General features: G+C 40.3%; 1 protein-coding gene across 5 annotated transcripts; it reads right to left on the reverse strand.

Annotated features, from left to right (window-relative positions):
* Positions 1–30,175: 30,175 nt before the first annotated feature.
* Positions 30,176–182,242, reverse strand: HUWE1 (HECT, UBA and WWE domain containing E3 ubiquitin protein ligase 1). 5 transcript variants are annotated; one of them, XM_075999809.1, is made up of 85 exons: positions 181,917–182,241; positions 178,434–178,570; positions 154,555–154,677; positions 150,676–150,744; positions 144,296–144,394; positions 143,423–143,629; positions 141,486–141,638; positions 125,795–125,857; positions 123,793–123,870; positions 122,201–122,248; positions 122,045–122,113; positions 121,310–121,409; positions 119,892–119,992; positions 118,774–118,924; positions 118,515–118,642; positions 117,746–117,886; positions 117,454–117,559; positions 115,219–115,359; positions 114,579–114,680; positions 114,038–114,118; positions 107,761–107,867; positions 107,339–107,516; positions 106,436–106,527; positions 105,499–105,731; positions 100,459–100,516; positions 99,075–99,251; positions 96,068–96,313; positions 94,701–94,834; positions 94,154–94,248; positions 92,148–92,339; positions 87,304–87,520; positions 86,531–86,653; positions 85,786–86,023; positions 85,169–85,399; positions 83,417–83,539; positions 82,800–82,895; positions 81,947–82,216; positions 79,923–80,075; positions 78,314–78,441; positions 78,009–78,090; positions 76,465–76,641; positions 75,835–75,994; positions 75,346–75,704; positions 71,825–72,020; positions 70,684–70,851; positions 69,535–69,680; positions 69,030–69,096; positions 67,786–68,000; positions 64,162–64,373; positions 63,539–63,721; positions 59,625–59,797; positions 59,125–59,273; positions 58,301–58,376; positions 57,377–57,475; positions 56,659–56,792; positions 56,303–56,471; positions 54,746–54,974; positions 53,920–54,098; positions 53,584–53,673; positions 53,265–53,419; positions 52,116–52,161; positions 49,575–49,856; positions 48,216–48,471; positions 47,892–48,022; positions 47,127–47,341; positions 46,762–47,050; positions 46,523–46,625; positions 45,196–45,742; positions 43,907–44,495; positions 42,602–42,720; positions 42,325–42,481; positions 40,953–41,085; positions 40,485–40,687; positions 39,767–39,849; positions 38,356–38,452; positions 36,547–36,702; positions 35,998–36,243; positions 35,471–35,588; positions 34,714–34,854; positions 33,318–33,605; positions 33,086–33,191; positions 32,318–32,435; positions 31,854–32,035; positions 31,362–31,552; positions 30,176–30,801 (listed from the first exon to the last, which is right to left on the reverse strand). In XM_075999809.1, the coding sequence occupies exons 3-85, from the start codon at positions 154,555–154,557 to the stop codon at positions 30,699–30,701; spliced, it is 13,248 nt and encodes a 4,415-aa protein (XP_075855924.1). In that variant the 5' UTR covers positions 154,558–154,677; positions 178,434–178,570; positions 181,917–182,241; the 3' UTR covers positions 30,176–30,698. The 5 variants fall into 5 exon arrangements, with proteins under 5 accessions (XP_075855924.1, XP_012602053.2, XP_020140679.2 ...); XM_012746599.2 differs by having other exon boundaries at positions 39,722–39,849; XM_020285090.2 differs by having other exon boundaries at positions 67,786–68,003.
* Between the last annotated feature and the right edge of the window lie 106,116 nt (positions 182,243–288,358).

Below are 288,358 nucleotides of genomic sequence, written 5' to 3' on the forward strand. Positions count from 1 at the left end.
TTCATTCTTCCCATATAATACCTCTTTGAAGACATAGCACTCTAGGATTATAATTATTTGGGAAGAGCTTTCAGAAAAAGCATCAGAACCAAAACAATTGACTGTAGACAACAAGATTTAAAATGGCCATTGTTAAAAACCTGATGAGAGTCCATTTGAATAATAATGCAATGGCCTACACATAGTGGCTCACCTGTGTAATCCTAGTGCTTTGGGAGCTGAGGTGGGAGGATCATTAGAGGCCAGGAGTTCAAGACCACTGTGGGCAACCTAGTGGAACCCTGTCTCTACAAAGGTTTTATTTTTCTAAGATATTTTATTTAAGCTTACTTTTTCTTTAAGCCAAATAATTAGAACTCTCATATATTTTGGTAGAGAAATATCACATATGTAGACATATAGACATACAGATGCACAGACAGAAAAAGATCTTACACACTCATTAAGATTCTTCATTTGCCAGTTTTCAAATATCAAGTTTTCCTGAAAATAAGACCTACCCATAAAATAAGCCCTAGCAGGATTTCTAAGCATTTGTGCAATATAAGTCCTACCCCGAAAATAAGACCTAGTGATGGGCGTGGCTACGCGGCGTATCTGCACAACCCATGCATTTCATCATGGAGTGGTAAAGAAGACGAGCAGCCCTTCTCATCTGCCCCATCGTGATAGCTACTATCCCAGAGGTGACCGGAAAGGTGTGGGCAGCCCCACCAGCAATGTAGGCTCCCCCTGTCAGGTCCTGGTCATCCTGTGCATGCTGCAAGCTGAGGCTTTGAGGGGAAAATAACACATCCCCTGAAAATAAGCCCTAGGGTGTCTTCTTGAGGAAAAATAAATATAAGACCCTGTCTTATTTTCAGGGAAACACGGTAGTTTCCCTCCCCACCTCTTGAGTATCAGTCTTCCTATTACCCGGTCCATTGTCATTGTTAGCTATATAGCCCTAACTTTGCGCTTCTAAAAGAATGACTGCCAGATAAAATTAGATCTAAACACTATTATTTGTGAAACAAAGACAGGCATAGGTAAAGGTCCAGGTAAGACAAGATGGCTAGGAAAGGTCCCTTAAGCAAAGGTAAGGTTTGTGATATAAACTTTAAGCCAATGTCTTTGCCAGTGTAGAAGTTTCTAGTGGTTTAGGCTCAGAAAGGGAGACACCCTTACAAATGGAAATTTCCTTTACAGCCATACATTTCTTTTACAAAGAATTTCAAAATAGCTAGGTAAATGTCAGAAAGTGGTATTTTGGAGGCCAATTTAGTTACCTAGGCAGTCTTTTCAACTTAACTTGTTTCTTAAGTACATTGCTGGCTTCGTTTGGAGCTCTTTAGGACAAAGAATAGCCATAGAAACTTACTAGAGCTTCCCTTGGAGGCCTATCAGTCCTAGTTGTTAATATGGAGATTATTATCAGAGGACGGGCAGCCTGATTTTAGGGGCTTTTCTCCAAATCTTTGGGGGGCAGTCCCTTTTCCAATGTCCTGCTTGTTTGCACAAATTCTTGGAAACTGCTGTTTTAGTGGTTGTTTATTGGGAGAAGTGCCCTGGGAAAGGCCTAAAAGTCATTCTACGTTGTTGGTTGCTATGGAGCTGAAACACTTTGGGAATGATTTTCAAGAGGTCACTTGCGATCTTTCAGGGTTTGCATGGCCCAGAAGTAGACCAGGTGGGGGTTGTCAGGTCCTTGATAGCATTCTCAGGAGAATACCATTCTGTCTCCTTTATCCATTTGGGGCCTCCCCAAGTCCCACCAACATGATAGAGGTCAGATATCCTGGGTCATAAGTTACAATTAAGACCAAAAATTCTTCAGAAAACTTTAAAAGTTCTTCCCTAGGCTTTGGAAATTTTTAAACTATGGTCCCAAGCTCCATTTTTGTTCAACGAATGTATGTCACTTGGGCATTATGTACTGAATTTTTAGCTGGTTCTTATAAGGAAACTAGTTAACTGCTTTTTTTTTTTTCAGGGAAGAAAGGCAATTCAGACAGAGAGTTAGTAGACTGTGAATATTCAGGCAAAGTAGGATAGAAGGGAGCAGTAGAAGTCATGTCAGTTCCATGTTCCTTGGTATGGGGTCTTAAATTTCTAGTTTTTCATTAGCTTTTTGCAATGAATCTTTAAAAAAGACTTTTAGAATCCTCTTGTTTCATTGAGGCTTCTGAATGCCAATAAGAATCCCATTCTCTCTGCCTAATTCAGGAGGCTTGGGATTCAAATGTACTTCTCAGATATATGGTTTTGTTTACCTGTAACTTTCAATATAATGGCCATTGTGATTCTGAGCTATCTTACTAAAAGTAAGATTTTATGACTTTTGTAAATATTTGTAGCTGCCAAGGCTAGAAATATTATACATGAAAAAGGCAGGTCTATCAGAAGGTGAAGTACTCAGATTTTTAGAAATTAGGGAATACCATTAAAAAAATTTTTTTTTAGATGCGCTCTTACTATGATGCCCAGGCTAGAGTGCAGTGGCTATTCAGAGGCTTGATCATAGCTTACTACAGGCTGGAACTCCTGGCCTTAAGCAATCTTCCTGCCTCAGCTTTCTGAGTAGGTGGGACTATAGGTTGTGTGCCACTGTGCCTGGCTCGGGTCCCATTTTTATGTTGGATCTTGGGTCTCAGAGCCAAGATGGCTTTGGCTCTGAGATCTCCTTGACCAACTTACCCAATGACTTTCCAGTTTCTGTCTGATCCCGTCAGACACCTGAGGCCTCCTTTACCTAAGCATTCAGAAATCAAGAACCCACATACCTGTGAATGCCAAAAGCTGGAGTTCACATGTAGAGTTCACGTCTACAGTAATAACCACTGACTGCAACTGCTATCAATTCCCTTTAAAATTGCAGCCCTTTATACTAGCCACAAATGGGGTTCAACCCACATTACCTTCTGGCCATATTCTTGGGGTTTGACTCAAGCCTTTCATGGAACGATGCAAGAGATATCTCCAAAGGAAGGAAAAAGAAAAAGAAAAGAAAAAATGCAGCCTTTTCCAGTGACTTGTCAGCTGCCACAAATCCAAAAGTCATGTGTCTTGCCACAGCACAAATTAACCCTAGGTACCCCAGAGTCAAAGAGATCAGGGATCTTAAATGTAAAAGAGAACAGAGCTTAGACCTGATAAGGACTTACTCATGAAACTGCCTTTCAGAAAATTAATAAAGGGCCACAAGGAGCAAACTGTGGTAGGGACCTAAAGGTATCAAGGTATAAGCATATCTGCAAAGGTATAAGCATAATTTAAAAAATAACCAGCCATTGTTCCCTAGCTTGCTTTCCTATACTTGTTTACTACTCAGGAGTCACATAACTGATGGCCATAAGATTCATAGCTTTCTTAATTGCTCCCATAGAGAACATCACCCTTGTGAAAGCTAAAACTGCTCTTTGAAATATCTTCCAGACCCTACATTCTGTAGACCAACTGACCCAACCAGACCAGTGGCCAATACCAAGGAACTGACTCAACTGGTCTTGTGACCCCCATCCAGGAACTGACTCAGCACAAGAAGACAATTTCTACAACCTCTTGATTTCACCCCCAACCCAACCCATCAGCAGTACTGATTCCCTAGCCCTCTGCTTGTGAAACCATCCTTAAAAACACCCTAGCCTCCAAATTCTTGAGGAAATGGATTTGAGAAACTTCTCCAGTCTCCTTGCTCAGGGACCCTGCTATAAATAAACTCTTTTTCCTCTGCAACTCCTGCTGTCTCAGTGTATTGGTTTCCTACTGTGTAGTCAGAAATAGAACCTGGTTGAGTGGTAACAAATTTCGGGGGCTTGTCCAGGATTTCCCTTGTGGGCACTTGCTCCTGGTGAACCTAGGGATATGCCCTAGCAACCTCTCAGTTCTCTTGGACTGAGAGCTATCTCTGATGTTGTCACTACCAGTAAGATGTTGTTGACCCATGGTGCTTGGACCTCTTTGTTTCAGAGAAACAGTTTCTAGAACTAGAATATGTCTTTGGTGCGTATTCTAAATGCAACCAGCAACCCCTTCCTTCTCCAGATTTGCTGGCCTCTCTGTAGGCATTGTGGCTCCTTTGCAAGTCTTGGTTGGCTTTCCCTATATTATAGGAAGAGTCTCATTGTAGGGAGACTTCTCCCCAACCGGATGGAGGATAGGGAGTCTGTCTGCATAAATACTCTTGAACTTTTGGTTTGACTTATTTTGGAAGGCCTTGTTGTTTGACTTGTCTATGTACTATATGTATGTGGTATCAGCTTTGCTTTGATCGTTGCTCCCTTACATGCCCCTGCACCTCACCTTTGCTTTATTCCCTATTACACCTTCCAGAGGATGACAGGTGGAAGGTGCAGACCTTCCAAAGACTTTCTGGGGTATCTTACCTCTTGCCCCCACCAGAGCTGAGGGGAAGTGCTTGGGAAACCATGGCAGTATTTGTTCAATACTGCTGGGAGGTTAGTGGGACCTCCATAGGCCACCCACTGGAATACACCCTCAGAGCTCTCTGTCAACAACATTTAATTTGAGCTGCCCCTCAGATCCCAGTTCCAACTGTTGCAGGGATGGACTGGGCTCACTCAGCTTGAGTTTGAAGGGTTGAGTGAGAAATTCCCCTTGACTTGGTAGCCTCAGCCTTTTTATGACAACTGCTGGATAGTAAAGGGGTTTCTATACTGGGATCATGGGACTCTGTACAACAGTAGTAGGAGCATATGTTTGAAAATTCTGCCAAAATCAACTTTGGGAGGGTTATCATGAAGTACCACCAAGTGGGGAAGTACTTCAATCTATCATGTGCGACTATACCTGTGCTTATTATGTTGCTTTCTCTGACCTGTGGGGAAGACTCTAAGTTCACTCTTTGGCATTTTGAGCTTCCTAACAGGCCAAGAAAATTTGATTTGGGTCTTATCCAGTAGATTGGGTATCCCTAGAAACCATTGAAGACTCCCTCTTGGGAGCTGGAGACAAATTTGGAACAGAAAATCAATAGTATGGGGAGAGGGGAGGGGTCAAGATGACAAACTAGAAGCAGCCTGCACACACTGGACAACATCAAAAGTGGCAAGTGGATATTCACCTTCAGATTGATCACCTGAGAGAACATTGAGAATCAACAGAGAGGCGACAGGGGGCTACCAAAGTGAAGGAAGGAGAGGGCGGTAGGGCAACCTACTTGGCAGGGTTGGAGGTACATGGGGAAGGCACCTGTGCCTTGGGAAGGGACAGAGGAAAGAACCCCGGGGCTCCATATTTCCCCTGCAGACACTGCAGTCAGAGCTACAGGAGACCCCTCCAGTGCAGCAGGCCAACAAACTGACACAGAGAGCTGACTGGAGACTGTGTAGTGGTATTACTCTGGAGACAAGGCACAGTGGGTTCCTGCAGGCTTACAAACCCTGGGCACTGTGGCTAGTGCCATTTTGAGGTCCCAGCCCCAGAGTACCGTGTCTACCTGGGGGTCAGATCCATTGCTGCCACCTCCCCATTGCTTCTGCTGGGCCAGGGAGAGAGTGGAGAGGTGCAGTGCTCTCATGTGTCCCATAGGTGGGTGCCACGTGCCCCCACTGCTGCCAGGATACTCAGGCAAAATGTGTACCCATGGATCCAGTGCCTGCTGCAGCTACCTGGTTGGCCCCAAACAGCCACAGCCACCACGGGGCCCAGATGGAGAGACCACCCACAGCACCCTAGGTGCCTGCTGCTGCCATCTGGTTGGCACAGCCATTGCCACTGTCACCTGGGTAATGCTGCTGTTACCAGACCTGGGCAGGGGTATCACTCATGCCATGTACACCCACCACCTGCTGTGTATCCCCAAGTGTGCCCATCACCTGTGACAACCACAGGGGAATGGGGAAGCACAGGAGAACATCAGTGTTAAAGGCTCACAGTGTATCCACCTCACAATATTTGCAAACTATACATCCAACCAAGGGCTAATATCCAGAATATATAAAGAACTCAAACAAATCAGCAAGGAAAAACCAAATAACCCCTTCAAAAAGTGGGCAAAAGACATGAGCAGATTTTTTTCAAAAGAAGATAGAAAAATGGCCAACAAACATATGAAAAAATGCTCTACATCAGTAATCATCAGGGAAATGCAAATTAAAACCACGATGAGATACCATCTTACCCCTGTCAGAATGGCCATTATCAATAAGTCAAAAAATAACAGGTGTTGGTGCAGATGCAGTGAAAAGGGGACACTTATACACTGTTGGTGGGGCTGTAAATTAGTATAAACTCTATGGAAAACAGTATGGAAATTCCTCAAAGAATCAAAAGTAGACCTACTATTTGATCCAGCAGTCCCACTACCAGGGATCTACCCAAAAGAAAATAAGTCATTTTATACTAAAAAAAAAAAAAAAAAAAGACACTTGCACCTGAATGTTCATCACAGTACAATTTGCAGTTGCAAACATATGGAATCAACCTAAGTACCCACCAACAGATGAGTGGATAAAGAAAATGTGGTATATATATATATATATATATATATATATATATATATATGCCATGGAGTGCTACTCAGCCATAGAAAGGAATGAAATAATGTCATTTGCAGCAACTTGGGTGGAACTGGAGACCATTATCCTAAGTGAGGTAACTCAGGAATGGAAAAACAAATACCATATGTCCTCACTTATAAGTGGGAGCTAAATGAGGGATATATATGGTCACAAAGTGGTGTAATGGACATTGGAAACTAAGAAGGGGGGAGGGTAGGAAGGGGATGAGGGATAAAAATCTACCTATCAGGTACAATGTACTCTATTCTGGTGACAGGTACACTGAAAGCCATGACTTCAGCATGTCATGTAACAAAATTCATCCATCTCATAAAAAACACTTGTACCTCCTAAATCTACTGAAATAAAAATCTAAAGAAATCGAGCTTTTAAACAAACAAACAGACAAACAAACAAACAAAATAGTATGAGGAACCAGGTATCTGCCATACCAGAGGGTAGCCCGGTGGATGCCTCCTCAAACATTAGAAGTCCTTAAAGTATTCCCTATTGACCCATAAACAGTTTTTCTTTGTAATACTGCTTGGCCACAATACTCACTGGGATCAAGAGAACAGTGGCTGGTGAATGGATCCCTTAACTATAATACAATCTCTGGGTTAGATTTTTTTCTATAAAAGGGAAGAGAAATGTGATGAGATCTCCTATATGCAGTGTTTTATATTACTGACAAAATAAGCCAATGTAGAAAAGGTGTAGGCCAGGCATGGCAGCTCATGCCAGTAATCCTAGCACTCTGGGAGGCCGAGGCAGGAGGATCGCTCGAGGTCAGGAGTTCGAGACCAGCCTGAGCAAGAGCAAGACTCCATCTCTACTAAAAATGGAAATTAGCTGGACAACTGAAAACATATAGAAAAAATTAGCCAGGCATAGTGGTGCATACCTGTAGTGCCAGCTACTTGGGAGGCTGAGGCAGGAAGATTGTTTGAGTCTAGGGGTTTGAGGTTGCTGTGAGCTAGGCTGATGCCATGGCACTCTAGCCCGGGTGACAGAGTGAGACTCTTGTCAAAAAAAAAAAAAGGAAAGAAAGAAAGAAAGAAAGAAAAAAGAAAGAAAGAAAGAAAGAAAGAAAGAAAGAAAGAAAGAAAGAAAGAAAGAAAGAAAGAAAGAAAGAAAGAAAGAAAGAAAGAAAAAGGCGGGGCGAGCATGGGAGTGGACTGTGCAAATGGAAGACTCTTTTCAGGCCCTGAGGGCAGCCATGCTGGAAGCCCCGGCCCTAGCACTCCCTGATCCTACAAAAGAGTTTCACCTGTTCATAGATGAGAAGAGGGGAATAGCCAAGGGGGTACTCACACAGGCCCTGGGACCCTGGAAAAGACCGGTGGCATACTTGTCAAGAAAACTAGATCCGATGGCGGCGGGGTGGCCAGTGTGCTTGCAAATCATCGCAGCCACGGCCCTGTTGGTCAAAGACTCTGATAAGCTCACCCTAGGGCAGCGGCTGCAGATCCCCACCCCGCACGCCATAGAGAAGGTTCTGAAGCAGCCACCGGGAGGGAGGGTGGATCACAAATGCGAGGCTGACTCGTTATCAAGGACTTTTGCTGGACACACCCCGCATCGAGTTCCGGACCCCTGCCGCCTTGAATCCAGCTACACTTCTGCCAACCCCCGATGCAGCCGCACGTGAACATGATTGCCTTGAGATCCTAGCTGAGACCCAGACAACCCGTAGATACTTGAAGGATCGCCCCCTTCCAGGTAGCGACCTGACCTGGTTCATGGACGGAAGCAGTTTCATCCGGGACGGACGCAGGTACACAGGGGCGGCCACAGTAGATGACCAAGGTAAACTTATCTGGGCGGCATGCCTTCCGCAAGGGACATCTGCTCAGAAGGCAGAACTAATAGCGCTGACGGAGGCTCTTAGCTGGGCCCGAGGAAAAAGGCTGACGGTGTACACTGACAGCCGCTATGCCTTTGGGACTGTGCACATACATGGGGCCCTCTACAGGGAAAGGGGCTTCATCACGGCAGAGGGAAAAGAAATTAAGCACAAGCCTGAAATACTCCACTTACTGGAGGCTGTTTTGCTGCCAAAGGCAGTGGCGGTAGTCCATACCCCGGGACACCAGAGCGGGGATTCAGTGGAAGCACGGGGCAATCGGAGAGCAGACGCTGAAGCTAAGAAGGCTGCAGAAGGCACTCCGCAGCCAAACATCCTGCACCTTAGCCCGATACCCCCGGGCATGGGACAGTTGCCTCCTCTGCCAGACTATTCCAGTGTAGATGAGGTCTGGGCCTCAGAGCAGCTACGTGTAAGCAAAAGTGAAGATGGCTGGCTGCGGGACGAAGGGCATCGCCTAATAGTGCCAGAACTCTTAGGACGCCACCTGTTAGAACACCTGCATCAGACCACACATCTAGGGAAGAGAAAGATGCTGCAACTACTGGACACTGCTCAACTAAGGTTCAAGTCACAAGGACGGGTTCCAGATGACATCGTCAAAAGTTGCCGAGCCTGTCAGGTCATGCAGCCGGGGAGGACCAGAGGAAACCACGCAGGTATGAGGGAAAGGGGGAGGCAGCCAGGACTATTTTGGGAAGTGGATTTCACAGAGGTCAAGCCTGGAAAATATGGGTACCGATATTTACTAGTCATGGTAGATACGTTTTCTGGATGGGTAGAAGCCTTCCCTATGAAAGGAGAAACAGCTTTGACAGTAGCTAAGAAAATATTAGAAGAAATAGTCCCCAGGTATGGACTGCCGGAAGGGATAGGATCAGATAATGGACCTGCATTTGTCTGTCAGGTTAGTCAAGGGCTGGCCCAGGCTATGGGGATAGATTGGAAATTACATTGTGCATATAATCCCCAGAGCTCTGGGCAGGTATAGCGAATGAATAGAACAATAAAGGAGACCCTGACTAAATTGGCCCTGGAGACTGGCGGAGACTGGGTGACCCTCCTTCCCTTCGCCCTGTTCCGAGCCCAGAACACCCCTTATCACTTGGGTTTAACCCCTTTTGAAATCATGTACGGCACACCCCCTCCTGTAGTTCCTAGGATGAGCCCTGAGGCTCTTCCGGGACATCCCAAAGAAGTGTTACAAGCGGTGCAGGCTCTGCAACGTGTCCACAGTCAAGTATGGCCGGCCCTCCGTGCTATCTACCGGCCTGAGGAGGAGGGTGCCAGACACCTGTTTCACCCACACCAGCCAGGGGACTGGGTGTGGGTAAAATGGCATAACAGCAGAACTCTCGAGCCGAGGTGGAAGGGCCCCTATCAAATTATTCTTGTTACCCCCACCGCTCTTAAGGTCGATAGAATAGTAGCGACCTGGATACACCACTCCCACATGAGACCTGCTAATAAAAAAGACCAGGAGCGGTGCCAGGACCAGCGGAAAGCAACTGCAGACCCGAGGAATCCTCTGAAGACCAGACCTGACCCGCATGGCGGCGACAGCCCAGGACTGCTGACCCAGACTTGGACTGGGGTTGTGACATCTAAAGATTGAACTGGGTGATGGTGAGGGTTGGTTGTTGTGTTTTTGGGATGTTGTGTTTTTGGTCTAATGTTTTTGGGATGGAGACCTACAGCTATACTTACTGCCGTGAACCCCCACCAACCCCATAACCTTACATGGGTCTAAAGATTACTGTATAATGGTGTTAGTGTTCCAAAAAATAATATACCACACTGAGGAGACAATGTATGAGGGCATAGTAGGGCGAAGAGTCACCAACCTAATTTTTGAAAGAAAAAGAGAGCCCTTCACAGCCATAACCCTGGCTACTCTTTTTGGCTTAGGGGCAATAAGAGCAGGAACTAGTATCTCCTCTCTGGTAATGCAGCAAAGAGGGTTTAATACTCTGATGGCAGCTGTTGATGAAGATATTGCAAGGATAGAAGATTCAGTTTTACACCTAGAAAAGTCACTAACCTCCCTATCCGAAGTAGTGCTCCAGAACCGGAGGGGGTTAGATCTAGTATTCCTCCAGTAAGGAGGACTGTGTGCTGCCCTCAAAGAAGAATGTTGTTTCTATGCAGACCATACGGGAGTTGTTAGAGAATCTATAGCTAAGGTCAGGGAAGGGCTTGCCCACCGCAAACGGGAATATGAACAGCAAGCAGGTTGGTTTGAGTCTTGGTTTAACAGTTCCCCCTGGTTAACAACGCTACTATCCACCCTACCAGGCCCACTCATTATGCTAATCTTAGTCCTTACTTTCGCGCCATGTGTAATTAATAGACTAGTAGCTTTTGTGAAAGAATGGATAAACACTGTCCAGCTACTAGTATTGCAACAACAATATCAGCAGCTACGGTCAAGGGATATAGAACTAGAGCACCTAAGAGACCTTGAGGACAAGCCAGAGTGCTCGTCTGCTACCTAGAGAAAGGGGGGAATGTAGGGCAGAGGAAGGGCAGAGGAATCTGTAGGGCAGAGGAAGGGCAGAGGAATTCTTCCAATTGTTGGGAAATTACTTGGGTGGGGCAATGAGCTAACCGCAAACCTTTGCTTCTGGTCATTGCTTGCTTGCTACACCGCTGTATGGGGAATTATGGGATGAGGTCATTGAAGCACGGGCGACTGGCCCATCAGGCAATAGAGGGCAACCAACCCGCCAATTATTTCAAAAGGCAATAGTGGGCAACCAATCATTTTAAAGGTCAACGCATGATCCATGCGTAGTCGGCTTGTGCGCAGCTTGTGCACCATGGGGATAAAAGGCATGCCGTTGTTCCGGTCGGGGTCCTTGCCTGTGAGAGTGGCCACTGCGTTGGTGCTCTGGGGCTTGGACCCTGGCTAGCCAGAAAATAAACCTCCTCTTGTGTGAGTGCAAAAAAAAGAAAAAGAAAAAAAAAGAAAGGAAGGAAGGAAAGAAGGAAGGAAGGAAGGAAGGAAGGAAGGAAGGAAGGAAGGAAGGAAGGAAGGAAGGAAGGAAGGAAGGAAGGAAGGAAGGAAAAAAGAAAAGGTGTAAGGCTATGATCCTGCAGACTAGTAATGAGAAAAAGCCTCTGTTGCCTGAATCCCAAGAAAAAGATGATAATACTTTTATTTCCTGGTTAAATGAACCACAACCTCTCCCTCTGCTCCTTTTGGAGGGGTCAGAGCTGCACCACCAGCACCTGAGCCAGAGTTCCCATCTCCACAGGATCAGGAACGAGGAGCACCAGGAACGAACCCCTGCCCCCCAACCCCACACGCCCATCAGGGAACTCAAGTCAGTCAGGGTGTCACCACAGCTCCAAGAAGGCAATTTCCTCTTCGGCAGATATGTACAGAGGACATTGATGCCAATAAAGATCAGCCCATGGGGTTTATCTGGGCCCACTCTCTGTTTTCCACCTCTGACTTGTTTAATTAGAAAAACAACATACATACATATATATATATATATATATATATATATATATATATATATATATATACACACACACACCAGGATGACACAAGGAGAATGGAAAATTTGTTTCCCTCAATATTAGCCACTCATAACCCTTCTTGGGTAGATGTTCAGAATCTGCTTAACACTTTACTAACCTCAGAGAAACAAAGAATGGTTCTAGATAAGGCCAGGGAAGATGTGGACTGCATGCATGCCAACTCTACCAGTAGCACGTTAGCTGCTCAGGTCACAGTGCCCACCTTGGACCCAGGATGGAATGTGCATAATGGAGACAGACCTAAGCTTGGGCATCATGGAGATTACATCTTGGCTGGCTTCTGTAAGGGAGTGCCAAAACAGAGAAGTCTTAATAAAGTTCAGAAAGTTAGCCAGAGGCCTAATGAGAACCCCTTAGAATTCTTAGGGTGGATTTTTGAAGCATACAGACAGTATATGGACATTGATCCAGCAAATCTAAAATGATAAATATGATTTTCATCAGCCAAAGTGCTCCTGACATTTGGTAAAAGTTACAAAAAAATGGATGGTGTTTTGGATATGTCTGTTTTTCAACTGGAGGAGATTGCTTTTAAGGTGTTCATGGATTGAGATGAGATGATTAAAAAAAAAAGAGGAAAATTAAAAAAAAACCAAACAGCCTTTTGGCTGCTGCTTTGACACAAGAAATTCCAGGACTGCAGCATGGACTTCCTTCAGGCCCTCCATCCAAGGTAGTATCTCCATCCCCAGGTCCCAGAACCCCGACTAAAGGGACATCCCACTGAGGGCCCCAATCAATGTGCCTATCGCAAACAGGAAGGGCACTAGAAAAGAAATTGCCCAATTCCTTAAAAAGGCTAATGTGGGAAGAATCCCCTTCCCATTCACCAGATGCCAAACTAACCAGGAGGCTGAAGATCTTGAGGATGGGGACCAGGAATGATGGGGCCCAGGGCTTCCTCTCAACTCAAGCAACACCCTCCATATTTCCCACATGGAGCCCTGGGTGGTGATAACAGTGAGAAATCAACTTTTGGACTTTTTGGTAGATATTGGTGCCACATATTCAGTAATAAACACCCAGCTGTCTAAATTGTCCTCAGAGGCTGGGCGTGGTGGCTCACGTCTGTAATCCTAGCACTCTGGGAGGCTGAGGTGGGAGGAACGTTTGAGCTCAGGAATTAGAGACCCCCTGAGCAAGAGTGAGACCACATCTCTACCCAAAACAGAAAAAATTAGCTGGACATGGTGGCACATGTCTGTAGTCCCAGCTACTCGGGAGGCTGAGGCAGGAGGATCGCTTGAGCCCAGGAATTTGAGGTTGCTGTGAGCTAGGCTGATGCCACAGCACTCTAGCCCGGGCAACAAAGTGAGACTCTTGTCTCAAAAATAATAAATAAACAAACATTCCTCAGAGACTGTAAAAGTGACTGGGGTTTCAGGAGAAACCATGACAAGGTCATTTCCCCAACCCTTGAAGTGCCAATTAGGGCAAACTCACTAAAAACATAGTTTCCTGTATATACCTGGGTATCCCATTCCTTTGCTGGGATGTGATCTTTTAAGCAAACCAAATGCCAAAGTTACCTCCAGCCCAGGGCAACTGAGTATCAGGGTGCCTCCAGAACAGGGACTGTGCCTTCCAGGCTGTCCTGCTGCAACCAGAAGCCTCTGAATTTGCTCCCTGAAGAGATAGTTTAAGAGGTGAGTCTGGAGGCATGAAAGGATGGGACCACTGTCCCAGTACAAGTCAAGGTACAGGTGGGAGTGGCGCCACCATGATTAAAATAATATCAGTTGAGAAAACAAGCACAACAGGGAATCCAGCCTCTGCTGTCTGCTTTCCTTCAGTTTGGACTTATTTCAGTTTGGGGACCTTGCTGGTACCCATATAATAAATCCATCTTGCTGGTCCAGAAGCTTGGAACTGAAATTTGTTCAGGACCTGAGAGCCATAAATAAAATTGTAGAAGACATTCACCTGATGGTCCCCAATCCTTATACACTACTCACAATTATGACTGGTAAGCTTTACTGGTTCATAGTCTTAGATTTAAAATATGTTTTCTTCTGCATCCCTGTGAGCCCAGAGTCACAAGAACTGTTTGCTTTTAAATGAGAGGACCCAGAAACGAAGGCAAAGCAACAATACTATTGCACAGTCCTTCCCCAAGAAGCTCCTCTACCATTTTCGGGGGATTCTTGCTAATGACCTCAGAGACCTCCAATTAAAGGATGGGACTTTATTGCAATATATCAATGACATATTAGCTGCTAGTACCACAAAGGAGATGTCTGATCAGAACGTATTAACTATATTAACTCTAAACTTTCTGGCTGAGCAAGGGTGTAAGGTATCCAAGAAAAAGGCTCAAATTTCACAGCCTTCAGTTAAATATCTTGTGTTCAGGTTTTCTCAAGGACAGAGAAATCTGCTCCGTGATTGGAGGGATGCCCTCCCCAGAGTAGGCAGACCTACTACTTGGTGACAGCTGCAGGACTTCTTAAGCATGGCTGGATTATGCTGGATCTGGATTCCTACTTTATTTAGATTTATTGCTAAGCCTCCATATGATGCCTTAAGGGGAGATAATAAACCCTTAGAGTGGACTGGGAACTGTCAGAAGGGCTTTGTAAACATCAAGAAAAAGCTGTTGACTCCCCTGGAATTGGGGCTCCCAGGTATGAAATAATCTTTTGATCTTTCATGTTTTGAGAGGCAAAGAATGAGTCTGGGAGTGTTAACTCAGGACCTAGAAAATACTAAGAGACCCGTTGCTTATTTTTCAAAGCAATTAGATGTTGTCACAAAGGGATGGCTTTCTTGCCTTTGTGCTGTTGCCACCACTTGTGAAGAAGCAGGGAAGTTTACATTAGGCCAGCCGACCACAGTACACACCCCCTCTGTGTGCTCCCCCTGCTGGAACAGAAATGATGGGTGGAGCAGAAATATTGGCTGACCTCTGGGAGGCTTGGCAGTTATCAAACCATCCTTTTAGACAACCCAGATATAACTCTGAGAGTGGCTTCTACTTTAAATCCACCTTACTTCCTCAAATGCCATCTGAATCTGCACATGATTATTTAAAAATAATTGAACCAGTTTATAGGACATAGTCCTAGAAAGCTCAGACCTAGAGATGTTCACCAACAGAAGCAATTTTATAGATCAGGGACAACAGAGAGCTGGGTATGTGATAGTAACCCATTGACAAATATTAGATGAGAAAACACTCCCCCAGGAACCTCAGCACAGAAGGCAGAACTCATAGCCCTTATTAGGGCACTCCAATTAGGTAAAGGTGTGTGAGTGACCATTTTTACATGCATTTTCTGTTGTTAATGCTCATGGGGCCATTTGGAAAGAAAAGAGACTTCTAAACTGTAAAAAACAAAAGATGCTAAAGAAATCCCAGCCTTGCTAGATGCTGCTTTAACCCTCAAGAAATCAGCTACAGCGCATTGTTTTGGACATCAGCGGACAGATAGTCTGGTGGCAAGGAATAATCATTGGGCAGATCAGGCCGTGAAAAAACCAAAAGGCCTCCCAGACTTTACTGATGCCCTTGCTGCCTGAAATAGATCTTGGCCCTGAACCTCCCACATACTCAGAGGAGGACCTGAAAACAGGACTTGATTAGGGGTTTGATCCCGACTACAGGACTCGGGATGGGTAGATATACAATGAGACAGGCATGGTTCTGGTACCCAAATATCTTATAAATGACACTGTCAGGCATATTCATGAGTCCACCCATTATGGCAGAGATGCCACTTTATAATGGATACAGAAATATATCTAGTTGGTCCACATATAAAAAATTGTTCAGGAGCTTATAAAAAAGTGTCTCCTCTGCACTCAGAACGGCCCTAAAATTGGCCCTTCCCCTTTAGCACAAGGAGTTCAGGCTGGGGGTGAAGGCCCAACAGAGGACTGGCAAATTGATTTCACTATGATGCCAAGGGTAGCAGAAAATGTCAAATATGGTACTCAATTTTATGGACACCTTGGGCTGGGTTGAAGCCTTTCCTTACCAGACAGAAACAGCTTCTAAAGCCATTAAGGTCTTAATAAAAGAGATTATTCCTTGTTTTGGAGTACCAGTTTCCATTCAGAGTGACAACAGTGCTGCCTTTGGTGGCTCAGATCACATGGGATGTTTCCCAAGCCCTCGGTATGACTTAGAAACTCCACATAACCTGGAGCCCACAGTCCACTGGAAAAACTGAAAAGATGAATCATACTATAAAAAAGACCTTATCTAAGATATGCCAAGAAACTAATCTGACCTGGGATAAGGCACTGCCTATTGTCATACTTAGAATAAGAGTGGCACCTAGGAGAGGGCTAAAGTTGAGCCCTTTTGAAATTCTATATTGGAGACCCTTCCTGTGCTCCAGCTCTAGATTATGGGACCTCAACAGCTTACTTGTCAAAGATTAGATACCATTATGTCAACTCACAGGTCTGACTCTAACTACTATTCATGAGTTTGCTCCTAGCAGGTTGTGGTTCCCAGTGGACGTTGCAATACATTACATCCAGCCTGGAGATTGGGTACTGCTTAAGAGCTGGAAAAATCAACATCCTGACGACCAATCAAAGCCCCAATGGAAGGGGCCCTCTGAAGTCTTGCTGGTGACTCACTCCTCTGTGGGAGTTAAGCCTTGGATTTGTTATAGTGGAGTGAAACAAGGTCTGCCTGATTCCCAGCCCAGTGAGAACAATCAAGAAGATACATTTGGCTCTCACGAGTGGACAAGTGAGCCCCTGACAGACCTTAAATATCTCTTCAAGATAGTTTATCTTTTCAATAAAATTTAAATGAAAATATCTACCCCCTATTGATTATAATCATCTTAAACATCATAAAAATCTTTGCTATTGTTGTTGCTTTATGTAAAAAGGTGAGATGCCTGCTCTCACCTTTCTTCCTCTGCTAGATGTGTATAGTTCATACAGTTATTTTATCATCACCATATTTATTATTGCCAGAATTATCTGTATCTGGGATATTCTATACCATACTAGAACCGTTCCCTATTTCCCCTTGTTTAGATACCCTTAATGCCTAGGCTTATTGATGATGCCACAATTTAGTGCTGTGACCTTAGCGACCCTTTTGTCCTTCCTTTGTCACACAGCCTAGAATGGTATAATGACACAATAGTTAAACTATCCCAAAGTATTGCAACAGGTGAAAATCTGTTAGATTTGCCCGCATCTTCCCAAATCTTACCAAGACAAACATCTTACATCTGTGACTCCTGTTACTTTTTAGACATTCCTGATGTGACTGCCCACTTAGATCTTCTTCTGTGTCTAACCACTTTTCAGGTTCAGTTGGTCATTCATCAAGATACCCCACCCCATGTTTTGACTTGTCCCAACTCCTCGAGGTCAACTGAAACAGCGGTCCATGGGACCACCTCAATCCCTAGTTTACTGGACTAACAAATGTAATGAGGATTACATGGGGATTGGTTAAAGAAGTGTTGGCTTTTGCCAACAGGTAATACACCTGAAATATCATAGAGATGGATTTTAGAAAGCTTCTGAATATCATGAACTTTGGTTTGATTCTGTGCTGACTAAACTCCCTATAAATGAATTCATAAATACACCCTCAGAGGCATTACATGCATGCCCCTGGGATATATATTTGTTTGTGGCATGGGGTTTGATACTCTGTCACTGGGGTGTGCTCACCATTGTACAGACAGCCTACACATAGAAAGCTCCTCCCTGCTAGGTCATTTCATAACCCCTTTTACTATCTTCTGTAACAATGAAAGTCTCCACCCCCTAATCTCCTTAAGAGAGGGTTGCCAAGAAGATACCAGGATACCTGGTGGCAAAGCCTGCTGGGAATACTAGTCCCTGTCAACAGAGTATATGCCAATAGAGACATGATTAGAAATCTGTCTGCAACTCTAGGACTGAATGCAGAAGAAACTGCAAAGAGCCTTAGGGCTCAACAAAGACCCTTCAACTTGTTAGCTCGGGTAGTCCTAGATAATTGGGCAGCACTATATTTCCTGTTGACTAACCAAAGGAAAGTCTGTGCAATGTTAAACACTACCTGTTGTATCTATACAAATACCTCAGGAAAAGTTGAAACCCAAATAGAAAAATTTTCTCAACAAGCTGTGTGACTACAACAGGTCTCTACTAGAGACCGCACACCTGACTGTTTTCAGGGTTATTCGCTTGGACCCCTCAATACTTCAGATCAGTTCTGCAGACTCCTGAAGCTAGGACCCTCACTCCTTATCCTAGGGCTCATTATCTGTTTTATAGTCTGAAGTTCACTGAAGTGCTGGGCTAAGACTATAAATGAGACTACTAATGTTCAAACTTTAGGCCCACAACCAGGCACCTGTGAATACTTGCAGATAACTGCAAAATTATTTCATTCCTCTTACCCTGGGCTCAGCCCCAACTATATCCCTTGCCAGCAGCAAGAAGCCAGATTAGTCATCTGCCCTTTTCCATCTCATACCTCAGGAATGAGGCAGGATCAAGCCCAGGACTGAAACCACGCATTATAAATTATTAAAGGGCTGCAAGGAGCAAACCGTGGTAGGGGCCTAAATTCTGCAAAGGTATAAGCATAATTAAAAAAATAACCAGCCATTGTTCCCTAGCTTGCTCTCTTATACTTGTTTACTACTCAGGAGTCACATAACTGATGGCCATAAGATTCATAGCTTTCTTAATTGCTCCCATAGAGAACATCACCCTTGTGAAAGCTAAGGCTGCTCTTTGAAATATCTTCCAGACCCTACATTCTGTAGACCAACTGACCCAACCAGACCAGTGGCCAATACCAAGGAACTGACTCAACTGGTCTTGTGACCCCTATCCAGGAACCGACTCAGCACAAGAAGACAATTTCTACAACCTCTTGATTTCAAACCCAACCCAACCCCCAGCAGTACTGATTCCTTAGCCCTCTGCCGGCCAAACCATCCTTAAAAAAACTCTATCCTCCAAATTCTTGTGGAGACAGATTTGAGAGATTTCTTCTGCCTCTTTGCTCAGGTGCTTGTGTTTCTGGAAAATCCCAGGATGGAATAGAAAAAACACTCCCCCAAACTGAGATGGTGCTGAGAGACCAAAGAAATTATCCCAACCAATCCACTTTGGCAAGGTAGATGAGTTTATTAGAGGTTACTTACACAAGGCTCTCATTCCTAGTCAAGATAGGAATCCTACAGTCACTCACTCCTGAGCAGTGGCAGGAGTTCTTCAGAGAGTAAGATCTGCAATACCTGTTTGTGGAGCCTTCAATATTTTTCTGGCAAGTGATGCAGAGCTCTCTCTTTCTCAGTGTATTAGCTTCCTTCTGTGCAGCAGGCAACAGAACCTGGTTGGGCAGTAACACTCATGACTCTTGGGGGTTCCATGAGGAAGACAAAGTACCCCCTTCTCCTCAAAAAGGGGTTAGATGTGCCTTTTCCTGTCTTCCTCAAGGGCCTCAGGGCCACCAGCAGTCTACTTCAGGTCCCTACACTGCCAGATCTGTCAAAAGACAAAATTACAACAAATTTTAAGATCTTAGTTGGCTTTATTCATGATTCTAGAATCAGGCAACACTTCACCCCATACAATAGAGTAAGTGTCCAGTGAGCTGAGCATAAGAGTTTGGCTTTATAGACACAGAAGGGCTGAAGAAATCAGAAGCAAAGAGTGTATTAGTTGTTTAAAAGTTACTTTTCTAAGGTGGGGACAGGGAGACAAAGCAATAGAAAAGTAACTGATTAGTTAACATCAGGTTACTTCAGGCTACCTTATTTTGTGCAAGGATTAAAGTAGAGGGAACTTCATTACACCGATTGAAGATTTAAACTGGCCTGTTTGGGAAACTGGCTGTTCTCTCTCTCCTGATTTGTCAGTCAGGTCAGTTTGGAGAAGTGGAACTAAAGCATGGGTGACTCTGGTTTGATTTTTAGTCTAGTCTGAAGGGGCCTAGTGCAGAAGCTTTGTCCAAAACAATGGCCTCCTATGTTTTACTTGACAGGAATACCTCCTTTGACCTACCTTAAATACATTGCAAAATTTAATAGTGTATCTCAAAAAAGGTGTCATGGTCATGAAACATTTCAGATGTATAAAAACTATAAAGTACCATAGTATTATATATAGTATTATAAGGAACACTCATGTACCCAGCACAACTCAGCTTAAGAAATAAAACATCACCAGTGTGTAGCTGAAGCCCTCTGTAATGAAGCTCTTCCCAACCACATCCTCTCCTGTTCACTCCCACAAGCTCCTGTAACTTATCCTAAACATTGTACAGGATTTTGTCATTCTTAGGTTTTCATACTCTTCATACATATTATTATGCAGCTTTTATTTATTTATTTATTTTTTTATTTCGGCATATTATGGGGGTACAGATTTTAAGGTTTCAATAAATGCCCATTGCCCCCCTTCCCCACACAAGTCTGAGTCTCCACCAGGACCATCCCCCAGATGGTGCACATCTCACTCATTATATATGTATATACCCGCCCCCGTCCCCCCTGCCCAATACCCTAATACTGTAGTACCTATGTGACCACTTAGGTGCTGTTCAGTTAATACCAATTGGCTGGTGAGTATATGTGGTGCTTGTTTTTCCATTCTTGGGAAACTTCACTTAATAGTATGGGTTCCAGCTCTAACCAGGAAAATATAAGATGTGCTATATCACCGTTGTTTCTTAGAGCCTTGCGATTACGAATTGTGCTGCTATAAACATTCGAGTGCAGGTGTCTTTTTTGTAGAGTGTCATTGGATCTTTTGGGTAGATGCCCAGCAATGGGATTGCTGGATCAAATGGTAGATTCACTTGTATCGCTTTAAGATATCTCCATATTGCTTTCCACAGAGGTTGAACTAATTTGCAGTCCCACCAGCAGTGTAGGAGTATAGAATTTTTTTATTTCCATCTTGATTTCTTCATTTATGAAGTAATCATTTAGTAGGAGGTTGTTTAATTTCCAGTTTTTGTCTAGAAATGTGAGTTTCTGTTAGGGTTGATTTCTACTTTTATTCCACTGTGATCTGAGAAGGTACATGGTATGATTTTTATTTTTTTAAATTTCTTGAGATTTACTTTGTGTCCTAGGATATGGTCAATCTTAGAGAATGTCCCGTGAGCTGATGAGAAGAACGTATATTCAGTGGATTTTGGGTAGAATGTCCTGTAGATGTCAGTCAGACCCAGTTGTTCCAAGGTTTTGTTTAAGTCCATTATTTCTTTATTAATTTTCTGTTTGGAGGATCTGTCTTGTGCGGTCAGTGGGGTGTTGAAATCTCCGGCGACTATGGAGTTGCTATTAATCCATTTGCTTAGATCCAGTAAGGTTTGCTTTATGAAACTGGGTGCACCTAAGTTGTGTGCATATATATTTAAAATTGTTATCTCTTCTTGTTGAAGTGTGCCCTTCACCATTATATAATGACCCTGTTTGTCTTTCACTACTTTTGTTGGTTTAAAAACTAAATAGTCTGAAATTAAAACTGCCACGCCAGCCTTCTTTTGGCTTCCACTTGCCTGGAATACTGATCTCTACCCTTTTACTTTTTTTTTTTCCGCATATTATGGGGGTACAGATTTTAAGGTTTCAATAAATGCCCATTGTCCCCCTTCCCCCCACAAGTCTGAGTCTCCACCAGGACCATCCCCCAGATGGTGCACATCTCACTCATTATATATGTATATACCCGCCCCGTACCCCCTGCCCAATACCCTATTACTGTAGTACCTATGTGACCACTTAGGTGCTGTTCAGTTAATACCAATTTGCTGGTGAGTATATGTGGTGCTTGTTTTTCCATTCTTGGGAAACTTCACTTAATAGTATGGGTTCCAGCTCGAACCAGGAAAATATAAGATGTGTTATGTCACCATTGTTTCTTAGAGCTGAATAGTACTCCATGGTATACATATACCACATTTTATTAATCCATTCTTGGATGGATGGGCACTTGGGCTGTTTCCACAGCCTTACAATTATGAATTGTGCTGCTATAAACATTCGAGTGCAGGTGTCTTTTTTGTAGAGTGTCATTGGATCTTTTGGGTAGATGCCCAGCAATGGGATTGCTGGATCAAATGGTAGAATCACTTGTATTGCTTTAAGATATCTCCATATTGCTTTCCACAGAGGTTGAACTAGTTTGCAGTCCCACCAGCAGTGTAGGAGTGTTCCTCTCTCTCCGCAACCACGCCAGCATTTATTGTTTGGAGATTTTTTGATAAAGGCCATTCCCATTGGGGTTAAGTGATATCTCATTGTGGTTTTGATTTGCATTTCCCTGATGATTAGAGATGATGAGCATTTTTTCATATGTTTGTTGGCAATTCTTCTGTCTTCTTTAGAAAAGTTTCTGTTCAAGTCGTTTGCCCACTTTTTAATGGGGTTATTTGATTTTTTCTTCCTGATTTTCCTTAGTTCTAAGTATATTCTAGTTATGAGTCCCTTATCGGATGCATAGGATGCAAAAATTTTCTCCCATTCTGTAGGTTGTCTGCTTACTTTCATGACTATTTCTTTGGCTGTGCAGAAGCTTTGTAGTTTGATCATGTCCCATTTATTTATTTTTGTTGCTGCTGTGATTGCCTTTGGGGACTTCTTCATAAACTCTTTGCCCAGGCCGATGTCTAGGAGAGTGTTACCAACTTTTTCCTCTAGAGTTCTAATAGTTTCATACCTTAGGTTTAAGTCTGTTATCCAGCGTGAGTTGGTTTTTGTGAGAGGTGAAAGGTGTGGGTCCTATTTTAGCCTTCTACAGGTGGCTATCCAGTTTTCCCAGCACCATTTATTGAAAAGGGATTCTTTTCCCCAGCGTATGTTTTTGTCTGCTTTGTCAAAGATTAGATGGCTATATGAGGATGGTTTTATATCAGGATTCTCACATTTGTTCCACTGGTCAATATTCCTATTTTTGTGCCAATAGCATATTGATTTAATTACTACAGCTTTGTAGTATAGTTTGATATCTGGCAAATTAATGCCTCCCATTTTGTTTTTGTTGCCTAGAATTGCTCTTGATATTCAGGGTCTTCTTTGGTTCCATACGAAGCGTAAAATTATTTTTTCTATATCTGTGAAGAATGCTGATGGGATTTTAATAGGTATTGCATTGAATCTGTAGATCAGTTTGGATAGTATAGACATTTTGATGATATTGAGTCTGCCATTCCATGAGCATGGTATGGATTTCCATCTGTTTACATCCTCTGCTATTTCCTTCCTCAGTGTTTCATAGTTCTCCCTGTAGAGGTCTTTTACGTACTTGGTTAAGTATATTCCTAGGTACTTTAATTTCTTTGTTGCTATTGTGAAGGGAATTGAGTCTTTGATTTGGTTCTCAATTAGATTGTTGTTGGCATATATGAATGCCTCTGATTTCTGTGTATTGATTTTGTATCCTGAGACTTTACTAAATTCATTGATTAGTTCCAGTTCCAGGAGTTTCTTGGTTGAATCTTTGGGGTTTTCTAGATACAATATCATATCATCAGCAAACAGTGAAAGTTTGATCTCCTCTGCCCCTATTTGAATACCTTTCATTCCATTTTCCTGTCTGATTGCTGTAGCCAAGACTTCCAGCACTATGTTGAACAGAAGTGGAGATAGTGGGCAGCCTTGTCTGGTTCCAGTTTTAAGTGGGAATGATTTCAATTTTTCCCCATTCAGTATGATATTGGCTATGGGTCTGTCATATATGGCTTGTATCATTTTTAGGTATGTCCCTTCTATGCCTATTTTCTTAAGTGTTCGTATCATGAAAGGGTGTTGAATGTTGTCAAAAGCTTTCTCTGCATCTATTGAAAGAATCATGTGGTCTTTGTTTTTGCTTCTGTTTATGTGGTGAATTGCATTTATAGATTTACGTATGTTGAATCATCCCTGAATCCCTGGGATGAAGCCCACTTGGTTGTGGTGGATTATTTTATTGATAAGTATCTGGATTCGGTTAGCTAAGATTTTGTTGAAAATTTTTGCATCTATATTCATTGGGGATATTGGTCTGTAGTTTTCTTTTTTTGTTGCATCCTTTCCTGGTTTTGGTATCAGAGTAATATTCGCTTTATAAAAGGTGTCGGGGAGGTTTCCGTTCTTCTCGATGTTGTGGAATAGTTTCTGCCAGATAGGTACTAGTTCTTCTTTGTACGTGTGGTAAAATTCAGGTGTGAAGCCATCTGGACCGGGACTTTTCTTTTTAGGGAGATTTTTAATTGCTGTTTGTATTTCAGCTGTTGAGATTGGTCTGTTCAGGGAGTCTATTTCTTCCTGGTTGAGCCTAGGGAGGCTGCGTGTTTCTAGAAATTTGTCCATTTCCTCCACATTTTCCAGTTTGTGTGCATAAAGATTTTTGTAGTATTCATAAATTGTATCTTGTATCTCTTTGGGATCAGTTGTGATATCTCCTTTTTTGTTCCCGATGGAGCTTATTAGAGATTTCTCTTTTCTGCTTTTCGTTAGCTTAGCCAATGGTGTGTCAGTTTTGTTTATTTTTTCAAAGAACCAACTTTTTGTTTTATTAATCTCCTGAATAGCTTCCCTGTTTTCAATTCCGTTTAGTTCTGATTTGATCTTGTTGATTTCATTTCTTCTGCTGGGTTTGGTGTTGGTCTGCTCTTTTTCCAGCTCTTTGAGTCGTTTCATTAGATTGTCTTTTTGTGATCTTCTTGTCTTTTGGTTATAGGCATTTATGGAGATAAACTTTCCTCTCAGAACTGCTTTGTGTCCCTGAGGAGTTGATAACTTGTCTCTCCATTGTCATTTTCTTCATAGAATTAGTTTATTTCCGTCTTGATTTCTTCATTTATGAAGTAGTCATTTAGTAGGAGGTTGTTTAATTTCCACGTTTTTGTGTAGAAATGTGAGTTTCTGTTAGGGTTGATTTCTACTTTTATTCCACTGTGATCTGAGAAGGTACATGGTATGATTTCTATTTTTTTAAATTTCTTGAGATTTTCTTTGTGTCCTAGGATATGGTCAATCTTAGAGTATGTCCCGTGAGCTGATGAGAAGAACGTATATTCAGTGGATTTTGGGTAGAATGTCCTGTAAATGTCAGTCAGACCCAATTGTTCTAGAGTTTTGTTTAAGTCCATTATTTCTTTATTAATTTTCTGTTTGGAGGATCTGTCTTGTGCGGTCAGTGGGGTGTTGAAATCTCCGGCGACTATGCAGTTGCTATTAATCCATTTGCTTAGCTCCAGTAAGGTTTGCTTTCTGAATCTGGGTGCACCTAAGTTGTGTGCATATATATTTAAAACTGTTATCTCTTCGTGTTGAAGTGTGCTCTTCACATTATATAATGACCCTCTTTGTCTTTCACTACTTTTGTTGGTTTAAAAACTAAATCGTCTGAAATTAGAACTGCCACGCCAGCCTTCTTTTGGCTTCTATTTGCTTGGAATATTGATCTCCACCCTTTTACTTTTAGTCTATATGCATCCTTGCAGGTTAGATGTGTTTCCTGAAGACAGCATATACTTGGCCTGTATTTTCTTATCCATTCAGCCAGCCTATGTCTCTTGAGTGGAGAGTTTAAGCCATTCACATTTATTGAGAGAACTGATAGATAAGGTAGATTACTGTTCATTCTGTTGGGTTGGATGTTGTTGCTTTGATTTCTCTCTTGAGCCATTGTATTATCTGGCCTTTAATCTTTGGGTTTTGGTTGTTTTTATATTCGTGAATTTTTATTATGGTGGTCCGTGCATAACCCTGTTTTGAGTACTTCTTGTAGGGCTGGTCTTGTCTTGGTGAATTCTCTGAGACTTTTGCTTGTCTGAGAATGTCTTTATTTCTCCTTCATATATGAAACTTAGTTTTGCAGGGAATAAGATTCTAGGGTGGGCATTGTTTTGTTTCAGAAGAGTGAGAATGGGGCCCCAGTCTCTCCTTGCTTGTAAAGTCTCATTAGAGAAGTCTGGTGTTATTCGAATTGGCTTTCCCTTGTATGTCACTTGCTTCTTTAGTCTTACAGCTCTTAGAAGGGCCTCTTTATTTGATATTTTGGTCAGTCTGATGACTGCATGTCGTGACGTCTTCCTGTTTGCATTGAATCTCCCAGGGGTCCTCTAAGCTTCTTGAACTTGTATATCGAGATTTTGAGCAAGGCCTGGGAAATTTTCCTCTATTATATCTTCAAATAGCTTGTCCAACCCATGGGTGTTTTCCTCTTCCCCTTCTGGTAACCCTATGACCCTCACATTAGGTTTCTTCACATAATCCTACATCTCTTGTAGGCTTTGCTCTTTTCTCTTGTTTCTCTGCTCTATCTCTGTGATGGTTTTATTTAGTTGGAGGGTGTTATCTTCAATCTCTGAGATTCTTTCTTCTGTTTGATCTACCCTGTTCTTGAGACTTTCGACTGTATTTTGTAGTTCCCTGAATTGATTCTTCATTTCTAGCAGTTCGGTTAAACTTTTCTTCATTGTGTCTATTTCTTTAGTGAACTTCTGTTCTAGGTCCTGGAGGCTTTTTGTGGTTTCTTTGTGTTGGTTATTGAGTTGTTGTTGCAGCTCGGTGAGTGTTCTTATGATCCACATACGAAATTCCTCTTCTATTATTTTGGTTGCCTGATTTGGGTTGGTGTCCGTTTCTAGGGGGCTGGTGCTCCTCTTTGGGGGTGTGTTTTCCGTTTGGTTCTTCATATTTCCTGAGTTCCTTCGCTGATTTCTTCCCATGTCAATCAGTTGTTGTTTCTTTCCTTTAGGTTTTTGTTTGGGTATTCACACGCCTTGTTTAGTTTCTGAGCCGGTAGGTGGTGTCTGTGGGTGAGATTCGACCACTCCCTGTATAATGAGTCAGTGGGTGCCGTGAAAAGGCTGTGCAGGATGCCGTCCCTGTCAGTAGGTGGTGCTTGCTTGGAGGAACAGGCTATGCTGTTGTTTTTGTGTCCTGTTATCAGCTCTTGTTCTGGGCGGAGCTGGGTTGGGTAAGCCTGCCCTCAGGCACCACCAATGCCGTTAGCAGGGGTCAAAGTTCTGTTCTCTCCTTCCAGGAAAAGCTGTCAGGGCGGGGCTGGATTGGTCCCACTCAGCCTGAAAGTGTGCGTGTGGGGGTGGGGCTGTCTGAGACCTGTAGTCTGGAGCGGGCCTCGCTTCTTTCCACCCTCCCCAACTCCGCAGCTACTCCTGGGCCTCTGCCAGCAGGCCAGGCCACACGTCACCAGGCCTCCCTGGATTGTGATGCCGTCGGGGAGGTTCCCTGCGTAGAAACGCTGCCTGGGCTGGGTGCACGGCCTCCCTTTGGTGGGAGGGTTGCCCTCTAGGATGCTGATCTGCCCCTGGAGGCACACACACCTCAGCAAGCTGTTCACAAATATCCCTTCTGTGCCCCGGGCAATGCTAGACCTCGGTGCACGGGATCTGGTCTGCAGGTCCCACCTCTGGGTCCCAGAGTTCAAACTGTATCCCCACCAGGGAGAGGAGTTCCGGTCCCAATTCACCCACAGGGAGCCCAAGCTGTGTCTGTGTCTCTCAGCCTCTGAGTCGGCACTGTTTTCCTGGGAACACCGTGCCAGCAGCACCTGGGAGGGCGGGCGGGTAGGGAGCTCACAGTCTGAGTTCCCCTTAGTCAGCTGTAGAGTCCCAAAAGGGAAGGTCCCGTTCCCTGGAGGTGCCTCTGGCTGGTGGCTGTATTGTCTCTCTGGGCAGCCGCGGGTAGGGTCGGTGGAGGGAAAGAGGAGGCAATATGGCGCCTGCCGTGCGGCTCCGGTCTGTGCACACGGAGGTGCCCCGAGGGATTTGGGAGTCTGGTGCCGCGTCCGCTACAGGCTCACCGCTAGCTGGCGGCGGCCGTCTCTGGGCTGGTGTCCGGAGGTCTCTCCACCCCCTGGGGAGCTTACCAGCAGTCCCAAGTGCAGGGGAGGGGAAAGGTGATTTATCCACCTACCCTTCCCGCTGGTCTCCGGGCTGCTCCGGTGGTCTCAGCTTCCAGTTCTTCTCCGCAGCCTCCTCCCGTGGAGTCTCAGGTACCCCTCCTTCCGGCCCTCGTCTGCTGTATGCTCACCTTCTTGCTTCTTTTTTCTAATTTCTGCTAGAATCTGTCTTTTCTGCAGAGATACTCTTTCTGGCGGTGTTTCTCGTCCGCCATCTTGATCCTCTCTTCCCTATTTTGCAGCTTTTAAACAGGTCTCTCTTTTACTTTTGAGACAGAGTCTCTGTTGCCTAGGCTAGAGTGTTGTGGCATCAGCCTAGCTCACAGCAACCTTGTCAAACTCCTGGGCTCAAGCGATCCTCCTGCCTCAGCCTCCCGAGTAGCTGGGACTACGGGCGCTTGCTGCCACACCTGGCTATTTTTTTTCTATATTTAGTATAGATGGTGTGTCACTCTTGCTCAGGCTGGTCTTGAACTCCTGACCCCAAGCGATCCTCCTATCTCAGCCTCCCAGACTGCTAGGATTACAGGTATGAGCCACTGCGCTCGGCCTTAAACAGGTCTTAAGCACATACAAAACTTTTTCTTTGCTTATCATTGAGATTGTGCATGTTTATATATGCAGCAGATATTTTTACTACTGTATAGGATTCCACTTATTACACACTATACTTCTGTTGGACAATAAAAGTTTGTTAACATTTTGTTCATTTTAACTAGGCCTCTTGCTGGACAGTTTTAAGTTCCATTAACCTGGGTCTCTTGGTTTAGCAAATGGTTTCTCTTCAGTTATACCTTTTGTTTCTTGTCTTTCTGAAATGGTCGTAACAGTGCAGAATAGCATAAGAGTGCTAATGGTGGTAACTGGCCACCTTGTGTGATGTTGGCTGTTGGTCTGAAACGACCTTATCAAGGTAGTATCTTTACCTTTAAAAGTTACCAGGGATGGTGATTATTAGCAAATGCCTTGGCATCTATAGACAGCATTTTTCTCATTTGATGTTGAGGCAATGAGTATTATACCACACTCATGTCCCAGAGCAAATCATATTTAATCATGTTCTATTTCTGTAGCATGTCATTGAATTAGATTTGCTTCCACTTCCTTCAGGATTGTTCCATCTGTACTTCCACACCCAACACTCATCCCGTGTACTCCTTCCACCTCCAAATTTATCTGCCTGAACTTCACTCTATTTCAAAGAACCAGTTCTTGTTTACTGACAAATCCTACTCTGCTTTATTCTTTGTTCTGTTGGACTCCCAGCCTCATCTCAGGCTGCCATCCCTTGTTCAAACCACACCCTAGCAACTGGAACTCCTGCTCCATTTAGCTGACCTTAGTGTTAACTCCTACACATCTTCAGGATTAAAGTGCAATGACAACAGAAAGCCTTTCTTGATTCTCCAGGATAACTCAGGCACTTCTGCTTTGTGCATCCAGAGACTCCTTTCTACAACTGATCACTGTCTCCTCTCCTTGACTAGAACCTCAAAAACAAGGACAGAGGAGATTCACCTGTCTTCTCAGTCGTCAGAGCAGGGACAGAAGAGTGGGAATATTAAAAATAACAGGAAAAGGGCTAGCAGCCATTTGCTTCAGAACTAGGGGATCAGCTTAAGGGGAACACATCCCTGCTCTCCTAGACACTTACTTTGGCACATGGGCAAGGGGAAAATCTGTTAAGAGGTAGTACCTCAGAGAATGAGAAAAACCACACAAAGCAAAGACCACTTGGGGTTATTTTTCTAACTAAACTTTTATTAAATTATTTTTTTCCTTGAAGGCTGGAACCATCAAAGCCCTTAGATCAGCTCTAAGTGCTGGATGGAGTAAAAACCACAAGATGATGAAATGATCTGTGAACAGACTGGCAGACACATGACAAGAGGGAGAGACAACAAAAACAGACAGAAAGAATGGCCTTCTGGAGAACTAGTCAATTTTCTTGCTTATTAAAATTTATTAAAAATGAACTAAAACAATGAATGAAATCAAAAATTTTAAACTGAGCCTCAGACTTGAGACTTATAAAAAGCTCACAAAATAAGACCCTTAGTTGGGTCAAGTTGAGCTCTCCGAATGCTTTGTACAACCTGCTGCAGTTTGTCCCCCTTGAGCAAGGTGATGCTTTGTTCTTGGCTGTAATCTCTTAACACCATCACCATCCCCAAGTGCAGATCCCATTCTAAAAAAGACTTCCCCCAATTCCTGGTGGCTGCCAATCTCTCCTGACCATGGGTAAACCGATTTTGAAGGAAGTTGTTGCACTAGTGGTGGAGGCAGGTGGGCAAGCGGGTAGGGCTGAGATGGTTTTCTGGAGAGTATACTTGGATCTCTTCTCCAGATGTCTAGCATGTGCTTAAGAGTTTTTTTTTTTTTAAGTTTCAAAAAAAACTCCACTGTGAAAAGTGAGTTATGAAGAGTGCTCTTTATTTGAAACCTCCACAACACAGACGCCAATCTTGTCTCGCATTGAATCATTAGCTGTGCACATCAACACATTCCAAGCACAAATTAAGAAATGCAAACAGAACAAAAAAATATATATATATATAATTTTTCCCCTATCCAAAGGTTTCAAGTCTCAATGCAGCAAATCCTTCTGAACACAGAATCTGAGGAGCACACTGTTCAAACAGTTGGGACAAACAGGTCCCTGCAAAGGCTACTGCCTTTTAAACACATGGGGTGGGGATCATGGACGGCATGGAAAGGGGAGGGGTGGTGAGGAAATGGGAGAGGGGGAGAGAATGAGCAGAAGAGAAGAGGAACAGGTATGTGTTGGGGAAGATGGGGCAGCTGGGACACACACATGGTAAGTTGGTGATTTCATTTATTGGTTTTTGACAACTTCTTTCTGGTTCTTCTTTAATATCCCCCCCCTCCCCAGGTCCGAACAATGGTAGAAAAACCCCACAGAGGTGGGCAGGGCCTTACTAGGCCAGCCCAAAGCCTTCAGAGCACTCCTGGATGGCCAATAGTAGCATGTGGCGGAGCTTCTCAAAGCTCTCATAGGCAGGAAGGTCCAGTTGATTAAAACTAGGGAAAGAAAAAAGATCACTCTGTGACAAAAGATGGTAGATAACCAAATCCGTGTTCACAAACCTACTCCTCGCTTCTCGCTGACTCCCAATCTTGTCCCAGCCCAGTTTGCCCTCCCCAATCTGGCTCCAAAACTGGCCATTGGGCACCAAAGACACAAATCTGACCCTGTCACTCCCCCTAAAACACTATAGCCTTGCCTACAGTACAAGCTCTAAAGAAGTATTCAGGGTCACTGGTGATCTGACCTCTGCTGAGTTCTTTAGCATTCTGCTCCCTTTAACTCCTCCTTGCTCCAGCCACACTGAGCCTTGGAACACATCATGCTCTCCTGCAGTGGTGCTCACCTGCCAATGTCTCCCCAGATCCCACTCTTGTGTCTAGCCCATCTTCTCATCTTAAACATCACTTTCTCCCTAGAACCACCAGACTATGAGCTGCCCACAGTCTAAGACTGGGCCAGATTTGTGTTCCCAATCTTGGGTAGGGGCCTAGAAGTGTCAAGTATGCAAGCTCAAGCTAAACATTGAAAAGGAGAAAAAAATCCTTCCTCTTACCATGTGTGAGCTGAAGGCAGGCGATCTGTGGACCTGTCATCTCGATGGATTTGAAACTTCTGAATGCCATTCATGCCTTCAAGGGCAGCAAAGCCTTGCAGGGGCACCTTGGAAGTACCTGTGACAAACTGGAGGAACTTGGCACGATCAGCTTGGTCAAAAGAACGCAATGCTCTCCAGAACCACTGGATCTGCAGGAAGGGATACAAGAAGCCAATTTTAGGTAGAGAGCTCCTGGGGGATGAGGGAATAGAATTTGGGAAACAGGGCTGGACTTGGAGTCTTAGGCAAGTCCCTTTTGTTGGATGGGCTTCATAAGATAGGTAAGAATATCTCCTGAAAATACATTCCAGAATAACTAAGGGTTAGATGTAGGTAAACTGTCATCCACAACCCCCTTCTTCTAAGAGTACTGGTTTATTTGTTATCACACAAATTAGCACTGCCTAGGGTAAAAGGACCATACCAGGAGGGAAGCCAGTAACAGCTCACCTGAATAGAGTTGGACTGGTACTTGTGGTATTCAGTGTTGGATTTCAGATCATCAATGTCGATGGTGGGCAGTCCTGATATGAGTAGCTCTAACTCCTGCTCAGTAAAGATGGAAATGAGGCGCTTTGGAATGATCTCATAGAAGCCTTCTAAGAAAGCTGCCAGCTGTTTGCGGATGGCTCCTGGAAAGAGAACCAAAAAAGCCACATGGCTTCTAAACTCACATAATTTCAGAGGCTCTTGGTGCTACTACGATGCTGACTGATCTGTCTCACCTACTACTCTGTTTCTAGACCACTATATGAGAAAGTAGATAAAGTATTTTTGATCAGGTATTCTGACTCCTTTTGTGCAAGGTATTTGTGGCAGTTTCACAAGGGAAGAGAAGAAATGCTTGTGAAATGAATGAAGTCTTACTTCTTTCCATATTGAGCAACTAGAGGTCTAAAGGACATTTACCCTACCTGTCATTCTCATCTGGCACACCAGGTGTACATATTCCTTTTTATTTTCTTCTGTTACCAAGATGTTAGCCCCATTGGGTTTGAGGTCACGAACTTCACAGACTCCAAACTCTTGGACCTAGAAAAACCAAAACACCAATCATACAAATCAGGCTTGGTCTAGGATGGGACTAACAGATACCTGGGAACACATCCTAAACTTGCCATGTTCTAGGTAGAGAGATGAGGCCAGTCCACACAAAACAGTGACTTTTCTCATTACTCATTAGCTCACAACTCTCCTGATAGGGAAAGGCTGAGGGAAGGAAAGAAGGAAATTATTCTTTGGCCCTAAGACACACAAAGAAGGCAGAGAGTAAGGCAACTGTCAAAGGTAAAAGGAAAAAAGGTATGGCTAACATATGTATGTGACACAACACAATCTTTAAGGGAAACAATGTGTGGGGGAAGAGTAAACTTTTGTTTTTCACTTATTTCTATTTGTATGATTTTTCTACAATGAACTACCTTTAGGAATGAAGAATTACACATGGGAGCATTTTTTGTAAAGGCAAAACTAGGAAACACTCTAAATCATTTTGCAAATTCTGGTTTTTCTGTTTGTGATGTCTCTCACAAACATTTACTGCTCTCTGCCCGGCAGGGCTTTAAGAAGTCAAAGTGCTTCCTTAAAACTGAGAGAGGTTATCTAGTGTTAGTTCTAAGGTGATATGGAATGGGTCTCCTAGACTGGCTGAGATGTGCTATGGTCAGAATTTCCTGATGTACCTCAGTGCTGAAGGTGAGGTCATAGCCTAGTGTGGAGACATCATTTTCTAGCAGATAAACCAGGCCCTGGTAGAAGTGGTAATCTTCACTCTCCATATCCGTGTATCTAGAAAAACACAATTAGGGTTATGAATTGGAGGGATGGGAGGAGAGGCAGCACAGGGATGGGACACAAGAAAAAAACCTGACCCCCAGAGCTGAGAACAGTCCCAGGAGTATGCCACATCCTCACCTGACAGACTTGCCCAAGATATGTTTGTAGAAGGACCGAGTAAAGTAGCATTCCAGAAGGCGGTTGTCATATACAGCTTTGGCCACAATGCGCCCAACAAACTTGAAGTAGCTGAGGTGGTTGGGGTTGCAGTGGGAAGATGGATTGATGGTGTAGGTGACTCGATCACCAGGTGAGGTACGGAACAAGGCATACATAGGGTTAAACATCTCTCGAGAGATAATCATATACCACTCCCGCAGGAGCCCTCCAGCATCCTGCCCTTCTTCTCCTTCAAACACTATATACCTGCATAAGAGAGCAGAAAAAGAGAGCTTTGCAGTAAGCCCAGAACCAATCTAGTCATTCATGCAACACTACCTGAGTGAGTGAGGCTGTGAAGCAGTCTTTAGGGAGTGCGCTGTCAGATGAAGTGAATGGAAAGTTCCAGGAGAGCCCAGAGGTGGGGTGGGGATCTGGGACCAAAAAGCACCACTGACAGAGAATGTCATTCTGAAATATCACTAAAGGTTCACCTATATTCCAGAAAACACCAATAGGAAAGGCATAAGAGGCCAAAATGAGGCCTCACCTAGGGCAAGTGGGGAGAAAAGTGATGTTTAGAGAGAGCTAAGTCCAGAGTCCAATTTCTTTAAGGTACTTGGAGGTGGAAGAGCTATTTGGGAAGACTCTGACTTTTCTGTGTTATGGCATAGATCAGGCGTCCTCAAACTACGGCCCACGGGTCACATGCGGGTGTTTTTTGCCTGTTTGATTTTTTTACTTCACAATAAGATATGTGCAGTGTGCATAGGAATTTGTTCATAGTTTTATTAAACTATAGTCCGGCCCTCCAATGGTCTGAGGGACAGTGAACTGGCCTTAAAAAGTTTAAGGACCCCTGGCATAGATGATGAGCCTACTCCACAAAGTAGAGGGAGGAATCATTAAACTATTCCAATAGGTCTCTCATCCCGCCAGCTCTTATACTTAGTATTGCAAATTGCCAATCTCCTCTAGCTGGCTTCAGACTCAACAGTGAGCAGTTACCAATTTGGTGGAGGCAACGCATGCAAGTGCAGACTTTCCCTAACCCAGGGTACCATCTGCTCAGCAGGTTTCCCATTCCTAGTTTAACAATGGTGAAAGCTCTCACAGTAAAGCCATCAGGTGTATCCTTGTAGACAAAGACTTTCCTGCCTGTCTGGGAATCGTTGGATAGCTCAGCCAAAGAACCAGCCAGCAGACCAGGCTCAGAAGACACAAAGGAGACAGCTCAGTGAGATTATCTAAGCCAGATTCCTATGGGGAATTCCTACTGGGGAGGGCAGTACATCCCTATATTTGAGACTGGAGTATGCTATCACTACTGTGTAGGAGGCTACCCCTCAGTCTTTTCTCAGTTTGGGGCCCTTACAATCGATTCTTCATTTCCTCAGGAGATTTGCGATGCAGCTCACGATAGGAGTCTTCAAACACATGATCACGACGGACATGCACAGCCATGTCTTCTTTCCGGAGCCCTTCATCTAAACGTTCCAGCTCTTGGCGGAAGTATCTTGGGAGGTATGAAAGGAAGGAAAACAGGATTGAGGTGGCAGAGCAAATTTCTGTTTGCCTGATTAGGATGAAGACCCATGATGATGTTCTCTCCATCCTCCAAACACTCTGATCTCTGCTCCCTACCTACTTAGGAAACGCCCAGTAGTTGGGAAAGGTAGACCACTATCAACTCTAAATTGTTCCCATCTCCTCTGAATAAAAGCCCACAGAGATCATGGCATGGAATTCCTACCACAAGCAGGTAAGCCACATATATGTGCAGGAAGGAGAAGAGTGGGGATAACTCCAGGAGTGTTGTGGAAGCACCCCGAGCCCTGCTGTGAGCATACCACAGCCACCTGTATCACCTCAAAGGTTGGAATAGGACTTTAGAAATCATGTAGCTCTCATTTCACTGATAAAGAATGAGATGGGGTGAAAGCCAGGAAATATTTAGGTACAGTAATTGTCAGTGGCACAGCTTAGTCTCTTTCCTCCTTGCCAGCACCATTCCAAATGCTGCCTCTACTAAGGAAAACTTCTAGCACCAGGAGCAACTCTGGCTCCTTTCTGGGAAGGGAGATGACATCTGGGGAATTCTCACCAGCCCCCACAACATCTAGGGCACATACTTGCGCTTGACATCAAAGTCGAGGACACGAATATAGTCTACCAGGACGGCAAAAGGCCCATCAGCGAGGTGAGTGGTAGACTGCCGTAGGATCTGGTTTAACACAGTGCGATGAGTCTCTAAGGGGAGAAATGATAGAAGTAATCAGCATATCACAGGTCCCAGAAGGTTTCAAGATGGCCATGGACCAGCTAGCGACTCTCTCTTGCTTTTTCTTATTTCAGGGGCCTAAAAAATAACTAACCAAAGCTAGGGGCCATCCGTGAGGTGTAAATGTAAATCTGAGCATTTCTACCCCCATTGCTTGGCTTCCCATGTCTTCAGGATAAAATCCAACCCTTTAGAGTGGCCCACAAGGGCTTCCAGAGCAGGCCCCTACTGATCTCACTAGGCTTACTTTTCACCTCCCCCACACATATTTTCTCTCTCTCACCTTCTTTCTACTCAATCAGCTAAGGATAAATTGTATGAAATGACCCTGTGTAACATGAAACGTTTTACACCTAGGGGCCCAAGAGGTCCCTGTACCTGCAAAGCGAAGGAACTTCTGTGTGTCAGGGGGCAGGCTTGAAGAGATATGCATAGATGAGGGCTCCCGGGAGAAGAATGGGTCAAGGGAGGAAGGCGTGGCTGGGGTTAAGGGGGCAGGGGACAGTGGAGGAGGCTCATCCTTGATGTGTGCCAGCTGGCTTTCACGGGTATCTCGGACAGGAGGCTTACTCTCCCGTTCTGTGGCATGTACCAGAAAGAAGGCCTCAACAGCAGGCTGTAGCACTGGGGGTAGGAATAACAGGTGACATTTTACTTTACAAACTTCAACATACAAACCTCTTTGTCTTCATAAACAAATTACAAAAATAATGCAGAAGAAATAATAAAAACTTGTAAGAAGTCAGAGCTTCTTTGAAAGCAAAGAAAAATGGGATAGGCAATCAGTTAAAAAACAATTCTCCTTTGTATTCACATTACAGAGACCCTGAGGAGAGGACTAACCTGGAAGGAAGAAAATTAAACTGGCAGAAATGGCCCCAGAGCACACAAGTAGGTTGGGACCTGGGTGCTCAGACCATCACTCACCTAGCACTGCATGCTGGTCATGGGATTCCTCCAGTTCCTTTAAACATTCCCCCAGCATGTCCCACAGCTCATCCAGGCTCAGCTGCTCACTGAGCAGGGGAAGCTCAGGTGGCCTCTCCTCCTTTTCCTTCTCCCCCTGTGGGGTTCCATCAGAAGCTATAGGGCACACAGAAGAGAGACTCAGAAAGCTTTCGAGTTTTCTCTTTCATTTAGATTTTTCCCAGATTGAATGCAAATGCACTGGCTATTAGACAGAACAAGCAGACAGGTCCACTGGCTGCTGAGTATCACCCATTGGGCAACATCTAAAAGCAAAGTCTAGCCCTACACTAGATTGCACTGAAATTTAAATGTAATAAAATTAATAAGATAACAAATTAATTTCCTCATTTGCACTAGCCACATTTCAAGTGCTCAATAGCCACACGTGGCTAGTAATTACCACAAAGTCCTATTGGACAGTGCTAGTCTGGCCATTGCCTCATTAGCTCCCAGGTAGAACTTTGGATGGTTGCCTTCCAGTTTACAAAGTGTGTTCTAGGACATCATCCTCACTGAACTCTGATAGTTGCCTTGGAAATAGGCTGCCTTTCCTCTATTTTCTCCGGCAAGGACAGGGCCCAAATTTAAAACTAGCTCTTTCTAAAGAGCCTTTTGAATTAGTTACCTTGTCCTGGGACATTTTAAAATTCCAAGAAGCCATGGTGTGACAGAAAGATCTCCACTGCTGGTACTTTTTCTGGTACCAACTAGGAGCTTAAATTCTAAACTCTAGTAGCCAAGCAGTAAGCCTCAGCTCATCTTCTGGACAGGGAAGAAGCAATTTCTTCCTCTCCCCTGCCCATACACCTGCTCTACATAGGTTTCTTCCTGATCTTTGTTTTTCATCCTCTACCCTCTATCCTGACTTTTCTTTTTTTTTTTTTTTTTTTTTTTTTGAGACAGAGTCTCGCTTTGTTGCTCAGGCTAGAGTGAGTGCCGTGGCGTCAGCCTAGCTCACAGCAACCTCAAACTCCTGGGCTCAAGCGATCCTTCTGTCTCAGCCTCCCAAGTAGCTGGGACTACAGGCATGTGCCACCATGCCCGGCTAATTTTTTCTATATATATTAGTTGGCCAATTAGTTTCTTTCTATTTATAGTAGAGACGGGGTCTCGCTCTTGCTCAGGCTGGTTTTGAACTCCTGACCTCGAGCAATCCGCCCGCCTCGGCCTCCCAGAGAGCTAGGATTACAGGCGTGAGCCACCGCGCCCGGCCTATCCTGACTTTTCTTCAAGGATCTGACAGCCCTAGGTTTGAATCCTGGGCTCTGACACCTGTAGATTGTGTGACCTTGGGTAAAAGAAAATGGATAGAGAACATGAGAATAACATGTATCTCTCGAAATCCTAAGAGACAGTAAGTCTGTGCATGATTGACTTTGAGAAATGCTGGTACTAACAGCATTCACTGTGTGCCAGGTACTTCTCTAAGCATTATACATGTGTTAACTCATTTAGTCCTAACAATTATGAACACCCCCATTTTAAATGAAGAAACTGAACAAAGAGAGGTTTGCCTCAGGTCCTAGAGCCAGTAAATGGGAGAACCAAGATTCAAAACACATGCTGTCTCCTATCACGGTTTCTTTACAATAGGAATCACAGTGTGTTTTGGTTGTCAAACACCTGTTAACATTTATAGAAACCAGTGTTCACTGGAACAAGTTGGAAAGCACTGAGCCTATATATGTTGGGAGCAAGAGATCCAGCAGACATTCCATAAGATTTGGTCTCCCTTTTGCTTGGGTAGAAACAAGAAGTAGTACTGACCAATGGATTGAGTATCTTGAGCACTGGGAGATGGCTGGTCCACATCCATGGGTGACTCCTCCCTCCGGACAGATGCTTCTGACTGGCTAGATTCCGACTGGATAAAAGGGAGACAAAGTCACATAAAGGGTGCAACTCTGCTTTCCTCTGGGACAGGCTAGAGGTTGGTCTTTCTACTTCTTGCACACTGAGCTTAGAAAGAAGCTTCCAATATTTGGCCAGGAAACTCTGTAGCTCTCTAGGACAAAAGAATGGATTTTCCCACCTCTTTTGCTGTCCTCCACCCCAAGTTTTCAAGCTTTTCCAAAGAGCTCCCTGGATGCCTGCATTTCCTACAGTCTACTCCAGACCTGTGCCCAGTTCAGAAACAGCCTCTTGGATACAGACTGCAAATTTTCTTTGGGGACAGGTGTGTGTGTATGTAATAAGACTCAGATGGGTGGAAGGTAGGCGTGCTCTTTGTTTCTGTTTGCTCACAAAAGAGAATATAATAGGGGAATTAGAGCAACCTTTCATGGGTGAGATTATTTAAAAAGCCAACATCTTATCAGGTGATAGGAAAGAGACTGGGCAAAAAACAAACAAAAAAACACCTCATTCTAGAATAACAACTCCATTTTCCCTTTCTACCTTCCTGGAGTCACTGCCCCTAAATTCTAGGCTTTTCCCAGTTGGCCCAATGTGTAAGAGTAATTATACACAAAGAAAAACCAGGTCTCAGGATATCTTTATTTCCTGGATCTTGGGAAGGTGACTTGCATGTTGCAAGGACAGGAAAAAAATGAGAGTGCCATGGCATACATATGCAATGCCAGGCTTTTATTGCAGCCACTCTGTGTTGGGATCCCAATACTGAACTGGCTACTTAAGCACCTAAAGGTTTCCTCCTAAAAGTGTCTGAGTGCCTCGGTACCAAGGGATTACAGAGAATAGAGGCAGAGGCCAGGGTGGAGAGAGCAGCCATAGACAGAGGTGGCTGTGTGGGTTGTGTACCAAGCTTGAGGGACTTTCAAGGGTAGGACTCCTGAGATGTCTCTGATGCACCTGCATTGTTCCGTGAGACTGAAAAAAAATCTTCATCCCACACCCCCTTAGAACCCAAACACTTAGCATTAGGCAGTATGCAAAAGCGCCACTGTTGACTGGATAGCTGGGAGTGGGGTATGATGGCCAAAGCTTTAAATCAAACCAAACCAATCAACAAATAGGAAACCACCAACAGAAAGCACCCTCTTGTCTAGAAGCATTCATATAGCAAACTTAATGCAAAAGCATACAGGGTAAGTGCAGTGAAACCCCACTGATGACATGGTGGGGGCATGAGGGAAGAGACAAATGAATGAGGGGCCACAGGCATCATGCTAACCGTTGCTGCTTGTTGCTGTCTCCGCGCCCTTTGACCCTCACGTACCATTTGTATAATGGCATCAGCCTCAGCCTCCAGCTGCCGAACAGCTGCCTGGATGCTGCTAGCTGAGCCTAAACCGGAGGAACCTGGGAGGAAAAAAAAAAAAAAAAAAAAAAAAAAAAAAAAAAAAAAAAAAAAAAAAAAGGAAGGCAACATATAAAATGTAGGAAGAGGGGATGCCCAGTATTCTCTCTCCTATCTCCTGGGCCATCACAGGGCATCTTGCTGAGGTTTAGTTCAGGTAGCTTCAGAGTACTCATCACCAGGCAATAAGATTTATCACTGTAGATAAGGGCAGGGGGCATGGTGCTAGACAGACAGATGGTTTTATGTATGAGGGTTCTGTGGAACAGAAGGAAGAGGTAGGGAAAATGATTTGGCAGGCCATGGCTGAGGCAACATGGCTGCAGTGTTTTAGTTAGACTTAATCAAGGAAGGAGAAAGGAGGTGTACTCAGTGAGTTGAATCTCATTCAACAAAACGTTGGTCCCCAACTTCCTTGCCAGATTTCCGCTCCCCCATAATTCCCACTTCCCCTAATGAATTTCCTATGCAGACAGCTTCAATGAGATAAAGAATACAGCCATCAACATTTTTAAAAAGGATCATTTTCCTTTTGGAAAAGCTCAAACAGGAAGGAGACAGGACATTACGTCCTGCCCCTCCAGGGACTCTGGCTTCACCACCAACCCTACCCTTCAACTGGACACTAGTTCCATACCTAGCCTGCCTGTCTGCTTGGCTTTCTTGTTAGCTCGGCGTGTGTCGTCCCGGAGCTGGATGATGACCTGCAGTACCCTCAAGAAGAACTTCTGGGTAGATGTCTTGGATGTCAACATGGACATAGAAGGCAGCTGGAGCTCCCGGCCACCCAAGGGTCGCTTCTGAGATGCCACAATTACCACATTCTCAGCCATGTCAAACCTGGATAGTGTAGAGGTGGCTTGCATATATTGACAGCATCAAAGCATAAACACCCAGAGCAAGCAGGGCTTCCCGGTGTCAACCACAGGGGTAAGGAACTTCAGAAAAAGTCTTACAAGCAGGGACAAGTAGAAAAAATTCGGCCAAGCATGTATAGGACAGATAAGAAAATTGCTCAGAGAAATAAAGACCAGGAAACCAGCAAAAGCCACTTTTCAGACTATCCCACAGTTGAGGCCCCAGCCCAAGGGTAGCTAGCACCCACCTGCTCTGCATTTTGCCTTTCAGCTTGGTAGTTTGTGGCTGCTCCTCAGGCAGGCCATCAGGAGAGAGGGTCTCACACTGGGCTCGCCGCTGCTGTTCCAGGTTGTATTCCCGTAGCTCAGCCAACAGGGTACCTGGGCAGGCAGAGGAGCCAGCAAGTGTTCAGAGACTTCCCAAATCTTTCTAAGAAACCTGCCCAGGCCACTTTCTTTGCTCAGCTGCAGAGAACCCAGAGTGAGGAGGAATTTTGCTCTAGTCAGCTTAATTATGTGTGCTCATGAATCAACCACCTGGGACTACCAATTTACCCAGCCACAGAAATCTGTTCAATCTACAAAAAATAGTCTTGGTGAAGATGAAAAAGTATCTCTTTTGGAGCCAGATAGGCCACAGGGTCTAAATCCTGTGTATCTCTTGAACTTACCAAGTTTTTGTGGTGATCTCAGGCAAATTTTTCTACACTTCTCCCAATTTGTTTCCCATTTTAATATTTGGAATAATACTGCCTAACCTCACAAGGTTGCTGTGAGAATTAAGAGATAATTATGTAGTAGAGTGCCTAGACGGTGCCTGGCCCATAGGTGTTGAATAAATGGTAGCAGCCAAGAAAGGTCAGAGGCTAGAGGACAAATTCTTTCTGGAAGAGCCATTTAATTCTCACAGAGCAAAGAACATCATGAGTTAAACAGGCCAATCAACTCTATCACCTCAACTTCAGGAGCACTGTGGGGAAGGAAAGTGATAACTAAGTAGGTAGCCAAGAGCTAGGGGGGATCCACGATTGCGATGGGGGTGGGAGACAGCAGAGAGACTATTGAAAGAAAACCTGGCTCTATTCCTTGGTCTAATCACTTCATCACGCTGGGTTTTAGCTTTCTTCCTAGTAAAATAGGAAGATGATATAAATGAATCAATTCTCAAGTGTTCTTAGAATTTTTGCACCCTCATAACTACACAAAAATGGAGGGTATACTCTGATTCTGTAACTCCTGAGGCTGAGTGAAGTGTGGGCACATCTTTGAGGAGGTGAAGTTGCCTTAGCAGCCTAATCATGGGGCTCGTAAGGGTACCCAGAAGGGAGTAGAAAGGGGGCACTGCTGTTCCCATGTAGTCTCTTTTCCCTTCACTAAGGACTGATTACCTACTGTGTGCCAGGTAATGGGGATAAGGAGAGAAACTCAGCATTACTTTTAATAACTGAGCAGAGGGAAGTAGATGACAACCCGGTGTTATGACAAAGGGAGCATGAGGGCTGTGCTATAGGAGCATGGAGGAGGCTGATTTAGCCTGGGGACTCAGGGAAGGCTTCCAGAAAGAGGTGACACCTAAGTGGAAGGTTTCAGAAAGACAGAATGCTTTACTCCTACCATTACCTATCTGTTTACAAAGGGTGTAACCCAGATGGCGGGCTCCATTCAGTAGCAGCTTGAGAACAGTGTCCCGGGTGCCAGAGTCCCCACGAGAGAGCTGCAGTAACACATTGGCTGCATCCTCTAGCCCTTCTTCAGAACAAGAGTGGGATGTCAACACCTAGGAAAAAGAAAGGAGAAGGGATAAGCCCTGGGAACTCCCAGACTGAGAACTAAAGCACTATCTACCCTGTCTGACCTTTCCCCTCAACCTTGGCAGGTCAGAAGAGCTTAGACTCACCTCCACAGAGAGTTGTAGCTGGTTTTCAGTGAGGCCAGAGGATACCATCTTAAAGTCTCCACTGCTGCTGCCCCCATCACCCACCTTGGCTGGAGACTTGCTGCCCTTAGTAGTAGAAGCTTTGAAGAAACAGAAAGAACACGGTAAGCCTCTGTGAAACTCATGATCTAGAGACTTAAGTGGCAGAACTAAGGAACTGCTGAACTGTCCAGGGCTTTAAAATGGGAAAGGAGTAAAAATGAAAATCTACCCACCAAAGCCAAATCTAAATGACCTGGGATGCTAAGGACTCTTTTATGACTGTCTAAGGTGACAAAGAACCCGAGGCATTTCTTCCAACTCTTTCCCTACCATCATAGCCCCCTCTATCCTTTTTTTTTTGAGACAGAGTCTCGCTTTCTTGCCCAGGCTAGAGTGAGTGCCGTGGTGTCAGCCTAGCTCACAGCAACCTCAAACTCCTGGGCTCAAGCGATCCTCCTGCCTCAGCCTCCCGAGTAGCTGGGACTACAGGCACGAGCCACCATGCCCGGCTGATTTTTTTTTTTATATTATATATATATTAGTTGGCCAATTAATTTCTTTCTATTTTTATGGTAGAGACGGGGTCTCGCTCAGGCTGGTTTTGAACTCCTGACCTTGAGCAATCCGCCCGCCTCGGCCTCCCGGAGTGCTAGGATTACAGGCGTGAGCCACCGCGCCCGGCCCCTTCTATCCTTTAAAACCTACTTCTTCAGACAATTCTTACCAATCTGCTGCAGGGCTCATTTCCTTCCTATCCTGTCTGGCTACTCTGAGTCACATTGTATCCTGCCTGCTCCTGAACTGTATCTGTGAGAACTGGCTCCCTCAACCAGGCTGGAAAGGCTAGGAGTTCCTTGAAGACAAGGCCTTTTCTCTCTTTTCTTTTTGGCCTAGCCTAGGGAAGTCACATTCAGTGAATGCCTGTTGGCCTTCACAGGAGTGTCTGTGTGCCTGAGGGAGGGAGGGGAGGTGGGGGGGGACTATGGGAAGGGGGGGTGGAGGGGAGGGAGGGAGGGAGGGAGGGGGAGAGGGAGAGAGAGAGAGAGAGAGAGAGAGAGAGAGAGAGAGAGAGAGAGAGAGAGAGAGAGAGAGAGAGAGAGAGAATGAGAATGAACGAACAAACTGGGACAGATGAGAGTGAGAGCGAACACATTCTGTTCTCATAAACACAAACCAAGGTGATCGCTATCATTTAAGGAGGACTACCAGGATGGGGGACGGGGAAGGAGTAAGCCAGGTGCCACAGCACACACCCCAGAGCTCCCAGCCTACATCCACACTTACTTGAAACAGTAGCAGTCGTGGGGGTAGTCACTGTGGTCGAAGCAGCTACGGAAATAGCTGTGGCAGCAACCAGGGCTGGAGCAGAAGTGACAGGGGTGGTTGCAGCAGGGGGCGTGGGCGTGGTGGAAGTGGCAGTGGTGGTGGTGGTGGTAGATGTGGTTGAGGTGGCAGTAGTGGTGGAGGAAGCACTGCTGCCAGAATTAGCCTGTGCTTCCGACACTTTGTTTTCTGGGAGAGCAATTGAGATGAGAGAAAGGAGTCTGAGGAGTTTCTCTGTTAAGAGAGAGCTCCGTCGGATGACTGGGTGTGACAACATGTTCATGAGTTGCCCCAGTGGAGAGGCCTCAAGGCTGTACGGGGAGGTTTCCCCCTCACCACCAGCGCTCACTGGCACTGACTTCACGGAGTTCTTGCCTTTCCGGCTAACATTCATGTTGTCCAGTTTGACCAGTAAGTCCCAGAAGTCTGTGCAAATGCCAATGCTGGTGGACTGTGAGGAGCATGGGCTGCAGGCCTTACTGCCCCTCTCCCGATCGCTCTCACAGTTTGTTTCTTTGGTCCGCTGCTGTGTGAAGTGGCTGGGAAACACCTGCCAGGAAAAGAAGGATAGGCTTGGTCTAGGGGATCTCCATAGAGGATAAGCCTTCCTGATAGGGAAAGACAACTGAATTGGTTCCCAGACTCTCCTTTCCTTTGGACAGCTTTGGTAACACAGGAGATGTCATATAGGAGCTTTATCCAACAGATGGCGATGTAGCCTACAGGAATGAACAAGGGCTTTGTAGCAAAACTGATTAGTAAACTTTTCTGAGCCTCAGCCTCTATACTTATAAAATGGGGAAGACTATACTACCTTGCAAAGTTGTTGAGATTAAATGACATAATGCATTTTGTGCAGTGCCTGGCACAAGGCAGGCCCTCACTATCTGGTAGCAATGCTTATTATTGAAAGAACAATGATCGGATCAGAACTAAGTTCTAAGTCCAGCTCCATCACTTCCTAGTCACATGACAAAGTCACTAAAATGTTCTGAAGCCCAGCTTCATCTGTAAAACAGAAATCATATAGACCACAATTGTTTTGATGATTAAGACAATGCATAGAAGTTGTAAAGAGTGAAGATAAAAATCCCACAAATTGGACAATTTCCCAGAAACAATATAGGGCTCAACACTTACAATAACAGCAAAAACTGAAGACCTGCTAGCCCAAGGGTTCAGATTTCACCCAAGCTGTTGCTGCCACCCCTCTTCTATACCCAGGAGTTGGATTTCTTCAAGCCCCTCACCTTGGCCAATTGAATGAGTGTGTCCAAAACGTGTCTGCAGACAACAGGAGCAGCCTGGGGGTGGATGTGGACAGTGGAGCCACTGCTTGCATGCTTCTCAGTATGTTTGCGCCCCCCTGAACGCTGGATCTGGAATATATTAGTCCTGCAGCCTAGGGCTGCATCCATAGATACTGAGAGCCAGGAAAGCTGGTTGGAGCTCTTAGACTCCATCTTATGTAGCAGGTCCAGGGGACGGTTCTCATGGATGCCTGACCCACAGCTCTTGTTTGACTTTTTGCCCTTTTCCTCACTTGTGGTGAGCTTGGGTGTTTCAATGCATAGCTCACTCTCACTGCTGCGCTGCAAGATGGAAAGCAGGCTGCGGATGACCCAGTGTCGGGTCTGGGCATGGTAGCAGAGATTTCTCAGTACTCGGTGTAGACGGCTAGTATTGAGCTTTGGCTCATCCACGAAAAGTAGGACCAGGAGACAAGACAGGGCTTCGTGGTCCAGAAGGAGCCGCCCTCGGAGGCGGAGGAGAGTGTCCACATTACTGCCAGAAGGCCTAGAAACAGAGCATGGTTTCTGGGTAACACTTCAACTAGAGCTCTAGGATTGGGCATAAGCCTGGGGAAGGGGAATGAGATGGATACCTCCCAGGGGCTTCTTCATAGCAATAGCTGCCCTCTTAAAGTGTCTACTATGCACCAGGCACTTTAAAATGCTATAATATCTTCCTCACAGGGCTGCTGTACAGACTAGAGAATTGCCCATTTTTGAGATGACAAACAAGGCTCAAGAAGGTTAAGTGACTTGCCCTATATCACATGACTGAGATGAGAGCAGATATTCCAGCTCAGGTTTATATCATCTATTGATTGATAAAAATCTGACTGTACCTAAGGTCTAGGAGACAATGCTTATTTCTGCCTTTTCCAGGGTACCAAGGAGTTGTCTGCCTTATGGGAAGTGATCACTCCCTTTACATTCTGTAATGTTGGGCCCACTGTGCTTTAGCCAGGTTAATAACTAACTCCTCTCTACTTCCCCTACCTAGATGCTATAAGCAAGGCAAACTGGTTTTCCTTCTTGCTAAAACCATAGCTAGGCACCTGTTGTCAGCCTGCCTTTGTGATTATGCTCATCAGTAGCTAGATTACCCAAAAGGTTTAGCTTTTTGAAGGGGGAATCCAAAGATCTAGCTTTCCTACTCATTCAAGGAAATGGCCTAGAGAGATCATGTACTTTGCCTATCAGGATTTCAGCTTCTCCACCCATAACATTAAGGGAGTTGGACTTACAGACTTGAGAGGTGGCATGGTAAGATGAAGAAAGACAAAGGTACCTGTTATGGCTGCTGCTACCCCCCATCTGGAAGGTGCCACCTCTCTGCACAGCAAGGCGAGTGTATTGGACCCCACGGTTGCCACTTAGGCGACTGGTGAAAGCTGGAAGGAAAGAAAAAGAAAATTGAGATGGGGAAGTTGGTGAGGTGGGTCTAGGAAATATAAAGCAGAGCAAATAGAGCCTCATTCTGGGCAAAGCTAGACATTCCAGAGCCCTCCCACTTGTCTCCCTCTGTACCTGGGCTTCGAAGAATGGCAGAGAGTGCAGAGGTGCTGCTGTGCCCAAACAGACGCTCATGCATGAGCTGCCGCTGCCGGGCTTCCTGCTCTCGTCTCAGGGCTTGAGCCTCAGCTGCAATGTCAGGTGGCATCACAGCCAACACACTGTCCTCCATGTCCTCTAGGACACTACGGCGCAGGTCTGAGGGCAGAGTCTGGATAAAGGTCACAGGGTCCATGGGGGTGTCTGAGCTGGCATTTTGTGCCAGTTCCCGTCGCTGCTGCTCAGCTCTCTGTTGCGCCAACACCTACAGAGCAGAAAAAGTCAATGGGGACATATCTCCTGCCAGGCAGTCTTGCCACACCATTTTCCCGCTCACATACTTCCTCCTGAATGGCTGGAGGCAGGGCGGCCAAGAACTCAGGGCTCACTTCAGTCACACCAGGATTCCCCACCACTGCAGGAGCTGAGCTATTTGTAGAGGGAGCAGTCCGGGTTGGTGGACGGATACCCAGCTGGTTCTGTAGGACCTCCCGACGAATGTCATCAGGCAGAGCAGCCAGAAAAGAGGGGTCCACGCCTTCAGGGAGACTGATACCTGATGGGAGATGCAAGATGTGAAGGGACTTACACCTCTACTGATGCCTAAGATGTACTTGGAGAAAAGAAACCCATGTCACTGCTTGAGGGAAACCAGCTTTACATGTCTTCATTACTTACATAGGACATGGGACATGCAGAGAAGGCTCACTCACCTTCCCAGGACTCAGACTAGCTCTTGTTATATGCCACGTTCTTTGTGTACACACTATTACTTAATCTTTATAAAGATCCTACCATGTAGATAGATATTAACACCCCCTTAGTATCAATGAGGATCAGAGAAATTAAATAATGGCTCTAAGTTGTAAAGGTAGGATATGGCAGAGTAGGTGAACTCATCTGAGTGAGCTAAGATCATTCAGACTCCCAAAAGCTGGGCTCATCCTATCATGCCACACCATCATCCCCTTACTGCCAGTCCTTTTCCCTTAATACACACGACTTCCCCATCTGGCTGTAACTGTTTAGCTGGTGGGCATTGCCATGCCAAAGGCCACTAGAAGCCAAAACAACTCTAGGATGACCTGAGCCCACATGGAGCTCACCTGCAAGGGGATCTTCTTCTTCACTGCTTGTTGATGGCAGTGGCTCTTCTAGGATTCCTCGGGAATCTGCTCCAGAAATGGCCACAGCAGAATCTCTGGTGGAAGAACTCTCAGAGGATGCAGGGGGAGAGCTGAGGGAAATTATGCTCAAATTGTTCTCTGTATTGTCTTCCCATTTATAAAACGCTCCTATAATACCCCTTTCTCATAGAAACCAGGTTGATCTCCCCAGACTAACAAGCATGTCCATTTGTTAACAAATATGAACATGGCTTGAGATACTCTCCAACACATCCTACCCTTTTCTTGTGATATAATGCTTACCTGTCTTCGGGTGGCTGGGAAGGTTCCCCTGTCCCATCACCCCTGCCTTGCACTTCTGCCAAAACTGGCGGGGCATCCCCAGGAGTGGAGCCGCCTGCTGTAGGCTGCTCAGAACTGCCAGCTGCTGAGGTGTCACCCACAGCCTCCTCTAGGGTACAGGAAGCCAGGCTGCTGGTGTCCATGGGAGAGCCTTCCAGTTGACTGCTGACAGCTGTCAGTGCATCAGAATCCTCAGCTCTCTCTGGGGAAAGAGAGGCTAGGAGGAAGTCATAAGGAGAGGTTAAATCTCTGCCTCAAATTGAGACAACATGATAGACAAGGTCTCTCATAGGTTGCTTCCTTAGGGCCAGTCAGCTCAGACTTCTCACTTCTCCCCTGCTGGATTTGCTGTTCCTCAGCAATCTCACCTGCTTTTTAAGGCTCAGATCAAACTATTTTTTATCAATTGTTGAACATTTACTGTGTTCCAGGCAAGCCTGTGAAATATCTTCCCTAGGCACCCCAGGCAAGGGATCTCACCACTTTCAGATTCCCTGCAGGTACCATTTGCACATGCATGTCATCTGTTTATCTAAATAAACAAGGTACCTTGAAGGAGAAAACCCCAACACCTTAAGGTCTCTCCAGAACACATAACAAGCAGCATGGTTTAAAGCAGGGATGGCAAGTAGGTCTCAATTTACCCTGCTGGAATATTGTGCTGAGACAAATTTTGAGGCCCAAATTCAAACCAGGGGGCAATAGTGCCAGTGTCTACCAGGAAGATGGGAGAGCTATATGTATGGTGTGATGTGCGTACCATCCTGGGAACTATGGAAGGTAAGCTCCAGAGTCAGACAGATATGAATTTTAATTCCAGCTCAACCACTTACCAAGTGACTTTGGGCTAATTATTTCACTTCCGAGTTTATTCATGGAGATAACACCATCTACTTTGGAGAGTAGTAGTTATTTTTTTTTTTTTTAACAAACAGGGTCTTGCTATGTTGCCCAGGCTGGACTAAAAAAACTCCAAGTTCAAGAGATCCTCCTGAGTCACTGGGACTATAGGCATGCACCACTATACTTGGCTGGAGAGTTATTTTTAAAGTTAAATAATAAGCCTGGCATAATAGCCCAGGAATAGAGTAACTGTCTCAAATGGTATCATCACCAGTATTAGACACTCAACCATAATCACTTGAGGATACAGAAAGGAAACAAACATAAACTTCACCTAAGAAAGCTAATGAGCAAGTTGAGATCCCACTATTTGAGGACCTGAGCTAATACTATTTCTCTCTAGCTAGAGAGTGAAGAGAAGCTACATCCATTCTCCCCTCCTGCTCCACCCCCTCCAAAAGTTGAAATTCTACTCACTTATAGTGGGAGCTGGGGATAACTCCATCTGAGTTGTTTCTGCTTCTCCACTTGGCCTTGTAGGACCCAATTCCTCTGGCTCTACAGGCATCAATAGCTGTGTAGAGCTCCCCCCTTCTCCAGCTGGGGATGGCAGCTCCTGAGGAACCTCTCCCAAGGCTGGTGGGGGTGGGAGTGTTAGTTGCTGTTGTGAAGGCTGCAGAGTGTCAAGGGTCTCCTTGGACTCAGATATAGCTGCATCAGTTGGAGTTGTTGGGTAGCTGTCAGGCATAGGAGTCCCATCTTTCTCGGAAAGAATAATAATGGGGGTTAAGGGGCAATCAGCCAATGACTAGGGAAGCCACCCCAAACAGCACATGTGGCTTGACAAGTATGCCACCTAGCCACTGATGTAGGGTTCCCCCTCCCCTGCAACAACCAACTGCTCCAAGGAATAGCTCTAATCTGGTATAGCCAGGGTGAGGGATAAGGCACAGTGCAATTTATGGTCCAAGAACTGGAGATATGACTCTTTGTGGAGCCTAAGAATAAAATCCTTTTTGCATCCCAGGTGGAAGGGGAAGATTTTATGCCACATAGATAGGGTGAGGCTAAATATCTCTGTAGGTATACACAGAAAAATCTATCTACCAAAAAAGCCCATGGACCTTCCCACTTCCTCATTTATTTGGAGTAAGAAATGGTCAGAATTTCCCCCATAACTCTTAACATATGCTTTCTATTCCCTCTGTACATTCTTTTTTTTTTTTTCCTAAAAGACTTTGTACCTGTTTGTTCACTCCTCTGTACATTCTTATCCTATCACCAAGTGCAGTTATTATACAGTTGAAGAATGGGAAAATGTTTGAGTTCATGCCCAAAGGTAAAATATTCAATTACATACTCTAATTGATAAAGGACAAGTCACTTTATAATGGTATCTGTGCCTCACCCTAAATATCATCTGTCCCCTTCCACCTTCCTTTTCTTCCAGTCTTGATTATCCAAGGAACATTCATAACTTTGTCTGATGGAGGCAACACTACCAGTACTAAGCACAAATATGCCACACACCAGGAAAAGTAGTAAGTTGTATAGTTATCTTCTAACTGGGGCCTAATATTCCTACCCCACAACAATACAACTTACTACCTCACCCTGGAATGAGCAGAATCCTCTAGTAAGGGCAGGAGGCAAAAGGCCATTTCACCTGGTGGCAGACCCTTTGCTAAATTAAGGGCACCAGGACATTTATCCTCCTTCATTGCTTTAAAAAATACTGTGTAGGCTTTGGTATGATCATTTCCTAACTCAAGTGTCAAAGAAGACAGGAAGTGTAGGGAAGCAGAAGAAAGGTGTGAGGAAATAGGGGTGGAGGAGACATATGATACCACATGGATCAATTGTTAGACTCACAAAATGGCTACTGACCACTGTTAAGAAGATAAGAAATAGAAAGCATATGGTCATCATACCATTTAGCCCACAGATCTACCTTCCCCAAAAGCAGAGTGCCCAAGACAATGTTTAGACTTTTATTTATTTTTATTTTAGCATATTACGGAGGTACAAATATTTAGGTTAAATATATTGCCTTTGCCCACCCTCCCTGAGTCAGAGCTTCAAGCATGTCCATCCACCAGATGGTGTGTACCACACCCATTAGGTATGAATATACCTATCCCCTTCTTCCCCCCATGTCTGCCCGACACCCAATGAATGTTACTACTATATGTACACATAGGTGTTGATCAATTAATACCAATTTGATGGTGAGTACATGTGGTGCTTGTTTTTCTATTCTTGTGATACTTCACTTACTAGAATGGGCTCCAGCTCTACTCAGAATATAAGAGGTGCTAGATCACTATTGTTTTTTGTGGCTGAGTAGAACTCCATGGTATACATTTACCATATTTAATTAATATACTCATGTATTGATGGGTACTTGGGTTGTGTCCACATCTTTGCAACTATGAATTGTGCTACTATAAACATTCTAGTGTAGATCAATAAATGTTTAGACATATAGATTCCATGAACCAATAAAATCTAAACAGGACATCCCATCAACATAATTTAATAAAAATACTTTGATACCAAAGAAGTAGGAAGAATGTAATTTCTAAATATGGAATAAATTCCGCTTTATGAAAAAGGCATTAAAGCTCCCTGATTTTGCATTTCCATGGAGGACTAGCATTTAAGAACCACTGTCATCAGTTGTTCTCATGAAGCACCACGCCATCATGGTCACCAAAGGACCAACAACTTCAGAGATGTGCACGCTCAGTTCTCACTACCCATGCCAGAATGAAGCATAACCAGAACAAGAACCTGAACAAAGCATCGGAGGGAATATGTACCACCGTGGGAAAGACAGTAGACTGTATAGTTATCTCCAAGATGGGGTATGACCCTAAAACTATACAATCTACTACCTCATCCCACAGAGCACCAGTGTCCATCTTCAGCCTACAAGGGCCAGCTACTCAGAAGGGTTAGGGGGGGCAAGAACCAAATGATCAATCAGCAAAAAGGAAGAAAAGAAAGGAGAGTTACCTGAGAGGTTCTGTTCAGTGGAGTCATTTGTCTTAGGTGCAGTACTCTGCAAAGAGAAGGAACAGACCAATATGGGACCTCGTAAGCACATAAGACAGAGGTCAACTATAATAGTCACCACATTGCACCTAAACAATCTAGAAGCTCAGTGACCCGATGGAAAATGCTTTGGCTAGTTGACCAAAGGAAGGTGCTCATTTCATCATGCAAATACATGTCCAATTTCTTTATATATACTCACGTTCAAGAATGGCTTGGGGGCAAGGGAGAAATTGCAAGGAGGGGGAGAATTGAATAATGGGAGGAAAAGATATTAAAAACCACCTCAGGGCTGGGAATGGTCACAAGACTAGCAATTTGTAGTTTCACTTAACACATTTTTCCCTTCCTTAGGCTTATTTTGTCCACTGTAGCCTTTTCAGTCATGTTATGCTTACTTTCCATTGTTTATCATGTGTTTGAAACAATGTTACTATTTATTAGGTAAAAAGTTCTATATAAAGATATTTGTTAGAACAAGCTTGTTATTACAACTGAGCACTTCAATATCCTTATTTTTAATCTATCCGATACTCTAATTGGTGAGTAGGGTATACTAAAGTCTTTTAATTTCTTTTTATCTCTATCAGTTTTACTCATACATATTTAAAAGTTATACTGTCTGAGGTCCCAGAAGTTTTAGAAAAAAGTAGACAACTTCCTTTTAAACCAAAATCATGTTATTAGCAATCTTATAAATGTGAGCCCTAGAAAATGACATGTAGTGATGGGGTTCAGGGTATGAATATTTTCTCTAATTTGATGCCCAAGCCAAGCATACTCAAATGATGAAAGGAGGTCACCCTGAGTAAGGTTCCCCACACTGGCAATTGAACAACCAAAAGCATTAGCTTAGTCAAGGTCATTCTCCTTATCTAGTTGAAGTCCTTGGAGGTAGAGACTATGACAGTTTGTTGAGTGAGAAGCTATTCTGGTGTCTGGTGAGATGCTGGAGAAAAAATTTTCCCTCTGAATTTGGAATGAAAAGTTTCCCAGGTTGAATGTGAACGTCCTAGGATTATTCAGTGACTCTGCTTTGCCATGTGTATGCCAAAACCACATTAGGGCAGATGTAGCCAAAGACGAATCCTCCCAGCCCCTGAGAATCACCTGTGCACTTTGATCCCTGTTCTCTTTATCTTCTTTGCTTTTGTCAGTTATCTTTGTTTCTTCCTCAGCCAGTTGTTTCCTACGTTTCTCACGCCTTTCTTCCAGCTCCTCATCTCTCAGGAATTCCAGGTGATTGACAATGGGCACTTTAACCACTGTATTAAAGAGGTAAAGATCAGAGGCTGCTCTGGTGGGATCAGGGAGGAAGCCAAGAGACAGAGCTTTTTGCCCCAGAGAACCAGGGAAACAACTCTCCACACACTTGTCCTAGATTGGGAAGGCCCACTTTAACCCTGATAATAAGCAAGTGGTCACACACCTGAAACGCAGTCATGCATGCTCTCAGCATCAAGAACTTTGCATTCCTCTGTCCAGCGGGTCAGGGCTGTGGGGATACTGGACAGGGTTCCTGTGGGAGGAACAATGAGGAGTGAGATTCTTGGCATTGTCAAGTGTCAACTGATCCAAAAATTGCAGTATTTACCTAACAGGACCCAGGAAACAATAAAGTTTTTGTTGCCCATGGCTAAGTCACCTAGTGGTTCTGGCTCCTATAAAAGGGTTTTTCCTCCAGGGCACTGTTCTGCTTTTCCTCAGCAGGGTGAAGGCAGAATCTGATAAACTCTGATAAACTCTTTTTACCACAGAAACTTGCCTGCTTGGCTGGTAGCTGTGCTCTGGTCATGGAAAAAGTCATCCAGCAGTTCATCATCAGACCTGGCGATGATGTGGACATCATCATTGCCCACCAGGAGGCGGGCCCGGCCCCGACTTTGTAGGGGAAGGCTGCTGCTCAGCTGAAGGATGTCAGCAGCGGCTGAGGGACCAAGCAACCTGTAAGGTGATATTGGGGATACCATGATCACTATAAGTGCACAGGCATCCTGTAACCTGTTACAGTGAGATCCTTTTTATTTATCCTCTAGTAAATCTATAACACAATATGGACCATATCATGCTGCACATAAGTCTTAGTTACTTTTCTGAGTATCTCACCAGTGTGAGAAATTTATTTGATCTGAGGTTGCATATTATTGCACAGTTCCTGATACAGTCAGTGTCACTGATAAGCTTCCATGTGTCAGGCAATGTATTAAATTATACTGCTTCCCTCGTACTCGCTCTGTAGTCTGTACACCAACTACTACAACATGTACATCACTTTCTTTTACCATTTATATTTTTTTCTCCCACTAAACTCTAACCTGGAAAGCAGACATCTTGTCTTGTGTTAAGTGCTTGGCATATGAGATATTTAATTGCTGAATGTATGCATAGGACTTTTAAGTGAAAGAACATGCCATATAATTTTGTATTCTCCAAAAGGCTGCATATATAACTCATGAAGAAATGGGACACATATATTATTTGTGTGTGTGACAATAGCATTAAGTACCGACTGTTTCCTCGAGCTTAAGACTGAAGCACAGTGAAGATCCTTACAAGTGTTCTGATGAACCCAACAGATCTTTGTAACTTACCTCTGGAGTATAAGAGGAGGGTTGGGCTGACGATTCCCAGGGTAGTGAACATGAATGGTGTGGCCTGTATTGGCCGTCAGCTGCCTTAGGGTCCTCTGACTACGCCCGATGCCCTGGGTGAGACGAGTGGTGGAGGAGCCACTGCCCAGTGTCAGAGAACTATGGTCTGCGTGGCGTACCATCAATGGGTGGGTGGTAGGGATATTTCCTGGGGATGGGGGGATGTCTGCTGCAAGGACAATATGCAAACAGGTCAGTGCCAAAAAGAAATTTCTTCCATGGTTGTTCAAACAGAACCATGTCTCCTGGGCCTTACTTCCTCACACGGAAACCTGAGCTTTGTCCTTTCTCCCTCATTCCCACACCTAATCTACAATCACTGACACTACCATAGCTTATGCCAACATCTCTCACCTAAATACTGCAACAGCCTCCTAAATAGTACCTTCTCCCAATCCATTCTCCATACTACAGCGACAGCAATGCTTCTAGGTCCCTCAGACACATGCTTGCTCCCTCCATCTTGAAAGATTCCTCTCCCTTTTCTTCACCTATTCTTTTGTTCTTAGTCTAAGATGTCACTTCCTCTGTGAAGCCCGACTTCTACAGGTTGGGTAAAATAACCTTTTAATCTGTGCTTTCTTATCATACTGTAATGTAATGCCTGCTTATTTAAAATTCCTAATAGACCATAAGCTCCTATGAGGGCTAAGGACTATTTTCTTCTTTACTGTTGTATCCCTAGTACCTAGGACACAGTACACACTTTGCTATTATTCAATTTGCTGAATGGACAGAGGCTCAACTATAAGGAATATTGACGAAAATCACAAAAATGCAAAGAGAATCATAGAAGATATCCCAACCCATTTTGTTTACTTTTCAAATTTTTAATTTACAGGTGACAAACTGAGGCTCAAAGAGGTAAGAGATTACTTGGCCAAGACAACAGACCAGAACAGTGTTTTCTGCTATACCATGCTTGTGATTTAAGGTCAAGACCTGTCCTATCAAGACAGCTTGATTCTAAGAACTCAACTCTAACTTGATGCTAAAAGGGAACTTTGATGTTGATAGGAGAGGAGGGAAGAGATTCACTCTCTCCCCTGAAAGATGCATCCTTGATGAACAGAGTGAATATGTTCAAATGTACTCCCCAATGCCAAGCTCAAAGGTGTCCATCCAAACCCTCAAGATCCAGTCTTACAGACATAAGGATTATTGATTGCCCTGTCACTGTAGTGTGCATAGAGGTGCCTGATGCAGTCAGCCTTGATCTCACATTATTTTTTTAAATCAAGCAAATCATCAAGTTGTCCAGGCTCTAAAATGGCTGCCTATTTACTGAGGTGAAAGGAACAAAAGCAGCCTCTCACTAGTCCTTCTTCTAGGTATATACTACTGAGAGAGATGGATTCAGATATCCCTTGCCCCAGAAAGTCAGCATAGGAAAAGAAGTGCTGTCTGTATCAGATTGATTTGGTTCACTGCTTGGCTTACCCTAGAGAAGGGTATAAGAATCAAAAGATAAAACCCAGCTGAGCCCCTGTATCTTACTAGCACTGGAGAACATGTTGTCAAACTCAATGATGAGATCATCCTCCCGGTCAAAGCGCTCAAATCGGACCAAGGGAGAAGCGTTCATATCAGGGTAATCCTCATCCAATTCCATCTCAGAGCCATCGTCGTCATCGTCTTCATCTCCCTCTTCACCTTCATCATCCTCCTTAAGGGAAAATAGGAGATGGAGAATTGCTGGAGGTAAGGGTTTTCTGAAGCCTGGTGTCATGGCCACATGTGCACATGAGGGAGGGAGGTGCTTGAGTCTAGCAACCCAGACTGTTGGTTTTCCGCAGCTCTGCATTCCCATGGAAGAAGTCATCTGAACCAACCCAAACACAGTCCCCCCTCACCTGATCATCTTCCTCATCTTCCTCCTCCTCCTCCTCTTCATCCTGACTATCATCCTCATCCTCGTTACTGCCACTGCTGTCCTCTTCCTGAGTGTGCTCCTCCTCATCCTCAGGGTCCAGGATATTCATGGAATCTAAAACAAAGGGAGCACATTGGAGGACTATACTGAGTAGCTAGAAAACAGGCTACTGCGTAGGCCAGCAGATTGAGTGGGAAAGTGATGGGGTATCTGACTCTAGGAGAGGAAGAACCAGATCTGGGGTGATGTATAGACTTAGTGAGCCAGCCCTGATTTCCTGAGAGTGCCAATCAATGCATCAACACGCTGAGCAGGGTGGCTGAATGTGGAGGCTGGCTACAGGGTTGTGCTTGAGGAGCCATGGTCTAAGACTTGGCCAAGTCTGCTGGTACCCCCTTGCCTTTCCAGCCCCACTTTGTTATTCACTATATCCTGTTGGTAAGAGGGAATCTGGAGCGATGATAGCAGGTGAGTGAGAAGAAAGCGAACCAAGAAAGAAGTGACAAACTTTGGGCAAGCAGTAGTAACATGTTATTTGAAAAACTGGCTGAGGATAAGGTGGATGGTGTATATCAGCGCATGCAGACAGATGCTTCCTTATTCTGCATGTGGGCAGCTGTCTCCAGGAAAACCCTAGTGTAGTGTCTGTCAGACGTGCAGGGCAAGAAGGGAGGCCTTTCTGGCCTCGGCACTCTCACCTTCTCGGTTGGCCTGCAAGGTGGAAGCTTGGCTGAGGTTGGAAGGAGCTTCATCCATCAGCACGTCCTCTTGTGATTCATCCTCTCCACTTCTGCTCACTGAAGGTTACAGAGCAGAGCCTTCACTGAACAACAGAGGGCTTCCCTTTCCAGATTGGGTGTGCCTAAAGTAGCCCATGTACACCTAGCAGATATCCACTTTTTTTTGGATGAGGGAGAAGACCTCAATTCTTGGCTGTCAACTAGCTAGGTGAGCTTGGCCAGTCACTTTACCTGTCTGAGTCTCAGTTTCCTCATCTGTAAAATGGGACAATCACATCTGCCCTGCCAATCCCACTGACTGTGAAACCACAGAGGATACTGGGTGTGAAAAAGCTTTGTAAAACTTAAGAATACATGTCTACTTCCATTTATCCTTTGATTTTCTTGATTGATAAAGTTAAAATGTAAGTAACACACACAGCCTCGGAGCCTGGTGACAGTAGGGTACCTTTGTTGTTTTTTCTCTGAGATTTAAAAAGGACCACCCTAGGGAATTATCACTCTTTTTACACTACTGAGACTAAGAGGCAGAAAGCCTCCGGACTTCACTGAAGAACTGAAAGGAAAGCACTTCCTCACCCTACTGCCTCCTCTAGGCCTCCATGAATAAACATTCTTTTGATGTGCCTGACATATCATCTATGCTGATGGTCACTCCCACCTTCCCACCCACCCTCCACAGGCAACGCTTCAGTCCTGCCACAGGCCTGTAGATGGCTTGTGAATTTCTCATCTGTAAGACTGTCAACATCAAGACAAGCAGCAATCTAGGCTGGCTATGAGCCCTTAGGCAGAGCTGAGCAAGCAGATGATGAGAAAAAGGGTCCTCCCAAGAGAAACTGAGGCAAAGGAAGAGGCTATACTCAGTTCTGGGACTCTCACCTATAATTGTACTGTTCCCAGATCCGCCATCCCTCTCAAGCAACTCATCTATCAGGTCCTCCAGCTCATTCTCAACCTGGAGAGAAATAGAACATACATATGGATGCACACAAGTCTATCGTTGTGCTAGCACCGAAACCCTAAAAAAAGCCAGCAAGGGAGCATATATTTCTAGGATTATGTGTGAGAGAGGATATTACATAAGAACCACACACTTGGGTGCTAATAGCACAGAAACTACTACGTGCCAATCCACACTCAGATTGTCTTTCAAATGGGTTCATCCTAGTTATCTGATACCAGGTTAGTCTTTATATATTGTCCAGGAATACATGCAGATCTCCTAAGAGCCAGCAGCTTAGGATTGCAAGCCCAATTTCTTACTCAATGCTACTAGCTCCAGAAATTACAATGTTTTCTTTAGGGTCTTTAGAAGACTACCATTTTAATGACCCAGCAAGAGCTGGTGCTATAGGCATAAGGTGGTGCTTAGGAGCTTCCATTAATGACCAGAGCCAAGTAAATCAAAGACCCTGGGCCCAAAGGCCACAGGCCAGCTTTCTACATCAACATCTCACTTGTGCCTAAGTTTTCTGGTTGGGATCTACACCATTTCATAGTACATGGCATCTTGGCTCTGCCCCCACCCCTCCCTTTAATACAATTCAAATACATTTACTGAGCATCTACTAAGCATACCATCCATGTTCCTCTGCAAAGCAGACAGCATTGAGGCAAGGATATCAAGTACTCACCCACCCACACCACCTGGGAGTTTGGTTCAGTGCCGCAACAGGGAAATGCTGGGTGATCTGCCTCCCTACCTGCATCTCTTGTGAACTGAGCACCTCAGGCTGCCCAGCAATCACCACTGAGTCGGTTTCAGCCTCCCCATCCATGATATCCCCATCTGCCACCTCTGTCTGAGTGACATCATGATCCTCCTCCTGCACTTCTGCTTCCCCAGGCTCGCCTGAAACAATCAACCAACCAGCAAAATAATCAAAGGGTGCCTATGCTGGGCACCATGAGGCAAGCATGAAGACAATAAGGTTCCTTCCTTGGGCAAGTTTACAAGTTCTCAGAGAATAAACGAATGGGTGACAAAGGAAAAGACAAGGCTACGTGTGAGGATAGCCAAACAAGGCTGCAATTTGAAGGAATTCTTTGTGGGGCAGATTCCCACGCCACTTATGACAGATCTCCGGAAGGCCAGCAAGTTTCCAGGGAAACAATACCAAACCAGAACAGTTGTGATCCCAGGCCCATAAAGCAACTATTCCCATCCCTCTAGCCCTCTAGTCCGTTGGCTCTGATTCCCTACCTGGGTCCTGCTGGTTGCTACTGGAGTCCTGAGAGGCTCCTTGGGCATCCTGCTCAGACTTGCTCTTGTTGGAAGCACTCTTGCTGCCAAAAAGGCTACTGGGCTGGTTCACGATCCGGGAAAGTGTTTCTAAAGGCTTCAGAGCAGCATTGACTGTGTTGGCCATGTTGGGACTAAGATAAAGGAATATAAAGACATAAACTGAGCACAGAAATACCAGGTATCCTTTAAGTGCCAGTAAGGTTCCTATAACAGAAGCTACTAAGAAAGGTGCAAGAGGTCACAGAACTAACATTCCACTTATTATTTAGAAGAAAAGAATATTTGACTTAAAGGTCTTCAAGGAACCCACCCCAAAAGCAAGGGTTAAATCAATGTCATATTTCATGGGGCTGTCATGTTCCTCAAGCATGTGAGGAACAGTTCTGAACTGGAAGTCAGAATGTATCCTGGATGATCACATGCAAGTAAGCAAGCCACTTCTCAGACACACTCAGGCTGTGTAAAACGAAACAAAAACAAAAGAACCAACAGCACACTTAGTTCTCAAATCTTAAGAGCTCAAAGGAGTATGATAAACATTTTAAGTCCTGTGGATTTCAAACTATACTCTGTAGGGCTTCCTAGGGTTTAGTACAAGTGTCATAGGGGCTGCCGTTGGAGGTGTGATATGATTTCTAAGTGTAATAAAGTGTGTGAGGCCAAGTAGGCTTCCACTAAAACCAGAGCGCTTCTGCTTTTACGTGTTTGTGTGTGTATACACATACACACATGCCCCCTAGCACCCAGATAGTGGTTTTTGATACCACCCCAAGATTGATCAAAACAACTAATCTCAGGAATAGGGCAAAGAAGGTACAAGGTGAGCCTGGGATATCCTGTTGTACCAAAATACTTCCAAAAATTAAGGGGTAAAAAACTAACAGAATCATTATCACATGCTCAACTTGAGTACCAAAAAGAATAATGATGGTAATGGATTGTAATATATTGAATATAAAAAGAATCTGTGTCCACAGGGATACAAAAGTGGGGCAGAGGGAGTTCTTCATTATAGAAGAATGCCAGCTAATAAACAAGAACAGGAGAATCAGAAAATTATCACTTTGCAACCAGCAATGTAAGTGATCCAGGCAGGATCACAAATCAAGACAAAAAATTACTGAGTTAAAAATCTTAAAGGTGCAGAATATTCACATGATCTCCATGTGATCTCAGAGTATCACCCCACAGATAACTTATTAATTACAAAGTGGAAATCTAACAGATATCACCCTAACTATGTGATCAAATTTAGCATCGCCAATGTGTCTCCTGATGTGATGTGAGAAGGGCAACTAACACCTATGTAGTATTTTTGCCAAAAATGTAGACTGTGAGACATTATGAGACATCTGGTTTGGCTTCCTCAAAACAGTTAAATGTCATAAAAAAAAACAAGAGACATATGACAACCAAATGTAATGTGTGGTACTCACTGAATTCTGAATCAAAATACTCCCCCCTTCAGGCTATAAAAACATAATTGGAATGAATAACTGGGAGTATTTGAATATGAAATATATATTGAATATTACATTAATGGTAAATTTCTTAGATGTGATAATTGAATTCTAGCCACGTAAGGCAATGTTTATTCTTAGGAGACCTATGTTGAAGTATTTAGAGGTTTAAGTATCATGTTGCTTACAACTGATTTCAAATGATTCAGCTCCCAGAAAGAGAGGGGAGGAGGAAATAAAGCAAATGGAGCAAAATGTTGAACATTGGTTAATCCAAGTAAGACGTATGGTGTTCATTACACTACTGTGAGTCTGATATTTTAAAATATTTTTTAAAAATTGATGGGTTTGTATAAAAAGTACAAACTAGTCACCTCGAAGGGGCCCCATAGACCAAAGCTACAATGATACGAGCTTGGGGGGAAATGATATGGGGGAAAAAAAAGAAGGCCACAGTGTTGGAAACAATTCAATCATTGGTTTAAAAATTCATAAAAGTTCATGAGCCCATAATACTACTTAGGAAACAGAAAGCCAAAAGAAACCTACATTTGAGGTGGTGATTAAATATCTATTTTTTCTTTTAAAAAATTTGTTTTGATAGATTTAGGGGGTAGTACAAGTGTTTCTGTTACATGGATGAATTGTAAAATGGTGAGGCCTTCTGGCATTACTCTGAAAATTGGTAACTAAGGAGAAAAAAATTAAGGTTTTCTTTTTGTTTTTGAGACAGGGTTTTGCTATGTCGCTGGGACTAGAGTGCAGTGGCGTTATCACAGCTGGGTGCAACCTCAAACTCCTGGGCTCAAGTGATCCTCCTGCCTCAGCCTCCTGAGTAGCTGAGAGTACAAGCAGACACCACCATGGCCAGCTAAGTTTTTTTTGTAGAGACCAGATTTCACTATTGCTCAGGCTGGTCTTGAACTCAAGTGGCCTCAAGCCATCCTGCTGCCTTGGCCTCCCAAAGTGCTAGGATTATAGAGGTGAGCCGCCATGCCCAGCCAAAAATTAAGTTTTTTTCCCTGACTTTTTAATAGGAACTGTATATTTCAGCATAACTATATTTTCTGTGGGCTAACTCACAGAAAAATGTCAATAATGTAAAAGGAATGAGAAATTAGAAACTCTCATTCATAAGCCCCAAAGAAATTAATTGACACAGGCAAGGACTATCAACTGATGTTAAAAGACCATTAATTAGGTATATGGTTGATAGGAAACTAGACATTTGTACAGTGCCAAAGTAACAACATTACTTTCTAGTAAGGAGAAGAATATAACAGTACAATGATTATCACTCCAATCCAGTGGTCAATCTTAACATGATCACTAATGGCAGGTTCAAAGAGGTGTCTCCCATGGTACAATATGAGATGGACATCACCTAAGATATACATTTTTAGCCAAAAATGTTTAAACTGCTCTAATAAGCCTCTAGATCTAACCGGAAATTTGCAAAAAATAACAGGAAGTAATGTAGTAAGTTAAATTACACTGCAAGGAAGCAAATGGACTAAATTTAGAAGGCAAAACAAACCTTCTGTAGGACAGCAGGTCTGGTTACATCGACTACTTACTATCATGAACAACAAAATAAAGACTAAAACAAAGATCTATGTTAAAATAAGAGAGACTCAGAGGACATAGCTAGATGTAATGCAAGTCCCTTAACTGGATTCTGGTTTGGACAAACATCTTTGATTTATGGACACAGACAGAATGAAAATTTATTTATATGGAAAGACAGAGACCAGTAACTTAAAAAAAATTAACACCTTACTCTGTGCTATACACCATGTAGTGCATACAGTATGATACTTTAGTAAAACGTATGTTATAATTTGTGCACAGACAAGCATTCAAAGATATCCAATAAGGTAACAGTTGTATCTGGGTGGTAAGAGTACGGAGTCTACTTTCTTATTTTTGCTCATCGGTATTTCTTATATATATAATCTTAGAATAAAAGATTTTTTTTTTTAAAAATCTCAACTATTCTGTTATTTTATTTCAAAATATTAAGGGGTACAAATGTTTTTGTTACATGGATAGCTTTTGTAATGCTTGAGTCAGGGCTATCAGTGCGCCCATCACCGTAATAGTGTTCACTGTACCCATTAGGTAGGTTTTTGCTCCTCCCCTCTTCCCAAAGGGTTGGGGGAAGCTTGGGAAAAAAGTCACTGGTATAGTCCAACTCTTGAGTTGCAGTAAATGGAGTAACTGAGGGCTAAAGAAAGGCAAATGCCTTGCTAAAATCCACAATACAAAGAACTCAGGTCTCCCACCTATATCCAAGGTTCTCCCACCACACCAGCTGTCTCCTCAAGCATGCATCTGGTGAAGCAACTTGACACACTAGGAAAATGCAGAAGGAAGAATGGGAAAAAGCCCAGGGCTTGGGCAAGATTTTACCTTGACAGGTCTAGGCTGTGAGGTACTCTAGCCAGGTCATTAACTAGCCCCTTCTTCAGGAAGAGTCGAATGATGTTGTTCATGCCATTGTGCTGGGTCTTGGCTGTGGCACTGCTGTAGAAGCTAGAGGTGGAGGGGCAGGACTCCATGATAGTACTGATGATACACATCACTGCCTGAAGCCTGGGAGAGAAGTTTGACACCTTTATCATGTGAATATAGCTCATTCTTAAGCCATATCTTCACTAACTTTCCTCAGATAACCCCCCTGTGCCTTTAGTGTTTCTTTCTGGAAGTAACATCTAAACAAGTGAGAACTCACTCCCTAGGTGGTAGCATTCATTTTCTATAAACATAACTTTAAAAATAAGATTGAATAATCTGTTCAACTTTCTTGCTTGAAGACTACAGAAATACAATGAAAACATCCCTCCATTTTCCCACTACCTCCAAATGTAATCAGTGTTCTGGGTATTTTCAAGCACCAGAACTATTTGAATGGACCAGATTGTATGATGCCAGTATGACCAGAACTCTTGTTCAAGTACAAAGACCCCCATGGACCACGAAAAAAATAAGGGGATGCTCTTGATTATCAGGCCTAGGTCAGGCATGGGTTTTACCTGGCATGTTTCTCTGTACTCTCAGCCATAGCCAGTGCCCGTCCCAGGGCTGCTTTTACTTCATTCACGAGTGCCACCTGGGCATCTGTGCCACTCCCTGCAGCAGCCAGGCTTGCAAGGAACAGGCGGGCCAGGGCAGGTGTGTCCTTGTCTTCTGCATTCTGGGTATGTGGGAGGAGGTGATCCAGAACAAAAGCTAGCACACTGCAGTCCTGAAAAATCATGAATCATGACATGTACTCAAAAGCACAATTATGCCATATCATTTGCACAACACCAAGCTGCATACATATACAGTTTTTCCTTGAAATAGCACAGTGAGGGATTATTAGGTCAACTTTATAGATGAGGAAACCAAGGCTCAAAGGTACAAGAAAGTAGTAAACTGTATTTTATAAAACTTTCAAATCCCACTACACAACTTATACATTGTCATGTAGTTGTTACTTGGTATTTAAATTTTTTTTAAAGAGATGGGGTCTTGCTATGTTGCCCAGGCTAGAGTGCCATGGCTGTTCACAGCCATAATCATAGTGCACTGCAGCCTTGAATTCCTGACCTCAAAGCGATCCTCCTGTCTCAGCCTTTCAAGTAGCTGGGACTACAGGTGTGTACCACTGCACCCATCTTAAAACATTTTTAGGTGTGATATTTAGTCTAACTGTTCACACCAAACCTATAAAACAAATTGACAAGTGTTTGTTTTCACCATCTGTGAGATGAGATGGATAAGCTAAAGCCCAAAGAAAAGTGGCTTGCACAAAGAATTTAGTCAAGTGCTGAAGATTCAAGTCTTGATTCCTGAGAGCTATAAACCCTTCAGTAGTCAACTAAATTGCAATATTTACTGACACCTAAAATGTGCCCAAGATGCTGTGCTAGAAACTGGCAAGAAGTAAATAAGAGACAACAGTCACAGGTAAGGATATGCAAAAAAAAAAAAATTAATGCAGGGTTATTTAAAATAACAAAAAAGGTCCAACAGGGGAAGGAAATTAAGTCAGACTTCATTTTTCTCTATGATTTCTACCCTGATAATTCCTTATCTTAGAAAGGAACTTAAGTTCTGTTGTCATTCAAGCAGATTATGGATCAAAATGAACATTTTGGAACCTGATAGAGGTGACAGTTGCACAACACTGTGAATGTACTAAGTATTACTCAACTGTATACTTTAAAATGGTTGATTTTATGTAAATTTTATCTCAATAAAGAAAAGCATTGAAGAATTCTAAAGTCTGGGATATTGGATAAAAGTGACCTTGTTAAGATAAAACTATTAAGAAATAAAAGTTAATCTCCCAGTAGTGAATAAAATACAAAGTTAAAACTGTTTTCTGAATAAAACTGTAAATAACAAACGCCATCTGACATTATTAGAAAAACTGGAAGAAAAGCCTTGCAATTTGGGAAAGCAGTGTGATTGAGTAGAAAGGACTTAGCTTTGTAGTCAGAGCTCTGGGTTCCAATTTTAGCTCTGCTATTCTGCAGTATGGCTTTGAGAAACTTACTTATCTCTCCGAGCTTTCTCCCCTAGAGAGCAATACCAACAACCTCGCAGTGTAGAGGTGAAGATTATCAATAGTATTTACAAAGCACCGTTCAGTACCCAGTACCAGTAGGTCATTGTTAGGAAGACAAGTAATACATTTGTCATTAAATGTCTTATTCTGCCAGGCACGGTGGCTCATGCCTATAACCCAAATAATTTGGGAGGCAGAGGCAGGAGGATCACTTGAGGCCAGGAGTTTCAGACCAGCCTAGAAAACATAGTAAGACCCCATCTCTACAAAAAATAATAAAAAAAATTAGCCAGGTGTGGTGGACACATGGCTATAGTCCCAGCTACTCGGGGGGCGGAGGTAGGAAGATTGCTTGAGCTCAGGAGTTCAAGGCTGCAGTGAGCTATGATCATGCTACTGCACTCCAGCCTGGGTTACAGAGCTAGACCCTGTTTCTTTCTTTAAAAAAGTCTTATTCCACAAGTAATGCTATTATAAATTATGAATACAATTGGAATAAGCGGGTGAAAGCTTTGAATGACTTACACCCAGAATATATAAAGAGGTCAATAGGAAACAAGAATACAAGACTTGGACAGACACTTTCCAAAAGAGAATATCCAAATGGCTAATAATGACACACACAAAAAAATGACCAATAGGAAAATGCCAACATTTTAACCATAATGCAATACCACCACAAATCCACTAGAACAGGTAAAATGAAAAAACTGAAAAATACCAAGTGTTGGCAAGGAGTTCACAATCAAAAACCAGAACTCCCACATGCTGCTGGTGATAACGTAAGTTGAGACGACGACTCTGGAAAACTTTTGCACCTATCTGCTAAAGCTCAACAAATGCATATTTCTAAAGTTCAGCAATTCTACTCCTAGGCATATGCCACCCAAGAGAAGTGCTTATATATGTTCACCAAAACACATAATAAGAATGTTCATAGCAGTACTATTTGTGATACCTCCAAATGGAAAATTACACAATCGTCTGTTAAGAGATCCGATAAAAGATACATTTGGTATCTTCTGGGTATATGGTATATTCATACAATGGAATTCTATACAGCAATGAAAATAAATTACACACAAAAAAACGAATCTTGCAAGCATGTTAAACAAAATAAGCCAGGCACAAACATGCTTTCTGCAATACTAGTACCCTTGCTTACTCTTAGACCCTTTGGCACCTGCTAACCATAAAATTACAGTAAGATTCACAAAACAATGCCCTCTTTATGGGAAAAAAATCTCGTTGGATATTCACTTTACATATATGGGAACATGATACAGTTTCTCAAAGTACCCACTCCAAAAAAAAAAAAAAATCTAACTTGAAGATAATTCCGTATTAGGACATACAACATATGACTTCATTCTTTTCCACAGCTCTATTGATGGACATTTAGGCTTTCACTATATTTTTTTTCATTACCAATACTGCTACTACATCTGGTATCTTTGCATACGTGTAAGTGCATCTGGAAGATGTATAGTTCTAACACCTGTTATTCTTATTTATTTCGTTTATTAACTGCCCTTTAGACACCTTTACTTAGATGCTCTACAGATACTTCTCAAAATTTCACACTTTCTCCTCAAAGCTTTTCCCAACTTCTATGTTCGTGTTAGATGCTCACCCATAAAAGAAAATTAAAAAACCCACAAGCAAAGAAACATCCTTCAGTCCTTGATTTCCTCCATTATCTTCCAAATCCAATTCTTGTTCATTTCTACCTTTTAAAACATCTCTTCAACTCACCCACTTTCCTCCAACTTCACCAAGATCATGTGTTACCCTAGATTACTATATCAGATTGTTAACTGGTCTCTCTGACTCCAGTCTTGCCCTCTGCAATCTCCACAGTGTAGACCAAGGGATTTTTAATAGAACAAATCTCACTAACTCAATCCCTGAAGTTACCCTAATGGCTCTACATCATGGGAAAAAGGCCTAGCTCTTTAATGTGTCTTAAGATGCCTTTCCCTCTCTCATCATTAGGTTAACACTTAACATGCATGGTTTCCTAGAAAAGTGTCTGACACATACTAGGCACCCAAATGATGGAAGTACAATATAAAATCTTAAGTAGAAGTTGGAATATTACCTCTTTGATCAGCTCAGACTGGCCCACAGTGTAGCTGTAGTTGGCAATCAGGGTAGCAATACCAACATAGGACCTCACCAACTCTGCCAGAAGACGAAGGATAGTGGAGGTAGGCATTAAAGGTTTGCTGCCCTTGCCTTTCTGCTTGCCTTCCTCAGAGGCCCGGTCCCCTTCTTTCTCTTTCTTCCCATCTCGAGACTCCTCTGGAGTTGAAGCTGCTGAGAAAGAGACAAACACCGGTTCAATTCTACACTGGAATATTGGTGAAATCAAGCTTTAGGTGGAAAGAATGCTACTAGTCCTCGACTTTAGGCCACCTGTACAAACTCAATGCTCTTGTCACAATGTAGTGGAAGAACAGAGAACCAGGATGACCCAGGTCTCAGAGGTGGTATGTGGATACAGTACACCAAGGAGGCTTTGCCCAACTGTTAATGCATTTCTCCCCATTTCCCTCCTCTTATATGCTCCAGAAATATTCTACTGAAAATTTTCCAAACATGCCTTACTCTTCCCCTACCTATTCCTTCTCTTATTATCTGCCCGGCACACTTTTATCTAGTTCAGCTCAAATAATGACATCCTCTATAAATGCTTTCTTGTCTCATGTAGACAGATTGAGATAATAATACTGCCATCACCTGTACTATAAACTACATCTGGGCAGTAAGCCCACTGAGATGAATTAACCAATCCTTTGCTAATTATTAGCCTTTCTGATCTATGTCCTGAGGCAAGTATGGTATTAAGCAAAATGTTTCCTAAATTAATTCTCAAAGATCTTTCCTAGCTAAGAAGAAGTGGCTCTTGAAAGGTCTCATTGGACTAGCATCCACATGACATTTCTCTAATGCATGTTGAATAGCTAATGGGCTCCTGCTAGAAGGCAGGAATACGCCACACAAAGCATGTAGCTAGAATAGCATCAATGGCACCAAAACTTATTTATAAGCCAGATTATAGAAGCCACCAAAAGAAATATGGGGTGGTTTAAGAGTACAACTAAAGGATGTTACCATACTAATAACCATTACTAGGTTAGCTAAGTTATAGTTCCATTAAGTTTAGCATATAGAGATACCTGATTTACAGAACACTGAGCTCACCCCTGAGAAAGTTTACTTAGATAAGTAAACATAACAATTACGGCTGTATTCTCTACCCCCTGCTCAGGACACCCACAGTTTCTTCTAGTTGTCTTCCCAAGGAATAAGAACATGAGAGGAAGAAAAGCAAATCATTACCCTCTCCTTGGGAGGTCCCAGATGCAGACGTCTCAGTGGAGGTACCATCTGCAGCAAAGACCTGACTCTATAGAAAAAGAAAACTTCTGAGCTATCACGAATTTCAAAGACAGCTGTCCCCAAATGGCAGGACTCCTTCCCACAGTACTGACTGGGAATGCTACAGATTCTCTTTGGCCAACTTTTTAACCACCTTACCCCTTTATACTATAATCTGTGGAAGCTATCACTATAAATACAGTGACTGGGAGAGTGCAGGGAGAGGAAAGGGGAAAATAGGAAAGAAAACAGAATTAAGGAAACATTTCTAACCCATGGAGAGGAAAAAAAAAAAAAAACTCCCAGAGACATCCCAATTTTGTCTACATATTTAGGCAACAGATAGTTTACAGATATATCAAAGCTAATACCTTTAAAATTCCCCTGGCACATAACTCTAAATACTGAGACCACAAAGGCACTGAAAAGGAAGAAGACAGATACAAGGCTGTTGGAATTGACTTACATTAATGGAAAAACCTGACTGTGTATCAAAGTCACTGCTCTGACGAGTAAGTGACCGGTACTGCTGGTATACATCATCACCCATGTCTTGGAGGAGCTGGCCAACCTCTTGGGTCATACCCCCAGGTTTAGGATCAGATTTGTCTGCTAATAAAACAAAACAAACAACAAAAACACAAAACTCTTCTATAATTGTATGTTAATGCTATCTGATAGGATTGGTCAATTTCACATTGAGTGGCTATGACTACTAAGTGACATTACTAATACTAACTAGTCTTGTGACCACAGGAAATTTAGTCTCCTCACTTGCCTAAGCTGTCACTACTAAGTTTAAATGAACACATCTGGCATTATGGCTTACACAGTGGAAGATCAATGAATGGTTGCTGCAGTTATATAGCTAAACTATTTTGGGGAGGAGAGGATATGAGACAGGTAAAGATTCCATGATGGTAGGAATACCAAGGAGCTCTACATAGACTCACACTCTGTATGGATGAAAAGTACCAAAGTAAAGATTCAGATTTTCTTTATTTATTAAAGGCAGTATTCATTATTTTTTGGCAATTCCTTGGACCTATAAAATAAGCATGTCTTGAATAAAATCAAGAAGGACCCAAATGGAATGGAACCCTGTTTCATTTTAAGCAATTCAGTCATGACTTTCCTAGTGCTTAGAAGCAGCACCTTAACTAGGAATAAAGGTGGTCTTGAAAGTCAAGAAGCCTAGATACAACTTCTAATACTGTTCCTAGCTCTTCAGGCAATAAAGGTGTTTTGCTTCTGAGTATGAAAACATTGGAGACTTCCTGGTATTTTATTTCCAGTCTGCTCACATGATGCTATTATCTCCCTTTAAATCTTCTTCCCTCTGTATAGTATACAACAGAATTTGGGCAACCTCCTCATCCTTATCATTCAGACTCATTTCAGAAGTCACTTATCTTAAGAAACTTTCCTACCCATCCCACCATCACCAGATCAGGTGCCTAGGATTCACCACTACCCTGGCATCTGTCATACTGTATGACTATTAGCTTCTTCAGTGATATGCACTGTGTGTCTTATTCATCTTGACCCCCAAACTGTGGACACATAGTAACATATCCTCTAGTGGCCAGTCTCCTGAGGTAGGCTAGCTACATACCTTCCTCTGGAGCATGGTAAGCAGCCAGGGCATTCAGCATATCGTAGATCACTTCCTTGATAGTATCAGGAATGACAGGCAGAGGTGAGGGTTTCAGAGGGGTTGTCTTCACCAGCTGTACAGCATTAGGTCCTTTGATTCTAAGATTCTCAAATTCATCATCTGAAGCTAAGCCAAAATGAGAGAGAAAAATGTATTTGTGACTGAGACAAATCAGTCAAAAATCAGTACCTAAACTTGGTTACTGATAAAGACTCAGAAAGGGGCTTGTATAACATAAACATACAACCTTGAGAAAAGAGGCCATGTTCAACCAATGTTTAAATAGTCTACTAGAAAACCTGGTTTTTATTTTCCCTAAATTCCATAGGATTTAATACAGCAGCACCAAATAGTAATAAAGTATAGGCTTTGGAGTTAGAGAAAATTGGTTTTGGAATCCAGTTCTGTTAATGCAACAATCTTCCATTTTCTCACTCTTGAAATTTTGAGAATTAAATCAGACCATACATGACAAGTGCCCAGCACAAGGCCAGACACGTAAGTGGGGCTCCCAAAATAATTAGCACCCTGTTCAACATTTATTAAAAAACAAAACAACCCCACAAATCTACAGAAAAGTTCAAAGAACAATATAACAAACATCCATATATTTTTCATCTACAATTACCATTTGACTACCCCTAAATACACCTACATGTACCTCCTGAGATAATTTGTATTTATCTAATTGTTTCCTTGTAATTAAATATACACCAAATACTTTTGGCAAGAATACACAGATGATGTTGTATACTTCCCAATGCACCACATGAGTCACATATCCATTTGTCCCTCAATTATCACTTTATTTGTAAACCATTAACTGTGTGAGCCCTATTACCCTACCAAAATGAGCTCTTTGAAGGCAAGGACTAGGACGAATGAGTACTTGGTATTTCTAGCAGGGCTTACAATAAGGCAAGGCCCAGAGAAGGTACTAAAGTACCTACTGAATTGACCCAAATAATCAACCAGTCAATGTCCTAATGCTTGCCTAAGGATGCCCTCCAAGTTATAGATGTCCTCATAGAGAAATCTCTGCAGTTATACCAGGCCACAGAACTCAATGTCTCAAAGACCATAAGTAAGCAAAACTCACCAGTTCCTGAACCTCGAGGGGCTGGAAGGGCAATGCGGATACAGCAGTTTGCCACTTCTGTGAATATGTCTGGATTGCGGCATGCAGCTGGCCCAAGGACACGAAGGATGTAGTTGATTTCCCGAGAGCCGAGGCTACCAGAGACGACTCCAGAAGTGGTGCTACCAGCTCCACTTGTAGCTGCTGAGCGAACAACCTAGTAAAAAGAGAAACACCGTTGATAAAAAACTGCTTTCTAAAAACATAACGGCAGTCAAGGATGTTACCAAGAAATTAAAATACTGACCAAGCTCCACCTCAAAACAGTAGATGACAGCTTTAGACTTTTTGGAGAAGTTGGTCTTTAAGTTCCCATCTCATCCCCCTTCTCAATTCAACAAAATATGGCTTATAAAAAAGTTGCAGCATATCTCAAAACTATCAACTATTAGATCACAGTACATGTGATCTTTATAGAAATTGGGAGATGTGTTGAAGACCACAGATCCCATATAGCTTCCCATGAGTGCCAGCGCCTAGCCTCCTCAGATGCTGTCCATTCTGGTTTAACCATTCTGGTTTAAAATACACAATACCGATATCCACTTAGTGTACAGTAGCAAAATTAAACCTTTTCTGTATACCTCAAAGTCAACCATCAATCTGAGATGACAGCCACAGGAGATTCAAACAATTTACATTTTTTTCTTTTTGAGACAGAGTCTCACTCTGTTGCCCGGGCTAGAGTGCCGTGGTGTCAGCCCAGCTCACAGCAACCTCAAACTCCTGGGCTCAAGCGATCCTCCTGCTTCAGCCTCCCGAGTAGCTGGGACTACAGGCATGTGCCACCGTGCCTGGCTAATTTTTTTAATATATATATTTAGTTGTCCAGCTAATTTCTTTCAATTTTTTAGTAGAAACGGGGTCTTGCTCTTGGCTCAGGCTGGTCTCGAACTCTTGAGCTCCAACGATCCGCCCACCTCCGCCTCCCAGAGTGCTAGGAATACAGGCGTGAACCACTACGCCTGGCCCAAATTGTTTGTTTTGACGACACGGGGCTTAGACATGGCTATGCTTTTGCTCCTCTCATAAAATTACTTGGCAATCATGGAAAATACACAAAAGTATGAAGAAGATAAGTCAATTGTTGTTTTCCATTATCTACTGCTTTGTGAAAGATATGCTCATATAAACATCTTTTGGCATTTTAATGCATTTCTTACTAAACCAATCATGCTGTCATGCTCTTTAGTCTCGCATATTTTAACCCCTATAGTTTGCCTGTCTTGCTACAATTCTGATGTAATTTCATTTTTTTTTAAATCCAGGAAATTGAACTTTATGATTTGGTAAAAAAAAAAAAATTTGGAAAAGTTGAATTTTACTATAAAGAATGTGCCAGCTGAGCACAGTGCCTCACATCTGTAATCCCAGCACTTTGGAAGGCTGAGGCAGGAGGATCGCTCAAGGCCAGGGGCTTGAGAGTAGCCTGGGCAATATAGCAAGACTCCATCTCTACTAAATTAAAAAAAACAAACCCCCAAAAGAATGTAGCATAATTTATATAGTCCCCTACTGCTGGACATTACATCTCTAGTTTGTTGATACTACAAAGCAATTCCACAGTGAACACTCTTGTATATGTATCTTGGCATATTTGACATTAGTAATCAGATAAATTCTTAGCTGTGGAATTTCTAGGTCAACGGATATCTTAAACTGACAGTACTAAATTGCCCTACAATGTGGCTTCACCAATTTTCCCTCCTACAAAGTAGGAGTATGCCTGCTTCTCCACACCTGTACCTGCAAGGGAAATTATTAAGCATTTACATTTTGTCAACTTGATACATTAAAATTGTCACTGATATTCCTTTATTACCCACATTCCCAAGTACATTTTACTTAAAACTTTCAGTTTTCACCCCATCCAGTGAGGACTTATATTTTCTCCTAACGCTTTCAACTTTCATAAGTTTTAAGCATTTCAAGTTTTAAAGTCAGAATTCTGTCTACATATAGTAGTTTCTTCCCTGTTGGGCTGTCTCCTCTTTACCTTGGATCACTGCAGATGGCTAAGAATTTATCTGAATACTAACATCAAGTATGCCAAGGTATCTAACAAGAGTGTTCACTGTGGAATTGCTTGCAATACCAAGAAACTAGAGATGTAATGTGTTGCTTGCCTTTAAAAGCTTTCCTTCTCTTGATTTGGCACAACTGAAGTGAAATCAAACAGGCTGGATGAAGAACTGCCTGAAGAATCTGAGACGTATACTCATACACATATAGAAGTATATATTGGTACCACCTTTCTGATAAGCAAGTTAAAAAATATTTATACTTTTTGATCCAATTTCTAGAAATCTCTAAGAATAACAATCTTAAACATGAACAAAGCTAGGCACAAAAATGCATACTGTAACACTACTTATAAATGTTGGAAATAATGTCTCAAGAGAGCAAAATCCAGTAACAGTCACATGACTGCTGACAAAAGAGTAAGAGAATTTTGTAAAAGTACCAGAGGAAGAAAAGCCCCACTAGAGTAAGATGATGCCTATGCCCACCCCTCCACTGTTGTCTTAATGTTGATGTTACAAATGTTATTATTTTATGCTTTGCCATTTCTTCCACTGCTTTATAAATTTCCTAAAATACATAAACCTGTTTTCAGACCTGCACTATTTGTTAAGTGCCTATCACAGTGCCTGCCAGATCATAAATATTCAAAAAGCTTTACTACTTCTACATTCCAAAATATAATGTTTTGAAAATAGGCTAGAGTGACCACCTGAGGTGTACTCCTACAAAGGAATTAACTTTAAGGCATGAACTTACTAACAGTTTTTGGCTTGACTAAAGAAACCTAGATTGCCAGAGAGGACTTTCTGGAAAAAAGGTATTACTATAGTACCTTTAAGGGTAGAAAATATTCTTTAGTTCTTCTTTTTCTTTTTCTTTTTTTTTTTTTTTTTTTTGAGACAGAGTCTCACTTTGTTGCCCAGGCTAGAGTGAGTGCCGTGGCGTCAGCCTGGCTCACAGCAACCTCAATCTCTGGGGCTCAGCGATCCTACTGTCTCAGCCTCCCGAGTAGCTGGGACTACAGGCATGCGCCACCATGCCCGGCTAATTTTTTTTTTTGTATATATATTTTTAGTTGGTCAATTAATTTATTTCTATTTTTGGTAGAGACGGGGTCTCGCTCAGGCTGGTTTCGAACTCCTGACCTTGAGCAATCCGCCCGCCTCGGCCTCCCAAAGTGCTAGGATTACAGGCGTGAGCCACCGCGCCCGGCCTCTTCTTTTTCTTAATATCACTCAATAGGATAATCCTACCATACCTAAGCAAGCTTCCAAGCACACACTTGGGAAATTTTGCTGGGCAGAGTATATTGTATATGTATCTACATACCCTATTGTATATGTATCTACATACCCTAAGAAGAACCAGAAGTCTATCTGTTCTGAGACTAAGGAAAACAAAGGTATGATAAAATCATAGGTATGATTAAATCAGCAATTGACACCAAAAAGACTTACCTTTTCCATGGTATGACGGAGGGTGCAGGGGTCCTCAATGATGTGTCTTAAGAGAAGGGTGACGAGGGGAGTAAATCCATTGAAGCCTGAGCTCTGGGTCAAATTCAAGATCATTCGGGTACTCTTCAGCTCTGCAAACATCATGGCATATTTGTGGTCCCGGGTGAGCCTTAGGCAGAGGCGAAGGGTAGCATGCAAAGTGTCTGGGTCCACAGGGACTCCCAGCATGCTCACGCAGGCTCGGATTAAAACAGTCACCATATCTTCTGTCAGGCCCTGAATCAGGATCTCCCCAATTTTTGTTTCTTCCAGGCTCGTTTCCTTTTCAGTGTTTGTACTCTCTAGGGCCAAAGGAGTATCTACAAATGTGAAAATAAAGAGTTTTAGATAATTTAACTGGCAATGAAATTGGCCAGACCTTAAGCCATAAAGGGCACAGTAGCTTCAGGTAAAACACTCCTTAGGAGATTTAAAACTCAAAGTTCGTACCGTTGGCTTTGTTTTCTTTACGTTTGATATCTATTTCTTTGCTTTCTTCCAGTGTCTTCTCTAATTCCTGTCCATTGCTGTTTTTTGAATTTTTATTCAGCCGTGGTACCCTGAGGAGAGTTAGCATCACAGGACGTCGATTCCCTGTTTCCTCATTAACCTAGGAATTCAATCAGACAAAAAAAAAAAAAAAATCTCTTACCAAAAAAGGAATTATAAAGGTATGGGGCAGGGGTGGGGACACCTCCCAGGTAAAATGCTACAACAGGAAGAGGAACCCTAGCAATTTGTCCCATCCATATCATTTATAATACAAAGAGAAAACCCGCAGTTCCCAGAAGGAAAGTGGCAGACGAGAGGCCCTATAATGAACTGTAAACTTTCCATTAGAGCAGACACCATCTCTAATCATTCCCTAATTCTTGACTTAAAAATCAATTAAACACTTAAAAATCATTTCTGGGAAGGAAGACTCAGTTCTATGAAATCTACACTCAATTTATTGGTGATAATTCTGTGCCTTATAACATGTTAGGACTGCTGGTTCAGAAAGAAGAAAACCAAGACATATCCAGCACCTTCCCTTCTTTTTGATAAAGTTTACAGAATTGGGTGAGCCTGTACATGTACCTGCACCATTGTAGTGAACTGGACAGTATATCTTCTTCGGCCTGCAGTGAATCGCACACTTGTCTCTCCAGATTTCCAGGCAGAATCAATAGTGCTGTTGTTGCTTGCACTGTAACTACACCAACGCCCAGAGCGATCATCAAACCAGCGCCAGTTATTGCAGTTGGACTGTAGGTACTAAATATAAAAGTACAAAGTGTGTTTCCTTCAAGATTCATTATTAGAAGAAACAGTAACTTCAGTAGTATTCACTGCTAAAACTAATCCAGGAAAAAGAAATATACTGGAGACTTAGTAAATTTTGAAAACCAAGAGAAGTTTTCATGTAAATTTACACTCACAATCCTAAGCTTCTGCTATGGTTTGAGTCCTCCATGTGTTGGAAAGTTAATCCCCAATGCAACAGAGTTGGGAGGTGGGGCCTACTAAAAGGTGACTGGGTCATGAAGACTCTGCCCTCATGAATGGATTGATGTCATGATCCTGAGAGTGGATTGGTTATAAAAGTGAGTTTAGCCCACTCTTGCTCTCACTCTCTTGCCCTTCTACCTTCCCCCATGGGATGATAAAGCACAAAAGCCCTCTGGCCCCCTGGATTTTGGACTTCCAAGATCTATGAGCCCAATAAACTTCTATTGTTGATAAATCACCCAGTCTATGGCATTCTGTTATAGCAAAAACAAAATGGACTAAGACATTCTCCCTAGGCAAAAACCCATCTATCTCCTTATCCTGCCATCCCCCTACTTTTCTTTTGTTTTTAACTGTTTTCCCTAAAAGGGGAATATTCATTTGAGATGTACTGAAATAAAAATTCTGTTTCCAAGAAGGTACTTAGATGATGTGGCATAATAATCTTCATCCAAGGAACACCTGCTTTTGGAAGGATTATTGCATACTCAATCCTTCACATAACAGAAGAGGCACTCTTCCTCTGGAGGTAACATACACCTTTAACATTTACTTCCAGGGTAAGTTCTTAGGGCCTCTAGGAAGGAACTCCATAAGAAAATAATCTGAATTCCCTATTCAAAAGAGAAACCTAGGCCGGGCGTGGTAGCTCACGCCTGTAATCCTAGCACTCTGGGAGGCCGAGGTGGGCAGATTGCTCAAGGTCAGGAGTTCGAAACCAGCCTGAGCAAGAGCGAGACCCCGTCTCTACTATAAATAGAAAGAAATTAATTGGCCAACTAATATATATAGAAAAAATTATCCAGGCATGGTGGTATATGCCTGTAGTCCCAGCTACTCGGGAGGCTGAGGCATCAGGATAGCTTGAGCTCAGGAGTTTGAGGTTGCTGTGAGCTAGGCTGATGCCACAGCACTCACTCTAGCCTGAGCAACAGAGTGAGACTCTGTCTCAAAAAAAAAAAAAAAAAAAAAAAAGAAAAAAGAAAAAACAAAAAACAAAAGAGAAACCTAGCGATGAAGATTGCTGAAATGATTTATACCTTGGGTCAGGGACCTTTACTATTCTCCCATATTTTCTTATGGTCTACTCTTACCTCAAAAAGTAGGCCAACCACACACACTGCATTACATACCTTAATCATCTGGGCTCTCCTTTTTGAGGAGATGGCTGTCTTTTCATAGAAATCAATCAGGAGCAACACTGGGGTGATCCATCTAAAAAAAGAGAAATAATTTGTTCTGAGCAAGCCAGAAACCTGCAAAAATTGGGAAAACATATCTTGCTTTCATCAGGCACTTCCTGATTTTCAAACCATAAAAGTACCCAGGATTTGCCCCATATATACACCCAGAAAATTGCCTGATTCAGGCCCTAAGCTTGAGCAGCCAAGTCCCAGGGGAATAGAAGTGAAACTGGGATAGACATAGGGTCACTCACTTTGGGGTCTGGACCTCCTTTTGCTCCTTGGCTGCCTGGAGGCAAGGCTGAACCACTTCCAATAGTTTGATTAGGACATTAAGGATGCCACTTGATTCAACCACCCAAGCACAAGGTAGCTTCAACTCCTGATTAATCAAAGGAAAAAAATTAAAGATATCAACTTCTACTCAGTATTAAAGATGAGCATGGTATAGGGGAAGAAAGGGGCAAATAGTAACTAAATTGGTTGAATTCAAATTCTACCTCTCACCATTTACCAGCTGTAAACCGAAATGAGTCACTTAAATTTTCTAGGCTTTGGTTTCCTCATAGGTCACAAGGAATACTAATTCCTGCCTCCAGGGTAATTGTGATGATTAAATGAGGTTATATATACATTTAAAGAGCCCCACACAGTGCCAGGCATAATAGTATATGCTTAATACAGAAATGATTATTAATATCTTTTGTAAAGCTTTTGATTTTCAGAGAGGCATTATAATCTTTCAAGGAAGATGAAATAATTAAACATAGTTAATGGTTCCCCTTATTGGGGCTATACTAAAGTGTTACTTTTAACAGGAAATCACTGAAAGTGAATGTCCAACAATAAGCAATTATTTCAATAAATTAGAGAACATCCTAAAGATGGAATAATGTATACATGACATGGGGAAATAGTCATACTTTAAGACTGAACGGCAAGAATATAGAACTTTCTATATTGTCTTATCCCAATTGTTTAAATGGATAGAAAAAGGACTAGAAGAAAACACAGGACTCTTAATTGTGATTCTTTGTAGATGAGGGCTCATGACTGATTTTCTCCTTATGTTATGTTATGGAGGACCCCTAGCATTCAGTACTTGGAAACCTTTCTCCTAAGTATCTATTCATGAAGTGCTATAATAAGTTATCATTTTCATCATAAAGGAAAGCCACAAGACTGTAGATATACAGTTGGAAATATCTCCTGAGTAGTTATATGTAAAGGGTCAAATAGATTCAGTGCAAGTTTTACTATTAAACGTGATGAGCTACAGAAGAGTCCCTTGTCCAAGATCAGTTGCTTCCTGGTTTCTATGTTGGTTAGAACAAGAACATGTCTTGCTCAAACCACTCTCTTGCCCCAAACAATCTGCTGACTGACCATGTAAGGAAAAGCAAGCGGACTCTCTTCCATTTGTTGTCTATTATCTTAACAACAACAACATCCAATTTCCATATCCCATTCCACTATGTGGCTGCCAGTTAGGTTTCCTGAGAGGCAAAAATATTCCACAACCAAACTATGATAGCCATTTAAATACTCTTTTTAACCCCTACCCCACAATCCTTTAAAGACTCAATTCAATTAACATTTGTTCTGAGGCAGCCTTCTCACATCATCCAGAAGTGATAAGGATGCCTTTCCTGAACTCAGATAAAATTGTTGATACCATTCATGTGGCATAGAATGTTGTATTTTGTACTTTATTATGTTCATTTTATCCTGTTAGAAACTGAGCTCATGAAATGCAGGGATCATGCCTTATACTTCTCTTTATCTTCTTCAGTGTCTGATGTGGTAGGTGTTCAGTAATTCTTTGATGAATGAATTACAAAGTCCTAAAGATCTAAATCTTACCTCAAAAAGTAGCGTTAAAAGCAAGATTCTAGTAGCCAAATTGGAGGCCTGGGGCAGCGTGGCCATCTGACTGATCCACTCTGACACAGTTTTTGTATCACTTGTTGTCAGAGGAAGAGCAGCTTTGATCAATACATCAGCAGCTTCCCAGACCTAGAAAAGTAGAAAAGTGGCCAAGTCAAGTAATTATAGAGTAAGATGAGGTTTGTGAAAACATTCTCAACCCTTTAAAATACTCCCTCCACTCCCAACACAATCACTGAAGAAAGGTAAGTAAATACTAACATATATGCCACAGGAATTTAGTGCCTGTATCAAAAGATCTATTCTACTAAACAATTATTTTCTTAGGCTAGATTACAAGAAGCCTAAAATCCAAGTTAAAGGAAATATTTAAAAAATTCCTGGTGCAGTCAACCCCAAAAAGGTCCTAGCAACTTACATTTCCACTGTACCTCACCCAGAATTATAAAAAACAAAAACAAAGAATTAGAAAGTTAGAAAGATTAGTCTGGTTTTATTTTGGACATTAAATTTCTTATAATGAATTTGATATCACTGCTCATTTCTATTAAGGTTTTAGTTTTCTTAAAATAATTTGCATAAGGTCTTAATAAAAAGATACTAAACTTTTTTGTGAAAAATATTTTATCTAGTTTCCTTTACTTTCAAGATGTTTCCATGCATTAAAAGCTATGTGTACATAGTCCAAATAAAAAGGCTATTCCTTTTTAATTTTTTTCCCTGCTTCCAGGCTTAAAAATAACATAAAACAAGATTCCAATTACTTAAATACATAAATAAACTGACTAAAAAAATAATAAAGGAAACACAACCAAAATGTTTAACTGGTTATGTCTGGGTGTGGGGATTTACGATAATTTCTTTCCTATCCTACATGTCTACAAATTAGCATTACTATTAATTTCATAATGAAGAAAATTATAGATTGTCCCCTCTATTGATCCCCAGTGCTGGAGGTGGGACCTAGTGGAAGGTGTTTGGGTTATGGGGGCAGATTATTCATGAATGGCTTGGTGTCTTTCTTATAGTATGAGCTCTGAAAACTGGTTGTTTAAAAGAGCATGGCAGCCCCCCTACCTCTTGCCATGTGAGAAGAGGGAGACCTGCTCTCCCTGTCTTCCACCATGAGTGGAGGCTTCCTGAGCTCCTTACCAGAAGCAGATGCCAGGATCATGGTTCTTGTACAGCATGCACAAGTGTGAGCCAAATAATCCTCTTTTCTTTATAAATTACCTAGCCTCGGGTATTTCTTTTTTTTTTTGAGACAGAGTCTCGCTTGTTGACCAGGCTAGAGTGAGTGCCGTGGCGTCAGCATAGCTCATAGCAACCTCAATCTCCTGGGCTCAAGCAATCCTTCTGCCTCAGCCTCCCAAGTAGCTGGGACTACAGGCATGCGCCACCATGCCCAGCTAATTTTATATATATATATTAGTTGGCCAATTAATTTCTTTCTATTTATAGTAGAGACGGGGTCTCACTCTTGCTCAGGCTGGTTTCGAACTCCTGACCTCGAGCAATCCGCCCGCCTCAGCCTCCCAGAGTGCTAGGATTACAGGCGTGAGCCACCGCGCCCGGCTCGGGTATTTCTTTATAGCAATACAAAAGGACTAAGACACTGGGACACAAGTATTCATCAGAATGGGGACTCCTTCGTTCAAGTGTTCTTGCATAGGAAGAAAAATATCTATTCACTGTTAGTCCAGGGAGCCTAACTTGGCTTAAGAGTAAGATGTATTTTGGACATTTTAGATAACTCTAACTGAAAACTAGAAAAAGAGAGCTTTGTCTCTTTCCAAAGATGTTTTTTTGACATAGTTAATCCACTGTTTTGGTAAACATTCAATGAAGAGCACGATCACCAGATCAAAAGAATTCAAAGACAGAAAATACCCATATTGGGTAGAAAACAAAAGTAGATTTTTCAGAAATCAGGTTTTGATAGAAGGCAGACAAGCAAATCATTTCACATACGCCCCTCTTTTGGCCCCTTGAGAATTTACCTGATTGACTACTTGCTTCAGAATCATGTCACGATAATCTGCTCCATTACGCTTGATGGCTGTCATGATCAGATCACATACACGGTACACTGTATCTGGCAGCTCATCAAGAAGGTGGAAGCAACCTGGCAACATGGTATCCGTGAAAGTGTGCAGTTCATCTTGTTCCAATGGGTCAGCATCCTGGAACTTCTCGAGACATTTAGCCTCTTCCTCTTCCTGCTTTTCCCGAGCTTTCCGTTCCTCTTCCTCCTTCCGGCAGGCAACCTCCTAGAAGCAGGGAAGGAAGAGTGACAGTACATAGGACAGGTGAAAATGGAAATATAAGGGGGACTCTGAGAATGTATCTGCCTCACCATATAAATACTCTCTACTTTTTCCCTCAGGCAGTTGATACTTTCATCCAGGGTGTGAAAATAAATATGAGGGCAGCCACACAGATTAAGGCAAGACAGGGAGGAACACTTCAAACACCCCCAAAGCATTGCCAATTTATTTGCAGCATTCTACTCCACCTCTCATAAAATCATTTCTAGACACTGTCCTATTTTCTTGGCCAGTATGTTAAAGTAATTATTATCTAGGAGTACACAGCCAAGTTTGGCCTAATGGTACTACCAAGTACACTTTGGGTTTCTATTAGACAATAAGGATTAATGCTTCATCTATTTCACCTAAAGCTTTGGGTCAGTACAAGGTAGCTCAAAGATGGATGGAAAGGTTGGGAAGAATGAGTACTTCTGTGTCTTTTTCTGGTGGTAATTTCAACCAATTACTTTGTAGTTGTAGCAGAATGTTCTCAGAATACCAAGATTTATGTGCCAAACCCTTTTGGATGCCATTTCCTAGTTACCTCAGGTGACTCCGCCCTTTGATCCATTGGGATATCCTGTCCCAGAGACATAGCAATTGCTCTCATCATCTGATCCTCTTCAGACATGCTGAGATCCTACAGATCAATAACAGAAAATTCAGTAATGACATACACCTGAAACAAACACAATGAGGTCACCCCATTGTGGGTGACCACAATGGTCATAGAGCATCAGACATCTTGTGCTCAAGCTTAAGATAGGGGAAGGGGCTCCAAATGCTCTCTCTATAGTCAAACCCAACTAGGCTTACTTGATCACTGCAAGAACACAGGGGGAAAAATCACAATGAAAATTAAGTGTAGAAGGGTGGCTTCTATGTGACCACCTATTCTGCATCTTAGAAGAGTGTGCCTCTAATACTGCTTTCTGACTATGTGGCTTCTTCCACAAACCACGTCCAGAAAACTTGCATGGTTGGGGGATAGGAAACTCTGGTCATAACACTCTGGAGTTTCGAGAGTTATTATGAAAAGAAAATATTGGCATGGAGAAGTAGTATATAGAAAGGAAAACCAGTGACAGAAGGATAAGGGGAAAAATGCAATCAGTAGCCAAATCAACACCCTGGAAAATCATAGATCCTGAACCAACTCACCCGAACAACTCCTCCCATGATTGGAGGAGGGTGGGTTAGAAGGTACTCTGTGGCCTGTTCCATGGTACTGGTGTTCAACAGGGCCTCCATGGCATGTTCCCTTGTAAAGCCCATGTCCATGAGCTACAAAAAGAATGCAATAGCTCAGCACCACATTGTCAGAGAAATCCAAATGCATTTTAAGAAGAAAAAAAAAAACCTTTTCAAGATGTAAACAGGTTCTTCTAACTTTATGTGAACTGAGAACTTTTATGAGCTAGGGTGTGGTAGGTAACATGAACAATCCTTACTTTTAGTGTTTCTACAGCACTCAAACATTAAAGCTAAGCATAGGGGCAGGGATCCAAGGGATTCCCAATTCCATCCTTTAAGAAAATGGGGGAGGAGGATAGATGGTTATTAGCATTAACAGGATTATCATAATTAAAAGACTGAGTGAGGCCGGGCGCAGTGGCTCACGCCTGTAATCCTAGCTCTCTGGGAGGCCGAGGTGGGTGGATTGCTTGAGTTCAGGAGTTCGAAACCAACCTGAGCAACAGCGAGACCCCGTCTCTACTATAAATGGAAAGAAATTAATTGGCCAACTAAAAATATATACAAAAAATTAGCCGGGCATGGTGGCGCATGCCTGTAGTCCCAGCTACTCGGGAGGCTGAGGCAGGAGGATCACTTGAGCCCAGGAGTTTGAGGTTGCTGTGAGCTAGGCTGACGCCATGGCACTCACTCTAGCCTGGACAACAAAGCGAGACTCTGTCTCAAAAAAAAACACTGAGTGAGATTCATACACAGAAGCATAAACTGGTGCCAATATTGTGGAAAACAAACTGGCAACTGAGCAAATACCTGAAAAAAACTGACCCAAGAATTCTACCAGGAAATAATCATGAAATGTACATAAGGAAAGTATATACCACAACATTACAACATCAAATCTTAAGAAAATTAACATCCAACAATAAAAGAATGACTAGTAAATAATAAACAAAAATTTTAATGACTATAAGTCTACACATTGCTTGATGTTAACTGTGTAAAAATTAGGCATAAAACTAATGTGATTTAAAAAGAAGACAATGACTATCTTCTGTGGTGACACTATGAATATCTTTTAAAAATACTTTGCTATACTTTCCAAATTTCTCAAGGTTTATAATAAAGAAAGAGGCATGCATATATAGAAGACAGATTTGACTAGGACTTTAGATATAAAGAGAACACACATACATACAAATTCCAGGAAAAACATGCTAAAATGTTCTTTAAGATCGAAGTGGCAGGATCTTACATGCCTTTTCCTTACTCCCTTCTAGCCTCCAATTTTCAAAATGTGGCTTATACACTTATTTAAAGGTGAAAATAAAAGTTTTATATATGACTAAGGTTTTAGAAAGCCCTTGTTTAAGAATAAATCTGGGTCATAACATCTCTTCTTTTAACAGGTTAACCAGAAAGTAGCCGAAAAGTTTGCTTCCAAAGAACATGGCAGCAGCAAGCTACTGAGAATCCTGTAAGAGTTCCAATACTAATCAACATGCTTGGAAGGACATAAATCTATTACCTGTGCAAAGCATCGGAGTACACTCCAGCATTCCTCAGGAGAAAAAAATGCTAAGAGAGGGAGCAAATTTAAACTGTCACCTGGTTAATGTGACCAGGTACTTAGTGGCATATGAACTTATAAAACCTGCAAGCACTGTACACCACTGAGTGCAAAGTCTGGGCCCTGGAGTGTGAAGATAGCAAGCACCCTACCTGTTGCAGCTGTTGCTGGTTGACTTGAGGTTCCCGGCGAGAACCACCTTCCTCTTGCCCTGCATCCTCTTCTCCTCGAGACCCCTCCTTCTCTTTACTTAGTCTCTCTCGAATCATAGGTTCTCCTCGGAGGATGTGGCACAGAATGGCCAGCATGGATTCAGCCATTCGCCCGCCATACACTTTCAGGGGTTTCCGGTTCCAAAGGTTCTTGATGCATGTAAAGGCTGCCTATAAGTCATTCGGATAGTGTGTAAGGATCATTTTGCCTTAATTCACAGACTCAGGAAGAATAAGTTGAACACCTATGGGACAGTCCTACCACAATTAGTACCAACAACAAAATCCTAGGCCAGCACGAGGAGCCCTACGCAAGCACCAAGTAGGGGCATTTACTTCAACCTGAAAGTACCAATCTGAAGTTTACAGTTCAGATGTTTAAACCATGAAAAATCCTCAAATGGTCTCTATTCCCTCCTATAAGGCACCCTTATCTAGGAATAGGATCTACTGTTTCTTCAATAATCCCATTCTTCCATTAAGAAGAACAAAAGAGAATGGGAATTATCTAGTTAGCATGAGAAATATCTCTTGGGTTTAGAATGGCAAACACTCACTTTCTGAGTTACCACAAGGAAGCGGAGGGCACTGAATTGTGGAAAGTTCTGGACCCCTCCAGGCAATTTGGCAGGCAGTGAATGTGGAGATTCAAGCACCGTGGTGGGATTCACCATCTTTTCCACCAGCATAAGCCAGGCATCTAGGAATTCTCCTGTGCCATCAGGTAAGTCTGAATGTTCCAATCCCTCAGAAACAGGAACTTTGCCTCCCATGGATAAAGCCCAGTTGAAAGTTCTAAATTCAAATAAGAAAAAGTATGGAGATAGAGTATTAGCATTTTAGATTGAGGGAGAGTTTACATTTAAAAGGTCCCTAATCTCTACCTTGGTATTATTACATGTCCCTCCTCTTAGAGCTATTACTTCCAAAATGTCCAAGAATTATGGTTTTTATTTTTTTAAAGCCTTAATCTCACCTCCTCCAAACCAGTGAAACTCAGTTTAGAATCTTCTGACCAAGAAAAGTAGAAAAATTATTATATCCAGACAAATAACAACAAAAGACATATCTATTAAAAAAATGCATACTGGGTACTAGAAGCCAAATAAGCAGAAACCTTATAAACACACCTCTGGGGAAGACTAAATCTCACCCTACAAAGAAAATGGAGATACACATGACTAATTTCCAGAACATGGAAAGATACGACCAATGACTATATGTATACCACACGATAGGGTACTAAGCAGTAGAAAAGACCAAACTCCAAGAAATGCTTCTGTGAAGCAACTTGATCCTTACTCAAATAGAGCATTGTGGCCTCCAGAGCAGAGAAATTTTTGCAGCATGAGGTGGTATGGATACTTCCTCTCATCAAATAGCATTGGGGATGTGAAACCAACTGAACAGATGAAGAATGTCAGCCTGAAAAGAGGAAAAAGCAAAAATTTAACCTTCTCTGAGGCAGACACAAAAGCAATGAGAAATTCATGTAAAAGCCAAGAGTAAAATTTAACAAACTGAAGTGACTGATGGACTGACTGGAAGGCAGGTGGGTGACTAGCATGGTTATTAAAATTTCAAGGGCAAAAAAGTTCCTTCATTTAGTAAAGAATACAGGTTGAATAGCCCTAATCTGAAAATCCAAAATTTGAAATGCTCCAAAATCTGAAAGTTTTTGAGTGCTGATGTGAAGCTCAAAGGAAATGTTCACTGGAGCATTTTAGATTTTGGATTTTCAAATTATGGATGTTCAATTAGTATGTATTCTACAAATATTCCACAATTAAAAAAAATTCAAAATCCTAAACACCTCTGGTCTCGAGCATTTCAGATAACAAATACTCAACCTATATAAAGTTACTGAAATGCAGTTTTACTGCAAATGCTTTTAAAATTTCCCATGTTCTATATTAGGCACAACCAAAACAAGTACCTTACACTTTACTTTCTGGAGTAAACAAGCCACCTGTAAGTTCTTTAATTCAGTGGCTCACTCCTGTTTAAGTAGAATAGGAATATTATATTCTTTTTATTGCAACATTTTAGTCCCTGCATCTCAAATAGAACCTCACCTGAAGCGAGGAGTAGGGGTATATGGTGGAGGCTGCCAAGATAAGCCCTTTGTGAGGAGCTTAGTGAGGGCTGAGGCTGTTGATCGAGCAGCAGGTGTTGGTGCTGTAGTGGTGCTGGCAGCATGATGGCTCCTTCTCTGCCGGACAGGAGACCCCACACAAAGTTTAACAAGAAGCCCAAATAGCTCAGCAAGTGCTCGACCTAATCTGGAGGAAGCTGGAATCGAGAAGTCAGAATAAAGCTGTACAGTATTCTCAGAACGATTTCATTACAACAGACACATTACTGTTAATACATTTTTATGACTCACCACATTCCCTTACAACCCTTAGGAAACACTGAATGTCTCTATGTAGAATAATCCACCAAAAAGGAAGTTTCACAAGAAACAAAAGACTCTTTTGGGTAGGAGACAGAGAAGTATGCTGGCACTCAATATATAACAAATGTGAAAGACAAATAAGCACTCACACTGTTAGAGGAAGTATAAACAGAAACTAACTACCTCTGTAGATGTAATATGGCAATGTGCACTGATTAAGCAAATGATACAAGTAATGAATTATGAAGTCAGTTAAAATGGTTACAGAGAATTTAAAAAATGGCAAATGTTTATTTAACCACTTATACAAGAAAAGATCATATACATTATGTTGTCTGATTGCAACATGAAATAGTCTCAAAGGAATAAAAGACTGCTAGAAAAAGCATAAAATTTTTACAAGTAGCTTATTAAGAAAATAGATTATAAACATTTCAAATTTTCATATTATTAGGATGCTTTTTAATATTATGAAACAAAAAAAGCGCAGAATAAACATAAACATATGTAAAGGAAATGCATAAAAAAGGGAAAGAAAACAAGCCCAAAGATTGTATTTGGGTAGTCTCTAGATTTTCTTTAAACATTTTATGTACTTTTAAATTTCTATAATGTATATTTATTACTCTTAAAATCACAAATAAAAATGCTGCTGTAGCATTTTTTGAAATAAACATTATTTCATCATTATCCAGAGACAAGAAGGGCTAGACCTGAATCAAAGCACAATCGACCCTTGAACAATACAGGTTTTAATTACATGGGCCCATGTATATGCAAGTGTTTTCAATAAATATGTGTTAAAATTTTTTTGGAGATTTGTGACAATTTGAAAAAATTCCCAGATGAACTGTGTAGCCTAAAAATATTGAAAAAATTAAGAAAAAGTTAGGTGTGTCATGAATGCATAGAATACACGCAGATACTAACCTATATTTTATCATTTACTACCATAGAATATACACAAATATATTTTACAAAGTTAAAATTTATCAAAAACACAAACAGACCATATGTGGTGACATTCACAGTTGAGAGAAACGTATAACAAATGTAAAGATGTAGTATTAAATCATAACTGTGTACAACTGTACACAGTTGTGTACTACTGTGTTAACTGTAGTACATACTGTGTAACACTGTAAAATTTCATAGCCACCCTTATTGATAGTAGGCTTAGAGGTTGTGAGTAGCCACTTAAAACACTCCATGTCAGCAAATTGTGTATTGTAGTAAAAAGTAATCTTCTGCAGTTCTTGTGTATTTTTTGTTGTGTTTACTGCAATACTGTAAAGGCTAAACACCACCAAGACCAATACGAAGTGCCACTAGTGGTATACTAGAAGTGCTCCCAAGAAGCAGAGAAAGGTCATGACATTCTGAGAAAAAGTTAGTATGTACCCTAGATTGAGGTCTGTAGCTGTGACTACCCATCATTTTAAGATAAATGACTCTACTGTAAGAACCACTGTAATGAAGAGAGAGAGAAAAGGAAATTTGTGAAGCCAGTGCTGCAGCAGGTGAGAAAATTTTGCCCTTTTTTTTTTTGCACAAATACCTTTTAATTATATTGAAAATACAGCTTTTATGCGGGTGGAGATTTCTCAAAGCTCATATGATTTGAGAAAAAGTGAAGTCGTTATATGACAACTTAAAGCAAAAACGTGGCAAAGGATGAAAGCTGGAGAATTTAATGCCAGCAAAGGATGGTTTGATAATTTTTAGAGAGACTGATTGGCTTGAATGTCAACATAACAGGAGGATCAGCATCTGCAGTAGTTGAGATCCCAGATGCTATTAAGAAATCATTGAAGAGAAAGGATACCTGCCTCAACAGGGTTTTAAATACAGAGGAAAGTGCTCTATTCTGGAAAAAAGAAAAGGACACAAAGGACATTTATTAGTGAGAAAAAGTGACCACCAGAATTTAAGGCAGGAAGGGATAGGCTCAATGTTTTGTATAATGCAGTCAGGCTTATGATCAGAGGTGCCCTTATCTAAAAAGCTGCCAACCCTGGAGCCTTGAAGGGAAAAGATAAATACCAGCTGCTAGTCTTTTGGTTGTATAAGAAGAGCTGGACGAGAACACTTTTATTGGACTGGTTCCATTGATGCTCTGTCCCTGAATTTAGAAACTATCTTGTCAGTAAGGGACTGCCTTTTATAGTTCTTTTCATATTAGATAATGCCCCTGACTACCCACAACCCCCAGGAGTTGAACATTGAAGGTGTCAAAGTGGTCTATGTTGACAAAGACAACATCTCTAATTGAGCCTCTAGATCGGGGGTTATAAGGACTTTTAAGGTTATTATACACAGTACTTACTCTATGGAAAGGATTGTCAAGGGTATGGAAGAGAACCTTGATATAGAGATTATGAAAATCTTGAAGGATCACACCACCGAAGATGCCTTCGTTGTTACAGAAAAAGCCATTAAAGAGAAATAATAAATTCCTGGAGAAAACTGTGTCCAAGATATTGCACAAAACTTCACAGGATTTACAACAGAGCCAATCAAGGAAATCACAAAAGAGATTGTGAATATGGCAAAGAAGGTGGGAGGTGAAGGGTTTCAAGACAGGGATCTTGGAGAAATTCAGGACACCACACCACACGAATTAACAGAAGATAACTTGACAGAGGCAAGTGCTTCTAAATCAGTGCTAGATGATGAGGAAGAACACTTAAGATGAAGAAGCAGTGACAGAAAACAAATTAACATTAGATCATCTGGCAGAAGGGTCCTGATTATTCAAGATGGCTTTTGACTTCTTTAAAGACACAGACCCTTCTATGATATAGGCCCCGAAACTAAAGCAAACGGTGGAAGAAGCATTGGTATCGTATAGAAACATTTTTAGGGAAATGAAAACGGCAAATGTCAGAGAGAAATTATAATGTATTTCTATAAAGTTACTCTGAGTGTGCATACCACTTCTGCCTTCCCTTTCATCTCATCTACCTCTTCAGCCTCTGCTACCTGAAACAACAGGACCTTCGTCTTCTTCAGCCTACTCAACTTGAAGATGAAGACTTTTATGAAGATTCATTTCTACTTAATAAATAGTAAATATATTTTCTTTCTTATGATTTTCTTAATAACATTTTCTTTTCTCTAGCTTACTTTAATGTAAGAAAACAGTATTAGTACATACAACACATAAAATATGTGTTAATTGACTGTTTATGTTATCAGTAGAGCTTCCAGTCAACAGGTAGGCTATTAGTAGCTAAGTTTCAGAGTAGTCCAAAGTTATATGTGGATTTGAGTGTGCCCGCATGCAGACTGGGGATGGGGTGTTGGTGCCTCTAATCCCAAAGCTGTTCAAGGGTCAACTGCATGTCTTGTCAGGATGTATAAACACATATGAACCCACTGTGTAAAAATGACTTTGCTTGAGCTGGCATCATATATGCTGCTCAAACTTAGTAAGAAGCTCGCGAACAGACAGCAAAGTGGCTCAAATATAGTCCACAGACAAGAGGAAAACAAAATGCTAGTAACCACAAATAAACAGACATCAAATGCATGGACTGGGCCCACACAGAAATCCCTGAATGCTCCAAGGTCAAAGAGGTGTAACAAAGCAAGGAGAGATAAACATGAACATCTTCTTAGACAGACATTTTTACTTCAATTTGGGGTGTTAGTAGTCTTTCAAATTAAAACAAATGAAGAAGTAAACAAATTAAGAGTAAAATGTAAAATTCATGGGAATTTAAGATAACAAAAGGAAACAACAAAGGCTATTTTCTGTTTGTTTTTGAGTAGGGCCCAAGATTCCAAGGAACTTTCTTCACTTTCCTCTATATTAAGGTGTTTGAAAATGGCGACTATTGAGAAACATACAAAATAGGTTCCCCAAACATTAAAATTACAATAAAGGGCAAAAGATGGCAACAGATCAGTGCGCGTCTTTAATGTACTTGTGTAGCCTGCCAATATAGTTTCCACAGAGCTGCCAGACTGACTTTAATAAAACACCAGACTATCATTTACTAGCTTATGTTTAAGGGACAGAAAAAGGAAGAGGAGACTGGGTGGGGTAGCCTGTTAACAGGAAATCAGGATAGCTTAATAACACAAAACCCAAGGGAAGAGTATTTATAGAAGGAGATGATGGGTCAACTATCATGCTGCAAACAAGTAAGAAGGGAACTGGAAAGTATTCAGTGGACTTAGCAACAAGGAGGTTATAGGTACCTTGGTGAGACATTTCACTGGGATGGTAGGAGCAGAAGCTATCTGCAATAGTTGAAGAATGAGGAGGAGGAAGGAATGAAAGAAGGGAGGGCAGACATGGCTCTCAAGAAGGGATTCTCTCATCTCTATATCCTTAACAGCTAGTACAGAGCCTGTCACATAGTAGGCACTCAACAAAGTATACCTGAAAATGAGTCACAAACGTTTTAAACTTCCTTAAACAAAAACAACACAGCCTTTTCAACATAATCTGTTTGAGGAACGATTAAGGCTTTGAAAGCCAGAAAAATGAGTAGAAAGAAGAGAATCACTCACCTGACAACAAAGGCTTGATTTGCTTGATTCTGGCAGCCATGGCTGGTGTGATTTTAGATTTGCCTTTAGAGTCTGAAGCAGTAGGTTCATCTGTTTCCATGGGAGCCAATGTGTCACCATCTAGGCCAATGCCTTCCAATAAGCCCTGGGTAGAAGCATCCATACTTCCAGCTGTTCCATCCTGTTCCCCATCTGCAGACATTAAGAGGGGAGCAATAAGACCACGCAGAGTCAGAACTTACCTGGTTCCTTGTTCTGAAGAATCCCAAGAAAGAGCTATGGTGTTTGTTACTCTTTAAAATTCCCATGACTTCCTAAATTTGAAAAAAAGAAAAAAAAAAAAACAAACACAACCAAAATACTATACTGATATGCACCTCTGTTTGGAGTTCTACTAAGTAGCTAAAGCTAACATCTTCAAATGAGAATATACGAATAGTTTTAACCCACGGCTATTTTGGAAGACTGTTGTAGGCACAGCACAGCCCAGGAGGTACCATTCACATAGACTATAGTGTACATGGTGTCTGATGCTGTCAATGTGGCTGCCCTGTTAGAATGTTATAGTTTGTGAATAAACTTAAATTGGATATCATAGATTACCACTGGAGAATTCTATTTCCTAGCATTTAAGAATTCTGTATATTAATGTGAGATGTCTTTTTTGGGGGGGTTGCTCTTAGAGCTAAGAATCAGCTTTATGTAAACTTTATAAAACAAGTCACCAAGTTTTCTTCTTACTGTTCTGAAAAAATTATGTAGAAACTTAGTCACCCTTGCTAAATGTATTAAAGAAATTGCTGGAAAAAATATAGGAGAGGCAATTCTTTGACAGTTAATCTAATTTCACTCTCAGCTTCTAGTAAATTATTTTACTCTTACCTTAGTTAAAATTGGTATATTTTGACTAACTTTGAGATTCTCATTTTGTCACAGGTTTGTGTGTAGTTTAATGATTCTATCCTATTCCCTATAATAACCAGCTGTTGTAGTCCTCATTTGTTGGTTCATAAGCTATGTCTGCTTTCTTTATTCCTTAGAAATTTCCCTCTGCTTAGTAATTCCAGTCCAAGTTTTAAGCATATCTGATATATTTTTATACCAAGAATTACCTTCCTTATTTTCTTAGTAGTTTATCAATTTTTATTTCCTCCTTGACATAGAACACAGGAGAAAATACTTTCTTGAAAGCTGCTTTTATTAATTTTAGGTTTGTTGCATTAGGGTCAGAAGATTGTGTATGATTTTTGCTTATTATAATTTGGAATTTTTATTGTGAGATAAAAGAAGCTTCCTAAAGCAGCACTGCCAATGTGAGCCACATAAATAATTTTTACTTTTCCAGTAGCCACATTAAAAAGTAAAAAGATCAGAATGAGAGACAGTAGCTGAAAAAGTAAAAAGAAACAGGTGAAATTTTAAACACTGTATCATTTAAGACAACATAATCAAAATTATTTCAGTGTGTAGTCAACATAAAAATTGAGATTTTACATCAGAAAGTAAAATCCTACTGTATCTTTTGATATAGTGATCTAGGAATCAATTTTACATTTGCAGAAAACTATACAAAAGATGTTGATTTTTAAAAATAGTACATTAGCAAACAGGGAATGGTTAATTCATGTACCATTGCATGGTATGTAAGTGAAAAAAGAGACCTATGAAATGTTTTATCTAAGACAATCACAAATACCCTCTGAGAAAAAAAGATTATGCAGACACTTCCAAAATGGTTATTTTGGTGGTGGTGGAGGTGGCAGAAATATATGGGTGATTCTTCTTTCTACTATATTTTCTAATTTTTTTATCATCATGTGTATGTTTTTATGGAGAAAATGACTAAAAATAGTTTAATTTTAATAATAAAAAGGAATTGCAGTGAGAGGATTTAAATGGCGGACTATGGATGACAGAAGCAACTAAAATTTCACAATAAACCTATAAAGACAAAGGAACAGAATTTAAGAGAATTAATGACTAGGATTTTAGTTTCTTGGAGTTACCTGATCTTTTTCCGCCCTGGGTCGTACCTGCCTTCTCATCCTTTGGAACCAGTTTCTGCATATCTGCCTGGCCAAATTCACACCCAGATGGTAGGCTGTAACAATAGAAATAGTGAGGGTGGGAGGGGGAGATGACAAACAAAACACTGATAGTTCACCTCTTATATTGTGCATGGTCTCTAACTTGCTTGGCTGACACTATTCCTCCTAAAGGTTAACCTGAATAGAATAAAACACCTGCAATTCCTGAGGTAGCACCCCACAAGGTTTCTAACTCAGTTTTAAAATATCTGGCTAACAGTAGGACCACATTTTAAACACTGACCATGCCAACCAACACAGCATAACTGATATCAAAATAAAAAAATGCATAAGATACTACAATTTGCCAGTAAGTCCCTAGACTGGTTAAGTGGGAAGGACAAGGAAGCCTCTGAATTCTTCACTATATCCTCCCATCCCCTACCAAAACAATCCAGATTCATTGAGCTTAGTTTATCTGTCAGAAAAGCCAACAGAGTAATAAAAGAGATGACCATTTTCTTACCTGTTCGGGGTACACAGAGAGAGGAGGACAGTGCTCTCCCACACCAGGGAACAATATAACTGGCTCAGCTTGCTCAGAACACTCAGACCCAACTGAGAGCCCCACTGGTTTACGGAGATGGAACGGATTTCACTCTGGGACCAAAGCAGAAAGAATTTCACCTTTAGGATGTTCTCTGAATAATTATATTCAAAATCAACTTTCAGCTGTTTTATAAGAATAAGGGATTCTATTTTTCTTATATTGCTATTCTCAGAGTTGTCTACTTCATCAAAATTTCCACATTTAAGACCCCAGTTCCACGAGGTATCCTCTTACAATATTTACATACTGTCTCTAACATCCCTTCTCATTTCTTCTGATTGCTTTTTTTAAAGTGAAAGATAAATATCACAGGCAACCTTTTCTGAATTAAAGAAACAGTTTTATAGATTCATTAACTACTTTTAAATTTTTCCTTGGTAGTGGAGGGCTTTATTTTTCTCCAATTTCTTTACTTCAATAAATACTTGGATTTATTTAATTCCTTGAATATTTCATTTTCATTTTTCATTTAACAAAGAAAAGGTTAAGTCATAAAAATAAACCCCTAACCCCTAAACTTTTGTTATATATTTTTCTAAATAGTTTATAAATGTGCTTTTTGATTTCTAATTTGATTGATCCACAGGTGGCAGAGAATACACTTCTGCTCAATAGCATAAAGCAGGGTTGTTGAGCTGTTATACCATTAATCTTTAGAATCAATTACCTGCACAACAAAGGTAGTAAAACTGTGAGCACATACAGAAAAATACCTTATCTGGAACTAGAGATTATGGACTGCAGGCATAGGTTCGATACATGGGAAATATTTAGTAATCTGTTTATCACTACAGATTTAAATGTTCTATGCTGAAATGTTCTACACCTTCCTATAACCAGGCTATATGCATTTGTACAAAGAATAGAAAGTAATAAGGTCAGATGAGTACCTGATAGAGGTTTGCCTGTTAAAAAAGGGTGACCATGTATCCCAGTTGGCCTATACAGATGGTACAGATCAATTAATGCCTGGTAATTATTTATAATAACCTCTTTCACTCTCCTAAAGTTCCAGCTCAAAAAAAAAGTTCCAGCTCACGTGATAAATTACATGGTCATCCAACTTCTAATAGAAAAAAATCTAAGGGAGAGTGAAAGTACATAGCAACGTGGAGGCATAAACCTAAATCACCCACCAAAAAGGTAAACACTGAAAAAAATCTCATGCTAAATCTGTTATTTCAGCTGCTACCCCAGGCAGATCTGCTTCAGCATGGTAACCTGCCAAGTATAGCCCCAGGTATTTTATTGGCTTTAAACCAATATGTTCACATTATTTTTACCTGTCCAACTCTGCAGGTATGAACAAACATCATGATGTAGGCATGGGCAGCAGTGAGTGCATGCAGCAGAGGTGTGGCCTGAGCTGAAAGAGTAGCATCAGCAACATTGCCAGCGCAAGCCAGTTCTCGCAACAACACTGAGCCCCCAGGGGATTCGATAGGGCGATGTAAAGGCTCCAAGGAGGAGAGGATGGAGTCCAACTGAAGGAGACCCTCCTGAAGGACTTTAGGTTCATGTGATAGTGTCTGAAACAAGAAGAATAATTAAAGTATTAATATATAATCAACTCCACATGCATCATGTCTATAATAGTCACAATGGAAGTGAGTCACAATGGAAGTGACTATTAAATGAAGTCTCTCAAATTTCAGATATGCTCATGGTCTTTCACCTGGTATATGGCAGAGCTGAAATATGAATCAAGGTACGACATACCGCAAACATCTCTTTCTAGAGCAACACACTACTTTCAAACTTGGTGAGTCAATCATACTTATGATGGCCAAACTGGAATATTGCTTTAGCAAAGACTATATACTATAATATTAATTCCAAATTGTGCTCATAGGGAGCAATGTTAGGCAATGTTCCAAAGCATGGAAATGAATCACTATTATAATGTTCTTTTTTACCTACAAGAAGAGAGATGTTTCTGGGGATAGGTATCAGCTAGGCACTTTCTTTGCTTTATTAGACAACCCCCAAATTATGTGACCCTTGTGATTGCCAGTCTGGAGAAAAATCTAACAGTAAAATACCATCACTTGCCATGCAAAAATAGGAGAAATTATGTATGTGCCTTCCTATGGCTTTAAATAAATCTATCCTTGCATAGTATCTTAGATGTAGGATAAAGATGATCAGTCCTTTCCCCTTTCTCTCTTGTGAAGAGTACTCATTTCAATATTTGCAAAGAGTAAATCAAAATAAAACATAAAATGAAGTTATGTCACAATTATGGATCTTTCCAAGTATGTAAGTGACTAGATTTCTGATTTTTAGCAGAAATTACTATCACTGTACAAACCCAGCTAATAAAGGAGTTTCACAGATTTTACGTAATCACCATCAACATCCTAATGGCATTCCCCCCGCCCTGAAATAGGAAAATTCCTCCTAAAATTCATATGGAATCTCAAGGGACCCCAAGTAAGCCAAAATAATCTTATAAAAAATTTGGACATCTCACACTTCTTGATTTCTAACCTTCTTACAAAGTTACAGTGATCAAAACTGCAATACTAGAGTAAACACAGACATAAAAGACTAATGGAATAAAGCACCCAGAAATAAGGGTCTACATGGACCTTACCTTACACCATATAGAAAACTAATTCAAAATGGATCAAAGACCTAAACGTAAGAGCTGAACTACAAAACTCCTAGAAGAAACCACAGGGGGAAAGCTGCGTGACACTGGATTTGGCAATGACTTCTTGGATATGATACCAAACGCATGGGCACCAGAGCCAATAAAGATAAACTGGACTTCATCAAAATTAAAAACTGTTGTGTGTCAAAGAATAACATCAATGTGAAAGGCAACTCATGGAATGGGGAAAATATCTGCAAATCACGTATCTGATAAAGAATTAATATCCAGAATTCAGAAAGAAGGCCTACAAGTTAACAACAACAGAACAGTCTGATTAAAAAAGAGCAAAGAACTTGAACAGACATTTTCCCAAAGATATATATTTAATATATGGCCAACAAGGACATGAAAAGATGATCAAGGCTCACTAATCACTAGGGAAATGCAAGTCAAAACCAAAATGAGATACCACTTCATAACCCAACAGGATGGTTATTGTAAAAAAAAAAAATAGAAATTAAGTGTTGGTAAGGATGTGGAGAACTAGAATCCTTGAGCGTTGTGGGTGGGAATATAAAATGGTAGAGCTGCTGTGGGAGTATAGAGGTTCCTAAAAAAAAAAAACAAAAACAAAAAAAAACAAAAAAACAAACAGAATTAGCATATAATCTAATTATTCCATTTCTGGTGATACACCCAAAAGAATTCAAAGTAGGGTCTTGAATAGATATTTGTAACTAATATTCATATGGCAGCATTATTCGCAATAGCCAAAAGGTAGAAGCAACCCAAGTGTGTACATTGACAGATGTACATTAAAGAAAATGTAGTATATACATATAAGGAAATATTCGGCTTTAAACATGAAGGAAATTCTGACATATGCCATAAAATGGATGATCCTTGAGGACATTATGCTAAGTGAAATAAGCCAGTCCCCCAAAGACAAATACTGATATGACCCCACCTATATGAGGTACCTAGAGTAGTCAAATTTAGAGACAAAAAGTAGAATGGTAGTTGCCAAGGGCTGTGGGGAAGGGGAGGATGAAGAGCATTTGTTTAATGGGTAGAGTTTCAGTTTTGCAAGATGGAAAGAGTTCTGGAGACTGGTGGCACAACAATGTGAATACACTTAACACTACTGAACTGTACACTTCAAAATTGTTAAGATGGTAAATTTCATGTTCTATGTAGTTTACCACTATGAAAAAATAAAACAAATAAAGGAACTTCATTTCTGGCAAAATTTGAGCAATGAACTGTAAGTCAATTATGCTCAAAATACATGACTATCAAAGAAAGAAAGTAAAAAAAAAAAAAATACATGACTACCAAACTTGAAAAAGGGAAAACTTATAAGGCTAAACACACCAGAATGTGATAAAAATCATCCATAACAAAGGATAACACACTAATAAAACCCAGCTACAAAGGATACACTTTACCCTCCAATAAATTCAAACATGTTAGAACTACACACCAAACTCTAGAACAAAGAAAAAAATACTTTGACTTTTCAATGAGAAATAACACAGCATACTATATATTCGTCATGAAATTCACTTATAGAACACAAATTTATTCATTATTTTTTAGTTGAAGGGAGACCACAGTAAAAACATATATACAGAAGTATTGCAAATTTATTTCTAAAAAGAAATGAAAATATTTGGCCAGATGCTTCTTACCAATATGGATTTGCAGACACCTGCAACAGCCTGACAGGCAGCAGATGTGGGAAAGTCAATGGGCAGATTGGGAAGACCCAAAATGGTAACCAAAGGCAAGAGTCCTTTCTGATTCACAAATTCCTGGCAGTGGTCATCTGTTGTATTGTTGCTCAGAATAGATTCCACAAATTTCATCTAGGTAATAAAAATTTTTTAAAAGTTAGATCACGATACTTGGAACTAAAAGGCCAGCTTGGAGTAAGAACAGGGGTAGCCTTATAGTCGTGAAATCAGTATTTTGTACAATACTAAAACCTCAGGTACACAGGGCTGGATGTATGATATGAACCCTAAAACATCCAAGAAGAATCAGATAATTTGAGATAACAGAGAAGTTAAGTGACATGCTTAGGGGCAACACTATGAATTAGTGGAAGAATCAGGTCTAATCTTTTAATTAGCTAACTTAGTGCTCCTTGAAAGATAATATTCCACCTTTCCCCTGAAGGCAAATATCATGGATAATTTTCTGCAAATGTGCTTATAAATTCAAATGAAACTTGGAACTCAAGATAAGTTTGTTTGTTCCCCCCAAAAAGCAGTTTTTAAAGAGTAACAAAGTAAAATGTGGGCAACATATACATAGGCACAAGAGAAACCATCTCTGGAAGTCTTGAGAGTGCTTAATAGACTAGAACAAATGTTTAGAGGGTTTTCCCTTAATGGTAAACAGTTCTGGGAAAATTTAAATTCTTTACTTTTTCCTGTGAGATCCTCAGAAAGTTAAAAGGTCACACTGCTTAAAAAAAAAAAAAAAAAAAACAAAAGAAGAGAGAAGGAGAGAGAGAAGTTAATGGGGAAAAAGGGGAAGTAATGGGAAAAAATGTATGTTTAGATATTCGGAAAACATAATACAAGTTGAATATTCCTTATCCAAAATGTCTGGAGACCAGAAGTGTTTTGGATTTTTTCAGGTTTTGGAATATTTGCAATTACAGTATAGGTTAAACATTCCAAATCTGAAAATCTGAAATGCTCCGCTGAGCATTTCTATTGAGTGTCATGTCAGCACTCAAAAAGTTTCAGATTTTGGAGCATTTCAGATTTAGGGTGCTCAAACTATACTAGACGGGTATAACAAAGCCCACTCTGTTTGGATTCCGATGGGGAATGGTAATAAATGAACAGAAAACTGGGACTAAAAAGGAGGGGGGAGCATGGTGACTAATCTTTGGCAAACCAGTGTAACAGAACAAAAACATAAGGTTTGCGTATCTTTCCCCTTCATATTTTAAGGGTTACAGTGAAAATACATATGGAAATTACTGGACTCTTTGATAAACCCACATATTTTCCAGAAAAGCACACACCTTTACTCAGTTTGCCCTATGATGAATCTTACCACATTAAGGATGTAATCCATGAGGGGAATAGGAATACGTTCCTCTGTACCAACAACCCTGTTAAGGGAGAAAAGAGTGAGTTACCCAAAAATTCATAATACCAGTGCAAGAGAACAAAGTGAGGAAAGGGACACAGTATGAAATTCGAGGCCTTTTACTAACTTAGGCTCCATAGTCTTTAGTATATGAGTCTTTAGACTCACACACCACAGTGGGGGGAAAACAGAGCAGGATTCAGAGTATAAAGGGAAACTCAAGTCTTTAAAAACTCAGCATTTGTATCTATCACAAAAGAAATTATCCTATCTTGGACAAGCTACTGTTGGAGGAATGAATATATTAAAAATAAGTTCCACTAAAAGATTACTGAAACATTTGCGTAAAGAAAGGGGCTAGACAAACACATTAACATATTACCATGTTCTTGCATCAGGTTTAAAGTTATAAAAAATAGGAAATGGAATTTAATTTTGTTCAAAAATCCATACTTAGATAAAGCCAACACTCAAGGCTTCCTCTCCTAACAGTCTACTTATAGCATGATAGTTACTGATCAAGTCTTCTGCCTTTTCAGTTGCTTCAATGCTGCATTGCAGATGAGAAGGCTGCAAAATGCCATAGTTGCAAAAAAATGTGGCTCAGTGCTCAATGGCTACATCGTGACTTTTGCAACAAAGCACAGAGGGGGAAAAAAACCTCACACAGTACACTGAAACAAAACAAAATGTATCTCTAAGATAAATCCCAGGAAACAACAAATCTTTAGAAAATGGAACAGTTTGGACACAGGCCCTTGAAACAGATTTGGGAAGAGGGAATATGGGAAGGGGCAGAGATAGAAGTGAGAGGTAGGGGAAGAGAAGGCAAGAAAGTTGGCAAGAAGCTAACAGTTCTCATCTCTGAGCAAGACAAAATGTGAATAAAGATTTGCCAGGCACAAGAATGTTTGGCAGTAAAACCTAGAACAGACAGAGTAGAGAGGCATCATGAATGGCTTCAGTGATAAAAAAATATCCAGAGGTAGGGTTTGGATAGGATGTTGTGAACATCCTTAATGAAAAAGTGGGTAACAACTTTGGAAGTAGACCTATAAGCCAAGATTAAAATGATTCCATGAGAAGACCACAAACCTTTCCTTGACTATAAAGTTCTTCCTCAGAACCACTGCTGCATTCCCTGTTACTTATACCAATTATGCATCCCAGCTTGGCCTCACCTCCTTGAGAAGAACCTAGAAATCCAGCTCTACAGCTAAGGAGCACAGGGTGTAGCTCCAGCCCAGTGAGACACCTGTTCCTTTGCAGAAATGGTAAAAAGCCTATGCAGTATAATAAAATGGGACCTAGATGCTTCCTTTATTTGCTAGATGGAAATTGGGGAGAGTAACAGGAAAGAAAACTAACACTGGTTCTTAATACAACTCCAGGAATAAATCTGTTCAGTAACCAATTTTCTCCCTATTCTTCTCTTTGGCTTCCAGGCCCAAGAAGTCATATATAGGAATACTAAAAATGATCAATTCTTTCCAACAGAACTCCACCCATGAACTGGTTTCAAGAAAAGGCATTCTAATCTTAATCTTATTTGAAACTCTGGCCCATGGCATCTTTGAAACAATAAAAGACTACACTCCCATGATGAATGAAATAATTTACCATAACTGTCCAATTAAAAACTTCCTGTTTTTCTCCCTTCCCCCAAATACATACACATTCCCAAACTTAATTTTACTCTGGTTAATTTTACCTGTGTATTTATGGTGGGGGAACCCCTAATCAGACATAAAGGAAGAGTCTAATTTTGCATCATAGTACATACAGTGTATCCCAGGGTTATTTTTGATGGGGGTGGGGTGGGGCAGGAAAGTCAGGTGTTTCTTCCAGTTCTTGAGGAGATACCAACTTTGGCAAAGGAACCCTCTTGGTGGGCCACATTTCAGAGAACAACTGATTCTCTGCACTCATTGCCTTTAAAACCCAGACAATTGCTATTCAAGTTCTAAAGACCACATGGACTTATGTAACCCATTTCTTTTAAGTTGAGCAGAAAGCTAGGGACACTAAATGCAATCAACCACAAAATCAACCATGATGCCAACTACAAATCCTGGTTACTCACTGGCAAATATATTCATTCCCAACAATATCAGATTTTATGGGTTCAAACAATTTAGAAGGCAGAAGAAAGAAGCCAAAAGTATTTATGACAAATGTTTATGAATGTATTAATAGAATGGTATACCTCATGTATTTGGAGTAAACTACAGTGCATAAATTTCCTTATTCCAAACCTCCAGCATAAAACCATGTATCTCAAGATCGTATACAAACACCATTTTCAAATACTAGCTGCTGGTTTTGGAAAAAGTAAGGGAAAAGAGCACTGTCTGAGCCTGGAATCAACAGGAGAATGGATAAATGCTGTACAATATTCGTATAACAGTACACAGCAATGAAAAGTAACACGCTACTGATAGATGCAACATGGAAGAATCTCCAAAACACAACGAGCAAAGAAGCCAGATATAAGAAAGTACATACATCTGATATGATATATATATAAGACTCCATTTATATGATCATTCTATTTATACATGTTCTTGAATAAGCACAATTATTCTATGTTGATATAAATAAGATCAGTAGCTACTTCATTTTGGGGTGAAGAAATTGGAAACTCAAACTCTGCAGTTTACTATATGGACTCTTACCTCAATGTATATTGATAAAAAAATTAATCTTCTCTGTGTATGTAAGGCTTTGGAAAACAGATGACGGTATAGGAAACAAATTTGTCTGGGAGTCCCAGTGAAGAATTTTGGATTTGGGGTAGGTGACACACATTCCAAATCTTTCCAAGCCTCTTCCCCATACTGGCAGAAAGTATACAACAACACCCCTATAACAACTGCCTGGGACAAGATTAAAGACACTTCTCTTTTAACATATTGTGGCTTTCAAAATGAACCTAAGTTGAGACATTCTTCTGCTTTTTCCTCCAGCCCACTTAGTGACCCAATCTAGGATTCTGAAGAATGCTGAGGTGAAGAAGTATATATGTGTCCATATCTGCGAAACTCTTGGATGTGTTACGTGAACAAGGTCATGATGAATACCCGTGTAAGATCCTTTGCATCTTATAAGCTATATCAGGTTTTGAACTCCTGGCCTTAAGCGATCCTCCCATGTTAGCCTCCCAAACTGCTGGGATTACAGAAGTAAATCACCCGTGGCTGGTTACCTCTGAATATCATTAAATGTAGAGTATTATTAATGCTATTGCTCTATATTTCTACTTTTTCTTCATTCTCAATTCATGTTTTATTAGGCCCAGCTCTCTGGCATTTAAGACTTAGGGAATCCTTAAGCTAATGTTCTTTATGCATTCCATTAAATAAACACTAACTAATTACCTACTATATACAAAGTTTTGGGATACATTACTAAATGAGCAAATGTCCCTGTCCTTCAGGAGGTTATGGATTTGTGAGGGAAACCATAAGCATATACGAATAATTTTAACAAAACTTTCTGGAGAACACTTGACTTCTCGATAGGAAGTAAATGGAAAAGCTCCTTTAAGAATGAGACATTTTAGCTGGCCTTGCAGAAAAGAAGATAAGATGATGTGGGAATGGAGATAACTGTGGATAGAACATAGTGATACATGATATCCCAAGAAAGGCATGGAGAGCAAAGAAATGAGGGCAGTGGAGAAAATGTTTCTACTGTGACAGCTTGATATCTGCGTGTGTTAGATATCTCAGGTAGAGAAGCTATATGGAGATAGATATACACAGCTTGACTTAAAACCACCGCCACCACCAACGCCCATGTTTTAAAAATCTTTTCCTTATCTGTAGCCAGGATAAGGAACCCCACTCAACAGAGTCACTGACAATCAAGGGTGTGGCAAAGGAAGCACCAAGACTCTGACTCCTTTGCAAAAAATTCCTTGTTGTTTTCCACGGTGTCTACCTCCTCTTCCAGAAAGAGAATATTTTAAAGAAAACAGAAGATGTTGGTAGAATGAAGGTAGGTTTGCCTTCTCAGACAGAGTAAGATATCTGCTTAACAAAGTAATACACGTAGTAGATAATGCCTCTCTTCTGATACCCACAGGCTCACTACTATCTAGAGTTCCAAGAGGAAATATCAGTTTTGGATTCCAGGCCTTTGCCCCTGCTGTCTATTCCACCCTAATATTCTCTTAAGTCCCAAGCCATCCTTCAGGACCAGCTCAAATCCATTCATATCCTAAGATGCCCATGCTTTTCTCAGAACTATTTATTTACACTCCAGAAGAACACTTATTAAGTGACTGAATATATGACTGTCCAGAAGGCTCAGTCCCACTTCCAGCATGAAAGTCATTTAAAGTTATAGCTAGAGTTACAGTTCATCCCGTGTGTGAATATCATAAGTCAAAGAGCCTCACGAACTATCTACTACCAGTCAGTAGCCTTTAAGCAATCTGCTCACTCCCAATCCAGGTTATCAATTCATATGTAAAACAAACCTTACATAAATACAAATGAGAAGGAAAATCTACTATGCCAGGTTACAGTCATATAGTACATTCCGAAACCTTCTAATTTATCTGGAATGAAAAGATAGTAGCCAAATAATGAAAACAAAAACCAATCAGCAACAATGAATCCCTGCACCTCTTAAGGACTTCTTAGGAAATAGGCTTCAAAAGTGTAATGTGTTTCATATGTGTGTCTGAAACAGTCAAGCAGTCAGTGATGTGAAATATCAAATCAACAATGGGAAAATAACTTGATGAATTATGATTCAATTTCATCAATATCTTTTAAGAAAGGTAGCTTCTTAAGACAACCAATACAATTAAATGCCAAAGCACAAATGATACATACGGGTCAAAGTAAAGAAAAACTATATACTTTTAGGGTCAGAAAGAGCCTTAAAATGATCTAATACAACTCACTTGTCAGAGATGAAAGTGACACTAAGACTTAGAGAGGTAGTAACATGCCCAAGATTACAAAGCTAGAGAACCTGTTCATAAACACTCACTGCTGATTAGGCTCGGTTTCACTCTGCTGGGTAGAATTAAAGCTCTGCTGGGTAGAATTAAAGCTCTGCATGGCCTGTACTTCCTCTTCCTCCTCATCCTCACTAGAGGCTTCTTCTGCTGCATGGTTAGATCTTGGAGGAGGAGCAGTGGCAGTGCCATCTGCTTTCTGGATTGATGGCTTCTGACAGATGTATTTAGGGTCTCTTCCAAGATTACAGATTTCTTCAAGTAACTGAAAGGCACAGGAAATAAGATTACTTACATAAATAAGGAATGGAGGGATGACTAACATTTTAGAAGCATTTTCTATGTGCTATATATTTGCCAAAACACTTTATATGAGATATATAATTCCTGAGTCATCAACTCTATTTTATATACAAAGGAATAGAAGTTCTGCAAAATTAAATAATTTGTTGAGGGTCAGCATGGCTCTTTAAAGTGACTGATCTGACTCTCTGTCCTAATTCACCAAACACCAGGAACTCAGATTAACAGTTCCAATAATCCTAAAAGGCAACCGGTAGGGCTAACAAATGTGGTAGTAGTAGTGGTGGGGATCAAGAAACAAAGACTAGAAGGGGTAATACGCTTTTATAAACAGAAGCTAAGCCTTGTCTGTTTGTTAATAATACATATAGGAAAGCAATGTGTAGAGGTTTACGTTAAATAGAGGAATTGTTTTTATAAGGAAAACAATTCTCAATCTGGAAAAGTTGAAATTCATAGATATTTCTATGATGAACTAAAATGACTTTTTAAATTTTTTTCCCAAAGGACCAACCCAAGAACATGGAGAAAATGACGCACACATAATGTTCTTATAAGGAATAGTCTGAGAATCCTAATGAACTCCAGTAGGCCAAACCTTTCCTAAAACCTTCCCCTTCAATGCTATCTCATGTCCATGGTCACAGCCTTATTATCACTTTCTACCTTAATGATAGCAGTCGTTGCATCTGTTTTGAGGGTGGGCTGATGTCTCATGAGCTCATCAACAGCACTCCCCAGGTTGGATGCAGTATCCCCTTAAAGTAAAAAATCAACTGTTAGACTGAAGAAAATAGAGTTTGTGTTCTTTTCTGTGCCAACATAAGGTGGAAAAAAGAAAATTTAGCTGGTGGTCTGATGTTCTAATGCCATAATTTCTCTAATGAACTCACACCAGTCCCCATCCCTGAAATCATTAGGGAGGAAGAAGGAATCAGTCTAGTGAACACATTTAAAAGTAACTACATGTGCCATACTGGCAATCTCTACTGTCAAGTTCCGAACTAGTATCACATAGAGAGAAGAAAGAAGCATAAACCATTAACCCTCTTGGTTGCCCCAGTGAAAAACGACAGTGGCTAGAATGCTACAGAGGTGGCTACAAAGCAAGCACGTTTTTGAAAATTGGAATCTTTGCGAAGCCCTACCTTCTTGCTAGAAATTCCTTAATGATCTGGTCTCAAGTTCACTGAGAAGGAATCTCTTCATTTGTGACTATCTTAGAGACTCAGATATTAGAACAACAGATTATCAGGACCAACACCTCAGGACTCCATATGTCTCATTGTTGCTGACTAGATGATAGATCTGGAAATCTACCACTGCTCCCTAATATCTGTTTTTTTAACCAGTACTATGACAGTACAACAGTTAACTATGGAGAAGCATGGAAATATCATGAGTAGAGAAGCTAAGGATGAGGTATTCCTTTCTACCTGCAATAGAATGTACGGTGATAATTCCTGTTAAGCTTTGCACACCTAACCAAAGAAATGATGTGAGGTCAAAGAAAGGTTTTCTTGCCAACTGAACCGATATTCTATTATAAAAGAAACCCTGGTGACTTACCAAGGGGATCAGAACTCCTCCTCCTTCGCATGGCTGGGAGGTAATCTGGAGACAGAAGAACTTTGAAGAGACGTTCAAAAGGCTGACATTGTACAAAAGACTGAAGACCTCGGGCATTCAAGCAGAGTGCACTGAATACATTTGGGAGGGAACCGAGGACTTCACGGGTAGCAGGAACCTATAGAGAAGACAAAGTGAGCTTGAACACAACTAAAAGAGTATAGATGCTAGGAAAACCAGGCCAGGGGTATCATGCTGAGAGATAGGAATTTTGACTACCAGGTGCCAATTAGATTCAATACTACATACACAAGAGATGGGATTTTCATGTCATAAGATTGCTTTTCAAGTATGCATCATGTGTGTGTTGGGGGGAGGGCTATGCAAAGAGCATGCTCTATAAAGCAGCAAAAAGGACTCACGTCTTTGATAAGCAGAGCATGCAGCATGACATCTGTCAATCCATTGTCCTGGAGTGAAGACAGCAGTGATGGTTCTTGAAATACAAACACAGTCACCACTTCAGTAGCTAAAAAAAGATGAGAAAATACGGAAACTGAGAGATTCCTCATAAGACATCAAAGGCTTTAAAAAATACATACTCAATAATGTATAACACACACTTGTGCTTACTATGAAATGAAAGATCCTAATACTGCTCCATCAGAGATTAATCACTATTAAGAATTTAGTGACTACACTTCAAGATTTTTATGGATGTATTTTTGCATAAATGAGGTTATACTTTAACATATTTTGCTTTTTTACTCCCAGCTGTCATATCATATAATCTCCCAACTATTCTCATTCATTCTGAATGGCTCATACTTTTCCGCTAAATACATGTACCACCATGTATATAACTAGTTTCCTAAGATGTGGGTTTGCTGGGTTAAAGTGAATGCAAACTTAACTGATGAAAATGGACAAATTGTCTTCTAAAAAGGTTATTCAGCAATTTTAAACTACCATTAGTGGTATAAGAATCCTTGGGCATTAATCTGACCAGTTTTTGACACTATAACATTTAAAAATGTGCAGTACTACTACTAAAGTTTTTGGACCATGCCAAAAACCCTATTCAAGAGGAAATAGTACAGCATAAATTAAAAAGCAACCAACAAGCTAGGAATAATTAACAGAAAAAAGAATTTAATGAAACTGAAAGCAAAAAGCATGAATAATTTCAACGAGTAATTAGCCTTCTGAAGGCAGCGAAAAAGCGTATAAGCCTATGGGAAATCTAATGAAGAAAAGGGCAATAATACACATTAGCAGTGAGAAAGACTTAATTGGACCAGAACAATATTATTCTACAAAGTATACGCTAACAAGTGAAACATATGCTTTTGTAAGAAAATGTCATAAAAAAATCAACTTTCAAGAAGTGATAGCAAAGCAGACTAGATCAATAACTGGAAGAATTTTTAAAGTAAAACAACCCAAGTAACAGAACAGACCCAAGCCAAGAATTTTATATGTGAGAGTTATTAATCCTTCTAGGAACAATTAAGGTTTCTCAACTCATTTTATAAGGCTAAGATTCTTTAATTTAAAAACATGACAAAAAGGGTGCACACATACACAATATCCATAAACCATATATTAAAAAAACCTCATCTACAATGATGCCTAAGATCTAAAAGAAGCCAGAGGATTTTCAGTTCAAAATGAAGCCCTTCTCATTTATCCCAAATGACAGTTGAATGGCAGATATATAACAATTACCAGGGACTAACAGTTGTCATTGGGCTTTGGGATTCCAGATGAGTTATAAACTTCTGAAAAATTTAAGTCTTTTATTGGGTTCCTACTGGTATATGACAACATACCCATCCACTGACTTACATTTGTACAAATGCAATTCTACAGAGTTACTAAAATTGAGTATTCTATTAGAGATTAAGACATTAAATCTATTATTTTATTAAGAGATCTAACATAGTGTTATGTCACAATGCCACTGTGTACTGGGACAGTTTATACCATCTTTAAAGAATATTAATAGATGACCAAGAATGAGAATTAAAAATAAAGGGTATACACATGAACAAAGCAATCAGCTCTGGGGAGAACTAAGCAACTGAGTTAAGGGACAGAAAGGTAATAACTATGGTAGACCTGTTATTTATATAATAGAGTTTCCAGGAGAGAACATGTAAGTTAAAAGGAATCAGAAATAGAAAAGTATTTCCAGAAGCAGGAAAATATATTCAGATAAAAACAGGAACTAGTCTGATGACATGATTATCTACAGTATGGAGCATCCTCTATGAGGTCTTCCACACTGGGATTATACCGCTCGCTTAGACTTCATATATTACAATTAGAGTCTCCCACATCTCAGCTCATACCAAGGCTGCCACAGAGGAAGCACATTTTAATGTGACAGCTGACCAACTGTTTACACTTTTCAAATAAGCTCAGATATTACCCCTGTCCTTGGCTCAATGGAATGAGACCTCTGGTCATCACAATCCCTGGGCCCAAATGCCATGGCATCCCCACAGCACTAGCCCCACCCAAACCCTAGCCTCCCAATTATGATCTTTGCACCTTGTCCTGCTACTGGCACCATCACCAATTAGAATCCATACCCACAGGTGAACACCCCTTCTCTCACTGGCAAATCAATTTTATTGGGCCATTGCCCTGATCTGCTGACACAAACTGCAATGACTGATTGTTATACAGGCCTATTCTTGGCTTATCCTTCCTGCCATGCTACTGCTGACACCATTATAGTAGGACTCAGCAAATGTCAGTTCCCTTTGGGCTTCCTGATAACACTGACTCTGATCAGGGTACACACATTTGTACTGCTCATTTAGTCTGGGAATAGGCCTTAAGGCATCACCTTGGAGCTTCCATTTGCCATATTATTCACAGATAGTAGGCCTAATAGAGACATAATGCCTATTTTGACACTGTTAAACTTACAAAAGGGATAACGTTCTCCTAAGTGGGTCCTTCTTTTGCCCACTGCCTTAGTTACTGTGAACGCTCAACCTTTAAGTTGCACGACATCTCAGCAAAATGTAACTAGTGCTTCCTTTTGTCCCCTTTCCAGCCACAAAAAGGGACGCTTTCCATCTACGAGTCTATAATACCCAAATAGAATTCTCCACTTGATGACACCTCCCTTTTTGATCTTGGTGTAATTCAGGATCTCCTGGTGGAGAGGAACCTGGATTGAAAGTGGATAACAGAATGGGACCCACTGAAAATTGAGGATCCTCACCCTCACAGACTATTTTGTATGCTACATGCAAAGTCTCTGGCAAAGTCTTTTCCTAATATGATGATTTAAAAGGTTTGCTAATTGGAGGTCCCTCTTCGTAGGAAATGTAGGACTCAGTGCCTGCCTGGTTCCACACTTACAATGGCAAGGTTCCTCCAAAGAGGAAAGGAAGATCTTAAATTAGTTCTCAGGATCAATATTCTTAAATAGGATGCTAGTTCTGAATCCACCTTATTACAGAGATATTCAATGGGAGGCCACCACAGGATCTGGGATGGCAATGCCTGTGGCTCCCATAATGAAGTGGCCCCTCCAGCATGCCAAAGCCTATGTGTCACAGGCCTCGAAATATCACCGTAGAGTATTCGGGCTCTAGTTGGCCTGGCTATACCTCACCTGGCTCATAGCCTGGGGCTGGTATGCTACTACTCCAGCTCAATGCCAAACTTCTTGGGCTACTTTTTGTCCATGCTGTGATTCTACTTGTTTGAGGTACTCAATCAATCCATAGGTCCCCATAATAAATTACTCCATAACTCTTGTAGACAAAGGGATAATGATCTTTAGTCACTTTTGTAATGATTTATCAAAAGTATAAAATTCTGCATTAAGGTTTTGGGGCCAGCCAAGGACTCCTATCAATTCAGCATATGCATCCCAGATGATGATTTAGCACAATTGCTAGTTCTAGCCTCAGTGTTGACACCCCGGAGATGTTAACTGCCTGACCCCATCTCTCTCATCATAATTCCATAGCCCCATCCGTTCTGACTTCCCCTTGGTTTGACAGCCAGCCTACACTTCACTCTCTGTTATTCCACAGTCAATACCTGTATTTTCTACTTTACTCAACCTGAGAACACAAATATAATAGTAGCACGGAATGTCATCTAAGTGCTAAACCTGTAGTAATGTTAATATGTATCCTAGCCCAGGCTACCACTATACAACTAAGTATTGCTCCCTTGGAGGTCTTCAATATTCATATTGGCCACCCGTCATTATCTCTGGTTAAGCAGTCAATAATGCTATTTCTAGCCTAGCACTGGCATCAGCTAGGCTAGAAATGGCATAAGAAGACCTGAACAGACAATGTGAGGAATAAGGCAGAAGGTTAGAAAGAAGAAAGGGCAGTTGGGAAAGTTAAAGGGGATACAGGTGGGTCTGAAAGCAGTGTAGAAGAGCCAGGGGTTGGATCTTTATGTGGTGGGTTTCAGTGTGCAATTATTACAGCAGGACTTCATGACCTCACCAGGTACTTTCTCCTTAACTGCCCCTTATGGACTCCATGTCCTTACCATTCTCCCACCAAATGATAGCACATACAATGATGTCCCCCCCACTGAGACTATTTTATCCTCGTATGTCTGCCCACTAGAAACTACACCTTCCAACATCCTATACAGCCTGACCTGTGTCCTATGGAGATTTCTTATCCAGGGCATCTTAGATCCAACTAGAAAGTCTAACTGTTGCATTAATTCTTGCCACAAAAGGGAGCACTGGGCCTCATTAGCATCTTTAGCATTATTAGCACAAGTTTAGGTATTTCCAATTCTGTAACACAGACTCAATTCATACAGGCTACCCAGACAATGCCATACCACATAAACAGCTCAGGCCTTAGAAGCCCTCAAAGCACTCTGGTTGCTATGACAGCTGATAAAAGATTGGCATTTCAAGGTGGAGTCTGTGTCTTAAAGGGACCTCCTCCTGCACATGGGTCAATAATACAGAAAAAATACCCAGAATAGTTCAATAAATAAAACAAACCAAAAAAGCCAATTATCTTACAAAAATACTCCAAGAGATTCTCAGTTCCCTTTGATTTCCTCTTCTGGCCATCTCCTTCTGCCTGGGTTTAGGCCTGCACTATTGTTTAGGAAGCTAAAGTAATAATTGCTAATCTAATTATTTTGGGCTGGCTTTGTAAATTTGGTCTCAAGTACAAGTTTATTTACAGGAAACCTGGGAGGTTGCTATGCCAACTCAAATGTCAGGGATGAATTAGGAAGACCATAGGGAGGGAATGTGGACTTCCACTAATGTCTAATTTAGTGCTCATTTCCTGCCTGTGTCCCCCACTGCCTGCATTATCCTGATAGGGCTCACCTACTCTTCTCACCCTACAAGCACATGTGTCTTCTTGCTGCCTCTTTTAAACTTTCCCTTTATTAAAAAATGCCTATGTACTAACTTTCCTCTCTTGTGTGTTCTGAGCTTTCTACCAAAAAAGTGTCATTCTCCCTGACCCCTAGCCTTGGGACTTCCCCACCTGTGAAACAAATCATGCCACCATGCCAAAAAACTACTGTCATGAATTTTGCCGTCTGATCCTAACCATGTCATGGTGGAGTTGTTACAACTCAACAAAATGCCCTCAACCTGATAAAAAGGAATAAAAATCTTCAACACAAATCCTCTGCTAACCTCATACTTAATGGTAAAATACTAAATGCCTTTCCCTCTAAGTTCAGGAAAAAAGCAAAGAGGCCCATTCTTTTTTTTTTTTTTTTCTTTTTTTACTTAAACCTAAGGTATGAAATAGAGGCCCATTCTTACCACTTTTATTCAGCACTGTGAAATCTTTGTGAATGCAACAGGACAAAAGGGGGGCTTAAAGATCGTAAATAAATATGCACATAGTAAAGACTATGCAGAATATCCTAAGAAATCAACAAAATGGTCACAGATACAAGATTAGTATACAAAAACCCTAAATTGCTTCAACAAGGGGGCAAGGAAATATCTATGTTGTAGTAGCCCAAACTATGCCCTTCACACCCTAAACTATAAAAAACACTGCCTGGTACTAGTACAGGGAGGTTTTCCCCATGTCCACATCTCCCTCTAAATCCCTGTAGTTTTAGAAGAATTCTAGAAGCCAATGTATTTAGCACATTGTTCCAAATGTTACAGTACTCAATAAATGCCTCTTAATAAAATGAGGTTTTAACAGTAGCAATACTCATAGCAATGCCAATGTCAAAATACAAAGACATTTCCGCAAATAACTACAAAATACCCATAGTTTCCAAAACTGCATTTTCTACAGTGAAAAACAATTTTCTATACTACAGTCTGCAGATCTGCCATTCAATTCTGAGAATGAAAACCATTCTCACTGGATTCCTAAAGGTTAGAGACTAACCACTGAATAAAGCCAGGTTTTTAAAAATCACACTTGAAGCTTAAGTATAGCACAAATAAGCCAAATGTATAATACTACTACTTCTTACAAATGATTCACAATGCACTGCTTATAGAAGGTATATTTGGCATTCAGGAAATGGCTATTTATTTAAAACTGAAACCTGACCTTTATTTCATCACCAATAAGATGCATAATTGCACAGTGGACAAATGTGGACAGTAAAATCCCCAAGAATATAAAACACACAGAGAGACCTCTGCCAGGTTATGCCAGCTTGTTATAACCAACTATCAACTCTACTTACCTAGGAGGAATAGTGATGGGCCATAGTATTCTGCATTGCTGATGATGTGTTTCAGGGAGGTAGGCAGAGAACCATCCATCACTAAGAGAAAAGTGAACATTAAAGAGAATATGATCAGTCTGAGAGTAGTAGGACACATGGAGATAACGAAACAATATGTTACATATACCACACTGTGGTAAACGAAGCCTATATTGACTCTAATGGCCCCTTACTTGTCTCTTTGCATTTTAATATTTATTCTTTGTCCATGCATTAAGCTTTCTAACAATGGGTCAAAACAAGAACAGAGAGAGTTAGAGAGGGGTAGTAAGATGGAAGTGAGCACAGAGTCAAAAGATGGGTAAGGTGGAAATCATTATGAAAAGAGCTAAACAACCCTCAGTTCTAGGAAAAAGAACACCAAAGAACTAAAAGCTATACAAAATACCATGGCCTTTTCCTAAGCCTGCCTTTAATAAAAGGTGTTGGGAAAGTATGAAAAGGACCAATCTCTCAGAGAGGCAAACATCCTTCCAAAAACATATCTAGAACCAAATACCATGCCGTATGCCATCTGAGAAAGCAGGGTCTTGAATGGCCTTCTTGAGGAAATTTAACATGGATTTGAGAAGTGCTGCTCGTTGTGGAATACACTGGACTCCTGGAGGGAGAAAGACAAGAGAATTATATTGGGTTCACCATTAAACCATAACGAGCAGGCAGATGAAACAAAATTTTAAGAAACCCATATGCACTATAACAAAATTAGCAGACATTCGAAGTGAGGTCCCTGAATGTTGGGAAGAATATTTAACTAAGCATTGAAACTGGAAAAATAAATCACCAAGGATGGCACAAGATCAATGCTAAAATTAAAAGCCTAAAGTAAAAAAGAAAACTTACAAAGTAAAAAGACTCAACTCTCTGAATCTCACTCAGTTTCCATTTTGGATATTATTAATATCTGTTCTCCAAAATGGTTGTTTTGATCATCAGTGTGTGAATTATTGGAAAACTACAAAATGCTATGAAACGTATGTTACTATAAGAACACAGAACACCAGAGTGGTGAAATAACATGCACAGTCACAGGAAAGTAACTTCCCAACATACCAAGTAAGTTCTGCCTAAAGCCCTCTTCTCTATTAGTTTAATAATTCAATCGCTAAGAAAAACTTAGTATCTATGTGTGTACAAACCAGGACGGGGACCAAGGCCAGGGCCAGGACCAGGGGATATACTAGTGCTGCTACTGGAACCTGTTGCTCTTAATTCAACATCCAGCCGGTTATCCATGGAGATGGATGAGCCTGGACTGCTTTCCATAGTCACATCTGCAACTAAAGTACAAGTTATGATAAAAGAAATTTATTAGAATAAAAGTTACCACGAAAAGATTTTGTTTGAGAAAACTTCTTCCATTAAGGTGAGATGAATGATATTAAAATGAAGAATTAGAAAACTAGACCCCAAAATGAAAATGTAAGTTTTCTACAAACAAACAGAAAGGTATTTTATCACTAGTTATTCAAGACATGCAAATTAAAAACACTCCTACAAAGAAGTCCTTCAATATTTCCTATCCATCAAATTGGGGGAGAGGGGAAAGGGGTAAAACATGCAATTTCATATACTGTTTGGTAGTCTATAGATACTAGGTAGAGCTTTTCAGAAGAGTAATTAATAATATATATAAAAAGAATTAAAACATTAATACTCAATTTACTGATCTGGAAGAATGTCTATGAAATACTGAATGAACAATGCAAGTTCAACAGTATGTTTATGGTCTCATCTGCCTGTTCTAAAACACTATATACTTATGTCAACACGTATTGGAATACACATTAAAAAGCCTGGTAAGAACCACATGAAATTAGTGCCTATGATGGGTGGGTGAGCACTCATTTTTACTTTATACATCTGAATGAAATAATTCTGAGTATATAAATTTCTCTAAGTGTACATCAAAATCACCTTGATTGGTTGTGTTAAATATGCAGATTTCCTGGTCTCCAGCTGCAAACTTACTAAATCAAACATTATAGGTGGGGAGTCTACACTCTGGGATATCACCTGTGAACTCAAATGCCAGCTTGCCTACACAATAGACTAGAAACAAATTGGGTAAAGGGGCTACTAGGGACAGGAACATACATAGATAACTGTGTTCAGAAATAAAGACAGGAAAAAAAAAAAAAAGAAAAAGAAACATAACCTACAGACATTTAGTGTAAAGAATGAAAGCATTATAAATTCTAATACTCTTATTATAAGCATAACAGATACATGTAACAACCTGAGTCATAAAGACAAAATTAATTTAAATTCTAATAAAGCTGTTTTGGGGAATAGCCCCGCCCCCCCCCCCAATACCATTACTATGAACTATACTAGGCAGGGATTGGAGGTAGGGAAAGCTTAAAAAAAAAAAAAAAAAAAAAAAAAAAAAAGAGTACACCTAAAGATTAATAATATCTGTCCATGCTATTATATGAAGCCATGGGAAAAAAAATATATATATATATCTCTGGTTTTCTTTCTTTCTGATTTTATGATTTAAAAGTTGTTCCTGGCCGGGCACGGTGGCTCACGCCTGAAATCCTAGCATTCTGGGAGGCCAAGGCCGAGGCGGGCGGATTGCTCAAGGTCAGGAGTTTGAAACCAGCCTGAGCAAGAGCGAGACCCCGTCTCTACTATAAATAGAAAGAATTAATTGGCCAACTAATATATATAGAAAATATCAGCTGAGCATGGTGGCGCATGCCTGTAGTCCCAGCTACTCGGGAGGCTGAGGCAGTAGGATCGCTTGAACCCAGGAGCTTGAGGTTGCTGTGAACTAGGCTGATGCCACGGCACTCACTCTAGCCTGGGCAACAAAGTGAGACTCTGTCTCAAAAAAAATAAAAATAAAATAAAAGTTGTTCCTTACTCAACAACCTTTTCTCCTCTTCTTTCTTGTCTCAAAGTACCTAGATATAATTTTAAAGGTCCTGTTTTAGAGTCTCTGTATCTTTACCAAGCACATTTTAAATACCAGGATGTATTAGGCACTGCAGTGAAAAAGACAGTATCCTGACCCCATGGTGCCTGCATTTGAGTAGGATAAGATAATGAATCAATACATGAGAAAACATGGATTAAGAGATGAAATTAAAACAGATTACCATCATAGGGTGACTATATAGGGGTGGACTACACCTCTACCATCTGTTTCACCCTCCATCTCTATTCCAAACAACTTGTATGTTCCTTTTCTGATTATTCTTATGAAAAACAACTTGCAAATCATTTGTGTGGAAAAAAATTTTTGTTGCTGAATATATATATTCAATTGAATTGTGTACTTTAGAATTTATAAAAGTGAAAAAATTTGGGTGAGATGACAGGAAAATCTCGAGCACAAAAATATTGAATTTATAACTATTATTTACCATCCATATCAGTTTCCATTTCTTCTCCTTCTTGTGTAGTACTGGGTCTCTGGATCTTTGGCTTGATCACAAATGGACATTCTTTTCGGCACAAATCTACTTCATGCTACAATCAAGGGAAAAGCAATAATAAAATTCTATATACATTTCAGGGATTAGAATGCTGCAGGCAGAAACAGAACAGAGAGAAGATGGCTCTTTTGGGTTATTAGGACAGTTCCTAGGATTAGCTCTCAGTGGGTATAAATTCTACTATGGCAAAGTGTTCCTTGTATAATAATAATAATAATACCTCAAGTCTATAGATGAAGATCGAAAGTCCACTATGGGATTGAAAAGCTGCCATGTCCAGATTGGTGATGAGGTCAACCACTCTGACGGCTCTGGTGACAAATGTTATCTGGTCCTGCTCATCGCCAAGAAACTTTATGACCTATCAGGGAGAGAAAGAGGCAAAACAAAACAAAACAAAACAAAACAAACAAAAAAAGAACTGAAAAGACATAAAATTATAAAAATTGTATTCTTTTGTAAATATGCAGTATGGGGCCTCAGGAAGGCAGCACGGTACAAGGGGAAAACATGGGTTTGATTTTTGGTGCTTGCCAAATGAATAGTTCTATGACTTCTGGGATTCAACCTCCTCTGAGGTAAGGAGAATATCAATTACTTTGCAGGATTAAATAAAATATGTAGGGAGAAAAAAGCTGGTGACCAGTGCCCAGCACATAAGTAAAGGCTATTACTATTACAGCACAATTTACAAAGTACCTTTATATACATTTCCTCAGGGTCATGCCTAAGGTCATGATAACATGTGCCAATGTCCTGACTAGTATCCAAGGCCTCTTGATCATGCTGGACTATAATAAGTTCTTAAAAATGGAAGTAGCTGCTCTTAAAAGCTGTTAATGAGATAATTAGAAGGCCAAACTAAAAAATTATAGTATTTTTTCTGCGTAAGTTTTCGCTCTCACTGTGAAATATTCCAACCTCACGACTGTATACCCTCTTGTAGTTGATTTCCCCACAAATTTATTTTTTTAAAAAAAGTACAGCACCTTCAGTAAAGCTTCCATCATTCCACAGGAGACCAAGGCTTCGCCACCAGCATCATAGCTGGCCAGATGGTATAAAAAAGAGAAGAGAGCAGTGGCAAACTGGTGAGGGTATGGATCCATGGAAGGATCTACAAGGGAGGTGAGGAGAGGGAGAGAAAGAGCAAGCTCAGAATTTGGTGTTAAGCTGGCAGGATGTTAAAGACAAAAGCAAAGGGCAGGGATCCTCTCTTTACCTAGGATAATCACCATCAAAACTTACCAATCATGGCCTGGATGCAGTTCCGCACAAGTACAGGCAAAAATCCATGGTAGGAGGCAGTTCCAGTACAGTCAATAATACTGCTGAGTTTGGGAGTTCTTTCCAAGTGAACAATTGATGTTAATGTTCGTAAAGAAGCAGCTTTAATCTCCTATGGGAAGGTAAACACATATGTGCCAAATAAGAAGTAGACGGCTGCATCAAACTCAAGTCACTAATATCCCAAAGTCTAAAATTTAAGTCACTCTACTGATGATTGCTTGAGGAGATGGAGGTCTGTTGAGAGTAACAATGAAAATCTAACATTTATTAATTTTGCATCCTAATACCCAAAAAGGAAGAGAAGTAAAATGGCCAAGTTTCCCCTCTGAGTTCTCTCTCATTCCCAGGGAAAAACTAAAAGGCAAATAGGTATGAGCATGATATACAGAGGGACTAGTAATACAGGATCCTTATTTCGAAAATCTGCAATATTCCAAAATTTGAAACTTTGAGTACTGACATGATGCCAGAAGTAGAAAATTCCACACCTGACTTCATGTGACAGGCTGCAGTTAAAATATACAAAATTATTAAAAATATCATATAAAACTCAGCTGGGCACAGTGGCTCATGCCTGTACTTTGGTAGGCTGAGGTGGGAGGACTGCTTGAGGTCAGGTGTTTGAGACCAGCCTGAGCAAGTGCAAGAGCCTGTCCCTACAAAAAAAAGAAAAGAAAAAAAAAAAAAAAAGAAAGAAAAAAAGAAAAATTAGCCAGGCGCCTGTAGTAGCCTGTAGCTACTAAAGAAACTGAGACAGAAGGATGGCTTGAGTCCAGGAGTTTGAGGTTGCGGTGAGCTATGATGATGCCACTGTACTCTAGCCTAGGTGACAGAGTGAGACTCTGTCTCAAAAAAATATATGAATTGTATACAACTGCCTTCAGGCTATGTGTATATGAAATGTAAATCAATTTCATGTTTAGATTAGGTCTCATCCCCCAAGATATCTCGTTGTTGCGTATGTGCAAATATTCCAAAATCCAAAACAAACAAAAAATTTGAAATCCAATCCAATCCAAAACACTTCTGGCCTCAAACATTTCAGAATAAGGGACATTCAACCTGTAAATACTTACCATAAGCTGCTTATCTGTTATCTGAAGGACATCTACCAACTCCTCTATCAACCCATTATACAAGATACTGTTTGCTGATTCCTGCAAGGCATTGGAATACACTGCAAAAGGAGAAACAAACACTTTAGGCAAGAAGGCGGTGGTCAAGCCACTGCCCAGTGACAAATTAGTACCTACAGATTTTGGGGAAGGATTCCCTTGCCAACCAGCACTGGAGGGCAGAATCACTGAATTCTAGAGGACTGCATCAAATATAATGATAAACTCTAAAAAGCCAATGAATTGACAGATTCCCCTAATAAAGGTATTGGTAGTCTTGAGCAAGGATTTCAGGGGGTTAAAGTAGGAGAAGAGAATGAATATTTAATTTTTCATATCATAACTCGATATAATTCCACTATGCCTGAGACACAGACTTCCATGTTAGCCTCTTCATATGCTTCTGTTTCCACTGCAAACACTTTCATAAGCTGTAAAAAACAGAATCTATGGACCATCGCAGACTAAGTCAGAAATTTGTGTGATGCTGTAGTAAAACTTGAGAGTGCATGTAATTGACTTTCAATGAATTTGACACTGAGTTACTAGACATAGTCCCCTGAAGTGTAAACTAACAGGATTTAAGCACATTCATTTAATTTTCAACAAACATTTCCTGAGCACCCACTAACATGCCAGAAGTTATGCTAGACACGATGAGTACAAATTCAAGAGCAGAAATGTCACAGCAAGGAAATCACAGTTTAAATGAGCAAACAAACTAGTAAAAATGAAAGTTGGCAATAATAGCAGCAGTTACTATTTCATACCTTCTATGTGCCTAGCCTGTGCTGCACTGCCTTCTAGGTTTTCATGTAATTCCTATGCCAGCCTATAAAGTGTTTTCTCAATATAAAACGAGGAAACTGAGGCTGAGAGGATAAACATGTGGCTAATAATCTGTAGAATCAGGGTGAGCGCCCAGGACTGATTCCAAAACCATGTATTTTCCATTCCACTACCCCACAGTAAAGGAAGTTAAATGCACAATATTGACTACTTAATAAATATTTTCTGAGTTATTTCTGACTTATTACCCCTGAAAGGATGGGAGAGGAGGAAGATGAAATGGCAAGAAGAGTAGGGGCTAGCCAGCAAGAGTTGACTACATGCATACTCACTGGAAAAAAAAAACAACACACCGAGATTAAGCCCATGTGACATGTCAATAAGCATCATAGTCTCTTTCTGGTCCATTATGAAAGAGCTCAAGAATGATGAATGAATATAATGAACACTGGGAAGGCTGACGATTTTACAATTCATGTTGCTACCTAGGCAACTACAACTAGCCTCACAGCAACAAAGATGGATAACATTCAAAGGAAATCAAGTCCAAACTGCCTAATTAGGGCCTGTTAATTACAGTGTTCTCTTACCTAATATAGATATTGCATGCAGTCTGGCCTGAACAGCTTGTAATCGCTTCCTGTGATTAGAAAAACCATGAGCCAGCCGTATATGTGTAAATAACAGCATCTGCAGAAAGATAAGACCTATATTTTTAAAAAAAAATCAATGGAAAAGGTAAATATTCTTTTTGAGGGCTAACTCTTACCTGTTGGGCTGCTTGGTAAAATGGCTTACTGTTGCAACTGCTAAGGTATCTAACAGAACTGCTTCCATCCACTCACAGGTTATAGCTGACAAAACGGGAGTAATAAAACAAAAGGCTCACAGAATCTAACATCCCAATGTGAGCCAAGAACTGTCAATATACTGACAGGTAACATAATAGGGGACATCTGGCAAGAATTCTGATGGTTATTAATCAAATTAAATATTTGATCACCACCAAAATGAGCAGGAAAAAAAGAACATAACTGTTTTCTCCTTTGGCATCCAAAGTGTTAAGAAAACTACCACCATCTATTAGATACTCATAGTGAGTCAGGCAGTTTGCATTTTCTTCAAACTCTCATGCAGACCTAGGAAGTTATTAAGTGTTGGCCTCATAAAAGGCAAGGATATTAAGGCTCAGAAAGATTAACCTATTTGCCCATGGTATGACTCCAAAGCTGACATCCTTTCTGCCATGCAGTCTCCCACCCCAGCAAGTATCATTAGTCTACCTGGATAACCATTCCTTTGGATATTTTAACTATATATCATACTTGCTTGTCCTTAGGAATGCTGTACATTTTGGTAAGAGATTCCATAATTTCAGAAGGACTTTCTGATATCTACATTAGGAAAAAAATATATACGGTTAGGAACAAAAAGTGAACCGAATCTTAAAAAAACAGCCAAAAGTCAAAGATTCCTCTTACCTTGTCAAGTTGCTCTATGTGTATATAGTGTAGTGTGTTACTAGTTGTCTGAAATTAAAAAGATAAGAGAGCTGTTAGGAGATACTCAACACCCTAGCTCCTCCCACCATAAAGCTCTAAGAGCTGCCTGAAAACCAAGATGTCATCCTAAGTCAAAGCCCTAACTGAAAGCTCTTAAAATCAGGGTAACTTCTGAGACCTCCAAAACATCCATTTTATATACAGAATATTCTTAAGAAAGCTTCTTTGAAACCAGCAGTACCAAACTGTAATGCACCTAGCTACGTACATTTCATATTCTTCTTTGTCCCTTTTTAGCCCTCTACTGAATTCATCCCCACAGCCTCAGTATTTATAACAAAGAATGAATCCATGAAAATAACTTCTCTCTGAATATGCATCAGTTACTTTCAAGGCAATATTAATCTAGAAAAATTATTCATTTAACATTATTTAATATTGTAGGTAGAAGAAAAAGCATCTTATTCACTAGGCTGCTTCATTTTTTTTTTTTACAAGAATAAGAGTTTATGTTTAGCACATTAAAATGGAAAGATTTCAATTACAGCTGCTTTTTAAAGTTGCAAAAATATTTAGATGGAGAATGTATATTATAAATAGCCTCCATTTTTATACATTCTCAATCTTCAGCCTTTCTAGAAAACCAAAACATCCATCGGTCCATGTCAAGAAAAGTCATTTGTTATCTTGGTGACATACATGGTGCAACATATACATGAAAACTTATTAGCTCTGGGATTTGACTCTGTTATGTACATGAGTTGGTATTGTTAAAGTGTCATAGGGACAAGGCACTGTCGCTCATGCCTGTAACTGCAGCACTATGGGAGGCTGAGGCAGGAGGATCGCTGAGGCCTGGAGTTTGAGACAAACCTGGGCAATATAGCCAGACCCTGTCTCAACAAAAAATGTTTTAAACAATTGGCTAGGCTTGGTGGCACATGCCTATAGTCCTAACCACTCAGGAGGCTGAGTCAGGAGAACTGCTTTAGCCCAGGAGTTTCAGGCTGCAGTGACCTATGATTGTGCCACTGCATTCCAGCCTGGGCGACAGTTAGACCCTGTCTCTAAAAGACAAACAAATAAAAAAATGTCTATAGATTTTCTTGGGCTCCCACAATCTTAACATAATCATAACAGACTGTCACTAGGCTACTTCTAAACCAAACTGAATTCTAGTATCTCTTCAAAGAATATGGAATGACCAGATAATTTCAGCAGCAACCTATACACAATAATATACACAGACTTCCTGCAGACTGGCTTAATGAGAAACCTGAACCATCACTATTCAGACTATTTACACTGCATGCTGGAATTCTCAACTGAAGCTGTGGGAAAAATACACAAGTCATAGCAATGCCCCATAAAGGTCTTTTGGCACCTCCCAAAATAAAGACTCAACCCTATCAGAGCTAGACATGCATAATAATTTATGTGTATTCCTGAGAAGTTGCTAGGTATATTTAGCTTGAGAGGGCAGCAAATGTAGCTAAAACCATTCCTTCATTTAATAGAGGAATTCTAGAAAAGTCAACCTCAGTATCAGAAAAAGTCTGAATGAGACTCACCCTTTTATCGATTTTGACCTCGGCCCCAGGGTCTGCATAGAATTCAAAGTGTAGTGTAGTTGCACTGGGTGGATATTTCTGTGTATAAAGCACATCAAAGAATCAGACAGTGAGCTTCAACTGATTATAGACAAGGTATATAACATGAATTCCCAATGCTTCCCTCAAAGTCCTAGCCACTTGTCCAACTCATTGTGGCAACAGAATGAGCAGTGTATTCAGTACCCACAGTGGCTTTAACTCCTTGTCTTAGAGCAGGGCTCAGATGGGATGAGACCTGTTTAAAATGAATCAGGACGATGGAGCCAGAGCTCCAAAAACTTCTGCATCTTATTTATAAACCAGACCCTGACAATATATTCTCTTTAACTCCAAGAAAAGCACCATGACAAACAAAATAAAGATTATAACAATGGCATGGCCATTAAAATGTCTCCTTGAAAGACACCACTAGTAGTGGTTGTCCCTGGGGATAGAAAGTTACTGCATACCTCTCAATACTCTTGAGTTTTTTAACATGTATATATATTACTTTCTTTTAAAGTACACATCATATTTTTCAATGCTTCATGGCATGCCAGATCTTAATAAAGAAAAGAATGTATGACATCTTAACATAGGCTGGGACCAAAATAAGTAACAGACATCATACAAGCCTAGTCCAATACATTATACTGTTTTGCCCAAGGGACAAAGAACAAACTTGACATGCCTAAGGAGGCTCAGAATTCACCAATTAAATATAAGATGAAAAATTATATCCTCATAATTAGAATTCTAAACTCTTAATATCCTTGAAGATTTATGTTGTTTGATTATTAAAGACAACACTCCTCATATTACATGCTAGCTTCATAAAATACTAACTAAAGAAAGTCTACCAGCTAAGGTGAGAAAAGTAACTTGCTCTAATTTATGGTTTTCTGTCACCAGAAAAATAGTCATTCTCCTGGAGAAAAAAAAGGCTTGCTAACATAAATTCATTAAATTTCACTGCAGCCATTTGTGCTAAACATGACAAACTAACAAGACAAACTATGTATCTGTTGTATAGTTGCTTCCAGGCACAGAATTGTTATCAAAAATTCAATTGTACTTTGTAGTTCCACAGCAACATTATCAAAGTACAAGGGAGGATGGCCTGAGCTTATAACTTAAGCATGGGTCAAAGGCAGAAAGATAATGTGGAAAGCACATACCATGTTTCCCTGAAAATAAGACAGGGTCTTATATTTATTTTTCCTCAGGAAGACACCCTAGGGCTTATTTTCAGGGGATGTGTTATTTTCCCCTCAAAGCCTCAGCTTGCAGCACACACAGGATGGCCGGGACTTGACGAGGGAGTCGACCTTGCTGGTGGGGCTGCCCACACCTTTCTGGTCACCTCGGGGATAGTAGCTGTCACGATGGGGCAGATGAGAAGGGCTGCTCTTCTTTACTGCTACTTGACAAAATGCATGGGTTGTGCAGATAAGCTGTGTAGCCACGCCCATCACCAGGTCTTATTTTCTGGGTAGGGCTTCTATTGCGCAAATGCTTAATCCTGCTAGGGCTTATTTTATGGATAGGTCTTATTTTCAGGGAAACACAGTAGAACATTGTAAGTTGTCAATAATCCTAACAGAATTGCTTTCCAAGTAGCCATTCCTAAATCATGCCACATTGCCCAAAATTCTGATAGCTCCAGTGTGAGAATGCAAGCACTTTCTGGGATTTTTAAAATCACTTTTCAACCAATTCAAAAAACACAGCTCCCTACTCAAGAACCGGGTATGAACGTATACTGTGTCTCTATGATTCTTTTATCTACCACCAGCATATTGAGGGCCCAAGCAATGCTAGACTGCTTCCTAAGGTCTGCTATGCTTCAACTGATCTCAGGTTTCCCAAAGGTCCTGATATCAAGTGGTAACTTCATATACCGTATGTTCATTGTAAAGTAAGGCTCAGAAAGATACCGCATCTCTGCCAAAAGACCCCTATATCTCAAAGAGTTACTTACCATCATATGCAAATCTCTGCAACACTCTGCAAGTCCAAAGCCATTCTCCTTTCCACCCCAGCTCTTGAAAAAGAAAAAAGACAGTTTTAAGAAAGTGCTTACAGTGCCTTGTGTATAAAATATTTAAGAGTGTGGCTTCTTGTAGCATAGTGTTGAGACGACATCCAATGTGAAGGCCAAACAAGAAATAGGAGCAAGAAGTTAAGACTCAAGGCCAAGAGGGTCTGCATAAAGGTGGTTTCTTCATGGGGTCCATTGTATGGGGGAAGGACACACCTGTAAGCCCTGGCTTTAGTAAGGCAAATGTATTTCATGTAACCAAAATGTTTATACTCCCATAATATCCTGAATTAAAAAAAAAAAAGGCTAGGCGCAGTAGCTCACATCTGTAATCCTAACACTCTAGGAGGCTGAGGCAGGAGGATTATTTGAGCTCAGGAGTTCGAGACCAGCCTGAGTAAGAGTGAGACCCTGACTCTATCAAAAAATAGAAAAAATTTAGCCGAGAATGCCTGTAGTCCCAGCTACTTGGGAGGCTGAGGCAGAAGGACTGCTTAAGCCCAGGAGTTTGAGGTTGCTGTGAGCTAGCCTGACTCCACGGCACTCTAGCTGGGGCAACAGAGTGAGACTGTGTTGTAACAAAAAAAAAATAAAAATAAAAAAATAAAAAGGAATAGTTAATTCATTGTTTTTGTAATTAAGAAGAATGAATTTTTTAAAGTGTTAGCCATTTGTAATTATTTTGTAACACTTTTCATTTCTCTGTCCCATTTACTGATAAATCTTTGTATTTTATTGATTTTTGGGAGACCATGTACTGCATTTATCCCCCTTTCGGTCATATTTTCCCATTTATTTGCCTTTTAATTTGATCTATATACTTTGTGCAATACAGATCTTTCAAAAAAATTTTTAAAAAAGATGGTTTCTTCAATGAGATAAATTTCACTGTTCTATGAGGTTGCTCGTAGGAAGAACACAAGCAGCAACTGTCAGTCATTGTATTCCACATCCCTGCATTCCAATCAGTCATGTCCCAGAGGGTCTTGCTTGACATTCTGCCTTCCTCATTAGGGTACATGTGCAATCACATGCTTTCTACTTCTTCTTTTTGACATCAGCTAAGTTACAAAGCAGAAGATTGTGCCTTGTCTATTTATTACCATACTTTGCCACCACAGTCTAAAAATTCACCAACAAGCCCCTGACGCAATAGGGAGAATGGTTCAACTGGCTTCCAGATCCAAACCTCCAGCCATTGTAACTTGCTTACTAACCAATCTGCATCTTCCACAGCCTTTGCATTTTAGCATTAAGAGCATTATATTTTAAGTATAAAAATTTCCAAGTCATCCCAGCTATAACTATGAATGTTAACTAACTACTCTTCTCTTAATTCCGAACCCATGGTGCAAGCACAAATGCTACCTAAATTCACATCTTCATTTTATTCCCACCAACCCAGTATGGGTCCCAATCACCTAAGATCTAGGCTACCATCATGGCCTAACATGGCTCTGTCTACATCTAAGTGTCTCCACTTTGTGAAATGCTATTATCATGTCACCACCTCCCAAAGAAGTCTAAACCTGAAAAACCAAATAAAAATACCATCTACCTACTCTTTGAGAAATAAGCTTTCCCTGACTACACCTGACCTACTAGTAGCCTTTCTGAATCCAGGTATCATACAGATATAAAGCACAGAACACAGAAAATGGTTAGTGATTACTTTATTAATTCTCCAAAGAATGACACAGAATTAGTACCATCCAAAAGCACAGAAGTAGTCATTTTGTCACATATAATGGATACCTTAGGGTGGCAGTCACCAACCTTTTTGGCACCAGGGACTGGTTTCATGGAAGATTATTCTTCCACGGACTAGAGATGGGGGGGGCGGTGATCATGGGGGGTGGGATGCGGAGCTCAGACAGCGATGCACAGCCCAATTCCTAACTGGCCACAGACGAATAATGGACCACAGCCTGGGGGTTGGGGACTGCAGCCTTATGGCATCAGGGATTACTTCTCCAGTGGAAACCTAAGTGAGAAAGGCTGCTTAGAAACAGATATATATATACCCCCACTTCCAGCTGGTTAAAACTGGACTGTCCAATACTGGGGGTGATGTCAACAAAACAGCAGAATAGGGAACCCCAAAAGCCCATCCCTTCACAAAAGCAGTGAATAAAGCAGAAAAAATTGTCAGAATCAACTTTATTGTAACTCTGGAAACTAATCAAAAGTTTAAAGCAGAGGAACTTTGTCCCAAGCCTTTGAGTCCTTTAGGCTCATATATGTCCCCTGGATATCATTTACTCCTAGTCGCCCAACCCCTCTTCCTCTGTGAAAAGAGGTATATAAGCATCTGGGCCTTGTTGGCTTATTGGGTAATCATTCTCCTGTGATTCTATTAGGTAGGTAATGAGGGATTCTGGAAATTAAAAACAAAAATCTTCCATTAATAAATCCTCTTTAAAAATAAATAATTTCAATATAATGTATGTTTTGTGTTTATATATTTGTGTTTTGTTGTGTCTTATTAATTGCATGCTCTCTGTGAAGAGGATCTATGCTTAGACTTTAATAAATAGCCCTATTACCTCCAATTTGTTTATTCCTTCTGATATTATGAATCCTGCTTTGTATATTGGGCAATGTATTATCTAATAAATTTCAAGAAATTAAAAAAATAGTTTAAAGCAACCAGGCAAATGCTTAATGGAGAAAACAAAAACAAAACAAAAACAGATAAATCTGTGAAAGAGCTGTGTGGTATTTAACTTACCATGACCCTATCCCACAATTCCTAGCTCAGCAATGGCCTTGAGGAAGCAGCCCACATTCCTAGAGTAAGCAGAATGGCCCTTATTATCAAAGAATTGTGGTTGTCTGTTTTGGATTGTCTGATGGACCTCCTGAAGGACCAGCTCAAAGGGCTTGCCACTATTTTGCCTAATTTAAAACTCTCTCAGGGGTGAAGGTACTTGTTGAAAACATTCAATGGCAAATGCATTAGTCTCTGCCTCCCGGGACAAGGAATACAGTTGGGCAAACAACAGACAAACTGTGAAGAGTGGAATAAGAGGGTAAGGCTACATGTGAGATGCTTTGGGGAATAGGGGCTTTGAAAAACTCCACATATTCCTGGGAACCTAAAAGGCCACATGCATGCCCAAGGCTGGCTGACACATCCCCTGGAAAAGACCTGAGAAGGTCCTAAGCTCCCAACTCTGACTGATCTTCAGGCTCCATACAAGGCAGAAGTAAAAGCTAGTGTAGAGTTGTAAACTTCCTCTCTGAGTACTGTAAGATGTGCCCAACATACACACAGTGTACATCTACAAAGACCAGCAAATTTCTCATTTCCAAAGATGCCACATTGTAACATTCAACATGTCCAGTTTTCAACAAAAAATTACAAAGCATGCAAACAAAAACCAAAAAACTATGACCCATACACAGGAAAAAAAAAAATTAACAGAAACTGTCCAGAAGGAAGCCCAGACATTGGACTTACCAGACAAAGACTTTATTTTTTTTATTTTTTTTTTGAGACAGAATCTCACTTTGTTGCTCAGGTTAGAGTGAGTGCCGTGGCATCAGCCTAGCTCACAGCAACCTCAAACTCCTGGGCTCAAGCAATCCTCCTGCCTCAGCCTCCCCAGTAGCTGGGACTACAGGCATGTGCCACCATGCCCGGCTGATTTTTTCTATATATATTAGTTGGCCAATTAATTTCTTTCTATTTATAGTAGAGATGGGGTCTCGCTCTTGCTCAGGCTGGTTTTGAACTCCTGACCTCGAGCTATCCGCCCACCTCGGCCTCCCAGAGTGCTAGGATTACAGGCGTGAGCCACCGCGCCCGGCCCAGACAAAGACTTTAAATGAACTATTTGAATTACATTCAAAGGGCCAACAGAAATCAAGTACAAAGAACTAAAGGAAACCATGAGAACTATGTCTCAAAGAATATTAATAGAGAGATAGAATTTATGACAAAAAGAAACAAAAAGAAATGCTTCACAGAATAATAGAAATGAAAATTCATGAGGTTCAACAGCAGATAAGAAGAAGCAGGAGAAAAATCAGTGAACCTGAAAATAGGTCAACTTAGATTTAGTCTGAAGAGTAGAAAGGAAAAATGAAGTCTAAGCGATCAGTGGGACACCATCAAGTGTACATACATGTATGCATAATGTGAGTTCCACAGGACAGGAAAGAAAAAGGGGCAGAGAGATTATTCAAGGAAATAATGGCTGAAAAACTTCCAAGTTTGGAGAAAGATATGTATCTACAAATTCAACAAGCTCAACAAACTGTAAGTAGGACAAACGTAAAGAAAGCATACCAATTATACATTATAATCAACCTGTCAGAGGCCAGAGACAAAGAGAGAATCTTGAAAGCAGCAATACAAAAGTGACTTGTAACGTACAAAATATTCTCAATAGGATCAATAGCTGATTTTCATTAGAAACAATGAAGGCCAGAATGTAGTGGTATGAACTATTCAAAGCACTAACAGAACTGTCAACCAAGAATTCTATTTCTTACACAAATTTCCTTAAAAAACAAAGGAGAAATTAAGACATTCACCGACAAACAAAAGCTGAGAGAATTCACCACTAGTAGATTTGCTTATATTAGTAAGAAATGCTAAAGGGGGTCCTTCAGGCTGAAATGAAAAGGCACAAGACAGTAACTTGAATTCACACAAAGAAAGAACACCAGCAAGGTAACCATACAGGTAAATATAAAAGTCAGTATTAATGTATTTTTTGATTTGTAACTCTTCTTTTGCTTCTATGTATTTTAGAAGACAATTACATTAAACTAATTCTAAATATATGTTGATGGGCACTACAATGTATAAAGATATAATTTGTGATGATGACAACACCACAAAGTAAAGGGTGTTCTATACAGGAGCAAAGTATTTGTTTACTATTTTTTTTTTTTTTTTTTTTTTTGAGACAGAGTCTCGCTTTGTTGCCCAGGCTAGAGTGAGTGCCATGGCGTCAGCCTAGCTCACAGCAACCTCAAACTCCTGGCTCAAGCGATCCTCCTGCCTCAGCCTCCCAATTAGCTGGGACTACAGGCATGTGCCACCATGCCTGGCTAATTTTTTGTATATATATTAGTTGGCCAATTAATTTCCTTCTATTTTATAGTAGAGACGGGGTCTCGCTCTTGCTCAGGCTGGTTTCGAACTCCTGACCTCGAGCAATCCGCCCGCCTCGGCCTCCCAGAGAGCTAGGATTACAGGCGTGAGCCACCGCGCCCGGTCTGTTTACTATTATATTAAAACTAAGTTGGTATTAATTTGAACGTTTTATAAATTAAGATGTTAGTTGTAATCTCCAGGCCAGATACTAATAACTGGATAAAAGACAAAAAAGGAAATAGAAGACTTAAACATTAAATCGACTAGATATAACAAACATATACAGAACCCAACAAAAGAAGAATACAAAACTTTCTTCTCAAGATAGGCGAACATTCCCCAAAATAGACCATATGTTAGGCCATAAAACAAACCTCAATAAATTTAAAAAGAATGAGATCATACAAAGTATCTTCTCTAACAGTAATATAAAGAAACCAGAAATTTGAAACAGAAAGAAATCTGGAAAAATTCACAAATACATGGTAATTAAACAGTACACTCTTATCAATTAATGATGGGTCAAAGAAGAAATCACAAAGGCAATCAGAAGATTTCTTGAGGTAAATGAAAACAAAACACAACATACCAAAACTTATGGGATACACTTAACAAAGCAGTGTTTAGGAGGCCTTCTGCCTTCAGTGTATCTCATAAGTTTAAACACCTACATTAAAAATGAAAGATCTCAATTCAGTAATCTAACTTTTTACTTTAAGGAACTAGAAAAACAGCCAACAAAATTCAAAGCAACCAGAACTGAAAAAACAGTAAAGATCAGAGCAAAGATAAATGAAATAAAAAACAGAAAAATAAGAGAGAATCAACTAAAGAAAAAGTTGGCTCTTTGAAAAAATCCAACAAAAATAGACAAATCTTTAGCCAGACTGACCAAGAAAAAAAAGATCTATGGTCTTGCTTTCTCTTAAAATATACAGATAGGAGGAGTCAGTGAAAAGGGAAAGATTTAAGACAGGGGACTATAATATTTATCTTCAATGACATCAGAAACAAGTTACTGGATTTCTCTGACCTTTACAACTCAAAATTGAGCCTGTGTATAAAACTAGGAAACTAATGCCTGTAGCATCATTCTGAGAATTAAATGAGACACAAGAATGTGTAAAGTACAAGGCTTAACATTCATTAAAAACTTAATAAAAAGCATCTGTTGCTAAATATGGCCCAAATATCGATGCATTAAAGATCTCCACTGTGGCATTATTTATAATAGAAAAATACTGGAAATTACCCAGATAAGATGAAAACCGTTAAATAGAAATAACCAGATGGTATAATTTGACAGTATTTAAAATATTCACATACAGAAGGTATAAAATCATATAATCACAGAATCAATATCTTCTTCCATGGTATTAGTCTCATTCCTAAAAAGACTTTGCCACTCCAAACAACATAAAACCACGCAGTTATACTTACTTTCATTGCCTTTATAGCTTCATGTTTTTAACATACAACTTTTTAATACATCTTAATTTTACTCTCATGAGTAGAATCTACCATAATTGCCCCATGAATAGTGAGCTAGCTGTTAAAATACTTTATTGAATAATCCATCCTTTTCCTGTTAATCTGAAATGCCATCTTTAACATATTGGCTAGATCCTATTGAATGGTCAATGCCACTCTTATTACCACACTTTAAATTATTATAGTATTAAAAAATGGTTAACATCTAACAGAGTAAGTAATTCCTCATTATACTTTTAATATTTTCTTAGCTGTTCACAGGACTTCTAGTGAAGACAACACTGAATTTGCTGAAAATCATTAGCATCAGGTTATAAAGGCTTGATGCTACATGGAAGAGACAGGTAAGTCAACTCAAAGATCTGAGTCTGCAAGGCAAAGCGAGCTTGAAAGGCTACACATCTACACAATTATTTTCCTTCTGACTCTTTTGCTGCCCCAACTGTTTTAGATAACTTCTATTATCACCACAAAGTCCTTCTTGCCAACTTTTGTAATCTAATAAAAACCAAGCACTTCTAAATTAGAAAGTTTTTGTAAGCTGGGATCTATAAAAAACCATGCCAACTCAAACTTGATTCATGAAAGTCTGTAATGCTGTTATATTCATGAGATAGTACCATTATATTAAATATAAACACTTCTTATAAAATTACATAAACTTAATATGGGAAAATGCTGATGCTAATATTGTAAGTAAATGAAGAATATAAAATTATATATATCGTGAGCTGAACTATGTAAAAAAATATGTATAAAGACTAAGAAAATATACCAAAATTATAAAAGCAGATATGTGATTATGACAAATTTTGTCCTGTACATTTCTACATTTTTAAAAATACTTGTCTATGGCCATACCACCCTGAATGTGCACAATCTCATCTAAATTTTAAAAACACTGAGCACGCATTTTTATCAGGAAGACAAGTTTGTTTTGCCACCAAGATAAATCTATGGAATATTTGAGATTCGTGGGTACTTAACAGTCAGTACTATTTAGAATAACACTAGTGTTTTGCCCTTTTTTATTATGCATTTATATCCTGCTTTCTCAACTACTAAGTGAGCTGGTTAAAGAAAAGAACATGTTTTACGCTACATCCAGAACAGGGCTGGCCATATATTTCTTGAATGGCATCAACTGGAAGATATGGGTAAGGATTTAGGAGCCAGTTCACAGGCTGATGGCCAGGTATAGAATAAGAATCACACCCAAGCAATTCTAAATGTCTAAGACAGGAACAGAAGATATAATAATTCACACTTTAACAGAGGGTAAGAATCCACTGGATTTGTCAAAAAATAATATATATAACTTCTGTGCCTCACTGCATTCATCTACCTAGTAGTGTTATCATAAGAACTTGGCATTTAAGTAGATACCCAATAAATAACTATATTAATCATGCTACAGAGGCATATACACCACCTCACTAAATGGGATTTGTTAAAGAACAAGTATTCAGATATCAGGGAAAGGGATTGAGATTCTTTCTGGAGAATTTTCCCTAAATTTGTAATTCATTAATCACTGTTCACATTCACAATTAGCCCACATCATTGGATTAACTGACTCATTAACACAATAAACAAAGACAACATATATAAAGATTAAGGAAAAAATACTTTTATAATAAGATGACAAAGGACTAATTTCTCCAACATGATTTTTACAGTAGGAAAAAAAACCAAGGGAAAAATGGACAAAAGATATGGACAAGACTGTTCACAAGAACAAATCCTAATGGCCAAACATTAAAAAAAATGCTCAAACTCATTATTAACCAGAAAAGTGCCAATTAAAATAACATTGGGATTTATGAGACCGTATCATATAGTCTCCATCTTATATCTCTATCGTATCATATTAAAAGTGTCAGTAACTAAAAGCATATATACAAGGTTGCTTAATATAGCATCATTTATAACAGGAAAAAAATGAATACATATCAACAGAGAAATAATTGAATAAATTATGGTACATTTAAATTGTGGAATATTACATAGGCATGAAAAGAATTACTTATAGCTATACACTGCGGTCCCCAACCTCCAAGGCCACAGTCCATGGCCTGTTAGGAAATGGGCTGCACATCACCGCCTGCGTCCCGCAGCCCTCCCCCTCCCCTCCACCCACCCCATTCCCAGCCTATGGAAAAATTGTCTTTCATAAAACCAGTCCCTGGTGCCAAAAAGGTTGGGGACTGCTGGCTATACAGGTGACTTAAAAGTGATTTTTAAACAAGGTATTCAATAAGAAAATCAGAATGCAAAATATCCTGCATTTGTTATTCAGTGACAACATGTCAATAAAATATGAAGAATATATATATATAAGAAAGATACATTTTAGGTTGTGGGGAGATGAGCCAAGAGGGAAAAGACTACTGAATCATATGACAATATGCACGCATCTATAAAATTTGTGTATAAAGTTTTAAAAGAAAGCAAATATAAAAGAATAGCATGCAGTTTATGTGCTGATAACCACCTATCAATAACAGCTTCCATTTATTATTTCCAATATGATTGGCATTAACTGTAAGAGTTTTATTTATGACCTCATTTATTTTAATCCTAAAATCTATGAAGTAGATATCATAACACCCAATTTACAGGTATAGAAAGTGAGGTTCATTTGATGTGGTGGCAGAAGTAGGTCTGATTTCTAAATTCAGATTCTTAACCACATGCAAGTGAATGTGTTGTGTGTTGTACAGGAACCTGCCTGAAAAAACTGAAGAGACATGAACCAAAATTTCTATGAAGATCACTGTTGTAAGAACTAGAGTTACACATGAAAAGGAAAAAGTAGGGGAACAAAGCCCATACCAACAAGTTACATTTATAGAGAAATTTTACATTTTAGAGAAACAAGAAAAGTTTTTAAATTTTAATGAAGGATATTAGTAATGGCAGCTACTATTATTACACACCTAGCATATTACTTCTAAACCTCAAAGACCTGTAAGACTCTTTTATTTTAACAGCATAGCAAAGCATCAGTTCACTGCATCTAACCAGATTCCAAATTGTCCAGGACTAGAAATCAACCTTCAATCTACAGTCTCTGTTAGCCCAATTCAGAACAAAAACCACCACTCTGGTTTAAGGTAGAGTCCAAAATGCAAAGGAAAAAAATAAATGATCATTTAAACAACCCTTTCTGGTGGTAAAATGGTCCACAAAAGGTAAGAAAAGAACTTGATCTGAACAACCCAAACAACAAAAAAAAATCCCTATACTTTGCATATGTGTGCCATTTAAAAGTACAGTCTGCATTCTACCTTTTACTTTCTAAATTGTCAGAACATTTAATTTAATGAAAGTATGAAATATCTGTATGTGATATCAGCCTAAAAGTAGGGTGACAAGATGTGAAGACTGATGGGTGCTACTGTGGCTCTATACAAAGTGCTAAACTAACTGTACCTTATACTACCTACCAAAGTACCAAATTAACTGCTTTTCTTCTATCCCAAAATGTAAAGCTTGTTCTGAAATCTTAAAACCATTGCATATGGTACAGCCCTTGGAAAGGACATGGCCTGAATAAGGAAATCAATCAGGTTTCAAGTTCACAGTTCCACCAATTCCTACTTATGGGCATTATAAGCAAATCATGTCACCTTACTAAACCTCTCACGCTTCTCATCTGTAAAATGGGAATGAGAAGTCCTTCTCTCACAGTGTTAAGAGGATTATGTATAATAGGTATGAAGTCAGGTAACAATTAAAATACAGTACATAAACAATGGAGTATTACAGTCACTAAAAATACATTTGCAAAGAGACATTACCAAGTCTCATATTTAATTACAAAAATAACATATAACATATTGTACCTAGAAAATATTCAAAGTAGAGAATTTAAAAGGTGAAACTCACCCTTCATCTTGTCCCCAAATTCAATTCCCTTTTTCTAAGTTTACAATTAGGTATGTAACTTACTAGACTATATAGTTTTACTTTTGGACTTTTGAAAAACCACAAATGGGGATCTTAAACCAGTTTTTTATGCTTAGAAATCTTTTCACCCAGGAGACCTTTCATCATAAGCTTATGCCATGTTAAACAGGATGTTTCAAACAATAGTGCAATGAAAATCCTAATGTATACACTTTGTGCACATTTGAATAGGTTTGTAACATAATTTCCTTAAAATCAAACTGCTGGGTAAAATAAAACATACATATTTTAAAATAAAATTTATTGCCAAAAAACCTTACCAAAGGGTATTCATACATCAACCATTATTTGTATATAATGTATTATTGTCAATCTAATGATTAAACATGATCTCACTGTAATGTACACTTTCCCTGACTATTACTAGTGTAATCTTTTCATGTTTTATTGGCCAATTTAAAAGAAATATTGCATATACCTCTGTGAATTGTCTGTTCATGTGCTTTTGTACATTTTCTTGAGTTACTTCCATTTTTATTGACTTGTAGGAGCTGTTTACATATTGTGACTATTATTCCTTTGTTGTACAACTACCTTATTGTACAGCTATCTTATCATACAGAAGTTTTAAATTTTCACATAATCAAATCTGTCAGTATTTTTAACATGATTTCCAGGTCTCTTGACTTTCTTAGGAAATCTTTTTTTATCAAAGACATCATGTTGCCTGTACTTACATCTAAATGTTTCTAGGATTTATGTGAATAATATGAAGAATCTAAACACATTTTTTGCTTCAAAGAGCCTATTGTCCCACTGTTTTGATAACAAGCAACATAAGAGCTTACTTACTATTTCATTCTGTGGATGTACTATCTATTCCTGTGCCAATTACAAAACTTGGCTTCACGATAAAAGCCAAGTAAAAACTTGGCTTTAAAATAAAATCACTATGGCTTTATAATATTTTATTATCTGATACAGCAAATGACCCTGATTCATCACCAGTGTTTTCTTAGATAATAAAAATATTGCAGATTAAGGAGAGGAGATTCAGAAGTATTAAAAAAATCTAGAATTCTGGGTTTGGATTCCTTTTTAAGTTTCTTTACATTGTCACTCCAATATAAAGAAATCACAGATTATAGTTGTAGTTTATGTAAGATAACAGACTGTTTCTTACTCAAAGTCAAGTCCTTGGCCCTACATAAAATAGACAAGAAAGGGAACTGACATTTTTGGTTTAGTTTATAAAAAATGGTATGTATCAATCACCTTTTAAACATTTTCTGCTTTAACAAGATTTTAAAAATAATTAACCTGGCAACTGTTTATTGGTCCTAATTTCATCTAAGAGGCCTTCTACTATGTATTTCCAGTCTTCCCATGCAGAAAATGTTATCTGTCTCTATTTAGACCACCTTTTAAATTTGTAAATAAAGGTTTAGTCTTGTTCCAATAAATCTTAAATATTGCTAGTTAGACGTTTTCCCTTATAGGAATCCCCCTTTACCTGAGGGGAATACGTTCCAAGACCCCCAATGTATGCCTAAAACCTTGGGTAGTGCTGAACCCTATCTATACACTATGTTTTTTCCTACATATACATACCTATGATAAAGTTTAATACATAAATTAGGCACATTAAGAGATTACAATAAAATGGAATGATTATGCAAATATACTTAATAAAAGGTTACGTGGATGTGGCCTTTCTCAAAACATATTATTGTACCACAGGTAACTGAAACCAGAGATACGGGGGGGACTACTATACTTGTTTATATGTCCATCTGTACCATTATTGCCCAGATTTTCTTCTCCTTGCCAAAGGCAACACTTAGTTCTGATATCTATCCTTTAATTTAATTTTTGTTTTCTTAAAAATATATGTTGCTTTGGGTGCATAGAAATGGTACTGAGCAACAGAAATTATTGCTTTTACTTTTTTATTCACTTAGCACTATATTTAAAAGCTATCAATGTTGCTGCATTATTTGGTTGACTGCTTCTAACTGCTACATACTCCACAGCGTGCAAATGCCATGTTCTACTTGCTCAAATATCCACTAATGATAGATACCAAGGTTCTGTCCAACTCCTCACTACCACAAATGATGATGCAATACTCTGACATCACATCTACGGAATGATGTGATATCATCTTTGGGATATATACTCAGGAGAATTACTCAACTCTCCTATTAGCAGTGCATGAAGGTTCTTACAGCCTCACATACCTACCAACACTTACCATTATACAGTTTTCTAATGTCTGCAAGTCTGATGCTTACAAAGCTAAAGTTATATTTTATTTTTATTTCTCTAATTATCAGAGTGTGGGCATCTACTTATGTGCTGAATTTCCTTTTCTATAAATTGCCTGTCCATCTCCTTTGTTTATCCTTATTGATTTGGAGTAGTTCCTTTCCAGTTTAAAACATTGCTAAATATCTCTCAATCTATTGCAGATCTGTTAACTTTTATCTCTGGCAATAGCTGCTTAATTTTGTTCACAGACCAGCTGCTATTCCACCAATTGTTTAAAGTGTCAGTGGTCCATGACAAAATGAGTTTGCACCAGAGCATTATTTGACTATATCAGTAACTATACTATTAGTACAACTGAAATTTTTCTCAATAAAGGAACCAATATATTGATTTTTAATCCAGTGTAATGGCCTAAGGAGTAGCCATGAGGTATGGTGTTTTCTGCTGAAAAGGAAATCTTAATTTTTTATCATAAAATTCAAATTTTTACCTTTAGGTTTATGCTATGAGGATTTTTAAGAATCCTATCCCCACCGCTGTATCACAATGATAACCTCCTACATTATTCGTCTCTTAAATTTACAGTTATACCCAATATGGCTTATTTTACAGACACTATTACTTGTTCATATTATGAATGGAGTCTTTTTACCAATCACGTTCTAACTGATAACTACTAATGCATGGAGGAGCTAAATCTTTCTGTATATTTATCTTTTACTTGGCTACCTCGCTGTACTTTTATTAGTTCTAATAATTTTACATTGTCTCCCTAGGAAACCAAAAAACCAAAAACCCAAAAACCCCATCATCTACAAATAACAACACATTTTCTCTTTTAATATGTATTCTTCATTTCTTTCTTTTCTTTTGTATTGGTTAGAGCCTCTACTACAAATTTAAATGACAGAAGTAATACTTGACATTTTTGTGTGATTTCTGAATTCAATGGAAATATCTCATCTTCCCCATTGTGACCCTGGTAAGTAACTCTACTTCTCATAGATAAACTCTAGCTTTATTAGTGTTTCACTAATGTACTAAATTTTATCAAATGCTTTAGAAACATCTACTGAGATACGGTTTCTTTTTCCTTTTAACTGTGACCAGAGGATCCAATGTTGAACCCCCTTATGTTTTTTAATAAAATGAGGAAATGTTTACAGTATCTTAAGAAAACGGGTCACATGCATGTATACACATATTCACAAATGCAAGAAAAAAAAGCTCGAATTTTAAAGGAGGCCTCATCAGGATGAATTATAGGTGACTGATATTTTCTCTATATTTTCCTGCATACTCTAGAATTTCTGCAATACATGTTACATTTATAATCATGCAAAAATGATTAAAGTAATCATGGCATCTAAAAATACCCTGGAACTTAGAGTTGTGAGGTAACGATTATATTAGCTTTGAAAAAGCCACAAGAAAGCTTTCCAGCAGTGGCTACCTATTGAACCTGAGTATTTATTATCAAATTGCCTCTAGGAACACTGGACAATAGTTTGGTAGAGCTGAACTTTTTATGAGAACATTTGCCTTCAATTTATGATCACTATCGTCACAAACTAATTACTGATCACAGCACTGAGTATCCTATGTTTTATTTTATTCTAAAACAACTCTGATGTAGATATGCTAAATTCTCAGATGAGAGAACTGCTATTAGAACTAATAAGCAGGGCCAGGACTCAAATTCAGATTTTTAAATTTGTATCATACTTTCCTTTTACATAGAATCTAATTTTGAACTTTCTTTATTATTTTTTTTTTTTGAGACAGAGTCTCACTTTGTTGCCCAGGCCAGAGTGAGTGCCATGGTGTCAGCCTAGCTCACAGAAACCTCAAACTCCTGAGCTCAAGCAATCCTTCTGCCTCAGCCTCCCGAGTAGCTGGGACTACAGGCATGCGCCACCATGCCCGGCTCATTTTTATATATATTAGTTGGCCAATTAATTTCTTTCTATTTATAGTAGAGACGGGGGTCTCACTCTTGCTCAGGCTGGTTTCGCACTCCTGACCTCGAGCAATCCGCTGCCTATTTGGCCTCCCAGAGTGCTAGGATTACAGGCGTGAGCCACCATACCTGGCCTGAACTTTCTTTCTAATAGAGAAGTTGCCATTTTTGAACAAAGACAGATTCTGCTTTGTGGGCAGAGATTCATGAAATCCTTCAAAATTACTTAATAGAATACTTGGGTTTTTTTAAGTGGGCTAATAGTTCTACTGGAAGATACTGGGTTATAAGGACAACGGACACCTTGTTTACTGCTTGTTTGCTAACCGCAAGGCATTATGAGTACATTATGGGATGCAGAGGAAAAAGACAAAGAACACAGAAACTGGAGTCTCTCAGCTAGGACCCAGAACAGGTTAGAGCCTATCAGGGGCTGGATAAAGAAAGAATCAAAAAAAAAAAAAAAAATAAAAAAAAAAAATAAAAAAAATTAAAAAAAAATAAAAACAAAACAAAAAAAAATAAAAAAATAAAAAAAAGAAAGAATCACTGTGGGGTTGGATGCATGATCAGTATGTAAACAACTTTGCTATAAAAAGGTCACTAGCACACAAAGGGGGGTCCCTACCCAAAGAAGAGGCCACTGCGCTGGCACTCTGGAGGCTCCGTCCCTAGGTCGAGCTAGACAATAAAACTCCTTTTGATAATTACAGCCTCGGTGACTCTGTCTCTCTGTCCTGGGGCCCTGCAAATCTCAAATATAACACTACTTAATTAGAACAACAGACTAAACTTAGAGATCCATTTTGATACTGTAAGAAATGCTTTTTGAAAAGAACCATTATGCTCCAGTTTTTGTGCCCTTCCACTCTTCACCCAAGACTCACCTCTGCCAGATGCTGCAGCCGGGTTAGCAGTGGGGTCCTCTTGTCTGATCCAAGACGTGTGATATAGTTTGATCTTTTGCTAAATACATATAGGAGGTTAAGGACTGCCAGCACCACTTGCATATCAGAGGAAGCCAATAAAGTTGTCAAATGCTACAGGGACAAAAAGGGGCAAAGTTCAAGGTATCAAGCACAATTGACTTTGAAAACATAAAATGCCAATGTAATAATGTATTTGTCAACATTTATAAAGCGATCAAGAAGTTCAATTACAACACTACAAAAAATACTACAAACATCTGAGAATCTACAACATGCAACCTTGTCTCCAAGGAGCTTACAAACTGGCAGCTAGCCAGAAAGTGCAACAGAAGTTAAAAAAAAAAAAGTAAACAGCAGTTCAAAATTACACGGTGTCTCCACAGGAAAGAAGAGATTATAAGAGAGACAAATGTGACATAATATATATGTGGGATTCAGAACATTAAGTCTCCAAATGAACTAAAACTATTGTGAAGGAAAGCTCACTTAATGCTCCTTCTGTATTCTTTATGACAAAAATAAAATTGGAATTAAAACACAGGGTCTTTCATATAAAAGCTAAAGATATCAGCAACAGCTGGTGGCAATTATGTAAAATATACAGTATATGCCTTATGTTGGTTTTTAAATACAATTAAAAATCACCAACATATTGAAGCAATTGGTCAGAATTAAAATCACTACGTAAATTAGCTCGAAATGAACCAAGGCATTTCAAACTGCCAATTATGCCAAAGGCCACGGACTTCCTTGGGCAGCATATCTATTTCATCTTCAACAGATTGCCTATCTACCCCCCGCTTAAAGCTCTGTGCTAAGCCATTAGTTCAGTTATCCCACTTCTTTTCCTAAGCCACTTTCTTTCAACTTCCTTGTTCTGATTATGATTATTTCTTTACTGAACACTTAGGAAAATTAACACACCTAAAATCAACAGGGTACCTAACTAATGATGACAGAAAGAGGAAAGTTGAGCTAAAGGAAAAGAATTTCTGTGCAGAATGTATTCAGGAAAGAAAGGGAAAAAAAGTTTTTTTTTTTAAAAAAGGAAAAGAATTTCTTTTTGTAGAGATTTTTGACAAAGCGATCACTTATTGCTATAGCCACTTTACTCTTTAAGGACACAGAGGATGCTGTAAATATATTTTGGGGAGAGCGTAGAGTTGAAAAGCAGCACACTAAAACCTAGAAGAGAAGTACATTAATGTGACATGGAAACCAAACAGTTTAAAAGTAATTCAGGGCTACTCTTAATAACCTGGAACAAAGATCAATTCCCACAAATTCCCTAGAATATTTCAGTATATGTATTCCCTTCCCCCTTCCTTTTTCCTTTCCTTGACAGAGTCTCTCACTCTGTTGCCCGGGCTAGAGTGCCATGATGTCAGCCTAGCTCACAGCAACCTCAAACTCCTAGGCTCAAGCAATCCTCCTGCCTCAGCCTCCCAAGTAGCTGGGACTACAGGCATGTACTACCATGCCTGGCTAATTTTTTTCTATATATTTTTAGTTGTCCAGCTAATTTCTTTGTATTTTTAGTAGAGACGGGGTCTCACTCTTGCTCAGGCTGGTCTCAAACTCCTGAGCTCAAATGATCCTCCCACCTCGGCCTTCCAGACTGCTAGGATTACAGGCATGAGCCACCACGTTGGGCCATTTCTATTTCTTGAATCTTGAAAAGGCAGGGCAAAGGTGATAGTATAGAACCTTCCCACCAGCCCTATGAAGGGTGTATTTATATATCTAAGAAACATCCTACCATTGCCTTTGACACTGGAAAACCAGAGCTCCATAATGAAAAGGAAAGCAATCATGAGAGAAATAGCAACTTCCTTGTTTCCGGACATACACAATTCTAGTCAAGAACAGAACACATAAGCTTGAACTTTCCCTACCTCTATAGAACTGTACAGATGCCGGGAAAAGCTGTACTCAATGAGCAAAGCTGTGAAGTTCAACACAGCCAAGAGAAGCATTTTCAGTTGTTCTCTTTCTGGCCTATCACATACAAGCATCCATGACATATTCTCCACTGTCTGTCCAGCGTCTGCCAGAATTCCATCGAAGCGGTCCAACAGGTCCACCCAGTGATATAACTCGCACTGGAGAGGGGAGGAGAAAGAGGATATAATAAGGTAGAAGCACTGCATTGATGCTTTGTTATATGAGAGACTGCTGAGCATGACAGCTAGACAAGTTCATATCCCACCTTTGCCCATATGAGAAAGATCATACTCTGAGATAAAGGGGCTGGAATTGTTATACTCTTCAAGATTTACGTGCTAACACCAGTAGACACCACAAATGCCCTACAGCTAGGTCTTCATAGGGAGAAATCTGGCTACATTATGAGGTCTATAAAGACTGTCTCTACCAGAACCTGTTTTATCAGTAAAATCCATTTTTAGAATTATCTAGTGAAAAATCTCTTAAACTAAAAGCAAAAATCTGGAAACTATCTCAAACTTATATTGTCAGTCAAACAAAAGGAATTCTGTGGTTGAGATTCTTTAGCATCACCTGTGTAAGCATTCCAGAATCAGCTAGGAGAAATTTCCCTTCACATTTTTTCTTTCAAAATTTCCTTAGCAACCAACCATTCAGGCTAAAACCCACTGGCCTAGAGCTGTGCAAGGCACATACTAAATGCTTATTAAGTAATTGCTGAACGAGGTTGCCCAATTGTGGTTTCTCTTTCCTTATTAGAGCATACAAAATGATGTACTAGTACAGTGAGTCCCATCTTTTGGAAGCATGGCTTCACATACCTTCCCAATGTTCCATGTTTTGATCTGTTGCAGTTCCAAGAGGAGTTGCTCATCATTACAAATTTTGAGTTTGTCTATTAAGGCTCTGCAATCTGCAGGCTGAGAAAAACAAGTATTCACAAAAGATATTTTGCAATGGGGGGATGCAAAGAGGAAGAATGAGAAAAGACTACATAGTAATTTAACTTTTGCTAGAACACACTACTTAAGAAAACTGGAGACTTGACAATCACTTGAGATTAAAATGGAAACCTCATGAAGAAACACTTTTACTCAACAATCCATCTGAGCATTTAAAAAAAAAACTTGGATAAACCTATAGATGCAAACTTATGTACTTAGCAGGTGTACTTAGAAGGGTACAGACAATAGAAATAAAATAAATAAGCTACACATCAATAAAAGAAAAAGTGAAGAATTTGTACCATAGTCTGAAAATTAACCAGAATGTCTAGTTAGGTATATAGAATGAGAAAAACATTAAAAGCCCTACTGAATTCACAAAGGTGAAAATTAGCATTGGCAATTTTTTCTTTTTCGCAACATTAAACTCTCCAATTATAGGAGGGCAAAGACCTTCTGACCTTTGTAAAACTAGGATTCCATTCTTACTTGGGGTTCCCATTTCCATACATTCCTGCTCTCTTGTACTGATGAAAGGGCCAGTTTTGTTTGTCAGGTAACAAGGGGTGGATTGAGAATTTACAGTAAATTTTCTGAAAGTGGAAGAGGAGAAAGGGATAGGGCCTGGGAGAGAGAGAGAAGCTTTCTCTTAATGGATGGCAGCTAGGAGAAATGATTACACTTGTTCTTTAACTCTGCAAAGGCAGAATGGTGTCCAGGGAATAGGCAGAGATCTGGAACAAAACATCTGGGTTCAGTTTTTAGTTTTATGTTTACTAAACTGTTTGATCATGGGCAAGTCCAACCTCTCAGCCAGTTTTCTCACCAGGAAAACACACCTAATAGCTACCTCAGAGATATGAAGCTCAAATGTCTGCCATATACATAAATACCTATCTCACATAATAGGAACTTAAATATTGAGAGATAGCATACTATTATAAAGAATATGGACTTTGGAATTACGTAGTCTGTAAGCTACCTCTTTGAATCTCAGAATCCTCTTCTACAAAATGAACTAACATCTATATATCTAGCAATGCTGCTATGCGATTCAAACTAGGGGAAATATATTTTGAGCGTACCAAATAGAATGTGGAATATAACAAGGGGCTCAATGAAAGTAGGTTTCTTTAAGCCAAACCCCAAACATTTTCTCCCTCTAAAGTAAACATTATTAAGATCTACCTCAAATTTTTGCGGTAATTAAGTATACGTAAAATCCTTAGCACAAAATCCTTCCATAAACCAAGGATGTACCTTTTCTTCTACTTCTTAATGATGTAAAGGTTGAAGGAGAGGCAGTGAAGCAGTAGAAAGAGATAACATAGGGAAGTTTAACCATCTGCTCATGAAGTTGATTCGTGCCTTCTGGACCCACTTGTGCCCAGTATCAAGTAAACAGCTTCAATTTCTAGTGGAATGCAGCTATGCAAATCCAATTTTATGATTCTGTGAGTTAGATAACACCCAGTTCATGTTGAACATTTGGGTCCTGTAATAACTTCGTATGTCCCATAATCAGGCCTTTAATCTACCAAGGTTCAGTAGCAAGCCAGAAGCTGCTTTTGTGAATGTAGAATGGCTGTTAGCAGAGGAGAATATAGCCAAAACTCTAGGGTTCTTAGCTGCGTTTCTCCTACTGGGGCTTGCCAAAGGCACCATATAGCATCTTTAGCTGACACGTTAAGTCAGTCACCTGCGTGTACTAGGTCATAATGTCCAATGGCAGGGCAGCTTGCCTCATAGCCTGGACCTTTTGCAGTCTCTAGATCCAAACCTCACTAACATTTTAGTGATTGCCCACTAAACACTTTAGAGCAGGGGTCCTCAAACTTTTAAAATAGGGGGCTAGTTCACTGCCTCTCAGACTGTTGGAGAGTGCAGCGCACACTCCATACATGCCCGGGACGAGTCAGCTGCTAAGCAGGACAGGCAGCAGTGGCAAAAACACCCAGTGGGCCGGATAAATGTCCTCGGCGGGCTGCATGTGGCCCGCAGGCCGCAGTTTAAGGACACCTGCTTTAGAGATTACACAGTAAATTGGTGAAAACAGCATGCCCAAATGTGATATATGTTAATTCCAAAATCTAAAGAGGCACACCATACACTGTTCCTTTTTCTTCATGGCATGTTGTACAAGGTGCCTTGCCTCTCACTTTAGAAAGGATATCCAGTCCTCAGTATTCCTAGAAAATTTCCTAATGTTGCAGGCCCTCAAGCTTTTACAGGGTTCATCTTTGACTCTGGCACAAAAGTCTGAGGCATCTAAGGCATTTGTATTTGCTGCTCACAAGATCCAGCTAGAATAACATCAATTTAATGTATCAGCACAACATTCTCTACTTTATCAAACTATCAGGGTCCCTTGCATTTTGTAGAATGCAGCAAGCACAACAGTGTATCTTTACGATCTTATCCTTGCTATATAAATGCAAACTGATTGATTTTCCTTACTTATGGCAATGTAAAAGAAAGCATTTGCCAATTCAATGGCTGTATATCAATTGCCACAGTTTATACTGGTTTGTTCCAATATCAAATATAGAGAAAAAAATCTTTTGCATAGCTGTTGATACATAAAGCGATCAATAAGAGTGCTTCTTAACAATAATATCTTGCATAACCACAGTATGGGAAACTGGGTGCTCTTGTATGCTGCTCAAGAAAAATAGGCAACTCAAGTCTTAAAAATGTACATAGTCACCCTGAACAAGAGCAAGACTCCATCCCTACAAAAAACAGAAAAATTAGCCGGGTATGGTGGCATACGCCTGTAGTCCCAGCTACTTGGGAGGCTGAGGCGGGAAGAAAGCTCAAACTAGGAGTTTGAGGTTGCAGTGAGCTATGATAATACCACAGCACTCTAACCTGGGCAACAGAGCAAGACCCTGTCTCAAAAAAAAAAATCTGCATAGTCAATGACCTAAAAATCCCACTTCTAGAAGTTTATCCTAAGTAATTTGCTAGCAGCTAGGAAACATGAGCCAGAAATTTGCATATAAGTGTGACTCCAACAGTAAATCCTTTATAATCCATTAGATTAAAAACATTTTAAAAATGTTTTTTAAAAGTTTGCATTTTAAAAAATGCATTTGCATTTCTTTGATTACTCACAAGGAGGTTGATTCTTTCTATAAGTTTACTGGGTTTGTTCTTTTTGGAAATGCCCTATGCCTATTTTGTCATTGGGATACTCATTCCTCGTACTGATTTAGCTACTAAAGATATTAACTACATTTGGGTTATGAATATTTTCTCCAGCTTGCCATGTGCCTTTCCCTGCTGCCCAAGCTTTATTGAGGTATAACTGGTATATAAAAACACTGTATATGATTAATGTGTAAAATTTGGTGAGTTTGGATATATGTATACATTCATGTTACCATCACCATAATAAACATATCCATCATCTCCAAGTTTCCTTGCGTCCTTTTGTGTACACATGTGCACATGCACACATGTATGCTTATGTGTGTGGTAAGAACACTTAACATGAGATACACTCTCTTAACAAATTTTAAGCACAGGCATCTCTCAGTATCTGTGAGGGATAGATTCCAAGATCCCCACAAATACCAAGCACCCTGTATTTTTATACATTTTCGGTATAGTACTTACATATAACCTATACACATCCTCTTGTTTACTTTAAATCACTTCTAGATTACTTATAATATAAGGTAAATGCTATGTAAATAGTTGTTACATTGCATTGGTTTTTTAACTTATTTTTTATTGTTGTATTGTTTCCTTTTATTGTTGGGTTTTTCAAATATTTTCTATCTGTAGTTGGTTGAATCCGCAAATGTAGAACCCATGGATACAGAGGGCAGACTATACCCAATACCTTATTGTTAACTGGAATTTATTCATTTTGTATAACTTTATATATACCCACTGAACAACAACTCCCCCAACTCCCTCCCCTCACTGCCTGGTAACTATCATTCTATTGCCTACTTCTATACCTTTGCCTCATATAAGAGGAATCATGCAGTATTTGACTTTCTGTGACTGACTTATTTCACTTTGCATAATGTCTTCCAGGGGTTAATTTCCAAAATATATAAGGAACTCCTAGCAATTCGATAGCAAAAAAATCTAAATAATCCAACTTAAAAATAGGCAAAGGACTTCAATAGACATTTCTCCAAAGAATACATACAAATGAAAAACAGGTATATGAAAAGGTACTAAATATCATTAATCATCAAGGAAATGCAAATCAAATCCACAATGAGATATTACCTCACACCTGTTAGGATGTCTAATACCCTGCATCTTTTTTATTTTGGATATAGTATGATTATTTTCCTTTGTTTTAAAAGCTTGGAAAAACCGTCCCCACCTAAGACCAGGTAAACATTTACCTATATGTTCTACTTCTCCTATAATTTATTTATTTTAAAAATATCTGACTTTTAGTCTACCTAGAATTTATTACAATATAAGTCTCCCACCCTCCACAAGTCAAACAATTGTCCTGGCTTGAGTTTCCTAATAATAATGTCCTTCCTCACCAATTTATAATCCCTCTATTATCATATGTCAAGTCCTGTGTACACTAGGATCCTTTCTAGGTTTTCTAATCTCGTATCAGTAGATTCTTACACTGGTGCCACTGTTTTAATTTTTTAACTGCAGTTCTTAAGGCAAATTTTCTTTTTGCTCTTCAGCTTCCAAAGATATTTGGGTAGATAGTTCTCAGAACTTCTAGATGCTAAAACACATCAAAAACAAAATCAAAAGTGAATGAAAGTATCTGCAACAGATATGAAAATGAATATACTCAATATATATGGCATTCAGTAAGAAATACACTGACATTCCAACATCAAATACAAAATGAATACCACAAAAAAAGAACTGATATAGGCCAATAAACTTGAAAAATGTATGTACTGAAGCAGTGCAAATTATAACACTGAAATACTTTTGTTCTCACCCAGTGAATTAACAAAAAATTAAAAGATAATCTGTAGTACTGGCCAGGGTATGAGAAGAAAGTGCTTCTCATTCTCATGAGTACAATGCTAAGTAAAAAGGGCAGGATAATTGTGCGTGCGCATGCAATAATTTTTTTAAAGGGTGGAAGCAATATACTAAAATGTTAATGTTTATCCTTTGGTGATACTTGCTAGGTAGTTATATATTTTTAAAAAAACAAGTAGCCTGTATTTAGAAAATGAATTAACTGGCTGAGTGTGGTGGCTCATGCCTGTAATCCCAGCACTCTGGGAGGCTGAGGCTGGAGAACCACTTGAGGTGAAGAGTTTGAGACCAGCCTGAGCAACAGCGAGACCCCATCTCCATAAAAAATAGAAAAACTAGCCATGTGTGTGGTGGTGTGCACCTATAATCCTAGCTACTCAGGAAGCTGAAGCAGGAGGATCACTTGAGCCCCCAGGAGTCTGAGGTTGCAGTGAGCTACAGTCACGACACTGTACTCTAGCCAGGGTGACAGAGTGAGACACTGACAGAAAGAAGAAGTGGAAGGGGGAGGGGAAAAGGAAGGGGAAGGAAGAGCATTTACTTATTATGTGCCAGATACTATGCCAAGCAATTACCTCACATCAAAGAGGAAGAAATTATCAGCCCCATTTTGTAGAACTTTGTGGAAATCAGGCAAGTTAATATACTCTCAGCCACAAAAATATAATTCAAGCCCAGGTCTAATTCCAAAGACTGTGCTCTTTAAACTAAGGACATGGGGTATCTACAGGAGTATCATAATGCAACACTTCCTTCACATCAGAACACAGTTCAAGCTAGCTGATAGGATTTTGGACTAAAGTTGGGATTTCTCATGTTGACATAGTGTCAACTGACATGGTCAGGTTAAGCTTAATCATATGAGTAAGAATCAATAATAAAGAAAACTAAAAAGAAAGTTGTTTCCACTTTCATTTTATAAAAAACAAGACTGAAAGCTCCCACAGCTATAGTCAAAATTTGAACCTTCATCTGCTCTTTCCATTATACCATACTGCCTTTCAATGCATAGGAATAGCAGCTTGAGAGCCTACGTCAGGTACATAAAGCTACGAAGAAATGTTCAGTGCTCACTTTTCACTGGTTTCTTGGCTAACTAAAGGCAAGTTCAAAAGAAAATTTGACTGGTTCAAGACAAGTTGCTGTTTTACTGCACTTTGTATAAATGAGTGGTAATATATTTGGAAGATCAGTACAGAACTGCTCACAAAGATTTTGTTTGAAATGAAGAAAAGATAGGCAAAGGAAACTTGGATACTTACAGCCTCAGTAGGTGTCTTTTTCAGTTTAGTCCTGTCTACTTTCATGTTTTCAATTTTCTGCTTTATGATCTGAAAAGAAAATCACAAAAGAAGTGAGAACTTAAAGTTGCAATCTTGACCTCTACAAGCTTGGACATAGACAACAGAATGAAGAGCATGCAAAATGCCTAAAGTAAAAACACCGGAGTTATGATGCTATGCCAACTCTGAGGCGGAGCTATGAGGTAAATAGGTGTAAAGAATCTCTCCAAATCAAACTGGCTCATACCCCTATGCTGCATAAGCCTAGAACCAAATCAAGCCAAAATGAAAATGCACAATGTTTCCAGCACACCTCAGGATAGAAAAACTCACCATAGCCCTGCAGTTTTCTGGAAAGCTTAAACATTTCATTTCTAGGAATTTATCCAAACAAAGTCATAAGGATGTACACAAATATTTAACCACAAGAATCCATATTGCATGACCATGTATAATAGTGAAAAACTGGAAAGGACCAAATGTCCAAAATAGGATGTTTAGAATGGAATATTACACAACTGTTAAAAGTATTACAAACTATATAACAGACAAAAATGTTCATGATGACATAAAAAGGTTACAACATAGAATGTACAATATAAACCTATGTCTATGGAAAACATATTAGAAGGGATGTGCAGCAAAATATTAATTCATTGCTAACCAAAAGGCTTACATATGATTGTTTTACCTATGTTACTCTTTTACTATTTTTTATCAATAAAAACATTAGTTCTGTCATAAGAACAAGAGCAATATGATACTTTTATTTTTTAATTAGAAAATGAGGAATAATAGACATTGCCATGTCTTTAATTCCCAGGTGATCTTTGATAGCAGACAAGCCCTTTAAGATGCCCTTACCAAAGCACAGGAAGAAATAAAGGTTTCTCCCATTAGCAACTAGAACACATGCACAGAGGTAGAAGTGGACTGCAGGCTCTTTACACAAAAAGATTCTATTAATAATATTTACTCAGGAGCAGTCATAGAGGTCAATGTCTCTCCTCCAATAAGGCTGCCATAATATAAAGCTGACCAAGCACAGATATAAAATTTAGGCAGCTTTTTGCCTAGATTTAGTCTAATATACTCAGTACTATGGAAATAGTGTATATTTGCCTGTATGGCTTGCAACCTTCAATCAACGGGCACTTAAGGAAGAGCTGGTGAAAAAATCCAGACTATGTTCTAAAATGTTTCTGTACAAAAGGAGTAAGTTGATAAGCAAAGGCAAGGTAGCTAGAACAGTGGGTCTCAAAGTATGGTCCCTGAACCAACAGTATCTGCATTACCCGTGAGCTGGTTAGAAATGCAGATTTCGGGGCCCCAGCTCAGGCCTACAGAATCTACCTGCTGAATCCAGCTGATCCTGATGTAAGCTCAAGTTTGAGAACCACTGAGCTAGAAGCAGCTTGGTATTGTGTCCCAGTCAAAAAGGAACTACTGCCAGTTAGATGCGAAGGCCTTGATGACAGATCTGGAAAAGCTGTGGGCAAATTCTATGCCCTTCTATCTCCACCACCACCGCCCCAGGCCAGGCACAATTATCTCTCATCAGTTCTAGTCCAATGGCTTTATAATCAGTCTCTTCCCTCCTATCTTGCACCACCTAATCCATATTCACCAGCAGAGTGATTTTAAAAATTAGGTTATACTCTCCCACTTAATAGGATTCCCATCATAAGGGCTAAGCCCTGAAGTCCTTCTCTTGGCCCATAACACTCTGCTTGCACCTGACCTTGTACCATCGTGCGCTTTGCCCCAGCCATGTCACTCATCCCAGTGTAGGGCCATTGTACTTGTTCTTTCTACCAGGAGGACCTTCCTCTGCTCCTTATTTGCATTATGGGCTCCTTTTTGCCATTTATGATGGATTCCAGCTTCCATGTTACCTCCACAGAGGCTCACCTGACAACCCCACTATAAGGTAAATCAATAAGCACTCTCGTGAATTAGCTGGGTAATTTTTGATGTTATTTAATCTCCCTAAAGCTAATTTATTCATTCATAAAATGCGGCTCATAATAACCCATAAATAAAATGTTTCTGTAGACACAATGCCTGAAGAAAAACAGATGTTTTCCCTCTATGGTTGATATTTAGGGTATGTAATTCCAGATTACTTTTTCAAAAATTAACTCAGCATCTAATAGAAAATGAACAAAATGCCTGGTGCCAACAACTTCAAAACATCTAAAATGGGGCCAACAGGATTCTGGCAACAATCCCATCCATGCGGTGGAAACTACAAGCTGAGATATTTGTACACTTACTCTCAGGCTTGTTTTTCTCCTTTTCTCACAGAACTTCTTAAAGTCATTACTTAGAGCAAGTGGCTAACAGACTATTGTGTCTGCAGTCATTTGCAGGGAGGCTATTACACTGCCTCTGCTGCAAGAAGTAGCAGTTGGCCCTAACACCATAGAAACCCAAATATCTGATCAGGAACAAGGCAAGGATGTCTGTTTTTACTACTTTTATTCAATACAGTGCTAGAAGTTCTAGCCACTATAATACAGCAAGAAAAGAAAATAACAGGCACACAGATCAGAAAGGAAGAAATAAAACTGTTCCTATTTACAGATGACAAAGGATTCAAAAATCCTAAGAAATATGTTAAAACTCTCCCAGAACTAATCAATCCACTAAGTCACAGGATACAAGATAAACATAAAAATCAATCATATTTCTATATACTAGCAATATGGATATGAGGACTCCAAAGTTAAAAATATATCATTCACGATCACTCAAAATAATGAAATTATTTGGTATAAATCTATAAAACATACACAGGACTTACATGCTGAAAGCTACAAAATGCTGATTTTAAAAAAATTAAAGATCTAAATACATTAAGAGATCTAGGACTCAACATTGTAAAGATGGCAAGTCTCCTAAAATTGATATACAGGTTTAATTAATACAATTCCTATCTAAATCCCAGCAAGATTTTTTGTAAATAAGCCAAGAATTCTAAAGTGTATACGGGAAGGCAAAGGAACAATAGCTGAAACAATTATGGAAAAGAAAAAAGAGGAATGAATCATTCTACCCACTTGTAAGACTTATATAGATATGTATATATATGTATACACACACACACACACAAAAAAAAAATCAAGTAGTATTGGCTGAGGGATAGACACATGTATCAATGGAACAGAATAAAGAACCCAGAAATAGACTTATACGGATATGTTCAACTGATTTTTGACAAAGGTGAAAAAGCAATTCAAAGAGATAATTTTATCAACAAATGGTGACACAGAAAAGTAGGCATCCATAGGCAAAAAGATGAACTTTGACTTAAGTCTCCCACTTTATACAAAATCACAAACTTAAATGTAAAACTATAAAATTAACTGGGAGAAAATATTTACAAACCATATAATAGTATCTAGAATATAAAAAGAACTCTCAAAATTCAATAGTAAAAAGCCAAACAATCTCAATAAACTAGGAATATAGGGGAACTTCCTCAAATTGATAAAGAATATCTAAAAAAACCTACAGCTAACATCATACTTACTGGTGAGAAACTAGAAGCTTTCCCCCTAAAATCAGGGATAAGGATGATCACTTCTCACTTTAACACTGTACTTGAAGTTCTAGCTAAAGCAACAAGAAAAGGAAATAAAAGGGATACAGAATGGGAAGGAAGATATAAAACTGTTTTTTTTTTCACAGATGAGATGATCATAAATGTAAAAATCTAAAAGACTAGCCCCAAAACCCCTGAAGCTAATAAGTGATTTATAGTAAGGTTGCAGGATATAAGGTTAATATACAAAAGTCAATTACTTTCCTATATACCAGCAATCAAAAAGTAGAATTTGAAATTTAAAACAATACCATTCAGGCCGGGCGTGGTGGCTTACGCCTGTGTAATCCTAGCACTCTGGGAGGCCAAGGCGGTGGATCATTTGAACTCAGGAGCCCGAGACCAGCCTGAGCAAGAGCGAGACCCCGTTTCTACTAAAAATAGAAAGAAATTAATTGGACAGCTAAAAATATATAGAAAAAATTAGCCAGGCATGGTGGTGCATGCCTGTAGTCCCAGCTACTCGGGAGGCTGAGGCAGGAGGATTGCTTGAGCCCAGGAGTTTGAGGTTGCTGTGAGCTAGGCATGACGCCATGGCACTCTAGCCTGGTTTACAGAGTGAGACTCTGTCTCCAAAACTAAATAAATAAATAAATAAAACAACACTATTCAAAATATGCAGTATTTACGTATAAACCAAACAATATGTACATGGTCTATAAGATGAAAACTATAAAACTCCAATGAAAGAAATCAAACATGTAAATAATTGGAGAGATAGTCCATGTCCATGGATAGAAGAATTAATATTGCCAAAATGTCAGTCCTACCCAACTTGATCTATAGATTCAATGCACCTCCAATCAAAATCTCAGCAAGTAATTTCGTGGATACTGACAAACTGATTCCAAAATTTAAATGGAGTGGCAAAAGACCCAGAATAGCTAATACAATATTGAAGGAGAAGAACAAAGTCAGAAAACTAACACTACCTGACTTTAAGACTTACTATAATGCTACAGTAAGCAAGAAAGTGGTACTGGTGAAAGAACAAACAAGGCAAGATGGTGGTACGTGCATGTAGTCAGGAGGCTGAGGTGGAAGGATCACTTGATCCCAAGAGTTCAAGGCTGCAGTGAGCTATGACTGTGCCACTGCACTCCAGCATGGGCAGCAGAATGAGACCCTCTCTCTCTCTCTCTTTTTTTTTTTTTTGAGACAGAGTCTCACTTTGTTGCCCAGGCTAGAGTGAGTGCTGTGGCGTCAGACTAGCTCACAGCAACCTCAATCTCCTGGGCTCAAGCGATCCTACTGCCTCAGCCTCCCAAGTAGCTGGGACTACAGGCCTGCGCCACCATGCCTGGCTAATTTTTTATATATATATTTTTTAGTCGGTCAATTAATTTCTTTCTATTTTTAGTAGAGACGGAGTCTTGCTCAGGCTGGTTTCGAACTCCTGACCTCGAGCAATCCACCCACCTCGGCCTCCCAGTGTGCTAGGATTACAGGCATGAGTACCACGCCCGGCTGAGACCCTATCTCTTCAAAACAAACAAACAAAAAACAGATTAAAGAGCCCACCAGAAGACCCACATGAATATAGTCAATTGATTTTGACTACAGAAGCAAAAAGCAATGGCAATATAATGGACAAAGATAGTCTTTTCAACAAATGGTACTGGAACAACTTGATGTCCACATGCAAAAACATCTAGACCTATACTGCACCCTTCACAAAAATCAACTCAAAATGAATCACAGAAATGTTAAAATATTCTGCTCTGTAAAAGATACTGTCAAAAGACTAAAAAGACAAGCCAGACTGGGACAAAGTATTTGCAAAAATAAAGGACTGTTTCCCAAAATACACAAAGAACTCTAAAACTCAACAATAAGAAAACAAGCCAATTAAAAAATGGGCCAAAGCCCTTAATAGACACCTCACCAAAGATATACAGATGGCAAATAAGCATATGAAAAGATGCTCTACATCATGTCATCAGAGAAATGCAAATTAAATCAAGATACCACTACACACCCATTAGAATGGCCAAAATCCAAAATGCAGACAACACCAAATGCTGGCAAGAATGTGGAACAGCAGGAACTCTCATTCATTGCTGGTGGGAATGCAAAATGGTACAGCCACTCTAGAAGTCAATTTGACGGTTTCTTACAAAACTAAACATACTCTTACTATATGATCCAGCAATCACACTCCTTAGTATTTACCCAAAGGATTTGAAAACTTATGTCTACACAAAAACTCACACATGAATGTTTATAGTATTAATAGCTTTATTTACAATTGCCAAAACTTGGAAGCAACCATAATATCCTTTGGTAGGTGAATGGATAAACTGTGGCACATACAGACAAGGGGTATTATTCAGTACTAAAAAGAAATGAGCTATCAAGCCATGAACAGACATAGAGAAAACTTAAAATGCATACTACTAAGTGAAACAACTCAGTCTGAAAAGGCTACATACTATATGATTCCAACTATATGACATTCTGGAAAAGGAAAAACTATGGAGACAGTAAAAAAGATCAGTGATTGCCAGGGGTTAGTGAGGAAGAAAGGATGAATAGGAACATGGAGGATTTTTAGGGCAGTGAAACTACTGTGTATACTATAATGGTATATACATGTCATTATAAATATTTCCACCCCCTCCCCAATGTACATCAAGGATGAACTCTAATGTAACCTATGGTCTTTGGGTGATAATGATGTGTCAATATAAGTTCATCAATAGTAACAAATGTACCACACTCTGGTGAGGGATGTTGATAATGAGGGAGGCTATGCATGTGTAAAGGCAGGGGTTATACAGAAAATTCATGTACCTTCTGCTCAATTTTACTATGAACATAAAACTGCTCTAAAAAATAAAGTCTATTTTTTTTTAAATCAATCAATCCTCCAAAACAAGAGCGCTAATTTATGCACTAAAATAAGCAAATCACAACCATTTCACCAGTTTTAAAAAAATGCATATGAGGTCACTATTGAGTCTTTACACAAATAAGCATCTTGCTCTAACTAAAGCTGTTTTGACTTAGTATACTGTACTAGTCAAGTGTCTGGAACAATAGAAAGACTCTGGCTAACTAACACAGAAGAGTAATTCACTGGAAGGATATCTGATAGCTCACAGAACTGACACAAAGCTACAGATCCACATTCAGAAAACTGGAAGTAACCAGGGAAGCTAGGCAGCTTGGAACTACAGCCAAGGACCTCCCACAGAAACAGCTTAGTTGAGGGTGCTTCTGCTGCCAACACCAGACTCTGGATGTCTAGAAGCTACTGCTGGTGGCAGAATGATTTCTAAATTGTCTCTGGTTATCTGAATGAGTGGCTCAACTCTAAGTCCCAAGTGCAAGCATTTGATGGCACCCAATAAAATAACCCAGCTAAAACAAATGAATAAACAAACACACACATATGTCCCCATAGCAAGTGTAATGCTAACCTGGTTTTTATAATTCCATTGCAAGAAACACTTACAGTTTAAAAAACAAAGACACCACTGTCCATGAGCTATCAATTAAGAAAATTTCAAAGTTATTTTGTTCTTAAAGAATCTTTCTCTATAGAGGGAGACAAAGATCCAATAATTTGGGAAATGTTACAAACAGAATTTATCTTCCTCTAAGACAGTCATGTGGCTGAATGACATTAATGCCTCTAAGATATCTTGGGTAAAGGAAGCTTATTAGGGCACAGAACCATTTTCTCAAATGGCATCTACTGAAAGCCCACCAATTTAAGTGTTAAAAAGAATATATTTTGAGACACACTGTCCAGGGACTTCATATAAATAATATTCTTTTATACAAACTTCACTACTCAAGACAAGTTTTATCCCTATTTGTAGATAGAAAACTGAGGCTCAGGTAAAAAAAAGTGCTTTGCTGGTTAATAAATGTCAGCACCAAGATCTAAATCCAGGTCTGACTCCCAAGTCCATACTTTAATATTATTCTGTTTACTTTATTTACCAGTTTTATTACTACAAAATACTTGGCAGATGAATATAAAGTTGTGACAGATTCTTCTACACTGTTGGATCCTACTCAAAAAAATTATTCCAAGAGAGGAAGCTGGGGCACAAGCTGAAATATTGTCACTCTCACTAATGAAGGGAACAGTAATTGGGGACTGAGTTCCACCTAACTCTTAAAAGGTAAACAGGTGAAAATCCCATTACATAAAAAAAAAAACAACAAACCTGTAACAAAAAAAGTCAGTTTGAAACAAATTCCTAGAAATGACCTACTGCTTTTGTTGAGTCAGAACCAGAACTCTGAGTACCAGGCAATCTCTATGTGTAAGAAGTACTTCTTCCTAAATACAGGTCAGAAAGACAACCAACTTTAAGGAAACAAATTAATTATTATGAATCATCATTCCATAGCTAACTTAGCTATTTATTTTTTCACTTCTCCATTCCCCCAACCTTCACTTACCTTTGAGGTTTGAATCCTGATTTTGTAGTGTTCACACAAAGAACAAGTGTATACAACTAAAATATACTGAGGGAAGTCCCTCTTTAAAGGGTAATGCATTCTGTAGTAATCAACTCCAGCTGATAAAATTTAGGAATAATGACTTTCGCTACTGAACCAGCATGAGGACAGAGGACACCTGTAGTTCCTAGATCTGGCTTGAGAGCAGTTGGGAGCAGTAATATACTAGCCTTACTACTCAAAGTGATCAGTAGCACTGACATCAATTAAAAATTGCAGAATTTCAAGGTCCACCCAGACCTGAGGTGTCAGAATCTGCATTTTAACAAGATCCTTAGGTGATTCACATATTAAACTTTGAGAAGCACCAGATCAGAATACAGGCTGAGAATCAGGAAACCTGGGTTAGAATCCTTGCTATATCACTTACTCACTGTATGAACATGGACAAATCTGCCTCTGTGTGTTTCTGTTTCCTCAACTATGAAATAGGAATAACTGAGCTTCTTACTTCCACACTCACTTTCATCCAATCCATTCTCTGGAGAGCAGCAAAAGTAATCTTAAAACATAGATCATGTTACTTCCCTGATTACAACCTTTCAACAATTTCCCTAGAATTATACCCAAACTCTAAGCATGATTTTGGTCCCTGGAACTGTCTCCAATCTCTTCTCTCTGCATAACCACATTAGTCTTTCATTTAGTACCTGGAACACTCAAAGTTCTTTCTGGTCTTTAGTCCTTTAAAAGTGCTATTCCCCAGTGGAATGTTTCTGGCGCTCCCCCCACCCCTTCCCACAGATTTGAGGAATTGACATTTAAACTAAGACCCAGAGAGGCTTCCCATGGCATCCCACCTAAAGCTGGTCCCATTGTTATTTTTCTACTATAGTACTCTGCTTGTTTCTTTCATAACAAGTGTCAATAGTAATTACTGGTTTGATTTTCTACAATGTTAAAGCTTCCAGCACATAGCATGGTTATCTTCCACATGATCGGTATGCAAGTATTTGTAGAATGGAGTACAGGAAAGAAGCACTGGGAATAAAAATCTCTGATTGTCAGCACAATGACAGTACTTGAAGCCATAGGTCTGGAGATGATCGCTTACAGAGAAGGAAAGGAGGCCCTAAACTAAATTATTTGTTCTAGCAATTAAAGGCAAGGCAAAGGAGAAGAATCTAGCAATGGAGAGGCTGGTGAGGTAGGATCAAAACTAGTTAATCATGATATCATGAAAGATAAAAGAGTGATCAGTTGCATCAAATGTCAAAATGTGTCCACAGAGAAATGTTTGCTGAAATTGGGACTAGAGACAACTTGACAAGCAATCATTTTAGTCGGGTAGTGGGAATGAAAGCCAGACCGAGTGAGTCAGGCATTCAATGGAAAGTAAGGAAGCATAGATGGCATGTGTTAAAAATCCTTTTGAAGATGTTGGCTGTAAATAGAAGCAAAGAATTATAGGGTCACTAAAAAGTACAGAGGAAGGAAGGGGAATAAGGACCCTAGCCAGTGGATGCAAATTATCTTGTAAAGAGGGGATAACTGAAAGAGTCCCTAAGAAAGTTAGGGATGGAGGACCATTTAGCCTCTCACTAATTAATGAGCACTTATATGAGTTTTGAACAGAGTAAGTATCCAGAATTAGGACAATCCTCTCCCTAATCTCTTAAATCTTGACTGAGCTTCCCTCCATATGTGCTTACATTGCACCTTGTACCTATCACTTTTCTGACTATTGATGAAAAAATGTCTGCCTCACAGTGGGTAAGTTTAAAAAAAAAAAAAAAACCTGGCAGGGGAAGAAACATACATTATCAGTAGTTGTCTCTAGGTGGCAGGATAACACAGTTTTATTTATGCTTCATGCTTTTCAGATCCTTCCAAATTTACTATAAATCATGCATCTATTTATAAACAGAATTTTTGTGAAAAATTTCTGAAGAAAACAGTAGCCCCTGATCCAAAGGACATGCACCAAATTAAGAACACAATTGAGGCCGGGCGTGGTGGCTCACGCCTGTAATCCTAGCTCTCTGGGAGGCCGAGGCGGGCGGATTGCTCGAGGCCAGGAGTTCAAAACCAGCCGGAGCAAGAGCGAGACCCCGTCTCTACTATAAATAGAAAGAAATTAATTGGCCAACTAATATATACAAAAAATTAGCCGGGCATGGTGGCGAATGCCTGTAGTCCCAGCTACTTGGGAGGCTGAGGCAGGAGGATTGCTTGAGCCAGGAGTTTGAGGTTGCTGTGAGCTAGGCTGACGCCAGGGCACTCACTCTAGCCTGGGCAACAAAGCAAGACTCTGTCTCAAAAAAAAAAAAAAAAAAAAAGAACACAATTGAAACAAATGTCTTGGATTAGCTGCTGCCTGCTCTTGGGAGCTTTTTCCTATACTTTCTGGTGTTTGGGAGCATGGAGCACAGGAAGCACTCTGGTTGACTGTTGGTAAGTAAGAGATGTTGCACATATGTATGGAGTGAGGATGAATCAAAATCACCCTAAAACTCTCACTGAAATAAATCATGGAAAAGCATTATGGCAGTTCTTAAAACAGAAAATGCTTAGAGAACTCCAATGTGCCACAAAGCAAAATAATTGATTCTTTTTGCCTTGTAATGATTCTCTTTGCCTCCTGCAGTCTCTGAAAAGTAAATTCAGTTGAGAGCTGCCATGACCATCCATTACTTCAGGAAGCAGCAAGCTGAATCTTGAAACCTGGCCTGCTATTCATTATTTGATTATAGAAGCACAGACATCACTGATTAACTGATTTTTTAAAGGGAACACCACATGATTATCAAGCCTTTATATCTGGTCTAGTTTCCGATTATCTATTTTAATAGCCACTGAACAAATATTCTGAAAACCATAAATGATCACAATAGCAACAGCTAACATTTACTCTATACCTACTATGTATTATCTCTAATCCTCCTAACAAATTAGAGATGAAGACTATGCCCAGTTTACTGAGGCTGAGAGTGGCCACATATCTAGCAAGCAGTAGAACGTAGAACCTGGATTCAAACCCAAATGTTCCACAACTCCACAATGCACATATATATACACGGCCCACCTCACTATCCCTCCTATAGATACCGGCCTCCCTATCCTCAGCCACCTAAAACATGAGTCTCATGTGCCCTGGGGTAATGCTGACCTAGACTTCACTGAACATTGACAGATGTAATAATAAAGCAAATGAAGAATAGCATTTACTCAAGAGAAATGTGGAAATTACAGAAATACCTTGACAAGAGTATCTCATTTAAAATCTGAAAGCACAATACTTCAGATTAAGTGTATATGCTTGCTCCGGGTGTTTTTCTGCACTGCAGTAAGCTCAAAGAAAACAAAGGCAGGAATATCAAGAAAAAGAAATCTGAAACCTCCAACACTGACTTTGGAGGTGAGAATGGTATCTGAGACCACATCCCCTGCAACATCTACTCTACAGTCCTGGGAAGCTACATATCCAGGAGTTATCCTTCTGGTTATTTATTCCCAGTTACTTAGAGAGAGAAACTGGCCATCAGAAGAACTAGGCAACAAAACAGGGTTCAACCAAGTTATAGATGATCAGTTTTGCCAGTAGAGAGGAAATGGCAGCATGTCAAGGAGCCCTTCTCTTAGCATTCTCAACAGAAAAAAACAGCAACGCCTAAATTTAAGTTATGAAAATTAACGAAGAGACTCCTTGTCTACAAATTTTCAACTGGTACTCTGGAATTATCCTAGTCTACTCTTTAAGAATTATGTTCCCCACCCCCTTCCTTTTCCCATCCCGTTCCTTATTTGTGGCTGGAGTTGGTGCAAAAGATCAATTGTAACAATGACTGGTTATTCCCTCATACCTCATCACATCTAGTTTCAAAGATGCAAACGCTTTCTCAGCCTTGCCCATTTCTGACAGAAAATTAAGAAATCAGCCTCTAAACCAGGGGTCCTCAAACTTTTTAAACAGGGGGCTAGTTCACTGTCCCTCAGACCGTTGGAGAGTGCTGCGCACATTCCACACATGCGCACTGTGGGCCTGAGACTAGTCTGCTAAGCAGGACAAGCAGCAGTGGCAAAAACACACGGCGAGCCGGATAAATGTCCTTGGTGGGCCGCATGTGGCCCACGGGGCTGTAGTTTGAGGACGCCTGCTCTAAACTATCATTCTTTACTCAAATTTCAAGAATTTGCCCACGGAAAAGCCTGCCCTATCTAGTAGGTTAATTTCACCCAGAAGGAGCACAAGCAGCACTCAATGAATTCAGGAAAATATTTTCATTTGTCAGAAGTCAGGTTACTTAAAAATCATATTATAAATAATTTACTTCACCTGAGACTTACTTTGAAAACTGAAAGTGCCTGGCCATACAAGTATCTAATTCAATAGGTCTGAGCTGGGGACTGGCTTTTTAAATTTTTTTTTCAGGCTGCTTAGGTCAGTAGTCCCCAACCTTTTGGGCACCAGGGACTGGTTTCATGGAAGACAATTTTTCCATGTGGGGGTGGTGGGGGGGGGAATGGTGGTTTTGGGATGATTGAAGCACATTACATGTATTGTGCATGTTATTTCTATTATTATCACTACATTGTAACATATAATAATTATACAACTCACTATAATGCAGAATCTGATGCTGCCACTGATGTGACAGCAGGTGATGATGGAGAGTGGCTGTAAATACAGATGAAGCTTCCCTAGCTCACCTGCTGCTCACCTCCTGCTGTGTAGCCCTATTCCTCACAGACCACAGACTGGTACCAGTCCAAGGCCCAGGGGTTGGGGACAGCAGGTATAGGTGATTTGGCTGCACAGGGTAGCCTTGAGAGCCACTGTATTAGCTATTACTAAATATGCTTTTCCAATTGGCTACTAACTTAGGAATTTGCTTTAAAATAATGGAGGGAGGGAGTGGGGTGTAAATAAAACAACAGCCTTGTGTTGATAACTGTTGAAGCTGGGTGACAGTTACATGGACGTTCATTATACTATTTTCTATTTTTGTATGTTTTTAAAATCTCATAAATTAAAGATCCTGCCAGATCCACATTCCATCATCCACATTGCTGCCAGAGCAATCTCCCAAAACTCAAAATCTACCTACATCAAGTACAAATTCCTTACTTAAAACCAGCATCCAAGACCTCGAGGACCTGGTCACTGCCTACCTCTCTTACCAGTGCCATGATATTACATAATAGTCCCCTCAGCTCCCCACATGCTTTAGCCATGTCATGCTTTTTACAGCTTTCCCTAACATTCAAGATTTTTGATACCTTAAACTCACTGCTCTCTCTGCTAAAATGGCCGCTACCTGCACATCCCCTAAAGCTCAGCTTAAATGTCACCTCTTCTATAGGGGCTTGTCAGATGTCCTCTTCCCCCAGAGGAAAACTGGTCACTCTCTTTGTGCCCCCACTGTATCCTGCATATACTCTCAATCAACAAACTTGTCTCCCCATTAGACTGAGTTCTGCAAGAGTGGGACTGTGTTGGATTTATCTTTGCATTCCTGTCACCAGCACAGGAACTGCCATTTAGTTCATTAATAAATAAATAAATGACTATTCAGTAAATGTTTAGCAAAACTAAAAGAATCCTAATAAACTCAGTGAAATTTTCAACTGAGGGAACCTTCATCTTTCCATTCAACAAATAGTTATGAACATATATATGTAGAGCACTGAGATACTATGAAATAGCCAAGTGTATAGAAATGTAGAAAATAAAAAGAAAAAAATCAGAAAAAAGAATTAGAGGCAATGGTAATATAAAGGCAACATAGTACGTGAAAGCACAGAATTAAATTACAACTTCCTAGTGTCCAAAGAAAAGCTGAAATCACTTACAAGATCAACACAGCACATAAACACAAACTATCAATAAACACAAACTATGATCCTCTTCCCTTTCAAAAAAAAATTTGATCTTTAGTGATTAAATTTGCATAAAGCAGAGTACACCTCTAACAAAAGTGAAACAATTATCCTAGCTTTCACCTTTGGCCACAGTATAGAAAAAACATAGCCTAGAAATATATACAGATGCTCCTTAACTTATGATGGGGTAATGTTCCAATAAATTCATTTTAAGCTGAAAATATTAAATCAAAAATGCATTCAGTACAACTTACCTACCAAACATAAGAGCTTAGCCTACCCTACCTTAAACGTGCTAAGAACATTTACAAACAACATAGCAATTTGGACATTCTCTTAATGACACACAGAGAAAATTAAGTGTAGAGAAATCTTTAGTTTTTCTCATCCTACACTGAGGCACCACCACAAAAACCCTAAAATTTCATGGAAAAATTTGCATATGTGGGTATTTTTCTGGGAAGATGATCAACAGCTTTCACACTGCTGGATCTTAAAGGGATCCATGACCTGAAAAACATTAGGAACCACTGCCCTAAAAAACCCCCCAAGACATTGTCTGCTTAGCCACTATAATGTTTTCACTTGTATTTCTCTTTCATTTATAAAACACAAGTGTATGGTATTTTCCCCAAGGACACATGATAGACTACTGTCAAATGCAATAAAGACACTACCAGATGCCAAAGAAAACAGAATTCCAACCCTTTTGCACTGTTTAGCTCCAACTCTCTCATGTCCCTGGGTTTACAGAGAAACAGGTAGCATACCTACAGATCAAACCTCCTCTATATAAGGAGGAATTCAGTATTCGTGGATAAAATCCTCTTGTTCTACATCCTAAGGAAAGATAGAAAAAGCACAAACCTTGTATTAAGAGGCTGGATTAAGTATATGTTTAAATAAAAGCTGGGTTTTAGAAGCCTTAACATATTCTGACAAAAGATCTGTCTATATGGAGGGAGGAGCAGAGATCTCAGTAATATATTTATTTGCCTCCATACATGTAGATTTGAAAAAAATAAAGGTAGAGACTGAGGAATACTACTGTAAGAAAAGTCAAAATGAAGCAGAGAACGGCATAATGGAAAAGGCCTGGAAATCAGAAAGACCTGGGCTTAAGTTCCATTTAGTAGGTATATGATCTTAGACAAGTTACCATAGCTCTGAGTCAGTCACCTCTGTAAAATAAACAAGTCTATCTCATAGAATTTTGCCCAGCAAAGAGTAAGCAATATTGTTATTTGTTCTATTTCTTTTAGCTCTAGATTAATTCAAGGGCAGCAAACCTTACTGCTAGATAGTCTATAGACAGATACAAATATAGATACATAGATCTGACCAAAAGCAAAAGGAGTTGGCCTTTTCAACCTTTCTACACATTACCTACATATGAATGAAAACATATAGTATGTATTAATCTCCAGCCTTAAGTGCTGACATTAAAAAAAAAAAACGTAAACTCTACTTTGATGACAATGAGATTAGGAGGTTCCAGTCTTTCTCAAATTATACTTCTCCAAAGGGTAGTCTACTAAATAATGTTCAGGTCAGACCATGCCACTTGATCAAAAATTTTAACTGGATCTGAACTATTTTCAGCTAGTTCAAATGATTTTTAGAAGGAAAAGAGACAAAGATTCTTTTGTATGGTTTAAAAGAGCAAGTTATTTATAGCAATTATCAACGTGGCAGCAAACTCTTTTCAATATGATGAAAATAATTTCAACTCCACAGGGCTATTATGAGGATCAAATTAATTTATCAATAATAAAACCGTAAGACAACGCCATTAAAAATAAAGATACAACCCAACATATAGAAAAAACTGGCTCTGTTAGAGTAAATTTAATAGCACCACACACAGACCAGGCACATAATAATTCCAAATGTTTTTAAATAAACAAAACTATATTAACAATTTGTTGCTTTAAAACATTTTTATCTAATATTTGAAAGGTACTTGTTGAAAAGGTACTCTAGTTCTTAGCCGCCAACTGGCTTTATGACCTTGGGACAATCTGGGCCTCAAACATATGAAAAATAGAAATACAATAACTAAGATCCCTTAAAGCACTATCTATAACACTCTGCCTTCAGTCCAAGATAAATATTAAGTATTAAACATGACCAATCTCAATCATTCTCAAAAACTAAAGAGCTAAAAGTAATCAAGCCAGGTTTCTTATTTGGCACAAATTTCTAAGTTGTTTTTTTTTTTAAAAAACAAACTACACTTTTGCAAATAATTCACTTTTAAGCTGAGGATATTTTTAAAGATCAAACAGCCTTTCCCAGGATGGAAAATAGGAGCTACTGGCTAACTATGTGGATGAAAATACTTCACACTATTACTTAAACATAAAAAGTCAAACTATAAAAGTTATTAGAAGACAATGTAGGGAAATATTCTTGCAATCTTGGCAGAGAAAAAGCCTTCCAAGAGACATGCAACTGAGAACCAATAAAAAAATGAGATTTGACTACATAAAAATTTCAAATCATAAACAGAAAATATGTACAATAAGATGGAAAGAGGGTTACTATTTCCAATATACAAAGAACTCTCAAAATTGAGTATGACAAATAATCCAAGTTTAAATGAAGTAAAAGGGCATAAACTTGTAATCTGCAGAGGATAGAAACATTTGCTCATCTTCACTAGTAGTTAGAAAAATGCTAATCAAAGCTAGGAGGTAATATTTCTCACTCATCAGACTGATTAAAATTAAAAAGATCACGCCTGTAATCCTAGCACTTTGGAAGGCTAAGACAAGAGGATCACTTCAGGCCAGGAGTTCGAGACCAGCCTGAGCAACACAGCAAGACCCCCATCTCTACAAAAATTAGAAAAATTAACCAGGCACAGTGGGGTACACCTGTAGTCCCAGCTACTTGGAAGGCTGAATCTCAGGAAGATCACGTGAGATCATGAGTTTGAAGTTGCAGTGAGCTACGATGATACCACTGCACTTTAATCCAGGCAACAGAGTGAGACCCTGTTTCAAAAATAAAAAAATTAAAAAGATCAACAATATCCCACATCTTTGGCAGATAGAGGCAGGGAAGAGGTAACTCACAGACACACTGCTAATGGGAATGTCAATTCAATATAACCTTTTTGAGGGTCATTTTGCCAGTACCTGTCAAAACTTTAAATTGGTACCACCCCTTTACCCAGAAACAATTCTATTTGTAAGACTCAACAATAAGGAACGATTAAATTATAGTAGATCCATACTTCAGAGTGCAATGCAGTCATTAAAAAGCTGAGCCATATGTTCTAACATATAAAAATATGTATAGTATGTAAATGATAAGCATAGTATGTAAATGTTAAAAGGCACAACATTTTATTTTATTTTGTTTGAACTTTTTTTAAAACAGCAAACATGTTACCTTTATAATTTAAAACAGTTGAAAAGGAAGGGAAAATAAGATAGGCTTAGAAAACATCACTTTATAATATATCAGATTGGAAAACTATGACTAGTTATGAACCAAATCCAGCCCACTGCCTGTTTCTGTAAATAAAGTTTTACTAGAACCCACACACACACAAAGAAAACATCATTTCACCTTGAAAGTTTTACAAGCAGGAAATTCAGTTCCACCTACTGGTTTTTACACACACACACACACACACACACACACACACACACACACACACACAGAGTTAAATAGAATTTTCCCATCAAAGAGCTCCAAATTGACCTCATGTTAGAAAGTAGTAACCATGGTGAAAAGGGCAAAGAAACAGCTTTCTTTGGATTTTGGCCTTTCTCACATTCACTTTCTACTCTCTTTTTAAAATTTTCCCCATTTTTGGGGTAAGTTTCTTAAAGGAAGAGGGCCATTTATTCTGCACTCCTATGGATGATACTTGGTGCCATATTTAGAAAGAGAGATAAGTTTTAAGGAAAGATATAGCATAGTAGAAACAATACTGGACTAGTTAACCTGGGTTGAATGCCTAACTCCACCACTATCAAGCCATGTTACCTTGGACAAGTCATTATCCCTATATCTGGGCCTACAAAATAAGGACTTTGATATGATGATATTAAATATAGGGTCTCACCCAGCTTTTCTGTTGGACATGGAGAAGACTACCATTTTAAAGCTGTTGATAATCTGTATGCTAGGAGAGATCTGAGTTTACCCAAAGAGATTTGAAGGCCACCAAAGTCTGCCTTTACTTTTTAAAAGCAAAAAATTCTAAAATCCTGGATATAAAAGGTTGTTTTCAAGTGATGTCCACATCTCTTGAAACTATACTTCCTATACCAAGATATCTGAGGAAATCTCAGGGGCAAGGACATGGACTCCAGACTAGGTTAACAGACTGCAAGCACTCCAGGCTGGAGGAGTCAAGGTAGTCTCTGGAAAAAAAAATGGTAGAAGATGTATGAGTGGAGCTATTATGGCAACTATACTGGCTGGCTATATCCAGCTTTATACTCTCCTGCAATACTAATTTATCAAGGCTTATCCTGAGGTGTTAATATTGTAAATCATGGAGCTACTAAACATACCACAGTGAAAAATGTAGGATCGTCTTTCTAAAGGGCAATTTGGCAATAAATATCAAAAGCCTTAAAGTTTTACATTCCAAGTATAGAAGTTTAAGGAAATAAACATAGATGTCATGAAGATTTATCTATTGGGACATACTTATGCTTCTTTCCTTCATTCAACACTTACTTATCAAATGCTTACTGTGTACTAACAAGCACTGTTTTATTTTTATTTATTTATTTTGGCATATTATGGGGGTACAGATTTCAAGGTTTCAATAAATGCCCATTCCCCCCTTCCCCCACAAGTCTGAGTCTCCAGCATGACCATCCCCCAGATGGTGTACTTCTCACTCATTATATATGTATATGCCCGCCCCCCTCCCCCCTGCCCAATACCCTATTACTGTAGTAGCTATGTGTCCACTTAGGTGCTGCTCAGTTAATACCAATTTGCTGGTGAATATATGTGGTGACAAGCACTGTTTTAGATCATGAGAAACAGGGACTTGAACATATGAACACAAAGAACTGGAAATAAATTATGAATATCATGCAGAATATAATGCAGCCATTAAAAATGCTATAGAAGTGGGAATGGCAAATTTAAAAACACCATTGCTACACAGGTTTGGAGAAAACTGCTAAAAAGACATTTTGGGGACAACTGAGGAAATGTGAACATGAACTGGATAGTAGATAATATTAATCTAACTAGGTAACAAATCCCCTAGGTGTGAAAATGGCATTGCGGTTTTTTAGGAGATGCTCTTATTCTTAAGGCATATATGCTAAAGGATTTAAAGATGAAGTGTCATCCTTACTTGATATGCTTCAGAAAAATTCAACACATGTATGTACATATAAATCTAATATGGCAAAATCTTAAAAATTGTTGAATCTACCTGGCGGTATACAGATGTTCACTATGCTATTCTTTCAGTATTTTTATGTTTGAAATTTTTCTTAAGCTGGAAGAGAGGTGAGAACATTTTTAAAAAGAATATTTCTGAAAAAAGAATATATTATTAACGGATAAAGAAAAACCTCAGAAGAAAAAAAACACACAAAAATGTTAATAGTGTTTATGTCTGAGTTATGGGATTTCAGGAGATCTGTGTGCTTATCTGTATTTTTTTCAACAATAAGCCATACTTCTATATCATGAAGAACATTACTTAAAAACAAAGTCAGGAAAGCGTTTTCAAACATGAATTATAATAAAATGAGCAAGCGACATAAAAAAGTCCTATTCTTACTAAATGAATTAAAAAACTCCAAAGTAGCATACAAATTTAAGTAATAATAGATTTTTTATGTGGCCATTACATAGTTTTTGAATTTTTACTTACATGAGTAATTCCATACTCACACTATAAAAATTCAAGCAATTCATGGTACTGACTGCAGGGAGGAAGGAAATGCTGGGTATTAAAAAAGTATTTCCCTTTACCTATACAGGTTGAATATCTCTTATCCAAAATGCTTGGGAACAGAAGTGCTTCAGATTTCTCTTTTTCTTTTGGAATACTTGCATATACATAATGGGGTATCTTGAGGATGGGACCCAAGTCTAAACATGAAATTCATATCCTGAAGATATTTTTAATAATGTTGTGCATGGAACAAAGTTTGTGTTAAATATTTATATGTGGAATTTTCCATTCATGTCGTCATGGCTGTGCTCAAAGTTTTGGATTTTGAAGCATTTCTAATTTTGGGTTAGGGATGTTCAACCTGTATTACTCTTGCCCCCAGCAAAAAGATTTAAGGCAAAAATAAATGTTAAAAATAGTCAATTCTGGAGGGGAGGTAGGAATAGGGGGTTTTTGTTGTATTATTCTCTGTATTTTTTAGTATATTTTAAATTTCTCAGGAATAGAAATGTAAACATTCCAGAAAAAGCTAAAGTTCTCCATGACCATATCTCCCAAATAAACTTATCAGTTTGCTCTAGTTTTTTAAAAACATAAATAACACCATATAGTATGTACTGTCTTGCAACTTGCCTAAACCACCTCCAAATAGCTGTATCAATTTATAATACCGGTGAGCAGTATTATAAGACCTGACTCTTCCCTATACCTTTTGCCATTACTCAATATTATTAAATTACTTTCTGCCAATGTAATGATTTAAAAAGACCTCATTTTAATTTACATTTCTTAGTTTGAGTATCTTCTCTTGTTATTAGATATTTTTAGTTTCCTATTCTGAGAAAAGTCTGTCCCTAATTTTCTACTGAGCGGTCTTTCCTTATACTTTAAACAGTACCCTTATCATTAAAGATGGGACTATACCAAAATGTTAATGGTGATTAAATATTGTGGTGGGATTATGAATATCCCCCCAAATATGCACGTATTTTCTAGTTTTTCCTGATTTAGGTCAGTGATTGAAACTAGAAAATGATGATATAATGGATGGAAAAAACCCTTAGACAAAAGCATTACTTTCAGGGGTACTCTATTATAGAAGTGCATAACACCCTTAAATAGGTCATAAAATCTAACTCAAAGAAATAAATGCATCTAAAGTATAAGTCCATGAAGAAATGAAATAATGGTTGAGCCTACTGATTCATTTGGAATATGTTTAACTGACTTTGCATAGCATTTTTGAGTTCATGAAGTATTATCTTGCTTAACTCTTAACAAAATTCTGTGTGACATTCCTTGATACCCTCTTGTAAACTGCCATAGCACATTTTGTTCATTCCTCATATATTATTCCTTTTTGAGTGTGATTTATAGGTCTCCTTCCCTTAGTAGACCACACTATCCTCCATTTTTCAATTGCTTATCTTTGTATTCCCAGTATGTGGCAGCAATGTGTATGCCCTCAATAAAGCTTTGTTCAATTAATGATATATCATCACTGTCACTTAAAGGATGAGGAAACTGGCTCACCGATGAAGTAATTTGCCCCAAGTAACATAGCTATTAAGTACTTATTTTACATAAATTATAATGGCCTTATTTTTGTGGAATACTCTATAATTTAAACATTTTAAAATATATTATCTCATTTCAATGCTCACAGCAACCTATGAAGTAGGCTTTTTGATGATCATTTTATAGATAAGAATAGAAATTTGGTGATACACCCTAGGCCCACTCAAATCCTAGTTTATATGAAATACAGCTGTCTCTTTATACACCTGATTCATCTGGTATTGAACTGGGTATAGGAGCCTGTATTTTATGTAGCAAACATTTTAAGGGGAAGGTACAGGGGAGGGAGGGAGAAAGAAGTGGAAGGCAGGCAGTTAAAGCAATAGGACAGAGGCAGGAGACCAGGTGTAGGTCCATCTAAAGACCATAAACTGGTACTATAGTATCAACCGCATATACCACTTTGAAATCCAATCCTGGCCCAAAGGTTTTTTCTTGATATTACCCTGTATTCATAGAAGACAATTGTAGGCTTTCTCACGTATCAGCAGACTCAAAGGCTGGGAGGCACACAGAATTAGGAGGGCTTTGAGAAACAATAAACAGGCTATATCATGCATGGACAGCACAGGGGAAGAAATGATGACACAAAGGAAAAGGCTAAGGAACTTTAAACATGATCTCACAGTCCTTAAGTAGACTGTGAGTTTCTCAAGGGCAGAGACCAAGTCTCTTTCATTTTATGTCCCTTACTCCTGTATTCAGAAACACTCAGTAAATGCTTGTTGAACTGAATGAAAAGAGGTAAGACGTAAGGGAGAAAAGGAAGATGTAATATTAATTTAAAAGTTGAATGATGGTTTCCATTTATTGAGTACTTACTATGTGGCCACACATTGTATTTTAGACATTATGTATAATGTTAAAAGGGATATTTACCTCTTTTCTAATCTGCTATATATGGTGCTACTCAAGTATGTAATAGTGATGACATTGATGACTATTAAGAAGACTCATTGTGGGTTACTAAGGTTACAGCAGAACCCTGAACAAAAGAACCTTGAACACTAGTGGGCTGTGTAGATGGAGAGAGATCAAAGTAACCAATATATACATCACCACCATAATGGGTAGGATCCTTCAGAGGATATGAATGTGACTCCTAAAACTTTGCAAAGTGAAAAACTACTCTGGTGGAACATTCAGTTATCACTGGCCAAAGTCTCAGACCCAAAATGACCAAAGAACAAACCCTATCCATCCCCACCACTGATGATCCCACAAGACCCAAAGGATCCAGATATGTTTTGCTAACCAACCATCACACTTCACCACCCTTATTGCCCACCCCTGAGCTGTTGAAGGGGTTAAGTATAATTGTACATTAAATAAATTACTACCTATTGATCATCTACAGTGTACTAACACCTTACATTTTCTCATTTAATTCCAATAACTGTATGAATAAACCATTTCCCTGAATGAAACAACTGATAGGTTAGCTTGCCCAAACTGGTAGAACTAGTAAGTAGCCAGCCCCCAAACCCAAAATTGTCTGGGCTCCATGCTCTTTCTACTATTATCAAGGCATCTCAAACCTTTCTACCTAAATTCTAATAAAAAGGTAGGGAAGAATGAAGAGCAGCCTGGGGAGGTTAAGTGGAAAGAGAAAAGTAGAACTGGGTACAAAGCTCAAAGCTACCCATGGCAAAAGAGGGAATGTCCTTTGACTTCACCTTTTTATCTTAATCTCATTAGCTAATTCCAGGTCTGGGGCAGAAAAGCACAAGAATGAGCCTAGAACATCTTGACATACCAGATAGCAAGGAAACTGACCACTAGATACTAGAGATCACGTCAAGAACAATCAGGGCCAACGTGGTGGCTCATGTTTGTAATTCTTGCACTCTGGAAGGCTGAGGTGGGAGGATCCCTTGAGCCCAGGAATTGGAGATCAGCCTGAGCAAGAGTGAGACTGAGTCTCTACAAAAAAACAGAAAAATTAGCCAGGCGTGGTGGTGAGCACCTGTAGTTCCAGCTACTCAGGAGGCTGAGGCAGGAGGACTGCTTGAGCCCAGGAGTTTTAGGTTGTAGCAAGCTATAATGATGCCACTGTACTCCAGCCCAGGGAGACAGCGTAAGACCCTGTCTCAAACAACAACAACAAACTAATCAAGAGCCAACTTTAAGACAGCCCTAACAGCCAAAAGTGGGACAATATGAACTTCCCCAGGGTCAGAACTACAAAGTATTGAAATCCACCAAATGTTTACATCCATGAATACATAGTTACAAATACACATATACATATAAATGTAACCTTTTGAGGATGTCAGGGAACCAATTCATTATCTTGAAAGCTATGTTTTTTAAAAACTGAGTATTTATTCTGGCCTTCCCATATAAAGTATATCGAGTAACCAGATAAAGAGATGAGGGGAAACATATCACAAAATTATTCCAGTTAATAGATGAAATCAAATGATTATAACATAACCATTCTGCAGCCACCAACAAATTAATGGATCCAAAAAAATTCAAGACATAACATAATGAATGTTGCTAATGAACACACCCCTACCAATATATTTGCCAAAGGGAATAAACTTGAAATTTATCAAGCCTCTGGGTCCAGCTGCCAATTTGCAGGAAATAGAGAGGAACACTGATCTGGGGACATTTTGAGAATGACTGCAATGGAGGATCTCAAAATTGCTTCCAGCTGAAGGCAGTACTAAACAGCACTAAGAGGGGAATGTTTTACTTAGAGATTGGGAAAGTAGAGTCCAAAATAAAAAATAGTTAACATTCGGTGCCAACCACTGTCTTTTGCCAGTGATTCCCAGACCATTCTGTAGGTCTGGGACAGGCTGCAGGTTTTGTATCTCCAAAGTTTCCAGGTGATACTCTTTACCACTTACCAGAGGTAAGAAATGGAGCCAGAACTTGAACTCAATGAGTCTGGCTCTAAGAGTCCCTGTTCTTAATCACTGTGCTGAAAGGTCTTTCCACCTGTAAGAATTCGACTGGTAGAATACAGTAATATTCACTTCTAATAAATATCTAGAAGCAAAAAAATAAAAACAAAAAGAATACAGTAATAAAGAGGAATGGGAGTAAAAATAAAAAGCAAAAACTAGGAGAAACATGCCTCACTATAAAAGACAAGGAAGACAATAATCCTAGCAAATAATGTACCCATCAAAGCAATCTTCCAAAACCGTTCCAAAACATGAGCAGCCACCAAATGCAATATACCCAAATATTGCTAGAGCAATTATCTCTGATATCTAATTATAAGGAGTTAAAACATGGGTTGTGCTAAAAGTGGTACATAAATTCACAACAGTATGTTCAGACTCACCAATCTTTTAAATCTAAATGATTGTAGTAAAAGGTCATTCCAGAATAATTTATCTCCCTACTCTTAGTCCCTTTTAGTCACCACTTAGTAACTATTGCCAAGGAAAAACTGCTTTCTTTCAACACCTAAGATTATACAATCAGAATCTTGGGTTGAAGAAGAATTTTAACATTCATCGAATTCAATCAGCAGCAATCCAGACTGAATCAGATCTACAATCCCAATCTCCAGTGATACATTCGTAAGAAATTAAATTCCAACTTTCTGTAAAATCACATTCTGGGATCGATCTATGTCACCAACTGCAATTTTTAAAGCCAAATGATTAAAAACTTTTTAAGAGAACTCGAAATTGAAAATGTTCAGGTTAACAGCCCGAACAAAACCTATACAGTTGTTTTACTCAGAGAGCCACTCCTTCACTATCTGAAAGCATTTCTATAACCAGAAAACCAAACTGGCCAACAAGTATATCAAGTTTTAGCAACTCAACCCCTATGACACATCAAATGAGAGGGCTTCCAAAGAATCTCAAGAGCTGAATTATCCCTGACATTAACACATATAAACATCTGGTAAGCAGTTATTGAAGAAGCAAGTCAGAGAACAACACAACAAAACACCAAGGAACCCAAGTGCTTGTGACTATCAACCTTATAGTGAGATCACTGTAGCAGTCTAATATGGTTACAGCTACACAAAAGATTTCAACTTAATCTTACTCCAGGAAAAGCAACGTGGAATGTGAAGAGCAAATATTTTCAAAGCAACCAAGTTTGTCATTTCAATAACACTTCGAATTCATGGTTGAAAACAGCACAACAAAAGAAAAAAATCCAGCATTTTCACTGTGAACTTGCAGCTGTTAAGAACTGTGGGAAAAATTCAATTACTGAAATACAAAGTTCTGTACCAATAATCTACAGTTATCCTAGTTTCACAAACTCAGAATCAGGTTTAAGTGATCTTGTTCAAACTTCCCAACTACAGAAAACTCAGGAGTAAATATATCACTATATCCAATGTGCTCTAAATTATTTTTGTTGAATTCATGAGCTTACTGCAATTCCAAGAAATCGCATATTTAATATTTAGTCAATTTTCAACTAGTGATTTATTTCTCCATTAATAAACAAATTATTGAAAAGCCTGAATTTATGATCCATAGCACTGGTGATTCACACTCATATTTCATCTAAACACCTCAAAAACTTTCATTCATGATGACCTCCACTCTTTTTGCTGCTTCAACTTGAAATTACTCTTATTTTAAAGGTAGGCACAAGCCCATCTGTGCCTAAGTCAAACCTGGCCGGAGCCTATGTGTCCAACATCCACTCTCAGAGCAGATCTTAGAATGGTCAATATTGCACAAGGAAAGAAATGAACAATTTAAAGGACTTTATGCTGGAGAAAACATCATTTTGCAATCAAATAAAATGAAAAACAATAGAAAAACTAAGGTCATGTATAATAGCTGAAAATCAGGATATAAGTGGAAGCTCTCAAAAACTATTGTTTTAAAATACTGCCATTTCAAGAACAGTATGGACTGACAGAGGAACTCATTACCAGGTCTTATTTATTTATTCATTCATTTATTGAGACAGAGTCTCACTTTTTTGCCCAGGCTAGAGTGAGTGCTGTGGCGTCAGCCTAGCTCACAGCAACCTCAAGCTCCTGGGCTCAAGCAATCCTCCTGCCTCAGCCTCCCAAGTAGCTGGGACTACAGGCACGCACCACCATTCCCGGCTAATTTTTTCTATATATATTAGTTGGCCAATTAATTTCTTTCTATTTATAGTAGAGACGGGGTCTTGCTCTTGCTCAGGCTGGTTTCGAACTCCTGACCTCGAGCGATCCGCCCGCCTCGGCCTCCCAGAGTCTTAATAGCTTAGAAGTTATGGGTCAGAGTAGCTGAGATATCAACATCAAAAGAATAAAAAGCAACATTATAAGTAGTACAATAACTAAATCACCTAAGAAATTGAAACCATGCATGAAAAACCCCAAAGGCACAATCAGGCCATTATCTAGGAAACATTAGCTGCTTCTACCAGGAGTCCTACTTCTCATGTGGAGCAGTGAGCAGGACCAAGACATGGAACTGAAGTCAGGTATCAAATCAGACTTTGCCACAGAAAAAGGAATCCATGACTAGTTATTTTAGGTTAGTGCCTAGGCCAGCAGTATCAACTCCAACAGGGATACAGGAGATTACTGCCATTGTTCAACTATAATAGGTCCTCCAGAGGCTTTAATTTAGCAAAAATGGGTTAGCACTACTACTAGGTTATAATCCCCATGTGAGGGGGAAACCCCATAGGACAATTTCTTCAACAAATAACTCAGAAGAAAAAACCAAAAGGGACAGAACCTGCAGATTAAAATGGATTTAAGAGTTATATCAACCCTTTTTCAATAAATGGACTTTCTCTGGATCCCAATTAAAACAAACCATAGAAAACAAAACTGAGAAAATCAGGGAAATTTGAACACCAGTTTTATATTTGATATTAAAAAAATCACCATTAATTTTTTCAGTTGTGGAACCCTTGCCTTTTAGAGAGACAAACAAATATTTTACAAATAAAAATATGACAGTAGGGATTTACTTCAAATTAAGCCACTGGGGGGGAGGGCGGTCAGTGGATAGAAATATAGATGAAACAAAATAACTGCAAGTTGATACTGTTAAAGCTGGTGATGAGTACATGGGGGGGAAATCACTATATTATTCAATTTTTATATGCTTGAAATATTCATATTAGCTCTTTAAAAAAGAATTAGACATATTATCTTGCAATTTTATTTTGTGAATGATGCTTAGGGTGTTTAAAAAATCTTGTACAGATAGCATTAAATAGTTCCATTTAATTCAGTAATGAGCTCCGCTTAAAATGTAAGAAGCAACCAGCGCTACATACATCAGATCCAGACAATAGAAGAAAACAAAGTAGCTCAATCATAGAACAGAAATACATACACCCTCACTACCTCCATTCCAGGAAGTAAAATACAAACACTACCCCCAAAGATCTACAAAAACTAACCTAAAATCACAGCCAGTCATACTCATCCTGGTGGGAAATCCCAACACTGCTCCAACAGCTTCCTGAACCTTCCTGACCAAGTTGGTCTGCTGGTTCCTCTGGAGCACTAACCCACTCAGGTCAAGCTACTGGAGGACCTGCAAAAAAAAAAAAAGGCAGTGGTGGGGGAGAGATACACAACACATTTAATAGGGTGTGTGTGGGGGGGTTAACCATTCTATCAATGTTCAAACATAATCACAGTTATTATTTCTGAAGCAAAAGCCTTCAAATATCGATTTGCATTTTTTAAGCCCTGCTTTGAGCAGTAACTTAAGAATTCAGAACCAATAGCTATAAACGATATTTTTGACACTCCAACAACACCCCTGAAAAGTCAACTCAGTTCTCAAGTCAAATGAAATTACAGGAGATAGTGTTTGTTTTATAGACAATTTTCTATCTTTACTATAAAATGATACTAAGGAAATTTTTAATTTATTATTTTTGTGAAAAAAATATGTACACATAAAAATGATTGTTCACCTTCATACATGCCTTTTGGCCATACTGGGAGACAAACGATAAACATCCTGGAAACTCAGGCTGAATTTTGCCATTGAACCTTAAACAAAGTTTTTATTTGGTATTGCCACTCCTTCCTCTCTTCTCAGAGATCTACCTAGAATAAATTAAACTTTCAGGTCACACCTAGATTATCATTCCCACATTTATTCTAATGCTGAATGACAAGAGTCAAATTGAGGACTAATTTGTGATCACTGTTTAACCCACAGTAAAATGCACCAAGGCAAAATCTCAAAACAATGAGAAAGGGGAAATTTCTATTACCTCCAAAGAACTTTGAACTAAATAAAGCAAACTCTGAAGGTCAAAACTAGAGCTCACATTTAATTATTGGATGGTTACCCATTGTAAATTTTCAATCCTAATACATTTTTACCACCATGTTCCCACTTCAACCTCCATTATCGAGACAAGGTAATCAGATAAAGCACTCATTTTAACATTGGTCCAATCAAAATATTAACAGTAAGGAAAACTTATCTCCAAGTCACACATAGTCATTTCCATTTAATAAGTATGTTAGAAAATATAAAATAGCAAAAACACAACAGGAGGTTGTGTAATAAAGAACAAGCAGTAATTCACTTTGGAAAAGAAGCTTGATATTCCAAATGATCTTTCAGATAGGCATTATCCTGCTCTGGTAAGATGCCGAATAGCGGATCCCCACAATGATCTAAGGACCAAATAAATGAGGTAGGGGGAAAGCAGCATGAACACCTGAAAACTACCCAGCAGAAGTCCCCTTTACCACTGTGAAATGCATGGCAGGAAATTTCATTACTTTTGTAGGGTGAATGAGAGGCCTGCCTGTGAAGGAGTGGAAAGAATGAGTGGGCAAGGGTTGAGGCACCCCTTCCAAAAGGTAGAACACCTGGGTGTGGTTCTTGACAGGAACAATATGGCTGGTGATCATTCCAAGACAATGATTTTGCACTGAAATTCCTAGACTAGTAGAAGGAAACAAAGAGTGGGAATCACATCCAAACATTATGGCCTATGAGGAGGGAGGAAAAATACAAAAATGATAGATCTGACCTAGAAATATACCAAAAATTTAGTTAAAGAAGCAAAAATCTCTTATTCTTTCCCAGGTCATAAAACTAGCATATGACATAGATGCTTCTACCAATATATTCTTACACTAAGAAAATCTAATCATAACTTATTGTGTGCCTGGCACTTCACAAATTTTCTAATTCTAGCAACAATCCTTTAATATAAACACAACTACCCCCATTATAGATGAAGAAACTGAGAATCTGAAAAGTAATTTGCCCAAGGTCACAAAGTTCGATGTGACCCAAAAGCACACAATATTTCCACCATATCAGGCTGCCTCCCAACACTGGGGAATGTTGATGTCTCCTCAATCTAAGCAACCGCATTGGGGTTAAAAGAATACAATGTTGAATATGTTGTCTACAAAGGAAACAAATGACTGGGAACTAACTGCCTATAGTAATGATGGATGGCATGCCGGGAAGAGGAAATAAAGTAGAACAGTGCAATGACTGAAGGGAAGGACAAAATCAATCAATGCTATTTTCCAGCACATGGAAGAGGGGAAAATGTAGGGGAGCCTGACAGGAGGCTACCTTCACTCTAGGGGATTCAGCTCTCACAAAAAGAGGATGGAGGGTGGGGAATAGGAGGATTAAGAAGTGAGAAGCATGTAAGAGGTGGTCAGTAGCAAGAATAGATGTCCAGAGACCAAGAGGCTACAGAAACTCAGAGCCAGGAAGGAAAAAGGGCTGTTCCCAGATTATCAAGGGGGAATGGGGGAGGGATGGAGGACAAAAAGTTAGTTTACTGAAGGGTTATTCTCAACAGCCTTTGGGGGGGGATTATGAAAAAGGAAAGGCTAAGGGCTGCAAACGAAGAAGCCACGAAGGCTATAATCATCCAACCACAGACTCATTCACAGTTTTGCTTGAGAGTGGTCTAGCAGCATGCAGAATTGAAGAAATCAGTGCCCTGTAGGCCCCGATAAGGGTCATACAGACGTGATGACCTGAGGAATGGAAGGCTACTATGGTTCCATCCACAAAGATGGAGTAAATGCAGGGAATAGGACAGGCTGTAGTCAACGCCTTCGCCAAGGGGACCAATGGAAGGAGACCGGATGGGCTAGGGGACTCAGGCTAAGGTCCAAATTAGAAGGACTGGGAAAAGGGTAAAAGGGAAAAGCTTTGACTCCCCACTTAAATATGAGCCTCAACTATCCACGTAAATAAGTAACATCAGACGGGATGATAGAGGAGAGGAGGGAGTACATCAGAGACAGTACGGCTTGATCCCTAAACCTTAGCTCAAAGACCATGGGAATTGGAGAAGTAGACCCCATCTCAAGAAAAACTAGGGGATTCATCTGGGTCGTCGCAGAGGCTGAGAACAGAGGCGGGCCCCCCCACACACACACACACAAAAGTAGGGGGAAGGGGATCAGCCTTCGATAGGTCCCCTCTCACTGTCCAATCTAACCCCCAACCCCACTCCCCAACGAACTCCAGACTCCCCTCCCACCCTTCCGAAACCGCCCACTGCGGCGGAGACAACGGAGGCGTTGACCGATTGGGGGGGGGGGGCAAAGACGGGCCCACACGCGGCTGAGGCCCGGGAAACAGTGTCGCCTCAACGGGCTAGAAACAGGGTGGTCTTCGTCTCAGGTCCGGTTTACCGGCACCACAGCGTTTCGCCAATCGTCACCTCCTTAACGTCAGGTACCTTAGAGGCGTCAAAAACGCAGATAGCCAACACCTCAGTCCCGGGTCCTGGCCGGACAGACATCAGCCTCAGCCGCCATCTTAACAGCAGGCGGACCGACCCTAGTCACTCCCCCCCCAACCCCCGAGCTACCTCCGCCACCGCCAACGGATCCCACGAGGACGTAGCCCCGTTCCCGCGAGAACTCACCGGCTAAGACCAGCACGAGCCGAAGACGTTGCCGCCACCTCCGCGGCTACTGTAGTCGATACCCAAGCCGCTGCTGCTTCCGCGCGATCCCGCGAGAACCTCCACCAGACGGGAAAAGCCTGAGCCCAGCCCTTCCCAGACCCCTCCTCCCCACAAAGCCGAAGTCGCTACAGCCCCGATCTCAACCTACGCGAAGCGAAAAGCAAATGACGCACAATCTCACGAAGCACCGAAGGGCGGAGCCAATCTGCTGGCACCAGCTCCCGCATGCGCTGAGAATTATCGCGATACTAAATTTTAGCCTCAGCGAGACCTTTGAAATTCACCGCAGAATGCCGCCCGCGCCTTGCTTTTAGGAAACCCGAGATCTCGCGAGACCTGGTACACGCTCCTAAAAGGGAGAGAGGCGGGGCTTCATGAAAATGACTGGGAGTTTTTCCGGGGAAGGGAGGAACCTCCCGTCCTGCAGGGATCTCGCCTACCACGAGGTTTCCGATCCTCTGCGGAGCCGGCTGCTAAACCTCGCGATGACACAGCTCAGCGCCAAATCTCGGCCATGTCCTGAAAACTGCCTCCGCCCCCGATCTAGGTGTCGAGCCTAGTGGTTGAGGAAATTTTAAAAAGTCAACCTGTTTATTTTCATGTTTCTGGGCTGGGCTGTACCAATTAGCCAAACTCCTTTCAGGAAGGGGAGAAAAGGGTCCCGCATTGTTACCTGCCTCCAGGAATAACATATTATCCTACACTAGCACATAAAAGACGTTAAATCGCACAATAAGCACGAAAATGCAAATGAAAACAATGACATAACATTTTTTGCCCATTAGAAAAAAATTTGAAAGACCTATAATATCCAGACTCCTTACATCTCCGCACTGCAGGCTAACCTGAATCCATCTTAATCTAACTAAAAGCTCATATCGTTAGTTCTAGCTCTAAAGCCACCAATTTTAACTACTGAAGTTTTATTTTGGCATAACTAAAAAGATCCAATAAAGTAGTTTTTTCCAAACAAAGGAGTCTTCCCTCAAAGGAAAATTCAAGCCGGGGGCGGCGGTGTGAGTACTTGAAGCTTTTAATATGGCAGTTTTTCCACATATAGCCAACAAGCTTTCTCCAATAAATCTTGGGATCCAATCTGGCTCGATTTGTGGGCTTTTGCATTCTAATGCATTGTTCTGTCCATTCTAATTTAAATATTGTTCCCTTAGAGTACATTTTAATACCTAGTAGTACAAATACCTCTATCTATACTTATCTTTTAAAATATTTTTTCGGTTATCCTTAGCCATTTTTTTCCCGGATAAACTTTAGAATCATATTAAGTTCCAAAAACTTGGTATATTTATTGAAATTGCATCAATTGTATAAATCAACACAGGAAAAAGGGACATCACAACAAAATTGAGCCTTCTCATCCAGAAGCATGGTATCCCTTCTCTATTTTGGCAAACGTTCTTTTATTATATTCCTCTATAAAGTTTTATAGTTTACTTCTAGGTATTTTTATTCGTTTTTATTGCTCTTGCGAACGGGGTTTTTTTTTAGCATTAAATTTTCAAAACGCTTATTGCTTATAGGTAGGAAGATATTTGCCCATTTACTTTTGTTATTAGACAAATAAAAATACGTTCAGTTTTACTTATAACCCGAAAAATGCAAATGAAATAATGACATGATTTTTTTGTCTTTCAATTGGCTAAAATTACAAAGATTGATAATACGTGTTGGCACAACTGGAAAAATAGGCACTCTCCCACATTGGGGAGTGTAAATTAGTATAGCTTTTTGGGAAGGCAATTTGGACAAATCTATCAAAATTCAAAATGTGTATATGCCTTGACCCAGCCATTACTCTTCTAAGAATTTCTCCTACAGAAATACTCATACATGTGCATGAAACATATACACAAACCCATTCATTCTGGCATTGCTTGTAATAGCCCCCTGCCACCTCAAGGGAAACAAGCTATAGAAATCGGGAAATGGTTAAACTATAGTACAATCCATACAATGCAGCTGTTTAAAAACTGACATAAATTTGGATTCCCTTCATATAGGAAGATCTACAAGACATACTGTTAAAAAACAGCAATTAGCCGAAAGGAATATGTACGTGTGTGCGTACACTACCATTCAGATACCAACACACACACACACACATATATTTATATATATACAACGCCTAGTAGTTACCCGCGAAGCCAGCCTGCCTGCCTGCCGGCCCCTCACCTTCCCTCTCCTCCGAGGCCGCCTTCCTTGGACCCTTGAGAGAAATGCTGAAGGCCCGGCCTCTACGCTCTCCTTAAGGCCACTTGGCCATGGCTAATGCCGGTACCTCGCATCCCCACTGTCGGCCGCTCTCTTGCCGCGCAGTTGGCTGCTGCCCCGCTGCCCCGGAAGATGCGGTTAGCTCTCAGCTGGCTCTGGCGGAGGCCTGGGGGAGGGGAGAGGAGGCGGGGTTCAGGGAGGGTTGTAGCAGGCCGCCCGGCCCCTTCACCAGCCTTTCCCGTAAGCTCCCCAGGGCCGCCACCTCCGCGCCTCCACTTAGGGTCCCCTGGGAACTCCCTCCAAATCCCCCGCGAGGAGCCGAGGACTGCCGTGCCAACAGAGCCCGCCCCCAAACCCAGGACAGACGCTCACCTCGGCCGCAGTGGCTCCGCGGGGCCCGCAGGAGTCTGCGGGGTCTGCGGCCCTGCTTCAGCCCTGATCCCCTAGCTCGCCCTCAGTTGAAAGCCATCCACCTCGGGCTCCGCTTACACTCGATTTGAGGTTCCACCCACCGCACAAGAAACCCTGCCCCTGCCCCTTGGGAGGGCGCTCCCTCAGCTGTGAAGCCGGGTCCCCCGCACGGCCCAGTAAACGCAACCATAGAGGATAGTAGGGTTGCTAAGGAATTGCGGTTTGATTCGAGGCAAGGTAGAAGCAACGGAAGGGGACATGATTTAATTTGATTTACGTTTAAAAATTAATGACCTCTCCAGCTGCCTTATGAAGAATGGGGAGTGGGGGACAAGAGTGCAAGCGGGGACACAGTGCTAAGGGCGGGAGACGACGAGGGCACGGACCACCACCACCGTGAGTTCACACTGGCAAACCCTTAAAACACTTCAGGCACATACTAAGCCCTCAATAAACATTCTCTTTCTTCTGTTCCTTTTATTATTTGGGATGTCAGTGCGACCGGCAGGGATCCTATGAGGATCTGCATCTGTAAATGCATAGGAATAAAAAGGATCTGGCAGGAGATTCCCCTATATTAATCGTGCTTCCTCTGGGGTGCGGAATGAGATTGGAAGGTCAGAGGAGAGGGAGGGCTTTGACTTGCAACTCTAGCTACTTCAATAAGGTTTGAATTTTTAACAAATAGTATGTATTAATTTGGTTTTAAAAGTATAAAGACAAGCAGTATCCAAAGAACTCTTGAAACGTAGAGGAAATAAAAAATGATTATACCCTCCGGTTCTAATTCCAGCTCTCCAGAGCAGTGTTCCATGCCTCAAATTGAGTATCTGCTGAATGGCTCCATTCCCTCCCCCCTCTATATATATTAACACATAAAATTTTGTATACAATCACAGGAATGTACGGAGGCCCCTTTGAGAGAGATTGTCTTAGTAAGTATTTTTACACTGTTATTTTTAACGAGTGAACGTTATTCCATTGTAAGGCTAATTATTTAACCAAGACCTTATGTTCAGGTCTTTTTTATTATAGGAAATACATACATGAACTTATATGTAACTAAATTATTACATATTTCTAAGATTTTTCTCAAGGAGAAATTTGTAGAAATGGAGTAGCTAGGGTCAAAAGGTCACATCTCCCCAAAACACAAGTTATCCAGAATAGTTATAACAATATACAGTCTCACCAGAAATATAGAATTCCAGTTTATTCTAATATTCCCATACCCTCACCAATACTGCTATTATAGTTTTAAAAAAATTCAGTTTAATAAACCCTTGTATTCTAATTCCAGTCTCTCACAGCGTCTGCTTTAATTCTAATAATCCACGGTCTCTACTCCAAATTCTAACCCCTACCTTTTTTTTTTTTTTTTTTGAGGCAGAGTCTCTCTTTGTTGCCTGGGCTAGAGTGCCGTGGTATCAGCATAGCTCACTGCAACCTCAAACTCCTGGGCTCAAGCAATCCCTCTGCCTCAGCCTTCCGAATACTGGGACTACAGGCATGTGCCATTATGCCCGTCTAATTTTTGCTATATATTTTTAGTTGTCTGGCTAATTTCTTTCTATTTTTAGTAGAGATGGGGGTCTCCCTCTTGCTTAGGCTGGTCTCAAACTCCTGACCTCCCAAGCAATGCTTCTGCCTTGGCCTCCCAGAGTGCTATGATTACAGGCGTGAGCCACCGTGCCTGGCCTAATCCCTACCTTCTACTGGTAGCTTCTAGGCCACGTAAAAGTCTAAGTTCCCCACTTCTAATTATAAAATCTCACATACCCCACAGCCCTAGTTTTAATTTCAATCTTCAGCAGCTTCTAGTTCTTTTGCTACCTCCAAACCTTCCCTGGTCCTACTTCCAACCAATACTGTCCCTCCTACGTGTGCACACACACATACACATTATTTTCACTTCTCTGATTGTAGACTATTCAGAAAATATGTGAAAGCATACAGAAAATATCAAGAGAAAAAAACTTGTAATTTCACCACCCAGTGAAGACCACTGTTAATGTTTTGGTTTTATGTTCTCTCAACCTTTTTCTATGCATTATATATGCATTTATAGTTGTAAACAAGAATATTATAGCATGTTATTATATTTGTCATGTCATTAAATATTTGTCAGTAACATTCTAATGACAACATGAAGCATTCCTCTCTTTATTATGTAATTAACTTCCCAGCTTTGTTCTTTTTTCATTATAAAATTGGTTTCTAATTACACATGAATACATTATTGTAAACCCTCAGCAAGGATAAATTTAAAGTTCCGCTTACATTCATATACACAATAGAAATGCACAGCTTTGCTTTCTGTTGTTCATTTAAAAAATATAAATAGCATCCTGTTTTATGATTTATTCTGTTAATTGCTTTATGCACATAATATACTTTGAAGATCTTTTCATGTCCATGTGTAAAAATCTACTTCATTCATCTTATCTACTATGTAGTATTCCATTGAATGAGTGTATTATAGTTAATCATTCACTTATTGATAAACATATGTTGTTTTCAATCTTTTACTATCACAGTGGGTTTTTTTACTAATAGTTCTGCAGTGATTAATTCCTTTTATATGCTTTTTGATGCATATGCTAAATTATTTCTATAAGATAAATATAGAGAAGTGAAATTGCTGGATCAAAGACAGCACATTTTGAGATTTTAATACATAATGCCAAATTACCATGTAGAAAGACAGTTTACACCTCCACCAGCAGTAAATAAGAATAACTATTCCCCTAAATTCTTACCCACACTGGATATTAACCAATCATTTTAATATTTTTCCAATATGATAGGTGAAAAATGTCTCATTATGTACATTTCTCTTATCAGCTAGGTTAAGAAATATTTTATTATGTTTGTTGGCATTTGCTTATTTTGTGACTTGCATGTTCGTATCTTTTATCTATTTTCCAATTGGATTGTTTATTGAATTGTGTAGTGTGGATATAAATCTTTGTGACACATGTAGGACATTTTTTTGCAGACTTCCGCTTATTTTTAAATATTGTTTATAGGGTCTTTGGGGGTATAGATGTTTTAAATATTGATGTATTCAAATTTATTGATAGTTTCTTTTATGACTTTATTTTGTTCTTTTCTTTTTTATTCATTTATTTTTAATTGAAAAATAATAATAGTATATATTTATGGAGTAAAGTGTGATGTTTTGATCTATGTATATGTGGCAGAAAAATTCAATCAAGCTAGTTAACATATCCATCACCTCACCAAATGATCATTTTCTTTTTTGGTGAGACCATTAAAAACCTATTCTTTTAGCAATTTTGAAATATATTAATATAATAAATTATTATTAACTATGATCACCATACAGTGCAATATATTACTAAGATGTATTTCTCCAGGTGACATAACTTTGTATACTTTGATTAACATTGCTCCTTTTCCCATCCCTACTGCTCCCAACCCACAGACTGAAAGCCAACTTTACATTTTGAATCTTACATAAGAAGGCCTTTCTACTCCAAGATTAGAAACATTGTCCTCTAGTTCCTGATAATATTTTAGTATTTTTATGTTTAGCTCTTTAATTCATTTGGAATTATTTTGGTGTACATTTTTCTAAGTCAGTAAATCTTACAATGTTATCTGTAATAGATAAATATTATTCCATGGTAATACTAATTACTTAGTATTTTTCATAGGGCCTTAAACATTTAGTGAACATTTTTTCCCGTATCAAAAACCAAATATATACGTGGGTTTGAATGTAAATAATCTATTCAATAATCCTAAAATCCATACCAACACTAATACCAAACTATTTTAAGTACTTAAGTTTTAAATTATATTTTCATATTCCAGGGCATGCCCCTGTTTCATTTCCCCAAAATTTCTTGACTATTGTCACGCATTTTTTTCATATGAAATCTTAAATTAGCTTAAGTTCTATAAAAATTCCTATTGAGCTTTTGATTGCATATTTAGTTCATCAAATGGATGTAGGATATTATATTTGGCAAACCAATCTTCTAATCCCATCCATACATTTATGTTGTTTCTAATTGTGCACTGTTATAAGTAGCTCTGTGAAGGAATTTAGAAGAATCTTTGCTTACCACTATGAATATTTAACAATACATTTCAATAAGTCAAAACATATACACATTTGGAGAGGGGTTGATAGGTATTGCCCAGTTTACTTTCAAGAATGATTTTTATCAATTTACACTCCCCCATGGGTGTATGGGTGTGTCATTTCCCTATCCCACTACATGACTGTCATTTTGAATCTTTGGAAATTTGATGGGCTACTTATCTCATTGTTTTGCTGATGTAATGTATTTTATATGTTTTCTTTTGTTGAATAACAAATTACCACAAATTCTGCAGCTTAAAACAACACCCATTTATTATTTCACAGTTCTATAGATCACAGTCCTGGTGGGCTTGATTTAGTTCTCTGCTTGGGGGTCTCACAATGCTAAAATCAAGTTGTCACCAAACTAGGCTTTTATCTAGAGGCTCTGGGGAAGAATCGACTTCCAAGCTCATTCAGGTTGTTGGTAGAATTTAGTTCCTTGTTGTAGGACCAAAGTTCCCCATTTCTTTCTTGGCTGTTGGATGGGGGGCTGCTTTCAGCTTCTAGAGGCCACTGACATTTTTCCTCAAGTCAGCAATGGCACGTTGAATCCTTCTCTTGCTTCAAATCTCTCTGGCTTCTGCCAGTAGCCCGAGAAAACTCTCAGCATTTAAAAGGCTCCGCGTGATTAGATTGGGGCTGTTGGGACAAATCCAGAATAATTATCATGTTTTAAAGTAAACTGATTAGTTACCTTAGTTACATCTGCAAAATATCTTTTGCTAAGTAATGTAACATAATACAGGCATGATTTTTCCTCACATTCACCATCCCCAAAATTAGGGCAAGAAATCTTGGTGGGGACATTTTAGGATTCTGCCTACCATAGTTTTATTTTCCCATTTTCTAACAACTACATGAATACATTCTGGTTATAAAAGATTCAAACCACAGAAGTTCTGTACATAGAACAAAACAATAAAGCTGCTTTTTGCCACCATTCCCCACACCATCACTTTCCTTATCAGTTCTAGTAGTTTTTCTGTTCATTCTCTTTGGTTTTCCAGAAGAATAATAATATCTCCAAATAATGATTTCCTCTTTTATTATACTTATAATTTTTATATGCATTTACTTGACATGTTTTGTTGAACTTCTAGAAAAATGTTGAACAGTAGAGGCAACCGTTGGCATCTTTGTCTTTGTCCTTTTTTTTTTTTTTTTTTTTTTTGAGATAGAGTCTCACTTTGTTGCCCAGGCTAGAGTGAGTGCCATGGCATCAGCCTAGTTCACAGCAACCTCAGACTCCTGGGCTCAAGCAATCCTCCTGCCTCAGCCTCCCAAGTAGCTGGGACTACAGGCATGTGCCACCATTCCCGGCTAATTTTTTCTATATATATTAGTTGGCCAATTAATTTCTTTCTATTTATAGTAGAGACGGGGTCTTGCTCTTGCTCAGGCTGGTTTCAAACTCCTGACCTCGAGCATTACGCCCGCCTTGGCCTCCCAGAGTGCTAGGATTACAGGCATGAACCACCACGCCTGGCCTCTTTGTCCTATTTTGAATGAAACTTCTAATGCAATGTTTCCAAAATTGATGTTGTGGATGATAAGAGATTTTTATCTAGTTCATTATGAACACTTTCAACCATACAACAAAGTTGAAAAAATTTTCCACCTTCATACCCATTATGTATATTTTTACCATGTTTTGCTATACTTGCTTTATCACATATCTGTCATCTATCCCTCTGTCCATCGATCAAACCATCTTATTTTTTAATGCATTACTCTTTCTCATTTAATTAGACTTTTTAGAGGTTTCGCTATTTTGATGATGTTTTCAAAAAACTATTTCTTGGATTTATTTTTCTATTCTACCATTTTCTCCCTATTCTCTACTTAATAAACTATTTTCAGCTTTTATGTTTATTACTATCTTCCTCCAGTTTTCTCTAAATTTTTTTTTGCTATTTTCTTTGAACAGCTTGCATTAAGTGCTTGATTTATTTGTTTTCAGTCTTTCTTATTTATAAAAGCAGTTAAAGTTATCCTTTTTGCTATGTTAGACATTAATATATAGTACTCTCATTCTAATTAATTTCTAGTTTATAATTTAGTATTGATTTCATCTTCGACTATGCTATATTTAGAAGTATTATTTTATTTTTGAGGTGACCCAACTTTTTTTCTTTTTGGATATTTTGGTGGTTAGAGGTTGGTTGTATCGTACTGTGGTCCAATAATGTGACTTTTATGATTTCTACTATTGGAAATGTATTGTGCTTTCTTTTATGACTCAGTACATATTCTTTGCAAGAGTTGCATAGGCATTAAAAAAACTTAATAGGGTACAACTTATCTGCTTTTCCATTTATATATTTTTTAATGGAATATTGTTTGATATGTATGTTTATGACAGAAGATATTTTGGTGGATATTATTTTTTATAGTATTTCTCTTTACCCTATTTAAAGTTTTTTGCCTTGAATACTAATTTTTCTAAAATTAATGCTCTCACTTCTATATATATATATATATATATACATATCTTTATTGTTTTTTATTGGTTACAGAATGTCAGACAAACCCATAAGTTATTCAAATAGAGTTAACAACTGTTTATGACATGCTGTTATTCTTTCAGATATTTTTCTATCTATAAATTTACCTGTATATGTATTATAATATAGATTTTTAAACCAAAAAGGGGAAGTAATGATATATTTAAGTTTTCCAACTTGCTTTAATAACTTAATGTATTATTGAAATTCTTTCTATGTCAGTGTCTATACATTTACCTTATTCTTTTTAACTGATCTCTGGAGCTGGCATTTATACAAAGTGCCTGGCCCATCACTATCTTTTTTTTCCAATTCAAATGTTACTTCAGGGAAGCCTTCCCTGACCTCCACCCCAACCACAAACCCTTCCCTGAAAACTCTGTAATACAGTTTCATGATATTCTGCTATTTTTCTCCCTAATCACCCAAGAAAAATGTACAGTTGTGTGATTAATATCAGTTCCTCCCCACCCTTCACACACAACCCACACCTCTATGCTGCACAGTGAGCTCCTCAAGGACAGGGACCACGTTTGTTTTGTTCTTATTTTACCCCAGCACCTAGCACATTGCCTGGCAATTGTATCTATTCAAAAAATATTTTCACCGCGATTATGGCCATTTTACAGGTTAGAAAGCAGTGCTAATTTAAGTAACAGTCACCCTATAAGAAATCCCCCAAGGATACTCAGAAATAACTGGGTAGGGTAACAATAGATTATGAGTACCTTAACATGTCAATACTTAAAGGTTTACCTTATTTTTCAATTAGTTTTATAGGGTGGATGTCCCTTTGGATTGTTACTGAGTTTTCATTATTTTTATTTTTCAATGCATTAGCAAAAGTCATGAAGGTAAATGCAGTCCCACAGGTTTTGTGGAATGCTTCTTTTTTTTTCTCTCTTCCTTTTTTTTTTTTTATTTCAGCATATTATGGGGCTACAACTGTTTAGGTTACGTGTGTTGCCTTTCCTCCTTTCCCCCTCCCCCAGTCAGAGCTTCAAGCGTGTCCATCCCCCAGATGGTGTGCATTGCACTCATTATGTATGTATATACCCATCCCTTCCTCCCCTCTCCCATTTGCCCAATGCCTGATAAATGTTATTCCTATATGTGCACTTAGGTGTTGATCAGTGAAACCAATTTGCTGGTGAGTACATGTGGTGCTTATTTTTCCATTCTTGGGATACTTCACTTAGTAGAATGGGTTCCAGCTCTATCCAGGAAAATACAAGAGGTGCTACATCACCATTGTTTCTTATAGCTGAATAGTTCTCCATGGTATACATACACCACATTTTATTAATCCACTCATGTATTGATGGGCACTTGGGTTGTTCCCACATCTTTGGAATTGTGAATTGTGCTGCTATAAACATTCAAGTGCAGATGTCTTTTTTATAGAGTGTCTTTTGTTCTTTTGGGTAGATGCCCAGTAATGGGATTGCTGGATCAAATGGTAGATCTACTTGTATCGCTTTAAGGTATCTCCATATTGCTTTCCACAGAGGTTGCACTAGTTTGCAGTCCCACCAGCAGTGTAGGAGTGTTCTTATCTTTCCGCATCCACGCCAGCATTTATTGTTTGAGGACTTTTTGATAAAGGCCATTCTCACTGAAGATAAGTGATATCTCATTGTGGTTTTGATTTGCATTTCCCTGATGATTAGAGATGTTGAGCATTTTTCATGTTTGTTGGCCATTATTCTATCTTCTTTTGAGAAGTTTCTGTTCATGTCCTTTGCCCACTTTTTGATAGGGTCGTTTGATATTTTCTTGCTGATTTTCCTGAGTTCGAAATAGATTCTAGTTATCAGCTCTTTATCATATGTGCAGCTTTTGAAAATTTTCTCCCATTCTGTAGGTTGTCTGTTTGCTCTCATGACAGTTTCTTTGGCTGTGCAGAAGATTTTTAATTTGATAAGGTCCCATTTATTTATTTTTGTTGTTGCTGTGATTGCCTTAGGGGTCTTCTTTGTAAATACTTTGCCTAGGCCAATGTCTAGAAGAGTATTTCCAATGTTTTCCTCTATAATTGTAATAGTTTCATGCTTTAGGTTTAAGTCTGGTTACCCAGCATGAGTTGATTTTTGTAAGAGGTGAAAGGTGTGGATCTTGTTTGTCTTCTACATGTGGCTGTCCAGTTTTCCCAGAACCATTTATTGAATAAGAATTCTTTTTCCCAGTGTATGTTTTGGTCTGCTTTGTCAAAAATCAGATGGCTATATGAGGATGGTTTTATATCTTGGTTCTCAGTTCTGTTCCATTGGTCTATGTCTCCGTTCCTGTGCCAGTAACATGCTGTTTTAGTTACTATAGCCTTGTAATGTAGTTTGAAGTCTGGTAAACTGATGCCTCCCAATCTGTTCTTTTTGCTTAAGATTACTTTTGCTATACGGGGTCTTTTCTGGTTCCATACAAAGTGTGGAATTATTTTTTCTAGATCTGCAAAAACATGATGTTGGCATTTTAATAGGGATTGCATTGAATTTGTAGATCACTTTGGGTAGTATAGACATTTTAACAATGTTGATTCTGCTGACCCATGAGTATAGTATGGTTTTCCACCTGTTTACATCCTCTGCTATTTCCTTCCTCTGAGTTTTCATTATTATAGAGAGTGCTGAAATGAATATACTTTTTTTTTTTTTTTTTTTTTTTTGAGACAGAGTCTCGCTTTCTTGCCTAGGCTAGAGTGAGTGCCGTGGCGTCAGCCTAGCTCACAGCAACCTCAAACTCCTGGGCTCAAGCGATCCTCCTGCCTCAGCCTCCCGAGTAGCTGGGACTACAGGCACGAGCCACCATGCCCGGCTGATTTTTTTTTATATTATATATATTAGTTGGCCAATTAATTTCTTTCTATTTTTATGGTAGAGACGGGGTCTCGCTCAGGCTGGTTTTGAACTCCTGACCTTGAGCAATCCGCCCGCCTCGGCCTCCCAGAGTGCTAGGATTACAGGCGTGAGCCACCGCGCCCGGCCTGAAATGAATATACTTGTAGATTAACATGTATGTACTTCTGTAAGATAAATTACTAGAACTGGAATTCCTGCAAAGGGTATGCACATTTTACAATTAGATAGATATAGTCAAATTGCCCTTCAAACGACATTATATAAATTAATATTTGTAGTATTAATACCAGAGTATAAGAGTACTTTTTATCCCCATGCCCTTTCCAAAGCTATGTGTTTTCACTAAGTTTTTTCTTTGCTAATTCAATATTTACAAAGTGATATGTCATTTATTTCATTTTCGTATGTTTTATTTTTGGTGAGGTTAACTATATTTTTCTTTTTTAGTTTGCAAAATAGTCAACTTTTAATTCAATTTAGTTAACTACTAACCAAACATCATCCTGGATCAATACAAAATGAAGTTTTTCTCAAAGAATGTTAGTTTCAAAACAATGAATTGCTCACTAGAGCTAGAAGAATCTTTGGATACAAGTTAATGCAGAATTCTTCACATTAATATTTGCAGACAAAGACATTGTTTTTGAGAATTCATATCCCCTTCCTTCATTTCAATAATCTGAGGGCTTTCAAAAGTTCTGGACAAAATAACCACAAGGCACAAGGCATAATGTGCATGTAAACTATTCCATAGGAACCAGCATGTTTACATTTCAGTAAAAGAGTAGCATCCATTCCATGAGTTGTTTTTGTTTTGTTTTTGAATGCATTTATTTCATAAATATTTTTATTAAGGCCTATAAACAGAGCTTGTATCAACTTTTATGCTTGTATAAATTTAAGAAATAGAAGAGCAACAAAAGTCAATATTAAGTCAATATAAGTAGTCACAAGAAATTTTCCCCTTTAGACAGGGTGCATATACACAAGGGAACTTCAAAAAGTTCATAGAAAAATGGAATTAAAAGATAAAAATAGAAAATACAAACATTATTTCTCAACATAAGCTCCATCAAGTTCAAGACTCTTTATAGTAGCCATTTAGTCCATCCCTAAAGAACTGAGGGTGCAGGGATTTTAACCATGTCAGTGCAGTCTTTTCTACATCATTAACTGAAGAAAAATGAGTGGCCTTTAAAGACTTTTTCAAGATTAGGAAACAAAAAGAAGTCACAGGAGGAGTCAAATCAGGATTGTAAGATGGATGCCTAATGATTTCCCACTGAAACTCTTGCAAAATTGCCCACTTGATGAGAGGAATGAGGAGGAGCATTATCCTAGGGAGGGACTCTATGATGAAGCTTCCTGGATGTTTTTCTCCTAACACTTTGGCTAACATTCTTAAAGCACTCTCATAACAAGCAGATGTTATCATTTTTTTAGCCCTCCAGAAGTCAACAAGCAAAATGGCTTGAGCAACCCAAAAACTGTTGCCATGACCTTTGCTCTTGATCTGTCCTCTTTTGCTTTGACTGGACCACTTCCACCTCTTGACAGCCACTGCCTTGATTGTGCTTTGTCTTCAGAACTCTACTGATAAAGCCACATTCCATCACCTGTTACAATTCTTTGAAGAAATGCTTCAGGATCTTGACTCAACTTACTGAAAACTTCCATTGAGAGCTCTGCTCTTGTCTGGAGCTGATCTGAGCACAATAGTTTTGGCACCCATCAAGTGAAAAGTTGGCTCCACTTTGATTTTTCAGTCAGGATTGGACAAACTGATCCAATTGCAATGTCTATGGTATTGGCTATTGTTTTTGTTATTAATTGTTGATCCTCTTCAATCAGAATGAACAAGATGAATTTTTTTCTCGAAAATTTATATCTGCCATGGCGGGTTTCATTTTCAACATCATCTCATCCCTTCTTAAAACAAGTTATCCATTTGGAAACTGGTGATTTCTTTGGGGAACTGTCCCCATAAACTTCTCATAAAGCATCAGTGATATCACGATTCTTCCATCCAAACTTCACGATAGAATTGATGTTTGTTCTTCCTTCAATTTTAGCAGAATGCAGTTTGATTTGATAGGGGCTCCTTTCAAACTGATGTCTTATCCTTCTTGCTGCTTCAAACTAGATCCTTGTTACAGAAATCTTCAAATTCTTTTTTTTTTTCTTTTATTTTCTTTTGGCATATTATGGGGGTACAGATTTTAAGGTTTCAATCAATGCCCATTTCCCCCCCTCCCCCCACAAGTCTGAGTCTCCAGCATGACCATCCAGATGGTGCACATCTCACTCATTATATATGTATATACCTGCCCCCCTCCCCGCTCCCCCCTGCCCAATACCCTATTACTGTAGTACCTATGTGACCACTTACTTATGTGCTGTTCAGTTAATACCAATTTGCTGGTGAGTACATGTGGTGATTGTTTTTCCATTCTTGGGAAACTTCACTTAATAGTATGGGTTCCAGCTCGAACCAGGAAAATATAAGATGTGTTATGTCACCATTGTTTCTTAGAGCTGAATAGTACTCCATGGTATACATATACCACATTTTATTAATCCATTCTTGGATTGATGGGCACTTGGGCTGTTTCCACAGCCTTGCAATTATGAATTGTGCTGCTATAAACATTCGAGTGCAGGTGTCTTTTTTGTAGAGTGTCATTGGATCTTTTGGGTAGATGCCTAGCAGTGGGATTGCTGGATCAAATGGTAGAATCACTTGTATCGCTTTAAGATATCTCCATATTGCTTTCCACAGAGGTTGAACTAGTTTGCAGTCCCACCAGCAGTGTAGGAGTGTTCCTCTCTCTCCCCAACCACGCCAGCATTTATTGTTTGGAGATTTTTTGATAAAGGCCATTCTCACTGGGGTTAAGTGATATCTCATTGTGGTTTTGATTTGCATTTCCCTGATGATTAGAGATGTTGAGCATTTTTTCATATGTTTGTTGGCAATTCTTCTGTCTTCTTTTTTTTTTTTTTTTATTTTTTTTTGAGACAGAGTCTCGCTTTGTTGCCTAGGCTAGTATGAGTGCCGTGGCATCAGCCTAGCTCACAGCAACCTCAAACTCCCGGGCTCAAGCAATCCTTCCGCCTCAGCCTCCCAAGTGGCTGGGACTACAGGCATGCACCACCATGCCCGGCTAATTTTTTCTATATATATTATTTGGCCAATTAATTTCTTTCTATTTATAGTAGAGACGGGGTCTCGCTCTTGCTCAGGCTGGTTTCGAACTCCTGACCTCGAGCAATCCGCCCACCTCGGCCTCCCAGAGAGCTAGGATTACAGGCGTGAGCCACCGCGCCCGGCCTCTTCTGTCTTCTTTAGAAAAGTTTCTGTTAAAGTCCTTTGCCCACTTTTTGATAGGGTTATTTGATTTTTTCTTCCTGATTTTCATGAGTTCTAAGTATATTCTAGTTATCAGTCCCTTATCGGATGCATAGGATGCAAAAATTTTCTCCCATTCTGTAGGTTGTCTGTTTACTTTCATGACTATTTCTTTGGCTGTGCAGAAGCTTTGTAGTTTGTTCATGTCCCATTTATTTATTTTTGTTGCTGCTGTGATTGCATTTGGGGACTTCCTCATAAACTCTTTGCCTAGGCCGATGTCTAGGAGAGTGTTTCCAACATATTCCTCTAGAATTCTAATAGTTTCATACCTTAGGTTTAAGTCTGTATCCAGCGTGAGTTGATTTTTGTGAGAGGTGGAAGGTGTGGGTCCTGCTTTAGCCTTCTACAGGTGGCTATCCAGTTTTCCCAGCACCATTTATTGAAAAGGGATTCTTTTCCCCAGCATATGTTTATGTCTGCTTTGTCAAAGATTAGATGGCTATATGAGGATGGTTTTATATCAGGATTCTCACATCTGTTCCACTGGTCCATATTCCTATTTTTGTGCCAAAACCATATTGATTTAATTACTACAGCTTTGTAGTATAGTTTGATATCTGGCAAATTAATGCCTCCCATTTTGTTTTTGTTGCCTAGAATTGCTTTTGATATTCAGGGTCTTCTTTGGTTCCATATGAAGCGTAAAATTATTTTTTCTATATCTGTGAAGAATGCTGATGGGATTTTAATAGGTATTGCATTGAATCTGTAGATCAGTTTGGGTAGTATAGACATTTTGATGATGTTGAGTCTGCTGATCCACAAGCATGGTATGGATTTCCATCTGTTTACATCCTCTGCTATTTCCTTCCTCAGTGTTTCATAGTTCTCCCTGTAGAGGTCTTTTACTATCTTGGTTAAGTATATTCCTACGTACTTTAATTTCTTTCTTGGTATTGTGAAGGGAATTGAGTCTTTGATTTGGTTCTCAATTAGATTGTTGTTGGCGTATATGAATGCCTCTGATTTCTGTGTATTGATTTTGTATCCTGAGACTTTACTAAATTCATTGATTAGTTCCAGTTCCAGGAGTTTCTTGGTTGAATCTTTGGGGTTTTCTAGATACAATATCATATCATCAGCAAACAGTGAAAGTTTGATCTCCTCTGCCCCTATTTGAATACCTTTTATTCCATTTTCCTGTCTGATTGCTGTAGCCAAGACTTCCAGCACTATGTTGAACAGAAGTGGAGATAGTGGGCAGCCTTGTCTGGTTCCAGTTTTAAGTGGGAATGATTTCAATTTTTCCCCATTCAGTATGATATTGGCTATGGGTCTGTCATATATGGCTTGTATCATTTTTAGGTATGTCCCTTCTATGCCTATTTTCTTAAGTGTTCGTATCATGAAAAGGTGTTGAATTTTGTCAAAAGCTTTTTCTACATCTATTGAAAGAATCATGTGGTCTTTGTTTTTGCTTCTGTTTATGTGGTGAATTGCATTTATAGATTTATGTATATTGAACCACCCCTGCATCCCTGGGATGAAGTCCACTTGGTCGTGAGGGATTATTTTTTTTTGATAAGCATCTGGATTTGGTTAGCTAAGATTTTGTTGAAAATTTTTGCATCTATATTCATTTGGGATATTGGTCTGTAGTTTTCTTTTTTTGTTGCATCCTTTCCTGGTTTTGGTATCAGAGTAATATTCGCTTCATAAAAGGTGTCCGGGAGGTTTCCGTTCTTCTCGATGCTATGGAATAGTTTCTGCAAGATAGGTACTAGTTCTTCTTTGTAAGTGTGGTAAAATTCGGGTGTGAAGCCATCTGGACCGGGACTTTTCTTTTTAGGGAGACTTTTAATTGGTGTTTCTATTTCAGCTCTTGAGATTGGTCTGTTCAGGGAATCTATTTCTTCCTGGTTGAGCCTAGGGAGGCTGTGTGTTTCCAGAAATTTGTCCATTTCCTCCACATTTTCCTGTTTGTGTGCATAAAGATTTTTGTAGTGTTCATAAATTATATCTTGAATCTCTTTGGGATCAGTTGTGATATCTCCTTTTTTGTTCCTGATGGAGCTTATTAGAGATTTCTCTTTTCTGCTTTTCGTTAGCTTAGCCAATGGTGTGTCAATTTTTTTATTTTGTCAAAGAACCGACTTTTTGTTTTATTAATCTCCTGAATAGCTTCTCCGTTTTCAATTTCGTTTAGTTCTGATTTGATCTTGTTGATTTCACTTCTTCTGCTGGGTTTGGGGTTGGTCTGTTCTTCTTTTCCCAGCTCTTTGAGTCGTTTCATTAGATTGTCTATTTGTGATCTTGTTGTCTTTTGGTTATCGGCATATGGAGATAAACTTTCCTCTCAGAAGTGCTTCAGCTGTGTCCCAGAGGAGTTGATAACTTGTCTCTCCATTGTCGTTTTCTTCATAGAATTTTTTTATTTCCATCTTGATTTCTTCATTTATGAAGTAATCATTTAGTAGGAAGTTGTTTAATTTCCACGTTTTTGTGTAGAAATGTGACTTTCTGTTAGGGTTCATTTCTACTTTTATTCCACTGTGATCTGAGAAGGTACATGGTATGATTTCTATTTTTTTAAATTTCTTGAGATTTTCTTTGTGTCCTAGGATATGGTCAATCTTAGAGAATGTCCCATGAGCTGATGAGAAGAACATATATTCAGTGGATTTTGGGTAGAATGTTCTGTAGATGTCAGTCAGACCCAATTGTTCCAGGGTTTTGTTTAAGTTCATTATTTCTTTATTAATTTTCTGTTTGGAGGATCTGTCTTGTGCTTTCAGTGGGGTGTTGAAATCTCTGGTGATTATGGAGTTGCTATTAATCCATTTGCTTAGATCCAGTAAGGTTTGCTTTATGAATCTGGGTGCACCTAAGTTGGGTGCATATATATTTAAAATTGTTATCTCTTCTTGTTGAAGTGTGCCCTTCACCATTATATAATGACCCTCTTTGTCTTTCACTTCTTTTGTTGGTTTAAAAACTAAATCGTCTGAAATTAGAACTGCTGTGCCAGCCTTGTTTTGGCTTCCACTTGCCTGGAATACTGATCTCCACCCTTTTACTTTTAGTCTATATGCATCGTTGCAGGTTAGATGTGTTTCCTGAATACAGCATATACTTGGCCTGTATTTTCTTATCCATTCAGCCAGCCTATGTCTCTTGAGTGGAGAGTTTAAGCCATTCACATTTATTGAGACAACTGATAGGTAAGGTAGATTACTGTTCATTCTGTTGGGTTAGATGTTGTTGCTTTGATTTCTCTCTTGAGCCATTGTACTATCTTGCCTTTAACCTTTGGTTTTTGGTTGTGTTTATATTCGTGAGTTTTTATTATGATGTTCCATACGTAACACTGTTTTGAGTACTTCTTGTAGGGCTGGTCTTGTCTTAGTGAATTCTCTGAGACTTTGCTTGTCTGAGAATGACTTAATTTCTCCTTCATATATGAAGCTTAGTTTTGCAGGGTATAATATTCTAGGGTGGGCATTGTTTTGTTTTAAAAGAGTGAGAATGGGGCCCTAGTCTCTCCTTGCTTGTAAAGTCTCATTAGAGAAGTCTGGTGTTATGCAAATTGGCTTTCCCTTGTATGTCACTTGCTTCTTTAGTCTTACAGCTCTTAGAAGGGCCTCTTTAGTTGATATTTTGGTCAGTGTGATGACTGCATGTCGTGACGTCTTCCTGTTTGCATTGAATCTCCCAGGGGTCCTCTGAGCTTCTTGAACTTGTATATGGAGATTTTGAGAAAGGCCTGGGAAATTTTCCTCTATTATATGTTCAAGTAGCTTGTCCAACCCTTGGGTGTTGTCTTCTTCCCCTTCTGGTATCCCTATGACCCTCCCATTAGGTTTCTTCACATAATCCCACATCTCTTGTAGGCTTTGCTCTTTTCTCTTGTTTCTCTGCTCTATCTCTGTGACGATTTTATTTAGTTTGAGGATGTTATCTGCAATCTCTGAGATTCTTTCTTCTGTTTGATCTACCCTGTTCTTGAGACTTTCCACTGTATTTTGTAGTTCCTTGAATTGAATTTTCATTTCCAGGATTTTGGTTAAAGTTTTCTTCATTGTGTCTATTTCTTTAGTGAACTTTTGTTCTAGGTCCTGGAGGCTTTTTGTGGTTTCTTTGTGTTGATTATTGAGTTGTTGTTGCAGCTGGGTGAGTGTTCTTATGATCCACATACCAAATTCCTCTTCTGTCATTTTGGTTGCCTGATTTGGGTTGGTGTTTGTTTCTAGGGGGCTGGTGCTCCTCTTTGGGGGTGTGTTTTCCGTTTGGTTCTTCATATTTCCTGAATTCCTTTGCTGATTTCTTCCCATGTCGATCAGTTGTTGTTTCTTTCCTTTAGGTTTTTTTTGGGTATTCACACACCTTGTTTAGTTTATTAGCCGTTAGGTGGTGTCTGTGGGTGAGATTCGACCACTCCCTGTATAATGAGTCAGTGGGTGCCATGAAAAGGGTGTGCAGGAGCTATCCCTGTCAATAGGTGGCGCTTGCTTGGAGGAACAGGCTATGCTGTTGTTTTTGTGTCCTCTTATCAGCTCTTGTTCTGGGTGGAGCTGGGTTGGGTAAGCCTGCCCTCAGGCTCCACCAATGCCGTTAGCAGGGGTCAAAGTTCTGTTCTCTGCTTCCAGGAAAAGCTGTCAGCGCCGGGCTGGAATGGCCCCGCTCAGCCAGAAAGTCTGCGTGTGGGCGTGGGGCTGTCTGAGACCCGCAGTCTGGAGCGGGCCTCGCTTCTTTCCACCATCCCCAACTCCGCAGCTACACCTCGGCCTCTGCCAGCAGGCCAGAGCACACGCCACCTGTCCTCCCTGGACTGTGATGCCGTCGGGGAGGTTCCCTGCACAGGAATGCCACCTGGGCTGGGCGTATGGCCTCCTTTTTGGAGGAGGGTTGCCCTCTAGGACGCTAATCTGCCACTGAAGGCACACATGCCTCAGTAGGCTGTTCACGTATATGCCCCTGGCAATGCTAGACCTGGGTGCACGGGATGTGATCTGCAGGTCTGACCTCTGGGTCCCAGAGTTCAAACTGTATCCCCACCAGGGAGAGGTGTTCTGGTCCCAGTTCACCCTCAGGGAGCCCAAGCTGGGTCTATGTCTCTCAGCGCCTGAGTCGGCACCGTTCTCCTGGGAACACCGTGCCAGCAGCACCTGGGAGGGCTGGCAGGTAGGGAGCTCACAGTCTGAGTTCCCCTTAGTCAGCTGTAGGGTCCCAAAAGAGAAGGTCCCATTCCCTGGAAGTGCCTCCGGCTGGTGGCTGTATTGTCTCTCTGGGCAGCCGTGAGTAGGGTCGGTGGAGGGGAGGAGGAGGCAATATGGCGCCTGCCGCGTGGCTCGGGTCTGTGCACACGGAGGTGTCGGGAGGGAGTTGGGAGCCTGGTGCCGCGTCCACTACAAGCTCACTGCTAGCTGGTGGTGGCCGTCTCTGGGCTGGTGTCCGCAGGTCTCTCCACCCACTGGGGAGCCCACCAGCAGTGTGAGATGCAGGGGAGGGGAAAGGTGACTGATCCACCTACCCTTGTCGCTGGTCTCTGGGCTGCTCCGGTAGTCTCAGCTTCCAGTTCTCCTCCGCAGCCTCCTCCCGTGGAGTCTCCTGGGGTCTCAGGTACCCCTCCTTCCGACCCTCGTCTGCTTATGCTCCTCTTCTTGCTTCTTTTTTCTAATTTCTGCTAGAATCTGTCTTTTCTGCAGAGACACTCTGTCTGGCGGTGTTTCTCGTCCGCCATCTTGATCCTCTCCCCCAAATTCTTGATCAAATAAATCTGACAAACGATGTTCTTTAAGAAAAACTCTTCACTTTTATTCTACCTTCCCTGGATGTTTTGAGCAATTATTTTTCAAGATCCATGAATCTTTTCCCAACATCTCTTAGAGTATAATTCCTTGCTAGGAATCTTTTCGACTGTAACCTGATTTCCTTCCTTAATTTCTCCACTGTGGTCAGTTGGGTTTCAGAAAAGGGTTCGCTGAATTGAAAGGCGGCCTTTCCCACCCCACTGTCTCCATCCTCCGGACTCCTGCACCGCCAGCCAGCTAGGCCAGGCGCCCCTGCGCCATCTTTGCAGCAGAAAGTGGCGTGTTCCCGGATTCATCCCGACTCTGGCCAATGTTGACTTACTTTTAATAAGTTTCTTAGTCATTTGTATTCTTCTTCTTTTAAAGGTATAGCCTGCTTGTGTTTTTTGCTCATGTTTTTTATTGAATAGTCTTTTCTTGTTGATTTAGAATAGCTCTTTTTATATTGTGGATAACAACCCTTTGTCTTCCTGTCACAATATTTTCTTCAATTTGTTGTCTTTTAATTTGTAAAGTTGTTTCTTATAATATACAAGTTAAACAATTTTTATATAATCAAATTACTAATCATTTCATTTATAATAATTGGTTTATATTCTGTGCTTTAAAAGGCCTTCCCACTCTTCAGGTTGTTCTCTCTGTGGATAATTTCTTTTGCTGTACAAAAGTTTTTAGCTTAATTAAGTCTCATTTGTCTATTCTTGTTTTGTTGCATTTGCTTTTGAGGTCTTAGCCATGAATTATTTGCTGAGGCCAATGACAAGAAGAGTTTTTCTTCTAGTGTTTTTTATAGTTTCAGATTTTAAATTTAAGTCTTTAACCTATCTTGAGTTAATTTTTGTATAATATTGGCAAACCATGCATCCAACAGAAGGCTAATATATAGAATCTATGAGAAACTCAAACAACAACAGAAAACTAAATAACCCATTAAAAAGTGGGCAAAGGGCATAAACAGACATTTTTTCAAAAGAAGACATACAAATGATCAACAAGCATATGAAAAACTGCTTAATATCACTAATTATCAGAGAAATGCAAATTAAAACAACAATGAGATATCATCTTACACCAGTTAGAATAGCTATTATTAAAAAGTCAAAAAATAACAGATATTGGCAAGGAAGTGGAGTAAAGGAAACCCTTATATACTGTTGGTAGGACTGTAAATTAGTACAGTCTCTACAAAAAATAGTATGGAGATTTTTCAAAGAACTAAAAATGAGCTACCATTTGATCCAATAATCCCACTACTGGGTATCTACCCAAAGGAAAGGAAATCATATCAAAAATATACCTGCACTTGTATGTTTATCACAGTACTACTCACAATTGCAAAGATATAGAATCAACCTAAATGTCCATCAATAAATGATTGGATAAAGAAAATGTGGTATGTATATATATATATATATATATATATATATATATATATATATTTCTCTATATATTAATATTTACACACACTATGGAATACTACTCAGTCATATAAAAAATGAATCATGTCTTTTGTAGCAACATGAATGGAACTTGAGGCTATTTATTATCTTAAGTGAAATAACTCAGAAACAGAAAGTCATATACTGAATATTCTCAATTATAAGTGGGAGGTAAAGTATGAGTACACACGGACATAGAGGGTGGAATAATAGACATTGGAGACTTGGAAGAATGGGAGGGTGGGCGAAGGATGAGGGATAATTACTTAATGAGTACAATGTACACTATTCAGGTGATGACTACACTAAAAGCTCAAACTTCACCACTGCATGTAACAGCATGTAAAAAACTGCACTTTTACCCCCAAATCTATAAAAATTTGTAGAAGGAAAGGGCATGCCTCTAATCCTCGCTTGGGTGAGGCAAAGTCATAAAATGTAAACAAAATGTTTGTACCCTCATATATCCTAAAAAAAAAAAGAATGGTAAAACAACAACAAAAAATAAAGTATATCTGACTACCATAAAAAACAAACAAACAAAATAAAAAGCTTTCCCACTTCAAGATTAGAGAATTCTTCATCTATGTTTTCTTCTTCACCTTTATAGTTTTACATTCAAATATTTGTGCCATATGGATTTTATTTTGTTGTACACTACAAACGTAGCTTCTAACTTTAATTTTTTTTTCAAGATCCATCCAGTGTTTCTACATAATTATTGAATAATTGACATTTCATTTATTTATTTTATATGCCCCCTTTATCAAATACTAAATGCCCAGACATTTTGGATCCACTTACAGAATCTTCTGTTCCATTGTGTAATGGTTAAGAGTGTCAGCTTTGGAGTTCAGTTTTTATGAAGATCTGCCATTTATAGTTTCCTTATCTGTAAAATGGGGATAATAGTACCCATCTCATAGGATTGTGATCACTAGATGAGTTCATTTACATGCAATTATTAGAACAGTACCTGGCACACAGTAAGTAGTTGGTATTTTTGTAATATTTATTATTTTTAAATTTTTATTATTGTTTTATCATTTTTCACAGTACACAATCACATAATCTGCATATATTGATATTTTTTATCACCTGTTGTAGAATGACTATTTAGCAACTTGAATAGTTTACAGATTATCTATAAGAACTCTACCTATCCCATATTTTATCCAAATTAGGCATCTTAACTCTAGGCAGTTAGGAAGGGAAAGGAGAGAAAAGGAGAGGAAAATAGAACCATCCATTTTCATAGATAGCCTGATTGTCTACACAGAAAATCCCAAATAATACACACACACACATTCCTAGAACTATTACATGAATTTAACAAGGTTGCAGAATACAAGATCAATACAGAGGAATCAATTGCTTTTATATATACTAGCAATGAACAATACTATTTATAATAGCTTCAAAAAATGAAATACTTAGGTAAAAATCTAACAAAACATGTATAAGATCTTTATGCTGAAAACTATAAAATTTTGATGAAAAAAATCTCCAAAGACCTAAATAAATGGAAAGACAAACCATGTTCATAGATTGGAACACTTAACATATTTGAGATGTCAGTTCTCCCTAAATTGATCTACAGTCTTAATGCAATTCCTATCAAAATTCCAGCAAGATTTTTTTGTAGATACAGACATGTTGACTCTAAAATTTGTGTGGAAAGGCAAAGGAATAAGAATAGATAAAACAATTTTGAAAAGATTAATAAAGTTGGAGGAATCACACTACTGTACCTGATCTTAAGACTTACTGTAAAGCTAGAGTATTCAAGACAGTATGGTATTGGAAAAGAGATAGACATATGTATACCAACAGAGTAGAATAGAGAACATAGAAATGGACCCATGGAAATCTTGATCAAAACCTCACACCTTATACAAAAATTAACTCAAAATGGATCATAGATCTGAATGTAAATCATAAAACTATAAGATTTTTAGAAGAAAACATAGGGAGAAAATCTGGAACTCTGATATATAGCTGGTGGGAATGCAAAATGGTAGTCACCCTGGAACACAGGCAGTTTCTTATAAAGTTAAATATACATTTACCACATAACCCAGCAATCCCAATCTTAATTATTTACCCTAGAGAAATGAAAACTATTAGTCATACAAAATCTGCACATAAAAGCTTAAAGAGGCTCTATTCTATATTTGGAAACAATCCAAATATCCTTCAAGGGGTGAATGAATAAACAAACTGTGGTACACTCATCCAATGGGCTACTACTCAGCAATAAAAAGGATTAGACATGCAACAACCTGGATATATCTCAAAGGCATTACACTGATTAAAAGAAGGTTGTTCTCAAAAGGTTATATACTATATATTTTTATTTATTTTATTTTATTTATATGATGTTTTTCAAAAGACAAAACTATAGTGTTGAAGAACAGATCAGGGTTTAGGAGTTGGGGGGGCGACTTCAAAGCAACAACATGATGAAGTCTTTTAGGGTTTTGGAACTGTTCTGTATCCTGATTGTGGTGATGGTGGTTACACAAATCTATGCCTGTGTTAAAATTCATGGAACTATACTAAAAAAATCAAATTTAGGCTGGGCGCCGTGGCTCACACCTGTAATCATAGCACTCTGGGAGGCTGAGGCAGGAGGATCATTTGAGCTAGGGAGTTCGAGACCAGCCTGAGCAAGAGTGAGACCCCCGTCTCTACCAAAAAAAAAAAAAAATAGAAAGAAATTAGCTGGACAACTAAAAATATATAGAAAAAATTAACCAAGCATGGTCGCGGATGCTTGTAGTCCCAGCTACTCGGGAGGCTGAGGCAGGAGGATTGCTTGAGCCCAGGAGTTTGAGGTTGCTGTGAGCTAGGCTGATGCCTCGGCACTCTAGCCCATGCAACAAAGTGAGACTTTGTCTCAAAAAAAATCAAATTTACTGTATATTAATTTAAAAATACAAAAAAATGATGCTAGCATTAGAATGACACCTGCTTTGTTTGGTGGGTCAGTACACAACTGCAGCTTTATCTAGCCACTTTTTATCCTTACAATTTCTTCTGTGAATTTCAAGCTCTGTGCCCAAACTAGTTAACTCTGTCATGTTCTAAAAGGTACATCGATTAGAATTTATTCAGTTGCAAATAACAGCAAACCCAACACAAAATGGATCAACCAATCAGTGCGTTTTATTATTTCCCATAAGACCAGACATAGAGGGAGTCTAAGGTCAGCAATATAGCAGCCCAGCAACATGGTTAAGGATCCAGTTTCCCTCTATCCTATTCCACTATCTTCAGCCTGTTGGTCCTTTATCTTATGATTACAAGGTGGCTATAGCTACTCAAGCATCCTGTGGTCATACAATAACAGCAAGAGGTTGGAAGAAAGAACATAACAGCTAAGTGTCCCTTATTAAGACCAAGAAAAACTCCCTATGCCCCCAGTATATATCCCCTCTTATTGGCTGGAAGTTGTGTCTCAAGCCCATGCCTAAACCAATCATTTGGCAAGGGAAATAGAATTGACATGATTAGTTAGCTCAGACTAGTGCCACTCATAGTGTGGTCCCTGGACTGGTGCTAGTCTACAAACTATTGATTACCAGAGTGCAACAAGTTGAATACAAAAATTGAAAATACACATTTAGAAACTTTTGTAACAAGCTGACTGAGTAATTGGTATATCTTTTGAATCTAATACAAGTTTGGGGCTTAAAATTTTATTTTATTTTTTGAGACAGAGTCTCACTCTGTTGCCCCAGCTAGAGTGCCATGGCATCAGCCTAGCTCATAGCAACCTCAAACTCCTGGGCTCGAGCAATCCTCCTGCCTCAGCCTCCCAAGTAGCTGGGACTACAGGCATGCGCCACCATGCCTGGCTAATTTTTTCTATTTTTGGTAGAGATGGGGTGTCACTCTTGCTCAGGCTGGTCTCAAACTGAGCTCAAACAATCCACTTGCCTCGGCCTCCCAGAGTGCTGGGATTACAGGCATGAACCACCACGTCTGGCCTGGGGCTTGACTTTTGTAGGTCTTCATTTGAGAATCTCAGCTCCCTAGATGCACAAGGTTGCCCTATATAACAACAAAAATGGAGGCTCTTTGAGGGAGGAAGAAAATGAGGGATGGCTATTGGGTAGGGGATTAGCAGTGTGGGCCATGCAGAAAACAGTGAGTATGATGTTGCTCTAGAAACTCTGGAAAATTCCAGAAGAACAGAATTTGGGGCCAGCACTGTGGAGCAGGCTCTCCTTTGGCTTTATTTGCACACTCACCTGTAGTGCTACCACTCCCAGGTGTAGTGTGCCAAGCAGTCAGGTGGAGTTGTGTCTTTCTGAGAAGCCACACCCTAAAACCTGTTGCTCAGCTGGCCCAACATTATCTGCACTTTTTCTGATACCAGAAAGTTGCTCCTTAGAAAGCTGTGATTGGTCTACATCTGCCCATCTTGATCACAACAACAGCAAAAATAAAAAAGAGCAAAAATATCCACTAGCCATGCCAAATCAGCACATCTGGTCAGCTGGCCATGGTGACTGATGCTGTGACCTGTGGCAGCAGCTTTCAAACATTTTTTAGCTTGATTCACAGAATAAGAAACATACTGTATTTGACAACACAACTCAGTAGACGTGCCTCTGTGTATAAACACCCCCCCATACATAACAGTGTTTTACCTTTACTATGTGAATGCTCTCCGTTTTTAAAAAATTCTATTTTTTTTTATTTTTCTATTCATTTTACCAAGTGTTGATTTCACCCCACTAAATTAATTTTACAGCCCACCAATGCCTTACAATCTGCAGGTTGGGGGGAAAAAACCTGCCCTAAGAGGTGTGATGTAATTCCCAATTCCAGAGTGGCCACTAGCAGTCCTGTGCGGGATGTTGTAGCTCCGTTTGTACCAGCTTCATGACTTTAGCCCCAACCCAGGACAATGCTTCCGCAACCTAGTCTTTTTCATCAGCTTCCCATACCTCAGAGCTCTGGCCCTCTAAATCAGCTGCCTTAGCAGTGAGAAGGCCAGAGGCCAGTGCATGGAGCCTGAGTTGCCCTAGCAACATTTGCCTGTAATTGACTCCCACAGTCACCTGCTCCAGCCTACTGTGCTTCTCTGCACTACCAGCTGTGGCCCCCTTTTTTCCTGCCTTTCATAACAATTTCTCCATTCTTATTACACAGACAGATGTCTCCCCATTCCTCCCCCTCCCAATGGATGGTCAGATTCTTGGCACACACCTCCCTGGCACTCTCCACAAATACTCTGTCTGACATGATTAAACACTCACAGATGTGGATGATTTGCATTTCTTTTAGATCACAAATAATCTCTAGTGCTGGTCAATTTTACTCAGAGATCACAAACTCGAATATAGGCAGGGACTAAGCAGGTCACACAGAAACCTGGATGGGGACTGTACCCCTTCCTAAATGAAGCAGTGGCTACTCCATCCAGCTGATTTTGCCATATAGAAATGCACATCCACGTGGCCAGAACCTTTGAACTTTTCCAGAGGAGTCATACGATCTGGGATTTTATATGGACTCTACTAATTATTTATGCAGACAAATAATGTAAGAAATATTTTTGAAAATTCTTTTTTTGTTTTTTGAGACAGAGTCTCACTCTATTGCCCGAGCTAGAGTGCTGTGGCATCAGCCTAGCTCACAGCAACCTCAACCTCCTGGGCTCAAGCGATCCTCCTGCCTCAGCCTCCCAAGTAGCTGGGACTACAGGCATGCGCCACCATGCCCAGCTAATTTTTTCTATGTATTTTTAGTTGGCCAATTAATTTCTCTCTATTTTTAGTAGAGATGGGGGGGTGTCTCACTCTTACTCAGGCTGGTTTCGAACTCCTGACCTTGAGCGATCCTCCTGACTGGGCCTCCCAGAGTGGTAGGATTACAGGCGTGAGCCACCATGCCCGGCCTATTTTTGAAAATTCTTATGGGCTAAATCAAACACATCTGTGTGTTGGATCTGTTCATCAGGCTACTGGTTTGCAAGCTCTGATTTAAGCTCTCTTTTATCCCCTGTCTTGCATTTGGACTTGATGTCCTCTGCCATGCGAGGCCAACAAAAACAAAAAACAAAAACACCTGGTCATAAATTACCTCTGAAGTTCTCTCCCTCCCAGATAGCCACAGCAATTAGGCAAGACTCTTAAGAGGTGTTCATGGAGCAAAACCAGTTGGTTCCACTATCTTTACGGCACCCTGGAACACCCAGTTCTACCTATTATTCTATTCCAGTTTGTTCTGGTAGTGCAGTGAGAATGTAAGGCTAGCCACTGGAGAAAGCCCTGACCTCTTGGGGAGCCTCTTCCCTTGATTCTTCCCTTTGACCACAGCCATTTGTTAGGTGACATCGCCTATTTTCATATTCCCACCTTTCCATGAAATAGAAATTTCTACCCTTTCAGAAGTATTGTGAAGACAGCTTCCCAGCAGCCCCTCTTCTGTTCCTCCCCATAGTGATTTGATTGGCGAGACTTCAAGATGTAACTGAATGCTTGTTGCTCAGCCCCTGCTGAACTCCCTACTCTCTCTTTTTCAGAGCTCCCTTGCCCACAACACACCTGTGTCCTCCTTTCTTCCCCTCCATGTGGTCAGCCTACAAGGGTGGGGAGTCTTGCAAGTGAATGAGCTCCCTTTCTGTGACTGGTAGGGTGAGGATTTGTCACACAGACTCATCTACCCCCTTAGGAGGGTGCAAAAGTCTAGGCTTGGGATGAACGAGTTGAAAACCTGATTCAGGTTGCCGACCCAAATCAGTTTTGTCAATAATACATTGCAATGTTCTGACCCCTGTTTGACTCCTGTGCCTGTTTCTCAATTAGTTTGGAATTCATGGAAGAGTGGTGTGATTATATGACCTTTAAAGAGAACCCATGGTGTAAGGATGGGAAAACCTGGAGAAATGTATCCAAAGACTAGCATTTGAGGGAGGCAAGTCTCTTTGTGTGAGTGTGGTGGCTAGTATGCACAGGTGTTCCAGCTGCTTTTTGTTGTCGTTCTTAAGGGCAGGCCTTAGAAAGCACTGGCCGGCCGGGTCTGGTGGCTCACGCCTGTAATCCTAGCACTCTGGGAGGCTGAGGCAGGAGGATTGCTCAAGATCAGGAGTTTGAAACCAGCCTGAGCAAGAGCGAGACCCTGCCTCTACTAAAAATACAAAGAAATTAATTGGCCAACTAAAAATACATAGAAAAAAGTAGCCAAGCATGTAGTCCCAGCTACTTGGGAGGCTGAGGCAGAAGGATCGCTTGAGCCCAGGAGTTTGAGGTTGCTGTGAGCTAAGCTGACGCCACAGCACTCTAGCCGGAGCAACAGAGTGAGACTCTGTCTCAAAAAAAAAAAAAAAAAGAAAGAAAGAAAGAAAGAAAGAAAGCACTGGCCATGTACATCATTGACTTTGGCAGTTTGTAACAGTTTCTATGATGACTGGTGTCTGCAGGCACATAACTGCTTTTAATAGACAGCAGTCTTTGCTGGGCATGGTGGCTCATGCCTATAATCCTAGCACTCTGGGAGGCCGAGGCAGGAGGATTGCTTGCGGTCAGGAGTACAAGACCAGACTGAGCAAGAGGAAAACTCCATTTCTACTAAAAATAGAAAAAATTAGCTGGGCGTGGTGGCACATGTCTGTAGTCCCAGCTACTCGGGAGGCTGAGGCAGAAGGATTGCTTGAGCCCAGGAATTTGAGGTTGCAGAGAGCTATGCTGATGCCACGGCACTCTAGCCTGGACAACAGAGCAAGACTCTGTCTCAAAAATAAATAAATAAATAATAAAATAAAAATAGAAATTCAGTAATAGATAGCAGCCTTAGAAAGCACAAGTTTTTGACCTTACAACTCTGGCTGGTGTCTAAAAGCAGGCAAGCCCAGGCATACCCTAACTAAGAAAGACTGTAAATACTTTTTTGGCTGAGGTGTGCATTAGAGTATCAGGAAAAGAATATTTTAGTCTTGGTTAAGGTTTGTCTCAAAACAAAGTTTCAATAATCAGGCTTTTCCACCATAACACAGTTTCAATAATCAGGCTTTATCACAGTGAGAGGGCTGAAGAATGTTTGCTCCCTTTTCCTTATTTCTCAGCCAGCATTACAGGCCAGGACTTTAAACTGCAAAAGTAGCCAAATTCCATGTGGCGAACCACAAAGTACTAAAGAGTGAGATTGTATCTTCTACATTTTAGTCGATTGCATTCTGTCAATGCTGTCCCTCTATCTTGTTTTGAGTTGCATCGCATTCTAGAGGCAAGCGAAAAACTATGAAGGAGCTGCAATGTAGAAGTTTTGTGGCTTATTCACAGACTCCTAGACTCACTCCCTCCCACCCTACCCTACCTCCACATAATTATTAGTTACATGAGCCATGACCATCACTTTGGATTTTGAAGACCCAGACAATGAATTTAACCTAGGAAGTAAGGTGATTTTTATCAAGGTACAGCTAGAGCAATGGGAGCACTTATCATACAAAGGGATATGTCATCTTCTTGTATTGAGGTGGAGAATCAAGTCATAAAATTATTAAAATTCTAAAGGCTAAGCAAAAATCTTTAAAGACCACCTTCTCTAGGAATATGGTTTGCTCACAAAATCAAGGAAGTACTGAATTTCTTTCAAAACAATGCTACACACTGATTTATTTGAGTGAGATGGCATGATATCTGGGATTTGCTTTAAAATATTCCAAAAAAATTCATGAATAGATGAATTAAAATTGGCAGTGTTGATAATTGTTGAAGCTGAGTGATTATTCATAGGGGTTCATTATAGTATTCTCTCTAATTTTGTGTATGTTTGAAATTTCCCATAATAAAACACTAGAAAAAATAACAATGAGTTTTGGTCTTACTGTCAGAACAAGAGCAGTGAGAGAGTGAAAGAAAAAAATATACAGGAAGGTATGCTGCTTAAGATGGAGAATGGGAGGAGTTTTCTTAGGAAAATGTAATCTTGGAGAGCAAGCTAAACAGATGAAAGGGAAAAGAAGATATACCCTAAATCTGAAGATTCTTGAAGATGTAACTAGAAAACTGGGAGATATTTTAATTGTTACTAGGTCATAGAGGTTGTCTAGGTCTCAAAGAGACCAGGGAAAAATAGGGAGAGAAGAAAAAAAGCACTGAAATTACCTGTGGAGGGTCCAACTCTACAATGCTATTGAGCAGTGCCTGCTTAAAGGTGCACTTGGAGAGTCCATATTTAGAGCAGTTGGAAAAAAACACATGGTGGGCAAAATGGCCAAGCGCAGCAGCTCCAGGTGGCCAGCATAGTGGCTCACACCTGTAATCCTAGCACTCTGGAAAGGCGAGGTGGACGGATTGTTTGAGCTCAGGAGTTTGAGACCAGCCTGAGTAAGAGCGAAACCCTGTCTCTACTAAAAAATAGAAAAAATTAGCCGAGCATGGTGGCACATGCTTGTAGTCCCAGCTACTTGGGAGGCTGAGGCAGGAGGATCACCTGAGCCCAGGAGTTTGAGGTTGCTGTGAGCTAGGCTGATGCCATGGCACTCTAGCCTGGGTAACAGAGTGAGACTCTGTCTCAAAAATAAAAATAAATAATAAAAAAAGCCCACATGGTAGGCAAAATGCACCTCTCCCCCACCAAGACATTGACACTTTAATCCCTAGAACCTGTGAATATATTACATGACAAAAGGGACTTTGCAGATGTAATTAAAGGTACAGACTTTAAAATAGGGAGATTATCCTGGATTATCTGGGTAGTCCCAATCTCATTTTAGCATGAGCTCTTAAAAGCAGAGACCCTACCCTGACTGGCAGCAAGAGAGACATGGTAGAAGGAAGAGTCGGAGAGATTCCAAGGATAAGAGGTAGGGGCCATGTGCAAGGATGGGAGAGAGACCTCTAGGAGCTAAGAATGGCCCCAGCTGACAGCCAACAAGGAAACAGGGTTCTTGGTTCTATCTGTGTAGAGAGCTGGATTTTGACAACAACCTGAATTAGCTTGTATAAGCAGATTCTTCCCAGAGCCTTCTAATAAGAGCCTAGTTAGCTTGATTATGGCCTTGCGAAACCTGGAGCAGAGAAACCAGTTGAGCCAATCCAGACTTCTGACCTACAGAACAGTGGGAGAACAAATTTGTATTTTTAAGCTTTTAAGTTTGTGGTCGTTTGTTCCAAGAGCAATAGGAAACTACTATAGATCACCATATTAAGTGTGTACATAAAACTTGGACAAATTTATGAAGGGAAGATGAAGAAGATCATTGTAAAATATATCATGCATTTTAGATGAGTTTCAAGGCAACACAATTATGAGTGGTGAAGCAGGTATGACATGTCCTTGTGGGAAAATACTCAGGACATGTATAGGGACTTCAAGAGAAGGAAACACAGAAGATGAGACATACTACAAGGGAATCAGGCAAGTCAATGACACACTGAGTTAAACCTGGAGTAGATATTGATTTTAGTGGGAGACTACTTCCTGGTGGAATTACCCAATTCTGGTAAGGTGAAAGTAGACAAGAATCATCGGACAGTGAATGCTTTTGCGAGATCCAGAATTTCTTGACTGCATATCTTTCACTATGATGAACCACATGAGTCAAAATATAGAGTTTGTTAGAAAAACAAATGGCTGGGTCTGAAAGCAAAATGAAAGAAAAAGGAAGGAACACACTGTGATTCAAAAAGTTGTAGCCATCATGTCAAGACTGCAAATTGTCCTCCAATATCTATTCTCATCTTTTAGAGTAATTATCATTTTAGGAATGCACATACTTTCCAGGCTAAATATTGCATTTCCCATTCTCCATTGCAGATAGATGTGACTAGATATTAGCCAATGAGAAATGACTGGAAATGATGCCATAGTGTGTGAGGTCAACCCTCTTTCCTTCCCTTCTTCATCCTGTTGATGAAAATATGAGCCATTTTGTATCATTCTAGTAATGATGACAAGGTGAATGAATGAATGAATCTCTGGATAACCTCAGAGAACAATGACCACACTAGCCCTGCACTGCTGCCTTCTGTCTGTTACATCTACAGGAAATAGATTTGTTTTATTTAGGCTTTGTTGATTTGCATCATTGTTCCAAGAATTTGGACCTATATCTTAACTAATATAGCCATGTACATGTTAGATAAGGAAATGTGACCAACCCCCCAGTAGACTAAAATGTTACAAACTTAGCTGAGCTTCTGGCTCAAGATAGTGATTTGAGCATTTGCTAAAACCTTCCCTCAGCCCTGTTTCAATTACCTAGAAATATAATGTAAAATGTTCCCAACTATTTTTCTTGAAACAGAATCTCACTCTGTCACCCAGGCTAGAGTGCCGTGGCGTCAGCTTAGCTCACAGCAACCTCAGACTCCTGGGTTCAAGTGATCCTCCTGCCACAGCCTCCCGAGTATGTGCCACCATGCCTGGCTAATTTTTTCTATTTTTTGTAGAAACAGGGTCTCACTTTTACTCAGGCTGGTCTTGAACTCCTGAGCTCAAGTGATCCTCCTGCCTCGGCCTCCCAGAGTACTAGGATTACAGGCGTGAGCCACCATGCCCAGCCTAACAATAATATTTTATTAATAATATCATCTAATATCATCCAGACCGTGTTTATATTTCCTGATTTGTTCCCAAATATCTTTTCATAGCTTTTTAAAAAACAGAATCCAGTCAAAGTTTATGCATTGTATTTGTTGTTTCTTTGTTTGAATTTGGAACAGTTGGTCCCTATTTTTATAAAATAATTTCAAAATTAAAAAATGGACAACTGCACTTGAAAACAAACAAAAAAGATCTCCAGGGGTCAGAAACAGAGCGAGAACCCATAAAGGAGATAGATGTGTGAGCAGATAATGAAGGAGCCAGGACTGACAGGCTGTAGGGACTGGAGTTTCAGTTCCTGCTTAGGCAGGTAAGCCAAGGCCCTGCATGTGTCAGGAAATCAGCCTAGAGTGAGCAACACTTGACACATCAACATTAAAGTGAAAACAATTTATCATTTCTTCTTATCCATTAAACAGACAAATATTTAAAATCTCCCCAAAGTGTTGGGAAGAATGTGGGGAAATAAGCATTCTCCTACACTGCTGGTGGGAACATCAACTGGTTCACTCACTTTGGAGAGCAATTTGTCAAAATGTTGTCAAAAACTAAAATGTGGTGATGTCATACAACACTGCACAGAAGTGGTGCTAGCTCTACATATAGCCATATGGATAGGTTTCAAAAGTATAACATGGAATAAAAACATGATACAATTATGTAAATGGAATTTGCACAAAAATACCATATATAGTTTATGGATGTATGTTTGTAAAATTATAAAAATGGATGAGACTATCCTCCCAACTATATTGGTTGCCTCAGAGAAGGATGGCACTGCAGATGGTGGTTAAATGAAAATTTCCCTTTCCTTTCCCTTTCCTTTCCTTTTCTTTCCTTCTTTTCTTTCGACAGAGTCTCGCTCTGCTGCCCGGGCTACAGTGCTGTGGCATCAGCCTAGCTCACAGCAACCTCAAACTCCTGGGCTCAAGCAATCCTTCTGCCTCAGCCTCCTGAGTAGCTGGGACTACAGGTGCATGCCACCACACCTGGCTCATTTTTCTGCTTTTAGTAGAGACAGAATCTCGCTCTTGCTCAGAGCTGGTTTTGAACTCCTGACCTTGAGCAATCCTTCCGCCTTGGCCTCTCAGAGTGCTAGGATTACAGGCGTGAGCCACCATGTCCAGCCTATAAGATGTTTTCATTTCAGGAAGCAAATATGACAAAGTATCTATAACTCTGGGTGATGAGAATATGGGGTTTTAAAAATAATATTCCTTGTCCTTTTTTAATAGTTTTTACATTTCACACAATTAAAAAGAGAGAGGAAACTCAGCCGAGCCTGTTTCAAAGGACAAAGGGAGCCACAAGAGTGGACAGAAAAAACTGTTTCTGCTGTTGTTGAAGTTCTACTTAAGGCCTGGATAATTCAAAGGCCTTTGGCAAAGGCAGCAAGCCCAAGGTAGAGAAATTTCTTCTCACTAGGACCCAAGGGCACAAGCTTCTGAATGTCTGTTTAGGATGCCACTGAAGGTAATTTGTCAAGTAAAATACACTGGAAGTAGCGGGGAGATGGCCACCAAGAGGCAGGCTTCATACAACCAAGAAATTCCAGAGCAAAATGGCAGTGAAAGCAGCCACTGAGGCACAAGACTATATATGAAGAAATGCTAATCTCAGACCAAGAGAAGTCACTGTGCAAGTGTGGTAGGCAAAATTATGACACCCCAAAGATGGCCAGGTCCTAATCCCTAGAACCGGTGAATATATTACTTTCTATGTCCAAAGAGAATCTGCAGATGTGGTTAAGATTAAGGATTTGAGATAGGGAGATTATCCTAGGTGAGCCCAATCTAATTACATAAGTTTTACATGGAATGCCATGTGGGAAGGACTCAACCTATGGTTGCTGACTTTGAAGATGGAGGAGGGGCCGCACTCCAAGGAATATTGGTGGCCTTAGTTTATAGCCAGGAGAAAAATGGGGACCTCAGTTCAACTGCAAGGAACTGAATTCTGCCAACAATCCAAATGAGCATAAAACAGATTTTCCCTCTATAGCCTCCAGAAAGGAACAAGCCCATCTTGAGTATAGCCCAGTGAGACCTGTGTGGGACTTCTGACCCATAGACCTGTAAGATAATAAATGTATGTTTTAAGCCACTAAGTTTGTGGCAATTTGTTATGGCAGCAATATCAAACTAATACAGCAAGGTTCACACTCAGAGCCATGCCTACTCCAAAAAGAGGTGGCTGTTTGCAAGAGAGTATGGAGGCTATCACTACACTGAGCCCATCCTCAGGGAGATGCTGGGATGCCAGGAGCACAGGATTCAAAAGGGGGATTTAAGAGGTTTCAAATAGCCTGGATGTTGAAGAAGGAAGCCTTGAGGATGACCTGAGGACTAAGAGTGTTACCCCAGAGAGTCTCTAACTTTTCAAGAACATAGGAATGTTGCAAATTCCACTCTCTGAGAGGAAACAGTAAACATGTGTGGAACTCCACCCTCCCCCATATCATAAACTGAATGCCATAATTAGCCTCTTGATAAATCCTAGCAGAGTTTAAGTTTAGAGGTTGTGGACCCTAGACAAGTAGCACAATCTAACTTGTCTTCTATTGAAGCTGAAAGCATGACAATTTCCTTTTTCTCTCATGTTTGCTATATTTATCCTTATTTCCCTTAGATATCACTGTCTTTGCTATAAGCTTTGCTTTCTGACAGCAGTGTGGGTCTGGACTGTATTATATATGTACTAGTTCGTAGTAACATAATTTTGCTTGGAATAACCGCTTCAGGGGCTGTGGTTTGCTTGTGATTTCTAAGAATTTTTTTCTTTCAAACAACCTTTTTAAATACGGAAGCAGTACATATGTGTTGTAGAAAATTAGGAAATATAGACAAGCAAACATACAATAATTAAATAAGAAAAATTTCTACCACCCAGAGATCACCACTGTAAGACCTTAGTGCATAATCTACAGGATGTGTGTGTGTCTGTATGTCTATGTATGCTTTTATTTTATTACCAAATTGAGATCATACTACATATACTATTCTTCAGTCTACTTTTTTTAGTCTACTTTTTTTTTCAGTCATCAACCTTTGTTTTGCTATTTCAGTTCATTTTCAACTTGTCTAACATCCAGCTCCTATTCATATTTCCCCAATTATCTAAAAATGTTCCTTAGAGTTGTTTAATTCAAATCAGTACCCAATCCAGAGCATACATTGCATCTAGTTTGTATATCCCTTGAGTTTTTTTTAATCTACCACAGACAACACTTAAACATTTTTTTTTTAAGAGACAGAATCTTAATCTGTTGCCCAGGCTGGAGTATGGTGGCAAGATCATAGCTCACTGCAACCTGGAACACATGAGCTCAAGCGATCCTCCTACCTCAGCCTCCAGAGCTATGAATACAGGCATGCACCACTGTGCTACCATGCTGGGCTATTTCTTTAGAGACAGGGTCTCACTGTGTTGCCCAGGCTGCTGTTCTCAAACTCCTGGCCTCAAGTAATTCTCCTGTCTTGGCCTCCCAAAGTGCTGGGATTACAGGCACCCACGTGCAGCAGACACCATTTTTAATGATACTGATTTGCCAAAAATACCTGACCAATTGTTCTGCAGAATATTCTACTTAATGGATTTGTCTGGCTACTTCTTTGTGTTATTTTCTTGTAAGTTTTGTACATATGGCATTGGTTCTGGGAAAATCTTATGTGCCCAATTCACTTTTCAAACTCTTAGAAAGTGGGAGATGTAAGAATCTTGGCATTGGATTTAGTCTGTCTTGGCGGTCCTGTAGGAACTTCACCAATTTCAGTAGATGCCAGCCCAGGTTATAGTTGCTAAGGAACTTCCACTCTTCCCACACCTTAGAGCAAGAGCCTTCTAGCTGAGACTGAGCAGAAGCAGAAATTGGGGAGGAAATCATTTTGGACTTAAATTTCTCTGGCATTTTGGAATTAATCTTTCTCCCAAGAATTTCAGAAATAGATTTCATATTGTTCAAATTTTGGACATTTATATATCATGTGGAACATTTTTATGCTATCATTTGGGCTGAACATACAACTTCTGGACAATGGAATTCCTTTGGACAGTGTGACTGGGCATAATTTAGGATGGGATATACAACAGAGATAGACTTTCCAGCTTGGGATGCAGCAGGGAACTTGGAGTTAATTTAATTAATGTCCTATTCTGACCCACTTCAGAGCCTTCTAGAGCAGTCTTCCCCAGCCTTTTTGGCACCAGGGACCATTTTCATGGAAGATAATTTTTCCACGGACCGGGAAAGGGGTGATGGTTTTGGGATAATTCAAGCACATTACATTTATTGTGCACTTTATTTCTGTTATTATTACATTGTAATATATAATGAAATAATTATACAACTCACCATAGATTGGGGACCCCTCTCCTAGAGGCAAAGCAGAACTGCCTACATTGGTCCTAAGAGGAACAGTAGTTGGTATTAGGAGAATGGTCTCATGAAAGTGGATCCTGGACTGCCCTGTTGAACTCTAGCCTCCTAGCCTGATGCAGGCTCGTAAAGGACCATGAGTTTGGTTATTAAACACAACGGGTTAAGATAACAAAAGTTTGAGGAGTATTAGAGGAACCGTGATCTCCCTTGTTATGGGCTGAATTATGTACCCTCGAAATTCATATGTTAAAGCCCTAACCCCCTGTAGCTCAGAATGTGACTATATTTGGAGATAGGGTCTTTAAAGAGTTAATTAAGTTAAAATGAGGTTCTTAGGGTAGGTCCTAATGCAATCTGACTGATGTCCTTATAAGAAGAGGAGATTAGGACACATAGACACCAGGGATGCACATATACAGAGGAACAATCACATGAAGAGGCAGCAAGAGAGAGGCCACCTGCAAGCCAAGAAGAGAGTCGTCAGGATTAACTAACCCTGCTGGCACCTTGATCTTGGACTTCCAGCCTGTAGAACTATAGGAAAATTAATTTCCATTGTTCAAGCCACCAAGCCTATGGTACTTTGTTATGGCAGCATGAACAGACTAATACATACCTCATTATGTGTTCCTGCCAATCCATGAACTAGAAACTTGCCCCCTTTCAAAAGTCTAGAAATCACCTGAGGTGTTTAAAAAAAATACTGGCTAGGCACAGTGGCTCATGCCTGTAATCCTAGCACTCTGGGAGGCTGAGGAAGGAGGATAGCTTGAGCTCAAAAGTTGGAGACCAACCTGAGCAAGAGTGAGACCCCGCCTCTACTAAAAATAGAAAAATTAGCTGGGCATGGTGGTGCACACTCATAGTCCCAGCTACTTGGGAGGCTGGGGCAGGAGGATCACTTAAGCCCAGGAGTTTGAGGTTGCAGAGAGCTAGGCTGATGCCATGGCACTCTAACCCAGGTGACAGAGCAAGATCTGTTTCAAAAAAATAAAAACAATTAAAAAACAAACAAATAAATAAAATACTCATGCTTGGGTCTCACACCCAGAGATCCTAATTTAATTGGTCTGGTTGGTGGCCAGGATATCAGGTTTTTAAAAGCTCCCCCGGCGATTCTTAACTACAGCCAATGTTGAAAACTATTGGGATAGGAGGTCAACCAAGAGTTGTGTGGCACAGCAGCTGGACATGATCAGAGATCAGGACTTCACCAACAAAGCAGGAGAATGAGAGGAATGCAGCCACCCCACAAATCTTTCAGGGAAAGTTGGTCCTATGACTGGGAATTTGAGTCCTTATGGACTGTTCAGCACATACTGCTTTCCTAGAATTTGGTAATCCCATTAAGTCTTTCATTAATAACCATAGATGTGAGTTTTTAGGATCTAGCAATAGTATTAGATCAAGACAAAAGGGAAGCAGATTCTTTTAGCTTTCAGCAGGCGCCTGCAAGAAAGCCAAGCCCACTACCTTCCTCGCAAATTTAAATTCCCTGCCCTAAAATGGTCAGTCACAAATTTCAGAATTACCTAATTAAGCTGGCTATTGAAGTGTGAACTGACAGCTACATAGGGCTTTCAGATTAGACTGGATACATTGTCCTCCACTGCGGTGATGTGCTGGCATGCTGTGCCACTGTACAGTCACAATTCACATGTGGAAATCAGATGTTCCAGCATACATATTCTTGTTTTAAAATTTATTTTTAATTTATATACAGTAGAATTCACTCTTATTAGTGTACAGTTCTATGAGTTTAGACAGATGCCTAGAGTCATGTAACCACCACCACAGTCAAGATATAGATCAGTTCCCTCACCCCCATAGATTCCCTTGCCAGCATATATATTCTTGGCATGCAGACACCTTCTACACGCCCTAGGCCCCAGATGTTCATGGGCTCTGTGGACAGTTTTGGCACAACCCCCCAAATGCAGCACACTTTTGACTCTCCTGAATTGGACATAGCAGATAGACAGAAGTGGCAAAAGTGAGTTCAAGCATTCATGGGAGGAGGGGATGGCCTCACAAGCTCTTCCCCAACAGATCCCCATGGCTGGAATTCAGAGCCCCATTTTGGTCAGGTTTTAGGGCATTGTTAGTGCCTTATCATTTAGGGCTAGATTCTGTACTGAGGCTTAGAGAGAGAACCAATTTTTACCAGATTCAAATGTACCAAGATCAACTTGGAAAGCCTTCCTGCCAGTGCATGTTGGAGCAGCAGGCTCAATACCAGACAGTTATTGCATCATCTCAAAAGAAACACTCCCGTAATCAATTAAACTCGTTTCATTTGAATATTCAGTTCCTGCCAAAGCACATTGTAAATTCCCATTTCAAAATAATGCGTTCACAGAGATCAGGTCTACCATATAAAGGAAGTCATGAAACTAATTATTTCAAGAAGCATTATAAAGTCTTTCACCAGGGCAAAATTTCCTTAAAAGGGACTTTCCAGCATTAGATACTGTGAGACAATGGTGGGCAGCCTTATGGTCTCTAACTTTAGTGTTCATGATAGAATGGACATCTACAGATTTCCATTTTGTAGATTTGTCATAGAAATTCTCCTTGGGGACATAGCTAGCCCTTTAGGACTTCTCAGAGGCAGCACAAATTCCTGAGCGAGGTATAGCTGTGTATCAGTCCAGATCCTTGATTGTAAGCAACAGAATTGGACTCTGGATGATTTAGGCAGAAAAATAATTCATTAAAAGGATATTGGGCAGCTTCCAGAATCAGTAGGCGGGCTGGAGAAGCAGGTTTGTAGCCAGGAACAACACTCAAACCACGCCACAGAACTGGTCTGGTGAGGAGCCCTCTGGGGCATCTCAGAGCACTCCAGGCTGCGGTTTCATCACTGTCACCTTGCAGAGAGCTTTATCTTGTTGCAGATGCTAGTGCTTGCTACCTGAGTGAAAGAGTCTTCCTGGTTCCTTGATTCTTTCCCTTTAACTCCTAAGACAAAGTCTAGGATGACTAGACTAGCAACCTAGCTGCAAGGGAGAGCGAATGTGGCATTTTTGAATCTGTAGAGGGAGGCCGGCTTCCTTCCAAGAATCAAAAGATGGGGAAGTCCCCAACTAGAGGAAGTAGGTTCAAAGGCACATTAAAAAAAAAAAAAAAATAGCAAGGCTGGGTGTGGTGGCTCATGCCTGTAACCCTAGCACTCTGGGAGGCCAAGGCAGGAGGATTGCTTGATGCTAGGAGTTCAAAACCAGCCTGAGCAAGAGCAGGATCCTATCTCTACCAAAAAAAAAAAAAAAGAAAGAAAGAAAAATTAGCCGGGTATGGTGTCGCATGCCTATAGTCCCAGCTACTTAGGAGGCTGAGGCAGGAGGATCACTTAAGCCCAGGAATTTGAGGTTGCAGTGAGCTGTGATGACACCACTGCACTCTAGCCTGGGTGACAGACTAAGACCCTGTCTCAAAAAGAAAAAAGAAAATAATAGCAAATGACCTGGCATGGCTGACACTTGGGGCCCTCTCAGTGTCACATGGCACCAAAGTTAGTCATTGCTACCTCATTTGGAGGCAGGGTAGAGTAAGGCAGAGTGGGCTGACCCCTGAGCAGAGGAAAGTGATTAAAGAAAGAAATAAGAGCTCTATTTCCCCCAGTGCCTTAACATTTTGTTGCAAGATTGGAGAAAATTAGAACTGACTAAAGCAGGGGTTGGGGGAGGGGAGCTGTACCAAGAGCTTAAGTGCCCTGTACAAGTCAGAGAAAGCAATCGGTGTTGTCATCAGAATACAACTTCCTCGTCTAGAGAGCCTGGCACAATGGCTCGGGCGATCTGGGGGCAAGTGGGTGGTAGTGGTGATTGGTGAGAGAGACTTTTAGAGTGCTTTATAGTTTTCTAAGTAAACCAATGCCTTTGAGCTCTTGATAGGCTGCACCTGAACATAACTGGGGACGAAGTCAGGCACCACAGTATATTTTCTGGTTGCAGCCATTTGGTTCCAAAGATAAGAAGTCTAGGTATAACAACCCTATGGAGCTTCTGCTCTAAAATTCTCCATATACAAACTCTTCCCTAGATTTACATTTGCTGACAACAGTGCTTCCATCAGCTAGGGTGAGGAAGCTGAAGACTGAGTCCCACCATCCCTGAGGAGATTCACACCAGAATGGTTTAACTGACTCTTTTTTAAAAAGGATATTTGTTTTAAGATCAAGATAGAGTAATTGGAAAAACTCTTTCATATTACTTAGGAATATGGGGATCTGGAAATAAAACTGCCCTGATCAAGGTAATCAATAACATTCTACCTTTACTAAAGCTTTAAAAAAGAAGTTTACTGACTTTTATTAAACATATTTGGGATGCTCATACCTGGTCAGTAATGGCAATGGAAACAGTATGAGGTGTTCTAGTACATACTTGAAATGCCAGAAGGATGAATTAATGCCATGGACTTTGCCACTGCTTCTTGGTGTTTGGATATTACACTTGGCTGCTCACTGATCTCTGATTTGGCATGGGTGAGGGAGGCAAGACTACAGAGAACTTCACTTGGTACTACCATCTAGCCCCTACTGCTGCTCATCGTGAACAAGAAGAAGAAAAAGCAAGGATAACAACAGGATAAGGGGACCAAGTGCTGCTGTGAAACTTGGGGCTGCCCTGCGAGCCATCTTTAGACAGCAATTTCCTACCATGTGGTAAGGGAACCTGGGCCCCTCTACTGTGTACAAAGTGTAGACAGAAAGTGAGGCAAGTGCAGATAAAGTGATCTACCCAAATAACTTCTTGCTCATAAAGAAATTGGTTAGGAAAACTATCCTCACATACTCTAAGGTAGACAGGGAACAACACCTCCTTCCCCGCACAGAACAGAATGCAAGAACAAATCCCTCGAGGAACACAGCTTTGTATGAAATTGAGGAAAAACAGTACCTAAACCATCAGAGAGTGAGGGAGTTGGGTAGTGAATTCAGGTAGGGAGAGGGAGACAGCCACCTATCACACTGCTCACCTACAGCCCTGGGGAATCCTGTGCAGCACCTTTGAACCAAACATTTCATACTTGGGGAATCTGGAGGTAGGTGGGTAAAGCAGACAATGCTGGCTGGCTGCCAAAATCTATATCTCCCCCTTCTTCCTGGCTGGCTCAGTCCTGTTATGGTCATGTGCTTAGGTAAAGGACCCTATTTCAGCCCAGTGTTGGGGTGGTGCTGGAATCTTGAATAATCAATGCCAATCACTGATGGACTCCTTCTCCTTGCCAGTGATTGGTTTAGGCCGGGATATGTGACCCAGTCCTGGGACCTGAGGGAAGTCTCTTGGGGGACTTTTAGGAAACGTTTTCCTCAGTAAAACGAGATGTATAGGAGGAAAACCCTCCTCTTAACAGGATGTGGTCTGCATGCAATGCTGGCCCTGCTATAGCCATCTTGCAACCAGAAAGCAAGATCTTCTGTAAGCAGAGAAAGGCAGAGGAGAAAGAATGAAAACCCCTGTACCTTGGATGATGTCATTTGATTGCTGACTCAATCAACCCGAAACCACCATGCAGGAATTTTTGTACCAGTTCTAGAAAGTGACTCATCCCTTTTTCTCTTGTATAAGGTCGCAGCATGGGGAATGAGGTGTTTTTTGTTTGTTGCTTTTTTATTTTTTGTTTTGTGGTGGCACAAAGATTTTTACTGGGAGCATAGTGTAGTAGTAGGTTATGAGAGCTCAACTGGTGACACACACATTGTGGCAAGAAGTCCTTGGGGATAGGCAGAGATCCTGAGAAAAATGAAAACATTTACCCTTCCCTCAAGGTAATGGAGACCAGCTACTTGGTATAGTAACATAGTTGATCAGTGGTCTGAGAAGGGCAGGCTGATGGACCAAGAGGAATAGTGCCAAGAGAAGCACTTATTTGGACCAGAGAATCAAACCCAGAGCCATGGGTAGGGGCTAAGTCTCAAGGGCATCTATCCCATGAATAGAAACATCACCTTAATTGTGCTTTGAGACCTTGCCACCTAAGCATTTGTCATTGCATGAAAGAACAGTTGTTCTTTACTCCAGGACCTCACCTTCTCACTATCCTCTTGTCACATGAACGGAAACAATATGCTGTCTGTGCTTCGGTACCTTATATCATAGTCATGGAGCCAATGTGTGAAGACTTTTAGCCATAACAATTGAAGGAGTGCTTTTAAGTCACCCTGGACATCTACTGGTGTCAGAGAGGAGCTCTAATACCTACATTTTGAGACAAGGACTGGGATATGTTAGTACATCACTAACTAGGGACAGAGAGGCATAGACACTGTTATACTCCTGACAACAGAAATAATATGCCTTGATACCAAACTTATTGTAAAAAGTAACAGCAATGTGGGTATTAAAATTACATGGTTAGACTTGACTATAAGGCAGTCATCTAAATCTAAAATACGCTTATAATTGTTGTATTTAGATTATAATCAAAAGAAAAATAAAAAATTAAAATATTTTTTGAAGAATTTATGGATAGTTCAAAATACATTTTTGGACCCTCAAAAAACCATGGACTCTAGGTTGAGGAACATTATGTTACGGTAGTCTCAGAAGAGAGTATCAGTATGAGAAGAAATAATATTAAAACCTAAATTGGACTTTTCTTTGTATGACATGAAGAATGATGATGAAAGATTTATTCCAATGTTTCATGCCTAAGAATCACCTGGAATTCTTGGTAAAATGTAGATTCCTAGGCCCTATTCCCAGCAATTCTGATTCAGTACTTCAGGGGTGGGTGAGGCCCTGGAGTATACATTTCAAACAGATGATTCTGATTCAGATGGATCACAGGTCACACTTTCAGAAACACTGAACCTGCCAACAAGAAATGGGCCACTAATGTGATACAGCCCCAAGAAGAGAAATTCTCCCCAGTGATCATCTTCCATGGGGCCAAATGGGACAGCAGGCCAGAGAAATTCTCCCAAGACAGATCCAGAGTTGGGAACAGAGAGATTGATTGATAAGGACTCACTCCACTGCAGGGGAAGGAAATCTTTGCTACTCCAGTGTAGTCAGGACAATGGACTAGTAATGTCTGCTATGTGCCATTTCCTCTTCTCCTTTCCAAATGGTGGTTTTAATTTCAGTTACCCAGTTTTCCTTCTACTGTTGTGGGCTGGGTATATTGGGACTTGGTTAAATGTATCATTTAAATATAGTTTGCCTAACAATGAGGACTGTATCATTTCAACATTTTTCAGTTAAAAGTGATAGAAAACTCATCTAAACTTGTTTAAGCAAACAAAGGTTTTTTTCATTTAATATTTTCTTTATATCTAGCCAATATATAATAAATTGCACATATTCAGAGTGCACAATTTGATAAGTTTTGACATATATGTGTGTATACACATTTATATACCACAATCAAGATAATGATCCAAAATTTCCTTGTGCCACTTTCCTCCCAACTTTGTTCCTCTGTCCCCATCCACAGGTAATCACTGATTTGCTTTCTGTCACTATAGATTAATTTATACTTTCCAGACTTTTTGATAAGTGGAATCATGTGGTATATAGTCTTTTTTTGTCTGGCTTCTTTCACTTAGCATACTTTATTTTGAGATGGACCCATTCTGTTGTGATTACAAGTAGTTTATTAATTTTTATTGCTTAGTGGAATTCCACTGTATGGATGTATCACAATTTTGTTTATCCATTAACCTGTTGATGGACTCTTGTATTGTTTCCAGTTGGGAGTTATTAAAAATAAAGTGGCTATAAACATTCTTGTATGAAACTTTGTATGGAAATATACTTTCATTTCTCTTGGGTAAATTCTTAGGAATAGAGTGGTTGAACCATTTGGCAGGTATATATTTAACTTTTTAAGAAACTGCCAAACAGTTTTCCAAAATGGCTGTATCATTTTACATTCCATAGGCAGTGTATGAAAGTTCCAGTTCCTCCACATCCACCAACAACTGATTTGGTTAGTCTTTTTAATTTTAGCCATTCTAATAAGGGGGTAGTGCCATCTCATTGTGGCTTTAATTTGCATTTCCCTAATGACTAGTGATGTCAAGTATCTTTTCATGTACTTATTTGCCAGCTATGTATCTTTTTGGCCTGTTTTAAAATTTTAATTGGGTTGTTTGTTTTTTATTATTGGGTTTTGAGATTTCTTTTTATACCATAGTCCCTTCTTATCTGCAGTTTTGCTTTCTGAAGCTTTGCTTTGTACAATTTCAGTTATCCAAGGTCAACTGAGGTCCAAAAATATTACATGGAAAAATCCAAAAATAAACAATTCATAAGTTTTAAATTTTGCACTGTTCTGAGTAGTGTGGGGAAATCTTGCACCATCTTGCTTTGTCCTGCCCAGGCCATGAATCAGCCCTTTGTCCAGCATATCCACACTGTCTACACTACCCACCCATTTGTCACTTAGTAGCTGGTTCAGTTATCAGATAAAAAAACCCCGTATATATAGGGTTCAGTATTATCTTCAGTTTCACCCATACACTGGGAATCTTGAAACATATCCCCCATGGATAAGTGGGGACTACTGTATTCTGGATTCAGGTTCTTTATCAAAATGTTTCAGGTTTGTAAATATTTTCTCCCATTCTGTGACATGTCTTTTCATTCTTTTTTTTTTTTTTTTTTGAGACAGAGTCTCGCTTTTTGTCCAGGCTAGAGTGAGTGGCATGGCATCAGCCTAGCTCACAGCAACCTCAAACTCCTGGGCTCAAGCAATCCTGCTGCCTCAGCCTCCCGAGTAGCTGGGACTACAGGCATGCGCCACCATGCCCAGCTAGTTTTTTTTCTATATATATATTAGTTGGCCAATTAATTTCTTTCCATTTATAGCAGAGATGGGGTCTCGCTCTTGCTTAGGCTGGTTTCAAACTCCTGACCTCGAGCAATCCGCCTGCCTCGGCCACCCAGAGTGCTAGGATTACAGGCGTGAGCCACCGCACCTGGCCATCTTTTCATTCTTTTAACAGTGTCTTTCAAAGAGCAGAATTCTTTACTGAAGTGAAAGAGAATTTTTGACTCATTGTTTTAGTTAGAATGACTAACAGAAAACATAACTCAATAAGAAAACAACAATAAGAAAATTTTATTATCTCTAACTTATAATACAGGTTGAGTATACGTCAACTGAAATAAATGCTTGGGACCAGAAGTGTTTTGGACTTAGGATATTTTCAGACTTTAGAATATTTGCATTATACTTACTAGTTGAGCATCCCTAATTCAAAAATCCAAAATACTCCAGTGAGTATTTACTTTGAGCATCATGTCAGTGCTCAAACAGTTTTAGATTTTGGAGCATTTTGGATTTTGAAATTTTAGATTAGGGATACTCAACCTTTAATAAGTTCTGAGCTAGGATGGCTCCAGTGTTGGTTAATTTACCTGCTCAACAATGTTATCAAGGACCCAGATTCTTTTCACTTTCTCTTTTGCCATCCTCAAGCTCTTGGTTCTCCTTAGGCTAGTCACCTAATAGTTACAAGGAGGCTACTTAAGTTCTATTTATCATATCCAGACATGAAGCACCAAAAGAAAGAATCTGGACCATCTTTTCTATGTGTCCCTCATTAAGAGTGAGGAAACCTTTCTTGTAAGACCCCTAGCAAACCTTTCCCCATATTTCATTGACCAGCACTGAGTCACATGACCATCTATAAACTAGTATAAACCCCCTTAGTTCAGAAGTTGGCAAACTACTGCTAATGCGCCAAATCCAGCCTGCTCCATGTTTATGTACAGTTTATTATAAAACAATGGCTTTTACATTTTTAAGTGGTTGAAAAAATTAAAAGAGGAATAATATATTGTGACATGTGAAAGTTACATGAAATTCAAATTTCAATGTCCAGAGAACTTCTCGTTTCAACTTGAGGATGTAAGGAGCTAAAAAGAAGTCCCTTCTACCTAATAAGAAAGAAAACAGGACAGACTGCAAATGAACAACTCTTCATGAATCCTTCAGAGAACTGAGGTCACAGGCCAACCAACCTGGAGAGAGACAGGTGCCTGCAGGGAGACAGAAGATTCAAGCATTTGCTGACCTGGGACAGTCTCTTTTTGATGCCATATAAGCCGGTGAGAACATTAAACTAGAAGTTTGGTGAATTGCTGGAGGCATTTGCAGATGTGAGCTAGTGTGAGGGTATGGATCTCCCTGGAGCTACAGTGACAGGGGCATTCTCAACCTCCTGCTGCATTTTCCTGAAGAAATCCCTCCATCCCAGGCTCTCACAAGAAGGATGGGAAGAGTCCTGAGAAAGCTCTCTTCTTCCTCCTTCCCTCTCCATGGTTCACCCCCTGAGAGGTGGGGGTAGGGTACATCAGCCACTGTGAAAATCTCCAATCCTCCCAGACTCTTTCCTCTGCCTCTATTATGGAACAAACAGCTTAAGGTGCAGTGGGAAGCGATCTAACAGAAGGCCCTGATAAGGGAATTGCAGATGAAATCTTTTGGGGTTTGAAGAAAAGCTATTTCATTTTCCTTAAGCACTGATCTCCTTTTGGAGTAAGAGCTCTTGGTACCTAGTCTCTACCTTTGTTTTGGTAGAGACTGAATGCCTGATCCTAGGATACCCTTAGGCATACAACCTAAGCTATCTATGATTAATCTTTTCTGATCTACCAAGAGATAAAATATGGCATTCCTACAAGTATTCCATAATGAAAGAGAAGGGAATATAAGATTGGGCTCAAGCAGATCCTGGAGGTACAAGTAAGTTGCATGAATAGGTGGTTCACATTCCCTGGATCCCATGCCTATGGGATCATGAAGAATTACTCACATCCAGATTATAGAGAACTTAAAAAAATTACTGGGCTTAGTTTACAGATAGTTCCATGGTATATTTACTGGCACCAGCTGGAAGTAGACTTCTGTAGTATTACAGTTCCACTTAGGCATGGTCCTGAAGGTCACTGGTGAAGGGACATCTTCACTACTGAAGCAGACAGAGCTTCGAGCAATACCTCTGAAACTTAATTTTCTTTCACTCTTCCCATTGTTCTATGTAGAAAGTGATGGATGTGGTGGTAAATTTTATCATTTAGTCCATACAGCATAGAAAATGGGGATCAAGATGGAGCTGGAGAAGAAAAGGACATCACCTAGAGATTCTGGACTTGGGTCTGGATGCAGTAACTGATGAGACTTTTGTTGACTGTCTTTGGGGAGGGGGTGGTTGTGCTTTCAGTTGTATATGGAATAGTTGCATTCTGGAAGGGGGCGTTTTTGAAATTATATGCATAGGAAGGTGGCTATTGGGCAGACAAGGAGTGGCCTGTTATGGACAACTGTTGTTTTTGTCTTTGTGGTATATGTCCTCTTTCTTTTAGTAACAGCTCCTCCTTTTTTCTAAGGGAACAACCCCACCCCAATAATTACACATGTGGTGAGCTGCCCATTAAGTCCCCCCTTTTTTTTAAAGACAGAGTCTCACTCTGTTGCGCTGGCTAGAGTGCTGTGGTGCCAGCCTAGCTCATAGCAACCTCAAACTCCTGGGCTAAAGCAATCCTTCTGCCTCAGACTCCCGAGTAGCTGGGACTACGGGCATGCGCCATCATGCCCGGATAATTTTTTTTCTATATATTTTTAGATGTCCAGCTAATTTCTTTCTATGTTTAGGAGAGATGGGGTCTTGCTCTTGCCAAGCCTGGTCTTAAACTCCTGAGCTCAAACAATCCGCTCGCCTCGGCCTCCCAAAGTGGTAGAATTACAGGCGTGAGCCACAACGTCCGGCCTAAGTCCTTTTATTTTTCATGCTGAAGGGGTGAACATGTAATCTAATTTAGGTCAATAAAACTCCCTCAGGAACTTGAACCCTGAGTGCAATAACATGAAGACAGGGGAAAATGGTTAGAGCAGATTCATCTCAGCAATGGTATCCTCTCTATTAGAACTGACTACTTAGATCTTAAAAGTTGTCATGATTTGTGTCCTTTCTGAGGTTCAGTTCTTCAGTTTCTTCCTTGTTTCTGTGAGTTATCCCGTTCTTTAAGTAAATTTCTTTTGTTCTTTTGTTAGAATAAATCAGGCTTGGTTTCTTGCAATAACCAATACCCCATTACATACTGCTGAGTGAAAAAGGCAAGTCATAAAGCAGTATGGGGGAGAGTAGGTAAAGATTGCAGACTGAGCACATGCTCCAGCATCCTGCTTCTACCCTAATATTTGGAAATGACAGAAAGATATCTTTTTAAAAATATAAATATGGTTGCCTGAAAACTAGAGGAGATACTCCAGTGGACCTAGAATTATAATAAATCTATGAAGAAGAAAGGCTGGTGTGATTGGAAAGACAAAGGAAACCAAACCCTTGAATCACACAAGTAGGTAAAATATGTTACAAAAAGTGGAGGCATCTTGGAGGAGGCGTCATTCGAAGCATAGAGGCAATAGAAACTTGAAGCAAGAGCGCTAAGGGTGATTTCCTGAAGGCTAAAACAATGGCAGTCATATCAGGAGAAGTCCTTGGGCTGCAGAGGCAAGATAGCACCTAGGTAGCTGATGTCCCCTGGAAGGAAAGAAATTCTCCCACCCCCAGAAGAGTACCTATGAGTGCACTCTGTCCAGCAGCATATCTGCTGCTGGATACAGGCTTTGGTTAATACAATGTAGCAATCATGCTAGGTTCAGAGAAAATTTCAAATCAGCATATAGTACAATTCCATTTGTTTGATCTTTGTGAAAAAGAAAAAACCTCACCAAAACTATTTATGGAGAGCACATTTTATATGTATGACAAAAGATCTGTAAGAATATATAGCAAACTACTAACAAGGGTGCCATGGTTTGTTTGGCCTCACAAAGTCTCATGTTGAAATTTGATCCCTAATATTGGAGGTGGAGCCTAGTTGGAGGTTTTGGGTCACCTCCTCTCTCTCTCTCTCTCTCTTGCCCTCTCCTTCTCTTCCTCCCTCTCTCTCTCTTCCTCTCTTGCCATGTGATCTCTATACTTGCTGGCTCCCCTTCACCTTCCACCATGAGTAGAAGCAGCCTGAGTCCTTCACCAGAGGCAGATGCCTGCGCCATGCTTCTTGTACAGCCTGTAGAACCATGGGCCGGATAATCCTCTTTTTTATAAGTTACCCAGCCTCAGGTATTCTTTTGTAGCAACACAGATAGCTAAGACAGAAAATTGGTACTGAGGAGTAGGCATTTCTATGAAGATAGCAAAAAAAATGTGCAAGTGGTTTTGGAACTGGGTAAGAGTTTGGGAGGCTTAGAAGGCAAAAAGATGACAGAAAGTTTGGAACTTCTTAGAGACTGGTTAAGTGGTTGTGACCAAAATGATGATAAAAATATAGACAGTACAGGCCATGCTGATGAGGTCTCAGATGGAAATGATAAACTGCTTGGAAACTGGAGCAAAGGTCACTCTTGTTATGCCATAGAAAAGACCTTGGCTTCATTGTGTCCATGCCTTAGGGTTTTGTGGAAGGCTGAACTTAAGAATGATGACCTAGGGTATCTGGTAGAAGAAATTTCTAAGCAGCAAAGCATTCACAAACTGCTTTTAACAGTTTATGATCAGATATGGAAACAAAGGAATGACCTAAAATTGGAATTTATAATTAGAAGGGAAGCAAAATGTAAAAATTTGGAAAATTTGCAGCCTGGCTATATGGTACAGAAGGAAAGAGCATTTTCTAGAGAGGAAGCCAAGGGTTCTCCCCAGCTATTGCTTGCTAGAGAGATTAGCAGGGCTAAAATGGAGCCAGGTGTTAATAGTCAAGACAATGGGGAAAAGGCCCTAAAGGCATTTCAGAAATCTTCAAGGCCTCCCCTCCCAACACAGGCTCAGAAGCCTAGAAACCTTTCCTAAGAATGGTTTCAGAAGATAGGCCCAGGGCAATGTTGCCCTGTGCTACCTTGGGATGCTGCTCTCTGCATCCAGGCTGCTCTGGCTGTGGCTGCCCCTCAAAGGAACCCAAGTACTGCTTGGGCTGCCACTCCAGAAGGGGCCAGCCATAAGCCTTGGTGGTGTCCATCTGGTGCTAAGTATGCAGGCATGCAAAATGTAAGACTGGTGGAGGATTGGCAGCTTCCACCTAGATTTCAAAGGATGTATGGGAAAGCCTGGGTGCCCAGCAGAAGCCTGCTGCAGGGGTGAAGCCACCACAGAGAGAATCTACTAAGATTTCTGCCAAACAGAAATGTGGGGTTGGAGCCCCTTCAGAGAGTCCCCACTGAGGCACTGACTAGTGGAGCTGTTAGAGTGGGACTTTGCAGGACCTCCAGAATGGTAGAGCTACTGGCAACGTGCAAACCCTGCTTGGAAAAGCCGCAGGCATTTGACTCCAACCTGTTAGAGCACCCATGAGGGCTGTGCCCAGCAAAGCTATGGAAGTGGGGCTGCCCAAGGCCTTGGGAGCCAACCCCTTGCACCAGTGTGCTCAGGATGCAGGACATGGAGTCAATGGAGATTATTTTGGAGCTTTGAGACTTAATTTCTGCCCTACTGAGTTTTGGACTTTCATGGGGCCTGTTATCCCTTTCTTTTGGCCGATTCCTCCTTTCTGAAATGGGAATATTTACCCAATGTCTGTTCCACCATTGTATTTTGGAAATAACTTGTTTTTGATTTTACAGGCTCAGAGCTGTAAGGAACTTGGCTTGTATCTCAGATAAGACTCTGGGTTTTGGACTTTTGAGTTGATGCTGCAATAGGATGATCGTGCTTTGTAATTTGAGAAGGAAATGTCAATGGAAAATAACCCAAACTCTGTAAAATAATTTAAGGAGGTTTATTCTAAGTCAAGTGTGAGGACCATGACTGAAGCCACTCCCAAGAAGCCTTGAGCAAATGGACTCTCTGTGGTTGGGTTAGAGTTTGGTTTTAGATATTTCATTGAGACAGGAATTACACAGTCATAAATCAATATATGGAAGGTGTACATTGGTTTGGCCCAAAAAGGCTGGACATCTTGAAGTGGGGAGGCTTACAGGTTATAGGTGGGTTTAAAGATTGTTTGATTCATAATTGGCTAAAGAAATGAAGCTTTGTCTAAAGGCTTGGAATGTTTTAAGTTAAGGAAGTCTGTTAATCAGAGACAAGCCACTGGACTTTTACCAGACACATGCCCAGACTCAAGTGATCTGTTAAGTAAATTGAGGACCTGCAGGTGTGGTTCAAGCTTTGTCTTGCATAGCCTTAGGCCTGTTAATGAGCTACAATGGATATCACCAAGAAGGGAGGGGGCATGATGAGGCAGGTCTGACCTCCCTTATGGCCAGCAACTCAGCTTTAGGGTATTTCTGGGGCCCCCTTGGCCAAGAGGGGGTCCATTCAGTTGGCTGGGGGGGCTTACGATTTTATTTTCGTTCACAGACATGAGATTTGTGGTAGGGCCTGGTAGGAGGTGTTTGGGTCCTGAGGGTAGATCTCTCCCTCATGAATGGCTTGGTGCCATTCTCTCTCAAGTGAGTTCTCACTCTTAGTTCCCATGAGAGCAGGTTGTTGAAAAGAGCCTATCACCTTCTCTCTCTTTCTCTCTCCCTCTCTCTCTTCCTCTCTCACCCTGTGATCTCCACACACACTGGCTGTCCTATACCTTCTGCCATGAGTAGAAGCAGCCTGAGTCCTCACCAGAAGCAAATGTTGGTGCCAAGCTTCTTGCAGGGCCATGGGCCAAATAAACCACTTTTCTTTATACATTACCTAGACTCAGGTATTCTTTTTTTTTTTTTTTTTTTTTGAGATACAGTCTTGCCCTGTTGTCCAGGCTAGAGTGCTGTGCCATCAACCTACCTCACAGCAACCTCAAACTACTGGGCTCAAGTGATCCCTTGCCTCAGCCTCCTGAGTAGCTGGGACTACAGGCATGCGCCACCTGCCTAATCTTTTCTATTTTTAGTAAAGATGGGGTCTTGCTCTCAGGCTGGTCTTGAACTCCTGACCTCAAATGATTCTCCCACCTTGGCCTCCTAGAGTGTTAGTATTAAAGGTGGGAGCCCATGCTGGCCTTCAAGTATTCTTTTATGGCAACACAGACTAAGACAAAGGGTTTTGCTGAGCCTGCAGAGCCAGGAGCCAAATAAACTTCTTTTCTTTGTAGATTACCCAGCCTCAAGCATTCCTTTTTAGCAACATAAATGACTAAAACAAAGGATTACTCCCTACTGGTGATCAGAAAACTACTTATACTTTACTTTGTTATCTGTATTGTTTAGATTTCTTTTCTTTCTTTCTTTTTTTTTTTACAACAAGCTTATATTTTTAAAGATCCATGTCATTCATTTTTTCCTCATACAATTTTTTAATTTGAGATATGACCCGCATGCCATAAATTCACCCTTTTAAAGTTGTGCAATGTTTTTGGTATATTAATGTGTAACTATCATTAATACCTAATTTTAGGTATTGAATGTTCTACAACATTTTCATTATTTTGTAAAGAAATCCTATACCCTTTAGTAGTCACTACCCATTCCTCCTTCCCCCAGCCCCTGGCAACCACTTCTTGTCTCTATAGATTTCCCTCTTCTGAACATTTCATATAAATTAAATCATAGAATATGTAGCTCTTTATGTTGGCTTCCTTAACTTAGCATGTTTGCAAGAATTTTCTATGTTGTAGCATGTGTCAGTTCATTCTTTTTCATGGCTAAACAATATTAAATTATGAATAGATCACATTTTGTTTATGTATTTATTTTCCACTCCTTTTTTTATGGTGTTCCATCCTTTTTTTATTTTTATTTTTTTTATTTTATTTTAGCGTATTATGGGGGTACAAGTGTTAAGGTTATTTATATTGCCCATGCCCCACTCCCCCCTCGAGTAAGAGCTTCAAGCATGTCCATCCCCCATACGTTGCACATCTTACTCATTGTGGTTGTATAGACCCCTCCCCTACTCCCTCCTCCCCCCTCCCGACACCTGATAAATGTTACTCCTATATGTCCACTTAGGTGTTGATCCGTTAATACCAATTTGCTGGTGAGTACATGTGGTGCTGGCTTTTCCATTCTTGAGATATTTCACCTAGTAGAATGGGTTCCAGATGTATCCAGGAATATACAAGAGGTGTTATATCACCATTGTTTCTTTTATTTTTTTATTTATTTTATTTTTTTTATTTCGGCATATTATGGGGGTACAGATTTTAAAGTTTCAATAAATGCCCTTCGCCCCCTCCCCCCACAAGTCTGAGTCTCCAGCATGACCATCCCTCAGATGGTGCTCCTATCACTCGTTATGTTTCTTAAAGCTGAGTAGTGATTCCACGGTATACATATACCACATTTTATTAATCCACTCATGAATTGATGGGCACTTGGGTTGTTTCCACAGCTTTACAATTGTGAATTGTGCTGCTATAAACATTCGAGTGCAGGTATCTTTTTCATAAAGTGACTTTTTTTTTTTTTTTTTTTTTTTGAGACAGAGTCTCACTTTGTTGTCCAGGCTAGAGTGAGTGCCGTGGCGTCAGCCTAGCTCACAGCAACCTCAAACTCCTGGGCTCGAGTGATCCTTCTGCCTCAGCCTCCCGAGTAGCTGGGACTACAGGCATGTGCCACTATGCCCGGCTAATTTTATATATATATATATATATATATCAGTTGGCCAATTAATTTCTTTCTGTTTATAGTAGAGACGGGGTCTCGCTCTTGCTCAGGCTGGTTTTGAACTCCTGACCTTGAGCAATCCGCCCGCCTCGGCCTCCCAAGAGCTAGGATTACAGGCGTGAGCCACAGCGCCCTGCCCATAAAGTGACTTTTGATCTTTTGGGTAGATGAACAGTAGTGGAATTGCTGGATCAAACGGTAGATTTATTCGAATTGCTTTGAGGTATCTTGATATTGCTTTCCCCAGAGGTTGAACTAGTTTGCAGTCCCACCACCAGTGTAGCAGTGTTCCTCTCTCTCTGCATTCACACCAGCATTTGTTGTTTGGGGACTTTTTGATAAAGGCCATTCTCGCTGGAGTTAAGTGATATCTCATTGTAGGTTTTTTTTTTTTATTTCGGCATATTATGGGGGTACAGATTTTAAGGTTTCAATAAATGCCCATTTCCTCCCCTCCCCCCAAAAGTCTGAGTCTCCATCATGACCATCCCCCAGATGGTGCATATCTCACTCATTATGTATGTATATACCCATCCCCCTCCTCCCTCCCCCCTGCCCAATACCCTATTACTGTAGTACCTATGTGTCCACTTAGGTGCTACTCAGTTAATACCAGTTGGCTGGAGAGTATATCTGGTGCTTGTTTCTCCATTCTTGGGATACTTCACTTAGTAGTATGGGTTCCAGCTCTAACCAGGAAAATATAAGATGTGCTATATCACCATTGTTTCTTAGAGCTGAATAGTACTCCATGGGATACATATACCACATTTTATTAATCCATTCTTGGATTGATGGGCACTTGGGCTGTTTCCACAGCCTTGCAATTATGAATTGTGCTGCTATAAACATTCGAGTGCAGGTGTCTTTTTTGTAGAGTGTCATTGGATCATTTGGGTAGATGCCCAGCAATGGGATTGCTGGATCAAATGGTAGATTCACTTGTATCGCTTTAAGGTATCTCCATATTGCTTTCCACAGAGGTTGAACTAGTTTGCAGTCCCACCAGCAGTGTAGGAGTGTTCCTCTCTCTCCGCATCCACGCCAGGATTTAGTGTTTGGAGATTTTTTGATACAGGCCATTCACTGGGGTTAAGTGATATCTCATTGTGGTTTTTTTTTTTAATTTTTTTATTATTTTTTTTTATTTCGGCATATTATGGGGGTACAGATTTTAAGGTTTCAATAAATGCCCATTTTCCCCCCTCCCCCCAAAAGTCTGAGTCTCCATCATGACCATCCCCCAGATGGTGCACATCTCACTCATTATGTATGTATATACCCACCCCCCTCCCCTCTCCCCCCTGCCCAATACCCTATTACTGTAGTACCTATGTGTCCACTTAGGTGCTACTCAGTTAATACCAGTTGGCTGGAGAGTATATCTGGTGCTTGTTTCTCCATTCTTGGGATACTTCACTTAGTAGTATGGGTTCCAGCTCTAACCAGGAAAATATAAGATGTGCAATATCACCATTGTTTCCTAGAGCTGAATAGTACTCCATGGGATACATATACCACATTTTATTAATCCATTCTTGGATTGATGGGCACTTGGGCTGTTTCCACAGCCTTGCAATTATGAATTATGCTGCTATAAACATTCGAGTGCAGGTGTCTTTTTTGTAGAGTGTCATTGGATCATTTGGGTAGATGCCCAGCAATGGGATTGCTGGATCAAATGGTAGATTCACTTGTATCGCTTTAAGGTATCTCCATATTGCTTTCCACAGAGGTTGAACTAGTTTGCAGTCCCACCAGCAGTGTAGGAGTGTTCCTCTCTCTCCCCAACCACGCCAGCATTTATTGTTTGGAGATTTTTTGATAAAGGCCATTCTCCCTGGGGTTAAGTGATATCTCATTGTGGTTTTGATTTGCATTTCCCTGATGATTAGTGATGTTGAGCATTTCTTCATATGTTTGTTGGCCATTCTTCTGTCTTCTTTAGAAAAGTTTCTGTTCAAGTCCTTTGCCCACTTTTTAATGGGGTTATTTGATTATTTCTTCCTGATTTTCATGAGTTCTAAGTATATTCTAGTTATCAGTCACTTATCAGATGCATAGGATGCAAAAATTTTCTCCCATTCTGTAGGTTGTCTGTTTACTTTTTGACTATTTCTTTGGCTGTGCAGAAGCTTTGTAGTTTGTTCATGTCCCATTTATTTATTTTTGTTGCTGCTGTGATAGCCTTTGGGGACTTCTTCATAAACTCTTTGCCCAGGCCGATGTCTAGGAGAGTGTTTCCAACTTTTTCCTCTAGAGTTCTAATAGTTTCATACCTTAGGTTTAAGTCTGTTATCCAGCGTGAGTTGGTTTTTGTGAGAGGTGAAAGGTGTGGGTCCTGTTTTAGCCTTCTACAGGTGGCTATCCAGTTTTCCCAGCACCATTTATTGAAAGGGGATTCTTTTCCCCAGTGTATATTTTTGTCTGCTTTGTCAAAGATTGGATGGCTATATGAGGATGGTTTTATATCAGGATTCTCACATCTGTGCCACTGGTCCATATTCCTATTTTTGTGCCAATACCATATTGTTTTAATTACTACAGCTTTGTAGTATAGTTTGATATCTGGAATATTAATGCCTCCCATTTTGTTTTTGTTGCCTAGAATTGCTTTTGACTTTCGGGGTCTTCTTTGGTTCCATACGAAGCGTAAAATTATTTTTTCTATATCTGTGAAGAATGCTGATGGGATTTTAATAGGTATTGCATTGAATCTGTAGATCCGTTTGGGTAGTATAGACATTTTGATGATGTTGAGTCTACCGATCCACGAGCATGGTATGGATTTCCAACTGTTTACATCCTCTGCTATTTCCTTCCTCGGTATTTCATAGTTCTCCCTGTAGAGGTCTTTTACCTCCTTGGTTAAGTATATTCCTAGGTACTTTAATTTCTTTGTTGGTATTGTGAAGGGAATTGAGTCTTTGATTTGGTTCTCAACTAGATTGTTGTTGGCGTATATGAATGCCTCTGATTTCTGTGTATTGATTTTGTATCCTAAGACTTTACTAAATTCATTGATCAGTTCCAGGAGTTTCTTGGTTGAATCTTTGGGGTTTTCCAGATATAATGTCATATCATCAGCAAACAGTGAAAGTTTGATCTCTTCTGCCCCTATTTGGATACCTTTAATTTCATTTTCTTGTCTGATTGCTGTTGCCAAGACTTCTAGCACTATGATGAACAGAAGTGGTGATAGTGGGCAGCCTTGTCTGGTTCCAGTTCTAAGTGGGAATGATTTCAGTTTTTCCCCATTCAGTATGATGGTGGCTATGGGTCTGTCATATATGGCTTGTATCATTTTTAGGTATGTCCCTTCTATGCCTATTTTCTTAAGTGTTTGTATCATGAAAGGGTGTTGAATTTTGTCAAAAGCTTTTTCTGCATCTATTGAAAGAATCATGTGGTCTTTGTTTTTGCTTCTGTTTATGTGGTGAATTGCATTTATAGATTTACATATGTTGAACCATCCCTGCATCCCTGGGATGAAGCCCATTTGGTCATGATGGATTATTTTTTTGATAAGTGTCTGGATTCGGTTAGCTAAGATTTTGTTGAAAATTTTTGCATCTATATTCATTAGGGATATTGGTCTGTAGTTTTCTTTTTTTGTTGCATCCTTTCCTGGTTTTGGTATCAGAGTAATATTTGCTTCATAAAAGGTGTTGGGGAGGTTTCCGTTTTTCTCGATGTTGTGGAATAGTTTCTGCAAGATACGTACCAGTTCTTCTTTGTAAGTGTGGTAAAATTTGGGTGTCAAACCATCTGGCCCGGGACTTTTCTTTTTAGGGAGACTTTTAATTGCTGTTTCTATTTCAGCTGTTGAGATTGGTCTGTTCAGGGAATCTATTTCCTCCTGGTTGAGCCTAGGGAGGCTGTGTGTTTCTAGAAATTTGTCCATTTCCTCCACATTTTCCAGTTTGTGTGCATAAAGATTTTTGTAGTATTCATAAATTGTATCTTGTATCTCTTTGGGATCAGTTGTGATAATCACCTTTTTTGTTCCTGATGGAGTTTATCAGAGATTTCTCTTTTCTGCTCTTCATTAGCTTAGCTAATGGTGTGTCAATTTTGTTTATTTTGTCAAAGAACCGACTTTTTGTTTTATTAATCTCCTGAATAGCTTCCGTGTTTTCAATTTCGTTTAGTTCTGATTTGATCTTGTTGATTTCACTCCTTCTGCTGGGTTTGGGGTTGGTCTGTTCTTCCTTTCCCAGCTCTTTGAGTCGTTTCATTAGATTGTCTATTTCTGATCTTGTTGTCTTCTGTTATCGGCATTTATGGAGATAAACTTTCCTCTCAGAACTGCTTTAGCTGTGTCCCAGAGGAGTTGATAACTTGTCTCTCCATTGTCGTTTTCTTCATTAGAATTTTTTTATTTCCATCTTGATTTCTTCATTTATGAAGTAATCATTTAGTAGGAGGTTGTTTAATTTCCACGTTTTTGTGTAGAAATGTGAGTTTCTGTTAGGGTTGATTTCTAGCTTTATTCCACTGTGATCTGAGAAGGTACATGGTATGATTTCTATTTTTTTAAAATTTCTTGAGATTTTCTTTGTGTCCTAGGATATGGTCAATCTTAGAGAATGTCCCGTGAGCTGATGAGAAGGATGTATATTCAGTGGATTTTGGGTAGAATGTCCTGTAGATGTCAATCAGACCCAGGTGTTCCAAGGTTTTGTTTAAGTTCATTATTTCTTTATTAATTTTCTGTTTGGAGGATCTGTCGTGTGCCATCAGTGGGGTGTTGAAATCTCCGGAGATTATGGAGTTGCTATAAATCCATTTGCTTAGATCCAGTAAGGTTTGCTTTATGAAACTAGGTGCACCTAAGTTGGGTGCATATATATTTAAAATTGGTATCTCTTCTTGTTGAAGTGTGTCCTTCACCATTATGTAATGACCCTCTTTGTCTTTCACTAGTTTTATTGGTTTAAAAACTAAATTGTCTGAAATTAGAACTGCCGTGCCAGCCTTCTTTTGGTTTTCACTTGCCTGGAATACTGATCTCCACCCTTTTACTTTTAGTCTATATGCATCCTTGCACGTCAGACATGTTTCCTGAAGACAGCATATATTTGGCCTGTATTTCTTATCCATTAAGCCAGCCTATTTCTCTTGAGTGGAGAGCTTAAGCCATTCACATTTATTGAGACAACCGATAGGTAAGGTCCATTACTGTTCATTCTGTTGGGTTGGATGTTGTTGCTTTGATTTCTCTCTTGAGCCATTGTATTTCTGGCCTTTAAACTTTTGGTTTTGGTTGTTTTTATATTCGTGAATTTCTATTATGATGTTTCGTGTGTAACACTCTTTTGAGTACTTCCTTTTTTTTTTTAAGAAACATTTTTTTTATTTCGGCATATTATGGGGGTACAGATTTTAAGGTTTCAATAAATGCCCATTCCCCCCCCCAAAAAAAAGTCTGAGTCTCCATCATGACCATCCCCAGATGGTGCACAACTCACTCATTATGTATGTATATACCCACCCCCCTCCCCCTCCCACCTGCCCAATACCCTATTACTGTAGTACCTATGTGTCCACTTAGGTGCTACTCAGTTAATACCAGTTTGCTGGAGAATATATCTGGTGCTTGTTTCTCCATTCTTGGGATACATCACTTAGTAGTATGGGTTCCAGCTCTAACCAGATAAATATAAGATGTGCTATATCACCATTGTTTCTTAGAGCTGAATAGTACTCCATGGTATACATATACCACATTTTATTAATCCATTCTTGGATTGATGGACACTTGGGCTGTTTCCACAGCATTGCGATTATGAATTGTGCTGCTATAAACATTCGAGTGCAGGTGTCTTTTTTGTAGAGTGTCATTGGATCATTTGGGTAGATGCCCAGCAATGGGATTGCTGGATCAAATGGTAGATTCACTTGTATCGCTTTAAGGTATCTCCATATTGCTTTCCACAGAGGTTGAACTAGTTTGCAGTCCCACCAGCAGTGTAGGAGTGTTCCTCTCTCTCCGCAACCACACCAGCATTTATTGTTTGGAGATTTTTTGATACAGGCCATTCTCACTGGGGTTAAGTGATATCTCATTGTGGTTTTGATTTGCATTTCCCTGATGATTAGCGATGTTGAGCATTTCTTCATATGTTTGTTGGCCATTCTTCTGTCTTCTTTAGAAAAGTTTCTGTTCAAGTCCTTTGCCCACTTTTTAATGGGGTTATTTGATTTTTTCTTCCTAATTTTCGTGAGTTCTAAGTATATTCTAGTTATCAGTCCCTTATCGGATGCATAGGATGCAAAAATTTTCTCCCATTCTGTAGGTTGTTTGTTTACTTTCATGACTACTTCTTTGGCTGTGCAGAAGCTTTGTAGTTTGATCATGTCCCATTTATTTATTTTTGTTGCTGCTGTGATTGCTTTTGGGAACGTCTTCATAAACTCTTTGCTCAAGCTAATGTCTAGTAGAGTGTTTCCAACTTTTTCCTCTAGAGTTCTAATAGTTTCATATCTTAGGTTTAAGTCTGTTATCCAGCGTTGGTTGGTTTTTGTGAGAGGTGAAAGGTGTGGGTCCTGTTTTAGCCTTCTACAGGTGGCTATCCAGTTTTCCCAGCACCATTTATTGAAGAGGGATTCTTTTCCCCAGTATATGTTTTTGTCTGCTTTGTCAAAGATTGGATGGCTATATGAGGATGGTTTTATATCAGGATTCTCACATCTGTTCCACTGGTCCATATTCCTATTTTTGTGCCAATACCATATTGACTTAATTACTACAGCTTTGTAGTATAGTTTGATATCTGGAATATTAATGCCTCTCATTTTGTTTTTGTTGCCTAGAATTGCTTTTGACTTTCGGGGTCTACTTTGGTTCCTTACGAAGCGTAAAATTATTTTTTCTATATCTGTGAAGAATGCTGATGGGATTTTTTTTTTTTTGAGACAGAGTCTCACTTTCTTGCCCGGGCTAGAGTGAGTGCCGTGGCGTCAGCCTAGCTCACAGCAACCTCAAACTCCTGGGCTCGAGTGATCCTTCTGCCTCAGCCTCCCGGGTAGCTGGGACTACAGGCATGTGCCACCATGCCCGGCTAATTTTTTATATATATATATCAGTTGGCCAATTAATTTCTTTCTATTTATAGTAGAGACGGGGTCTCGCTCCGGCTGGTTTTGAACTCCTGACCTTGAGCAATCCGCCCGCCTCGGCCTCCCAAGAGCTAGGATTACAGGTGTGAGCCATAGCGCCCGGCCGCTGATGGGATTTTAATAGGTATTGCATTGAATCTGTAGATCCGTTTGGGTAGTATAGACATTTTGATGATGTTGAGTCTGCCGATCCACGAGCATGGTATGGATTTCCAACTGTTTACATCCTCTGCTATTTCCTTCCTCGGTGTTTCATAGTTCTCCCTGTAGAGGTCTTTTACCTCCTTGGTTAAGTATATTCCTAGGTACTTTAATTTCTTTGTTGGTATTGTAAAGGGAATTGAGTCTTTGATTTGGTTCTCAGTTAGATTGTTGTTGGCGTATATGAATGCCTCTGATTTCTGTGTATTGATTTTGTATCCTGAGACTTTACTAAATTCATTCATCAGTTCCAGGAGTTTCTTGGTTGAATCCTTGGGGTTTTCTAGATACAATATCATATCATCAGCAAACAGTGAAAGTTTGATCTCTTCTGCCCCTATTTGGATACCTTTGATTCCGTTTTCCTGTCTGAATGCTGTAGCCAAGAATTCCAGTACTATGTTGAACAGAAGTGGAGATAGTGGGCAGTCTTGTCTGGTTCCAGTTCTAAGTGGGAATGATTTCAGTTTTTCCCCATTCAGTATGATGTTGGCTATGGGTCTGTCATATATGGCTTGTATCATTTTTAGGTATGTCCCTTCTATGCCTATTTTCTTAAGTGTTCGTATCATGAAAGGGTGTTGAATTTTGTCAAAAGCTTTTTCTGCATCTATTGAAAGAATCATGTGGTCTTTGTTTTTGCTTCTGTTTATGTGGTGAATTGCATTTTTAGATTTACGTATGTTGAACCATTCCTGCATCCCTGGGATGAAGCCCATTTGGTCGTTATGGATTATTTTTTTGATAAGTGTCTGGATTCGGTTAGCTAAGATTTTGTTGAAAATTTTTGGATCTATATTCATTAGGGATATTGGTCTGTAGTTTTCTTTTTTTGTTGCATCCTTTCCTGGTTTTGGTGTCAGAGTAATATTCGCTTCATAAATGGTGTCGGGGAGGTTTCCGTTCTTCTCGATGTTGTGGAATATTTTCTGCAAGATAGGTACTAGTTCTTCTTTGTAAGTATGGTAAAATTCAGGTGTGAAGCCATCTGGCCCGGTACTTTTCTTTTTAGGGAGATTTTTAATTGCTGTTTCTATTTCAGCAGTTGATATTGGTCTGTTCAGGGAATCTATTTCTTCCTGGTTGAGCCTAGGGAGGCTGTGTGTTTCTAGAAATTTGTCCATTTCCTCCACATTTTCCAGTTTGTGTGCATAAAGATTTTTGTAGTATTCATAAATTGTATCTTGTATCTCTTTGGGATCAGTTGTGATAATCACCTTTTTTGGTCCTGATGGAGCTTATTAGAGATTTGTCTTTTCTGCTTTTCCTTAGCTTAGCCAATGGTGTGTCAATTTTGTTTATTTTTTCAAAGAACCAACTTTTTGTTTTATTAATCTCCTGAATTGCTTCCTTGTTTTCAATTTCGTTTAGTTCTGATTTGATCTTGTTGATTTCACTTCTTCTGCTGGGTTTGGAGCTGGTCTGTTCTTCTTTTTCCAGCTCTTTGAGTCGTTTCATTAGATTGTCTATTTGTGATCTTTTTGGCTTTTGGTTATAGGAATTTATGGAGATAAACTTTCCTCTCAGAACTGCTTTAGCTGTGTCCCACAGGATTTGATAACTTGTCTCTTCATTTTCATTTTGTTCATAGAATTTTTTTATTTCCATCTTGATTTCTTCATTTATGAAGTAATCATTTAGTAGGAGGTTGTTTAATTTCCACGTTTTTGTGTAGAAATGTGAGTTTTTGTTATGGTTAATTTCCACTTTAATTTACTGTGATCTGAGAAGATACATGGTGTGATTTCTATTTTTTCAAATTTCTTGAGTTTTACTTTGTGTCCTAGGATATGGTCAATCTTAGAGAATGTCCTATGAGCTGATGAGAACAACATATATTCAGTAGAGTTTGGGTAGAATGTCCTGTAAATGTCAGTCAGACCCTATTGTTCTAGAATTTTAAGTCCATCATTTCTTTATTAATTTTCTGTTTGGAGGATCTGTCTTGTGCCTTCTGTGGGGTGTTGAAATCTCCGGTGATTATGGAGTTGCTGTTAATCAATTTGCTAGATCCAGTAAGGTTTCCTTTATGAATCTGGCTGCACCTAAATTGGGTGCATATATATTTAAAATTGTTATCTCTTCTTGTTGAACTGTGCCCTTCACCATTATATAATGACCCTCTTTGTCTTTCACTACTTTTGTTCGTTTAAAAACTAAATCATCTGAAATTAGAACTGCGATACCACCCTTTTTTGGTTTCCACTCGCTGGAATACTGGTCTCCACCCTTTCACTTTTAGTCTATATGCATCCTTGCAGGTTAGATGTGTTTCCTGAAGACAACATATACTTGGGCTGTATTTTGTTATCCATTCTGCCAGCCTATGTCTCTTGAGTGGAGAGTTTAAGCCATTCACATTTATTCAGAGAACTGATAGGTAAAGTAGATTACTGTTCATTTTGCTGGGTTGGATGTTGTTGCTTTGATTTATCTCTTGAGCCATTGTAATATCTGCCCTTTAATCTTTGGGTTTTGGTTGTTTTTATATTCGTGAGTTTTTATTATGACACTGTGTGGATAACACTGTCTGAGTACTTCTTGTAAGGCTGGTCTTGTCTTGGTGAATTCTCTGAGACTTTTCTTATCTGAGAATATCTTTATTTCTCCTTCATATATGAAGCTTAGTTTTTCAGGGAATAAGATTCTAGGCTGGGCATTGTTTTGTTTCAGAAGTGTGAGAATGGGGCCCCATCTTTCCTTCCTTGTAAAATTTTATTGGAGTAGTCTGGTATTATTCAAATTGGCTTTCCCTTGTATGTTACTTGCTTCTTTCGTCTTACAGCTCTTAGAAGGGCCTCTTTAGTTGATATTTTGGTCAGTCTGATGACTGCATGTCGTGACATCTTCCTGTTTGCATTGAATCTCCCAGGGGTCCTCTGAGCCTCTTGAACTTGTATATTGATGTTTTTAGCAAGGCCTGGTAAATTTTCCTCTAGTATATCTTCAAATAGCTTGTCCAACCCTTGGGTGTTTTCCTCTTCCCCTTCTGATAACCCTATGACCCTCACATTTGGTTTCTTCACGTAATCCCACATGTCTTGTGTGCTTTGCTTTTTTCTCTTGTTTCTCTGTTCTATCTCTGCGACTGATTTATTTAATTGAAGGGTGTTACCTTCAATCTCTGAGATTCTTTCGTCGGTTTGATCTACCCTGTTCTTAAGGCTTTGCACTGAATTTTGTAGTTTTCTGAGTTGATTCTTCATTTCCAGGAGTTCAGTTAAACTTTTCTTCATTTTATCGATTTCTTTCGTTATCTTTTGTTCCAGGTCCTGGAGGCTTTTTGTGGTTTCTTTGTGTTGGTTACTGAGTTGTTCTTTCAGGTCGTTGAATTTTCTTATGATCCACATTCGAAATTCCTCTTCTGTCATTTTGGTTGCCTGATTTTGGTTGGTGTCTGCTTCTAGGGTGCTGGTGGTCCTCTTTGGGGGTGTGTTTTCTGTTTGGTTCTTCATATTTCCGGAGTTTCTTCGCTGATGTCTTCCCATGTCGGTCAGTTGTTGTTTCTTTATTTTAGGTTTTCATATGGGTATTCACATGCCTTGTTTAGTTTCTGAGCTGGTAGGTGGTGTCTGTGGGTGAGATATGACCACTCCCTGTATAATGAATCAGTAGGTGCTCTGAAAAAGGTATGCAGGATGTCCTCCCTGTCAGTAGGTGGCGCTTGCTTGGAGGAACAGGCTAGGCTGTTGTTTTTGTGTCCTGTTATCAGCTCTTGTTCCTGTAGAGAGGCACTCTAGTGCCTCAGGTGGTTGGTGAGGCCTTGGGACTCCCAGTTGTGTCCTTTTCTCCCCCTCAGTGAGGGCTGGTCTAGGAGAGAGTCTGGGCAGAGCTGGGTTGGGTAAGCCTGCTCTCAGGTACCACCAATGTCATTAGCAGGGGTCAAAGTTCTGTTCTCTGCTTCCTGGAAAAGCTGCCATGGAGGGGCTGGAATGGCCCCGTTCAGTCAGAAAGTTTACGTGTGGAGTTGGGTTGTCTGAGACCCACTTTCTGGAGTGGGCCTTGCTTCTTTCCTCCCTCCCCAACTCTGCAGCTACTCCTGGGTCTCTGCCAGAAGGCCAGACCACACGTCACCAGGCCTCTTCAGGCTTTTATGCCGGTGGGTAAGTTCCCTGCGCAGGAACGCCACCTGGGCTGGGCTCATGGCTTCCCTTGGGAAGGAGGGTTGCCCTCTAGGATACTGATCTGCCTCTGAAGGCACACATACCTCATTAGGCTCTTCACGTCTATCCCTTCTGTGTCCTTGGCAATGCAAGACCTCAGTGCACGGGATGTGGCCTGCAGATCTAACCTCTGGGCCCCAGAGTTCAAACTATATCCCCACCAGGGACAGGAGATCCAATCTCAATTCACCCCTGGAGATCCCAAGCTGGGTCTATGTCTCTCAGCCTCAAGGTCTGCCCCGTTCTCCTGGGATCACCGTGCCAGCAGCACCTGGGAAGGCTGGTGGGTAGGGAGCTTACAGTCTGAGTTCCCCTTAGTCAGCTGTAGGGCCCCAAAAGAGAAGGTCCCGTTCCCTGGAGGTACCTCCGGCTTGTGGCTACATCGTCTCTCTGGGCAGCTGCGGGTAGGGTCGGCGGAGGGGAGGAGGAGGCAATATGGCGCCTGCCGCGCGGCTCGGGTCTGTGCACACGGAGGTGCCCCGGGGATTTGGGTTTCTGGTGCTGTGTCCGCTACAGGCTCACCGCCAGCTGGCGGCGGCCATCTCTGGGCTGGTGTCTGCAGGTCTCTCCACCTGCTGGGAGCCCACCAGCAGTCTGAGATGCAGGGGAGGGGAAACTTGGCCGATTCACCTACCCTTGCCGCTGGTCTCTGGGCTGCTCCATCGATCTCAGCTTCCAGTTCTCCTTTGCAACTTCCTCCCGTGGAGTCTCCTGTGGTCTCATGTACCCCTCCTTCCGACCCTCGTCCACTGTATGCTCGTCTTCTTGCTTCTTTCGTCTAATTTCTGCTAGAATCTGTCTTTTCTGCAGAGACACTCTGGCGGTTTTCTTGTCTGCCATCTTGATTTCCCTCTCTTGTCACTATTTTTTATTTCAGCTGTTCTAATAGATTTTTAGTGGTATCCTTTTGTGGTCTTAATTTCCATATCCCTAATGGCTTATGATATGGAATATCATTTCATATGCTTATGTGCCATCCATATGTCTTCTTCAGTGAAATGGACCTTTATATCTTTTGTCTACTTTCTAATTGAATTATTTAGCACTGTTGAGTTTTGAAATTTCCTTATAAATTTTAGATATGTCTTTAGCAGATCTATGGCTTGCAAATGTTTTCTCCCAGTCTATAGCTGGCCTTTTCATTCACTTGACAATGTGTTTTGCAGAGAAGAAGTTTTAAATTTTGATAAAGTCTAATTTGTTGATATTTTCTTTTATGAATCATGCTTTCAGTGTCAAGTCTAAGAACAATTCATCAGGCTCTAGGTTTTTTTTTTTTTTTTTTTTTTTTTTTTTTTTTTTTTTTTTTTTTTTTAGAAAGAGTCTCACTCTGTTGCCCAAGCTAGAATGCTGTGGCGTCAGCCTAGCTCAGAGTAACCTCAAACTCCTGGGCTCAAGCAATCCTCCTGCCTCAGCCTCCCTAGTAGCTGGAGCTAAAAGCATGTACCACGATGCCCGGCTAATTTTTTGTATTTTTAGTTGCCTGGCTATTTTTTTTCTATTTATAGTAGAGATGGGGTCTTGCTCTTGCTCAGGCTGGTCTCAGACTCCTGAGCTCAAATGTTCCTCCTGCCTCAGCCTCCCAGAATGCTAGGATTACAGGTGTGAGCCACCCCACCGGTCAGGCTCTAGGTTCTGAATATTTTCTCCTATGTTTTCTTCTAAGATTATTATAATTCTACATTTTTGTTTAAATCTATAATCCATTTTTAGTTGATTTTCTTATAAGGTTTGAGCTTATGTTGGGTTTCATTTATTTGCTTACATATATCCAATTGTTCCAGTACCATTTTTTGAAAAGACTATCTTTCCTCCATTGACTTGTTTTTGCATCTTTGTCAAAAATCCATTGGCCAGACGTGTGGGTCTATTTCTGGGTTCTCTATCTGTTCCATTGAGTGATGTGTCTATTCTTCTACCAATAAGATACAGTCTTCATTATTATAGCTATATAATATGTCTTAAAATCAGGTAGAATGAGTCCTCTTACTTTATTATTCTTTTCCAAAATTGCTTTAGCTCTTGTAGTTCCTTTGCCTTTCCATAACTTTTAGAGTAATCTTGTCTATATCTACCAAATATCCTGTTGGGATTTCGCTATGAATTCCACTAACCCTGCATATCAATTTTAGAAGAATTGCTGTCATTATTAAGTTGAATCATTCACAGTATTACCTCCATTTATTTAGGTCTTGTTTAAATTTCTTTCAATGATGTTCTGTAGCTTTCAGTGTATAAGTCTTGTATGTATTTTGTTAAATTTATTTCTAAGTATTTTATTCTTTTTGATGTTTTTATAAAAGGAATTGTTTTATTAATTTCATTTTTAAATTTTTTATTGCCAGTGTATGAATCTACAATTGATGTTGTGTATGGATCTCACATACTGTGACCTTGATAAACTTACGTATTCATTCTAATGATTTTTTTGGTGAATTCATTAGAATTTTCTATATATGAGACCATGTCATGTGTGAATAGATACAGTTTTACTTCTTACTTTCCAATCTGGATGCTTTTTATTTCTTTCCTTGTTTAATTACACTGACCATAACCTCCAGTACAATGTTGAATAGAAGTGGTAAGAGTGGACATCCTTGTTTTGTTCCTGATCTTAGGGGGAAACATTTAGTCATTCACCATTAAGTATAATATCAGACATGGGTTTTTCATATATGGTTTTTATCAGGTTGAAGAAGTCCCATTCTATTCCCAGTTTGCTGAGTGTTTTTAACATGAAAAGGCTTTGTATTTTGTCAAATGCCTTTCTGTGTCTATTGAGATGATCATATGGTTTTTGTCCTTTATTCTATTAATATGGCGTATTACAATTGCTTGATTTTTGTATGTTAAATCAACCTTGTATTCCTGGGTTAAATCTCACTAGGTAATGGTGCATAATCATTTTTTATTTGCTGCTGAAATCAGTTTGCTAGCATTTTGCTGAACAATTTTGCATCTATATTCATAAGAGATATTAGTATGTAGTTTTCTTACCTAGTAATGTCTTCGATTTTGGAATCAGGGTAATACTAGCCTCATATAAGAAGTGTTACCTCCTCTTCTATATTCTGGAAGAGTTTGTGAAAGATTGATGTTAATTTTCTTTAAATGTTTGGTAGCACTTACCAGTGAAGCCATCTGGTCCTAAGCTTTTCTTTGTGGGAAGTTTTTTGATAACGAATTTAATCTCTTTATTTGTTATAAGTTTATTCAGGTTTTCTTTCTCTTCTTGAGTCAGTTTTAGTATTTATGCTTTTCTACAAATTTTCCCATTTTATATAGGCTATTCAATTTGTTGGCATATATTGGCAATATTATTCATTTATAATCTTTTTTATTTCTTTAAGTTTGGTGGTGATGCCCCTTCTTCTATTTCTGATTTTAGTAATTTGAGTCTTCCCTCTTTTCCTCTTTGTGAGTGTAGCTAAATGTTTGTCAGTGTTGTTGATCTTTTCAAATAACCAATTTTTGGTTTTGTTGATATTCTCTATTGTTTTTATATTCTGTATCATATTTATTGGCACTATAGTTTTTATTATATCTTTCCTTCTGCTTGCTTCGGGTTTAATTTCTTCTTTACTTAGTTTCTTAAGGTGGAAAGTTAGGTTATCAATGTATTATTATTGTACAAATTACATCATATACATTACAAACCCTTCAACACACTTTTATAAATATTGCTTTATGCACTTGTATTTTAAATTATGTAGGAAAAAAGAGTCACAAACAAATATATACTTCTACATATTTTATATTCGCCTATTAACATTTACTGATGCTCTTTATTTCTTCATATGGATTCTAGTTACTGTCTAGTATCCTTTCATTTCAACCTAAAGGACTCCATTTAGTATACCTTTATGACAGATCTATTAGAATTCTAATGAATTTTCTCCAGTTTTGTTGATTTGGGAATATGTTGATTGCTCCTTTGTTTTTGAAGGATAATTTTCCTGGATATAGAATCTTGGTTGATCATCTATTTTTTTTTGCCAGCACTTTGAATATGTCATCCCACTGCCTTCTGGCCTCTGTGCTTTCTAATGAGAATTCAGATATTAATCTTTTTGAGGATCACTCTGATGTGATGAGTTGTTGTTCTCTTGCTGCTTTTAAGATTCTCTTTCTTTGCTTTTCAACAGTTGAATTATGATGTGTCTAGATATGAATATCTTTGATCTTATCATACTTGGAGTTTATTAAGCTTCATGGATATGCAGATTAATATTTTCCATCAATTTTGAAAAATTTTCCACCATTATTTGTTCGAATATTCTTTTCCCTCTTTCTCTCTTTCCTTTCCTTCTGGAATTCCCATTATGTGTATGTTAATATGTATGATGGTGTTCCATAGGTCCCTTAGACTCTATTCAGTTTTCTTCATTTGTTCTTCTTTCTGCTTCTCAGACTTGGCAATTTCAATTTACATTTCTTCAAGTTTACTGATTCTTTGTCTGCATGCTGAAATCTGCTATTGAACCCCTCTAGCAAAATTTTCACTTTAGTTATTGTGATTTTCAGCTCCAGAATTTCTATTTGGTTCTCTTTTAAAATTTTAATATCTTTATTGATATCCTCTATTTGGTTAGATATTATTCTCCTAGTTTCATTTAGTTCTTTGTCAATTGTTTCCTTTAGTTCATTTCTAAGGTTTCTGTTATTTTTTTTTCCTGTGAATGAGGCATAATTTTTTGTGTTCCTCATAATTCCTCCTACTGAGAAATCACGCATGGGAATAGAGTAGCTTATGCAATCTCTAAGAAATGGATAACTAAATTTAAGAAATGGGCAAGACCCAAGGGAAGCTATGCAGCTAAAAATATAGTAGATTCTTGTCTTTGCTATATGTTCTGTAATGTATTCATGAACAGTGAATTAGCAAATACTGAATCATTGTTCCTAGGAGACATATATGGTTAGGTTCCTGTGAGCCCCTGGTCACAACATTTTTGTTGGTGGATCAATACATAACCTTGCCATATGTGTATTTCTGTTTAATGACACCTTATTTAATATATATTGTCGATTCACTAACATTGAAATCACGGCTAGCAACACCATGACTCATGCCTGAATGAAACTTACCTAACACATATATTTTATTCATGAGGTATGTCACAGCCTTCTTGTGCTTAGGAACACTAGACAATACTTTAGCATTTTGCTTGGGCGAAAATTTTCAACCGTGAAATCATGAAAAAGGCAAAAAAAAAATGCAAAAAATGGTAGCACTAAATATACCACAGAAAGGACACCTGTTTGTAGTATGAGAGCTGAAGCAAGAAGGCAAAGCATCACCTTTTTTGACCTCAGCTGGGAACATGTGCATTAAGCAACTCAAACTTTTTGCCACTCTACTTATGTACATGCCTACAAATGACTGTAAGAACACTGTGAATATTGATTTTTAAAGTTACACAAAAATTTTAGAAAGTAGGCCAGGTGTGGTAGCTCATGGATTGTAATCCCAGCACTTTTGGAGGCTGAGGCAGGAGGATCACTTGAGGCCAGGAGTTCAAGACCAGCCTGGGCAACATGGTGACACCCATGTTTCTAGAAAAAATTTTAAAAATTATCTGGGTGTGATAGCATGTGCCTGTAGTCCTAGCTACTCAGGAGGCTTAGGCAGAAGGATCACCTGAGTCTAGGAGTTTGAGTTTACATTGAACTGTCATTGTGCCACTGCACTCTAGCCTGGGCATCAGAGTGAGACCCTGTCTCAAAAAAATTTTTTTTAGAGAGTAGGTAATTTCCCAAATACAGGATCTGTGAATAACGAGGATCAACTGTACATCATTCTATAGGAGCAGTCTGGTAAGGATGCCACTCCTGGAATGCCACCACCGTTGATGGACTCTTGATGCTAATCTCACTTCTGTGAATAATTTCTCAACATTCTCTGTGCCTCTGCATCACTCTTTTAAGATTCAATGTCATGGTGGAAGCAGATTAAGGGACAAGCCTAGGACACTGTCTTTTGCCAAGACTCTCACAAAGGGAGATGATTCTATCATAGAAAGGGTATTCTAATTTGAATAGCATCCCCAATGATAAATGCCCACTGAAATCTACCATTTGCCAAAAGTCTACATACACCCTTCTTTCCATATTTACACTTTGTGTTCCTAAATTGTTCTCACCTAACATAATGCAGCTAAAGTTCCCACAGCTAAGAACAAAGTCATCCTCTCCCCCAAAATGAAAGACATCTCAAAATCTCATCAGTGACTGCATCTGGCTCTAGTTCCAGGATCTCTGGGTAATGTTCATACCTCCTCTATTTTTGATGCCATAAATATCTCAATATTCTGTAATTATGGAGTAAATTGTAAAGTTCATCCTTGCTACCAAAATTCTCTAGTTTAGGTGGGAGTATCACTTGAGACCATGAGTTTAAGGCTACAGTACACTATGATCACACTTGTGAATAGCCACTGCTCTCTAGCCTGGGCAACATAGACCCCAAGACCATGTTTCTAGAAAAAGAAAACAAAACAGAACAAGTAAATTCAGGTAGAGCCTACAGTTCTTGTTTTTACATCTGGTCTCTGGTCTATAACTAGTATGTTTCCTCCTTTTCTAGTCATTTAAAGTTCCTCTAGACTTTGACCTGCAAATAAGTTTCTTTAACTAGTGGGGTGACTTGATCTTTATTCTTTGGTGCTCCTGCATTTATTGGGTTGCTGTGGTAGTCTATTAACTTTTACCTCTGAATAAAGCAATTCTAGAGCAACCCCAGAGACTCCCTTGAATTCTAGGTACTTACTTGCCTACACCTATCATGTAGCAACATCTCTGTCTCTTTTTTTTTTTTTCATTCATTGAGCAAATTTATTAAACATCCTAGGCTTTATGTTAGGTGAACAATCAGCTTACATCAGTGAGCTGCCTTGTTCTCATGGATCCTACATTTTTTTTTCCTTTTTTTTTTATTTCGGCATATTATGAGGGTACAGATTTTAAGGTTTCAATAAATGCCCATTTCCCCCCTCCCCCCAAAAGTCTGAGTCTCCATCATGACCATCCCCTAGATGGTGTGCATCTCACTCATTATGTATGTATATACCCACCCCCCTACCCCCTCCCACCTGCCCAATACCCTATTACTGTAGTACCTATGTGTCCACTTAGGTGCTACTCAGTTAATACCAGTTTGCTGGAGAATATACCCGGTGCTTGTTTTTCCATTCTTGGGATACTTCACTTAGTAGTATGGGTTCCAGCTCTAACCAGGAAAATATAAGATGTGCTATATCACCATTGTTTCTTAGAGCTGAATAGTACTCCATGGTATACACATACCACATTTTATTAATCCATTCTTGGATTGATGGGCACTTGGGCTGTTTCCACAGCCTTGCAATTATGAATTGTGCTGCTATAAACATTCGAGTGCAGGTGTCTTTTTTGTAGAGTGTCACTGGATCATTTGGGTAGATGCCCAGCAATGGGATTGCTGGATCAAATGGTAGATTCACTTGTATCGCTTTAAGGTATCTCCATATTGCTTTCTACAGAGGTTGAACTAGTTTGCAGTCCCACCAGCAGTGTAGGAGTGTTCCTCTCTCTCCGCAACCATGCCAGCATTTATTGTTTGGAGATTTTTATTTTTTAATTATTTTTTTTATTTTGGCATATTATGGGGGTACAGATTTTAAAGTTTCAATAAATGCCCATTTCCCCCCCTCCCCCCAAAAGTCTGAGTCTCCATCATGACCATCCCCCAGATGGTGCACATCTCACTCACTATGTATGTATATACCCGCCCCCCTCCCCCCTCCCACCTGCCCAATACCCTATTACTGTAGCAACTATGTGTCCACTTAGGTGCTACTCAGTTAATACCAGTTTGCTGGAGAATATATCTGGTGCTTGTTTTTCCATTCTTGGGATACTTCACTTAGTAGTATGGGTTCCAGCTCTAACCAGGAAAATATAAGGTGTGCTATATCACCATTGTTTCTTAGAGCTGAATAGTACTCCATGGTGTACATATACCACATTTTATTAATCCATTCTTTGATTGATGGGCACTTGGGCTGTTTCCACAGCCTTGCAATTATGAATTGTGCTGCTATAAACATTCGAGTGCAGGTGTCTTTTTTGTAGAGTGTCACTGGATCATTTGGGTAGATGCCCAGCAATGGGATTGCTGGATCAAATGGTAGATTCACTTGTATTGCTTTAAGGTATCTCCATATTGCTTTCCACAGAGGTTGAACTAGTTTGCAGTCCCACCAGCAGTGTAGGAGTGTTCCTCTCTCTCCGCAACCACGCCAGCATTTATTGTTTGGAGATTTTTTGATAAAGGCCATTCTCACTGGGGTTAAGTGATATCTCATTGTGGTTTTGATTTGCATTTCCCTGATGATTAGAGTTGTTGAGCATTTCCTCATATGTTTGTTGGCCATTCTTCTGTCTTCTTGAGAAAAATTTCTGTTCAAGTCCTTTGCCCACTTTTTAATGGGGTTATTTGATTTTTTCTTCCTGATTTTCGTAAGTTCTAAGTATATTCTAGTTATCAGTCCCTTATCAGATGCAGAGGATGCAAAAATTTTCTCCCATTCTGTAGGTTGTCTGTTTACTTTCATGACTATTTCTTTGGCTGTGCAGAAGCTTTGTAGTTTGTTCATGTCCCATTTATTTATTTTTGTTGCTGCTGTGATTGCCTTTGAGGACTTCTTCATAAACTCTTTGTGCAGGCCGATGTCTAGGAGAGTGTTTCCAACTTTTTCCTCTAGAGTTCTAATAGTTTCATACCTTAGGTTTAAGTCTGTTATCCAGCGTGAGTTGGTTTTTGTGAGAGGTGAAAGGTGTGGGTCCTGTTTTAGCCTTCTACAGGTGGCTATCCAGTTTTCCCAGCACCATTTATTGAAGAGGGATTCTTTTCCCCAGCGTATGTTTTTGTCTGCTTTGACAAAGATTAGATGGCTATATGAGGATGGTTTGCTATCAGGGTTCTCACATCTGTTCCACTGGTCAATATTCCTATTTTTGTGCCAATACTATATTGTTTTAATTACTACAGCTTTGTAGTATAGTTTAATATCTGGCATATTAATGCCTCCCATTTTGTTTTTGTTGCCCAGAATTGCTCTTGATATTCGGGGTCTTCTTTGGTTCCATACGAAGCGTAAAATTATTTTTTCTATATCTGTGAAGAATGCTTATGGGATTTTAATAGGTATTGCATTGAATCTGTAGATCCGTTTGGGTAGTATAGACATTTTGATGATATTGAGTCTACCGATCCACGAGCATGGTATGGATTTCCATCTGTTTACATCCTCTGCTATTTCCTTCCTCAGTGTTTCGTAGTTCTCCCTGTAGAGGTCTTTTACCTCCTTGGTTAAGTATATTCCTAGGTACTTTAATTTCTTTGTTGCTATTGTGAAGGGAATTGAGTCTTTGATTTGGTTCTCAACTAGATTGTTGTTGGCGTATATGAATGCCTCTGATTTCTGTGTATTGATTTTGTATCCTGAGACTTTACTAAATTCATTGATCAGTTCCAGGAGTTTCTTGGTTGAATCTTTGGGGTTTTCTAGACACAATATCATATCATCAGCAAACAGTGAAAGTTTGATCTCTTCTGCCCCTATTTGGATACCTTTGATTCCATTTTCCTGTCTGATTGCTGTAGCCAAGACTTCCAGCACTATGTTGAACAGAAGTGGAGATAGTGGGCAGCCTTGTCTGGTTCCAGTTCTAAGTGGGAATGATTTCAGTTTTTCCCCATTCAGTATGATGTTGGCTATGGGTCTGTCATATATGGCTTGTATCATTTTTAGGTATGTCCCTTCTATGCCTATTTTCTTAAGTGTTCGTATCATGAAAGGGTGTTGAATTTTGTCAAAAGCTTTTTCTGCATCTATTGAAAGAATCATGTGGTCTTTGTTTTTGCTTCTGTTTATGTGGTGAATTGCATTTATAGATTTACGTATGTTGAACCATCCCTGCATCCCTGGGATGAAGCCCACTTGGTCATGGTGGATTATTTTTTTGATGAGTGTCTGGATTCGGTTAGCTAAGATTTTGTTGAAAATTTTTGGATCTATATTCATTAGGGATATTGGTCTGTAGTTTTCTTTTTTTATTGCATCCTTTCCTGGTTTTGGTATCAGAGTAATATTCGCTTCATAAAAGGTGTCAGGGAGGTTTCCGTTCTTCTCAATGTTGTGGAATAGTTTCTCCAAGATAGGTACTAGTTCTTCTTTGTAAGTGTGGTAAAATTCGGGTGTGAAGCCATCTGGACCAGGACTTTTCTTTTTGGGGAGATTTTTAATTGCTGTTTCTATTTCAGCTGTTGAGATTGGTGTGTTCAGGGAATCTATTTCTTCCTGGTTGAGCCTAGGGAGGCTGTGTGTTTCTAGAAATTTGTCCATTTCCTCCACATTTTCCAGTTTGTGTGCATAAAGATTTTTGTAGTATTTATAAATTGTATCTTGTATCTCTTTGGGATCAGTTGTGATATCTCCTTTTTTATTCCTGATGGAGCTTATTAGAGATTTCTCTTTTCTGCTTTTCATTAGCTTAGCCAATGGTGTGTCAATTTTGTTTATTTTTTCAAAGAACCAACTTTTTGTTTTATTAATCTCCTGAATAGCTTCCTTGTTTTCAATTTCGTTTAGTTCTGATTTGATCTTGTTGATTTCACTTCTTCTGCTGGGTTTGGGGTTGGTCTGTTCTTCTTTTTCCAGCTCTTTGAGTCGTTTCATTAGATTGTCTATTTGTGATCTTCTTGTCTTTTGGTTATAGGCATTTATGGAGATAAACTTTCCTCTCAGACCTGCTTTAGCTGTGTCCCAGAGGAGTTGATAACTTGTCTCTCCATTGTCGTTTTCTTCATAGAACTTTTTTATTTCCGTCTTGATTTCTTCATTTACGAAGTAATCATTTAGTAGGAGGTTGTTTAATTTCCAAGTTTTTGTGTAGAAATGTGAGTTTCTGTTAGGGTTCATTTCTACTTTTATTCCACTGTGATCTGAGAAGGTACATGGTATGATTTCTATTTTTTTAAATTTCTTGAGATTTTCTTTGTGTCCTAGGATATGGTCAATCTTAGAGAATGTCCCGTGAGCTGATGAGAAGAACGTATATTCAGTGGATTTTGGGTAGAATGTTCTGTAGATGTCTGTCAGACCCAATTGTTCTAGAGTTTTGTTTAAGTCCATTATTTCTTTATTAATTTTCTGTTTGGAGGATCTGTCTCGTGCCGTCAGTGGGGTGTTGAAATCTTCGATGAGTATGGAATTGCTATTAATCTATTTGCTTAGCTCCAGTAAGGTTTGCTTTATGAATCTGGGTGCACCTAAGTTGGGTGCATATATATTTAAAATTTTTATCTCTTCATGTTGAACTGTGCCCTTCACCATTATATAATGACCCTCTTTGTCTTTCACTACTTTTGTTGGTTTAAAAACTAAATCGTCTGAAATTAGAACTGCCACACCAGCCTTCTTTTGGCTTCTATTTGCTTGGAATATGGATCTCCACCCTTTTATTTTTAGTGTATATGCATCCTTGCAGGTGACATGTGTTTCCTGAAGACAGCATATACTTGGCCTGTATTTTCTTATCCATTCAGCCAGCCTATGTCTCTTGAGTGGAGAATTTAAGCCATTCACATTTATTGAGAGAACTGATAGGTAAGGTAGATTACTGATCATTCTGTTGCGTTGGATGTTGTTGCTATGATTTCTGTCTTGAGCCATTGTAATATCTGGCCTTTAAATCTTTGGGTTTAGTTGTTTTTATATTCGTGGGTTATTATTATGATGTTCCGTGCGTAACGCTGTTTTCAGTACTTCTTGTAGGGTTGGTCTCGTCTTGGTGAATTCTCTCAGCCTTTGCTTGTCTGAGAATGTTTTTATTTCTCCTTCATATACGAAGCTTAGTTTTGCAGGGAATAATATTCTAGGCTGGGCATTGTTTTGTTTCAAAAGAGTGAGAATGGGGCCCCAGTCTCTCCTTGCTTGTAAAGTCTCATTAGAGAAGTCTGATGTTATTCAAATTGGCTTTCCCTTGTATGTTACTTGCTTCTTTTGTCTTACATCTCTTAGAAGGGCCTCTTTAGTTGATACTTTCGTCAGTCTGATGATTGTATGTCGTGACATCTTCCTGTTTGCATTGAATCTCTCAGGGATCCTCTGAGCTTCTTGAACTTGTATATCAGGATTTTGAGCAAGACCTGGGAATTTTTCCTCTATTATATCTTCAAACAGCTTGTCCAACCCTTGAGTGTTGTCTTCTTCCCCTTCTGGTAAGCCTACAACACTCACATTAGGTTTCTTCACATAATTCCACAGCTCTTGTAGGCTTTGCTCTTTTCTCTTGTTTCTTTGCTCTATTTCTGTGACTGATTTATTTAAATGGAGAGTGTTATCTTCAAGCTGTGAGATTCTTTCTTCTGTTTGATCTACCCTGTTCTTGAGACTTTCCACTGTATTTTGTAGTTCCTTGTATTGATTCTTCATTTCCAGGAGTTCGGTTACACTTTTCTTCATTGTGTCTCTTTCTTTTTCCATATCCTAGAGGCTTTTTGTGGTTTCTTTGTGTTGGTTATTGAGTTGTTGTTGCAGCTCGGTGAGTGTTCTTATGATCCACATAGGAAATTCCTCTTCTGTTATATTGGTTGCCTGATTTTGGTTGGTGTCTGTTTCTAGGGAGCTGGTGTTCCTCTTTGGGGATGTGTTTTCCGTTTGGTTCTTCATATTTCCTGAGTTCTTTCGCTGATTTCTTCCCATGTCGATCAGTTGTTGTTTCTTTCCTTTAGGTTATTGTTTGGGCATTCACACACCTTGTTTAGTTTCTGAGGCGTTAAGTGGTGTCTGTGGGTGAAATTGGACCACTCCCTGCATATTGAGTCAGTGGGTGCCTTGGAAAGGCTGTGCAAGATGCAGTCCCTGTCAGTAGGTGGCGTTTGCTTGGAGGAACAGGCTATGCTGTTGATTTTGTGTCCTGTTATCAGCTTTTGTTCTGGGCGGAGCTGGGTTAGGTAAGCCTGCCCTCAGGCCGTTAGCAGGGGTCAAGGTTCTGTTCTATGCTTCCAGGGAAAGCTGTCAGGGCAGGGCTGGAATGGTCCCGCTCTGCCAGAAAGTCTGGGTGTGGGGGTGGGGTTCTCTGAGACCTGCAGTCTGGAGTGGGCCTGGCTTCTTTCCACCGTCCCCAAGTGCTCAGCTACTCCTGGGCCTCCGCCAGCAGGCCAGACCACAAGCCACCAGGCCTCCTGGGACTGTGATGTCGGCGGGGAGGTTCCCTGCACAGGAAAGCCACCTGTGTTGGGCCCAAGGCCTCCTCCTGGGAGGAGGGTTTCCCTCTAGGATGCCGATCCGTCCCTGGAGGCACACACACCTCAGTAGGCTCTTCACGTATAACCCTTCTGTGCCCCGGGCAATGCTAGTCCTCGGTGCAGGGGATCTGGTCTGCAGGTCCGACCTCTGGGTCACAGAAGTCAAACTGTATCCCCCCCAGGGAGAGGATTTCCGTCCCAATTCACCCACAGGGAGCCCAAGCTTGGTCTATGTCTCTCAGCCTCTGAGTCAGCACCGTTTTCCTGGGAACATCGTGCCAGCAGCACGTGGGCTTGTGGGCGGGTAGGGAGCTCACAGTCTGAGTTCCCCTGAGTCAGCTGTAGGGTCCCAAAAGGGAAGGTCCCTTTCCCTGGAGGTGCCTCTGGCTGGTGGCTGTATTGTCTCTCTGGGCAGCTGCGGGTAGGGTCGGCGGAGGGGAGGAGGACGCAATATGGCGCCTGCTGCGTGGCTCGGGTCTGTGCACACAGAGGTGCCCGGAGGATGTTGGGATCCTTGTGCCACGTCTGCTACAGGCTCACCGCTGGCTGGCGGCAGTCTCTGGGCTGGTGTCCGCAGGTCTCTCCACCGGCTGGGGAGCCCACCAGCAGTCCCGAATGCAGGGGAGGGGAAATAGCAAATCCACCTACCCTTGCCGCTGGTCTCCGGGCTGCTCCAGTGGTCTCAGCCTCCAGTTCTCCTCCGCAGCCTCCTTCGTGGAGTCTTCCAGGGTCTCAGGTACCCCTCCTTCCGGCCCTTGTCCGCTGTATGCTCATCTTGCTTCTCTCATCTAATTTCTGCTAGAATCTGTCTTTTCTGCAGAGACACTCTGTCTGGCGGTGTTATTCGTCCGCCATCTTGCTCCGCCCCCCCCCCCGGTCTATTTAAATTGAACATGATAATCTTTGTCTTTTAACTGGAGAGTTTAGTTTATTCACATTTCAGCCATCAACTTACTTACTTTCTATTCATCCCATTATCCCTTTTCTTCATCTTTTTTGTCTTGTTTGTATTTAGTTTTCTTGTCAATCCATTTTTCTGTCATTCATTTTCCCTGTATTTGTTTAGAAGTTATATATTTAATGTCCATCCTTTTAGTGGATATCCTGGGTATTTTAATATATGAATTTTAACAAAATCTGAAGTTATTCAATTTGCTTATCCTTTCCATAAACAGTACAAGATCTTAGAACACTTAGAATCCATCATACTTCAATGTAAATGCCATGTTTTTTGTGGTGTTTTGACTTTACCTTGCTTTGTTTTCTCCCACAAATTAGGCATTATTTTTGTCTTATGCAATCAATATTTGTTTAGGTTTACCTTTATCCATGCAGTTATTATTATCTTTATCTACCATTTCTTTTTTGTTATTTTTGTTACTTCAGACCTTCCACTTGGAATCATCTTCCTTTTACCTGAAGTATATTCTTTATAATTTCCTTTAGAGAGTGTCTCTTGATGATAAACCCTTTCAGTTTTTGTTTGTCTTAAAGTATCATTATCTCATCCTTGTTCTTAACAATCGTTTTGCTGAGTATAGAATTCTAGGTAGCCAGTTATTTTTATTCAGCATACTGAAGATATTATTTTACTTTCCTCTGGATTCCGTTGCTGCTATTAAAAGTCAGTTAAATTACCATTCTTTTTGTAGGTGACTTATGTTTTCTCTCTGGTTTCTTTTAAGATTTTCTCTTCTTTGGAATTCTTACTGTTTGTTCTGCTTGAAATTAATAGATCTTCCTGGACCTGAGTGTTGCTGGTTATCAATTCTGGAAAATTCTCAGCTATTATTTCTTCAGACATTATCTCTTCCCTAGTTTCTCTCTTTCTGGAATTCCAATTAGAAATACATTAGACCTCACTCTGTCCTCCAGGTCTCTTCTCATTATTTATAACCTCTTTGTCTCTGTGTATCTGTACTGCATGTTGGATAACATCTGCATATCTTTCTGCACATCTAGTTCACTAAATCTATTTATGTGGTGCCTAACATGCTGTAAAATCATGTCATTGAGTTTAAAATTTTTTTATTCTGACATAATTCCAGACTTATACAAAAGTTGCAAAGATGTACAAAATCCTGTATACCCTTCACTAAGATTCTTCAAATGTTAACATTTTACCAGATTTGATTTATCCTTATCTATCTATCTATCTATCTATCTATCTATCTATCTATCTATCCATCTATCTAACATCATACATGGATATATTTTTTCCCAAGCTGTTTGAGAGTAAGCTGCAGGTCTAGTGCCCCTTTATCCCTAAATAATTCACTGTGTATTTCCTAGAAATAAGAGCATCTACAGTGTGCATAACCACAGTAACAGTTATCAAAATCAGAAATTAACATTAATATAGTACTATTATCTAATCATAGACTTCACTTAAATATTACCAATTGTCCCACTAATGTCATGTATAGGAAAAAGAAAAGCAAGGATCAAACATTACATAAGATTGTAATGTCTTGTTAATTTTTAAAAAATATAAAATATTTTCTCAGTATTTCTTTGCCTTTCATGCTGTTGATATTTTTACAGAGTATGAACCAGATATTTTGTAGAATGTTTCTCAATTTGGGGTTGCCTAATGTGTTTTCATTGTTAGATTCAGGTTATACATTTTTTTTAGCCAATGAGTTTTAATTTCAGGTATTAGATTTTTAATTTCTAGAAAGTCTGTTTGTTTCCTTTTCAAACCTGTTTGTTCCTTACTCATTTTTCCAGGTGGAGAGGAAACAAGTGAACTTTATTATTTTTCTTCAACTACTTAGGCAAAATTTTCCATACCATCTGTTGAAAAACCCATTCCCTGGTCCTTGCCTGAGACAGTGGCCACTGCGTTGGTGCTCTGGGGCTTGGACCCTGGCTGGCCAGAAAATAAACCTCCTCTTGTGTGATTGCATCCTTGATGTCTCTGCTTTTCTGTCTGGTGGGGCTGTGGAAGGTCGGTCCCTAACATTTGGGGGCTCGTCCCGGATTTGCCTTCCCCACAGACTACCAGACAGAATTCAGGGCTGAGGGAGGAGTGTGAAAATCCACCCCCGGACTAGCCGGGTGTGGTGTTGGGCAAGGGACGCAGAATCCCCTTGCAGGACCCCGGATCAGGATGCCAGCACAGGACCTAGGCAGATGCGCTGGTGGGTCGCCGGTTGGAGCCAGGCGGAGACATCCTCTGGCCCCGTTGGGACTCCGGAGCTGACCTTGTAGCCAAGGGCTCGGTCAGGAGGAGACCGGGGAGTAGGTCCGGACCAGGTTAGGTTGTCTGCTTACCTCACTGTCCACTTGTCTGTTGTCTGCTTTGTTTGTCGCCGGCTTTCTGTGTGTGTGTGAGTGAGTGTGACATCTCTTGTTGGCTTGTTGGAGTCTCTGGGTTCTGTGGTTTCAGCCCGAGAACCCATCAGGGTTGCATGGGTTTTCAGGCTGGGGCTGTGGAATCAGGGGACCCACGAAAAGATCCGCGGGGGCAACTAGAACCCCCAGGTGAGTATTCCCCTGCATGGGCTGGCAGTACACAGTGTATCTCCTGCCGCCCGTGCCAGGAGTGGCTAGTGCGAGAGGGGCATGGCTGTTACCTCCATAGGGAGTGTGAAAGGCTAGGGATTCAGATCCTTGTCCCCAGTGCCCCAACTGCAGAATATCGGTTTGCACATCTGCCTATTATCCACTAGCCATGGGACAGGCTCTAACAACGCCGTTGTCCATCCTGGTGAGACATTTTAAGGATGTCAGGGCAAGGGCACACAACCTGTCCCTGGAAGTCAAGAAGGGAAAGTTTGTTACCCTTTGTGAGGCCGAGTGACCCACGTTTGGAGTGGGGTAGCCCAGGGAGGGCTCGTTTGATGCCTCCTTGATTAAAAAGGTAAAAGGGGTGGTATTTGGCCACCACGGCCACCCTGATCAGATCCCCTATATTGTGGTCTGGCAAGACTTGGTTCTAGACCCGCCACCCTGGCTGAAGGCCCTCCTACCTGCCCTGAGCGGAAAGGCAGAAGTTCTGGCAGTTAAAGAGGTCATAAAGGAGAGGGCACGCAGTCCGCGGTCCTTTGGGATGCCAGTGTTGCCAGACTCCAATTTCTACCCAGACCTAAAAGCGCTCCCTCTGAGGGCAGTGGGATTCCCGGGAGAGGACGGAGCACAGACATACCAATACTGGCCCTTCTCTACTAATGACCTATCTAATTGGAAATCTCAAAACTCGAACTTCTCCGAGAATCCGAGAAACCTAATTAATCTTTTAGACTCTGTTCTTTTTACTCATCAGCCCACCTGAGATGACTGCCAGCAGTTGCTTAAGGTGCTCTTCGAAGAGAAAGGATTCAGGGGGAGGCGCGGAAGCTGGTTCTGGGGTAGGACAGCAGACCTACTACAAACCCACGAACCATCGACCAAACTTTTCCCCTTGAACGGCCGCTTTGGGACTACAATGAGGCTGAAGGTAGGGAGCGTCTCCGGGTCTACCACCAGACTCTGTTGGCCGGTCTCCGTATGGCGGTGCGAAAGCTGACCAATTTGGCCAAGGTAAGAGATGTTCGTCAGGGGCCAGAGGAGAGCCCGGCAGCATACTTAGAGAGGATCATAGAGGCCTTCCAGCAGTACACCCCCATAGATCCCACAATGGAGGAGAGTAAGGCAGCTGTTATTATGGCATTTGTCAATCAGGCGGCCCCCGACATTAGGCGCAAGGTGCAGAGAATAGATAGATTAGGCGAGAAGACTCTGCAGGACCTGGTAGAAGTGGCGGAGAAGGTCGATAACAATAGAGAGATACCAAAAGAGAGGTTAGAGAGGATCAGGATAGAAGATAGGAAATTCCAAGCTGGGGAAGCACGGAAAGCAAACAGAGAGATGGCTAAAATCCTGCTAGCCACCACAAGAGGGGGGCAGATAGGGTCAGAGGATAGGGAAAGGCCCCGGCAGAAGAGGCTAGGAAGGATCAATGTGCCAATTGCAAGGAGCATGGGCATTGGGCCTGAGAGTGCCCCAAAAATAAAAGGGGCGAAGACTTGGAGGTCCTGAAAAAGTCATGGTTGCAGGACAGGTGACAGACGAATAGGGAAGACGGGGTTCAGTCCCCCTCCCCAAACCTAGGGTACCTTTGCAAGTGGAGGGGAACCCAGTGAGCTTCCTCATAGATACCAGAGGAGAACATTCGGTAGTAACGGAAGACACAGGAAAATTGTCCAGTAAGACCAGCTGGGTGCAGGGGGCAACAGGAGCCAAACTATATCGGTGGACCACACGGCGGAGATTGGATTTGGGTTCAGGACAAGTGAGTCACGCCTTTATGGTCATCCTTGAGTGCTCCAGGCCGCTACTGGGAAGAGACATCCTTACCAAGCTTAAGGCTCAAATTCATTTTGTAGAAGAGGGAATAATAATAACTGATAATAAAGGCAATCTCATCAACAGCCCCCGGGTCACTCAGATCCTGACCCTGACGCAGGCAGATGAATATAGACTGTACTAGCACACAAAAAGCAGACAGGAAGGCATGGAGCAAAAGCTCTGTGAATTTCCCATAGCATGGGCCGAGACAGGGGGCACAGGATGGGCAAAACACCGGCCGCCTCTTTACGTTGAGTTAAAACCCAGAGCCAAGCCAGCCCGAGTCAGGCAGTACCCCATGTCTCAGGAAACCAGAGTGGGAATTACGCCCCACATTCGGAGACTCCTGGACAGTGGGATTCTCCGGAAATGCCAGTCAGCCTGGAACACCCCGCTGTTGCCGGTGAAGAAACCGGGGGGGGGGGAGGGGTAAGGACTATAGGCCTGTGCAAGACCTCAGGGAAGTCAATGCATGGGCCCTGGATATCCACCCTACAGTCCCTAACCCCTATGCTCTGTTGAGCTCTCTCTCTCCCACGCTGTCTTGTATACCATCCTAAATCTAAAGGATGCCTTATTTAGCCTGGTGGTGGTGACACGCAGCCAGGAGATTTTCACCTTTGAGTGGCGGGAGGACGAGAGAGGAATTCAGGGGCAGCCGACATAGACGAGACTGCCCCAGGGGTTTAAAAACTCGCCTACCCTGTTCAACGAGGCCCTCCATGATGACCTTGGTGAGTACCGAACTAATCACCCAGAGGTGACTCTGCTGCAGTACGTGGATGACTTGCTGCTAGGTACACCTAACCCCCAGGCCTGCCTAGAGGGCACCAAAAACTCATTTAAAGTATTAGGCGAGTTGGGGTACCAAGCCAGTACAAAAAAGGCTCAAATTTACAAGGATGAAGTCACCTATTTGGGATATAAAGCAAAAGTTGGCCGAAGGTGGCTAACTGAGGCAATGAAGCAGATTTTGTTAAAGATACCCACTTCAACCTCGAGCCGAGAACTGAGGGAATTCCTGGGGTCAGTTGGTTACTGCCACCTCTGGATTCCAGGGTTTGCGGAAAAGGCTCCACCTCTGTATGAAGGGTGTAAGGCGGGGCGAGCATGGGAGTGGACTGTGCAAATGGAAGGTGCTTTTCAGGCCCTGAGGGCAGCCATGCTGGAAGCCCCGACACTAGCACTCCCTGATCCTACAAAAGAGTTTCACCTGTTCATAGACGAGAAGAGGGGAATAGCCAAGGGGGTACTCAAGCAGGCCCTGGGACCCTGGAAGAGACCAGTGGCGAACGTGTCAAAAAAACTAGATCCGGCAAGATGGCGGACGAGCAACACTGCCAGACAGAGTGTCTCTGCAGAAAAGACAGATTCTAGCGGAAATTAGAAAAAAAGAAGCAAGAAGACGAGCATAAAGCGGAGGAGGGCCGGAAGGAGGGGTACCTGAGACCCCGGAAGACTCCACGGGAGGAGGCTGCAGAGGAAAACTGGAGGCTGAGACCACTGGAGCAGCCCGGAGACCAGCGGCAAGGGTAGGTGGATTTGCTGTTTCCCCTCCCCTGCATTCGGGACTGCTGGTGGGCTCCCAAGCGGGTGGAGAGACCTGCGTCTCCAGCCCAGAGACGGCCGCTGCCAGCCAGCGGTGAGCCTGTAGCAGACGTGGCACCAAGTTCCCAACTTCCTCCGGGCACCTCCGTGTGCACAGACGTGAGCCGCGCGGCAGGCGCCATATTGCCTCCTCCTCCCCTCCGCTGACCCTACCCGCGGCTGCCCAGAGAGACAATACAGCCAGCAGCCAGAGGCACCTCCAGGGAATGGGACCTTCCTTTTTGGAACCCTACAGCTGACTCAGGGGAACTCAGACTGTAGCTCCCTACCCGCCCACCCTCCCAGCTGCTGCTGGCACGGTGTTCCCAGGAGAACGGTGCCTACTCAGAGGCTGAGAGACATAGACCCAGCTTGGGCTCCCTGTGGGTGAATTGGGACAGGAAATCCTCTCCCTGGTGGGGATACAGTTTGAACTCTGGGACCCAGAGGTCGGACCTGCAGACCAGATCCCCTGCACCAAGGGCTAGCATTGCCCGGGGCACAGAAGGGTTATACGTGAAGAGCCTACTGAGGTGTGAGTGCCTCCAGGGGAGGATCAGCATCCTAGAGGGCAACCTCCCTCCCAGGAGGAGGCTGTGCGCCCAGCCCAGGTGGCGTTCCTGCGCAGGGAACCTCACGGCTGGCATCACAATCTGGGGAGGCCTGGTGGCTTGTGGTCTGGCCTGCTGGCAGAGGCCCAGGAGTAGCTGCGGAGTTGGGGAGGGTGGAAAGAAGCGAGGCCCGCTCTGGACTGCGGATCTCAGACAGCCCCACCCCGACATGCAGACTTTCTGGCTGAGCGGGACCATTCCAGTCCCGCCCTGACAGCTTTCCCTGGAAGCAGAGAACAGAACTTTGACCCCTGCTAACTGCCTGAGAGCAGGCTTACCTAACCCAGCTCCGCCCAGAACAAGAGCTGATAACAGGACACAAAATCAACAGCATAGCCTGTTCCTCCAAGCAAACGCCACCTACTGACAGGGACGGCATCTTGCACAGCCTTCCCACAGCACCCACTGACTCAATATACAGGGAGTGGTCCAATCTCACCCACAGACACCACCTAACGCCTCAGAAACTAATCAAGGTGTGTGAATACCCAAACAATACCCTAAAGGAAAGAAACAACAACTGATCAACATGGGAAGAAATCAGCGAAAGAACTCAGGAAATATGAAGACCCGAACGGAAAACACACCCCCAAAGAGGAGCACCAGCCCCTAGAAACGGACACCAACCAAAATCAGGCAACCAATATGACAGAAGAGGAATTTCGTATGTGGATCATAAGAACACTCACCCAGCTGCAACAACAACTCAATAACCAACACAAAGAAACCACAAAAAGTCTCCAGGATATTGGAAAAGAAAGAGACACAATGAAGAAAGGTGTAACCGAACTCCTGGAAATGAAGAATCAATACAAGGAACTACAAAATACAGTGGAAAGTCTCAAGAACAGGGTAAATCAAACAGAAGAAAGAATCTCACAGCTTGAAGATAACACTCTCCATTTAAATAAATCAGTCACAGAAATAGAGCAAAGAAACAAGAGAAAAGAGCAAAGCCTACAAGAGCTGTGGAATTATGTGAAGAAACCTAATGTGAGTGTTGTAGGCTTACCAGAAGGGGAAGAAGACAACACTCAAGGGTTGGACAAGCTGTTTGAAGATATAATAGAGGAAAAATTCCCAGGTCTTGCTCAAAATCCTGATATACAAGTTCAAGAAGCTCAGAGGACGCCTGGGAGATTCAATGCAAACAGGAAGATGTCACGAAAGGCAGACATCAGACTGACGAAAGTATCAACTAAAGAGGCCCTACTAAGAGCTGTAAGACAAAAGAAGCAAGTGACATACAAGGGAAAGCCAATTCGAATAACATCAGACTTCTCTAATGAGACTTTACAAGCAAGGAGAGACTGGGGCCCCATTCTCACTCTTTTGAAACAAAACAATGCCCAGCCTAGAATATTATTCCCTGCAAAACTAAGCTTCGTATATGAAAGAGAAATAAAAACATTCTCAGACAAGCAAAGGCTCAGAGAATTCACCAAGACGAGTCCAGCCCTACAAGAAGTACTGAAAGCAGCGTTACGCACGGAACATCATAATAATAACCCACGAATATAAAAACAACCAAAACCCAAAGATTTAAAGGCCAGATATTACAATGGCTCAAGACAGAAAACATAGGAACAACATCCAACCCAACAGAATGAACAGTAATCTACCTTACCTATCAGTTCTCTCAATAAATGTGAATGGCTTAAACTCTCCACTCAAGAGACATAGGCTGGCTGAATGGATAAGAAAATATAGGGCAAGTATATGCTGTCTTCAGGAAACACATCTAACCTGAGAGGATGCATATAGTCTAAAAATAAAAGGGTGGAGATCAATATTCCAAGCAAATAGAAGCCAAAAGAAGGCTGGTGTGGCAGTTCTAATTTCAGACGATTTAGTTTTTAAACCAACAAAAGTAGTGAAAGACAAAGAGGGTCATTATATAATGGTGAAGGGCAAAGTTCAACAAGAAGAGATAACAATTTTAAATATATATGCACCCAACTTAGGTGCACCCAGATTCATAAAGCAAACCTTACTGGAGCTAAGCAAATGGACTAATAGCAATTCCATAATCGCCGGAGATTTCAACACCCCACTGACTGCACAAGACAGATCTTCCAAACAGAAAATTAATAAAGCTATAATGGACTTAAACAAAACTCTAGAACAATTGGGTCTGACTGACATTTACAGAACATTCTACCCAAAATCCACTGAATATACGTTCTTCTCATCAGCTCACGGGACATTATCTAAGACTGAGCATATCCTAGGACACAAACAAAATTCAAAACATTTAAAAAAATAGAAATCATGCCATGTACCTTTTCAGATCACAGTGGAATATTAGTAGAAATCAACACTAACAGACTCACAGTTCTACACAAAATCGTGGAAATTAAAATACCTCCTAATAAATGATTACTTCATAAATGAAGAAATCAAGTCGGAAATAAAAAAATTCTATGAAGAAATCGACAATGGAGAGACAAGTTATCAACTCCTCTGAGACACAGCTACAGCACTTCTGAGAGGAAAGTTTATCTCCATAAATGCCGATAACCAAAAGACAAGAAGATCACAAATAGAAAATCTAATGAAACGACTCAAAGAGCTGGAAAAAGAAGAACAGACCAATCCCAAACCCAGCAGAAGAAGTGAAATCAACAAGATCAAATCAGAGGTAAACGAAATTGAAACCAGGGAAGTTATTCAGGAGATTAATAAAACAAAAAGTTGTTTCTTTGAAAAAATAAACAAAATTGACACACCATTGGCTAAGCTAATGAAAAACAGAAAAGAGAAATCTCTAATAAGCTCCATCAGTAATAAAAAAGGAGATATCACAACTGATCCCAAAGAGATACAAGATACAATTTATGAATACTACAAAAATCTTTATGCACACAAACTGGAAAATGTGGAGGAAATGGACAAATTTCTAGAAACACACAGCCTCCCTAGGCTCAACTAGGAAGAAATAGATTCCCTGAACACACCAATCTCAACAGCTGAAATAGAAACAGCAATTAAAAATCTCCCTAAAAAGAAAAGTCCCGGTCCAGATGGCTTCACACCTGAATTTTACCACACTTACAAATAAGAACTAGTACCTATCTTGGAGAAGCTATTCCACAACATTGAGAAGAACGGAAACCTCCCTGACACCTTTTATGAAGCAAATATTACTCTGATACCAAAACCAGGAAAGGATGCAACAAAAAAAGAAAACTACAGACCAATATCCCTAATGAATATAGATGCAAAAATTTTCAACAAAATCTTAGCTAACCGAATCCAGACACTTATCAAAAAAATAATCCACCACGACCAAGTGGGCTTCATCCCAGGGATGCAGGGATGGTTCAACATATGTAAATCTATAAATGCAATTCACCACATAAACAGAAGCAAAAACAAAGACCACAAGATTCTTTCAATAGATGCAGAAAAAGCTTTTGACAAAATTCAACGCCCTTTCATGATACAAACACTTAATAGGCATAGAAGGGACATACCTAAAAATGATACAAGCCATATATGACAGACCCATAGCCAACATCATACTGAATAGGAAAAATTGAAATCATTCCCACTTAAAACTGGAACCAGACAAGCCTGCCCACTGTCTCCACTTCTGTTCAACATAGTGCTGGAAGTCTTGGCTACAGCAATCATACAGGAAAATGGAATCAAGGTATCCAAATAGGGGCAGAAGAGATCAAACTTTCACTGTTTGCTGATGATATGATATTGTATCTAGAAAACCCCAAAGATTCAACCAAGAAAATCCTGGAACTGATCAATGAATTTAGTAAAGTCTCAGGATTCAAAATCAATACACAGAAATCAGAGGCATTCATATACGCCAACAAAAATCTAATTGAGAACCAAATCAAAGACTCAATTCCCTTCACAATAGCAACAAAGAAATTAAAGTACCTTGGAATATACTTAACCAAGGATGTAAAAGACCTCTACAGGGAGAACTATGAAACACTGAGGAAGGAAATAGCAGAGGATGTAAACAGATGGAAATCCATACCATCCTCGTGGATCGGTAGACTCAATATCATCAAAATGTCTATACTACCCAAACTGATCTATAGATTCAATGCAATACCTATTAAAATCCCATCAGCATTCTTCACAGATACAGAAAAAATAATTTTACGCTTCGTATGGAACCAAAGAAGACCCCAAATATCAAGAGCAATAATGATATCTGGCATTAATATGCCAGATATCAAACTCTACTACAAAGCTGTAGTAATTAAAACAATATGGTATTGGCACAAAAATAGGAATATGGACCAGTGGAACAGATATGAGAATCCTGATATAAAACCATCCTCATATAGCCATCTAATCTATGACAAAGCAGAGAAAAATATACGCTGGGGAAAAGAATCCCTTTTCAATAAATGGTGCTGGGAAAACTGGATAGCCACCTGTAGAAGGCTAAAACAGGACCCACACCTTTCACCTCTCACAAAAACAGACTCACGCTGGATAACAGACTTAAACCTAAGGTATGAAACTATTAGAACTTTAGAGGAAAAAGTTGGAAACACTCTCCTAGACATCGGCCTGGGCAAAGAGTTTATGAAGAAGTCCCCAAAGGCAATCACAGCAGCAACAAAAATAAATAAATGGGACATGATCAAACTACAAAGCTTCTGCACAGCTAAGGAAATAGTCAAGAAAGTAAACAGATAACCTATAGAATGGGAGAAAATTTTTACATCCTATGCATCTGATGAGGGACTGATAACTAGAATATACTTAGAACTCGCGAAAATCAGGAAGAAAAAATCAAATAACCCCATTAAAAAGTGGGCAAAGGACTTTAACAGAAACTTTTCTAAAGAAGACAGAAGAATGGCCAACAAACATATGAAAAAATGCTCAACATCTCTCATCATCAGGGAAATGCAAATCAAAACCACAATGAGATATCACTTAACCCCAATGAGAATGGCCTTTATCAAAAAATCTCCAAACAATAAATGCTGGCATGGTTTCGGAGAGAGAGGAACACTCCTACACTGCTGGTGGGACTGCAAACTAGTTCAACCTCTGTGGAAAGCAATATGGAGATACTTTAAAGCGATACAAGAGATTCTACCATTTGATCCAGCAATCCCACTGCCCGGCATCTACCGAAATGATCCAATGACACTCTACAAAAAAGACACCTGCACTCGAATGTTTATAGCAGCACAATTCATAAATGCAAGACTGTGGAAACAGCCCCAGTGCCCATCAATCTAAGAATGGATTAATAAAATGTGGTATATGTATACCATGGAGTACTATTCAGCTCTAAGAAACAATGGTGACATAGCACATCTTATATTTTCCTGGTTAGAGCTGGAACCCATACTACTAAGTGAAGTTTCCCAAGAATGAAAAAACAAGCACCACATATACTCTCCAGCAAATTGGTATTAACTGAAAAGCACCTAAGTGGTCACATAGGTACTACAGTAATAGGGTATTGGGCAGGTGGGAGAGGGGAGGGGGGCGGTTATATACATACATAAAGAGTGAGATGTGCACCGTCTCGGGGATGGTCATGATGGAGACTCAGACTTTGGGGGGGATGGGGGAAATGGGAATTTATTGAAACCTTAAAATCTGTACCCCCATAATATGCCGAAATAAAAAAACAACAACAACAACAACAAAAAACTAGATCCGGTGGATCGGGGTGGCCAGCGTGCTTGAGAATCATCGCAGCCACGGCCCTGTTGGTCAAAGACTCTGATCAGCTCACCCTAGGGCAGCGGCTGCAGATCACCACTCCGCACGCCATAGAAGGGGTTCTGAAGCAGCCACCGGGACGGTGGATCACAAATGCAAGGCTGACTCATTACCAAGGGCTTTTGCTGGACGCACCCTGCATCGAGTTCTGGACCCCTGCTGCCTTAAATCCGGCTACGCTTCTGCCAACCCCCGATGCAGCCGCACCTGAACATGATTGCCTCGAGATCCTAGCTGAGACCCAGAGGACCCATAGATACTTAAAGGATCGCCCCCTTCCAGGTAGCGACCTGACCTGGTTCATGGATGGAAGCAGTTTTGTCCGGGACAGACGCAGGTACACAGGGGCGGCCACAGTAGATGACCAAGGTAAACTTATCTGGGCGGCATGCCTTCCGCAGGGACATCTGCTCAGAAGGCAGAACTAATAGCGCTGACGGAGGCTCTTAGCTGGGCCCGAGGAAAAAGGCTGATGGTGTACACTGACAGCCGCTATGCCTTTGGGACTGTGCACATACATGGGGCCCTCTACAGGGTAAGGGGCTTCATCATGGCAGAGGGAAAAGAAATTAAGCATAGCCTGAAATACTCCACTTACTGGAGGCTGTTTTGCTGCCAAAGGCAGTGGCGGTAGTCCATACCCCGGGACACCAGAGTGGGGATTCAGTGGAAGCACGGGGCAATCGTAGAGCGGACGCTGAAGCTAAGAAGGCTGCAGAAGGCACTCCGCAGCCAAACATCCTGCACCTTAGCCCGCCACCCCCGGGCATGGGACAGTTGCCTCCTCTGCCGGACTATTCCAGTGTAGATTAGGTCTGGGCCTCAGAGCAGCTACGTGTAAGCACAAGTGAAGATGGCCTGTTGCGGGATGAAGGGCATCGCCTAATAGTGCCAGAACTCTTAGGACGCCACCTGTTAGAACACCTGCATCAGACCACACATCTAGGGAAGAGAAAGATGCTGCAACTGCTGGACACTGCTCAACTAAGGTTCAAGTCACAAGGACGGGTTCCAGATGACATCGTCAAAAGTTGCCGAGCCTGTCAGGTCATGCAGCCGGGGAGGACCAGAGGGAACCACGCAGGTACGAGGGAAAGGGGGAGGCAGCCAGGACTATTTTGGGAGGTGGATTTCACAGAGGTCCAGCCTGGAAAATACAGGTACCGATATTTACTGGTCATGGTAGGTATGTTTTCCAGATGGGTAGAAGCCTTCCCTACGAAAGGAGAAACAGCTTTGACAGTAGCTAAGAAAGTATTAGAAGAAATAGTCCCCAGGTATGGACTGCTGGAAGGGATAGGATCAGATAATGGACCTGCATTTGTCTGTCAGGTTAGTCAAGGGCTGGCCCAGGCTATGGGGATAGATTGGAAATTACATTGTGCATATAATCCCCAGAGCTCTGGGCAGGTAGAGCGAATGAATAGAACAATAAAGGAGATCCTGACTAAATTGGCCCTGGAGACTGGCGGAGACTGGGTGACCCTCCTTCCCTTCGCCCTGTTCCGAGCCCGGAACACCCCTTATCACTTGGGTTTAACCCCTTTTGAAATCATGTATGGCACACCCCCTCCTGTAGTTCCTAGGATGAGCCCTGAGGCTCTTCCGGGACATCCCAAAGAAGTGTTACAAGCGGTGCAGGCTCTGCAACGTGTCCACAGTCAAGTGTGGCTGGCCCTCCGTGCTATCTACCGGCCTGAGGAGGAGGGTGCCGGACACCTGTTTCACCCACACCAGCCAGGGGACTGAGTGTGGGTGAAACAGCATAACAGCAGAACCCTCGATCCGAGGTGGAAGGGCCCCTATCAAATTATTCTTGTTACCCCCACTGCTCTTAAGGTCGATAGAATAGTAGCGACCTGGATACACCACTCCCACGTGAGACCTGCTAATAAAAAAAGACCAGGAGCAGTGCCAGGACCAGTGGAAAGCAACTGCAGACCCGAAGAATCTTCTGAAGACCAGACTGACCCGCGTGGCGGCGACAGCCCAGGACTGCTGACACAGACTTGGACTGGGGTTGTGGCATCTAAGGATTGACTGGGTGACAAACATGGATGGGTCGTGGTGGGGGTTGGTTGTTGTGTTTGGGGATGTTGTGTTTTTGGTCTAATGTTTTTGGAATGGAGACCTACAGCTGTAGTTACCGCCCCGAACCCCCACCAACCCCATAACCTTACATGGATCTAAATATTACTGTATAATGGTGTTAGTGTTCCCAAAAATAATATACCACACTGAGGAGACAATGTATGAGGGCATAGTAGGGCGAAAAGTCACCAACCTAATTTTTGAAAGAAAAAGAGAGCCCTTCACAGCCATTACCCTGGCTACTCTTTTTGGCTTAGGGGAAATAGGAGCAGGAACTAGTATCTCTTCTCTGGCAATGCAGCAAAGAGGGTTTAATACTCTGATGGCAGCTGTTGATGAAGATATTGTAAGGATAGAAGATTCAATTTCACACCTAGGAAAGTCACTAACCTCCCTATCCGAGGTAGTGCTCCAGAACCAGAGGGGGTTAGATCTAGTATTCCTCCAGCAAGGAGGACTATGTTCTGCCCTCAAAGAAGAATGTTGTTTCTATACAGACCATATGGGAGTTGTTAGAGAATCTATAGCTAAGGTCAGAGAAGGGCTTGCCCGCCACAAATGGGAATATGAACAGCAAGCAGGTTGGTTTGAGTCTTGGTTTAACAGTTCCCCCTGGTTCACAACACTACTATCCACCCTACCAGGCCCACTCATTATGCTAATCTTAGGCCTTACTTTCGCGCCATGTGTAATTAATAGACTAGTAGCTTTTGTGAAAGAATGGATAAACACTGTCCTGCTACTAGTATTGCAACAACAATATCAGCAGCTACGGTCAAGGGATATAGAACTAGAGCACCTAAGAGACCTTGAGGACGAGCAGGAGTGCTCATCTGCTACCTAGAGAAAGGGGGGAATGTAGGGCAGAGGAAGGGCAGAGGAATTTGTAGGACAGAGGAAGGGCAGAGGAATTTTTCCAATTGTCGGGAATTTACTTGGGTGGGGCAATGAGCTAACCGCAAACTTTTGCTGCTGGACATTGCTTGCTTGCTACACCGCTGTATGGGGAATTATGGGATGAGGTCATTGAAGCACGGGCGACTGGCCCATCAGGCAATAGAGGGCAACCAACCCGCCAATTATTTCAAAAGGCAATAGTGGGCAACCAATCATTTTAAAGGTCAACGCATGATCCATGCGTAGTCGGCTTGTGCGCAGCGTGTGCACCATGGGGATAAAAGGCATGCCGTTGTTCCGGTCGGGGTCCTTGCCTGCGAGAGTGGCCATTGTGTTGGTGCTCTGGGGCTTGGACCCTGGCTAGCCAGAAAATAAACCTCCTCCTGTGTGATTGCAAAAAAAAAAAAACATTCCCTCCCCAATTGGATTGTGATAACTTCATTTGGCATTTATAACAGAAGCTGCTTTAATTAACATTAGATTAACTTATTCTCCACAGCCCTGCAATAAATATACTAAATGGTGCCCCTAAAACAGAGAATTCTCACAGCTAGTAGGCTCCTCTTGAGTATGCCCACATTTCTGCTTTCACAAGATCGAATGTATGATTACCAATAATCAGTTCTATTATTCTCAAACCTGTTGATGACATTGCTTGTAATTGTAATAACATAATTTAAATAGTACATGAACTGATAAAATACAAATGTGGAAAAAATGAAAATTATAGTTTCTGTGAAACTAAGTTGAGTGCTATGTGAAGACTTGATAAAAGCAAATCCATTTTTAAAAAGAGGGTCATTAAATATGAGTGAGACAAATGCATAATTTGTAAAGAAATCTAAAAACTCAATAGTGAAAAATAGACAATCCAGCCAGGTGTGGTGGCTTACACCTGTAATCCTAGCATTCTGGGAGGCCGAGGTGGGAGGATCACTCGAGGTCAGGAGTTTGAGACCAGCCTGAGTAAGAGCGAGACCCCGTCTCTACTAAAAATAGAAAGAAATTAATTGGCCAACTAATATATACAGAAAAAAAATTAGTTGGGCATGGTGGCACATGCCTGTAGTCCAAGCTACTTGGGAGGCTGAGGCAGGAGGATTGCTTGAGCCCGGGAGTTTGAGGTTGCTGTGAGTTAGGCTGATGCCATGGCACTCTAGCCCGGGCAACAGAGTGAGACTCTGTCTCAAAAAAAAAATTAAAATTTTAATGTATTATTATATCTATTACAGCCTGCTTTACTTTTTCCATTAGCTACATAAGATAAGAGGGCTTCTACTCTATCAAATCCTTTGTTAGAAATCTTGTTTTAATATGCAAGTTTTTCAATAATTTTGTACATCTATATTCTATCTTCCTATACAATTTTACATTTTGTACAGTCGCTGCCCAAAGCCTTAGAATCTTTTCCTCACAGAACATAGGAATATTAATGGTGTATTATTAGTCATCTCATCATATCGCTTTGAGCTTTGGGAGGACTAATATGATTTGCAAATAGATAAGAATACTTGAGTAGTGTGTCCATGGGAACAGTGTGGTGATTATGCATATCATCATCTTTTCCTTTTGTTCCCTTTACACTTTTGGTTGCTGCTCACCATAGACATCTTGGAATTGGCTCTAAAATGTGACCCTCTCTGTCAGCATTGTTTAGAAATAACCTCTAATTTTGCTTTCTATTCCATATTTTATTTTGTAACTTAAAAATACAGAAAAATGCAAAGAATAATATAACTGACATCCATGCAAACTATCCAGGGTTCTCAATTTTTAATATTTTGTCATATTTACTTCAAATCTGTGTTGTTAAAAGCTATAAAAACAATTAAATAATTAAGTTAAAGCACCTTTGTCCCCCCATCTTCAATCCTATTTCCTTCCTCCCACCCAAAAGCAAACACTATTGTGAATTTGGTGTTTATGTTTTAATAGTATTACATACATTTATGTCTTTATAAGCAATAATGTATTGCATTGTGTGCTTTTTAATTTTAATGAAATAGTTTTAGAATATATACACACATATATCATTGTGCAACTTGCTTTCTTCACTCAAATGTTAATAATACATAGACCCAGTTCAGTTTGTTTTAACTGATGTGTAGTAACTGATTGTAGGAGTATACCACATTTTATTTATCTAGTCACTGATTAAGGCTATGTACACATTATCCAATTTTACACTATTACAATCTTGCAATGAACATTTTAGCACATTCTCCTTGTGCACATGTTGGAGAGTTTCTTTAGGGAAAATAACTGGGAGCAAAATTACTGGGTCATATGGTAAATACACCTTTATATTATTAAACAGTGTCAAATTGTTCTCTAAAGTGGATATCTTAAGATTTACACTGCCACTAGTAGTGCGTTAAGGATGTCTGTTGTTCTGTGTATCCTGTGTCAGAAGACTTAAAATGCTTCCAGTGCAATGGATGTGAAATGGTATTTCATTATTTTAATTTATATTTCTTTATATTTAATGAGGATGAGTATCTTTTCATTTGGTTTTCCTTTTCTATAATAGTCTTTTCATTTACTTGGTTTGTTTCTCTGTTAAGTTTTGTTTGTTTTTTTCTTATAGAGTTGTGGGTCTTTTTTATAAATTCTGAATACTAGTTTGGGTTTTTTGGTCTGATATATGTGTTGTAAACATCTTTTCCCAAACTGTCACCTGTCTCATTAATCTGTTACGGTGCTTTTCTTTTATAGCAGTTTAAATTTTAATAAAGTCAAACTGATTCTTTTCCTTTATGGTTTGGGCTTTTTGTAATTTGATTAAGAAAATCTTTCCTACTCTCAGATCTTATTATATTCTTATATATTTTCTTCTTATAGGTTTAAAATTTTGCTTTTCACATTTAGAAGTTTAGTACATCTAAAATTTATTTCCTATGTAAGATAGGAGGTAGTGAATTAATTTTATTTTTTCCATGTAAAAATATGTTGTTCCAATACCACTTATTGAACATTCTTTCCTTAACCCAGTGTTTGAAATGCCACTTCTATAATATCCTAAGTTCTGTGGACCTGTTTCTGGGTCTTCTCTTTTTTTCCAGTAATCCATTTGTCCATTCCTTCACCAGATTCACTCTATAGCTTTAAAATAAATCTTGATATCTGGCAAAACAAGTCACTTTCTCACCTTATTCTTGCTTTTTGGTTTTTAATTTTTTATTGATACATAATATTTGTGCCTACTTATGAAGTACATGTGATATTTTGTTACAGGCATAGAATGTGTGATGATCAAGGTAGGGTATTTAGGGTATCTATCACCTCAAGTATTTATGATTTCTAGGTGATGGGAACATTTGAAGTTGTCTCTTATAGCTATTTTGAAACATACAGTACATTATCGTTTACTATATTCACCCTACTCTGCTGTTGAACATTAGAACTTATTCCTTCTATCTAACTGTGTGTTTGTACCCATTAACCAACCTCTCCTCATCACCCACCCCACTCACATGCCCTTCTTAGGCTCTGGTATCTTTCGTTCTATTCTCTACCTCCCTAAGATAAACTTTTCTAGTTTTCACATATGAATGAGAATGTGTGATAGTTGTTTTTCTGTGACTGGCTGATTTCACTTAACATAATGATCTCTGGTTCCATTGATGTTGCTGCAAATGACAGGATTTCATTCTTTTTATGGCTGAATAGTATTCCATTGTGTATATATACCTCACTTTCTTTATCCATTCATCTGTTGATGAATACTTAGGTTGATTCTATAACTTTGCTATTGTGACTAGTGCTACAATTAACATGGAGGTGCATGTGTGCCTTTGATATACTGATTTCTTTTCTTTTGGGTAGATACCCGGTAGTGGGATTGCTGGATCAAATGGTAATTCTATTTTCAGTTTTCTGAGAAGTCTCTATACTGTTTTCCTTAGTGGCCATGCTAGTTAACATTCCCACCAACACTGTAAGAGTTCCCTTTTCTCTACATCCTCACCAGCATCTGTAATTTTTTGTCTTTTCAATCATAGCCATTCTAACTGGGGTAAGATGACATCTCATTGTGAGTTTGATTTGCATTTCCCTGATATTAATGATGTTGAGCATTTTTTATATACTTGTTAAGTTATTTTGTATCTCACTGAGCTTCTTTATTTTATTTTGAGACAGGGTCTCACTCTGTTGCCCATGCTAGAGTGCCATGGGGTCAGCCTAGCTCACAGCAACCTCCAACTCCTGGGCTCAAGCGATCTTTCTGCCTCAGCCTTCCCAGAAGCTGGAACTACAGGCATGCACCACCATGCCTAGCTAATTTTTTCTATGTATTTTTAGTTGTCTAGCTAATTTCTTTCCATTGTTTTAGTAGAGACAGGATCTCTCTCTTGCTCAGGGTGGTCTTGAACTCTTGAGCTCAAATGATCTGCCCACCTCAGCCTCCCAGAGTGCTAGAATTACAGGCGTGAGCCACTGCACCTGGCCTCACTTAGCTTCTTTAATATCATATATTAAAATTCTTTTATCCAGTGTTTCATGAATTTATTTTTCATTGGAACCTATTACTGGAAAATTATTGGTTCCTCTGGCCAAGTGTGTCTATTCTTGGGCTCCAGGGTGATGTACAGTTGTACTGATGTTAGCAGGTCCAGGCAGGCCAGTTCTTGACCTCCAGGTGGTTTGCTTGGGTACAGGCAGTGGCAGTGGTGGGCTGGGAGGATGGGTGGTTCCTTGGACCCCTGGGTAGTGGGTTTGGCATGGGCTATGGAAGTAGCAGTGGTAGGACAAACCTCTGGCTCCCAAGGGGCCCATGGTGGTGTTGCTGGTGGCTGCAATGGTCCGGAAAGGCCAGTCACCAGTTACACAGGTGACAAGTGCAAGTGGTTACCAGCTGTGGTGGTTGTGGAATGTTTGGTGGGGCCATCCTTAGGCCCCTGAATGGAGTGACCATGTGCCAATGGTGGTGTGTGGTACAGGGTGATCCCCAGGCACTTGGATGGCATGCTCAGGCACTGAGGGCGTTGTGGAGCTGGGCTGGGTGGTTCTGTTTTCAGGCCACCAGTTGGTGTGTATGGGTGCTGGCTGTGGTAGGCAGGGGATAGATGAGTGATTCCCAGGTTCCAGTGGAATGCTTTAGTGGATGTGGCAGTGGTAGCACTATGGCTCTGCTGCTGGGGAGGGTGGGATGGCTTTCAGTGGTGATGGTTGTAAAGAGGTTGCTGGAAGGCACACACTTTAGCCCCAGGTAGTGTCTGCAAGTAGGGTAGCCTGTATCAGGGGACTTATAAATGCACAGCAAGCAGCACTGCTACTGGGGGCATGGAGTTGCTGCCAATGGCTTGTGCTTGATCCTTGGCCACAACAGCCAGCAGTGGCACCAGTTGTGGGAGGGGTTTGTCAGTGGGCTCTAGGGATACAAAGATGCAGTGGCTGTTGGGCCCCAGGGCAGGATGCAGTCTGGTGGCAGCTGTGCTGTCAATATGGTGCCTTGCTGTAGCTACTTAAGACTTGGGGTGTGTGTGGGACCCAGTATGAGGTCCCCCTCTAGAGCAATGCCATCATGCAGTCTCCAGGAACCTCTGTATGTTAGTTTCAGAGCATATGTGAGTCAAGGGGCTCTCCTGTGGCTAGAATTGCAGTAGGCTGTTCTGGGCATCACTCACCCTTTTCCCACAATGGGGAACATTTATAGGCTGGCATCTGATCCCAGCCAAACAGGCTGCCTCGCTTCCCTCTTCTCCCTTGCCTTAGGTGTTTCCTGTCGCTTCTCTATCGAATACCTGCTTTCTCTTTTAGTTGATCTATTTGAAATGTGATTATTCTTTATTTTGGTTCTTTTTTGTGGAGGAGGCAAGTACCGGATGCTTGTAGTCAGCCATCTTGAAGCCCCTCTTCAGTTACGTTTTTTATTAATCCACTCTCTTCTTCAAAATTGCATTAATTATTTTCAAACAAATCTCTTTCATATGAGTTTTAGAATCAGTTTGACAAATTCCATGAAAAATCCTGTTGGGACCTGGAATTTAATTTAATTTAGAGATTAATTAGGACAGTTAATAGCTTTATGATATTGAGTCTTACCATCCAGTAACTTGTTATAGCTCTCTATTTATTCAGGTAGTTATTTTTGATGTTCTTTAATGATGTTTCATATTTCTCTCAAAAGCCTTTTGTACATTTTTTGTTATGTTTATTCTTAAATCAGTAGACAGAATTCTAAGTTGTTTCCAAGATTTCCACCCCCTTGTGTGCATGCCCTGTATAATCCCTTCCCTTGAGTGTGGGTATGAATACTTCCCTGATTATATTATACAGCAAAGGTGATGAATAGTCACTCCTGTGATTATGTTACATTATATGAGACTCTGTCATACCTGACTGAAGTTAGATTCTCCTGTTGGCTTTGAAGAAGTAAGTTGTTATGTTGTGAGAGGAACATGTAGCTAGGCCCTAAGGATGGCCTTTAAGACCTGAGAGTGAATCCCTTGCTGATAGCCAGCAAGAAAACAGGGAGGGACCTTGGTACTACAGCAGCAAGGAACTTAATATGACCAACAACCATGCAAGCTTGGAATAAGGTCCCTGAGCCTGAAATAAGACCACAGCCCCTGCCAACACCTTGATTGTAGCCTGTGAGACCCTGAGCAGAGAACCCAGCTAGGCTGTGTCCAGATTTCTGACCCAGAAACTGTGAGATAATGTGTGATGTTTTAAGCCTCCAAATTTATGATAATTTATTATGCATTAGAGAAAACTAATACACTAAGTATTCCTTTTCCCTCCTTATTACTCCGGGAGGCAAACGTGGTAACCGCTACACTATGGAAACACCTTCCCCTGATAACTGGGAATGGTTTTGTTTTCTTGTTACTGTGAATAGATTCTTTTTTTCCTTTCATTTTTAATTGCTTATTACTGGTTATAGGAATGCTATTTTTATATGTTTATCTTTATCCAGCAACCATGGTGAACTCTCTTATTAGAGCTAAGAATATGTCTGCAGATTCTCTTAGATTGTCTTTTTTTTTTTTTTGGTATTTTTGCATAGGTGAGGCCCTTTAGTACAATATTGAGACAGAGGAAATAAGCATCCTTATCTTGTTCTTTTTTCTTTTTTTTTTCCGGAGACAGAGTCTTGTTGTGTTGCCTGGGATAGAGAGCCGTGGTGTCAGCCTAGCTCACAGCAACCTCAGACTCCTGGGCTTAAGCGATCCTCCTGCCTCAGCCTCCTGAGTGGCTGGGATTACAGGCATGCACCACTGTACCCGGCTAATTTTTTCTACATATTTTTAGTTGTCCAGATAATTTCTTTCTATTTTTAGTAGAGATGGGGTCTTGCTCTTGCTGAGGCTGGTCTCGAACTCCTGACTTTGAGCGATCCTCCCACCTCAGCCTCCCAGAGTGCTAGGATTACAGGCGTGAGCCACCGTGACCATCCCCTTGTATTGTTCTTGACTTCAATAGAATGGCTTCATTGATTCTCCACTAAGTATGATGTTAGCTATAGGTTTTTAAATAAACCCTTTATCAGGTTAGGGACTTCATTTCTTTTTCTTTTTTATTTCAGCATATCACGGGGGTAAAAATGTTTAGGTTACGTATATTGCCCTTGCCCCACGCGAGCCAGAGCTTCAAGCATGTCCATCCCCCAGATGGTGCAAACTACACACATTAGGTGTGTGTATACCCATCCCCTCCTCCTCCCTCCCACCTGCCCAACGCCCGATGAATGTTACATCTGCATTTGAATGTTAATAGCAGCACAATTCACAATTGCAAAGATGTAGAACAACCCAGGGCACTTCATTTTCTGTTTTATTTTGTTTTGTTTTATTTGTTTTATCCAGTATCATAATTTCTATCTCTTAGCTGGAACATTTAAGTCTCTTTACTTTTTTTTTTTTATTTTGGCATATTATGGGGGTACAGATTTTGAGGTTTCAATAAATGCCCATTTCCCCCCATCTCCCCAAAAGTCTGAGTCTCCATCATGACCATCCCCCAGTTGGTGCACATCTCACTCATTATGTATGTATATACCCGCCCCCCTCCCCCCTCCCACCTGCCCAATACCCTATTACTGCAGTACCTATGTGTCCACTTAGGTGCTACTCAGTTAATACGAATTTGCTGCAGAATATATCTGGTGCTTGTTTTTCCATTCTTGGGATACTTCACTTAGTAGTATGGGTTCCAGCTCTAACCAGGAAAATATAAGATGTGCTATGTCACCATTGTATCTTAGAGCTGAATAGTACTCCATGGTATACATATACCACATTTTATTAATCCATTCTTGGATTGATGGGCACTTGGGCTGTTTCCACAGCCTTGCATTTATGAATTGTGCTGCTATAAACATTCGAGTGCAGGTGTCTTTTTTGTAGAGTGTCATTGGATCATTTGGGTAGATGCCGAGCAATGGGATTGCTGGATCAAATGGTAGAATCACTTGTATCGCTTTAAAGTATCTCCATATTGCTTTCCAAAGAGGTTGAACGAGTTTGCAGTCCCACCAGCAGTGTAGGAGTGTTCCTCTCTCTCCCCAACCACGCCAGCATTTATTGTTTGGAGATTTTTTGATAAAGACCATTCTCACTGGGGTTAAGTGATATCTCATTGTGGTTTTGATTTGCATTTCCCTGATGATTAGAGATGTTGAGCATTTTTTCATGTTTGTTGGCCATTCTTCTGTCTTCTTTAGAAAAGTTTCTGTTCAAGTCCTTTGCTCACTTTTTAATGGGGTTATTTGATTATTTCTTCCTGATTTTCGTGAGTTCTAAGTATATTCTAGTTATCAGTCCCTTATCAGATGCATAGGATGCAAAAATTTTCTCCCATTCTGTAGGTTGTCTGTTTACTTTCATGACTATTTCTTTGGCTGTGCAGAAGCTTTGTAGTTTGATCATGTCCCATTTATTTATTTTTGTTGCTGCTGTGATTGCCTTTGGGGCCTTCTTCATAAACTCTTTGCCCAGGCCGATGTCTAGGAGAGTGTTTCCAAATTTTTCCTCTAGAGTTCTAATAGTTTCATACCTTAGGTTTAAGTCTGTTATCCAGCGTGAGTTGGTTTTTGTGAGAGGTGAAAGGTGTGGGTCCTGTTTTAGCCTTCTACAGGTGGCTATCCGGTTTTCCCAGCACCATTTATTGAAGAGGGATTCTTTTCCTCAGCGTATTTTTTTGTCTGCTTTGTCAAAGA

This window comes from Microcebus murinus, unplaced genomic scaffold, assembly GCF_040939455.1.
Source record: "Microcebus murinus isolate Inina unplaced genomic scaffold, M.murinus_Inina_mat1.0 scaf008_hap2_Mmur4.0, whole genome shotgun sequence".
NCBI lineage: Eukaryota > Metazoa > Chordata > Mammalia > Primates > Cheirogaleidae > Microcebus > Microcebus murinus.

What these genes read in the sequence shown, in the direction of transcription:
- HUWE1 (XM_075999807.1), bottom strand. An exon ending in ACATAGAGCAACTTGACAAG is followed by an intron (nt 122,114 to 122,200) that starts GTAAGAGGAATC and finishes TTCCTAATGTAG; the next exon opens with ATATCAGAAAGTCCTTCTGA. An exon ending in GTGTCTGCAAATCCATATTG is followed by an intron (nt 96,314 to 99,074) that starts GTAAGAAGCATC and finishes TTCTTGTTTCAG; the next exon opens with ACACTATCACATGAACCTAA.